General features: G+C 45.7%; 6 protein-coding genes and 2 long non-coding RNA genes across 12 annotated transcripts; 4 read left to right on the forward strand and 4 right to left on the reverse strand.

The window, feature by feature from the left end:
- The first annotated feature begins 67,173 nt into the window (after positions 1-67,173).
- PAIP2B (poly(A) binding protein interacting protein 2B) lies at positions 67,174-113,018 on the forward strand. 3 transcript variants are annotated; one of them, XM_019969951.2, is made up of 4 exons: positions 67,174-67,356; positions 104,137-104,285; positions 106,185-106,361; positions 107,324-113,018. In XM_019969951.2, exons 2-4 carry the CDS (start codon positions 104,145-104,147, stop codon positions 107,378-107,380), a joined length of 375 nt encoding a protein of 124 aa, XP_019825510.1. In that variant the 5' UTR covers positions 67,174-67,356; positions 104,137-104,144; the 3' UTR covers positions 107,381-113,018. The 3 variants fall into 3 exon arrangements, with proteins under 3 accessions (XP_019825510.1, XP_070654561.1, XP_070654562.1); XM_070798460.1 differs by lacking the exon at positions 67,174-67,356 and adding an exon at positions 67,363-67,498; XM_070798461.1 differs by lacking the exon at positions 67,174-67,356 and adding an exon at positions 67,957-68,149.
- Positions 113,019-116,012: 2,994 nt separating this feature from the next.
- On the reverse strand, positions 116,013-125,485 carry NAGK (N-acetylglucosamine kinase). 2 transcript variants are annotated; one of them, XM_019969952.2, is made up of 10 exons: positions 125,108-125,482; positions 122,736-122,820; positions 122,483-122,581; positions 121,592-121,733; positions 120,705-120,815; positions 119,902-120,014; positions 118,609-118,696; positions 117,562-117,659; positions 116,981-117,059; positions 116,013-116,357 (listed from the first exon to the last, which is right to left on the reverse strand). In XM_019969952.2, exons 1-10 carry the CDS (start codon positions 125,134-125,136, stop codon positions 116,167-116,169), a joined length of 1,035 nt encoding a protein of 344 aa, XP_019825511.2. In that variant the 5' UTR covers positions 125,137-125,482; the 3' UTR covers positions 116,013-116,166. The 2 variants fall into 2 exon arrangements, with proteins under 2 accessions (XP_019825511.2, XP_019825512.2); XM_019969953.2 differs by lacking the exons at positions 117,562-117,659; positions 118,609-118,696 and having other exon boundaries at positions 125,108-125,485.
- Positions 125,486-130,196: 4,711 nt separating this feature from the next.
- LOC109565950 (uncharacterized) lies at positions 130,197-133,678 on the forward strand. The gene is made up of 2 exons (XR_011569212.1): positions 130,197-130,487; positions 132,876-133,678. It is a non-coding gene; the product is annotated as an uncharacterized lncRNA (long non-coding RNA).
- Positions 133,679-148,308: 14,630 nt separating this feature from the next.
- TEX261 (testis expressed 261) lies at positions 148,309-156,242 on the forward strand. Of its 2 annotated transcripts, none has more exons than XM_019969954.2 (6): positions 148,309-148,478; positions 149,382-149,461; positions 150,589-150,742; positions 152,500-152,567; positions 153,251-153,368; positions 153,542-156,242. In XM_019969954.2, the coding sequence occupies exons 1-6, from the start codon at positions 148,409-148,411 to the stop codon at positions 153,655-153,657; spliced, it is 606 nt and encodes a 201-aa protein (XP_019825513.2). In that variant the 5' UTR covers positions 148,309-148,408; the 3' UTR covers positions 153,658-156,242. The 2 variants fall into 2 exon arrangements, with proteins under 2 accessions (XP_019825513.2, XP_019825514.2); XM_019969955.2 differs by having other exon boundaries at positions 148,310-148,478; positions 153,266-153,368.
- A 106-nt stretch (positions 156,243-156,348) lies between these two features.
- ANKRD53 (ankyrin repeat domain 53) lies at positions 156,349-161,762 on the reverse strand. The gene is made up of 5 exons (XM_019969956.2): positions 161,489-161,762; positions 161,008-161,207; positions 159,615-159,779; positions 159,149-159,269; positions 156,349-157,602 (listed from the first exon to the last, which is right to left on the reverse strand). Exons 1-5 carry the CDS (start codon positions 161,624-161,626, stop codon positions 156,883-156,885), a joined length of 1,344 nt encoding a protein of 447 aa, XP_019825515.1. The 5' UTR covers positions 161,627-161,762; the 3' UTR covers positions 156,349-156,882.
- An 11,924-nt stretch (positions 161,763-173,686) lies between these two features.
- ATP6V1B1 (ATPase H+ transporting V1 subunit B1) lies at positions 173,687-199,788 on the reverse strand. Its single transcript, XM_070798462.1, has 14 exons — positions 199,544-199,788; positions 192,757-192,812; positions 181,284-181,382; positions 180,984-181,077; positions 180,330-180,407; positions 179,651-179,790; positions 178,646-178,747; positions 178,080-178,177; positions 176,918-177,041; positions 176,607-176,757; positions 176,281-176,363; positions 175,234-175,338; positions 174,895-175,024; positions 173,687-174,778 (listed from the first exon to the last, which is right to left on the reverse strand). Exons 1-14 carry the CDS (start codon positions 199,659-199,661, stop codon positions 174,615-174,617), a joined length of 1,542 nt encoding a protein of 513 aa, XP_070654563.1. The 5' UTR covers positions 199,662-199,788; the 3' UTR covers positions 173,687-174,614.
- Positions 199,789-201,702: 1,914 nt separating this feature from the next.
- Positions 201,703-228,229, reverse strand: VAX2 (ventral anterior homeobox 2). Its single transcript, XM_019969621.2, has 3 exons — positions 227,979-228,229; positions 208,675-208,862; positions 201,703-202,336 (listed from the first exon to the last, which is right to left on the reverse strand). Exons 1-3 carry the CDS (start codon positions 228,214-228,216, stop codon positions 201,902-201,904), a joined length of 861 nt encoding a protein of 286 aa, XP_019825180.2. The 5' UTR covers positions 228,217-228,229; the 3' UTR covers positions 201,703-201,901.
- LOC139185640 (uncharacterized) lies at positions 211,520-221,821 on the forward strand. The gene is made up of 3 exons (XR_011569140.1): positions 211,520-211,632; positions 215,145-215,239; positions 221,046-221,821. It is a non-coding gene; the product is annotated as an uncharacterized lncRNA (long non-coding RNA).
- Positions 228,230-243,793: the final 15,564 nt, after the last annotated feature.

Below are 243,793 nucleotides of genomic sequence, written 5' to 3' on the forward strand. Positions count from 1 at the left end.
GTAATTCCATTCTTCTCTATGAAAAGCAAAGAAACCTACAGGGCAAAAGTACTCAAGCAGCTATGTCATTTAAAATAAACCAAGGCGGGAGGGGATATAGGTGTACATACAGCTAATTCCTATAACTGTGTCCTGAGAAACCTATACTGGGTTTCTCAGAACTCAGCAACAGTTAGAACTGGACTTCGAACAACTGACTGGTTCAAAATTGGGAAAGGAGTATGACAAGGCTGTATATTGTTACCCTGCTTATTTAACTTACATACAGAATTCAGTTCAGTTCAGTCGCTCAGTCGTGTCTGACTCTTTGCTACATACAGAATACATCATATGAAATGCAGGACAGGACGAATCACAAGCTGGAATCAAGAATGCCAGCAGAAATATCAGCAATCTCAGCTATGCAGATGATACCACTCTAGTGGCAGAAAGTGACGAGGAACTAAAGAGCCTCTTGATGAAGGTGAAAGAAGAGAGTGAAAAAGCTGGCTGGAAATTCAACATTCAAAAAGCAAAGATCATGGCATCCGATCCCATCACTTCATGGCAAATAGTAGGGGGAAAGGTGGAAGCAGTGACAGATTTTATTATCCTGGGCTCCAAAATCACTGTGGACAGTGACTACAGCCATGAAATTAAAAGACACTTGCTCCTTGGAAGGAAATCTATGACAAATTTAGACAGTGTATTAAAAAGCAGAGACATCATTTTGCTGACAAAGGTCCATATAGTTCAAAGCTATGGTTTTTCCAGTAGTCATATACAGATGTGAGAGTTGGACCATAAACAAGGGTGAGTGTCTAAGAAATGATGCTTTCAAACTGTGTTGGAGAAGACTCTTGAGAGTCCCTTGGACAGCAAGGAGATCAAACCAGTCAATTCAATTCTAAAGGATATCAACCCTGAATATTCATTGAAAAGACTGAGGCTGAAGCTGAAGCTCCAATAATTTGGCCACATGATGCGAAGAGTTGACTCACTGGAAAATATCATGATGCTGGGAAAGACTGAAGGCCAAAGGAGAAGAAGGCAGCAGAGGATGAGATGGTTAGTAGACAGCATCACCGACTCAATGGATATGAATTTGAAGAAACTCTGGGAGATAGTGAAGGACAGAGAAGCCTAATGTGCTACAGTCTATGGGGTCACAAAGAGTTGGATGTGACTTAGCAACTGAACAACAATAGATGATTCACTTCACTATACAGCAGGAAGTAACACAACATTGTAGCAATTACACTGCAATTAAAAAATAAAATAAACCACAGCTGGGGACTTCCCTGATAGTCCAGTGGTTAAGACTCCGCTCCCAATGCTGGGGGCAGGGGTTCAGTCCCTGGTTGGGGAACTAAGATCTCACATACCACAACTATATAAGCCCGCCCGCTGCAATGAAGACCCAGTGCAGTCAAAATAAATAAGTATTATTGAAAAAAAAATAAACTGAACAATGGAAAAGTATTTTAAAGAAGGCATTTTACATGTTGCATTCTCTAATCAGTCAATAAAGTTCCAAAAGTAAAAAGATTTTCAAAAATCGTAAATATTTGAAAATTAACAAACATACTACTAAATATTATTTGGAGCAAAGAAATCAGAAATGAAGTTACAAACCATTTAGAAGGTGATGAAAAGAAAAAAGATTTAGACCAATGAGATATTACTTTAAAAACTAAAACAGTCCTCAGAGGAAATTTTAGAGTCTTAAATGCTTTCATCATTAAATAGGCTTTAAAAAATGTAAAGAAATTATTATTCAAAGTAAGGAAAAAGGATAAAAAACAGAATACAACAAGAAGCAGGAATTGATAAATGTAAGAGTAAATTTTAAAAATAACAGCAAGGATATATAAATCCAAAACTTTGTTCTTTGAAAGAACAAAAAACCAAAACCCTGATTTTAGTAAAGAGTGGGGAAGGAGGGCGATGGCTGAAGAAAGAAGATATAAAAGAGACTAAATAAACTGCAAGAGATAATCACATGCAACCCTAGACAACAAATTTGAAAATCAAAAGAACACACATGACTTCTCAGCAAACTATAAATTATAAAAATTGACTCAACAATGGAAAATTTGATTCATGAATTACCTCAAAAGACAAAAAATTGTGGGTTGTGTCTATATATGATATATATATATGCATTAAAAAGTATAGCTAAATAATATTTATATTTCAGCAGTATAATTATAAATATTTATAAACTAAATTTTGCTGAAATGTATATATTATCTTGCTAATATAAGACCACATTGCTAAGATGTGGAATGTAAGAAGAGAACGATTAACTAAAAAGTGACTATTAAAATATCAATATGATCTCATACGTATAAAATTAAAAGATATGCACATGTACACACATACAGAAATGCATGAAAAGACGGTAACCAGAATGTTAACGGTGGTCACCCCAAGGCGAAAGGATACTCCTGCTTGCACGTCTCATTCCCATCTTCTCTGGCCCCTAGAGCCAACAAATAGTGAGCATGGAGGGTGAGGGAAGGACAACACTGTGAACTGGCTAACTTTTCAAGGGGCTCTCCATTCTTTGAAGGAAATGCTGCTCAAATTTGAACACACATCAGAATCATTTTGGAGAGTCCGTTAAAAGAGATTACTGGGCTCCACCCTAGGGTTTCTGATTTAGTAGGTCTGAGGTGAGAGGCCTAAGGATCTGCATTTCCGGTAAGTGCCCATATAATACTGATACTGCTGTCCCAGAGATTACATTTTGGGGATCACTGTCCTAAAATAACTTTCAATATTCTAAAAGGTTCTTGAAATTACTGTGGTCTCCTGTTCCACTCTCTTTGCCTTTTTTATCCCCTTCTATTATTTTATTGAAGTTTGGAGAATTAAATTCTCAAATATTTTTTTCTCACGTTTCTGAAATGTACCTTAAAATGTTCATGAAGATCCTGTATGTGCTCCTAGTACACTCTCAGTTCTAGTACACTCTACTATGACAAAACTAATGGTTGAAAAACGCAACAAAACAAAACTGTAGCAAATTATCGATATATGAGTCTGATGAGACCAGAGTAAGTTTCTTTCTCAGTTAGCTGTCTAGTCACAGGCCAGCAGCTTTGGCCTGTGATGCTGCCTAAGCTTCCAAGTTCCCTCTGTTTTGTTGCTTACATTCTCCTTTTGTCTGCCTAATTGAAGTTAGCTCACTACACAATTCTGTCCACAAGAAGGAAGACAGAGAACAAACTCAAAGAAGGGGAGAACAAACCCAGTCCTTTAAAATGTGCATTCTCAGAAAGGACACAATGCCCCCAAAGAGCAAACGCTGGTTCACGGGTGGCAGAAGGGCAAAAAAAACTTTAGTCCTTTTTATGCTAAAGCACAGATATTTACATACAGTGCATAAACAGATATGATATATCTATGGTATTAAATTTTCATGGGGGCAATTTGAGATAAAAATATCTAAGAAGGCTCCTTACAGAAGTGATAATGAAAAAAAGACTGCAAACGTATGTTTTAAAGGCAAGTACTAGAAATTGCACATATCTCTTCTGCTCTCAAGAACTTAGTCACAAAGATAAACCTAGGTTCCAGGGAAGCTAGGAAATACTCTTCGGCTGGGTGGCCACTGGCCCAGAGTAAACTTGATTTCTTCCCATATGAGCCTCTTCACCGGGCTGCTTAAGTGTTCCCACAACACGACAGTCAGTTACACTCAGAGCAAGTACACCAAGAGACCACATGGAAGCGGCAATGTCTTTTACGACCAAATCTTAGACTCTATACACGGCCACTTCCATCACTATGTATACAGGTATACAGAGCAATCCTTATACAATATGTATAAGGGAGGCTAGGTCTGGGGATCAACTAGGAGACTGGCTTTTTACTTAGAAATACAATTGGAAGTTCTCATATTTGTATGAATAGAAAAATCATTCTGGTTAAATTCTAGTTGTCCTCAAAGCCCTGACAAAATGTTAACTCTCCAGCCAAATTTCACTGCTTCCTAGTTTGTGATTCTACATCACACCTTCCCACCTCTGGGGCAGTACCTATCACACCGTGTTATGGTTCACTATGTACAAGGCTGTCTCTCTAGTGAAAACACAGGACTGAGGCTTACTATGTCCTCCAAGCTCCAGGCAGTGTTGAATTTTTAAAAGTTGCCAGTCACTCTCAGCACTGGTAGGGAAACCAGTCTGGGAACAAAGTAAGAAGCTAAATTATCTATTTAGCTCATCACTGATTTGCCTTATAAAGCTAAACAACTTGCTTAAAACAAGCAAGTAACCTAGCAAACAAAATGAATCCAGAATACAAATTTACTCATTTCAATGTTAGCTGTAACCTCTCTGTCAACCAGAATTTTCACATAGATAATTTTGTTACCAGGTCCAAGCTTGCTCTGCTCACCACATGACAGACCAATTAACCAAGAGGTGAGGTGTTGAGGCAAGGAATATGACTTTATTTAGAAAGGTGGCTGACCCGAGAAGACGGCAGACTAATGTCTCCAAATCTACGGATGTGAGGGTTGGACCATAAAGAAGACTGAGCGCCGCAGAATTGATGCTTTCAAATTGTGGTACTGGAGAAGACTCTTTAGAGCTCCTAGGAGAGCAAGGAGATAAAACCAGTCAATCCTAAAGGAAATCAACCCCAAATCTTCATTGGAAGACTGATGCCGAAGCTGAAGAGCTGACTCATTGGAAAAGACCCTAATGCTGAGAAAGACTGAGGGCAACAGAAGGGGGTGACAGAGGATGAGATGGTTGGATGACATCACTGATTCAATGGACATGAATTTGAGCAAACTCTGGGAGACAGTCAAGGACAGGAAAGCCTGCTGCTGCTGCTGCTAAGTCGATTCAGTAGTGTCCGACCCTGTGCAACCCTATAGACGGCAGCCCACCAGGCTCCCCCATCCCTGGGATTCTCCAGGCAAGAACACTGGAGTGGGTTGCCATTTCCTTCTCTAATGCATGAAAGCAAAAAGTGAAAGTGAAGTCGCTCAGTCATGTCCGACTCTTAGCGACCCCACGGACTGCAGCCCACCAGGCTCCTCCATCCATGGGATTTTCCAGGCAAGCGTACTGGAGTGGGGTGCCATGGCCTTCTCTGACAGGGAAGCCTGGCATTCTGCAATTCATGGGGTCTCAAAGAGTCGGACATGACTTAGGTAGTGACTGAACAATAACAACAACATCTCCAAATATCAACTCATCAGGGTCTGGATATGATGTTCTTTTATAGGACAGAGAAGGAGAAGAGGTGAGGAAGTAAAGTAAAAAAATCTATTTATCTTGCAAAATAAGAGGGGATGTGTTAATTTCTTCTTGTCTGCAGCCATTCACTGGAGAAGGTAATGGCACCCTACTCCAGTACTCTTGCCTGGAAAATCCCATGATGGAGGAGTCTGGTAGGCTGCAGTCCATAGGGTCGCTAAGAGTTGGACAAGACTGAGCAACTTCACTTTCACTTTTCACTTTCATGCATTGGAGAAGGAAATGGCAACCCACTCCAGTGTTCTTGCCTGGAGAATCCCAGGAACAGGGGAGCCGGGTGGGCTGCCATCTATGGGGTCGCACAGAGTCAGACACAACTGAAGCTACTTAGCAGCAGCAGCAGCAGCAGCCATTCACAGGTAGGCCAGGTCAGACTGTCTCTAATAAAAGCACTTCAACAGTCAGGTAGCAGGGCAGGGTTCCCTGAGGCAGGCCATGATGTATGACTGCAATAAAAATAAAAAAAAAGCAAAAGGTAAAAAAACTCAAAGAAACAGATCCAACATGGAGTCAGAATTAGTTCTTCCCTGCAGCAATTTTACACAAGTAGGCAAATTAAAATCCAGACATCACTGGATGAGTTTTGTAAGAGAAAAACGTGTGCTTCTTTGGAAAACTATGCTGCATCGGGATCACACTCTACCAGATTATCGGATTCTAGCCTTTGATTGCTATTGAGCTATTTCTTCAGTTTCTACTGAAGAAAACTGATAGTGGTGCACAACAATTCTTGCATCTAGGCATGTGAACTCTGTCTGGTTCACACACCTAGATGTGAGAGAGTAGCCCCAACTCACCGCAACTAGCCCTCCCAGCAGTGAAGGCCCAGCACAGCCAAAAACAAACAAAAAGTAAAAGATGTTACAACTGTAACAGAGGGGAAAGAGTAAGGGCACAACATTTAAAAGAATGACATAGCCCAGACATGACATTTAGAACCAAAAAGGTTCAACATGGCGGACAAGTCAACTCCCACTAAACCTTGAGCTTCAGTATATGCTCATTGTAACACATCAGCAAGATAAATGACACATACACAGCCTTAGGTGCCATGACAGTACCAAGGCTGGCCATCAAAAGTCAAAAAGTGAGCAGTGGCCAAATTCCTGGAAATCCCCACCCCCTCCCCAAAATACCTAGAAGACACCTCACTCAGCCTATGAAATTACCCACCCCTATAAAAACCAACAACCCCATATCCTGAGGCCTCTTGCCTTCTGAGATGACCCACACTCTGTGGAGTGTGTTGTCTAAATCAATCTATTTCTTACCTATCACTTTGTCTCTCACTGAATTCTTTCTGTGATAAGACATCAAGAACCTGCGCCTCATTAAGTCCTGAAACCAGGTATGTGATCTCAGTTAAAAGACCATGGATTTTGGCTAGGTTCATGTCCCAGCCAGGTGGTGAGTTACATAATTTCACATGGGTGTGTACACTAGGAAAGCCTGTCCCATAATCATCTGATGATGAAATGTTTTATGAACCAATAATATATGTTTATGTGCTCAGCTATCATGATGTAAGCAAAGAACGTGAGAGTAGAAAAGCATAAGGGGAAGAAATAAGAACACCTTCTAAATGTTAACAGCTTTGATCAGCACTGTCTAATAGAAATTTCTGCAGTGATAAAAATGCTCTAGATCTGTTGTCCATTATAGTAGCCACTACCCACGTGTGGTTATTGACCACTTGAAATTTGGTACAACTGAAACAGAATTTTTATTTTATTTCATTTTAATTAACTTATATTTAAAAGTTAAATATGTGGCTAGTCGCTACCAAACTGGACAACACAGGTATAGATAGACAACTAGCAAAAGGACAAACTGCAAGACTCAGAAAAATGCAATATGTAGGTTTCTCAAGCTTTTTGGTCCAAGGACCTACAATAATTAAAAAGCATTGATACTCCAAAGAACTTTTGCTTAAGTGGGTTATATGTAGTTATTAGATTTATTATCTTAAGAAAAAACTGAGAAATTTTAATTATTTAAAAATTTTAGTCCATTTAAAAATAACCTCATGATTTTTAAGAAAAAATAACTATATTTTCCAAAACAAAAAATAAATTAGTGAGAAGAGTGGCATTGCTTTATATTTCTGCATTCGGTATATTATAACACTATAGGCCTCTAGAAAACTTCATTGTACGCTTGTAAGAAAAAGGCAAACATCATGTGTTAGTACGAAAAGGATCTCAGGAACACCCAGACCATATTAGTGGTCCTAGTTATAGGACAAGTCAATAGCAAAATGTTGGCTATTCACTCACTCAGAGCCACTCTCTTACCCTGTTTCAAACAGGTGACCATCAGCCCTACACTAGGTGAAAGGCTCCAGCCTCCAGGTCACCAGTAGAGGACAAGGATAGGCCACTAGGCAGAAGACAAGGAGGTTAAGAGAAACCCTGTATAGTTGCCTCTTAAACAATGTGGGGTCAGGGACACTGACCCCCATCCCCACGCAGTGAAAAATCCACCTACAACTTTTGACTCCCACAAAACCTAACTACTAATGGCTTACTGTGACTGGAAGCCTTACCAATAACACAAACAGTTGATTAACACATGTTTTTTATGTTTTATGTATTATGTACTGTACTTTTACAATAAAGTAGCTAGAGAAAAGAAAATGTTATTAAGAAAATTAATGAATTTGAGTCAGTTGAACTGAGGTGGACGAACCTAGAGACTGTCATACAGAAAGAGAAAAATATTGTATATTAACACATATATATGAAAATGTAGAAAAATGGTACTAGTGAACCAACTTGCAGGGCAGGAACAGAGCCACAGACCTAGAGAACAGACTTGTGAACATGGTGGGGGAGGAAGAAGACAGTGGGGAGTAACACAGATAGCTAGTGGGAAGTTTCTGTGTAAGACAGGGAGCTCAGCCCGGTGCTCTGCAACCACCTGAAGGGGTGGGATGGAGAAGGGATATGTGCACACTTATGGCTGCTTCACCTTGTTGTTTGGCAGAAACCAACACACCATTGTAAAGCAATTATCCTCCAACTAAAAATTTTAAAAATACATTAAAAAAAGAAAATCATAAGGAAGGGAAAATACATTTACAGCTCTATACTGTATTTATTGACACTGTAAGTATACATCTTAAAGAATCATCAGTACCTACATCATATTGTCTTATACAAAACACAGCAGATATCTAATGTATTATTAACACTAAACATCAAAAATGAAAAGATAATGTGAAAAAGAAATGTATATTTATAGGTATAACAATTCATGCATTAGTAATGACAAAGAAGCAACATGACTGTCTTATGGTAGCCCAGGGTAATCAATGCTATTGCTTTACAGTTAGCCTATCCACTAATGAATAAGTCATTATAACATTGTTATGGCATACAATATTACAGTCACATTCATAATACAATATTGGAAACATTGCTATCTTTTCCCATAAAACACCTGTGTGTGTGCTCAGTCACTCAGTCCTGTCTGACTCTTTGCAACCCCGTGGACTGAAGCCCACCAGGCTCTTCTGTCCATGGAAATTTCCAGGCAAGAATACTGGACTGGGTTGCCATTTTCCTAGTCCAAAGAAACCACTTACCTGTGATAATAGGCTGATCCAATCAGGCGAAAGGAAGAGACAGGCATACAATACTGTAATGGGTAATGTAATTCTTTGAAATCGAAGTTATAAAACAGTAAAAAAACTAACACATGATTCATTTTATATTAAATATCACTCACCTTATGCTTATCTAAGGATAGGCACAGTATCTACATATATGATATTCATTCTGCCAGTTTCTCAAATTGTCATAAATCTCCATTTTTCCAATATAATTACTGAAAAACATCCATGTACAAGTGGACCTGCACAGTCCAATTCCACATTGTCCAAGTGCCAACTGTATGTTAAACTGTGGGGCCTTCAGTTCCTATGCAGGAAAGAACTCACAGAGTAGGCCTATGACTGCTCTCCTTTTGAAAGGCCTGTTTGCAAGGCTAGCCCTTGTATGGCAAAACTCTGATTTCAAGGTTCCCATCATCCCCTAACTGATATGTGTGGTTTAATGCACCTAAACACAAACAAAAGCTGATGTTGAAGCTGAAACTCCAATACTTTGGCCACCTGATGCAAAGAGCTGACTCATTTGAAAAGACCCTGATGCTGGGAAAGATTGAGGGCAGGAGGAGAAGGGGACGACAGAGGATGAGATGGTTGGATGGCATCACCGACTTGATGGACATGGGTTTGGGTGGACTCCGGGAGTTGGTGATGGACAAGGAGGCCTGGCGTGCTGAGATTCATGGGGTCACAAAGAGTCAGACACAACTGAGTGACTGAACTGAACTGAACTGAAACACAAACAATGCGATTTGTGCAGAAGACTTGCTTTCCTTCTGGGAGTCTAGAATTTTGGTGTGTGCTATGCAGAGGGTACCTATGTGAGCAGCACCCAGTAAAAACCCGGGGTACTAAGTCACAAATGAGCTCCCCTGATGGACAACACTTCACACGTGTTGCTACTATTCAGTGTTGGAGCAATTCAGCAGAGCCTCAGTCACTCCAGTGGGAGAGGACTCTGGAAGTTTGCACCTACTTTCTTCTGGACTTTGCCTCACCTCCCTTTTCCCTTTGCCAGTTTTATGCTATATCCTCTCACTGTATTAAATCACAGCTTCCAGGTGGCTCAGTCCAGCTGCCAATGCAGGAGATGCAGGTTCAATCCCCGGGTAGGGAAGATCCCCTAGAGGAGGAAATGGCAACCCACTCCAGTATCCTTGCCTACAAAAGCCCATGGACAGAGGAGCATGGTGGTCATGAGGTCTCAAAGAGTCGGACACAACTTAGTGACTGAGAGTGTGAGCACACACACGCACAGTATGTCTACATGCTAAGGTCCTCTTAGCAGATCACTGAACTGTGGGGGTAGCCTTTCTTTTTTTAAATTTGGCCGCACCAGGTCTTACTTGTGGCACATGAGATCTATGCCTTGACTAGTACTGAAGCCAGGTCCCTTGCATTCGGAGTGCAGAGTCTTAGCCACTGGACCACCCAGGAACTCCTGGGGGGTAGTCTCAGGTAATCTCAACATATTCCCCTTCATTGGTCCTGCCAGAATGTCAACACCAAGGATTATTCCCACACTACAGAGTACTGGAGGCTTCTCCCTGGAGAAACAGAAAAGCCAAACAGGAAAAAGGACCACAATGGGCAGAAACAATGAAAAAAGCAAAAGAAAACTCAAAAAATTAAACTATAACTAATATCTTTTAAAAGATAAGAAAATACATCTATAAAATAAGAGCAGAATGCATGAAAAGAAGCAATTAGAGAAAAAGGTTAAAGTTAAAAATGCGATAATCAAAATTTAATAGTAAATAGAAGTGCTAAAAGATTGAGTTGAAAAATTGCCTTGAGAAGTTGACAAAAAGAGAGAGAGAGAAGGATTTAAAAAAAAAAAAAAAAAACAGGAGAAGAAAACTAAAGGGTCAATCCAGGAGGTCTAAAACACCAAAGAAAAAGAATAGGGAGTTTCCTGGTGGCCTAGTGATTACTTCTGAGCTTTCACTGCCATAGCCCGGGTTCAAGCCCTGGTCAGGGAACTGAGATCCCTCAAGACATGAATTGTGGCCAAAAAAAAGAGAACATTTTAAATGGAAAGAAAGAATTTCCAAAATAAATTTCAGCAGACTAGGGGGGAAAAGGTTGAAAGCATCAAAGCCCAATAAATGAAAAAAAGAGCCTTAGTAAGGTGACACAAGCATAAAACTTCAGAATACCAGAAAGAAGAACACCAGAAGTGTGCCTGAGAATCAAGTGTAAGAGTAAAATAAAGGCATTTCTGAGACACACAAGGACTTAGAAATTTTATCCTTTCTTAGAAAGTAATTGGACTAAGTCTTTCACCAAAGTGACTGAGTAAAGCAAACCAGGATCTATGTAACAAACGATCCAAACTAGGAGAGACAAAAAGGAAAGCCCCAGCTAGGCAGCAAACCAAGAGAACGGTATCTTCTCCCTTTTGCTCAGAGTTCCACCTTGGCTATTATATATTTAATTTTATAGAGCATGTTCCCCTTCTCTGATTGCTTTCTTTCATAGGATCCAATTCCATTTTTTTCTTTTGCCCACACGGTGCAACATTTGGGATCTTAGTTCCCTGACCAGGGATTAGACCCCAACCTCCTGCATTGGAAGCACAGTCTTAACCACTGGACTGCCAGGAAGTCCCCTCATAGCATCCAATTCTTATTTTATGGGTCAATCTCCTTTCTCATCTCTTTAAAAATCCTAATCTTTAGGTTGGTGTAAACCTAGAACCAGACCAGATTAGAGTACGAAGAATGAGAAAGGAAAAGGGAAAGACAAAAACCATATGATTATCTTAATAAACACAGAAAATGCACTTGACAAAATTCAACATCCATTCATGATAAAAACTTTCATCAGACGGGGTACAGAGGGTACCCCGTCTGATGAAAGTAAAGGTCATTTATGACAAACTCACAGCCAACATAATACTCAGTGGTGAAAAGCTGTAAGCCTCCCTGCTAAATTCAGGAGCAAAATAAAGATGCCCACTGTGTTACTGCTTTTATTTAACACAGTACTGGAAGGAAGGAAGGGAGGGAGGAAGGGACAGAAGGAGGAAGGAAGGAAGAAAGAAAGAAAGGTATCCAAATTGGAAGGGAAGAGGTAAAACTCACTATCTACAAATGATATGATACTCTATCCCTAAAGCCTCCACACAAAAACTAATAAATGATTTTAGCAAAGTAGCAAGATATAAGATTAATACACAGAAATGTGTTGCCTTTCTATACACCAATGATGAAATATCAGAGGGAGAAAGCAAAAAAAAAACCCACTTAAAATCACATTAAAAAAACACTAGTAATAAAGTTAACCAAGGACGTAAAAGATCTATACATTGAAAACTATAAAACACTGATAAAGAAACTGAAGATGATTTAAAGAAATGGAAAAATATCCCATGCTTTTGGATTGAAAGAATTAATATCATTAAAATGACCATAGAATCCAAACCAATCTACAGATTTAATGCAATCAATCCCTATCAAAATACCCATGACATTTTCCATAGAGCTAGAACAAATAATTCCAAAATTTATATGGAACCACAAAAGATCCAGAGTTGCCAAAGAAAACCTGAGAAAAAGGAAAAAAGCTGGAGGTACAACTCTTTCAGACCTCAGAGTACACTACAAAGCTACAGTAATCAAAACAGCATGGTACTGGTACAAAAAACATAAATATAGATCAATGAAACAGAAAAGAGAGCCCAGAAATAAGCCCGTGCTCAATTAATCTATAACAAAGAACATACACTGGAGAAAAGCGAGTCTCTTTAACAAGTAGTGCTGGGAAAGCTGTACAGCTATATGTAAAACAATGAAACTAGAACATTTTCTCATATACGAAAATAAACTCAAAATGGTTTAAAGAACTAAATGTAAGATATGACACCATAAAACTCCTAGAAGAGAACACAGGTGAAGCACTGTTGTTGTCATTTAATTGCTAAGTCGTTTCTGACTCTTTTGGGATCCCATGGACTGTAGCCCACTAGGCTCCTCTGTCCATGGGATTTCCCAGGCAAGAATACTGGACTGGATTGGCATTTCCTTCTCCAGGCAATCTTCCTGACCAGAGACTAATTCAAGCCTCCTGCATTGGCAGGCAGACTCTTTACTGCTTAGCCACCTGGGGAGCCACAGGTGAAACACAGCTGACATAAACCACTGCAGTATTTTCATAGATCAGTCTCCCAAAAGCGTAAGAAATAAAGGCATAAGAAATATGGGACCTAATCAAACTTAAAAGCTTTTGCACAGCAAAGGAAACCATTAAGAAAAAAACACGAAAAGACAACCTACAGAATGGGAGAAAACATTTGCAAACGATGGGACTAACATGAGGTTAATGTCCAAAATACATAAACACCTCATACAACTCAATTAAAAACAATAGTGAAAAATGGGCAAGAAATAATACAAAGACATTTTTCCAAAGAAGATATGCTAACAGGCACATAAAAGATGCTCAATAATGTTAATTATCAGAGAAATGCAAATCAAAACCACAATGAGCTATCACCTCACATAGGTCAGAATGACTATTACCAAAAAGTTAACACACAAATAAATGTTGGCGAGAATGTAGAGAAAAGGGAACCCTTGTACACTGTTCATGGGAATATAAATTGGTGTAGCCATTAACAAAAACAGTATGGACGTCCTTTACAAAAGGTATGGAGGTTAGAGCTAGGGTCTATAAAAACAGAACTACTGGACCCCCCTTGTGGCACAACAGGTAAGAATCCCCCGCCAAAGGAGGAGACACATGTTCGATTCCCTGGTCTGGGAAGATTCCACATGCCTCAGAGCAACTAAGCTTGTGTGCTGCGACTACTGGCTGAGCCCGTGCTCTAGTGCCTGTGACCCACAAGTGAGCCTGTTCTGCAACTTCTGAGCCAGGTGCTGCAACTACAGAAATCTGTGCGCCTAAAGCCTGTGCTCTGCAACAAGAGGACCACCTCAACGAGAAGCTGGCACCACAACGGAGACTAGCCCCGCATCACTGCAACTAGAGAAAGTTCATGAAGAGCAACAAGGACCTAGCGCAGCCAAAAACAAATAAATAAATTCCCCAAAACCGAACTCCCATGTGATTTAGCAATTCCACTCCTGGGCACATATCCAGAAGAAAAAAGAAAACTCCAATTCAAAAACAAACAATATTCACAGTAGCATTATTTATAATAACCAAAATATGGAAGCAACCTAAGTGCCCATCAACAAACTCTTGGCTTACACCATGGAATATCATTCAGCCATAAAAGAGAATGAATTTTGCCATTTGCAGCAACATGGATGGACCTGGAGAATATTATGTGCAGTGAAATAAATCAGACACAGAAACACAAATACTATATATCACTTACATGTGCAAGTAATACAAATGCAACTATATACAAAACAGAAGCAGACTCACAGACATAGAAACAAATTTATGAGATGGGATTAACAGATACAAACTACTGTACATAAAACAGATAAGCAACAAGGATTTACAATGTAGCACAGGAAATTATACCCAACAGTTTGTAATAACCTATAATGGAATGTAATCTGCTAAAATAAACAAATAGGACAGAATGAGATCTAGAGAAAGGAAGTCTTACAGGAAAAAATGGCTGATAGATTCTTGCATTTGTTTGAAGGTATTTGAATAACTGGAAAAGATAAAACAATGATCTTAGTTTATCTTCAGTTAAAAGGCTAATCATATTTACCTAGTCATAATAATATAAAACCTAACTAATGATTTAACCAAATATTGAAATAAAATCTCAATTGAGAGGATGGAAGAAGTCAAAATAGAATAGAGAGAAAAGGAGCTAAATTCTCATCTTAAGTTATCAGTTCTCAATTTATCAAAAAAGCCATTAAATAATTTTAGTCAAGAAGTAGTTATAAAGTATTTTTTAGAAAGACAGAGGTAAATAACAGAAGAAAAGCCTGTAAGAATTGAAAGTATTTGCCTCCCAGGAAAGAAATAAGGAATGTGTTCCATATTTCTGTGGTAAACTTTTAAGAACTGACTTATTTTTCAATGACATATATTGTTACTTTGATCTTGCAGTAACATTTAAAAAATAATTTACTGGTTAATTAAACTGCAAGGTTTTACAGTTCCTTACATCAGTACTCAAAGTGATTTCCTCTTCACTAAGCAAGAGAGCCTTGTCCAACAACCATGAGGAAAATTCTTCTTTTAATTGCCTCTTCAGCGTTTTGATCAAGGTCCATTTTCTATCTTAATAAAGCTAAGATATTTCTGTGACATTTCTGTGATAAGATATTTCTTTCTTTCTGTGACAATCATTTTTTAGAAAAAAAATTTATTGAGGACGCTATGTATATTGATATGAAAAGATCTCTATGATACACTGTCAAGTGGAAAAAGCAATGGAAGAAAACTACAAATACATTTAAGAAGGGGAAATGTAAATCCATTTTGATATGGAAATGCATGAAATATCTCTGGAGGACAAGCAATAAACTAGTAATAATGACTACTCAAGGTAGGCAAATTGAAGGAATGGGAATTGAGAAGATGAAGAACAGGCAAAAGAGGGAGCCTTTCCATTGTACATCATTTTTTAACTTTCTGATCTTTAACCCTGTGAAATGACTGACTACTTGGAAAAAAAACTTTTAAGTCATACTTCTTTATCTTGGTATAAAATTAAAATACATTTTTTTCAACATCTTGGGAAATAATAAAAATACTAAAAACAATACCCCCAAATCTCATCTCTCCAGAGATAACTTTTAACATTTTGATGTACATCAGTGCAATCCTATCACATATTTTGAACTTGCATACTTACATGCCAACCTGAGAACCTACTTGCCAGTCTTTTAATCCTCACAATAAATCTATTAATCTATAATAAGACTAAAAGGCTCAAATAAAGTAAAAAGGAGTAAACCTTGTGGATAAGCAGGGACACTTGAAAACTCCCCATTCATCTCTAGGTATTCGATGATTATTTCAGAAATAGAATGGTTTAAATGCCTAGATATGTGAACACAGCCTTTTCTTTTTCCTTCTTCCAATTTAGCACTATACTATGCAGAAGAATTTCTCTCAAAGTGGCAAGTTGAATCAAGTATACTCTTCACTACAATTCAATCTTTTCATACTTCTTTTACCCAAAATAGGATATGTTCAGAAATTTAAAGAATTTATTCTTTTTTATCCTGATATTATATTATGACCATTTTCTCATTTTGTCAAATTTCTTTTATTTTACTATTACCCTGCTTAGGGACAATTAGTGTTTTCAAAGTTCCATCATCATAAACAACATAACAAACATCCAATAACTAACCCTGTGTACAAATCCATTCCTTGGAATAAATTCCCATTAGTGGAATTGCTGGGTCAAGTGTATCTAAAATAGTAAAGAATTTTTTAAAGTATGAGTGATATGCCTTTCAAAAACCTAATAGTAATGGGAAAGAAAATATAAGGTACTTAAGGGAAATGAAAAGGATGCTTTACTAATTTCATCTGTAAGTCCTCAGGTACCATGAAAGTGAAAGTGAAGTTGCTCAGTCGTGTCCAACTCTGTGCAACCCTGTAGACTGTAGCACACCAGGCTCCTCCGTCCATGGGATTCTCCAGGCAAGAATACTGGAGTGGGTTGCCATTTCCTTCTCCAGGGGAATCTTCCCCATCCAGGGATTGAACCCAGGTCTCCTGCATTTCGGGCAGACACTTTAACCTCTGAGCTCAGGTACCATGCTGCTGCTGCTGCTGCTACTGCTAAGTTGCTTCAGTCGTGTCCGACTCTGTGCGACCCCAGAGACGACAGCCCACCAGGCTCCACCGTCCCTGGGATTCTCCAGGCAAGAACACTGGAGTAGGTTGCCATTTCCTTCTCCAGTGAATGAAAGTGAAAAGTGAAAGTGAAGTCGCTCAGTCGTGTCCGACCCTTAGCGACCCCATGGACTGCAGCCTACCAGGCTCCTAAACCTTCAAAGCTTAAACTGCAAAATTTTGCTCATGTAACATGTCAAAAAGTCTAAAAGAAGATTACTAGCCTTGAAACTAAACCACAGCTCTTACATGAATGCTGCAAGGAAAATCTTGAGGCTTCAAACACATCACTGAGAAATGACAGAAAGATCTAAGTTCTCAAAACCTTCCTACATAATGTCATTTTAAAACTTCCAGCATTTAATGTTAGTGGTTATGATATTCAAAATCATTAAAGCATTTTATCATCACATCCCTTTCTTTAAGAAAATGCCATAATAGCCTCTGCTGGTGCTGACATTTCAATGGAGAAACAGTATTTTTTTAATAAGCCCCTTAATCTCCCAAATTGCATATTCAACACTAACACCATTCCAAACTGGGAACTGGGTATTCAGCTGCCGTAGCAGGCTGAAGTAAATTAGGAAAAAAATAATCTTTCAAAATTGATGATTCAAACAATATATATTATTTTGTCTGTATTTGGGGAAATTTCTTTAATGAAAAATATATTGTTACCATAAAATAAGAAAGTTCAAAACATTATTTTAAGAAACAAGTGTCAGTGTTGCATTCTGATGACTTACATTGACATCAAAAACTATTCTTGGGTGAGATACAGCATACTATAAAATTCCAGAAATTATAATGAACACAACATAATTTTTTTCAAAAAGAGCAATCCCCAACAAATTCTTTAAACCATTCTGTTCTTACATATTGGCTTCCTTAATGGCTCAGTGGTAAAGAATTCACCTGCCAATTCAGATGTGGGTTCGATCCCTGGGTAGGGAAGATCCCCTAGAGAAGGAAAGGGCAGCCCATTCTTGCCTAAGAAATTCCATGGACAGAGGAGCCTGCCAGGCTATAGTTCGTGGGTTGGAAAAGTGTCCTACAGAACTTAGTGACTAAACAGCAACAAAAACATTCTCATGAGTGCCAAATAACTTTTCCTGGCCGTCACAAAATGTGCCCAGAAACAAAAGGTATTAATTCACCACATTTATAGCTCTCTCAACTACCTTCCCTAAAATACACTTCAAATTCAAATAAGAAGTCACTCGGAATCAGGACAACTAGGGGTGGCCAAACACAACCCAAGTCCCTTGAGCACATGCAAAAAGAGACTTACTGAAAAGATAAACTAAGGGTCCTTTTTTATTTTACAAGAGAAACAACAGAAATATTCTGAATTTTAAAGTGTTTCAAGTATATATACTTTTTCTAATCACTTAATAAAAAGTGGCATTCTATTTTTTCCAACTCCCTGATAAGAACAAGAATTACACTATTCTACATAGAAATCTCCAATATGCCCTCATTTTAAAAAATCCATAATCTGAATCTCGGAAGGAGGCAGACTAAATTCCAGAACCTTTTTCTCATGCCAGCAATCCCTTTTCCTAACCCTTACAGGATAAGAAATAAGCATTCCTTTTTGACTGAAACTAAACTCACAGGGGCTTGTAAAAGGACAAAGCCGACTGAAACAATGTCACCAGAATTCGAACCGGAAACCAGCGCCAAGAATCATGACATAATACCAGGCGTAATACCAGAATTCCGTTCTGCAAAATGTGTTTCATTCTCTTCACTCCTGGCTCCTGTCAACTCGCAACAAAAGCCATAGACTGGGAGAAGGCAGGACAGTACTGGGACTGGATTGTCAGAGCAATTTCTTTAAATTGCTCTAAGGACCAGAGACAAGACTCTTACACAAAGGTGAAAAGAAAGTGCCCCCCAGACTGAGTGAGACTTGAGCTGTGTCCTAACAGGTGTGCAGCTCGGCTTCCTGGGGACCCGGGAAACACGCAGATCACTGCAACCCGCAGCCGGGCGGGCGGCTATTCCTTCCCGCTCTGAGGACAAACCAGCGTCGGCCGCCGTGCCGGGCTGCGGGGCGTGGCCGATTTCCCCGGTCGCCCTGTGGGACCCGAGCGGCGGCGCACGCGCCTTTTTACTCAGTTCCAAACTCCGAACCTGGGTATGCGGTTGTGGGTGAAAACAAGCATAAGCAAACGGGAAGGAGTGTGTCAGTCACTCAGTCGTGTCCGACTCTCTGCGACCCCACGGACTGCAGCCAACCAGGCTTCCCTGTCCATAGAATTCTCCAGGCAAGAATACTGGAGCTGGCTGCCATTTATCCCTCAAAAATGATGGCTTAAAAAAAAAAAACAAAACTCAAAACAGTTCACATGGTTTCTTTTATTTTCCTGTACTTCAAGAAATTCCTCTGAGAGAAATCTATTATTCTAAAATAAGAAAGCTCAAAACGTATTATTTTGACTATTATCAGTGTTGACTTCAAGTGACTACCTTGACATCAAACACTATTTTTGGCTGAGATACAGCATATTATGCAATTCCACAGATTAATTTCTTTAAAAAGAGCTTGAGTTCATCCGAGCTATCTCACTGACTCCAGTCGAACACGAGGCTATCTGGCGACCCCTCATCACCCCACTCCCATCCCAAGACCTCTCAGTGTAACTTATCGTTTATTTAATCGCTGTTTCCCAGACCCACCCGCACAGCGCCGCGTCCACTGCGCGCGTCTGGATCTAAGAAGAGTTACCGGGACCGCGAAGTCAAGAGGCGAATGCCGGTGAGGCGTTCCACCGCTAGCTGACCGGCTGGGAGCCTCCGCAAACACAACTTGCTTAGCGCTAAAGACCAGTCGACCCGGGAGTGACAGTCGGAGGTTGAGTGGGGTGCGCTGTCCTAACCCCACGACGCGACGATGCCTTAGCCTGGACCCTACCTGCCTGCCCGTCCTTGCTTGTCCGCCCACTGCCAACTGCCCCTGAGCACAGGATGGGGCGGGGAGCCCGGTAGGCGCTCACCTCTTCAGTGGGTCGGTAACCAGCGGCGCCACGGAAGTCGAGGAGACGGAGCTCCGAGCTCCGGCTCTAGTCGCCTCCGGGGTTGTATACCTGGCGGGAACGCTGTCTCCCGGCATTGCCGGCAGCTCTAGCGCAGAATCCACGTAGCTCTTCGCGCTCCGCGCACGCCGCCCGCGAGTCCCGGGTCGCAAGGCACCTTGCAGCGGGGGCCCGCCCATCCCTGAGAACAGCCAATGATCGCGGAGCGCGGGAAATTAGGGGTGGGGCGGAGCAGGTCCGACTTCCCAGCGAAGCCGCAGGCGCCGCAGTCCTTACCCTGCTGCCAAGGCACGTCCAGGTTTCCTCTTGGCCCTGATTAGAACAGTGGGTTTCAAGTGAATGAGGAGCGGGGAGGGAAAACACATTCCGCAAATAAGAGATCTAAGACGTGCGGGATACGCTTCTGATTTTGCGGGGTCTCTTTCCCTTTTTAGACAAACATTTCTTCATGTGTTGTTTCTAGAACACCCACCTATCGAGGGCCAGCCGCGGTGCTTGCGGACAGACGGCAATGGGAAACAGCCCCTACTTTGGAGTATCTTGCAGTCAGTCGGGTGCAGAAGCAGATTCGGAAACATAAATAGGGGAGCCCTCATGGGGTGCATTCCAATATAGAAAGTCATGTTTCGCAAGGAGGAGGGGAGACCGCTGGGGGAGATTTAGGCCAGGAGAGAACTAAAAAGACTAATACCCTGAATATCTAATACCCTAATATCTAGTGGCCGTGATACACAGTCCACACATTTTTTTCCTTAAAGACGACTAGATAGTATGTGTGATAGTTAAATTTTAAATAGCGTCAGAAATACACGATATGCAAAGAAAAGAAAGGTTCCATCATCCACTGTCCCTAGTTTTCTTTCCTTCTAGGCTACCACTGTTAACAAATTTCCTGCATATCTTTTCAGAGACATTCTGTGCAATATATAAATATTCGTTTTTTCCCCACAGTCTCCTCTCTCTCTCTCTGTCACACACACCCACGCACGCACACACACGCAAAGTACTCTACACAGTTTTGCCGCCCTGCTTTTTCTTCACTTTCCATTATATCTTGAACAACTTTTTAATGACTGCATCAATTTGTTGTTTCAATCACTCTCCTACAGCAATTTTTCAGGGCATCGTTTTCACCACATCTCTCTATACAGTATTTATCAAACTTAATTTTTTGAAACTTCCTTTTTGTGAACATTCTGTTCATATCCTTTGCCCATTTTCCTAGTCAATAATGTTTTACATATATATATAAATTCAATAATGTTATATATATGTGTGTATGTATGTATTTGAAGATAGGGCCTTTAGAGACTCGGTAACTAAAAGTGACATGAGGTCATAAGGTGAGGCCCTAACCTAATATCCCTAGCGTCCTTATAAAAAGCAGAGACACCAGCGATATGCACACACGCAAAAAAGGTCATATGAGGACACAGCAAGAATGTGACCATCTCCAAGCTGAGGAGAGAGACTGCAGGAGAAACCAAACCTGCTAATACCTTGTTCTGGGACTTCCAGGCTCCAGAACTGTAAGATTAGTTTCTGTTGTTTAAGCCACTGAGTCGGTGATATATTGTTTTGGCAGCCCTAGTAAACTAATATAGCAAGAATGTGGAGAAATTAGAATCCTCTTACACTGTTGATGGGAATGTAAGATGATGCATCCACTTTGGAAAACATAAACATTTAATTATCCCAGCAATTGCACTCCTACATATATACTCCCAAATAAATGTACACACAAACACTTGTACCTGAATGTTTATAGCACCACTGTTCATAGTAGTCTAAAAGTGCAGACAGCACACGTGCCCATCAGCTGGTGAATGGATAAAGAAATAGGATATATTCATATAATGTAATATTATTCATCAATAAAAAAGGAATGAAGGACTAATACATGCTACAACATAGAAACACCTTGAAAACATTATATTAAATGAAAGAAGCCAATCACTAAGGACCACATATCATGTGATTCCATTTATATGAAATATCAAAAAATTGGCAAATCTATAGAAACAAAGATTAGTAGTTGCCCATGGCTGGGGGTGGGATGAAGGGACTAGGGGTAATGGCCAGAGGTATGGGGTTTCTTTTTGGGATAAAGAAATGTTCTAAAATTTATTGTGGTGATGGTTTCATGGATCTATTTGAATGTACTAGAATTCATTGAATTGTATACTTTGAATGGATTAATTCTATGGTATGTGAATTATATCTCAATAAAAGTGTTAAAACAGAGCAAATACTCAGACTTCACTAAACAAGAGATCACAACATGAAGAAAGTCGAAGAAGTGACTCTTGGGGAAATGCTTAGCCTTACTGAAAGGCTAATTGAAAATTACAAAGGAGAATATTGGCAGAGCTAAGAAAAATGGCTAAACTTATAAATTGATAAATTATTAGGACAACTGTTATTGAAATTACTGAGGCAAAACACAAGATTTATGAAATTATTCATACTTGTACCATTATCCACATTTGGGGATACCTCAAAATAATCCAAATGAGAAAAATAAATTTTCGCTAAATGTTTATAGTAAATAAAAGTTTACTCTCAAGTTTATATTAATACTCCTCATAATGCGAAACAAAATAAAACTGGAAACAACTCAAATAATTGGATAATTGGGAGGATGTTTAATAAAGTTGCAAACACGGACTATATTAATAAAGGGGAAAAGGTACATGCAAAAGAATAAGAAAGTAAGATACAAATTAGTTTCTAAATTCTAGTAACTATACATAAATACATGTATATTGTTAAGTATAAGGAAGAAGAAATTTAGTAATAAATGGCATCAGAATTCTTCTTAGGGGGGAAAAAAAAAACTATGTTTGGGAAAATTCCCTGATAAACTGTTCTGGCATAAGGTGAGACTCTGAAAACATGGGTATGAACCCTAGCAAAACAAGAAAAGCTGCTTTGCATTAAAACATGGGAGGAATTTATATTTGCTCCTATGTGAAAGAGGGGGAAGAAGAGATGGTCTGGGTTGCTGAGTAGGCGGAAGGCTGGTGGGAAGTCCCTGGTGATAGGGTGAGAAATGGAACCTTTAAAGGAACAGGAGTATCTAATATATAAATTTTAGTTGTTTTCTCACTAAAGCTCCATGTGAATGAAGTTTTGTAGAAACTGAGGAAGAGACTTAAGTGGAAGCAATTGACAGAAGACAGAACCGTTGGATTCAGGGTTCAGGGCCAGAGAAGACAGAACAAAGTGAGCCCCTCAGAAATGATTGGTCATCTTGGGAATGGCTCTCAACACCCAAATTGGATGTTTGGGAAGATCTTATTTAGATTACAAAGGGAAGGGGTGCTCTAGTTGATATTTGTCATAAGGATAAGAAAACATGAAGTAAATGTAAATGTTTTACATTTAGGAGAGGCTTAATATATGAATTTTTTTTAAATTCCCATTTGTTCTAACAATATTGATCCTCATCCACTGACTACAACAGAATGAATGGATTGTGGCTAAGCCCCTGCCACGGCAAAATCCTGTGGAAGTGATGTTGAGGTATACTGTGGATAATGGCTGGGGGGGCATGCAAATGAATAGGTAAGATGAAAAAAGTAACACTTATTCTCCCTTGGCAACAAGGCTGCAAGGAATGTAGCTGGGCTGTCCAGTTTTAGAAAAATTGTTCTATGTGTTCACTGAAGTGTTATTAGAGCAAACACAGAATCAAATATTCAAGAACTTGTCTGTGAGGAAAATTCACAGAGAAAAGAATCAATATTGTAAGTGACTCTCAGACAGCATGTCAAAGTTCTTAATTGCTCAACTCCAGAATTCATCACTTCCACTGACTTAGCCAAAGGATGGTTACTAACCAGCCTAATTTGGCAGATGGCAGATCTGTGGCACAAGGTCTAGAAGTGATTTTCCCAAGGTTATAGAGCAAGCCAGAGGGTGAGCTCAAAATAGAACTGTACCTCATACTCCCATGCAGGCTATATGATAACTTGTGTACTGTCAGCAAAGAGTTGAGGAATGAATGTCCTGGGGAGATTAACATAGTTTTATGGCTAAAGTAGTCTTGCTCAACAATTGCAAATGTAACCTGACAACAGCAAATGACCTACCTAATCCTATAAATAGTAACAACCTGAGCACTTAAGCAAAAGTTTCAGAAAAAAAATTCTCTTTGGCAATTACAAAATTTTTTAAACGCACAGCTCTGCTATCATGAAGCCACTACTTACATAATGCTTAAACTGCAGAGATCATCACCTTTGATCCTCCCCTTTGAAAACTAAACTTCTGAATAATGATTCTCAACACTGTCATATTAGCAGGCTTACAGGATCTCACAGAAGTGTGTACACATTTTCATAAGTGTAAGATTTTATGGAGACAGGTCCTAAGAGATAACTTTCTGTAAGTTTTCTTACTGAATTAATAGAACTGGAAATTAGAATGAGACCATTAGATAGTTAGAACTCCAGGGCTTAGCCATTAAATCTATGTCTCTAGGTATTCAGGCCATGAAGGAAGTGCTCTGCTAGCTACTATGCTCATATTTTTAGGCAAACAGCAAGAGCTAGTACACTGGTTAGGTGACTGTTCTGTAGCGTAGAGTCTTACATTGCACTGCTCTAGTCAACAGATAGCTTTAAAAATTTATGTTGCAGGAATGTTGTTAATCCTATTCCAACTTTTCAGAAAGGGTTCTTCTCTGTAAAGTGGTTTAATACTTTTGATCCAGTTCTAAGTGGAAATATCACAAACAGTCATAGACTATGGACTTCTTGACTGCTAGTTTCTTCCACTTCATAGAAGAGGCTACACTGTTATTGCTTCTGCTCAGTTCTTCATTGTGCCTTCTATAAGACCCTGATCAGAAGAAACGTCAAAGTGTACAGTAAAAGAAAGGAAGTGATAGGTCCAGCAACTATCTCAGAGAGCTCTCACTTAACTGGTAAGACTCGTAAACCAATCCCTTTTCCATAGCATGATATCATATTTGAAAGCATCTTACAGAGGCCCCCAAAAGCAGGAACAATGAAACTACATAGATAAGATATATATCAAAATATCCACCAATAAAATCAGGGTTATTAGAAACGTTACCTTTTGCAGGCAATATTTTATTAATGGGGCTTCCCTAGTGACTCGGATGGTAACAAATCTGCCTGCAATGCAGGAGACCCGGGTTCAATCCCTGGGTCGGGAAGATCCCCTGGAGAAGGGAATGGCTACCTACCGCAATACTCCTGCCTGGAAAATCCCATGGCCAGCAGAGCTTGGTGGGCTATAGTCCATGGGGTCACAAAAATATATTAATAATTCAATTATTGTGAGGTGAAGAAATAATCCAAACATTCAAATTTGCATAAAAATTTTTGCTTCTTCAGTCACTTTTAGCATACATACCTTGGCTGCAACCATTTTTCTTCCGTTTTAAGTAGCCCAGTGACATAGATTAGGATTTTCTGAGTTAAATATACCTAAATACACAGGGTACATATATTTGAGGTGGGAAGTAGATCTAGCTTTATTCAGAATGCCTTTTGAGCCTTCTTAGCCATCCTGCCCAAATTCCAGAAATAAGCAGGATTTGTCTCTGTTTACCAAAACATAGGCTTCCCTTGTAGTTCAGCTGGTAAAGAATCCACCTGCAGTGCAGGAGTCCTGGGTTCGATCCCTGGGTTGGGAAGATTCCCTGGAGAAGGGAAAGGCTACCCACTCCAATATTCTTACCTGGAGAATTCCATAGTCTATATAATCCATAGGGTTGCAAAGAGTCAGACACGACTGAGCGACTTTCACTTTCACCAAAACATAGGCTATGTTTCATAAAGAAGGTAAAAAATGTGAGAAACTCCAAGGGGTTAACAGTGTATCTGGGTTGCTCATTTCCACTCCTCCCTTCTCACTTTTTATAGTCCTGTTTTATTTTGAATCCTGGTTCAGCAATTTCTGTCTGTACAGTTCCAACATATGGATTCTTTTAATTGATTCATGTATTTATCCATCCATCTATTCACCAACATTTTTTCACTGTAAGGAACATGAGCATTTCTTGCCCTTGATAAAGCTGCAGTTGAATAAGGGAGCTGACCAAGTGACAAATACAAAGAAAATACATGAAATGGAGCAAGCAAGCAAGGGAACCTGTAGTTTATTCTTGCTCCCTGCTGCTACAGCAGGGGCCCAAGAAAGCCTTGCCTGAATTTCTTGTCTGGCCTCTAGTCAATTTCTATTGCTTGGAGAAGGCCAAGAACCCTGGTTAGTATCAGATTTATAGCACCCAATGTGGAGCAGTTGTCCCTTTCTGGGGAGAAGATCTGAGCACCCGAGACCACTGAATGCAGCTTCCTTGAAGGTGACAAGTGGACAGCCGAACCTCTTATTTTGGCGTTACTGTGTTTGGTAAGTCTTTCTGGCCCATTACCCTCATTCAGACAACACTTTCCATGCCCCCTCCCCCCCCCCACATTTTGTCCTTTTCCCTCTCCTGATGACTCTCTACTTCTCCTCTCTCTGCCTTATTCCTGTTATCTCCTTCTGAGAGAGTGACATCAGGAAGCTACAGCATCACTCCCCTCAGCTAGTGAGACCATGCTCCCTCTGGCTGATAATGGCTTATCTTGATGGGTGACAACCAGAGGTGGCAGAGGCTTGCCTCACACATACTGTGCAGACCCTGGTCCAGCAGGCTCTCCCTGATAGGAGATTTATGAGAGTGATAGAGGTTTATACCTCATATAGTGTAGTGACTGGAAGGCCTATCATCCCAGCAAATTCATCTTCATTTTCTTGCTGTCTCTTTCTTTTTCAGGTTTATCTGTCCCTCGTCCTGTTAACTCTCCCTTGATCCTTATACCTGGACTCCTGTCCCTTTCATCCTGAAAACTTCTTTTTTGTGTCTTTAAGTTTTTGTCATTGGTATCTTTGTTTTATGTAGTCCAACTGCTCCTGTAAGTCTCTTCCAAAACTGTGGGCCCCGTGGAGCATGTAAATCTTGAAATATAAATGCAGCCCCCCAAAATAAATAAATAAATGCATTCCACATTGCCTGAGACTCTAGCCTTGGGTTGAAAGTGAAAGTGGTAGTCACTCTCGTGTCCAACTCTTTGCGACCCCATGACTGTGGCCCTCCAGGCTCCTCTGTCCATGTGATTCTCCAGGCAAGAATACTAGAGTGGGTTACCGTTTCCTTCTCCAGGGGATCTTAGCAACCCAGGGATCGAACCCAGGTCTCCTACATCGCAGGCACATTGTTCACCGTCTGAGCCACCAGGGAAGCCTCCCAAGTAGCCTTGGGTTACTTGGTGGGATTTTACAGAACAAAGACAGGAGCTTGCATTTTTCCCTCTGTTTTTTTTTTAATAGTGTATTGCTTTATTGAAGGGTGTATTTAGGAGGGGAGACACCATGTTAAGGATGGAATCAAAGTAATGCAAGTACAAGAAGCAGTGTTAAAATATAAATACATGGAATGGATAACTCCAATCATTTTCTTAGAGTACTCAACTCATGGAAGAAAAACTTTAATTGCTGTTGCAAAAACATCTGTATGAAGTAGAAATTGGTTTCAATAACATTAGTAGAGAATATATTCTAGAAAGTGGAGGTAACTGGATGTAAAATCCTGGCAGCAATTAATAGAAAAGTCCCAGATGGCTAGGCTGAGGCCAACACCTAATGAGGATGAAAGCCTTGTCTATAGAGAATTTTGGATGACACCTGAAGAAATGTTACCCTGTGCGTAAACCAAATTGTTTTCACAAGTGTTGCAAAATTTAATATAGTTAAAAGTTTTTTCTACTCGCACTTCAGTTCCGCATCAAGACTGGCATGGGATACCTAAACACAGAAGAGAGCTATCATGTAAGATATCTAACTCCTTGATATAATAATGCATACAATTCTAAATGATTACATTATCATCACATCTAGGGTTTTCTGCAGCTACGAGGTGGTGGTTATGGAAAGCATGGCCCTTGGTATCAATATCTAAAAAGCAGTCACCACCTTCTGTGTGTGTTCTCTTTTTGCGTTTTTTGTTCATGTTTCTTAACTCAGCTGTCGTTGCTTCTTCTTAGCAAAACTGGTAAAAACAAAATTGTAATCACTGAACAAAGAGCACTGGCAATCAAGACGTTTAAAACCTTCAATCTCCTGGGGCGAACAAAGCACTAAGTCGCATTTAGACATTTCCCTATGCTTTTGCAGTTTAACTGTGCTGCTCCCTGAGCTGGAGGAGCTTGCATCTCTCTCCTCTGCCTTTGAATGTAACTTTTCTGCCTGGGCTTCCAGGAACTACTATCTGATTCATTCCTAGTCCCCCAGACTGAGGAGGGGCGGGGAGGGGGGCGGGGCGCAGAGGCCACTCTAAATTGAAGCAGGAAAACCATGAGGTATCTGGTTCTGTCTTGATGTAAAAATTAATTCATAAATTAGCTGTATTTAATTGGCCTGAAGGAAATCAAGCATTTATATACAGAAATATAAAAGACGTTCACATTTCAGGCTCATGTGATCTGGGAAATACTCAATATTGAATTAATACCTGGTATTAGGGCTTCCCTGATGGCTCGGTGGTAAAGAATCTGCCTGCCAATGTAGGAGACACGGGTTCAATCCCTGATGTGGGAAGATCCCACGTGCCTTGAAGCAACTTAACCTGTGCGCCACAACTACTGAGCCTGTGCTCTAGAGTCCAGGAACCACAATTGCTGAGCCCACGTGCCGCAACTATAGAAGCCTGAATGCTTTAGAGCCCGTGCTCCGCAACAAGAGAAGCCACCATGATGAGAAACCCTAGCACCGCAACTAGAGAGGGGCCCCCACTCCCCACAACTAGAGAAAAGCCCATGCAGCAACAAAGATCCAGCACAGCCAAAAGTAAATAAATAAAAAAAAATTTCAATACCTGGTATTAAAGCTAGCTTAAGCTTGTGGGTTTAATTAATACAGACTTGTCTTTAGAGCCCTAAGGATTAAATATAATACTTTTATTGTACCTAGGGTTACCAAAAGTCAGTAAGTAAATTTTTTTTTATGAAATTTGCCAGTAAGGAACATAATCTGACATGATTAAATATTTAAGTAAATGTAACTGGGATAAGAACTTTTTGGTAAATTCTATAGGAGTAATTATGTTTTGGAAACATCTATCTAAAACAGTCCCTCCAAATTTTAGTAACTTAAAACTAAATTAAGTTAAATGTTAGGAAGTCACTGACTATCCAGACCATTTCAAATAAGATAAAATATTGGGAACATTAATTTCTAAACAGACCTAAATTTACCTACTTTTGTCTTTTGGTGAGAAGGAAACTACAGCTGTTTGATGGCCACCTTGAGATGTTCTCTGTCATTCTACAGAATGCTGATAAAAATAGCTCATGGTTGCTTAAGGAAAATAGGATGTGTGTTTTCAGAAAAGAAGCTTTGAGGTTTGGAAATATATTTTGTTGAAAGAAAAAAAAGGGTCCAAAAACTATTTGTTTCTAAATGGAAAGAATGAGGGACAAAGTATGGCTACAGACAGTTGAAAAAGTTTTGCAAAAAAAGAACACTGAGAAAAGAATTTTGTGTGTAGTCAGGATTTTCTAAGGTTGGATTAAATTTAATTTGGTAAATGGATTTATTAAGAGTAGGCTGAGGCAGGACTAGATTTGGCTCCTTTCTAAGAGAACAAAGATTTCCTAGAATACTGCTTTTGATATCGTATTGTGTGAGTATCTGTGCCTTTAAGTGATCTGTATTTATTTTTGAAATCTTTTTTTTTTTCACCTTAGCTCAAGGAATAATTGTTTCAAAGTGACTTATGATTCTGTCAGACAAGGTGTTTTGAAATTTTTCGAGATTTTTGACAGACTTCCCAAATATCAAATTCTAACTGAAATTCTTTTGACTTCCAGTTAACTTTGAGGTGCTTCAAAGGGCCCCTAAGACATTGCAAAGAGAGATCTAACCTAATTGGGTTCATTTGATATGTTAAATTTTATGGGAAACATTGTCCAAATTCACTGTTGCTTACGTCAGATGGAATTATCAGTATCTCCAGTTTTATTGCAGCTGCTAAACAGATAGGGGAAACGGTTTGGGATTCTTCTGCTATCTACTCTCTCACCTTACTCTGTGTCCAAAAAATCCCCTATGGAAATACTTCCACCTCTAGACCCTCAGGTCCTGACCCTGTTGGCATTTTCTATTGTGCGGAACTCTACTTCCTCCAGGAATTCGTTTCTGCACCTATAGGACCCCCTTCACTCCAGGCTTTGGCAGCCCATACTTTGTTACAGACTACCTATTAGGCTTCCAAACAGCCCACATCCTAGGTTTTATAGATGCTCAATCACGTTGAGGAATACATCCCAGCACAGGGAAAGCTGTTATAAGTCATAGGCTTTTTTTTTTTTAATTGGAGGCTAATTACTTTACAATATTGTGGTGGTTTTTGCCATACAGTCGCATGAATCAGTCATGGGTGTACATGTGTTCCCCATCCTGAAAGTCATAGGCTTTATAGACAGATTCCCCTTAAGGAGAGCTATGGCAATGCACGGCCCTGGTTCAAACGTCCTCTATTGAGGACTCCTCACTCAAGGGACTGGGTCAACCAGAAACATCTGGTTAGGTGATAGGAAAGTAAAGGACAGTCAAAATCCCATTAGATAAGAAGGAAATTTGGAGGACCCTCCAACACCCTTCCAACAAAAGCCTCCTGGTAAAATGTCTTGGGATGCCAAGCTTCAATTCTAAGAGCACTATTGGTTGCAGGCTACTCACCATGGGAGGATCCTCTTCTAAGCCAGAAGCAACACCTCTGGTATATATCCTTAAAAATTGGAAATTTAAAAAAATACTCAAGCTGAAAAGGGAAAATTTTAAACTCTACTGTAACACTGCTTGGCCTTTATATAAGTTGGGGGATAGAGAAAAATGGCCTGCACATGGGTCTCTAAATTACAATACTACCTTGCAATTTTTGGATCTTTATTGTCACAAGATGGGAAAATGGGCAGAGATTCCCTGTGTTTGAGCCTTCATGATCCTTTACCAAAACCATACTCTAAGCGGCTCTGTAATCAGAAGCCTGGGGAACCAGAAAGCACTCCTAACATTTTAGATGGTATAATCTTCCCCAGTTCTCAGGGGGAAACCAAGTCTCCTACTTTTCCAGAGCCACCTACTTCCCTGGAGGTCCCTGTGTCTCCAGATCCCTCTAACCAGTCCCACATTCCGCCTTCCTGTATCCCTCTACTGTATAACCTCCATTACCCCAGAAAGAAGAAACTAGTCCCTCCAGAGTAATTTTAATGGAAGTTTCTATCACCCAGGATCAGGAAAAGTGTGCAGTCTTAGGGAAGTGGCAAATGTTGAAAGGACAACTGGAGTACCCTTCTCTTTAACTGACTTTGTTGTTGTTCAGTCACTCAGTCATGTTCGACTCTTTGCAACCCCATGGACTGCAGCACGCCAGGCTTCCCTGTCCTTCACCATCTCCCAGAGTTTGCTAAACTCATGTCCATTGAGCTGGTGATGCCATCCAACCGTCTCATCCTCTGTTGTCCCCTTCTGCTCCTTCTTTCCAAGCACCAGGGTGTTTTTCAGTGAGTTAGCTCTTTGCATCAGGTGGCCGAAGAATTGGAGTTTCAGCTTCAGCATCAGTCCTTCCAATGAATATTCAGGGTTAATTTTCTTTAGTATCAAGAGACAGTCAAAGGGACTCTCAAGAGTCTTCTCCATCACCACAGTTCGAAAGCATCTGTTCTTTGGCACTCAGTCTTCTTTATGATCCACCTCTCTCATCTGTACATGACTACTGGAAAAGCCATAGCTTTGACTATATGGACCTTTGTCAGCTAAGTAATATCTCTGCTTTTTAATACACTGTCTAGGTTTGTCATAGATTTTCTTCCAAGGAGCAAGAGTCTTTTAATTTCATGGCTGCAGTCACCATCTGCAGTGATTTTGGTGCCCAAGAAAATAAAGTCTGTCACTGTTTCCATTGTTTCCCCATATATTTGCCATGAAGTGATGGGATGGGATGCCATGATCTTCGTTTTTTGAATGTTGAGCTTTAAGCCAGCTTTTTCACTCCTCTTTCACCTTCATCAAGAGGCTCTTTAATTCCTCTTCACTTTCTGCCACAGTGGTAGTGTTATCTGCATATCTGAGGTTATTAATTTAGCTCAATGCAAAAAGAGACTGGGTTGGTTTTCTGAAGACTCTTTGACTTTTGATTTAACTTGGAAGGATGTACAAATAGTCCTATCTACTTGCTGTACCCTGAGGAAAAACAGAGCATTTGGGCAGCCGATCAGGGGCACGCTGACCAGCATGCCAGGGACCAACCTGAATATTTTGTTATGAGTAAGAGACACATTCCTAAATCAGGAGCCCCATTATATCCCATTGGAGTTATAATTCCTGGAAAGGAACAATTGCCAGGAGGCAATGTGCATTAGAAGGGATGAGAAAGTGTATCAGAGAGCCAGTTAACTTTGAAAAGGTTAAAGGCATGACCCAAGAAGAAAGAAAATCAGGGACGGCTTGTGAAATCTTTTAGAAAATTTACTAACACTAATCCATCCACTTCCAAGGGTCAGTCCCTTTTAAGACAATATAATATCAGCCAATCCACCCCTGATTTGAGATGGAAACTCCGAAAGTTACAGTTAGGCCTACAAACCCTGATGTTCCAACTCCTAGACATAGCCTTTGAGGTATTTAATAATTGAGATCAAGCTGAGGAGGAAGAGAGAGAATCCAACATGTAAACAAGCAGGCCAGGGCTTAAGCTAAACTGATGGCCACAGCAATCAGCTATGCCTTGCAACCTCAGGACAACCCAAGGGGGCCAAGGAAGTTTAACCATCCTTCTGGAGGTAAAACCAGCAAGCGGGAATGCTTTAAATGTCAGTCAACTGGCCACTGGGCCCAAAATTGGCAAAAGGAAATACCTGGTCCATGCCTAGTCTGCAGACAGGTCATTAGAAGTGAGCCTGTTCAGACCTGAAGGAGAAGGGGTCTCCCAATCCTGAGATGGCTGTGCTGGATGACTGAGGTGGTCCAGGGATTCTGGCAGCTCCCCTCAACAAGATGTCCTATCTGTATCAAGGAGCCCAGGGTAGTCTGTGAAGTGGCAGGTAAGAAAACCAGTTTTTTAATTGATATGAAAGCCACTTACTCCATCCTGATCTCTCATGCTGGGCCTCTTTCCTCCAAAAGCTGTACTATAACTGATGTCGATGGAAACCCTCACAAGTCTTTCTTCACTGGGCCTCCCACTTGTCAGTTTGAACAGTGTTTGATCTTGTGTGCCTTTTTGGTTGTGCCTGAGTGTCCTACCCAACTAGTGGAAGAAACTCTCTGGGCTCCCTCAGAGCCAAATTATGATTTGGAGTTCCTGAGCAGCCCCTTTTCTTGACTCTGACTAAGTCAGATCAGCTGTGAGAACAAGGGCTTATTGCCAGCCATACTCTATACACAGTAAACCTTCCAGTTTGGGACAAAGGAATCCCTGAGAAGGCTATAAACATCCAACCTGTAAAAATTAGCCTTAATCCAGAAGTTGCTTGTCCTAACAAGAAACAGGACCCCTTAAAGTTGGAAACAAAAAAAGGTTTGCCACCCATCATAAATAAATCCTTAAAACATGGCCTCTTGGTGCTCTATCCATCTCCAGGCAGTGCCCCTATTCTGCCAGTTGTGAAGCCAAATGGGGAATATCGAATGGTACGAGACTTACAGCAATAAATGAGACAGTGGTCCCTGTACACCTCTTGTGGCCAATCCTTAAATGAGTTCAGGTTCCTGGAGATGCTAAATGGTTTACTGTGCTTGACCTTAAGAATGCTTTATTTTGCATCTCAATTCATCCCTCATTCTAGGTTTTCCTTCAAGTGGACTAACCCCAGCTCGGGTCAAATGTAACAATATACCTGGACAGTATTGCCTTAGGTGTTTTGAGATAGTCCCCACTTGTTCACCTAGATCCTAGGAAAAGAGCTAAGGGAAGGGGCCATTCTATAGTATGTGGATGATATTATTAACACTTAGCCCCTCCATGGAGGCCTCAGATCAAAATACCATTGAAGTCCTTAATTTCCTGAGACCTGGGGTTATAGGGTGTCCCAAATAAAGGCACAAATCTCAAAACAAGTTAAGTACATTGTATTTATGGGATATACTATAAATCCCAAAAGTAGACTGTTATCTCCAGATAGAAAACAAGCTATATTAAGCCTAAGCACCCCAAAGACAAACAAAAAAAATATTCCTATTTTCTTAGGTGTGGGAAGCTTCTGCAGAATTTGATTTCAGGCTTCAAACTAAAGGCTAAGTCTCTATATGAAGCCACTAAAGACCCAGATGCAGAACCATTACTTTGGACCAGGGAACAAGAAAAAGCTTTTAATAAAATCAAACAGGCTCTCACTAGTGCTTTTGCTCTGGGTGTTCCCCCATTTTTAAAAAGTCATTTATCTTATATGAAGCTGAAAGACAGGGGACAGCCCTGGAGGTCCTTGTACAAAAGCTAGGAGTTCCTCAGCATATAGGCTGTTCTGCCAAAATAGATTCAGTGGCCTGAGGTTGGCCTGGTTGCCTCCAGGCAGTAACTGCCACCATTCTATTAGTGACAGAAGCTAACAAGTTTTCCTTTAGACAGCCATTGGAAATCTAAGACCCCTCATCAAGTACAAGGGATTCTGGAGATTAAAGGCCACCACTAGCTAATTGGAAGGCACCCTGCTAAGTACCAGCCTTTACTTCTTAACTCCCTAGAACTATTAATAACACTCAAAACTTGCCACACCTTCAACCCAGCTATATTAATACCTATGGAAAACCCAGAATTAATACCTTCCTGCCTTGAAACACTTGGCCAGGTTTATTCTGCTGGCCTGATATAACAGACCAGGCCATAGAGAACTCTGAGGAAGAACAGCTTATTGATGGCAGTAGTTTTGTTAAAGATGGAGTTGGGAGGGCAGATTATGCTATTGTGATAGTATTATAGAAGCAAAACCTTTGCCACCTAGTACTTCAACCCAGAGGACTGAGCTAATAGCCCTAATTCAAGGCTTAATCTTAGAGTGAGGAATATATACAGACTGGAAATATGCCTTCCTTGTTTTATATGCCCATGCAGCTATCTGGAAAGAAAGAAGACTTTTAAAAGCAAAAAATTCCTCTGTAAAATATGGGGCTAAGATTTTACATCTCAAAGAAGCAGCTCAAAAACTAAAACTAGCAGTAGTCATTTACTGCCATCAAAAGGAAAATTCTCAATTAACCCGGGAAACAATAGGGCAGATCAGGAGGCAAAGAAAGAAATTGTGATGCCCACACCAGGTAGAAACTAACACTAAGAAAATTCAACAACAAGCCCCTTGGCTTCAGCAGACAATTAATCACCAATCCTTGCTATACATTATGGAGGGGGAGATTGAAAACTGGTTTTCTAGTTTGTTCTCTAGGATCCCACAAGGTATGAAAAACTTTCCAACAGGAGATGTTTAATTTCTTATGACCTCTTTCCTTTCAATCATACTGATTTATGCTATGCTTTGTTTAGTATTCTATTGTCTTCCATACTGTTATAAACTTGTGGCACTTTTCAGTCCAAGAAGGAGACCTGGGACCAATAGGTCTCGACCTTCCGTTCTAAAAATAGAAAAACATGTTAAATTTTAATGCTGAGGTTAACAAAAAATATACACCCAAGCAGAATGGCTTCTTGGCAGAGGCGACATCACTCCCTATTTGGTCAACAGATAAGGAAAGCCTCCCAAAGTTAACCTGGTTCCTTCCTTTTCCAGGCCCTTTAATGGCTATTGTTCTTTTTGGCCTTGTTTGTTTAGCCTTTTGATTCATTTTGTGTCTTTTAGACTCCAGCAATTTGAAGTAAGGCTCATGATGGCTCAAGGAGCTCAGCTCATTCCAGCAGAGTGACCTAGGTGCCTTCAGGTCCTTAGAACATTCAGCAAGGGACTTCTACACCTCTAGGGTGGGCTAGGGTCTGTGGCGCCTGTCCAGCAGGAAGAAGTTTCAGAAGAAGAGATCTTCCACCTCTTACCCCTTAAGAATAAGGGTAGAGTCTCTCAGAGAGGACTGAGACAGGCTGGGACATGGGACCCCTTGCTGCAATGTTTGCATCTGGACACACCTCTCCTCCAGTAACAAAATACAAATAATAAACTATATGGAACTAAAAATAACTCTGTGCACGCACAGTTGGAGCAAATTCTGGACAAAAGATACAAAGAGACCAGGAAACCCAACTGACACTTTTGCTGCTGTTGCTGCTGCTGCTAAGTCGCTTCAGTCGTGTCCGACTCTGTGCGATCCCATAGACGGCAGCCCACCAGGCTCCGCCGTCCCTGGGATTCTCCAGGCAAGAACACTGGAGTGGGTTGCCATTTCCTCCTCCAATGCATGAAAGTGACACTTTTGAAGACCCAGGAAAAAAAGCACTGGATGGGAAGCAAAAGCAGGGTACTGGGCATGCCCTGCATACACCACCACCTAAGGGGTGGGCAAACTGCTTAAGCCACACCTCCAATCCCATCCACGGGCACACCCCTACCCTCACCTTGAGGAACAAGCTGGTCTCCCCTAACACCCACCCCCCCGACTCCCACCCTCCCCCATCAGGGAGTGATCCAGCGAGCAGAGGAACATGTTGTTGGTTATTGCTCCCACTTGCTGCAGCAGGGGGGCCCAATAAAGCCTTGCCTGGAAAAAAAAAAGAATATGTGCAATAAGTAGTAGAGGTAAGTAGTGGAGTCAGAAAGACTTAAGTTCACGTCCAGCTCTACCATTTCCTGAGTGACCTTGATTATAGTTTTGATCCTCACTGGGTTGCAGGTGCACTATCTGGGAAAATGAGTATGCAGCTATCTTTGAACTTGGCCCTCAGTGATCCTGCTACTCATGCCCTTGTGTGTCTGCTTCTCGAATGGAGGCTGGACCTAGGGACTAGCTCCTAACAAATAGAATACTGCAATTTTTTTCTATGATGAGGATTCAAAAACCTGATTTTAATCTTACTGGATTTTTCTCTATTGCCTTCTTAGCTCACATGCTTTAATGAAGCAAGCTTCCATGTCAGACAGCCCCACATGGGAGAAAACTGAGGGAGGCGTCTAGCCAAAAGCCAGTAAGAAATGAAGTCCAGCCAACAGCCATGTGTTGTTGCAAGGGATGTGAACTTGCGCGCACGTCTTTGAGAGACAGAGAGGCCTGAATGCTGCGGTCCATGGGATCGCAAAGAGTCAGACGCGACTGGGTCACTGAAAAACAACAACCATGTGAGTTTGCCTAGAAGCAAATCATTTTCCCCTTGAGGCCTGTGATGACCATGTGCTGTGTGCTGTGCTTAGTAGCTCAGTTGTGTCTGACTCTTTGAGGCCCCATGAACTGTAGCCCACCAGGCTCCTCTGTCCATGCGGGTTCTCCAGGCAAGAATACCAGAGTGGGTTGCCATGCCCTCCTTCAGGGTATCTTCCCAACCCAGGGATTGAACCCAAGTCTCCCGCAAATTCTTTACCATCTGAGCCACCAGGGAAGCTGGTGATGACTATGCTGCTGCTGCTGCTGCTAAGTCGCTTCAGTCGTGTCCGACTCTGTGCGACCCCATAGACGGCAGCCCACCAGGCTCCCCCGTCCCTGGGATTCTCCAGGCAAGAATACTGGAGTGGGTTGCCATTTCCTTCTCCAATGTATGAAAGTGAAAAGTGAAAGGGAAGTCGCTCAGTAGTGTCTGACCCTCAGCGACCCCATGGACTGCAGCCTTCCAGGCTCCTCCATCCATGGGATTCTACAGGCAAGAATACTGGAGTGGGTTGCCATTTCCTTCTCCAATGTATGAAAGTGAAAAGTGAAAGGGAAGTCGCTCAGTAGTGTCTGACCCTCAGCGACCCCATGGACTGTAGCCTTCCAGGCTCCTCCATCCATGGGATTTTCCAGGCAGGAGTACTGGAGTGGGGTTCCATTGCCTTCTCCAGGTGATGACTGTAGCCCTATTCAGTACCTCAATTGGAGCCTATGAAGCGAGGGACTCAGCTAAATCAGCCCAGACTGCTCTAACCCACAGAAACTGTGAGACATTAAATGTTTAAATCCACTAAGTTTGGTGGTCATTTATTACATAGCAACAGATAACTAATGCAATGGAATAATATCTTCCTTGCAGAACTACCGCAAGGATCAGAATATATGTGAGGATGGTGATGATGACAGCAAAAGGAGATCCAAGCTGAGCTTAAATTAAGATTCAGAACCTGGCAGAAATACTACTAATGTGAAGAAGATATTTTTGGTGCTTGAGCCCCTGAGAAGCTCAAGAAAGATGAAGGTAAGGAGAACAGGGTTTCATGTTTCTCATTTAGACCCAGACTGTGTCTGACTGTGATAGAAAGAGGCTTGTGAAAAAACTAAAGTGACAGCTTTGTGAGAATCAGCAAACAAGAAATGATGCTTGGAGGCCCAGGTTACAAAGCTTAGTGATGAGCTGGGGAGAGGGCCATTCTCCCACTTCTGCTTAGACTGAAGTGTGGCTCCAGCTATAAAGTGAAACCTGAAAGAATAGTGCAGTTGAAAATCAAGTCAAGGATTTTTGGCCTTGGGAGCAAGGGGAGCAGCGCTCTTGGCAGACAGAAGGTTTCTCGTGGAGGACACTGGCCACAGTGGAGGTGACAAGCCCCCAGCCTCTGCTGAGGTTCAGTTCAGTTCGGTTGCTCAGTCGTGTGCACACCAGGCCTCCCTGTCCATCACCAACTCCCGGAGTCCACCCAAACCCATGTCCATAGAGTCAGTGACACCATCCAACCATCTCATCCTCTGTCGTCCCCTTCTCCTCCTGCCCTCAATCTTTCCCAGCATCAGGGTCTTTTCAGATGAGTCAGCTCTTCACATCAGGTGGCCAAAGTATTGGAGTTTCAGCTTCAACAACAGTCCTTCCAATGAACACCCAGGACTGATCTGCTTTAGGATGGACTGGTTGGACCTCCTTGCAGTCCAAGGGACTCTCAAGAGTCTTCTCCAACACCACAGTTCAAAAGCATCATTTCTTCGGTGCTCAGCTGTCTTTATAGTCCAACTCTCACATCCATACATGACCACTGGAAAAACCATAGCCTCGACTAGACGGACCTTTATTGGCAAAGTAATGTCTCTGCTTTTTAATATGCTGTCTAGGTTGGTCATAACTTTGCTTCCAAGGAGTAAGCGTCTTTTAATTTCATGGCTGCAGTCACCATCTGCAGTGATTTTGGAGCCCAAAAAAATAAAGTCAGCCACTGTTTCCACTGTTTCCCCATCTATTTGCCATGAATTGATGGGACCAGATGCCATGATCTTCATTTTCTGAATGTTGAGCTTTAAGCCAACTTTTTCACTCTCCTCTTTCACCTTCATCAAGAGCCTTTTTAGTTCCTCATCACTTTCTGCCATAAGGGTGATGTCATCTGCATATCTGAGTTTATTGATATTTCTCCCGGCAATCTTGATTCCAGCTTGTGCTTCTTCCAGCCCAGTGTTCTCATGATGTACTCTGCATATAAGTTAAATAAGCACGTAGTCTTGCATGACGAGACAAGAGTACAAAGTACTTAACACCTCCTACTCTGATTCTGACTTAGTCCCCAGAGCAATGATTCTCAAATGTTTTGTCTCAGTTTCCTTTTACACTCAAAGATTATTGGTGACCTTGGGAACTTCCCTGGAGGTCCAATGGTTAGGACTCCTTTGAGGGGAAGTTAGCACTTCCATTGAGGGGATGCAGGTTTGATCCCTAGTCGGGAAATTAAATCCCACAAGCTGCATGGTGCAGCCAAAAAAAAAAAATTGGTGACTTCAAAGAGTTTTTGTGTATGTGGATAACATCTTTTGACTGTTTACTGTATTCAAAATTTAAACACATAAAATTTTTAAATATTTAAAGTGCTGTAAAATAACAATAAAAACATATTAAGGTAAATAGCATATTTTTATGAAAATTAAGTATATTTCCCACAACACAACAAAAATAAGTGAGAAGAGTAGCATTCCTTTTTATTTTTTAAAACCTCTTATAATGTTTGGCTTAATAGAAGCCAGCTGGGCTTTCATATTTGTTTCTGCATCAATCTGTTGCAATGTCGCACATCACGTTGCCTCTGGAAACTGTGAGAGAATGAGAGTGAAAAGGCAAATCATGTATTTGTGATATGAAAATAGTTTTGATCTCTCAGATCCTTTGAAAGAGTTTCAGGGACCCACAGATGTCCCTGGACCACACTTTGAAAATCACTACCCAGGAGCTTTCTCTAAGAGAAGAGGACAGAATTTACAAATGTAGTGATGATGATGATAATAGTAATGTTACTGACAAATAACACTTACTGGGTGCTTACTATATGCTGTATTCTAAGTGTTCACAAAGCCTAAGAAGTAGTTACAATGATACTTTCCAAATAGGGAAACTAAGGGCAAAGAAGTTAAGTAATTGGCTCAAGTTTTCATAGTAAGTGGTGGTAAGGCTGGAATACAAATGCCAGCAGCCTGGCTCCAAAGCCTGTCCTAACTACTGCACCACCCCACCTCTCTAGCAGACAAAGGCTGCAGTGAAAGGACAAAAGGTTGAGTCATCCACTCAACCACCCCTTCCCCCTCCTCTCCCTGCCATTTTCGATTTCAATGCTCTTTTCTCTTTCCCTGCTGGTTTAGGGAACTCCTTTCTTTTCATTCTGCATTAAGTCCTTGTCCATTGCCTGTTGTTCATTATTCCCACCACTCTACAGACTGCTCTTTGCTGAGGCACCAGTGACCTTATTACTAGATTCCATGGCCAATTTTCAGTCCTCATCTTCCTTGCTCTTTGAAATACAGGATTATTACTGATATTTTCTTTTATATTAAAATGCTCTATTTGTTATTCTGACACCAGACACTTCTATTTCTTTTACCACCTATCCAATAAAGAATTTTTTTTTTTAATTCTTTACAAGGTCCTCTTCCGTGGCCTGTCAATATCTTCATTCCTCAGTTTCGGCCCTAGGCTCTTCTTTCTTCTTATTGTAATCCTTCTCCAACTGCCACATCATTCACCTCCATGGCTTTAATTACTAAATATATACTGTTGACACCCAAAGACATTATTTACAGCCCGGACCTCTGTCATATGGCCAAATGAGGCCTAGACATTTCTCAGACACCTCAAACTTAACCCATCCAAATCTTTTTTTTTTTTTTAGTTTTTATTTTCTTTTTTTAAATTTAAATTTATTTATTTTAATTGGAGGCTAATTACTTTACAATATTGTATTGGTTTCGCCATACATCAACATGAATCCGCCACGGGTGTACACATGTTCCCTATCCTGAACCCCCCTCCCACCTCCCTCCCCATACCATCCCTCTGGGTCATCCCAGTGCACCAGCCCCAAGCTTCCTGTATCCTGCATTGAACGTGGACTGGCGATTTGTTTCATATATGATATTATACATGTTTCAATGCCATTCTCCCAAATCATCCCACCCTCTCCCTCTCCCACAGAGTCCAAAAGACTTCTATACATCCGTGTCTCTTTTGCTGTCTCGCATACAGGGTCATCGTTACCATCTTTCTAAATTCCATATATATGCGTTAGTATACTGTATTGGTGTTTTTCTTTCTGGCTTACTTCACTCTGTATAATAGGCTCCAGTTTCATCCACCTCATTAGAACTGATTCAAATGTATTCTTTTTAATGGCTGAGTAATACTCCATTGTGTATATGTACCACAGCTTTCTTATCCATTCATCTGCTGATGGACATCTAGGTTGCTTCCATGTCCTGGCTATTATAAATAGTGCTGCAATAAACATTGGGGTACATATGTCTCTTTCAATTCTGGTTTCCTCGGTGTGTATGCCCAGCAGTGGGATTGCTGTGTCATAAGGCAGTTTTTTAAGGAATTTAAACTATTTCCAGTTTTTTAAGGAATCTCCACACTGTTCTCCATAGTGGCTGTATTGGTTTGCATTTCCACCAACAGTGTAAGAGGGTTCCCTTTTCTCCACATCCTCTCCAGCATTTATTGCTTGTAGACTTTTGGATTGCAGCCATTCTGACTGGTATGAAATGGTACCTCATTGTGGTTTTGATTTGCATTTCTCTGATAATGAGTGATGTTGAGCATCTTTTAATGTGTTTGTTAGTCATCTATATGTCTTCTTTGGAGAAATGTCTATTTAGTTCTTTGGCCCATTTTTTAATTGGGTCCTTTATTTTTCTGGAATTGAGCTGCAGGAGTTGCTTGTATATTTTTGAGATTAGTTGCTTGTCAGTTGCTTCATTTGCTATTATTTTCTCCCATTCTGAAGGCTGTCTTTTCACCTTGCTTATAGTTTCCTTTGTTGTGCAGAAGCTTTTAATTTTAATTAGGTCCCATTGGTTTATTTTTGCTTTTATTTCCAATATTCTGGGAGGTGTCTTAACCATTATCGCTCCCTTCTAACTGGTTGTTTCTCCTTTGCTCTCCAGCATGGGGAATTATACCACCGTCTTCTGTGAGCCAAATGCTTGGGAGCCAAATGATCTAAAACAAAAATAGTGACTTTTTTGTTTAACCACTGGACACTTGCTATCCAGTGGTTAAGACTCTGCCCTTCCAGTGCAGGGGGTACCAGTTCAGTCCCTGGTCGGGAAACTAAGATTCCAGACTGAGTGGTGTGGCCAAAAGAAAGAAAGAAAGAAAAGGAAAGAATAACAAAAATATGTTAACAATAGCATATTTTTATGAAGATTAACTTCATTTTCCACAACAACTAAATAAGTGAGATGAGTGGCCTTCTTTTGTGTTTTTGAAAATCTTCTCCTGCCTCACCCTATTAGGACTTGCCTCATGGTCCAGTAGGATCCACCTCTGAAACATTTCTGAAATGTTCCTGACTAGCTCAGACCCTCCTCTTCTCCCTCCTGGATAATTATCCTGGCCTCATTAGTTGTTCGCTTGCTTCTAGGTTTGCTGTGGGCAGTTCATCCACAGCAGCCAGAGTTACACCTCTAGGTACCATCACATCACTGCATCACACGCTGTCTTATTGGTGCTGGCTGGAGCTGTGCAGTACTGAGGCTATGTATGCAATGCTGCTGGCATGTGCCTGGTCCCAGGTGTGACCACATTATTCCATAGCCTGAAACCACTTCCATGACTCCCTGTTGCCTTCAGATTAAAGACCAAGCCCCGACAGTGTCCAATTACTAAACTTACTGGTGTAAAACAATGACCATTCTATTAGATTTGTGGATTCTGTCAGAGGTTTTGGAAAGAAGGAATGGTTTGTCTCTGCTCCATGTTGTCTAGGACCTTCCCTGGGAGTATCTCCATGCACAGTAACTGGGACTCTCTGAAGGCTCATTCATTCACTTGTCTGGTGCCTGGGATGGGAGAGAAGATTATGACTGATGACCTGAGCACCTATGCACAGTCTCGCCTTGGCTTTGGTTTCCTTTTAGCTTGATAGCTTCAGAGGAGAATGATTTTTTTACAAGACATCTCAGAGTTCCAAGAGCAAGTGCTTCCACAAGTTGGAAGGTGCACAACCATTTAGGGCAGCCTCTGAATTCACACAGTGTCACTTCTGCTACATTCTGTTGGTTATAAGCAAGCGAGTCCAGACTCAAAGGGAGAGGACACAGATGTCACTGCTCAATTGGAAGAATGTCAGGTTTCAGTGTAGACGAGTATGTTAGATGGGAGATGTTGTGGCCGTTTGTGGAAAATACACTCTACTACACAGACTATACAAATCCTGCTCCCAAGGCCAGGCACTTCATTGACACCTTATTCACCTCACACATCCCATCCAGCAGCGGATCCTGTCAGTTCTGCCCTGAAAGTACATCCAGTATCCAGTTACTTCTCACCATCTTCACTGCTGCTACCTTGGTTCAGGCCACCAACATCCCTTGTCTTACTGGTCTCCCTCGCATGCCGCTTGTTCCTCCTATGATTTAGATGGCAACATCTAGCAACTGCAGAAATCCTTTTAAAACGAGGCCAAGTCATCTTATCAACATTCTTACAGTGGTCTACAAGGTGCTGCATGATCTGTGTTTCCACTTACCACTCTCACCTCCTCGCTTACTGCTCTCCCTCCCTTACTGCTTTCCAGCCACGTGGGCCTTTTTTGCCTTCCTCAAATGTGCCAGGCATTTTTCCATCTCAGGACCTTTGTGCTTTCTGTCCCTCCTACTTAGGTTGCTCTGCCCACAGTTATCCTTCACCTCCTTCAGGTATTTGCTGGTGTTAACTTTCAAGTGATATTCTCCCTGCCCAGGGCCACTGCATATAATTGGCACTGGCCCGCGGGACAAATGGGTCCAAAAATCCAGCCTCAGCACCGGACACACAGGAGGCACTCAATAAATATTTGTTGAATAAACGGATGAATGAACAAAAGAACAAACTATTAAATCAGACACACGTGACTCCTAATTCAATATATATCTTCAAAGAGGAAAGGCATTTCCTAACTTCATCTAGAGCATGCTCACATGGTTCAGGGCCTCTCACGCAAAGCTCTGTTGGTTCCTGTCCCCTTCTTGGCTTACTGTGCTGTACTTAGTCGCTCAGTTGTGTCTGACTCTTTGCATTTTCATGGACTGTTGCCGCCAGGCTCCTCTGTGCATGGGGCTTCTCCAGGCAAGAATACTGGAGTGGGTTCCCATGCCCTCCTCCAGGGAATCTTCCCAACCCAGGAATCAAACCCAGGTCTCCTGCATTGCAGGCAGATTCTTTACCATCTGAGCCACCAGGCTTACAGATCATGCTCATTCTGGGTTGCTGAGACAAAGAAGCCCGGTGGCTGTTTATGGCCCTTCCTCAGTTGCACAAAGCCTTGGATAAGGCTGTGGAGATTACTGTAAATGCTCTTAATGACTGGATTATATTCTTAGTTCAAAACTACATCTTTCTTGTTTTATGCCAGAGAATAGGAAAAGGAGTTGTGTTATCTTTCCTAAGAAACAGATGTTCTAAACCATGCTATTGGAGCAACTGGTTAGCCATCTGGAAAAAAGAATTGTTGGATTTCCTACCTCTATTCCTAAATAAAATGGATAAACTCCAGGTTATTTTTTGCACTTAAGTGTAAAAAATTGAAAGAAAATAGTACCAAAAAAATACAATGAATATATAGATGAAAGAGATGTTTCTAAGTATACAGCAAAAGTCATAAATCACAAAGGAAAATAAACAAGTTTGACCTACACTGGAATTTTAAAAGCTTCTATGTGGGCATTTAGGAATAAATACAGATAGGGTAGATTATTTTAAAAAGTGAGAGAATGATTAACACAAAATTCTATATATAATGGTTACCTTTGGGGAGAAAGTTACCCAGTGAGTCTGTTTTTATAAATTATCCTATGGCATGGACAATACACATTTCTAAAGATACATTTGCAAGAGTGTTAATACCGGTATTTTTATATTGGAAATAACACACAAAAGTTCATTAATAAGGACCTGATTAAATAAATTATGACGTACATTTAAACACATTTTTTCTTTTTTTAATTTATTTTTAATTGAAGGATAATTTCTTTACAGTATTGTGTTGGTTTCTGCCAAATGTCAACACAAACACATATATTAAAGATGATGGTGAAGTGAAGTGAAGTTGCTCAGTCATATCCAACTCTTTGTGAACCCATGGACTGTAGCCTACTACGTTCCTCTGTCCATGGGATTTTCTAGGCAAGAGTACTGGAGTGGGGTGCCATTTCCTTCTCCAGAGGATCTTCCTGACCCAGGGATCGAACCCAGGTCTCCTGCACTGTCAGCAGATGCTTTACCATGTTAGTCTAGATATATTAACATGAAAAGATGCCCACAATGTTTTTCAGAGGAGAAAAGGTTAGCGAACATCATGTGTACAGTAGTGCCATCTGTGTTTGTGTGTGGGGGGTGGGTGTGCATGTAGTTAAAGAGAAAGGTGTGTAGAAGGAGCTATTAATAGCAGCTTTCTTTGGATAGTGGTATCTCTGGACACGTTTACCTTCATTCTCTTAGTTTTCTGAATTATCAGATGTTTACTGACACAACATAAAATTTTCTCAATAGAAGTTTTTAAAATTTGAGAAAATACACCAGGGAAGCCCAATACTTTCATTAATTAAGAATTAATTAAATATATCTCATTCCTCTCCACTCAGACTTTCCATATAGCCTGAGAATTGTAGCACTTCTTTCATATTTCTCATTCTCTACCATGATCCCATGCTGCCTACCTTGATTCCAAACCAAAACACACACATGTAAATTTGGACCACGATGTTGTATTTTATTTTTTCTGGTACGACTACCTAATTTTCTGCCCCACAACTAGAGTCACTCTGAAAACTCTGATTCGCTGGGCTATTGCCCAGTTTTTGCATCAGAAAGAATAATTGGGTAAAAGAAACAGATTATCCTAAAACATAGAGAATAGCACAGAAAGGAGTCTAACTCTACTAAATGTTAAAATGTACAATAGAGCAGCTAAAATCAAAAAGAGACACCATCAAAATAACTGAATGAGGATTACTTAATAAATGTTATCCCGGTAAATGGTTTATAGCCCAAAGTAAGTACCAGATGAATGAGTAAAATATTAAAAAAGTAGTAAAATATATTTAAAAATAATGAAATAAAAGAGGAATTAGTACTACACCCTGGAAGGAAAATCCTTCTAAGCATTGATGTGACAGAATAAATCTGGCCAACCAATCAACTCCATGAAATTTTAAAATTATCACTCAATCCAAAATGATATTACTAAATTGCTGTATTTGAAATATGTGTATCAAATATGACTAATACGAAGTTAATATATATATCCCAATCATATTGTGGGTATATAATATTAAATATCATGTCAAAACCTCAAAAACTCTATAGATAAATATTTTAAAACTACATAGTGAAAAGATGGAAGAAAGTATTTTTAAATTTTTACTGGACCATAGTTGATTTACAATATTGTGTTCGCTTCAGGGGAACAGCAAAGTGAATCAGTTATGCATATACATATATCCACTTTTCTAGGTGCCTTTCCCAAATAGGCCATTACAAAGTATTGAGTAGAATTCCCCGTGCTCTGCAGTAGGTCTTTATTAGTCATCTATTTTATGTATAGTTGCATGTATATGTCAATCCCAATCTCCCAAATTATTCTCCCTTCTTTGCCCCCTTGGTAACCATAAATTAGTTTTCTATATCTATGATACTATTTCTATTTTGCATAGGTCCATTTGTATCATTTTTTAAGATTCCACATATAAGCAATATCATATGATATTTGACTTTCTCTGTCTGACTTCTTCGTTCAGTATGACAATCTCTAGGTTCATCCTCGTTTGCTACAAATGGCATTATTTCATTCTTTTTTTATGGTTGAATAATACTCCATTGCATATATGTACCACATCTTCTTTATCCATTCCTCAGTCATCGGACATTTAGGTTGCTTCCATGTCCTGACTGTTGTAAATAGTGCTACAATGAACATGTATCTTTTCAAATTATGTTTTTCTCTGAATATATGCCCAGCAGTAGGATTGCTGGATCATATGGTAGCTCTATATACAGTTTTTTAAGGAACCTCCAGCTGTTCTCCACAGTGGCTGTGCCAGTTTACATTCCCACCAATGGTGTAGAAGTGTTCTCTTTTCTCCACATCCTGTCCACCATTTATTATTTATAGATTTTTTGAAGATGGCCATTCTGACTAAAGGGCTTCCCTGGTAACTCAGCTGGTCAGGAATCCACCTGCAATGCAGGAAACCCCAGTTTTATTCCTGGGTTGGGAAGATCCCCTGGAGAAGGGATAGGCTACCCTTTTCAGTATTCATGAGTTTCCCTGGTGGGCTCAGATGGTAAAGAATCCACCTGCAATGTGGGAGACTTGGGTTCGATATCTGGGTTGGGAAGATCCCTTGGAGGGCTACAGTTCTGCTGCTGCTGCTGCTAAGTCGCTTCAGTCGTGTCCGACTCTGTGCGACCTCACAGAGGGCAGCCCACCAGGCTTCCCCATCCCTGGGATTCTCCAGGCAAGAACACTGGAGTGGGTTGCCATTTCCTTCTCCAATGCGTGAAAGTGAAGTCGCTCAGATGTATCTGACTCTTAGCGACCCCATGGACTGCAGCCTACCAGGCTCCTCCGTCCATGGGATTTTCCAGGCAAGAGTACTGGAGTGGGTGCCGTTGCCTTCTCCGATAGTTAGGGGTCACAAAGAGTCAGACATGACTGAGCGACTAAGCACGCCACAGCATTCTGACTGATCTCAGTGTGTAGTTTTGATTTACAGTTTTTTTTTTCACTTTTTTTTTTTCTTTAATAGAAAATTATTTAATTAGTATACATGTGTTTCCCATCCTGAACCCTCCTCCCTCCTCCCTCCCCACACCATCCCTCTGGGTCGTCCCAGTGCATCAGCCCCAAGCATCCAGCATCGTGCATTGAACCTGGACTGGCATCTCGTTTCATACATGACGTTTCACATGTTTCAATGATGTTGAACATCTTTTTGCGTGCTTTTTGGCCATCTTTATGTCTTCTTTGGAGAAATATCTGTTAAGATCTTTCACCCATTTTATTATTGGTTTTTTTGTCTTTTGATATTGAGCTGCGTGAGTTGTTTGTATATTCTGAAGACTAATCCCTTGTCAGTCACATTGTTTGCAAATATTTTCTTCCATTCTGAGGGTTGTCTTCCTGTTTGCTTTATAGTTTCCTTTGCTGTGCAAAGCTTTTTAGTTTAATTAATCACCATTTGTTTATCTTTGTTTTTATTTTCATTACCCTAGGAGGTAGATCAAAAATGATATTGCTGCAATTTATGTTGGAAAGTGTTCTATGTTTTCCTCTAAGAGTTTTATAGTAACTAGCTTTATATTCAAGTCTAATCCATTTTTAGTTTATTTTTGTGTACGGTGTTAGGGAGTGTTCTAATTCCATTATTTTACATTCTTTCAGATGTCCAGTTTTCCAGCACTACTTATTGAAGAGACTGTCTTTTCTCCATTGTATTTTCTTGCCTCATTTGTCATGACTATAGGTACATGGGTTTATTTATGGACTTTCTATCCTATTCCATTGAATCTGTGTTTCTGTTTTTATGCCAGTACCATAATGTTTTGATGACTGTGCCTTTATAGCAGTCTGAAGTCAGGGAGCCTGGTTCCTCCAGCTACATTTTTCTTTCTTAAGATTGCTTTGGCTATTTGCAATCTTTTCTGTTTCCATACAAATTGTAAAAATTTTTGTCTTATTTCTGTGAAAAATGTCATTGGTAATTTGATAGGGATTGCATTGAATCTGTAGACTGCTTTTGGTAGTGTAGTCATTTTGACACTATTGATTCTTTCCATCCAAGAACATGGCATATCTCTCCATCTGTTTGGGTCATCTTTGATTTCTTTCACCGGTTGGGGTGTGTGTGTGTGTGTGTGTGTGTGTGTGTGTGTGTGTGTGTATACTCAGTCATATCTGATTCCTTGCAATGCCATGGACTGTAGCCTGCCAGGCTGCTCTGTTCGTGGGATTTTCCTGACAAGAATGCTGGAGTGGGTTGCCATTTCCTCCTCCAGAGGATCTTTCTGACTGGGTCGACCTGGCATCTCCTGCATCTCCTGTGTTGGAGACAGATTCTTTACCACTGAGCCACCTGGAATCTTATAGTTTTTGCCTCCTTAGGTAGGTTTATTCCTAGGTATTTTATTCTTTTTGATGTAATGGTAAATGAGATTATTTCCTTATTTCTCTTTCTGATCTTTCATTAATAGTATATATGAATGCTAGAGATTTCTGTGTATTAATTTTGTATCCTGTAATTTTACTGAATTAATTGATGCACTATAGTAATTTTCTGTTAACATCTTTAGGATTTTCTATGTATAGTATCATGTCATCTGCAAACAGCGACAGTTTTACTTCTTTTCCAATTTGGATTCCTTATTATTTCTCTTTCTTCTCTGATTGCTATGGCCAGGACTTCCAAAATAAAAAATAAAAAGTGGTAAGAGTACACATCTTTCTCCTGTTCCTGATATTTGAGGAAATATGTTTAGTTTTTCACAGCTGAGAATGATGTTTGCTATGGGTTTGCCATATTTGGCCTTTATTGTGTTGAGGAAGGTTTCTTTTATGCTCCCTTTCTGGAGAGTTTTCATCATAAATGGGTGTTTAATTTTATTAAAAACTTTTTCTGCATCTATTGAGATGATCATATGGTTTTTAGTCTTCAGTTTTTAATGTGGTATATCACATTGATTGATTTGCATACATTGAAGAATTTTTTGCATCCCTGGGATAAATCCCACTTGATCATAGTAGGTATTCCTAATCAGAGACTCTTACAGGTCTTGAACCTTGCTGGATAGCAGATTACACAGCACTTTCCAGATTCATTTGCCAGTTGTTTACTATCCTCATAGCTCAGTTGGTAAAGAATCTGGTTGCAATACAGGAGACCCCATTTCGATCCCTGGGTCTGGAAGATCCCCTGGAGAAGGGACAGGCTACCCACTCCAGTATTCTTGGGCTTCCCTTGTGGCCCAGCTGGTAAAGAATCTGCCTGCAATGTGGAAGACCTGGGTTTGATCCCTGGGGTGGAAAGATCCCCTGGAAAAGGGGAAAGCTACCCACTCCAGCATTCTAGCCTGGAGAATTTCATGGACTGTGTATATATACAGTCCATGGGGTTGCAAACAGTCAGACACGACTGAGCAACCTTCACAACTTATTATTTAGCCTCTGTATGTCTGTGTTTTTTACAGTTTTTCCTTGTAACTGATTTCTTCTAAAAATTGTTTTTAATTCATTTATTTATTACTTTTTAAGTAAGAAGTGGATTTATTTTGGGGTAAGAAGTGGATTTATTCAGAGAGAAATGCACTCCACTCACTGAGTGTTGGCCATTGCAGAGAATGAGCATGGCAGCCTATTTATTTATTTTTGACCACGTTGGGTCTTCGCTGCTACATGCGGGCTTTCTCTAGTTGTGGTGAGTGGGGTTTGCTCTCTAGTTGCAGTGCATGGGCTTCTCATCGTGAGGCTTCTGTTATTGTAGAGCATGGGCTCTAGGGCATGCAGGCTTCAGTAGTTGCAGCATGAAGCTCGGTAGTTGCAGCACACAGGCTCTAGAGCGCATGGACTTCAGTAATTGTGGCATATAAGCTCATTTTCACATATAAGAACATGTGAAATCTTCTTGGACCAGGGATCGAACCCATGTCCCCTTCTTTGGCAGGTAGACTCTCAATAACTGGACCACCAGTGAAGTCCTGATTTCTAATCTCATAGTGTTGTGATCAGAAAAGATGCTTGATATGATTTCAGTTTTCTTAAATTTACCAAGGCTTGATTTGTGGTCCAAGATGTGATCTGTTCTGGAGAATGTTCCATATGCATTTGAGAAGAAAGTATATTCTGCTGCATTCAGATGGAATGTCCTATAAATATGAATTAATTTTATCTGGTCTAGGGTGTCCTTTAAGGTTTGTTTTTACTTGATGATCTTCTGTCTGGATGATCTAGTCATTGGTGTAAATGGGGTGTTAAAGTCCCACTATTACTGTGGTAAGTGTCAATTTCCTCTTTTATGGATTTTAGGATTTACCTTACATATTGAGGTGCCTCTATAATTTGGGCATATGTATATATAATTGTTACATCTTCTTGGATTGATCCCTTGATCATTAAGTAGTGTCCTTCCTAGTCTCTTGTAATTGTCTTTATTTTAAAGCCTATTTTGTCCAATATGAGTATTGCTACTCCAGCTTTCTTTTGATTTCCATTTGCATGGAATATCTTTTTCCATTCTCTCACTTTCAGTCTTTTGTGCCCCTAGGTATGAAGTGGGTCTCTTGTAGACAGCATATGTATGGATCTTGTTTTTGTATCCATTCAGCCAGTCAATGTCTTTTGGTTAGAGCATTTAATCCATTTACATTTAAGGTAATTATTGATATATGTGTTCCTATTGCCATTTTTTAAATTGTTTTGGGTTTATTTTTGTATGTCTTTTTTCTTCGCTTCCTCTTTTGTTCTTTTCTCTTGTGGTTTGAGGACATCTTTAGAGTTATGTTTGGGTTGCTTTCTCTTTTTATTTTTTTTGTATATATTGTAATGTTTTGGTTTGTATTTTCCATGAGGTTTTGATATAACAGTCTATGTATACATAAGGTTGTCCTGAGTTGCTTATCTCTTAATTTCAAACACAGTTCCTATTTCTTGTATTTGTGCTCTCCTCAGAGTTGCTGGTTTTGATATCATATTTGTACCTGGATAGCTTCATACTTTTACAGTTATGTTTGCCTTTACCAGTGAACTTTCCCATTTGTGATTTTCTTCTTTCTAGTTGTGGCCTCAGCCTGCCCCCACCTCCCAAAAGAAGTTTCTTTAGGTTTTGATTTGAAGCTGGTTTGGTGGTGCTGAATTCTCTTAGCTTTTTGCTTGTCTGTAAAGCTTTTGATTTCTGCATCAAATGTGAATGAGAGCCTTGCTGGGTAGAGTATTGTCTTGGTTGTAGGTTTTTTCCTTTCATCACTTTGAATATATTGTGTTACTCCCTCTGACCTGCAAAGTTTCTGCTGCCAATGCAGCTGATAACCTTACGGGTATTCCCTTGTATGTTATTTGTTGCTTTTACCTTGTTGCTTTTAATATTTTTTCTCTGTATATAATTTTTGTTAGTTTGATTAATATGTGTCTCAGCATGTTCCTTCTTGGGTTTATTCTGTTTGGGACTCTGTGCTTCCTGGATTTGGATGACTATTCCCTTTCCCATGTTAGAGTTGTTTTTGACTATAATCTACATGCAGAGGCTTTGCCCCCAGCACTTAAGACTGGCATTTCAAGTGGGAAACAGTGGCACCAGCACCTCGATTCTGAAAAGTGTTTTTATGATATTAAGATAGGGAAGACCTTCCCAAGGAGCACATGAACCCCAGAATACCTAAAGGAAAACACTGGTAGATTTGATTACTTTTTGAAATAGCAAAAAGAATAAAGTTAAAAGACAAATGGGGGGACTTCCCTGGTGGTGCAACGGCTAAGACTCTGTGCTCCCAGTGCTGGGGGGCCAGAGTTTGATCTCTGGTCAGGGAACTAGATCTCACATGCCACAACTAAGACTTTGCATTCCCCAACTGAAGATCTGGTATGCTGCAACGAAGACACGGTGTGGCCAAATAAACAAATAAATAAGTAATTTTTTTTAAAAAGACAAATGGGAAGAAAATATTTGAAACAAGCATCAAAGGATTAATATCCGTGATATATAAATAGCTCCTATAAGTCAATAAGATATCATAAGAGAGAAAATGAGCAAAAATATAAAGACAGTTCCTAGAAAAAGCATAAATGGCCTAAAAACATTTATATATATGTATGTATTTTATAACCTCATTAGTGATTAAGGATATATACATTTAAATATTGTTAATATTTAATATTGTTGATATATTAATATATTAAATATTAATTAACAATATCAATGTTGTTAATATTTAATATCACAAATATTAAATTTATATTAGTAAAATATTAGTAAAGATAATAGTGACTATCAAATGGGAAATTTTTTAAAGATTAAAAATACATCATGTTATTATGATAGGGTAAATCTCAAACTGTATGTGGTAGCTACTGTCCATAGATGACCTCCAGCAACAGCAAAATTCCTCCTTTCTGCATAGTGTTCCTCACATCAAGAGGTGAAGTTAATTTTCTCTCCTATTGAATCTAGGCTGGACTGTGACTGCTTTTGTCAACAGAATGAGATGGAGATGATGTTCTAAACAAAAGCCTGAAAGAATGAGTAACTTCTGCTTCCTTTTGGGGAAATACTTCTTAGAACTCAGTTACTATGCTGAAAGAAACCCAGGCCACCTGGAGAAGGCTTGTGGAATAGAGCCAAGACACTTCAGCTGCCAGCCCCACCTGAGGCTTCATCAGTTACCAGCTATGTGACTAAGCATCTTCCAGCCTGTGATGATTTTGATCAGTAATGAACAGGACCCAATTACCATTCTACAATATGATTAACCAGATCAGTAATTTCTCTTTCTTAGGGAGGACAGTTGGGAAGGCCAGAAACTATTAGTAACCCTAGTCCATCAGTTGTTGAGGTGGGAAATTTATTTTGCTCATAGGCTTGGTCTCTGATAAACCCCCGAGTTAAACCCATGTGCTCAACAAATTACATCCTTGATGGGCCCAGTCTGTGACTGGGCTTTCAGATGGGCACCATGCCCTATGGCTCCATGTAGACTGAGGCCTGCTACCTGTTTCATACTCTCACCTCATTCTTTACTCTGGGGTGACCCGGCTATGTGGGACTTTGACCCACTTATAAAATAAACCACAACTTCCCATAAGTTGGCAAAAGGAGTACAACCTATCTGAAGGCCACTTAACTCATCTGGGCTTCCCTCGTGGCTCAGCTGGTAAAGAATCTGCCTGCAATGCTGGAGACCTGGGTTCGATCCCTGGGTTAGGAAGATGCCCTGGAGAAGGGAAAGGCTCCCCACTCCAGTATTCTGGCCTGGAGAATTCCATGAACTGTACAATCCATAGGGTTGCAAAGAGTCGGACATGACTGAGTGACTTTCACTTTACTTACTTCATCTACTGTGCATACGAGAGGACAACTAGTAAAGAACAAGTTGGAGCAGTTAGCTCACTTTCTACCCGTTAGATGCCACTAGTGTTTAAAAGGAAATCAAGATGCAGTACTCCTCCAAAGGATAAATAATGGTCCCTCAGTACATTCTACTGCCCTAATGCACTTGAATTCTCCCAGCTTCTAGATTAGGTAAATATTATCAAGAAGCTTGTGGATATCTGGTTTTTGTCCACCCAATATCCCTTTTTCTATTGGAGAACTTTCCCTTCCCCATCCTTAGTGGTTCTAGTAACATTACCCCAGTGCAAGGGTGGGAAGGTGACCTAGGCCTAGACGATTCTGCTGCTTCCTCCTACTGTCTTCAGTAGTCAGTCAAATGAGGGGGCATGGGACACAACTATAGCCAGTTGGAGTCCCTACATGAAATGTGCTAGGATCGTGGTTGGGGAGTAAGGCTCTGTCCTTTTCTGGAATTGATGTTATGAGAATTGTAAAGCCAAAAGCTGCATGGGTCCATCTTTCCTACGAGAGTTGGAGAACCTGCTTAACAATAGAGCTACCACAGAGAAGAACAGAGTGAAGACAGAGGAAAAGAAAAACAGGGCCTGATGACATTGTCTGAATAACTGGATCCAATGATACTTGATTCTAATAATAATCCTGAGGCTTTAATAAACCAACAAATTCCTTTTTTGCTTAAGGGAATTCCAAGTTGGGTTTCTGTCAGTTGTGTCTAAAGAATCTTAACTAGCAAAGGGCACTACCTTGATCCTTCCCTGATGTCTATATCCTGAATTCCATGAAATGGAGAATGCTAATTATTCACCGTTATCCAGACAAAATATATTCATCCTTCAGAAGTCTTGATCATCAGTGTTAGAAGGTAAGGAGGGTTGGGCAATTCTCTTAATATTTCATATTGTATATCTGAGAAAGTGGAGAAGGAAATGGCAACCCACTCCGATATTCTTGCCTGGAAAACCCCATGGACAGAGGAGTCTGACGGGTTCCAGTCCATAGGGTCAAGAAGAGTCGGACACAACTGAGCGACTAACACTAACTATCTGAGAAAGAGAGATGAAGGGCCTTCTGATAATTCGGTAACTATTAAATTCAAAATACATATTGAGTAGCTATTATATAATTAGCACTGTGCTTGCCATTATGTAAGAGTACAAGATAATCACTGCCATCAAATCTTGGTGACAAGATTTATGTATATGTGATACCTAAATAGCCATCCCAGGCTTAACACCATTTACAGGTCAAAATAAAATACACAGATAGCACGTACCACAAAAAATTGAGGAGTTTCAAGAGTTCCTGTTCAGGTGATGGAAAACCTCAAAGAGGAATCTTAGAAAGTATTAGCATACTGAAACAGTTAGGAAATGTGGGTCCTCTGGACAAAGGGGCAGGTAGAAACCGTGGAGACCCACAGTTTATTCTGGTCCTATTTGTATATCTTCTCTATGCCCCATAAAGTCTGAAACCTGTTGTTGCTCTTATTTATATTTCGGTCATTTCCACTCACTGTGTGTTCTTCAAAGACAAGAACCAGGTCACATTCACCAGTGAGTCCCCAGCACCAAGCTTGCAGAATAGAATAAATGGTCAGTAGGTGGGTGTTGAATGGAGGAATGAATGGATGAGGCAGCATCACCTAGATCTGAGCTCTTGGAGACCTACAGATCATGTTCTTACCTTCTTGCTATACTTCCTTCCTAACTTTCCTCTCTACCATATAAGAATGCTTAATACACATGTCGTTTGCCAGGATACAAGATGCATATAAGTGCTGGGGAAGTAACAAATTAGAGTCACTGTCCTACCTATTTCCCTAGCCCTGAAGTCCTGTCTCTGCCAAGGGCTCCCTGCCCAGGGCCAGAAGCTGCTTGCTGTCTTGCCAGCTTGCTATGCTGACAGCTCTAATTGCTAAATGAACAGTCTGTGTTTCTAGTGAGGGGAGGGATTCTCAAAAGAGTATTTGGGCTCCTGCAACACCAGGAAGGGAACACGATACTGTGCAATCAGAAACTACCACCTCAGCAGGAGAGGTCAACCCTGGATTTTCCATTACAGGAGGGGTAAATTTGGAACCTGGAAGCATTCTTGGAATTTTTGTTTTAAAGTATAGTGAAACCCTTCAATCATTGGGAATGTGGATGAGATTTGCGTTTAGAATGCCAGCTTCTATACAAACATAATGGTTTGCAAAAGATAAATTGGGTAGTAGTGGTGTTTGTGCGCTCTGCAAATGTATTCACAACATGAATCTTTAAAGTTCACCCATAAATAGATACTTGTTGAACATGTGCATGGGAGGTAGAGAAATCAAGAATTCTAAAACATGATCATTAAAAAGGTGGCAATATTATTGAGGAATAAATCAGGCAGTCACAACACATAATTAAAAACGCTAGACAAAAATGACAAGGTTCATTAAATAGATGCAAGCACTCAAGAGAAAAAAAAAGTAATCACTCTCAATGTCCTTAAAATAGATGAATTTGTAAATGAATATTTAGATCATTGAAATCAAGATAGACCTAAGAAACTGCTGTAGAAATTCAGAAATTATCTTATCATCCATCTCTAACTTCGTTTAGTCTGCAGTCTCTATGCTAAAGACCTTTTGCCAAATGGATGTCAACACTAATAATTGATAACATATTTTCATGCACATAGTCTTGATTTCTCATTAGGATAATCACTTATTACATAGTTGTATTTTAGTTTCTGATTGACCCATTCATAAAAGCTAATGTTTTAGCCTATTTTTAACTTTTATTAAGAAAAATATTTAAACAGAACAGTAGAAAGACTAGTACACGGAACAGTCATATTCTCATCATTTAAGTCCAAAAATAGTCAACATTTTGTTGTATTGACTATATCAATGAGTACATGTGCCTGTATTGCTAAACTATTTCAGTTATTATTATCATGATAGCTTATCCTAAAATATTTCATCTTGCAGCTCTAAAAAATTAAGAATATTCTTCCTATTAACCACCATACCACCATTATGCCAACAGAATGAACAATCATTTCCTAATGCTAGCATCTAGTACAGCGTTGTATTTTCCCAACTATCCCAAATATATTCCACAGCTGTTTTAGCTTGTTTTTTAAATGATCGCTGAAATCATCATTACCATTAAATCACTACTACTAGTATCACTTGGATTCTTAATTACATTATATCCTCTCCTATCTTGTGTTAGGTTGACACCTAACACAAAAGAATTTAGAGTGTCTCAGCCCTCTTTACAAGTCCTGGCTACACTCTTTCCCCCATTTTTGGCTTTTGTTCTTCGTTTTCCTTTCACCTGGCTTCCATCTTTTAAATTTTGTCTAATTTTTTTCACCTCTCAGCCCTGGCACCACTGCCCTCTTTGGTCTTGACTTTGGCTCTCTTCTGGGATGTTTTTGGACCCTGCTTCTGGATCTCTTTCTCTCAGCTCTTTAATTTATTTGGCCAAATCAGTGCCAACATCAGCCAACTATGCCTTTGAGGTCTACTGGAGTCCCTATTGAGCAGGCTGGAACCCTTTTACATTTAGCTCACCTGAGTGGTGTGGATTTCAGGCTCCATGGAGGATCTGATGATCATAGTTCAGCCCATGCCAGCTGAACTATGGGCATTTGTTGAACTATACCCTGTCTTTGCCCTGTCTTCCATGGCCTCATTCCTGCTCCCATCTCTCCATCTGGCATCTTCAGATTGATGCTTCATTGATCCTTATGTTTGGTGCTGTGCTCCAGGTTCAACTATAAAAAGGGTTTTTCTGTATTCCAGTTGTACTTGGGCAGAGTCTTCCTTCTTAGGGTGGGTAGAGAAGGGCCAGATCAGGACCCACAGGTGTCCGGGGAAGTTAATGATTTGATGCTTCATTAAGTCGATGCTTAAGGAATATTTGTTCAGTGTTTCCTTAGAGAAGGAGTTACATGCGGTGTGGAGAGGCATGGAGAAGGACAATAGGTGTGGTGTATGGCTACAGGTATCATATACCACTTTCACATTTGACCCAACAAAATAAAAGTTTGCAGTTAACTGGCCCCACTCTTCTTAAAAAATAACTGGAGAGATGAGAGGACGCATATTGCTGAACTTGAAATGGAGGGAGGGCCAGAGAGAGAGGACAGTAACCTAGATCACTTCATTCCAGCTGCTCTTGGAAGCAGTGTATCCAAAGCCAGCACTTGGTCCCATGCTGCCCACACTATTTGAGTTCTTTGGCCCCTCTGGACAAGACCAACAACCAGAGCTTCTCCTGAAGGAAGCATGCCTGCTGTCCACCAGCATTGCTTGGGCCCATGGAACCCCAGCTCCCCCTGCCATTCAGTGTCAGAGATTCCAGATGTACACAGTCAACAGGAAAGCTGAGGAGCTGCCCCATTATCACCACCCTCCCTGGTACAAGTGCCCAGTTGAACATGTGCCCAGCCTGACTTTTTGCCAAGCAGCTGCATTCCCTCTGAAGCTGAAGCTCTGCTCACATACCATGACACTCATTTCCAGGCAAGACACCAGTGATCTTTGTACAGACCTCTCACCAAGACCACCAAGGCTTCAACATAATTTATTATCCTCTCTGGGGGTCATTGATATTACTAATACTCAGTCATTCCTTTCCTACTCTAAAAGTACCACAAGTGACTAATTCAGAAGACAAGGTGATTTGTTAGGTCCCAGAAAGTTGCTCTGTAATCCACAGGCTGCAGACTTCATCTCTGCCCTGACCTTATCTCAGCCAGTCTGGTATTTTATAGCCTCTTTATTACAAAGTTATGAGGGCAACTGTAACTCAGGGGGCTGCCAGGTCTGTTAACCTCAACTCTGTACCCATTTCTTACGGAAGAGAACCCCAGTGAAGGCCAGATGTTACCCCAGGCAATGGAATTCTAGCCTAAAATCAGATTTTAGTCATGGTTTCCTAAGGGCCCTGCATCTGAGGCTAAAACATGCATCCCATCACAGCCAGTAGCAGCTGCCACATGCAGGGTGTTCTGTTCACACTTGGCAGGCCACCTCTTTTTAATGTTCTGCATTTTCAAACCCATACACTCTAGACAACCAAAACTGCCAGGGAGCATGTGTTCAGGTTGATGTTCTGTCGCCATGCTTCTTGACTAGATTTTGCTAGCCCTGAATATAGTCTATGAAGTACAGAATCAAAAATGACATCCTGTGCATTACTGCTACGTGAGACTTCCATCCTGAAGTCAAGGGATGCATGGGAAGCATGAGGAATTGTTGCCTTCTCTCTAACTCCCAGTGCTTCCTTGCATGTTTCTGACCCAACCTCCTAGCATGGACACTTTCTATATTAGCCCCTATCTTTGCCTCCAAGGCCAATCTGTTAATATTCCTTCAGAATCATTTGACTTCTGACCTAGCCCCCAGTTCACCTCTCAGTTTAGAGGGGTGTGTCTTTGTCCACCTGAACACTGCTCACCACACACAGTGATGACCAAAGAGAACATCTCATTGAAAAGCTCAAAGGAAACCTACCATCGCCATCACTGTGGCTCTGTAAAGCTCCTTGTCCCTGCAGGATTTATGTTCAGCTCTCTAGTTAGAATACCCCTACTATATTTTCCATGTTCCCCTCCACTACCAACCTGCATAGTCACAACGCTTCACCTACTCTCATGTCCACTTGACCCGGAGTCTTCAAACCCATCAGATGAGCCTGTGGGTCAGAAATGAGCGAATAATAAAGATAAGAATTTCTCACTTTAATTCAGCTCCTTCCCTAGAAATTAACTGGCATCCTCAATTTTACTTCCAACCTGTTTTCATCCCAGCTCTCCTCAGCTCTTGATTCTTGACTTTGCCATCACTTTTCCTACCTTCTGTATCCACTGAATGAATTTGGTTTTCTGGCTTGATCCATCGACTTTATGAAAACGCCACCTTGTGCTCACTGCTCCGGTACATCGGCCATGATAGGTAAGGTCAGACTGGTAACAAACAATTCCAATGTCTCAAAGCCTTAATACAGTGAAATCTGTCACTTATTCTCTATGTGTGGTGTGAGGAGGCAGGGGGCTGTGCTCATTGTAGGTACTCAAATGACCCAAGCTGCTGGAGGCTCCATCTTAGCGCCTCAGCTCTCTTCCTACATGGTTGTGGTAGGAAGAAGGTGCGGCATATAATGTGCTTGCTCTTAAGACATCTGACCAGAAATAACACATACAGCTTCCACTCACATTTCATTGGAGAAAGCAAATCAGATGTCTGTGTCTAACTTTAAAGGGAAGGCAAAGTCTAATCTACCATGAACCTAGAAAAAAAATTATTGGAGTATTTTTAAATGATCTTAATGAGAGGCCCATTGGGCTATGGCCCATTCATTAGTCACCCCTGGCCAAGGCCCACCCCAGTGCCCCGGTCCCCTCTGTCTCTCTTTGTTCTTGGAAGAAACTTCCATTTTTTCACCTCTATTCACTCCTCCCATATTGGCTGTACGACTTGGCTCCTGCTCTCTGCATTGCCCCTAAGATGAACTCCCAGGTGTAGGATCCCTACTTTTACCTCTGATTCTGGTCTCTGCCTTTTGGCTTCAGCCCATATAGAAATCGGAAAGAATTTCTGTACCCACATGTCATGGCTGGAACCTACCAAAGCTAGATTAGTCCTTGTCTTCCCCCCTTTCTGACAGTGGAGGTTTAGATACTCAGAGGCTCAGACTTGCAGCTGGAGGACAAATACCAAAGCTGTGTCCAAGGAAGAGTGCCAAGGCTGAGCAACTCAGCCAAATCTAGTCACCATGGAAGGAGCCAGAGGCAAGAAACAGGATCCCGAGACAAGGTCAGGGAGCCGGGGAACATGAGAGTGAAGACCAGCAGGGTAGACGCTGCAAATAGAAACTCCGTAAACAAGGTCCCATATTCACACTTAGGGTTTTCTAATTAAATCTCTTTAATCAAAGTAATACCTGCACACATTTTACAAAATCAGTTGGTTTTCCAAGGCTTTCAATGAAAATTGCCAGTTCCATTCTCTACCATGGAGGCAAACTTTCAACTTTTTAGCCTTTTCTTTTGATATATGTATCTTCATATGTTAATAATTTGGTTATATATTCTTGAATTTTTTGTTTTAGTTTTAAGCTATCTGTTTAGTCTAGCTAGTGCCTTTCTGCTGTGAAATAAGGGAAATTAGCTCTCATATGCCCATATCTACTTTCCCACTCCCTGCCTTCCAGTGTTAATCCATATTCAGTGTTAACACGAGGCTGACTATGTAAATATTGCCACAGAGGCAACAGCATAATAAGAGTAAGAACTCTGGAGGCAGATTATCTGAATTTGAATCCTGCCTCCACCGCTAGCTGTGTGTGTTAGACTAAATAATATCTTCTCAAAGATGCCAATGCCCTAATTTCCAGAACCTGTGGCTAGTTTACTCTGCATGGTAAAAGAGACTTTGTAGATTGTGATTAAGTCAAGGATTTTGACTAATTATCCTGGGTTACCAGGTGGACCCAGTGTAATCATATGTCTTATTAAGAGGAAGGCAGAAGAGTCAGAGAGAGAAGATGTAAGGATGGGAGTAGAAGTCAGAAGGAGAGAAGATGCCTCACTGCTTACTTTAAAGATGGAGGAAGAGGCCATGGGCCAGGGAACATAGGTGGCCTCCAGAAGATGGAAAAAGCAAGGAAATGAACTCTCCCTTAGAGCCTCCAAATAGAACGCAGGCCTGCAGACATCTTGATTTTTGCTCATTGAAACCTATTTTGGACCTCAAGGCTCCAGAACTTCAAGATAATAAATGTATATCGCTTTAAACAATTAAGTTTGTGGTACTTTGTTAGAGTAACAAGAGGAAATGAATACACTGTGTGACCTTCAACAAGGTCCTTTTGCCAAAGATTTCTTATCTGCAAAATTACTTCCCTGATGGACCAGTGGTTAGGAATCCACCTACCATTTCAGGTGGCAGAGGTTCATTCCTTTGTACAGGAAGCCTCCACGTGCCACTGGACAACTAAGCTCATCCTCCACAAGGGAAGCCATCGCAGTGAGAAGCCCGCACACTGCGACTAGAGAGTAGCTCTTGCTCCCCACAACTAGAGAAAGCCTGCACATAGCAATGAAGATGCAGTGCAGTGACAAATGAATCAAATAATTTTTTAAAGCCAAGAGGTAAATTTCAATTAAAAAAAAAATGAGCTACTAAGAGGATCGTGCATGCATGCTAAGTCACTTCAGTGGCATCCGACTCTTTGCAACCCCATGGACTGCAGCCCTCCAGGCTTCCCTGTCCATGGGACTCTCCAGGCAAGAATACTGGAGTGGTTTGCCATGCCCTGCTCTAGGGGATCTTCCCGACCCAGTGATTGAACCTGAGTCTCATGTCTCCTGCATTGCAGGTGGGTTCTTTACCACTGAGACACCTGCGAAGCCACTGTGAGGATTAAAGTTAATAAATGTAAAACAGTTGAAACAGTGCCTAACACACAGTAAGTGCTGTATGTGTATTTGCTATTATTGTTTGTAGCTAAGCCACCAAAAGTAGTATGATTTTGTGCCTTTTCTTTTTCTTGCACTTATTAGTCTGCATATTCATAGAAGACCCTCTTAGTCTTCTATGAATTTATCACTAACTCATCTGAAGCTATAAAACTGCTTGTTAGTACAGCCATACATATAGCTGACATATCCATTCAATTATTTTCTTTTACTGAGATACAGTTGTGTCCAGTGGTTAAGATTTTGCCTTCCAATGCAGGAAGTTTGGATTCAATCACTGTTGGGAAGCTAAGAGTCCACGTGCCTTGTGGACAAAAAACCAAAACATAATACAGAAACAATATTGTAACAAATTCAGTAAAGACATAAAAAAATTTTAAATAAACTAAAAAAGAAATGTGTTTTTGACAAGACCTATTTATTTAATCAGATAAAGCTTTAAAAAAAAAAAAAGTGCTTAAAACAAGAGTAGACAATCCTGAAAGGACATATACCTTATAACCCAGGTTGGAAATACATGAAGGATTATGACTAGTGATTCTAGTTGTGCCCATAATGACCCTGGGGATGGTACCCCCTTCCCACTGTTCACATTATTCATGTCTCTGTTCAATGCTCCTTCTTCAAACAGCTCTTAAACTGTTAAACCTAAAACATCCATTCCCTTAACCTTGCTTTATTTTTCTTTGTAGTGCTTAGTCAAAGCATAGCATTTTATTATTTTTTAAAAAAAATTTTCATATTGGAGTATAATTGACTTACAATGTTGTATTAGTTTCAGGTGTACAATAAAGTGATTCACGTATATCTATTCTCTTTCAAATTTTTTTCAAATTCTTCTTAAAATTTTTCAAATTCTTTTCCCATTTAGGTTATTACAGAATATTGAGTAGAATTCCCTGTACAATACCATGTCTGAAAGATTGCAGAGTAGAAGAATGTACACTTACCTTCCCCTGTGAGAACACCGCTAAACAACCATTGACAGGATGATGTTGGAACCCACGAAAAAAAGATACCCCGTCCAAGGACAAAGGAGAAGCCGCAGTAAGATGGTAGGAGGGGTGCAATCATGTTTAAATCAAGCCCCATACCCACCAGAGACTCTTGGAGGGCACAAAGAAAAACCTTGTGTGCACCAAGACACAGGGAAAGGAGCATTGCAGCCCACAAAAGACTGAGCCAGACCTGCCTGTGAGTGTTTGAGGGTCTTCTGCAGAGGCCTGGGTCAGCACTGCAGTACATGAACACTGGCAGCAGCAGTCCTGGGAGGTGCGGCGTGTGGCATGAGTCCTCTTGAAGGAGGTCACCATTAGCCCCACCATAAAGCTTCCAGTCATCTGAGTTAAATTCACCCATTCCAGTCATTTTAGTTCACTGGTTCCTAAAATGTTGATGTTTACTCTTGCCATCTCCTGTTTGACCACTTCTAATTTACCTTGATTCATGGACCTAACATTCCAGGTTTCTATGCAGTATTGTTCTTTACAGCATCAGCCTTTACTTCCATCATCAGTCATGTCCACAACTAGATATTGTTTTTCCTTTGGCTCCATCTCTTCATTCTTCTGGAGTTATTTCTCCACTCTTCTCCAGTAGCATATTGGGCACCTACCGACCTGGGGAGTTCATCTTTCAGTGTCATATCTTTTTGCCTTTTCATACTGTTCATGGGGTTCTCAAGGCAAGAATACTGAAGTGGTTTGCCATTCCATTCTCCAGTGGACCACATTTTGTCAGAACTCTCCACCATGACCCGTCCGTCTTTGTTACTTTGCCAACAAAGGTCCATCTAGTCAAAGCTGTTTTTTACAGTAGTCATGTATGATGTGAGAGTTGGACTATAAAGAAAGATGAGCACTGAAGAATTGATGCTTTTGAACTGTGGTGTTGGAGAGGACTCTTGAGAGTCCCTTGGACTTCAAGGAGATCAAAACAGTCAATCCTAAAGGAAATCAGTCCTGAATATTCACTGGAAGGACTGATGCTGAAGCTGAAACTGCAATACTTTGGCCACCTGATGCAAAGAGCTGACTCCTTAGAAAAGACCCTGATGCTGGGAAAGAGTGAAAGCAGGAGGAGAAGGCAATAACAGAGGATGAGATGGTTGAATGGCATCACCAACTCTATGAACAGGAATTTGAGCAAGCTTCAGGAGTTGGTGATGGACAGGGAAGCCTAGCATGCTACAGTCCATGGGGTCACAGAGAGTTGGACACAACTGAGCAACTGAACTGAACTGAACTGAGAGCTGCTGGTAGGTGATCTACAAACTGGAGAACAATTATAGCAAAGAAGTTCTTGCACTGTTGTGAAAGTTCTAGGCCCCAAAACAGCCTTCCCAATATGGGAATCTTTGGCAAAGGGCCTGGGAATCCTCAGGGAATCTGACTTTGAAGGTCAGTGAGATTTGATTACAGAACTTCCACAGGACTGGGAAACAGAGACTCTTGGAGGGCACAAACAAAACCTTGTGCTCAACAGGACCCAGGAGAAAGGAGCAGTGACCCCACAAGACACTGAGCCAGACTTGCCTGTGAGTGTTTGGGAGTCTCCAGCAGAGGCATGGGTCAACTATGACTACCACAGGGTCAGGGGCTCTGGCAGCAGCAGTCCTGGGAGGCTCAGGGTGCTGGCCTAAGTCCTCCTGAAGGAGGTGGCCATTATCCCTACCATAGAGCCTATAGTCTACCATAGAGACTGCAAACTCTAGGACTGGGCTGCCTCAGGCCAAACTACAGGGAGTGAGCACAGCCCCACCCATCAGCAGATTAAAGTAGGTCATTGTTCATTATCTGTTTTATGTATAATATTGTGTACATATTAATCCCCAACTCCTAATTTATCCCTCCATCCACCTTTCCCCTTTGGTAACCATTAGTTTTTTTATTTAGTATGTGAGTCTGTTTCTGTGTTGTAATTAAGTTTATTTTTTATCCTTTTTTTAGATTCCACATATATGTGATATCATATGATATGTCTTTCTCTGACTTATTTCAGTATAATCTCTAGGTCCATCCATGTTGATGCAAATCGCATTATTTCCACTCCTTTTAATGGCTGAATAATATTCCATTGTATACATGTACCATATTTTCTTTATCCTTTCATCTGTTGATGGATATTTTGGTTGCTTCCATGTCCTGGCTATTGCAAATAGTGCTGCAGTGAACATTCAGACGCATATATCTTTTTGAATTACTGTTTTCTCCAGATATATACACCAGAGTGGGATTGCTGGTTCACCTGGCAGCTCTAGTTTTAGTTTTTTAAGGAACTTCCATATTGTTCTTTAGAGTGGGTGTACCAATCTACATTCCCACCAACAGTGTAGGAGGGTTCCTTTTTCTTCACACCTTCTCCAGCAATTTGTTTGTAAACTTTTTGGTGATGGCCATTCTGACTGAGCTGTTTTATTATTTATTGTTACTTGTTTATTGTCAGTTTCCTCAGCTACAGAATAAGCACCCCGGATGCAGCTTCACTGTCTTGTCCATATCATACACTCAGAGCTTGGATTGGAGCTTGGATCATTATCAATCACTTACTTAGCCTCTACTTTATGTTATGTATACAGCTAACATGAGAGGTAGGGAGGAACAAAGATGTATAAAAACTTCCATAAAGAAATCCCACTCCCTGAAAGGATAAACTTCTAAGTCTTGGCAAGTAAAGACTGGACATCGTAAATCCAAGGGGATAGTAAGGTTTTATTTATTTTTTAAATATTCAGGAAGCTAGATTTGTCTCTGGACATATGGAAGAGTCCCTCTGCTTCCCTCCAGCCCCTCCAAAAAGCCCAAGTTCCCAAACTTTTTTCAACGGAGGGCTACATCAGGGTCCAGCCAGCCTTGCTCAAAGAACCTCTCGGTAATTGACAGCTGGGGAAATCCCAGGGAAGCCCGCCTCCATGCCCCGTTCCCCACTCCCCACCCCCACCTCCCCACGCTAGGCTGAGTGGCACAACCCGGTAGAAGTGGCTGCTGTTTTAGCCAATGGAAGGAAACGGGAGCAGGAGCCTGTGTAAACAAACCCAGAGATGCTGGGCCTTGGGCTCCTCCCCCACGTGGGGCCGGACGGATCCTTGGCCCAGTGCCTTATCCGGGAAAAGCATAGCGTCCATTCAACCTATCAGAGCTGGTGCCTCTCGCAAGGAGACGCTCCACCGGGAGGGAAAGAACGAAGGGAGCGAAAAGACAGACATTAACACCAATCAGAAGCTGAAATTTCTGAGGGAGTGGGCGGGCACTGCTTCACATTTAGGCCAATAACCAGCACACGTGCCCTTCTAGGTGACTGAGCGGCATCCTCTTTTGCCCAATAGACAAATGGGGCGGTGCCCAGCAACCAATGGCTTGGGTTCGGGGGCGGGGTGAGAAGCCAGTGTGCAGTAAGAGGTAACCTGACTAGGGGTAGAGGCGCTCCCCCGGTTCTGTGGCTCACGCTTTGGTACTAGGGACCGAGACTGTTCTGGCGACGGCGACCTCTGCGGCGACGGCTGAGATTCTCGAAAGAGTAGAGGAGGACGGTCCGGAGGAGGGGCTTCTAGTTAACGCAGGTGGGCTCGCGCGCCGGGTTGCCGGAGAGAGAACCCACGGGAAGCGCCACTCTCCCGGCTCTGGGGGCCCCTACGCCTCCCTTTGCGCTGCCATCGGGGCTGTGAGGGACGGTGCCCGCCTGCCCGAGCTCCTGTGGGGACGGTAAGCCGGCAGGTCCCACATCGCGGCTCTCGACGAGAAGGGGGACCGCGGGGGTCAGCCCCTGCCCCTCGGGGGCGCTGGGCGGTCTGTGGTCCCTTTCTCCCCGCACCCGCGCGCTATTCTAACCCCGCCCTCAACTCCCCTGACCCCTGCCCCACCCCCCAGTCCCCTTCTAATAGTCGAACTGAAGTCTCTGGCTTGCGTGTCCCTTCAGTGCCCGAGTGCGTGCCACACTGCTAGGCAAACTGACCAGTGCTGCCTCCTGCCGTCCTTCTTGCGGAGATGGGAAGGTGGAGGAGCTGCGCATCTCGCCCCTCCCCCATTCGCGGGACACCCCCTCCCCCCCCCGGCAACCACCACCCCCCCACCCCTACCCCGGCAACCACCACCCCCCCAACCCCTCGCCTTATTTGCATTTCTTAAACACTCTCCGCTTCCCGCGTTATTCTAGCCTTCATTGTTGATACCTCTAGTGAGTTAGGGACCTTGGCCACTTCTCTTCATCCTTCCCTTAAGCGAGTCTGCCCTTTGATCCCTCCCACCCCCTAAATTTCGTCCTCATCTCTCATAGAAACTAACATTTGCCCCTACCAAGCAGCTGGAAGGTGAACCCAAGAGACGCGGAATATACAGTACGGGGAGCTTTTGAAGGTTGGGGACTTTAATCAGTTTTGTTAATGGTAGCCGCTTTTTGCCTTCCTGAAAATGGCACTTGATCATTATATCCTTTTTGGAATCTGTCCCATTATAGTTGTTTGGTGATCATTTTTGAAAACGCAAATGAGAAGGGTTTACTGGCAGCAAGAAAGTTTTAAATGTATTATTATTTTTTTATTTAAATAGAATTGGGTTATACTTGAAACAGCTTAACTGGAGTGTCGGAGAATTTGCAGTATAAGTAATGGCTTGACCACCCTACTTTGTCATAAAATATAGGACATATTTTAGCTGTATGGCACTGTGATTTGGATAATATAGCATTAATCTCTTTAAAAACAGCATTTTGTAAGGTATCACTTTCATAACGTATCAGTTTGGGTTTCATTAGTGGTGGTTCTAGCCATATGTTTCTAGATAAAGTACAAACTATGTTGTGCCTAAATAAAATATGCCAAGAATTTTTATGGGGAAAAAGTAACCTATCATATTCAGTTTTGACTGAGACTTCAGGGTTTTGAAAATATTAATTTGAATGTTGGACAGTGAGGATTTTGTTTGAGGGGATGGATGAAATTGAAGTATGTGGATGAGCCAGCTGGGTCTTTTATCCTGTGTGCGTGGGGGAAGGGAGGAAGAAAGAAAATACAGGTGTCCAAAGCCTTGTAGATTCAAACCATGCTTCATTGCATGACTTTACACAAATTGAAGTTATTTTTCCTAGCTATTAGTGGGGAAATGTAAGCAGTGAGTTCAACATGGTGCCTGCTGTGTTTTAGCCAGAATTTTACAAGCCTTTGTGAGAAATTCGTGTTGTTTTCCTTATTTGTGACATATGTCACAAATACCTTGTATTTTACTATGGTAAAACTGTATCTTATATATAGAGAAGTAAGTCTAATAGAATTAAAAGGAGTCTTTAATCTGAAGAGGCAGCATTGTCTAATGCTCAAACCATATGTTTGAGCCCTGTTAATATGGAAAATCACACTGAAAAGAGGAAAATCTTAAAACTGCTGTAATAAATGCCTAGATGTCTAGAACAACAGCAACAAAATTATGACAGAATTATTAGCAATCATCAAATAAAAGTCCTAGACAAATTACAAATCTATGAATTGGTTATTACACTATTGTGAGTTGGTATAAGGCTGCAGTTGAAAACCAAACTTTTTGTACCATCTTTTCAGATGTATTTGTGCTTAGTAATTACTCCTTTGCAAATTTAGAGCCATAACTATGATTTTTTCAGAGACCCTTGCCTTTAAGGAGCTCATAGTTTGGTGGAAGAGAGACCTGGAAACCAAGAATTAAATGCAGAGGGAGAGGTTCCATAGTGGAAGATGTGTACAGGGCATAGAGAAGCACTGTGGTACGGTGTTCTGGCCTCATGTCCCACTGCTGTGGACTTTCTGAAGTGCCTTTTCCCAAACTACCTGCTTATTTCACATACCTGGGCTTTTCTCTGTAGGTACTGTTCTCTCTTAAAAGACTTTTCCGTACCTTCTGTGCCTGGTGAGGTCCTACTTGAAAATCTTACTGAAGCCTCACACTGCCTCCTCTCCATTCAAATAATTGTTATCTGTATTTTTTGTTATCTCATTATAAATAATTACAGTTGATTCTCACTATTCATGAGAATATATAAAATCACACAGAGCACTAAATTAGTGAATACTGAACGATTGCTCCTGGGAAGTATGTTCATATCTCACATAGATTTTAATCTTTTCCTAAATACAACTCATTCTGGTAGATTCTATTTCTTTATTTTACAGAAGAGAAAATGAGGTACAGAAGTGTTAAGTGACTTGCCTGAGGCCAACCCCTAACAGGTGCCAGAGTTCAGAAACCCTGCCCACCCCCCTACCACTGCACTGCACTGCCCCCTACTGACCTGCGTCCTGTATCATCCCCACAAAAGCTGAAACTAAAAAGCAGAGCACTGCCTAGTTTGACCTTATCTGGGAACGTGCTCAGGAGTGACTCAAAATTTTTGCCACTCTGTGCATGTCCGTGAATGACTGCCAAAGCACCATCAGTGTTGATTTAGGGGTTACAAGTAAATTTTAGCCAAGTAGGCAGATTCGCAAATAGAGAAGGCAATGGCACCCCACTCCAGTACTCTTGCCTGGAAAATCCCATGGGCGGAGGAGCCTGGTGGGCTGGAGTCCGTGGGGTTGCGAAGAGTCGGACACGACTGAGTGACTTCACTTTCACTTTTCACTTTCATGCATTGGAGAAGGAAATGGCAACCCACTCCAGTGTTCTTGCCTGGAGAATCCCTGGGACGGGGGAGCCTGGTGGGCTGCCATCTATGGGGTTGCACAGAGTCGGACACGACTGAAGTGACTTAGCAGCAGCAAATTCGCAAATACAGGATCTACAAATAATGAGGATCCAGTGTACTTGCAAATGAGCCCTGGAATCTATTTCAGAGTAACCCTCCCTGCAACTCACTGTAGAATGTGCCTTTAACTGCTTTGAGAATTCATTCTCTTATTCATTTATTCAACAAATATTTATTAAGCACTTACTGTAAGCCAAGCACTGTTTTAGACTGTGGTGTGGTGCTGCCCTTGTAGATGCTCTATTTGAATAACAAAGACAGACAGCTAACAGTCTGGAGCTCAGGAGAGAGGTCTAGTTTGGAATTAGAGATTAATTTGACCAAGATAAAGCCCTGTGGGGCCCCTCCCATTTCACATCCTCTTAACATACTGATTTCCACTACATTTCTGTTCTACCCCATGCATATACTCTTCCTTTTGAGCCTCTCTACTTGTCATTAGTTGATTTTGAGGCTGTTTACTCATATAGCTGGTAGGATATTATAGAAGAATCAGATTGACCTGGTCTTTAATTTCTGCATTTGCCACCTACCACCTGAGTGACTTTGGTCAAGCTGTTGAACTTTTAAAGCCTGTTTCCTGATTTCAGAAGTGGTGATCTGATGTGCTAGGCCCTTGTTGGTAGAGCGGAAGAGACACACACATATTACTTTTGATGCTGAGGGTTTAAAGTAAACTAGAATGGAATATCATCTTAACCACCATATTGTCTGTTGGCCCTAGTGCTCTCAGAACCTTAGGATAGGTTTAGGATTTAAGCTCTGAAGACCTACTTTCCTTTGTTTTGTTCACTCAACATTTGTGTTTCCTAAGAGAGAGTATCTGATTGGATTGTTTTGTCACCTTCCAAAATGGAGGACTCCTATCCAGCAAAATTTTGAACCAAGCCATGTCCTAAGTGATGTTCCTCACGTTCAGCCTGTAGATTGTCCTTAGAGTTCTGAGTTTGGTCCAGGAGTTTATAGCCAAAGAAGTGGATTGGTTTCATGTATTATCTATGACACAGACTGAAGCATATACAGAAAGAACCCCTTGGTGACAATTTCTTCAGAAAACAACTGAGTATAGAGTGGTCCTTAGAGCTTCATGGACTTCTGTCCTATTCAAATACTTGTCTATTCAAATACTGTCCTATTCAAATCCCATGATCATAGACAGTGTTTAATAAAGCACCTAACAAAGTAATTGTTACATGTCAAATATTGCATAGATCTTCCTTTTGATGTTGCATTTGACATTATTATAGTGTGGTTATTTGCTTATATGGCTGGCTTCTTATATGACTATTCTCCATGAGGGAGGGTTAACATCTTCATCCTCTATCTTTGGCACTTAGTTCTGTGCCTGAGGCATGGTAATAAATGCACAAATGTCTGACTTAAGGAATTCCTTAACTCTTCCTGAAAGGATGGAAGGATAGGAAAGCTTCCCAGAGAAAATATTGTTTAAGCTGGTTCTTAAAGAATGAGTAGGAAGGTTTTCTAGATGAATAAAACCTTGAGACAGCATTCCAAATAGGGACTAGCAGTTGCAAAGACACAGAGATATAAAAAGATAATGAAGTTTATTATATACTCCTAGCAGATTAAAACAACAAACAAAAATCAAAATCATTGGGCTTGGTCGGGAGGCATGTCACAACTGAATTAACTTATGATCATAGCTGCTCAGTAACAGATGCAAATTTTAGGGAGAAAGTATAATATCCTCAGGTTGTTGGCAGAGTATCAACAGTTTAGAAATACAAATATTGACTTTGGGGAACTTTTACACTGTAGTGAATTCATCATGAAGGTCATTATGTGTATGCACTGTTCAAGGTACTGAAAATGTAATCAAACTTACTCTCAAGAGGCTAAAAAGCTAGCAAGGAGACAGATAAATGATTTATTGTGTAAGTGAGGTAATAGAGATGAGAATAAAGTGCTATCTGAACCAGGAGAAAGGAGTATTTCATAATATGAAACGCTGGAGGAAGATTTCTCAAGTGAGGTGGCTTTTGAGCTGTGCCTTGGTGGAGTGCACTAGACCAAAAATAGGGACTTTGTGAAGACAATTAGTGGTAGGAAAGATTTAAGAATTATCCCTTTTTGCTATATCTGTTTTGGGCATTCAGTTAATAGTTACATTTGTTCAGGCAGTGTCTGTGAGCATAAGAAGTGAATAATTATGTCATAGTAGAATTTTGTGTCAAAATAAACTGGGTTAAAGTTTTCTGAAATGCAGGGCATCTCTAAAGTCTTTATTATATTAACATCCTTAATGGCTCTCCAAAGTATTGTATTCAACCCACCCCCCACAGCATACCTAAACATCTTTTGGAACAGAATTATATGAGACAGAATTTGAGGAATGATGAATTAAAATGTATTTTTAACAAACCAAGATTTATCGGTAGTCTCCATGTCCACTGTAAAATAATGTATATTTCTATAATCTCATAGATAAGAAGGAGAGGAAGGAGAGACATTTGGAGAGAAAGAATACATTCTAGCCAAGTTATTATCATCTTGGTCAATATGTCCCAAATTTAATAAATAATTATTATATGATCATCTCCTCCCTTGAAAAGTATAGCTTGTTCATATTTTGAAGTTTTGTAAGGTGATCAGACACACCCTGGGAAGATACAGAACCAGAGCAGGAGTCAGTGGTGGAGGCAGAGGCAGAGGCCACCTTAGAGTGGTACTCTTCCACCTTGAGAGAATGCTGCTTTTATTTTGCATTCATTTTAGGCCATATTAGACATACATTTTGCCAGTAGGGCATTTTAAGAGCATACTGAAAATCCACACCCTTTTCTGAGTCTGGAATTTCAGGAGTTGATTGCCAGTGTTTTCTTTTCAATAAGATTTGATTATATGAGAATTAATTAATGACCTTGCTGTATAATTTTAATTCATTTGTCAAATTTTGATTATGATTTAACTCCCAAGGTATTGTTAAAACTAAGAAAGCAATGATCACGCTTTTGATATGAATTTGAAGTCAGATCTATGTTTGAGATTTGTCTCTGCCAACTTTCTATCTGAATGACCTTGGGAAACAGCTGCCTCACCATCTGTAGCCTCTTTTTACACTTTTTTTCCTTTCCCATTTTGACAAAGTGAAAATACATAGGGGTAATATAATAATTAAATGATGCATATAAACACTTTATGAACTCTGAAGTGGTATACAAATAAAAGACAGACTGAATAAATGCATCCAGTTTAATTTTCATTAACATTTTTAGTCTTTAATTTTATATTATAAAAATAGTACTTATTCGCCACAGTAAAATTGAAAAGTATTGAGAGGCAAAAGCAGGGAAAAGCTACAAAGCACTTCATGAATCTACCATATTGAGACAATGGTTAACATTTTGATGGTTGTATACTTTCTATGCATATTTGTGCATATGCATTATTTAATAGTAACAGGTTTATCTTGGGTGTTTTGTTGGGGTCACTTTATTTTTCTAGGTCCCCTAAGAGTACATTTGCTTGGTTCAAGGAATTGTTAAGTCTTTTGCTACATATTGCTATGTATAATGAGAACAGGAGCTGACTTCTCAGCCTGGTGAAATGTGCCACCTTGCAGTAATCTAATATCCTGCACCACTTCAGAAGCATCATGAAAGACACATTCAGAAATGAACTTAATGTATTTACATAGTTATGCTTGGTATTGTTTGTAGTAGCATGAAAAGGATAACTCCAGTGTATCAACAGGAGCTAGTTAAGTAAACTTTGATACATCCAAAACCATGGAATATTGTATAGCTGTAAAAAGAATGAGGAAGAGAAAAACAAGGGTAGAATAAGAATATACATTGCTTATAATTTGCAAAAAGAAATTCTGAAATGATATATAAGAAACCAATGAAAGAAACAGAAGTAGGGATCAGATTTCACTATATATGCCTTTATATATGCATGCATGCTGAGCTGCTTCAGTTCTGTCTCTTTGCGACCCTGTGGACTATAGCCCACCAGGCTCCTCTGTCAATGGGATTCTCCAGGCAAGACTACTGCAGTGGGTTGCCATGCCCTCCTCCAGGGCACCTTCCTGACCTAGGGATCAAACCCATGTCTCTTATGTCTCCTTCATTGGCAGGCAGGTTCTTTATCACTACCACCTGGGAAGCCCATATATGTATATTATAAAATTTTTCTGAATCATATATTTGTATTACCTTTTCCAAAAAATGAGTGAAGAAATGAATGAATGAATGAAATGGAGTGAGGAGAAAAAGGGATCTGAGCTGCTGCCCATCTCTTTAGTATCAGGTGAATACATAGTATTAGTATAGTGGGAAAGATTAGAAGAGAGGCCCCAGGAAGGATTTGGCAGCTTTATTTTTCTTGTTTACTCAGTTTTGTATATTTAAAAAAATATTGAAACTGCCAAATGGCAGTCCCCATTGCTTCAATTGCTTTTTTTTCATATTCACTTGTATTTTTACATATGCATATGTATTATTTTTAATTGTGTTTACATTTCTAACATTTTTAAACTTACCTAATTGTTTTTTTTTTTTTCTGTGTCACTATAGGAGGACCTTTAAAAAAAACGAAGATAGGGCAGTTTTGTATAGTGCACATTCCCAAAGTGGTCTGAGCTACCTCAAGAGGCAGGAAATTTAAGCCCTCTAGTTTATATGGCACATACATACATTAGAAAAAATAAGAAAAAGAAAATAACATTTGCCCCTGATTATAAAACCACACTTTTAAGTAATAATTCAGAATGCAAAATAAAAGGAAAAAAATCTTTAATTTTGCCACCAAAAACATTCTATTTTTTGCTTTTTAGATCTTTTTATGCATATAAACCTTTCCAAAAGTAGAATTATAATATCTGTTTTTCTTCAGTTGTTGAAATGCTTAGGTAGAGGTTTGTGTTTTTTTTCAATTTTTTAAATTTTAGACCACCCTTGCATTTCTGGGCTGAACCCTATTTGATCATAACTTTTTTGTCTTGCTTTATTTTTAAATAATTTGCTTAATTTTATTTGATCCTGTTTTATTTGAAATTATATGTTTGTAGCATGGAAAATATTTTAAAAATATTGTCTCTGAAAGTATATTTAAGACATTCTTAACTTATAGAACACAAAGAGCATTAAATTTTCCAAATAACATGAATAAGGCTGAGTTCATCAAAAGGTATGTGAATATTGCTAGGGCTCCAACCTCATAACACATTTAAATTAATTTTCAGTGAAGTCTGCTAGTTTGAAAATTAACAAGTTTTTCACATACTGACTCACTATTCCCTGGTTGTTCAATCTAGAGCCCATGATATTTGTTAGTTAAAATATTTCTGGCATGCTTATGGAATTAGTTTTTTTTTTTTTAATGGAGTACAATTGCTTTAGAATGTTGTTTAGTTTCTCCTGTACAACAAAGGGAATCAGCTATACATACACATATATCCCCTCTTATTTGGGTTTCCTTCCCATTTAGGTCACCACAAAGCATTGAGTAGAGTTCCCTGGACCATACAGTAGGTTCTCATTAGTTATCTATTTCATACATGTGTATGCATGCTAAGTTGCTTCAGCCGAGTCCGACTCTGCGACCCTATGGACTGTAGCCCACCAGGCTCCTCTGTCCCTGGGATCCTCCAGGCTTGCAGTGGGCTGCCATGCCCTCCTCCAGGGGATCTTCCCAATTCAGGGATCAAACCTGCATCTCTTGAGTCTCCTGCATTGGCAGGCGAGTTCTGTACCAATAGCGCCACCTGGGAAGTGCACTTTATATATAGTAGTGTATATATGTCAGTCCCAATCTATCATTTTATCCCGCTCTCCTTCCGTCCTTGGTATCCATAAGTGAAAGTTGCTCAGTCATGTCCGACTCTTTGCGACCCCATGGACTATACAGTCCGTGGAATTCTCCAGGCCAGAATACTGGAGTGGATTGCCTGGTGGGCTGCCGTCTATGGGGTCGCACAGAGTCGGACGCGACTGAACTGACTTAGCAGCAGCAACAGCAGGCTGGGGCCTGGTAATTTGCATTTCTAACAAGTTCCCAGGTGATACTGATGCTGGTGGGCCAGGGACTAAATTTTGAGAACCATTGCTGTATCAGTTCAGTTGCTCAGTCGTGTCTGACTCTTTGCAACCCCATGAATCGCAGCACGCCAGGCCTCCCTGTCCATCACCAGCTCCCGGAGTTCACTCAGACTCACATCCATCGAGTCAGTGATGCCATCCAGCCATCTCATCCTCTGTCGTCCCCTTCTCCTCCTGCCTCCAATCCCTCCCAACATCAGAGTCTTTTCCAATGAGTCAAGTCCTTGCATGAGGTGGCCAAAGTACTGGAGTTTCAGCTTTAGCATCATTCCTTCCAAAGAAATCCCAGGGCTGATCTCCTTCAGAATGGACTGGTTGGATCTCCTTGCAGTCCAAGGGACTCTCAAGAGTCTTCTCCAACACCACAGTTCAAAAGCATCAATTCTTCAGCACTCAGCCTTCTTCACAGTCCAACTCTCACATCCATACATGACCACTGGAAAAACCATAGCCTTGACTAGACAGACCTTTGTTGGCAAAGTAATGTCTCTGCTTTTCAATATGCTATCTAGGTTGGTCATAACTTTCCTTCCAAGGAGTAAGCATCTTTTAATTTCATGGCTGCAGTCACCATCTGCAGTGATTTTGGAGCCCCCAAAAATGAAGTCCACTGTTTCCACTGTTTTCCCATCTATTTCCCATGAAGTGATGGGACCGGATGCCATGATCTTCGTTTTCTGAATGTTGAGCTTTAAGCCAACTTTTTCACTCTCCACTTTTACTTTCATCAAGAGGCTTTTTAGTTCCTCTTCACTTTTTGCCATAAGGGTGGTGTCATCTGCATATCTGAGGTTATTGATATTTCTCCCTGCAATCTTGATTCCAGCTTATGTTTCTTCCAGTCCAGCATTTCTCATGATGTACTCTGCATATAAGTTAAATAAGCAGGGTGAAAATGTACAGCCTTGACATACTCCTTTTCCTATTTGGAACCAGTCTGTTGCTCCATGTCCAGTTCTAACTGTTGCTTCCTGACCTGCATACAGATTTCTCAAGAGGCAGGTCAGGTGGTCTGGTATTCCCATCTCTTTCAGAATTTCCCACAGTTCATTGTGATCCACACAGTCAAAGGCTTTGGCATAGTCAATAAAGCAGAAATAGATGTTTTTCTGGAACTCTCTTGCTTTTTCCATGATCTAGCAGATGTTGGCAATTTGATCTCTGGTTCCTCTGCCTTTTCTAAAACCAGCTTGAACATCAGCAAGTTCACGGTTCACATATTGCTGAAGCCTGGCTTGGAGAATTTTGAGCATTACTTTACTAGCATGTGAGATGAGTGCAATTGTGCAGTAGTTTGAGCATTCTTTGGCATTGCCTTTCTTTGGGATTGGAATGAAAACTGACCTTTTCCAGTCCTGTGGCCACTGCTGAGTTTTCCAAATTTGCTGGTACATTGCTGTATACTAATTGTAAATTCTAGAAATCTGGTTCTAGAAGAAAGCTGAATTTAGTCTGGGAGTGTAACAAGTGAGGAGGTTAGGGAGCAGATCATGAAAGACTCAACTGCTTCTGCTAAGCACAGTGTCTGAGTTCAGGAAATGAGCAGTATATAGGGATATGACACAATTCTTGTTTCATGATTGGAAATCCTAGCCAAATATCAAGTGAGAAATTTTATTTCATTTGCAAAGCTTAGAGACCAGGGGATTCTGGTCAAATAGGATTAAGTGATTAATCCATAAGAATGGGGGTTATTTTTATGTCTCTTCTATATTCCCCACTTAACATTTAGCCTTGCTTTAGAAGGGCTGATGTTTGTTTTAACTGGGAAAGTGCTTTGAGTGCTTATTAAAATGAAAGTTTTGTGTGTTTTTAAAGATATCAGCTATATTTATTCTTAAAAATTTTTAAACAGTCATTTAAGAGAATAAGAAAAACTACTTTTGAAAAAGAAAACTCACTGGAATTATTTTATATGTTGGAGAATATCATCTGCTTCATAAATCATCAAGCATTTTATGGATTTTTTTTTAAAGTGGTTCGGTAATTGTTTGAGGTAATACTAGTAATTTTCATAATCTTTCTGAAGATAAAAAATGAAGGCCAAAATCATAGACCTGGCATAGAAGCTGGGTGCAGGAGACAGCTATGAAGGAATAGATAGATATATGCACACATCTACACACACACATACATACATATATAAAATATATATATATATTTTTAAATTACGGTTATTATTTTAGCTAAAGAGAAAGATACTTGTTCTGAATTTAGACATCAACTCTGGAAGCCACACCTTTTCCTCAAGGAGTTTTGCTTCAACAGGTTTTTCTCACTTGTCTGCTACCTCGTTTCTGTTGTTCCACTGCTGACACCCTTAGCTGTCAAGTTGACCAGCTGGTCCCTCATTGACTGCTGGAGGAACAACTGGTATTACAGACAGTGGGTGGGACAGACTCCCTACTCGGAAACGTTCTTGTTTTCCTCCCACCCCCACAGAGGAGAATTAGGAGGAGGAAAAGGAGAGTAGAACTAGATCCTACAGGTCAGGCCAGTGCTTCTGAAGCTTGCTGCGCATCAGAAACAACCCACTGACTCTCTAATGTGCAGTATATTTGTGGGCCCCACCCAGAGACCTTCTGAATCTCGAGCTGATAGAATGCAGCCTGGGGGCTGCATTTTTAACAAGTTCCTGAAGAAATCTTGTGTAGCCAGATGGACTCTATGCCTCAGGCTACACCAGTGCTGGTCCTGGGTGAATTTTCACCAGCAGTGCTAAAGTAAAGGGCTTCCCAGCTTGCGCTAGTGGTAAAGAACCCACCTCCCAATGCAGGAGACAGAAATGAGGGTCCTGTCCCTGAGTCGGGAAGATCCCCTGAAAGAGGGCATGGCAACCCGCTAGAGTATTCTTGCCTGGAAAATCCCACAGACAGAGGAGCCTGGCGGGCTACAGTTCATGGGGTCGCAAAGAGATAGACATGACTGATGCAACTTAGCAGTCGGGCAGGTGGTAAAATAAAGTTAGGACTACATAGTGTTTTTTATAAAATTACATTTATTCAATACAAAGAATTAGGAGTTTTTGCCTTAAATTAAGGCCTTTTTATATTTTGTGGTGTTTAAAATATCCTTTTATAAAATTATGTTGATAAGGATGTTTTCTGGGCTTCCCTCATAGCTCAGTTGGTAAAGAATCCACCTGCAATGCAGGAGACCCTGGGTCGGGAAGATCTGCTGGAGAAGGGATAGGCTACCCACCCCAGTATTCTGGCCTGGAGAATTCCATGGACTATACAGTCCATGCGGAGAAGGCGATGGCACCCCACTCCAGTACTCTTGCCTGGAAAATCCCATGGACGGAGGAGCCTGGTAGGCTGCAGTCCATGGGGTTGCGAAGAGTCAGACACTACTGAGCAACTTCACTTTCACTTTTCACTTTCATGCATTGGAGAAGGAAATGGCAACCCACTCCAGTGTTCTTACCTGGAGAATCCCAGGGATGGGGAAGCCTGGTGGGCTGCCATCTATGGGGTCGCACAGAGTCGGACACGACTGAAGCAGTTTAGAAGCAGTAACAGCAGTAGCAGCAGCAGCAGCATACAGTCCGTGGGGTCGCAAAGAGTCAGACACAACTGAGAGACTTTCACTTTCACTTTTCAAGGATGTTTTCTATCACCCTTATTTAGATAAAACAAATTATAATCTTATGTTGTCCTCGAAATACTTGTAAAAATTGATTGGTCTGTGAAATCCTAAAGATTGAGTATCTCTTATCTACTCATTCTTTTTAAGTCACTTTTTAAATACTTTGAAATACAGGTTCATAGAGAGTCCTAAATTTTTGGCTAGATAAATTTTGGAATTCAGGATTTTTCAGATTTTAGAGATGCTTTCTCTGTATGTTATATAATGCCTCAGGGGTTTGGCATAGAACCTGTAGTCACATGCATTAATATTTCTGAGGAAAGCAAGAGTATTCACTCTCAGTAAGATAAATAAAGCCTATGTATAGCTTCACATCAGTTCAGGCCAAGTTCTACTGTCAACTGAGTTTTGACATGAAAGCATATGGACATTTTTTAGCTTTTAGAGCTTTCTGGATTTTGGAGTTGTGCATAGGAATAGGATGGACGTGTTTGGCGTCTGCTTTCTCAACCTCAAAGTGCCGGCAAGCTTCAAATTAAATGGAGCTGAGTGTGTTTATGGTAGGGAATAATTTATTCTGATTTAACACACTAGTGTGTGATGTGACCTCATTTGTATTTTCCTTCCAAAGACTAGTCCTTTTGTTGAGGGGCATTTTTCTTCAGCCTGGTTCCCCCAACTCCCATTTGCAATCTTTGAGAAAAATCAGTTTTACATCCAAGCCATCTGGAACTAAAGTGAGAAGTGTAAGAGTGTAGAGCAGTGGCTAAGAGTGTGGGCTTTGGGCACAGAAAGACTTAAGTTTAAGCCCCGATTCTGGCACTCACTAGATTGCGCCTTACTTTAAAACAAATCTCTGAATGTTGGAGATTTCCTCTGAAAAACTAGACCATCTACCTCAACAGGATTGCTGTGGAGATTGAGAGAGAATGTTAGTGAAGTACTTAGCAGAGCTTTTGTTTTATTCTCATCTTTTCCTGCTGGTATTTGGGTAGATTATGTGCTTCCCTCTGTGCAACTGGATTTTCGTGTGGTACCCTCTCCTTCCCTTAGAGGTTCTGAGTTGCTACACTTTCCCAATTCATGACCCGCTTCTGTTCCATTCTTGTGTCTTAGACATCAAATCCTGCCTCATCAGTGATTTCCACACCAAAAAATCCACAAACTCCTAAGCTTTATATGGAGCTAGTAGTTTCACCAAAAATGGAGTGTCTTAGGGTAGAGTCCACATTATGCAGAATGAGGCCTTTCACTGTCTGAAATGTACCACTCATTTTTTTCATCTTTACCTTACTCCAGCACTGTGTTCCCACTAACCAGGGAAATCTTTTGCTTTCTCCCATGAAGCAATTCTCTTACTCTGGTCTCTCAAGGCTCACCTTCTACAGCAAACTAATTTTAAAGGAGTTTCTCCCACCCTAAATGGTACCTTTCCTAAAAAGATTTCTAGTGAATACAGTTTTCTTAACCTGATTACACATGCATTTCAACTGCTTAGCTCCTTTTTCCCTTCTATGATGTGGAAAACGATTCTTTTTTTCTAGAAATATATCAAATAAAATGAGTATGTGGTCCTTTTTGGTGATATTTGTTGAGATTCATGTTGTGGATTTCTTCCAGTTTAGATAATCCTCTCTAGTAAGAATCTGCAGCTAGTGAAGAGAATGTTATAGCCACCTGGTATTATTAAATGCTAAAATAGTAAACAAGAATATGTAAAATATTTTCAAAGAATAGAATTAAGAGATTTTTTTTCCCCCTCAAGAGTAAGTTAACCTGTAAAAACAGATTCCTGAGTGATACTGTCGCTCACTGGCTGTAGGGAATAATTGTTAATACTCAGTGAAGAATGCTTAGCCCATGTCCAGGCCCCTGAAAGCATGGGCTTCCCTTCCTAAGACGTGGAATTTAGAATATAGCATTCTAGAAATGGTACTTTGTCAACAGATTGTTTATTAAAGACTTGATGGGCACATAAGACATGCTAGAAAATGTAAAGGGGCTTCCTTGGTGGCTCAAGAGGGTAAAGAATCTGCCTGCCATGCAGGAGACGTAGGTTCGATCCCTGGGTCGGGAAGGTCCCAGGGAGACCAGCATAGCAACCCACTCCAGTATTCTTGCCTGGAGAATCCCATGGACAGAGGGGCCTGGCAGGCTACAGTCCATGGGGTCGCAAAGAGTCAGACACAACTGAGTGACTAACACACATACAGAAAGTGTAAAAGACTTGATTATTGCCCTCAGGAAACTTCTGAGATTATAAATAGACCATTCCCAAAATAAATAACGAATAATTATCACTGGCTACTACTACTAAGTCACTTCAGTCGTGTCCGACTCTGTGCGACCCCATAGACGGCAGCCCACCAGGCTCCCCCGTCCCTGGGATTCTCCAGGCAAGAGCACTGGAGTGGGTTGCCATTTCCTTCTCCAATGCACGAAAGTGAAAAGTGAAAGTGAAGTCGCTCAGTTGTGTCCAACTCTTAGCGACCCCATGGACTGCAGCCTACCAGGCTCCTCCATCCATGAGATTTTCCAGGCAAGAGTACTGGAGTGGGGTGCCATTGCCTTCTCCGAATTATCACTGGAGTATATGTATAATCAGTTGTAAAATAGGGATGGAGGTGGGGGAGACCTTAGGCAGAGATTGTATTTAGGCTTCTATAGTGGCATTTCTCGGAGAAGGCAATTGGCACCCCACTCCAGTATTCTTGCCTGGAAAATCCCATGGACAGAGGAGCCTGGTAGGCTGCAGCCCATGGGGTTGCAAAGAGTTAGACACGACTGAGCGACTTCACTTTCACTTTTCGCTTTCATGCATTGGAGAAGGAAATGGCAACCCACTCCAGTGTTCTAGCCTGGAGAATGCCAGGGACAGGGGAGCCTGGTGGGCTGCCGTCTATGGGGTCGCACAGAGTCAGACACTACTGAAGTGACCTAGCAGCAGCAGCAGCAGCAGCAGCGTTTCTAATACTATTATACATTTATACATTTTAAAAGCAAGTTATACTGCCATCATATCAGTCTAAGACATTTAGAAGCCTTGGTTATTCAGAAAAGTTACATATTTCATATGCAATAATTTGCCTATAGGAATATTTTGGTTAATGTTATCTGTTAAAGATTTCAGTTTGTAATATCTTCCCTGTTAGTAGCACTTAATACCTTGTATTTAGTAGTATTTAATACTGTATTTGGAGATGTCAAAGTCCCCAACTACTGCTTGATGTTATTCTGGGAGGACAGACAATTAATGGACTTTTCCTGGGGATCCAGAATATACTATTGACTGTAATCAAGTGTTGATTCTGCCTTTGGAAGTGGGTTTAAATGCTGTATAGAGAATACTTGATATCTGTTCTGTATATTTCCAGTAGAATAATTTTAATATCACAGAACATCCTAGGCATTGTTTATAAAGGTTTGTGAGTTGTTGCTGCTGCTGCTGCTAAGTCGCTTCAGTCGTGTCCGACTCCGTGTGACCCCATAGACGGCAGCGCACCAGGCTCTCCCATCCCTGGGATTCTCCAGGCAAGAACACTGGAGTGGGTTTTGTGAGTTGTTAGTTAGATTTAAAGTGTAATAATCAGATAAGTACATAAGGCAATTAATTAATTAGTGAAATACTTGGTAGTTAAAGACTTCTCAGATCAAAGAATTTATTATACTTGGCCATTAATTTGTTTTTTAGCTTCGCCTTGCAGCATGCAGGATCATAGTCCCCAAACAGGGATTAAACCTCTGTCCTCCACAGTGGAAGTGTGGAGTCGTACCACTGGAAACCAGGAATTTTTTTTTAATTAAAAAAAATTTTTTTGCAAAGAGCATTCACAAAGTTGATGTTTTGTAAAACACCAATTTGAGAACTGCTGATGTGTAAGAATTAGGGAAATTGAGATTTGTTCTATTTCACATAGTGTTTGCCACTGTCTTAGAGGAATTGTTCTTAGTCTTTAGTCTTTCTGTATATCAGAATCACCTATAGCAGTTAATAGGCAAAAATACAATGTTGGGGGACTTCCCTGGTGGGCCAGTGGTTAAGAAGCTACCTTTCAATGCAGGGGACACAGGTGTGATCCCTGGCAAGAGAGCTAAGATCCCACTTGCCACAGCTAAGATTCAGTGCAGCCAAAAATAAAGAAATGAATATTTACCAAGAAAAAATACATATATGTATATATACAAATGTCAGGCCTTGGCTCAGGCCCAGCAAACTATAGCAAGCATATTAACATTCTCTTGGGAAGTTCTTTCCTTGCATCCAATGAAAGATAACTGATGGAGCATTTGTGTATTGAAGTCAATATAGGAAAGCCTACCAGTGTGATTACTTACTTGTTTTCTGTTAAAGGCCATGCAGCTTCTTTGAGAACAAATGAAACGGAAATAGAGGGGACAAGGTCATTCTAATTCAAGATTGACCTAAAACTTGTTTTAAAATCTCTGTACACATACCTTACGTGTCCTCCCTACCCTCCCCACCTCAAAAAAGTTGAACCACTCATTTGTCTCCTTTACACCTCGATCTTCCACCAGATGATGGAGAAAAGTTGATGGGTTTATATACTTAGTAAAACTTTGTAAACAAGGAGCCAGATAAATTAGTGCAAAATATAACATCCTACCTTGTGAAAGGGAAATCAAAGTGGAGTCTGTTTTGCTAAGAGAGCTCTTTAAAATGGAGCTGGGAGTCCATTAGTTTGTTTTGTTGTTATTGTTGTTGTTCTTGAGAGGCCATTAGTGAAGTGACATCTCAGCCTGAATGGAATCGGACTTTTTGACCTGATGAAGTCATCCAGAACACCTGCTAGAAACTCAGAATACTTATGGAACCCCTACCCTAAAATAACAGTAACAGTCTATCTGCTTACCGGACCTCTACCCTATAACAACGTAGCCTTAAGGACAAATATTTTCCTATTTGTGTCAGAGTCAAGCACAATTCTCACCAGTGATTTTTATTCTTCAGTTTATTAATGTGGTGTGCCACATTGAGTGATTTGCAAATATTGAACAACCCTGTATCCTTGGGGTAAGTTCCACTTGATCTTGGTGTGTGTGCGTGCATGCTTAGTCACTTAATTGTGTCTGACTCTTTGCAACCCTTTGGACAGTAGCCTACCAGGCTCCTCTGTCCATGGGGTTTTTCAGGCAAGAATACTGGAGTGGCTGCCATTTTCTTCTCCAGGGGATATTCCACACCCAGGGATTGAGCCCACATCTCCTGTGTCTCCTGCATTGCAGGCAGATTCTTATCCCACTGAGTCATCAGGGAAGCATCCCTTTAAACTGTTGTTGGATTCCATTTGCTAATGTTTCATTGAGGATTTTTGCCTCTATGTTTATCATGATACTGGCATATAATTTTATTATTTTGTTGTATCTTTGTCGAGTTTAGGTATCAGGGTGATGCTGATTGATAGAATGAGTTTGGAAGCATTTCTTATTCTGCAAATTTTTGGAATGGTTTGAGAAAGAATGGTGTTAACTCTTCTGCAGGTGTTTGGTAGAATTCACCTGTGAAGCCATCTGGTTCTACACACTGTTTCTTGGGCATTGTTGTTGTTACCGATTTAATTTCAGTACTGCTTATTAATCTGTTCATATTTTTCATTTCTTCCTTGTTCAATCTTGGGGTATTGTATATCTCTAGGAATTTGTCCTTTTCTTTTAGTTGGACCATTTTATTTGCATATAGTTGCTTATATTAATCTCTAATGAGCCTTTATATTTCCATGTTGTTGGTAATAACTTCTTTTCATTTCTGATTTCATTTATTTGGGCCCTCTCTCTTTTTTTCTTAATGTGTCTGGCTAATGGTATCAATTTTATTTGTCTTTTCAAAAAACCAATTCTTAGTTTCATTCACGTTTTCTCTTCTTTCAGTGTCTATTTCATTTATTTCTACTCTAATGTTTATGTCTTTCCTTCTACTAACTTTGGGTTTTGTTCTTTTTCTAGTTTGTTTAGTGTGAGTTTGCTGCTGCTGCTGCTGCTAAGTCACTTCAGTCATGTCCAACTCTGTGCGACCCCATAGACGGCAGCCCACCAGGCTTCCCGTCCCTGGGATTCTCTAGGCAAGAATACTGGAGTGGGTTGCCATTTCCTTCTCCAGTGCATGAAAGTGAAAAGTGAAAGTGAAGTCACTCAGTCGTGTTTAGGTTGTTTATTTTAGATTTTTCTTATTTTCTGAAATTGGTTTATATCACCATAAACTTACCTGCTCAGACCCATAGATTTTGGATCATTGTGTTTTTGTTTTTATTTGTCTCCAGGTATTTTTTAAATTTCTTCTCTGATTTCTTAAGTGATCCATTGGTTGTTTAATAGCATATTGTTTATCCTCTACAAGTTTCGGACTCTTTTGTTGACTATGATGGCTACTCCGTTTCTTCTAAGGAATTCCTGCCCACAGTAGTAGATATAATGGTCATCTGAGTTAAATCCACCTGTTCCACTCCATCTTAGTTCACTGATTCCTAGAATGTCGATGTTCACTCTTATCATCTCCTGTTTGACCACTTCCAATTTGCCTTGATTCATGGACCTAACATTCCAGGTTCCTATGCAATATTGCTCTTTACAGCATTGAACCTTGCTTCTATCACCAGTCCCATCCACAACTGGGTGTTGTTTTTGGTTTGGCTCCATCCCTTCATTCTTTCTGGAGTTATTTCTCCACTGATCTCCAGTAGCATATTGGGCACCTACTGACCTGGGGAGTTCATCTTTCAGTATCCTATCTTTTTGCCTTTCGTACTGTTCATGGGGTTCTCAAGGCAAGAATACTGAAGTGGTTTGCCATTCCCTTCTCCAGTGGACCACATTCTGTCAGACCTCTCCACCATAACCCGTCTGTCTTGGGTGGTCCCACACAGCATGGCTTAGTTTTATTGAGTTAGACAATAAAACTGTGGTCCGTGTGATCAGATTGGCTAGTTTTCTGTGATTATGGTTTCCGTCTGTCTGCTCTCTGATGCCCTCTCTCAGTGCCTACCATCTTATTTAGGTTTCTCTTACCTTGGACGTGGGGTATCTCTTCATGGCTGCTCCAGCAAAGCACGATCTCTGTTTGTTTCCAAGGCAAACCATTCAATATCACAGCAATCCAAGTCTATGCCCCAACCAGTAACGCTGAAGAAGCTGAAGTTGAACAGTTCTATAAAGACCTACAAACCTTCTAGAACTAACACCCCAAAATGATGTCCTTTCCATTATAGGGGACTGGAATGCAAAAGTAGGAAGTCAAGAAACACCTGGAGTAACAGGCAAATTTGGCCTTGAAGTACAGAATGAAGCAGGGCAAAGGCTAACAGAGCTCTGCCGAGAGAACGCACTGGTCATAGCAAACACCCTCTTCCAACAACACAAGAGAAGACTCTACACACGGACATCACCAGATGGTCAACACCGAAATCAGATTGATTATATTCTTTGCAGCCAAAAATGGAGAAGCTCTATACAGTCAGCAAAAACAAGACCAGGAACTGACTGTGGCTCAGATCATGACGGCCTTATTGCCAAATTCAGACTGAAATTGAAGAAAGTGGAGGAAACCACTAGACCATTCAGGTATGACCTAAATCAAATCCCTTATGACTATACAGTGGAAGTGAGAAATAGATTTAAGGGACTAGATCTGATAGACAGAGTGCCTCATGAACTATGGACAGAGGTTTGTGACATTGTACAGGAAACAGGAATCAAGACCATTCCCAAGAAAAAGAAATGCAAAAAAGCAAAATGGCTGTCGGACGAGGGCTTACAAATAGCTGTGAAAAGAAGGGAAGCAAAAAGCAAAGGAGAAAATGAAAGATATACCCATCTGAATGCAGAGTTCCAAAGAATAGCAAGGAGAGATAAGAAAGCCTTCCTCAGCGATCAGGGCAAAGAAATAGAGGAAAACAACAGAATGGGAAAGAGTTAGAGATCTCTTCAAGAAAACTAGAGATACCAAGGGAGCATTTCATGCAAAGATGGGCTCAATAATGGACAGAAATGGTATAGACCTAACAGAAGCAGAAGATATCAAGAAGAGATGGCAAGAATACACAGAAGAACTGTACAAAAAAGATCTTCACAACCCAGATAATCATGATGGTGTGATCACTCACCTAGAGCCAGACATCCTGGAATATGAAGTCAAGTGGGCCTTAGAAAGCATCACTATGAACAGAGCTAGTGGAGGTGATGGAATTCTAGTTGAGCTATTTCAAATCCTGAAAGACGATGCTGTGAAAGTGCTGCACTCAATATGCCAGCAAATATGGAAGACTCGGCAGTGGCCACAGGACTGGAAAAGGTCAGTTTTCATTCCAATCCCAAAGAAAGGCAATGTCAAAGAATGCTCAAACTACTGCAAAATTGCACTCATCTCACATGCTAGTTAAGTAATGCTCAAAATTCTCCAAGCCCTTCAGCAGTACGTGAACTGTGAACTTCCAGATGTTCAAGCTGGTTTAAGAAAAGGCAGAGGAACCAGAGATCAAATTGCCAACATCCGCTGGATCATTGAAAAAGCAAGAGAGTTCCAGAAAAACATCTATTTCTGCTTTATTGACTATGCCAAAGCCTTTGACTGTGTGGATCACAATAAACTGTGGAAAATTCTGAAAGAGATGGGAATACCAGACCACCGGACCTGCCTCTTGAGGAATCTGTATGTAGGTCAGGAAGCAACAGTTAGAACTGGACATGGAACAACAGACTGGTTCCAAATAGGAAAAGGAGTACGTCAAGGCTGTATATTGTCACCCTGCTTATTTAACTTATATGCAGAGTACATCATGAGAAATGCTGGACTGGAAGAAACACAAGCTGGAATCAAGATTTCCAGAGAAATATCAATAACCTCAGATATGCAGATGACACCACCCTTATGGCAGAAAGTGAAAAAGAACTAAAGAACCCCTTGATGGAAGTGAAAGAGGAGAGTGAAAAAGTTGGCTTAAGGCTCAACATTCAGAAAACTAAGATCATGGCAACCAGTCCCATCACTTCATGGCAAATAGATGGGGAAATAGTAGCAACAGTGGATTTTATTTTTCTGGGCTCCAAAATCACTGCAGATGGTGACTGCAGCCATGAAATTAAAAGACACTTACTGCTTGGAAGGAAAGTTGTGACCAACCTAGATAGCATATTAAAAAGCAGAGACATCACTTTGTCAACAAAGGTCCATCTAGTCAAGGCTATGGTTTTTCCAGTGGTCATGTATAGATGTGAGAGTCGGACTATAAAGAAAGCTGAGCGCAGAAGAATTGATGCTTTTGAACTGTGGTGTTGGAGAAGACTCTTGAGAGTCCCTTGGACTGCAAGGAGATCCAACCAGTCCATCCTAAAGGAGATCAGTCCTGGGTGTTCATTGGAAGGACTGATATTGAAGCTGAAACTCCAATACTTTGGCCACCTGATGTGAAAAGCTGACTCATCTGAAAAGACCCTGATGCTGGGAAAGATTGAGGGCAGGAGGAGAAGGGGACGACAGAGGATGAGATGGTTGGATGGCATCACCGACTCAATGGACATGGGTTTGGGTGGACTCTGGGAGTTGGTGATGGACAGGGAGGCCTGGTGTGCTGCGGTTCATGGGGTTGCAAAGAGTTAGACACGACTGAGTGACTGAACTGAACTGCACTGCACTACATGTTTATATTTTTGCAGTGTTTTTCTTATAGTTAATATTCTGGTCACATAGCATTCTGGTTGAAAACATACTTGATAGGATTTCAATATTCTTAATTTTACTAAGGCTTAGCTGTAATCTATCCTGGAGATATCCTGCTCCCTGTGTATTTGAAAAGAATGTATTCTACTGCTTTTGGATGGAGTGTTCTATATATATCTGTTAAGTCCATCTGATCTAATGTGTCATTTAAGGCTAGTGTTTCCTTATTGATTTACTCTCTGGGTGATCTGTTCATTGATGTAAATGAGGTGATTAAGTCTTCTACAATGATTTCATTACTGTTGATTTCTCCCTTTATGTCTTTATTTATGTTATGTTAGTATTTGCTTTGTATATGTATGTCCTCCTATGTTGGGTGCATATGCATGTACAGTTGTTACGGTTTCCTTTTGGATTAATCCCTTAATCATTATGTAATATCCTTCTTTGTCTCTTGTAACAGTCTTTGTTTTAAATCCTATTTTTTCAGTACAGATATTGCTATCCTGGCTTTCTTTTGATTTCCATTTGCATGGAGTATCTTGTTCCATCCCTTTACTTTCAGTCTGTATGTTGCTTTAGGTATGAAGTAAATCTCTTGTAGGCAGTATATGTATGTGTGAAAGTGAAGTCACTCAGTCATGTCTGAGTCTTTGTGACCCCATGGACTGTAGCCTACTAGGCTCCTCTGTCTGTGGGATTTTTCAGGCAAGAGAAGTGGAGTGGGTTCCCATTTCTTTCTTCAGGGGATCTTCCCAACCTAGAGATTGAACCTGGGTCTCACCCATTGCAGGCAGACACTTTACCGTCTGAACCACCAGGGAAGCCCATATATATAACCCTGGTCTCCCACATTGCGGGCAGATTCTTTACCATCTGAGCCACAAGGGAAGCCCAAGAATACTGGAGTGGGTAGCCAGCCCTTCTCCAGAAGATCTTCCCAACCCAGGAATCCAAACTGGGTTTCCTGCATTGCAGATGGATTCTTTACCAACTGAGCTATTTTGGAAGCCTGTAGGTCTTGTTTTTATAGTCCATTCAGCCACTCTTTGTCTTTTGATTGGAGTCTTTAGTCTCTTTACATTAAAGTAATTATTGATAGATATGTATTTATTGCCATTTTATTGTTTGTATTTGTAGTTCCTTTTTTTTTCTTTTATTTTGCTTTTGTTCTCTTCTCTTGTGTGGGCTTCCCTGTTGGCTCAGCTGGTAAAGAATCCACCTGCAATGCTGAAGACCTGGGTTCGATCCCTGGGTTGGGAAGATTCCCTGGAGAAGGGAAAGGCTACCCACTCCAGTATTCTGGCCTGGAGAATTCCTGGGACTGTATATAGTCCATGGGGTCACAAAGAGTCAGAGGTAACTGAGCAACTTTTACTTTCACTTGTGATTTAATGACTGTTTTAGTGTTGCATTTGAATTTTTTCTCTTTCTTATGTGTGTATCTATTATAGATTTTGGGTTCATGGTTACAGTGAGGTTTATTTATAGCAATATGTTTATTTATTTTAAGTTGCCAATCTCTTAATTTCAAGCACATATTAACAACTCTGCATTTTTATTCCCTTCTCCTCATGATTACTCTTTTTGTCATCATGTTTTACCATTTTGTTTTGTGACTCCTTTAATTGAAGATATAGATGATTTTACTAGTTTTATCCTTTAACCTTCCTACTAACTCTGTATGTAGTTAAATTTACTACCTTTAGTGTATATTTGACTTTACCAGTGAGCTTTTTTCTTTCCTAGTTTTCAGACTTCTAGTTGTGGCCATTTCTTTTTTGCTTAGAGAAGTCCCTTGAACATTTCTTGTAAAGCTGGTTTGATAGTGCTGAAATCTTTTAGCTTTTGCTTCTTTTAAAACTTCTGAGGACTTCCCTGGTGGTACACTGCAAAGGAATCTGCCTACCAATGCAGGGGACCATGGGTTTGATCTCTGGTCCAGGAAGATTCCACATGCCGCAGAGCAACTAAGCCCATGTGCCACAACTGCTGAGCCTGTGCTCTGGAGCCTGTGAGCCACGTTTACTGAGCCCCCATGCTGCAACTGCTGAAGCCTGTGTGCATAGAGCCTGTGCTCCACAACAGCAATGAGACGGCTTCCCAGCTGGTGCTAGTGGTAAAAAAAAAAAAAAAAAAGCTCACCTGCCAGTGCAAGAGACTTCAGAGATGCGGGTTCAGTCCCTGAGTTGGAAAGATCCCCTGGAGGAGGAAATGGCAACACACTCCAATATTCTTGCCTGGAGAATCCCTTGTACAGAGGAGCCTGGCAGGGCTACAGTCCATAGCATCCCCAAAGAGTCAGACACAACTGAAGCGACTTAGCACAGATGCACTGCGATGAGAAACCCGTGCACTACAACAGAGAGTAGACCCTGCTTGCCCCGACTAGAGGAAGCCCACATTTAACGGTGAAGACCCAGTGCAACCAAAAGTAAATACATTTGAAAAAAGTTTTCATCTCTTCGTCAAATCTGAATGAAAGCCTTCCCAGGTGGAGTATCCTTGGCTATAGGTTTTTCCCTTTTATCTCTTTAATTATATTGTGCCAGTCCTTTCTGGCCTTTAGAGTTTCTGCTGAAAATTCAGCTGACAGCCTTATGGGCGTTACCATATATGTAAGTCATTGCTTTTCCCTTGCTGCTTTTAATATTTTATCTTCATCTTTAATTTTTGCCATTTTAATTACAGTGTGTCTTGGTGTGGCCCCCTTTGAATTGATCCTGCTTGGCACTCTGTTTCCTGGACCTGGCTGTCTGTTTCCTTTATAGGTTAGGAAAGTTTTCAACTATTATGTATTCAAATATGTTCTCTGCCCCACTCATCAGGCAACTTTTAACAACCTTATGCCCTTTTGTCTTTATGACTCTTTGTTTTCCTTGCAACACTCTTTTTCAGTTCAGTTCAGTCGCATAGTCATGTCCGATTCTTTGTGACCCCATGACTGCAGCACACCAGGCTTCTCTATTACCAACTCCCCAGAGCTTGCTCAAATTCATGTCCATCGGGTCGGTGATGGCATCCAGCCATCTCATCCTGTCATCCTCATCTCCTCCTGTCTTCAATCTTTCCCAGCATCAAGGTCTTTTCAGATGAGTTAGTTCTTCACATCAGGTGGCCAAAGTATTGCAGTTTCAGCTTCAGCATCAGTCCTTCAGATGAATATTCAGGGTTGATTTCCTTTAGGATTGACTGGTTTGATCTCCTTGAAGTCCAAGAGACTCTCAAGAGTCTTCTCCAACACCACAGTTCAAAAGCATCAGTTCTTCAGCGCTCAGCTTTCCTTATAGTCCGACTCTCACATCCATACATGACTACTGGAAAAACCATAGCTTTGAGTAGATGAACCTTTGTCGGCAAAGTAATGTCTCTGCTTTTTAATATGCTGTCTAGGTTGGTCATAGCTTTTCTTCCAAGAAGCAAGCATCTTTTAATTTCATGGCTGCAGTCACCATCTTCAATGATTTTGGAGTCCAAGAAAATAAAATCTCTCACTGTTTCCCCTCTTTTGGGGTTACCCAAATCTGTGGTTCCTGAATTCCAATTCTTAAGATCCCAAATAAACTCATTTCTTATTTGCAGCCTCCTGCATTGTTTTTGGGTGACAGCATATATTTAAAATTTATAAAATTACTTTCTATAGTGCTTGCTGCTGCTTCTGCTGCTGCTGAGTCGCTTCAGTCGTGTCCGACTCTGTGCAACCCCATAGACGGCAGCCCATCAGGCTCCACCGTCGCTGGGATTCTCCAGGCAAGAGCACTGGAGTGGGTTGCCATTTCCTTCTCCAATGCATGAAAGTGAAAAGTGAAAGTGAAGTCGCTCAGTCGTGTCCGACTCTTAGCGACCCCATGGACTGCAACCTACCAGGCTCCTCCATCCATGGGATTTTCCAGGCAAGAGTATTGGAGTGGGGTGCCATTGCCTTCTATAGTGCTTATGTAGCTTTTAAATGTGTGTATATGTTATATGTACACACACATATAATAGAAAAATTAGAAGAGAAAACAGAAGCAAAGTTCTAGAGTTAGAGTTTGGTAGGTTTATCCAGCATCTGTTGGGACAGGGAGACTTAACATTCCTGCCCCAGGGAAGTGAAAATCTGCCATAGAGTTAGAGTGTTTCATGGAGTAAGGCTTTGTAATGGATTAAATGTCTCTCCCAATGCGCTTCCCTTGCTCTGACTTTATGCTCATCATCCATTCTTAATTCGTAATTCTCTTTTACTATAATTAACTGTTACTGATTAAGAATCCTAGGCATTTAGATTTTGAATCATTGGAATGTATTAACTATTCAAAAGAATAAACAAGTAAGTATCTCTTCCTACCTTCCCCTAGCCTGTACTATCAGCTTGTCCTTCTTTCTCCTGTATTTCTAGCCTCTCCCTCTCCACTAGACTCCTTCTATGAACATTTAAACATGTTCTGGGCTCTCCACTCCTTAAAAGTAAAGTTTCCAGGGACCTTCCATCCCTCTAGTTCCTGTTCATTCCTCTTCCTTTCCTTGGCACCTGGCCCCTTGAAAGAGTTTTGATTACTTCCTGTCACCTGCAATTCATATCTCATCCATTTTACTTTCTCCCTCATCTCTGTTTAAGGATCCTGCTTTCATTGTTGTCATAAGAGATCTCCATGGTCCTAAATTCTGTAGACACTTCTCAGCCTTCCTTTTGACCTTGCATCCCTGGTGGCTCAGCTGGTAAAGAATCCGCCTGCAATGCGGGAGAACTGGGTTCTATCCCTGGGTTGGGAAGATCCCTTGGAGAAGGGAATGGCTACCCATTTCAGTATTCTGGCTTGGAGAATTCCATGAACTGTGTATAGTCAGTCCATGGGGTCACAAAGAGTCAGACACGACTGAGTGACTTTCCCTTTCACTGAGCGACTTTCACTTTTCACTTCAGCCTTCAACATACCTGCCTTACTGGGTGTATCAGTCCTCTGTGTCTAATGTGGCTGCTGCTGCTAAGTCACTTCAGTCATGTCTGACTCTGTGCAACCCCATAGACGGCAGCCCACCAGGCTCCCCCGTCCCCGGGATACTCCAGGCAAGAACACTGGAATGGGTTGCCATTTCCTTCTCCAATGCGTGAAAGTGAAAAGTGAAAGTGAAGTCGCTCAGTCATGTCCGACTCTTCTCGACCCCATGGACTGCAGCCTACCAGGCTCCTCCGTCCATGGGATTTTCCAGTCAAGAGTACTGGAGTGGGGTGCCATTGCCTTCTCCCGTCTAATGTGGCCAGTTACCACAAACTAGAGGCTTAAAACAACATGAATTTTTTCTCTTACCATCTGGAGGCTAGAAGTCAAAAATTAAAAGTCAAGAAAAAAAAATCAGGTTGGACTGTCTCTCTCTGGAGTCTGCAGGGGAGAATCTGTTCTTTGCATGTTCAACTTGTGGTGCCTGTAGGCGTTCCTTGACTTGTGGCCCCACCACTCCAATCTCTGCCTCCCCAGTCACATTGCCTCCTTTTCTTCGTGTCAAATCTGCTTTTCTCTTACAAGACACTTACCATTGGATTTAGGGCCTCCTGGGATAATGCAGGATGATCTACTTATCTCAAGGTCCTTAATTTAGTTACAAAGACCGGTGTTCTAAATAATGTAGTCTTCACAGATTCTCGGGATGAGAATCTGAACATATCTTTTTGGGGGCTACCTTTCAACTCACTATAAGTGAAGGGTTCTGTCTTCCCTTGATTTCTGTGATGTCACACTCTTCTAGTTTCCTTCTCAGTCTCCTCTTCTATCTCCTTGTCTTATCTGACTTTGCCCTCTCTCCCTAGGCAATATTCTAGGCCCATGACTTCGGTTACCATGTAGGTAGACGACTATTCCAAATTTCTATATTTAGTCATACCTCTCCTATTGATGCATACGAACAACCTACTTATGTCACCATTTGAGTGTTTCAGAGGTTTTACACATTTAATGTGTCCAGTATAGAACTCATCACCCTTTGTACCTCGAATCCCCATCCCCACCCAAGAAAACTCTGCCCTTTCCATGGAGTTCCCTAGCTCAGCGAGTGACATTGCTCCTCCCCCAGTTGTTTGTGCCAGAGTCATCCCTGATATCTGCCTCGCCTTGTCTCCCCGCATCCAGTTCCTCCCCAGAAAAGCCTAAAATAGCTTTGGAATCTACTCTCTTCTTACTGCCATTGTCCTAGTTTAAGCAGCTACCTTTTGTTTTTCATCTGGGTTAGTGCATTAGCTACCTTACTGGTCCCCCATTATCCTCTCTCAGTCTCCAATCCATTTTCCATATGGCAGCCTGAATAACCTCAAAATATGAATTGAGTCATGTCACTGTGCTGCCGAGAACCGTTTTCAGTGGCTTTCATTGCTTTTCGGATGATCTCCAAAATTCTTCATGTAGCCTCTGATGTCTTAGATGATCAGGTCCATCTGCCTCTGCAACCTCATCTCTCTTCCTTGGCCGTTCTCCGACTGGTTCTCCTTTGACTCTTAAACTATATGCGTACGTACCTTCTTATAGTTCTTGAGAGTTCCCTCCTGCCTCTGAATCTTTGCACATGGTTTTCCCTCTCTTCCTTCCTGCTAGCTAACAAATTTTTCAGGTATCAATCTAAGTGTTGCTTGTTCAGGGAAACCCTTCCTAGCCATCCCCCACTCCTGAACTAGATTGGGTCTTCCTGTCTTGTAATAGTCCGTTTTTCCTCTCCATTTAATTTAATACTAATTATTCTTAACTATTTGCTTATCTCTCTCCTGAGAGAATGTAAACACCGTCAGTGAAACAACTGTGTACCTTGTGAAAATAGCTGTCAAGCACAGGGCTGAGGGTAGACACACAGATTCTAGTGAGTGAGCGCATCTAATGACCTGAGTTATTAAGATGTAACTGGGAAAGACCAAAGCCTGAATCTAGTGGCAACATGTTTGAAGTAAAATAACATGTAAAACTGTTACCCACAATGTTTAATTTTTCAAATGGTATTCACTAGACTGAATTGTGATGCTGGAGAATTTAGAGTCCCCTGGACTGCAAGGGGATCAAACAGTCAATCCTAAAGGAAATCAACCCTGAATATTCATTAGAAGGATTGATGATGAAGCTAAAGCTCCAATCCTTTGGCCACCTGATATGAAGAGCTGGCTCATTGGAAAAGACCCTGATGCTGGGAAAGATTGAAGGCAGGAGGAGAAGGGGGCGGCAGAGGATGATATGGTTAGATAGCATTACCAACTCAGTGGACATGAATTTGAACAAACTCTAGGAGATAATGAAGGACAGAGGAGACTGGCTTGCTGTAGTCCATGGTGTCAAAAGAGTCAGACACGACTTAACGACTGAACAACAACCACCAGACTGAATGAAGTTAACAAAACTATAGAAACATAATAGTAGAGACTAGTTTTAATATAAACTACTCAATAGACTTTTTCCCAATAATTGAGTCAATAGTTCCAAGTATTCTTGACAGTCAAGTTGTTATCCTGGGCATAATCTAGTTTTAGCTTCTGAAAAAAAAATCTCATCTAGGTTCAAAAAAAATAGCCAAGTTTTGGATTGGAAAAATTGTTGGATCTGAAAGTTGTGGTTTTTCAAAGTGTTGAACTGATGAAGTATGTATTCTGGAAATATCCTAGGTATATTAAAAGTCTTGAAGTTCTTTGTGGTTGGGAACCAAGACCTCTATTTCAAGCCAAGTATCTTAAACACAAACTCTTGACCGAGGTAAAGTGCTAAATCATATGCTTGGCAGGAGCTTAGCATTTCTGTTTTGACTACATGCTTTACCATCTTCAGCCAAATGACAATCATTATTTTCTATTTTCAGCATGTTTGCCACACATATAAGAGGGAAAGTGAGATGGAGTCGGGGAATGAGTTTCAAATAGTTCTTAGATTTCTTTCTTTTTTTTTTTTTTTAAGTTGGGATCTGTATATTTTTTTTAATTTAATTTAATTTTTAAACTTTACAATATTGTATTGGTTTTGCCAAATATTGAAATGAATCCGCCACAGGTATACATGTGTTCCCCATCCTGAACCCTCCTCCCTCCTCCCTTCCCATACCATCCCTCTGGGTCGTCCCAGTGCACCAGCCCCAAGCATCCAGTATCGTGCATCGAACCTAGACTGGCGACTCGTTTCATATATGATATTATACGTATTTCAATGCCATTCTCCCAAATCATCCCACCCTTTCCCTCTCCCACAGAGTCCAAAAGACTGTTCTATACATCAGTGTCTCTTTTGCTGTCTCGTATACAGGGTTATTGTTACCATCTTTCTAAATTCCATATATATGCATTAGTATACTGTATTGGGACGTGAGTCTGAGTGAACTCCAGGAGTTGGTGAGGGACAGGGAGGCCTGGCGTGCTGCGATTCATGGGGTCGCAAAGAGTCGGACACGACTGAGCAACTGATCTGATCTGATCTGATCTGATACTGTATTGGTATTTTTCTTTCTGGCTTACTTCACTCTGTATAATAGGCTCCAGTTTCATTCACCTCATTGGAACTGATTCAAATGTATTCTTTTTAATGGCTGAGTAATATTCCATTGTGTATATGTACCATAGCTTTCTTATCCATTCATCTGCTGATGGACATCTAGGTTGCTTCCATGTCCTGGCTATTATAAACAGTGCTGCAATGAACATTGGGGTACACGTGTCTCTTTCAATTCTGGTTTCCTCAGTGTGTATGCCCAGCAGTGGGATTGCTGGATCATAAGGCCGTTCTATTTCCACTTTTTTAAAGAATCTCCACACTGTTCTCCATAGTGGCTGTACTAGTTTGCATTCCCACCAACAGTGTAAGAGGGTTCCCTTTTCTCCACACCCTCTCCAGCATTTATTGCTTGTAGACTTTTAGATCGCAGCCATTCCGACTGGCGTGAAATGGTACCTCATTGTGGTTTTGATTTGCATTTCTCTGATAATGAGTGATGTTGAGCATCTTTTCATGTGTTTGTTAGCCATCTGTATGTCTTCTTTGGAGAAATGTCTATTTAGTTCTTTGGCCCATTTTTTGATTGGGTCGTTTATTTTTCTGGAATTGAGCTGCAGGAGTTGCTTGTATATTTTTGAGATTAGTTGTTTGTCAGTTGCTTCATTTGCTATTATTTTCTCCCATTCTGAAGGCTGCCTTTTCACCTTGCTAATAGTTTCGTTTGTTGTGCAGAAGTTTAACAAGTGGTGCTGGGAAAACTGGTCAACCACTTGTAAAAGAATGAAACTAGAGCACTTTCTAACACCATACACAAAAATAAACTCAAAATGGATTAAAGATCTAAACGTAAGACCAGAAACTATAAAACTCCTAGAGGAGAACATAGGCAAAACACTCTCCGACATACATCACAGCAGGATCCTCTATGACCCACCTCCCAGAATATTGGAAATAAAAGCAAAAATAAACAAATGGGACCTAATTAAACTTAAAAGCTTCTGCACAAATAGTTCTTAGATTTCTTAATGCAGTTTAGATACAGACCAGACATCAACTCCTTTATGTGCTATTGAGGTCTAGTTCTTGAAGAACTCCTCAAACAATGACCCGCTTCAGACTACACGTTTGTCTTCTTAATAGATGAGTGGCAACTGGTGGTTTGTATGGCAGAGCTAGATGTCCGTGTTTACTGAATACCTGTGTTATTTATTTATTATTATATAAGAACTTACCCCAAAGTTTAGCAGGCTAAAACAATAAACATTTAGTATCACAGTTCCTATGGGTCAGCCCAGCTGGGTGCCCCCACCTCAGGATCTCATAAAGTTCAAGTGGTTGACTGGAATGGCTGTCTCATCTGAGGACTTAATGGTGGGAAGATGACCTTCGAAACTTGCATGCTTGTTAACAAGACTGAGTAACTGGGAATTCCCTGGCGGCCCAGTGGTTAGGACTTGGCTTTTTCACTGCTGGGGTCCTCAAATTCAATCCCTTGTTGGGGAACTAAGATTCCACAAGCCAAGCAGAGCTGCCAAAAAACAACAACAAAAAAATTGAATTCCTAGTCACATGGCCCTCTCCATAGTGTAGCTGACAACATAGCAGCCATTCTGATTTGTGGTCCCACTTTTGTAACCAAGCATTTTCCCCATCTCTGGAAGCTTTGGGGACATTTTATTTGTCTCCATTAGACTAGAATTTCACAGTGATGTGACTTGGTGTGGGAGGATCAAAGTCATGAACATGAAATGTCAAAATAAGATGGTTAGAGAAACACTGTGCTTTTGGAAGGCAAGCATGATGGATGGTGAGCTGGAGAGGAGCTGGAAACAGAGAATGTTACATGCAACTTTGGAAACAGGACAGTCAAGGAAGTTACAGGCGATGGTCCCATCTTACCTGCTGTCTTCCCCAAGTTGGATGGCATTTCCCACGTGTCTTACCTAGGATTTACCATTCTTCAGCAAAACCTCCCCATGCTCACCCCATTGCTAATGTCAAGAGGCATATTAAACACCAGGTGTCACTGTCACACAGTGGGCCCACAAACCAGTGTTGTTATTGAACCAACCCAGCAACTCAGTTTGCTTAACCGCTGAACCAGTATCTTCTTTGGTCTTTAGCACTGTCTGGGTGTTTTTTTTTTTAAAGTGAGGTTGGACAGAATATGTACCTTAAGTTATAGCATAAATATGAAATTTCTTTATAAATTGTTAAGCACTATACAAATTAAGCTCTTGGGTTGCTGCTGTTTAGAGAAACCAAACTTCCCAATTGTTTGGAAAAGGTGGAATGGTATAAAATACAAATCAACACTATGTAACCTACTATGGGGAGAACAATTTTTCTAGTATTGACTGTCCCAATCACAGTGATTTTTACTTTTCTAAAGTGTTTGTGTTAAAAATTAAAAAAAAAACTTTACAAAATGTTTACGTTATATTAGATAATATCCCCATGTTGAGTTTGTGGTAATTTTTCCATTCCCTTTCTCATGAACAGGTATATCCTGCAATGTATTCTCTGTGCTCTGCCTTTCTCTTGAATTAGGATTATTCTGTTCTTTCTTCCTCTGCTTTCCTTTTCTCCTGATGGCCATGGGCACTCAGGATTTATTTTGGTGGAAAATGGAGCTCTGATTCTCTGCTGGTGACTTACATAATGTGGGGAGAAATCACTGTGTTGATAGTAAGTGAAGTGAAGTGAAGGTCGCTTAGTCATGTCCGACTGTTTGTGACCCTATGGACTATACAGTCCATGGAATTCTCCAGGCCAGCATACTGGAGTGGGTAGCCTTTCCCTTCTCCAGGGGCTCTTCCCAACCCAGGGATTGAACCCAGGTCTCCCACATTGCAGGCGGATTCTTTACCAGCTGAGCCACCAGGGAAGCCCAAGAATACTGGGGTAGGTACCCTGTGCCTTCTCCAGGGGGTGTTCCTGACCCAGAGATCAAACTGGGGTCTCCTGCACTGCAGGCAGATTCTTTACCAACTGAGCTATGAGAATAGTAAGCAACTGCCAAATGAATCTTTGGAAAGTGCTGTGTAATCTGCTATCCATCAAGGTTCAAGACCTGTTAAGTCTCTGATTAGGAATACCTATTTACTCAGTTGCCCTGATGTTCAGAACATACTTGCTTCTATCATTGTTATGCTGAAAATGGAAGTGGTAAAAATAAAAACTGGTTTCCCCCCTTTTATAGCCTTATGGGATTATTATTCTGGAGCGGTATTTGAAATAATCATTGATTTCTTTTGTCTCTGTCTAAAATATATTAAATGATATATTTCATACTAGGTGCCCTAATTAAACCAAGAGTGAATTACATGGGTTCTGTCTTAAATTCTCTTTGAACTATCGATGAATTATTTTTCCATCTTTTTTATACAGTTTTATTTACTGGGTCTCCATTGCTGCGCACTGGCCTTTTCTCTAGTTGGGGTATGCAGGGCTTCGTACTGCTGCTTCTCTTGTTGGGAGCACGGGCTCTCGGGCACGTGGGCTCGGCAGGTGTGGTTCCCAGGCTCTAGACCACAGGCTCAGTAGTTGCAGCGCATGGGCTTGGTTACTCCACAGCACGTTGGATCTTCCCAGAGCAGGGATCGAAGTGTCCCCTGCACTGGTAGGCGGATTCTTTACCACTGAGCCACCAGGGAAGCCCATATTCTTATTACTCTTCATAATTGTATTTAGTCTTTTAAAATTATATTTTCTAATGTTCATAACAGGTTTGCAAATTGAAAAGCCTTCAGTAACTTTTAGTGTATCCAGAAGCAGAGAAGAACTTTTTCATGAATGTTACCAAGACAGAAATAAGTGAAAAATAATGTATTAAAACTTAAAGATGCCCCAGGGAGCGCTGGGGAGAGGACTGAGCTGAGATTGAAAGGAGACAGGCTAGAAAGGGAAAATTGCCTAAGCACGATGATCCATGGGTATTTATGAAGTTCCTAATATTGAGGAAGATTACAAAATATAAAAACTTTTCATCTTGTGTTTCAGGAGTTGAGAATCTAATTAAGAGAAAAATTATACATATGAAACAGAATAGTTAAGTAGTATTAACACCATGCGCATTACCTACAAGAGCTTAGGGGAGGTACTATAGAGCATAAAGAGTACAATGTTTTGTTTTGGTTTTTTAATTTTTATTTGTTTTTGGCTGTGCTGGGTCTTCATTGCTGTGCCCAGGCTTTCACTAGTTGCAGCGACTGGGGCTACGCTTTAGTTTCGGTACAAGGGCCTCTCACTGCAGCTTATCTTGTTGCAGAGCACGAGCTCTAGGCGCTTGGGCTCAGTAGCTGTGGTGCGGGGGCTTAGTTGGTCCATAGCATGTGGGATCTTCCTGAACCAGGGGTCATGCCTGTGTCCCCTGCATTGGCTGGCAGATTCTTCACCACTGGACCACCAGGAAAGTCCGACAACTGTTTGTGAAGAATGGTTAAATTTTAAATAAATAAATACATACATTTAAATAAATAAATACATTCCAAATGATAGCAAGCATACCAAAATGAATTTGGAAGCCAAAAGAATACTCGAGTGCAGATGAACAGGCACTTACATAATACCAGCGGGAATTTAAATGCTATGGCAGCTTGGCAGTAAATCACAAGCCTTAAACAAACATTCTTTCTATATGGCAGTTCTATTTTTAGGAATTATCTTAAGAAAATCATTAGAGAAAATGAACACAAGAAGTTCATCCCACCTTTATAATACAGAAATGTTGGAAACACACCAATTGACAGAATGTCTATATTAATATGGAAATGAGAAAGAGCAAATGATGGAGCATCATGCTCTTACCATAAGAATGGGTGCTTGGGGAATGGGTGTGTGTATATGTGTCTGTATGTACATAGGGGAAGTCAGCAAGCTTATATCCACCACATTGTGAATCATTTTTAACTCTATATAGTTAGACAGCTGATGACCTTACTTTTTTCCATTTTGCTTTCCAATGTGATAAACATGTATTATTTTTTGAAATAGGTTTTAAAGAAAAACAGAGCTTAATAAGAATCAGAATAGGGACTTCCCTGGTAGTCCAGTGGCTAAGCTTCTGTGCTTCCAGTGGAGGGGGCCTGGGTTCAATCCCTGGTCAAGGAACTAGATCTCACATGCTGCAGCTGAGAGCTCACATGCTGAAACTAAAGATCCTGCGTGCCACAGCTAAGACTCAGCACAAGCAAAAATAAATAAATAAATAAAAAAGAGAAGAAAACAAAAGAAAAAAAATCAGAATAAGGGTCAACTGTTTACAATGTTTATTAAGAATGTATTTTTTTCTACCTATTTAAATGTTAGGGAAGCTATGATCTTGGTTAGGTTCTAGAACTTACAGAAATTTGACTTGAAAAGGTCCCCTCCCACCCAGCACCCATCCCACTTGCCTGCTGCTGCTGCTGCTGCTAAGTCACTTCAGTCGTGTCTGACTCTGTGTGACTCCATGGACGGCAGCCCACCAGGCTCCCCCGTCCCTGGGATTCTCCAGGCAAGAACACTGGAGTGGGTTGCCATTTCCTTCTCCAGTGCATGAAAGTAAAAAGTGAAAGTGAAGTCGCTCAGTCGTGTCCTACTCTTAGCGACCCCATGGACTGCAGCCCACCAGGCTCCTCCATGCATGGGATTTTCCAGGCAAGAGTACCGTAGTGGGGTGCCATTGCCTTCTCCATCCCACTTGCCTATAAAGGCTAACTGAGCTGAGATGTTTTTTCTTTTAACTCTTAAAGAATTGTGCATCTGTATAGGTAACTAGTTACAGACTAGCATTTTCTGTTTATCTGTAGTTAATAACTTGATTTAGAACATCAGAAGCATCTGGAAGAATCTTTTCATGTCCTTGATCCGTGTATCATTTTATCCTTTCTTTTGCTCCTGTGTAGGTTCTGTCATGATGAATGGATCCAGTGTGGCGAATACATCACCCAGTGTAAAATCCAAAGAGGACCAGGTGTTAAATGGGCATGATGAGAAGGAAAACCCATTTGCAGAGTACATGTGGATGGAGAATGAAGAGGATTTCAACAGACAGGTAAAGAAGTGAAAGGCTAATGATACATGTAGTTCAACAGCTATATTTTACCATCAGTCTGTCAAAAGAGAAATGTATTCATTGGCTTTAGAATAACTTGAAAATACGTAGATGCTTGGTCAGGGCTGACCAAAAAGCAACTTCAGTTGCTAAGAGACCAAATTGAAGATACCTTGGAGGACAATATTGAAATTTTTCTATCATGCTAATTAAAAGAGGATCCAATGCCATGGTGTTCTGATGTAGGCTCCTGGGAAACAGCAGACCAGCCTGGCATGCCCCAAGTAGGAACTCAGGGACTGGCAGAATGCAAGTCTGAGATAGAGAGTGTATTTGGTGGGGAAAGGCTAGATTGCTTCCACAAAGATCCAGCAGTAACCAATTGTCTTATATCTCTGTGGTTTTAACAGCCCCAGGTCAGCACTCCAGGTAGACAGGTGACTCTGCAACCACTTGATGCCTTCCATCATGATGCCCTGCCACTCCCAGGGCATTTGGCAACTGTAGGATAACTGGAAGTCAAGCCATAGGAAGGGGAGAGAGCCAAATGTTAAGGCAAAGGGTCTCCTTTTAACCAAATGATGCCAGAGTGCTCACATCCCTTCTTGGGGACATTATGTGATTATAGTTACATGGCCACATCCAGCATGGGAGACAGGAGATTCGATTTTAACTGAACAACTGGTGCTTTGGGGAGATGGAAATGAGTTTAGGAAAGAGCCAGGAGTTTCCACCTCTGTGGCTCACTGTGGTATGATCTGTGTGAACAGTTCATAGACCATGCTTCCTATGACACCCCTGGGCCCAGGTGACTGCTTTTGTGGCTTGTGCCTGTGAATAAGGGTAGACTTAATATGGAAGAGCATGTTGTTATGCTCTCAGGGAGAGTTAGGGCAGATCCTGAGCAGTCATGTTAAATCTTGTAGTTTGGAAATATTTTCAGTTGTTATTTTAAGTACTTTGTAACTAATTTACTTGAGATTAAAAAAATAAAAAGTATAGTTAATTGTAATGTTGAAATCGTATGTTTAAGTCTTGCTACAAGTGACTTTTCCTTTGGATTCAACTAAATTGGCTAGTTTGGGTGATTGTTTTTGCTTGACCAGCCCTCTGGTGGCGGCATACGAGCTGTGAATCAGTCACCAGGCAGCCTGCAGGAAGGGGATGGCCAAACATGAAGCGGGAGGCCTGTGAAAATCACACTAATCTCCAGAGTGAAGCATACTCTTTACCAAGAATTAACAGGGTCTACAAAGAAGTATAAAATATCCTTGCTATGTATAAGACACTCTTTTTCAGAAATATGCAAGTTGTTTAAATATTTGTATTATTTCTTCTTGTTTTGAAAGAATTTTCTACTGGTATGCCAGAACGTGTTCTTTATATCTTTCTAAGGTTCTGAAAGTATTTTTCTCCCGAAGGGGCCTTATTACTAGAAAAGTGGGCCAGAAGCTGGGAGTTGGTTTTGGTTTAATCTCCACTGTCCAGGTAGTAGTCTAGATACATAGTTCCTGAATCCTTTTCATACTTGTAAAATGGGAAATTTAAGAGCTGCCTCTCAATAAGATTGAAAAAAAAAATGTCAAGCTTTAAAGTGATTTTCTGTTAAGTGCCATATGAGTGAAAAATATCTGTGTCATGTATTAGATCTGTGAAGACTGGAATTTCTGCTATTTGGACTATTTCCTGTCTTATTTTTTATGGAATTTGATTGAAAATACTAAAAGTTATATTTTTTTCTAGCCTTTCATTAGAAGCATCGTAATTCTTCGTAGATCTCATACAAGATCATTCTTAGTTGCAAAGTAATAACCTCTGAAAGAAAGAGGTAGAAAAAAACTAGAAAGTTTGAGTCCCACTGGGACAGTTAAGTCTGAGCTCTTCTGCTTTGCTTGCCAGGTGGAGGAGGAGCTGCAGGAGCAAGAATTCTTGGACCGCTGCTTTCAGGAGATGTTGGACGAGGAAGACCAAGACTGGTTTATTCCATCACGAGACCTGCCTCAGGCCATGGGACAGTTGCAACAACAGTTAAATGGACTGTCCGTCAGTGATGGTCGTGATTCTGAAGATATTTTGGTAAGAGCATACGTAGTTCCACATGTGACATAGTGAAAAGAATATAGGATTTGGAGCCACGTCTTTCTTTTTGGCCCAACAACCTTGGGCAAGCTTTGGCGCCCTCTGAGTCACTGTTTCTTCCCTCACCACCTGGGCATTAACAGGGGGTGCATTGAAGACGCACTGCACCTCTTAAAGCACTGTGGAAATGTGATTGCTGCAGCATCACCAACTTTCATTTTCTCCAGTGGGATTTTCAAAACAGAATTGGGATTAAGGATAAAAATTTGAACATGGAAGACGTTTGGTTTCAAATTATCATTTGCTGTTGTCCTTTTCTTTTACTGTCCCTCAAATCTGTATTTATAGTTTTGAATGATTCTGTTATAAAAACTGGAAGGAATATACTTCTAAGAGACTGTTTTCCACTTATAATTAGAAGACCAGATAAATGAATTCCCTGCCTTCCATGTTTACTTAATGTCAGAATTCCATAAGTGACATTGTTCGTGCACAGTTCATGTCTGAATGATTTTGCCTGGCAGTTTGCTGAGGTTTTAGATCAAGATCATGTGAATCAAGAGAGTAGATAACCAAAGAGAGGATAGACAAAAATAATATAGGGATTGTGGTAACCAACCTAGTTTGATGGAGTACTCTGATTTTCATTGAGTTAAGGTACTTATGAACTAAAAAATTATTTTTTGAGTCCAGGTTAACAAGCCTCTAATGAAAGCATCATGAAGGGAACAGGAGTCTAAAGCAGGGAGGAGAAAATGAGATTAGCAGGGGCTGAGTCCATCAGGAGCCACTGAGAACAGTCCAGGAATAACTGCCTGAGTTGCAAGGAATTCTGTTTTTTTCTCTCCTTTGGGCTGAGAGGAAGATACTGCTAATAACAGAAGCAAGGAGGAAATAAATTTTAAAGTGCTAAAGTGCAGCTTGTCTTGGGATTTATTATCTCTTGGTTCTTATTTCAGAGCAAAAGTAACCTGAATCCGGATGCCAAGGAATTTATACCAGGAGTGAAGTACTGAGCTGACAGAAAGCTTTGAGGAGGACTTGTGTGTCCCCATATCTGGGGACAGCGCTGCACAAGAAGGCGGAGCTGAAGAGGGGGGTGGGATGGGCAGGGGGTGCGCAGCGGGGAAGGGAACAGTGGTTCAACTTGACACTGTGACTAGAGTAACTGATGTGCTCAGTCTTTCTCTACAAGCCTCTGAGTATTTCTCTTTTGTTCTACTGACTTTCATTTGAAGCAATTTCCTATTATTTTTATTAGCTTTCGATTTAGGGAAATTGCAGTCTTTCCTCATGCCCTCATCAAGAATGTTCTGCTGTGTGTGTTTAAAAGAATAAGCTGACCAAGAAAATCTGGGTGTTTACAAATGCCCTACCCACCCTGCTGTCTACTTACCAAGGGCAATGAACACCTGGAGCACTACATATTCAGTCTGTTGCGCTGGATGGGAAGAGGGACAGTTGGAAGAAGCAGGTTTTGTAAACCAGAGTACTCAGCTCCCCAACCCCTGGGGGTTTCCTGCAATGTGCTGGGATTACCACTGGCCTGCTGAGCCCGTGTCTCCTTGCCTGAACCCTATTCAAGAAAACACAGGCTTAAAAGTACTGGTTTACCAGTACTTTAGATGGTTGATAAACCGACTTTCATCAGCCATCTTTTGGAGGACTGGGATGGTGGTGTCACTTGAGTCATTGATTTACTGTTGACCTACTCTTAAGCCTCTGTTTATGGCTGCCATCAGACTCATTATTTACAAGGCATAAGAGTTCTAGGGTGGATTTGCCACCTCGTCTCTCATGGTGTCTAATCCCCTGTCTCCTTTCTGCCCTGAACTCTATTCTGTTTTTAAGAAGAGACTGTTACCAAAGGTGTGTGAGAGGCATGCGGTGCTGGCCATCAGCTTCAGTCTGGAGAGATCATCCTTGAATCCTGATAGTTATCATCTTAAATTTATTTTGACAGTTTTTCCTAGCCCTGTGAAGACTTGGTCCACCTGTATCTTCCTTTCCTTAGAAAGATTGTGTACTTTTATAAGTCCATGTATTTTTCAGAACACTAGCAAGAAGCTCCATTCACAGTTTGATGCTTCTCCCCACCTTACAGAATTATGCAAAAGAACTCCAGAAAAGCCTAGGAGAGTGAGTCCCGCTTGACCCTGTGACTGTGTGACGCACCGGGACAGTTTCAGCAGTTATAAAGTTTTGCTGTTTCCACACACCCAGCTTTTTGAGTTTTCTGGGTTGAACTTTCTGGGTATATTCTTTTCCTGCCCACAGGTCACAGGTGTTTTGGTTATTGTTGTTGTTGATACTCATAAGGAACTAAATTGGGCACCAGGATATGCCTTTGTGTGCTGGAGAGGTTGGTGGCAGAGTCAGGTCTTAAAAAGAGCGTGTCTGGTCCTGGCCATTCTGCCAGGATGGGCAAGGACTGGCAGGGGCCTGAGGAGAACAGTGGCCCGTCTGTATGACCGCCACTGTCTTGTATGACAAGCGTGTCAGGAAAAGATCATGGAACTTGAATAAAGTCTGTAAATTCAGTATGTGTTTATGGGACAGAGGTTGGAAGGAAAGGAGTAGGGTCTGGAAAACTTAAGAATTTCTCCTTTCTCTTACGAGGTCCCTTGCTGACTTTTCTAACAGCCACAGGTTAATGTCAGATTGAAAATATGAACCCATATTTCCAGATGGGCTCCTGAATTCACAAAGCCTCTACCTTGACAGAATGGAACTCTTTTAACTTGTGTTCAGGGAGGGCTACAAATAAAGAAACGTCTTAATTCCAGCTTCAGCTTTCAGCTGGAATGGTTGCCTCTGATAAGGCGAGGACCTTGGAAGTGTAGAAACAAAGGTCTCTTTCTTCCAGGACTGCTGTTCCTCCTTCAATCTGCATTAACTTGTCCAAGCTCGGAATTCTAAAGGCTGCTCAAAGTGTGTTGGGATTGCAGCAGGAGCCGTTTTCTAGACCATGGTGTCTCCATCACAGAGAGAACCGCGGATTCTTTCTTATGTGGCTTCTGGTCTAGGAAGTCCTTCAGGGATCTGCATCAAGGGTCCTCATCCTGACGAAGGCGTGCCCTTCTGACACCTAGGCTAAGCTGTTAGGTTGGTCCAAGTGGCTTGCTTCCCCCTCTGCTGTGGGTTTCATCTTAGATGTCAGCATGGTTTCACAAGGCGTATTTGGTCAGGACTAAGAAAGCTTCCTGCCAGATAAGCAGTGGAACCTGAGGACTGGCCTTTCCAGTCCTGTTGAGACACAGTGTGCTGACCCCGGGATCAGGAAGCGGCTAGCAGGGTGACCACCTTTTTAATGTGTGTGTTTGTGCTTCTAGTGGTTCCCCTTCATTCTGACTTTTCTCCATCTATTTTATGTTGCGAGGTGGGAGCACTGTCGTCACCCAGACCACGGGTCCAGCTGTAGTCCGTTTGCCACCTCCTTAGCAGGAAACGCATGCGGGTCTTCCTGGGTCTTCAGTGAAGAAAGGCTGGACTCAGACTTTTCCTCATAGGAGAGATTACGGATGCAAGCCAGACTAGATACCATTACCTTTTCAGGATGAGGCTGGTATTATTTTAAGTGATGATTTTGATGTTGAATTTAAGCCACTATTCTTTTTTTGGCACCTGGAAGTTTAAGTATAGAAACAGAACATGTATTTTTAACAATGCCAATTCTGACTGGTCCCAGTCTTATTTTATTAGTGATTGATTTTGTGGTTATTGGACTCTTAAACTCCAAAACGAAAAGTATTTTATCTCTTGCTCTTCAAGGAGAAAAAAACAAAAGAAATGCCTTTTAGTTTCTCTAGCCCTTTGAACTGCAACAGAGAATTTGATGGACATAGCCTAGGCCTGAGCAGCTGCAGCTTTGGGTCTTTGGGCCAGTTTCTGACTGCAGCAGTTGATTTTAGGGTATTACATAAGGTCAAACCCCTAAAAATTGTAAGGAAAAGGCTGGACCTTTGCAGCACCTTTAGTTTCCAAAGTCAAAACAGCTTGGGTCTCTCTTATTAAAGTTACAATGCTAATTATGACTTTAAAGTGTTTTTAGAGGTAATCAGCATTTTTCAAATTGTGTATTACTATAATGGCAAAGTTCTATCTTGCGTTGGGAGATGCTGGGAGGTAAGGTCAGTCAAACACTTTGACCTCAGAGTGTAAATTCATGTATGTCAGGGAGGAAAGTTGTGTGAACAAGTAGCCAAAGGAAACTGCATTAGTGCTGCTGCAAAGCCAGTATGTAAACACCAGGAGCCCAGGACTCTACACTGCTGAGATGGGAGGGGGCACGTGTTCTTCGCTAAGGGTCCTGGCATCACGTTTAATGGTGTTGTTTGATTTGGATTATGTTGATGTATGAGCTCAGCCAGAGACCTGACAGTTTTGACCAAGATTTGGAGAGCATTTGGGAAAGACTGTATATCCCTGGCCACTCTCTTCCGGAGTAGATGTAGAGCTCATGAGTTTGGGAAGTGGGTGGAGAGCAGGAGGACTGACTGAGGTCTGGTGAGCATCAGGAGTGTTGGTTTTCCCCTCCCTTTGCCCACAGTCACCTGTGTGAACCATGTGAATCGTTTCCCCTCTCATTGCCCACACAGATTGTTAGTTCTCCTGGTCCCCGTGTGGTACAGTGTACTTTCTGCAGCCACTGCCCTGCTGCCTTGCAGATTTCATCCACAGGCTTGGTTAGTCACAATTTAGTAAAGTTTTTTCCCCTCTGTTTTTAATCTTCTATTTCTCCCATCTTGAAGCTGCCATTAGTGACAAAGGACGGAGGAATAGGAGGCTGACTCAGGGACACATTCAGGCTTCCTACACGGCCTCTGTACCTGGCTCACTACATCCTGTGTTCACACTACTTGTGTGTATGTGCTAAGTCACCTCAGTTGTGTCCGACTCTTTGCAGTCCTATGGACTATAGCCCACCAGGCTCCTCTGTCTATGGGATTTGCCAGGCAAGAATACTGGAGTGGGTTGCCATTTCCTCCTCCAGGGGATCTTCCCAGCCTAGGATCGGACCCAAGTCTCTTTACCACACTAGCTCCACCTGGTCTCACTGCCCAATCCTCCATAGCTATCCACAGTCCAGATTTTGCCGGGGGAGGTGGGGTGTCATACACTGGGACAGCTAACTACACTGATCTCTACAGGGTGTTACAGGTTCATCACCACACCCCCAGGGGACAGAAGAGAACTCTACAAAGGAACAGATGCACCATCTTCAAAGAAAAAGGCCCTTTATGTTTTGTTATCAGGAGTCTCATTTATGAGGTCTGCTGAGCTTTCTTTCCCAGTCCTACCTTACTGGCTCCCTTTTAATATTGTAAATAGTAAGGAAAATGTTTTCACTCTGTAACTCAACACTAATTGAGAATCCTCTCTTGTTGATTGTGGGCCTTCGGAAATGTTTAGTGCTTGTTGGGTGGTTTGCAAGACAGGGACTTTTTTTTTTTAACACCTTTATTGAGGCATGTTATCATAAAGTTCGTCTATTTCAAGTGTACAAGTCAGTGATTTTAATAACTTCCTGAGTGGAACAGACATACAATTCTGTTTTAGAACCTTTGCATCCCCCTTAATAAGATCCTTCATGTCTATTTACATGGTACCCACGGTACTTGCCTAGCTCTAGGCAACCACTAATCTATTACTATAAATTTGCCTTTTCTGGACATAATCTCAATGGAATCATACAATCTGGTCTCTTGTATCTGGCTTTCTTCATTTAGTGTATTTTTGAGGTTAATCCATGACATATAATTTATGTTACTGGTTTGTTCTTTACTGCTAAATAATATTCCATTGATGGATATACCACATTTTGTCAGCAGGGAGTCTTACTAAACTTGGATTTCAACCTCTTGGGGTCCAAATGGAACCCTGAGAACACAGGACTCATGGGGGAGCTGCTGTGCATGTCAAAGGAACTGCGTGTCAGAACCAGCTCCGTCAGCAGCAGCTCCACAAGGAGCCTGAACTGCTGCAGAAATTTTTACAATTTTGCATCTTATTTTTTGTATGAAACTTTCATGCCGTCTATGTCAGCACAGATAATTAACAGCATCTGATAATTAACAAGTTCATGAGCATGTGTTTGAGCGGAAAGAAATGAAACCATCAATACCGCGTTGGATATTTTTTTCTCCTCAGCTAGACAGAGAAATCTCTGAACTTTCTAAACAATGTTATTTCCATTACAAAGCTGAACATGTGTTACGATCACGCCGCCTTTGTTGGGTCGATTTAGAAGAGGACAGCCAGCAGAGGAGGCCAAGAGGAGAACGGGAGTGAACTCTGTGGTGCATCCCAGCAGGTCTGTGCACGGCCCACGGGTCTGCTGCTGTGGGCGGTAAAGTGCTGACGGTGCCAGGGCAGCTCAGCACCTCCAGCAGGCCCGGGCCTGGACTTTGGACCTTTTCCCCTATTTCTCAGGTGTTTAAAAGCTGTTTCTGTCCCTTCTTTTCCTATGTATACATTACATGGTAGTTGTTAGTACTTCTTTGTGGGAGGGGCAGAGCTTTAAAATTGAAGAAAATAATTTTCATAAAAATATCAAAAATGGAAAAAAGTTACTTTTTAAAAAATTTGCTATACAAAGTGGCAGCTGTTGAAAATCTATCTCATTAAAATGAGAATAAAATGCATTTGCTGGCAGTCGTACTGTTTTTCCTTCAGTGGGGTCATTATATTAGAGGAGGATATGTGTATGTGATTTTTGTCTCAATATGAATCAGTTTTAGTCGCACAATCTTCCACTCTAAAATGTGTTACAAAGTATTAAAAGCATTGTCTTGGAAGTTAGACCTGAGTGAATCCCATCTCCATCACTTCGTGCCTCTGGCCTGAACCTGTTTATCTGTCAAGGTATAACACCTTCTTTCTGGGGCTGTTGTGAAAATTTGACCAAATTTAATTTCAAATACAGCCTGGCATATGATCAGCACTTAATACATGGTAGTAATATTGGCAATACTGTGAGTACCTTTGAACAGAGGCGGTAACAGGAAATCCTTGAGCTTGAAGGATAGCTGTTATTTTTCCTGTTCCTGGGCAAAACTTACTCCTCTCTAGAATAAACAAGTAAAGGGATTCTATATTTGCCTTTCAACTACTGAACAAGGTAGCTCAGAGGTTAAAGCACCTGCCCGCAATGCAGGAGACCTGGGTTCGATCTCCAGGGGTTGGGAAGATCCCCTGGAGAAGGAAATGACAACCCACTCCAGTGTTCTTGCCTAGAGAATCCCATGGATGGAGGAGCCTGGTGGGCTACAGTCCATGGGGTCGCAAAAAGCTGGACACGACTGAGCGACTTCACTTTCACTTTTCACTTTACTGAACGAGTCCGAGAGCCTGCTAGGTACCTGGCATTGTTCTAGGCACCAGGGCTGCTGACGTTAATAAGCAGGCGTCATTCCTGCTCTTGTGGAGGTTAGTTACTGTTTACACCTCGCTTGAACCTCCCATTGATTCTCTGAGAGGCTTTATTTTATATGGTAGAAAGATCAGGGGATCACACCCTAGCCCATGGGTTTTGAGTGCTTTTGCCTCCTTCTTACAATCAGGTTTCTAAAAATCTGAGCTGACTTGCCTATTTACAGCTTTTTGAGATACTGCAGTCATGTCTATACAGGGCCTGAACGATTCACAGCCTTTAAGATGTGCATTGTTCAGAACTTTCATTCAAAATTTTCATTAAACTAAGTACAGATACTGTAAACAGTACAGTCCATACATTTTCACCAAACTTTGTTGGTATAAGGGTATCATTCCCTTTTAATCTTTGTATTAAAAACCTTCAGAGCACTCATCACAGTTGGTCAACATTTCAGTGAACGCTTGCTGACAGGGTGGTGCATATGAGGCCATGCTGTCCACGAGGTAACACAGGTAGAGTGAGGCAATGCTGGCCTCTTCAAGTGCGGTTTTTGTTCCCAGCTGTCTTGCTTGGCTGTTGAGCTCAGATGAATACATGCATTCCCAGTGGCTTGGCAGTATGGAATTCCATTAATTTATCCTATGTTATTAGGGAAGGAGATTATAAATTTAAAGGAGAATCTCATTAAAAATCACTTACGACTTAACGACCTTCTGTACAACCTCTGTGTTACAGAGCCTGACTGGAGAATAAGCTACCCCATCACATCTCCTTTGGCCAAATGAAACAGGAACACATCTGACCTTGTACACTTTAGTGCTGCGTTCATTTTTTCAACTAGTATTTAGTGAGCACTCACGAGTTGGCCGGTTCAATCACTTCATGGCAAATAGATGGGGAAACAGTGGCTGACTTTATTTTTCTGGGCTCCAAAATCACTGCAGATGGTGATTGCAGCCATGAAATTAAAAGACGCTTACTCCTTGGAAGCAAAGTTATGACCAACCTAGACAGCATATTAAAAGGCAGAGACATTACTTTGTCAACAAAGGTCCGTCTAGTCAAGGCTATGGTTTTCCAGTGGTCGTGTATGGATGTAAGAGTTGGACTGTGAAGAAAGCTGAGCGCCAAAAAACTGATGCTTTTGAACTGTGGTGTTGGTCTTGAGAGTCCCTTGAACTGCAAGGAGATCCAACCAGTCCATCCTAAAGGAGATCAATCCTGGGTGTTCATTGGAAGGACTGATGTTGAAGCTGAAACTCCAATACTTTGGCCACCTGATGCAGAGCTGACTCATCTGAAAAGACCCTGATGCTGGGAAAGATTGAGGGCAGGAGGAGAAGGGAAGAACAGAAGATGAGATGGTTGGATGGCATCACTGACTCAGTGGACATGAATCTGAGTGAACTCCGGGAATTGGTGATGGACAGGGAGGCCTGGCGTGCTGTGGTTCATGGGGTTGGAAAGAGTCGGGCACGACTGAGTGACTGAACATGAAAGTGAAGTCGCTCAGTCGTGTCTTTTTGCAACCCCATGGACTGTAGCCTACCAGGCTCCTCAGTCCATGGAATTTTCCAGCCAAGAGTACTGGAGTGGGTTGCCTTTTCCTTCTCCAGGGGATCTTCCCAACCCAGGGGTCGAACCCAGTTCTCCCGCATTACAGGCAGACGCTTTACCATCTGAGCCACCAGGTTGGCACTAAAGTCAATCAAGCTGTGCTCCTCACTGTGCTCTAAGACCTCCACTGTTCAACTGGAATAGTAGAGCCCTGACAATGGTATGAAGTGATGGCTGTTTCCTGAAGAACTTAAGTATGTCTTATTTAAATTCTTCACCAATAGTTTCAGATTCTAAATCCAAAATCCAGTGAGGTAACAATTCTCCCAGATTAGAACTGTCTGTTGTCCCCTAAATCCTACTGGAACTATCAAGAGAGGCTATGATATGTCTAAGGTTATTCCTGGTGATATTCCCCATGGAGAACATTTTGTTCCACTAAACATGGTCAGGCAAGGGTTTTTACCCAGTTTGACAGGAGAAAATTGAGATCACAGGTTAATTAGCAGCCACATGTCATGAGTATCTAGCATGAGGGGTGGGGGCAGCACACAAATGGATTATCTAACCGTGTGGTGAGCAGACTGCAGACCACAGGTCAAGCACCTGAGCATGGGACTTTAAACCCCAAGCTAAACCATTTCAGAGCCCTCTGGGATACCTGCTGGCAAGTAAGCTGAGGATGTACACAGCAAATGTGCTTGGTAACAATCCAGCTGGGGAGTGGTTAAAGTGCATTTATTTTCTTCTATATGTGTTTCTTTTTTTACAAAAAAAAAAAAAAAAAGGAAAAGGAGAAAAAGCCTCCTGCCTTCCAGCACCCAATGTCCACTGGGCTTGCTCAGAGAGGGTACAGCCAGGGCCGGTGCCCTAGGAGAAGGTATAGGAGTAGAAGGCAATGGCATTGGCGCTGTAGTCCATGGGGAGGAGGTGCCCGATGTGCTTGGCCCCAAGGCTGGCCGCACCCAGGGCGGAGGAGTGTCGAAGCTTCAACAGGGTGAAGCCTGAGAAGGAGTTCTGAGCCTGGATCTCTCTGCCTTGGGTCAGCGCCAAAAGGAAACCTGGAGGAAAAAATGCAGAGGAGATAAGAGACCAGGAACAAGGTGGGGACAGAGGGAGGCAAAGAAGAGGGCCAGGCTCAGAGGCCTCCTGAGGGGACCCACGCGCCAAACCCCTCACAGATGGTACAGCAGGCAGCAGAGGCCCAGGGATGGCTGCGGGAGACTGGAGCCCACGGCCCCCCCGCCACCTGGGGGTTCCATCAGGTCCTAGAGCTACTGCAGTGTTATGAAAACCACACAGCCACTTAACAAGCTGCGAAGTCGAAGGCACACTTCTGCCCTTCGAGGTAGGATTATAATGACGGCTGTCATGACGTGCTGGTCAGAAGCTCCGACTTCAAGTTAGATCTGTCTTTAATTTTTAAAAGGCGGGGCTTATTTAGTAAATCCTTTGGAAAAGAACTTTTTTTAAGAGTTCGAGGAAGCTGGATGGGACAGTGAAAAAAGGCTCCCTGGAAGAGTGAAGGTTGAGGGTCTTGGCCTGAGACATCAGTAGCCTGCCCAGGCCTCGGGGCCCAGGTCCCAAATCCTCCCCGAGGCAGGCAGTTTGCCCAGGCCACCCGCTTTCCAGCCCCATCCCTCGCCCTTGCCCATCCCCACAGGGCCCCCCAGCCTATGCTCACCTTCCTTCAGCAGCTCCCAGCTCTTCCACACAGAGCCCACGCACAGGATGGGAAGGCCCATCTCTCCCTGGAATAAGACCTGGCGGAAAGCAGAAATGGAAATTGGGGGTGACCAAGCCTCGCCAGTGCCAGAGGCGGCAGTTTTTTAGGACCAACCCAACCTACCCTAGACACTCTCCCTCTAGCCAAGAGCCAGAAGGTGGACTCAAGGAAAAGGAAAATAGACTCATAAAGGCAAGGGAAAGAAGGGAAAGGAATAATGGGTTAAGGACCAATAGAGAGCAAGGAAAGAGAAGGGAGGGGAAGGGACAGAAGCAGGACTGAACGAGACGCAACAGCACAGACCCCACAACCAGCCAATCTGTTATATATACAAACACCACAGGACGAGCCTCGAAGGGCAGGCACCGAACCAAACCATTTTTTTGGTTACAGACTTCCCACAGAATTTTCCTCATACCCTATGTTACTTTAGAGTTGTATCCAGTTTACACAGAGTTTGATGAGACAACCTCATCCTAACAGGAAAGAGCCAGATCTGGGTCAGCAGCTTCCCAACCTCTGATTCCCCCTCAACTCACCGGGTCAATCTCAGGCAACACTGCCACCACATGTCTGCCTAGCATCTCCCCCGCCTTCCTGAAGATGCAACGGGAAAGGGGGTCTCCCTGCTGAGCGCCTGGGTGGGGAGGAGGAAACACAGCGGGTGAGCACCGAGGGGGTTGCCGCCTTGTTAGCTTTCTCTGCAACAGGGCAGCCACTGGGGGAGAGCCGACAGCTAGCAGAGGGCTCAGTCAGGAGTCGGGGCTCGCCTGCTGACTGGTGGTAAGTCACTCCCCCCGCCCCCACCAGGGACTTCCACCCCAGAATAGTGTCCTGCACAGACGTGGCTCACTCCAGGCACTCAAGAAAGGGCGCCCCCCTGGGCAAAACACTGGTGCCTGGTCTGTACTCTAACTTCACTGAGTCATTCAGTCTGTCCCTGCGGGTCTGTCAGCTCTAGGAAGCCAGAACCTGAACAGCTGTCGGGGTACTACTGTCGGGGCCCCCCACCCACCTCCAACAGTCTGCTGTTGGTCAGCCCAGCCCCTTCCTGGCTCTGCTCTGAAAGGGCCTCAGGCCAGCAGGATCTAAGGGGGCCCTACAATGCCCTGAGGCTGCAGGAATCAGCCTCAGGGAAATGAAGGGAGTGTGGACCGTACAGTGGAGAAAAAGCAATGTGCAGACACACGAGACCTCGCTCAACCTCTCCTGATACCCAACCAAATATGCCTAACCTCTCTGTGATCCCCTAGTCCTCTGGGTATCACGGATAAAAAAGAAAGTTATAGATTTGCCCAAAGGATAACTGCTTCATCAATGTCTCAGATACAGACACACAGCTGCACAAGCCCTGACAGCTGTCAGGAAGAGAAACAGGCAACACAAAACAACTGGCCACACAACCTGAGCGTCCTTCTGCTTCCACCCTGTGCCCACCAGTACCAAGGCCCATGGTGGCAGAAAACTAAGGCCGCTTGGTCAAAGGGAAACTGACTTCCAATCCCCAGCTGAATCCTACTCCATCCTCCAAATAGGGAGGTCTCTGCAGAACAAAATCAGATAAAACCCTGCCCCATCTCCAGTACCTTCTGCAACTTTCCGGCAAAACCCAGCAAACCTGGATTTATCAAAGTCCCTATACAGGTGGGTGAGGATTCCTAGCCGATCTGGCACCTGGGAGACAGGGAGGGCACAAGATGGTCAGCAGAGGCAGAGGAAAATTCCCAGCCTGCCCACGCAGCTGGCCTTCCTGCTGTCTCTACTGTTATAAGAGCTGGAGTAACATTCGTTTAAGCTTGAGAGAGTACAAGGATCGGAGATGTGTCGTTTGAGAGAAGTTCTCTGTTTTCCCCAGCATGGCATCTACTGCTCTTTAGGGGTCGCTTGAACACGACGCAGAGCGGCCTAGTCTCACCAGAGAGTGCTCTGTAGTTTCTTCAGGTGCTGACGACTACTGCTCACCACACCTCTCCCTTAAATGGCACAGGGTAGATCAAAAAGAAACGGATTTGTTTTCCCCACACGTATTTCACCACAGGTTCGTCTTCTATCACAACAAACTTACACACCCGTGACGCCTTTGAAGGTCCCAAACAATGAGGGACTCCCTAGACAACATTACTAAAACGGAAGGTGGGGGCGCTAAAATTTGATCACGTTAAGCATGTTACACACCCTCGGTCAATTAATCTTTGTTAACGACTTAATGACTAAAGGATAAGAGAGGGAGGAGCAGACATAGTGGAGTTCAGAACCAATCTGCTGAGTCAGGTCAGACCCCTGCCTGCTCATAGGGCCCTCAGCCAGAGAGATGCCTATCAAATAAACTGATTTCCCTTCTCCTCTCCCCACCTCCACCTCTAGTGCAGCTGTTTCCTAACCCACTGCAAACGAGCACAGCCCAGCCAAGGGCAGTCAATCCCTGCCACCCTGGGTGGGAGGCTGTACCTTCCCAAGAACTCTCCCTGCCCACCTCTTTAATAGGCTCTCCTCCCTGACCACACAGGCCAGAGGTGGCTCACGGTCCAGCAGACCTGATCAGACCGAATCTGCTGCCCCTGGGTCTGTGTACACTGGCTCCCAATCTCACCCTGCACCTCTCCTTCCAGCCTAAAATGGCATCTGCCTTCACCTCCCCACAGAGTCTAGCTTCCCAAGGATGAAGTCTAGCTTGGCCCCACTCCTCATGCCTGACACCCTCGGGGAAAGCAGCACCCACCTCATTCTGAATCCTGTCCCCACTGACGACTTCTCCATCCTCCAGCTCTGACCCACAGTTCACCCCAACTTCCCCGGCCCACCCAGTCCCTCTCCAGAATCCACTCCTGCTCCATCTCCCGCTGTCCTATCCACACAGCATGTTTACTGGGTACAAGTACCTGGAAATAGTTGAACATGGCCTGTTTGACATAGCCAATGTCATGAGGAGCCGCCTCGAGGTTGTCGATGGAGTCAAACACTATTTTCACTGCTTGATGTGCAATCCAGTAGGCTGCAGAGAGCAGAGAGGACTAAGAAGACAGGACAATCTCCCCAAGTTCACAGGGAAGGACACTCAGACCTAGACAGGGTTGGGTATTACAGAGAATTCGGTGCCCCAATTCCCAGTCTGGAGTCCTCTAATTAAACTGTATCTGATCCATATAAGGGAGAGCTGGAGGGGGGGACAGAACAGGTGAAGCTGTGTCACTTCTGCTCCCATCCCCAAATAAAGACCGGGTCAGCCAGCTGCCTCTCAAACCACTGCTGTCACTGCCAGGAACTAGACCATAACAGCCTTCATGAACACGTATACCTGCTACCTATAATGAGGTGACGGTGGAAGGAGTTTCTATACCCCTTTCCCGCTAGCAGACTAGCATGCATCTCGTGACATCCATGGCCTTAACCTTCAGAGTGTCAGTTCCCTCCAAAGGACTCCAAAGGTCAACACAGGTAAGCAACAGCTGTTATGCTGAGGCATGACTCTGAGTCCAGGGTGCAAGTTACTGCTGAAGAGCAGGGCCTGCCACTAACCCAGCATTTGCATCTCGACGATCTTAGTCATTACCCTGTGCTCAGATTCAGGCGCTGTCCCCCCAAGAGCCCCCAGAGGTCTTCAGGCTGAGGGGAGAGGAAGATGGGGAGCCGCAGGGAGGGAAGGTCCAGGACCCTGGGACAGGCCCAGTCGGCGGGAGCTCACCTGAGCCCTCATCTCCCATCATGTGGCCCCAGCCGCCACAGCCGCTCTCAGAGCCGTCGGGGTTGATGAGCCTGCAGTTGGAACCTGTCCCGGAGATGAGCACGACCCCACCTGGAAAAGGGCACAGGAGGCTCAGCGTGGCTGACTCTGCACAGAGCTCACAGCTTCCAACTGAGGAAAGGACGGACAGAAACCAGCCCCAAGCAAAGGGATCACCACCCAGCTCTGGGGAGAAAACCCAGCCCAGCTAGTTTCCCGCCTGAAGGCGGAGGGCCTGGGTCTCAAAAGAACTCCAGTCACATAGAGACCTTCTCCAAAGAGGAATCGGAGTCTGTGTCTCTGTGCCCAGCCAGACTTCAAGTGACTACCTGCTTTACTGAGTCCCTGCCATGTGCCAGGTGTTGTGTGAGACCCTGTTCACACAGTGCTACTCATTCAAGACTCTAAACTACCTTAAGAATACAATTATCCCCATTTTCTAGATGAGGAAATTGAAATTCAGAGAGTTCTGTAACTTCTCCAAGATGGTACAGCTGGCAAAACAAGCCATCTCATGATCCCATAGCTTTTACATTCCCAACAGAGTTCCTCCCAGTCTTTTCAGCACTGGCTTCTGTCCCCAGCCAGCTTCATCACTGCACGGCCCATTCCTCCTCTGCAGTGGGCTCCTGCGTTTGACTCCTGTCTCACTTCCTATGAAGATACCCTTCCTGCCCTCCCTCCTCTGCCCGGTCCTTGCTCTAGGCAAGCTTCTGCTAATGAAAGGAGTGGGGGCCGTGGTGGAGGCTGCTCCCCAGACATTTGCAAGTCAAGTTCTGCCAGCTAAACCTAAGGGGCTTCCCCAAGAAAACCGGTTCTCAACCTCACCCCTCCCTCCACCTCCTCACCATCCGGCGTAGCTGTGGCGATGGAGCCGGCGGCATCGGTGGTGATTAAGTAGCTTTCACTCAGGTAGGGAAATCGGTCCCTCAGCTCCTCCATCAGCATCCTCACCGCGTCCTCCTGATCCCCACCGCTCAGGGATAGGCCCTAGGCCACGCGGGAGGTGAGTGAGCAAGCAGAGGCCCAGACCCAGCTCCTTTCTCAGCCCCCTCCCCTCCTGATGACTGCCCCTGCTTGCTACAGCTGGGCCTTCCCTTTTCATGCAGCCCAGTCCTCCTTCCACCCCACACAGCGCCTCAGCAGAAGGGACTGAGCATGGACAAGACAAGAGATTCAACACCGCCAGGTTTGGAGCTGGGAAGGACAACAGCGCCCTTAGAAAAAACGGGCAGAGGAGCAAGCGGAGGAGAGAGGAGCTTGGTTTGGAATGCATGGCGTTTGGCCATGCCTGCAGGACATCTCACGAACACGTCCAGGGAGAAGCCAGAGCTACAGTGACCTGAAAGTAAGCTCTGAGCCAGGAATATTAGCTAACATGTAATCAGCGCTCATGCATCAGGCTCTGTGCGAACCACTTTGGGATGTATCATGTCATTTTACTTTCCCAGCAACTGAGGTAGCTACTGTTATCTGCATTTCCCAAATGAGGAAACTGAGGCTTAGAGAAGATAAGTAATGTGCTGAGGGTCACCCAGATGTTGAGTGACAAAGCTGGGATTCAAACCAAGGCCTTAAGGCTCTCCAAAGCCCTTTGCTCTTCCAATCCTGTGGCTTGTAGGTGACAATGCAGCCACAAGAATGTACGTCTTTCCCTCTGCAGTCACCAGACTCCTCAAGTTCAAACTCACTGTCTCGGCCTTGCTGTGACCTAATTCCCAAGCGCTACCCAGACTCACCAAGCCTCGGAGAGGAACCAGAGGATCCACCCCTGCTTTCCGTTTGGCCCTGTTCACCATCTCGTTGATCCTCTCCACGCACTTGTCTGTCCCGATCAGCTGGCCCCAGTCAAGGGAAGGAGGCGTTACAAAGGCGTGCACGACCTGTGTTGCCCCAAAGGCTGCTAAGTGAGCCCCCAGCCACCACCTTAACAGGAATTACAGAGAATAAAACCACAATCAAGCCTACTGGTCCCCTCAGTGTGGCCTTTACCCAGTGGTTTGTGCTGAGTCCATCCGCTTCTGCCAGGATCTGCCCATCCTCTGAGAGTAAAAGGACCTTGGATCGTGTGCCTCCCCTACAGAACACAAGGGGGCACTCAGTCTTAACTCGGAAAAACCTGCAGATACAGCAAACCCTGTGCAGTCCTTGTCACAGGCAGAGCCCAGTGTGAGGGAGATAGCTTCAGCAAACCCAGTTACCACTCCCAAACCTTCTTCTGTGGCTGGGTGATTGCTATGCTCTTGGACTTCCGAAATGCAGTTCCCATTCAGCTTCCCTTGGGAGCATCCTACTTATCCTTCAAGACCCTTTGCCCTTGAAACCTCTGATGTGTGGCCAGCCAGCCACCAGAGCTCCATTAGTTCAGCCGTGTCAGTGTTCCCCACCCCACCCACCCCGGACTCCTCTGTATTAAAAGTGTGTTAAGCTGTTTTCCTGTCTGCCTCTCACTAGACTACAAGGTCCATGGGGTCAAGCTCTGGATCATTTCTTTACCCTCACACTTGGCACAGGTAGATAAAAGGAACAGCACGTCTCTCTACTTCTCTCACAATAGCTAAAGGTTGCCTTTAGCAGGCAATGGCACCCCACTCCAATACTCTTGCCTGGAAAATCCCATGGATGGAGGAGCCTGGTAGGCGGCAATCCATGGGGTCGCACAGAGTCGGGCACGACTGAGCGACTTCACTTTCACTTTTCACTTTCATGCATTGGAGAAGAAAATGGCAACCCACTCCAGTGTTCTTGCCTGTAGAATCCCAGGGACGGGGAAGCCTGGTGGGCTGCTGTCTATGGGGATGCACAGACTTGCACATGACTGAAGAGACTTAGCAGCAGCAGCCTTTAGCAGATTCAGCTGCCAAGGTCTTTAAGTCACCCTTGTAAGAGACACTGACCAGATGGGAGGGAGAGTTAATACCTGCTTAAGCAACTAAATGGTCAAATGCTGGGACATGGTAGTTTGGAGGGAGGTCTGTGGTGGTGTGATGTATGTTTCTTCATTGATCAGTACTTTTAAGACTATCAGAAGAGGACACTGAAGACCTGCTGATCAAATTCAAAGATGACAAGAAGTTTCAAGGAGTAGTTAATGCATGAGGTGGCACACTGTCCCCAAAGAACTTCTTAACAAACTGGTAAAAAGGTTTATACGTTACACATGAATACGACCAGGGTGAATACAAACTTCTGTACTTAGTTTAAAAAACTGCGATAGATATAGGGCAGGAGAGATTGATCATAATCATGCACGTGAAAGAAAAGACTCTGGGGTCCATGTGTCTGCAGTGAGATGTGACTGCTATAGAAGTAGTCCAAGCTCAGATTAAAAAATGCTCTAGCTCAGACAACAGCCACTCTCTACTCTGATCTGACACACCCAGATTCATAGAATGTTGTCACTGGCAGGGAATTTTAGCGATCATTCTGTTCATTGCTCTTCTCACTTCACACATGTGGTAACTGAAGCCCAGACAGGGCAAAAGTCTCGCCCATGGTGATACCGAGGAGAAAAGTAACTACAAAAAGTCTGGCAGACAAGCTTCCCAGCAGGAACTATGCAAGAACAAGAGGGCTGGATCTAGTGTGAGGCTTAAGTGCCAATAAGAATGGGAAGGATTAAAAAAAAGAAAAGAATGGAGGGGTTTCAGACATCAGGACAAGCTAGCAGCTGTCCTGCTAGCCCCAGCTTCAGGTCGTGTGTGTGTGTGTGTCTGTGTGTCCCCGCGTCTGACTCTTTGCAACCCTACGGACTGTAGCCCACCAGGCTCCTCGGTCCATGGGGTTCTCCAAGCAAGATTACTGGAGTGGACTGCCATTTCCTCCTCCAAGGGATCTTCCCAACTTAGGAATGCAATGCGTCTCCCGCAGCGGCAAGCGGATTCTTCACCACTGCGCCACCTGTGATGTCCCTTAGATGCCAGATACCTTCTGGCAAAGCTCACTGTTCCGGATTCCACCACACTCCCGCTCCCCACCCCGAGTCCAGCAACTTCACACCTGGCACCTGTTCTGCAAAACTCTCGGGAGCAGTAATGGAAAAAAAGAGAGCTGCTCCAGCTGAACTCCGGTGGAGTGGGTCTTTCGTGCGAGAAAGGGGAGTGTTTCCGCCACAAAACACAAAGGACCGGGGTGTGGCCGTGGCAAACAGTGCCTGCAAAGTACTCGACCCAAGGGCACCGCTGCGCCTGCACACACTCCTTCTCCGCAAGGCCCCGCAGCCCCAAAGCCCAGGTGACCAAACCCTCACTGAGGCGGGAGATCACCAGCCTGCCGGCCGCGCTACAACCTTCCTTTCGCCCCCTCTCTTCGTGCCAGAGTGGCCCAGGACGCCCTCCCGGCCTCGCCGCTCCGACCGCACTCACCCCTCTACGCCCCCGTACAGCGTAACCATGCTGCTGCTACCGCCACCTCGGATCCCGCCGTTCGCTTCCCTCCCGGCTGAGACTCCCTCCCTCCAGTCCGCAGGGCACCGCTCCGCGTCACGTGAACACCGGTGCGGTCCAGCTGACTCCCGGCGCGCGTGCGTGGGGCGTGGCTCCGTGGCCCGCCCCCAGCCCCGGAGCGGAAGGTCGGGCTGGTGCACCCGGCGGGATAGTGGAGTCAGCGGCGGCTCCTGCAGGTTCCCTTCCCACCTCCTGGGCCCTGCTTCTGTAGACGGATACGGGATCCCAAGTGCAGGAGCCCGAAAGGAGTGTTCAGGCTAGATCTCCCCGCCCCAGACCCGTCACCGCCTTGCTTGCCCCTCACTGCCCGGAAGTTGGTGGCAGCTCCGCCTCGCGCATGCACAAAGCTTGGGAGCCACGTAGACTATAGTTGAAACGGATCTTGACGCAGGTCGGTGGCAGAGCCCCTTCGCGGTGTGGGATCGGGGCTCCTTGGAAGTCTTAAAGAATTATCGCACTGGTCAACCCAACACATGCCCGACGATGGCAGAGTCACACCATGCGCCCATGAGTACCCACGCAGACTTTACACTTCGCTTCTGTGAATATTCGTAACCAAGAGTAACTAGAAGCGGCCTGGAGAAGGGAGCGTTCAGCTTTTGCTGTCTTACAGAGAAAGTTGGGTTCTTTGTGGAGGCTATTTGGAGGCTGTAGTCTGCCAGGCAAACTAGCAGATTTGGTTTGTAAAATAAAACTCGTATTTTTTTGGCAAGAAAAATATAAACTTCCAAAGTTTTATCTGCCCTTTGGCCTCCTCTCCCCCACCTGTGGTGCGTTGTGTATCTGCGTTAGGCATGGACCTAGCCTCCGTGAACCTCCCCTTCGGCAGAAAAACCTGCTTAACCAAGAAAAGCAAAATTCTGGCATCAGTAAGACGACTCCTTAAAGATAACACTTATTCTTGATGGGGGTCACATGGCACTTAGATCTGGATTCCGTAAACTGTCAATAATATGTCATTTAATGTACAGCTGTTTTTCAAAAAATTTGTATTACTGTGCTTCGACTTCTAACAGGTGAAACAATTCTTAGAGCTTTCTGAGATTCTCGAGTTATAATCGTCAAATTTGGCTCGAATAAAATTTTCCATTTCTTTCTTAGATCGACTGATTGTTTTTTGTTGTTGACAGGTTTTAGAAGCCTTATGTTACCTTCCAGCCACCACTGAGCTCTCATTCTTTATAGGGGTGGGGACAGGGAAAGGGAGATCGGAAGGGGACGATACTAGTCAGGTCTGGGAGTCAAGCCAGGGCACCCGCGCACCTCCGTGGGCATCTCCAGGCGGTTCTGGGCAGCAGCTTGGGCTAGGAGGGCAGTCAGCTGCCATTGGCATCTCTTCAGGAACATCAGTCTAGGGAGAGGGGCTTCGCATGGCAATTCTCAAGCTAGCCTGTCCCAATTCACCCTTATCTCCCGGACATGCCTGCCTATCTTATAAAAGAAGCCCAGCACTAGGCGCCTCTTCCCCTGACAGCCAACTGGATCTATTTGTGCTTTGAACATTTGGGGCATGTGTGCTTTTTAAACTAGAAAAGAGGATCCTGTCTTTTCATTTCTTACCTATTTGGGACTCTGAAATACTTCAGTTTCACCCCTAAGAGTACTTAAAAGTAGAGCCCTACATCATAGAGCGTATCTGAGAGACGGGTAGGATTTTTTTAAGCCCCCTGTATCATTTACATCCATAGTACTTCAGACCTGGAATGTGTTTATCCAAAGCACATTTTTAGAATAATGGAAGTAAAATATTCTGGTGAGATTAAACTGGCAGGATTTTTGAAGAGGAAATTGTAGATAGATTTTCAAAGAACTGTTCCTTTTCATGCCAGGGCTGATCTCCTTTAGAATGGACTGGTTGGATCTGCTTGCAGTCCAAGGGACTCTCAAGAGTCTTCTCCAATGAGCCTTCGGATCTATGTATATGATAATATTAAAGTTTCCCTTTGTATTTCTTGTTAGAAAAGGAAGTACAAGAAATGTTTGAAGATAAGAATTGAGTTCACCATTTGCTAGTGGATGACCTTGAGCAAAGTACACAGAATTGCTGATGCTTTTCTTCTGTGAAATGGAGATGTTAAACAGCCACCTACTCCGACTTACACGGGATTTATATATCAAAAGGGTTGTGGAAATCATAAAGTATTACATAGATCTTAACTAATTTTTATTGGCATTGCTTATTAGTGTCTGCTGCCCAACAAAGTAGCCACAGGTGACTATTAAGCACTTGAAATATGGCTAGTCCAAATGAGATGCACTGTGAGTGTAAAATACAGGACGGCCAAGATTTAGTACCAAGACAGAATATAAAAGTATCTCCTGTAATTTTTACACAAGTGACATGTTGATATTATTTGGAGATAGTGAATTAAAATGATGTTATTAAATTTTGCCAGTCTGTTTTATCTTTTTTTAATATAGTTACTAGAAATTTTAAAAATTACACATGTGACTCACATTTCTACTGCATGTGCATGAATGTTAAGTTGCTTCAATCAATTCAATCATGAATGTTAAGTTGCTTCTTTGCAACCTGATGAACTGTAGCCCACCAGACTCCTCTGTCCATGGGATTCTCCAGGCAAGAATACTGGAGTGGGTTACCATGCCTTCCTCTAGGGGATCTTCCTGACCCAGGGATCGAACCCACATCTCTTACATCTCCTGCTTTGGCAGAAAGATTCTTTACCACTCAGTTCAGTTCAGTTGCTCAGTCGTGTCTGACTCTTTGCGATTCCATGAATTGCTCAGCATGCCAGGCCTCCCTATCCATCACCAACTCGGGAGTTTACTCAAACTCATGTCCATTGAATCGGTGGCCATCCAGCCATCTCATCCTCTGTCGTCCCCTTCTCCTCCTACCACCAATCCCTCGCAGCATCAGAGTCTTTACCAATGAGTCAACTTTTCACATCAGGTGGCCAAAGTATTGGAGTTTCAGCTTTAGCATCAGTCCTTCCAATGAGCACCCAGGGCTGATCTCCTTTAGAATGGACTAGTTGGATCTCCTTGCAGTCCAAGGGACTCTCAAGAGTCTTCTCCAACACCACAGTTCAAAAGCATCAATTCTTCAGTGCTCAGCTTTCTTCACAGGCCAACTCTCACATCCATACATGACCACTGGAAAAACCATAGCCTTGACTAGATGGACCTTTGTTAGCAAAGTAATGTCTCTGCCTTTCAATATGCTATCTAGGTTGGTCATAACTTTGCTTCCAAGGAGTAACCATCTTAATTTCATGGCTGCAATCACCATCTACAGTGATTTTGGAGCCCCAAAAAATAAAGTCAGCCACTGTTTCCAGTTTCCCCATCTATTTCCCATGAAGTGATGGGACTGGATGCCATGATCTTCATTTTCTGAATGTTGAGCTTTAAGCCAACTTTTTCACTCTCCTCTTTCACTTTCATCAAGAGGCTTTTTAGTTCCTCTTCACTTTCTGCCGTAATGGTGGTGTCATCTGCATATCTGAGGTTATTGATATTTCTCTGGCAATCTTGATTCCAGCTTGTGCTTCTTCCAGCCCAGCGTTTCTCATGATGTACTCTGCATATAAGTTAAATAAGCAGGGTGACAATATACAGCCTTGACGTACTCCTTTTTCTATTTGGAACCGTCTGTTGTTCCATGTCCAGTTCTAACTGTTGCTTCCTGACCTGCATATAGGTTTCTCAAGAGACAGGTCAGGTGGTCTGGTATTCCCATCTCTTTCAGAATTTTCCACAGTTTATTGTGATCCACACAGTCAAAGGCTTTGGTATAGTCAAAGGCTTTAGCATAGTCTTTACCACTAGCATTGTGCTAGTCTATATCCTGTCTCCTAGCCATCTGGGCCAGAATATTTCAAAGTTTTTAAGTACCTATTTATGAAATAGGATTGATTTAAAGAAGAAAACTGTGTTGAATAAGTGACTATACATTTGTGTTGTACATTAAAGTTCTATAAAGTTATTTTATGTATCTTTATCTCATTTGATCATTCCAACAACCCCATGAAAATAGCAGATTTCTAACCACATATTACAAATGAGGAAACTGTGAAATCAAAGTAATTAGCTTAGGCTCACACAAATAAAAGATGTTGCTTAAAATGGGTGTGGGTTACTGTAATGGGAAGGAAATAAAGATGTTGCAATGCAGACAAGTGTTAACGGCTATATAGCTTTGCAAAGGTTTAGCGCCCGTTTGTACTGGCCTTGCAATGCCCCAGCAGCTGCTCCTGTGGTGCTCACAAGATTGGTAAAGTCCTCCAAGAATCTGCAAGCCAGTTTCATTCTCTGTCTTCTCTACTTAGTCCCCATGACTCCAGGGAGGCCATATTTCCTGAGGAGTGGGGGAGGGGTCGGGTAAAATAGATAGTGGAAAAATATCTTCCCTCCCAAATCCGCTTATGATTTTGGAGCAGGGGGGTCTGAGGATCCAAGATATTCAAAGGGTATGTTGGCTTGGTTCATGAAAGCACAACCACATCTGTTTTCACTCAGCACTGTATTTCCTGGGCTAACCTCAGTAAGCAGGCATATAATAGGAGGTCCACGAATGGTTTTAAGAGTACTTATAAACTATAAAGCACTGTACCACAAATATGAGAAGCAGTAAATATTACTGTGAACTAAAGACGGAAGCCAGCAGATTCTGCAGCAGAAATGTTTTGCAGAACAAACTGGGGAGAGGAAGATGTTTGGAGAAAATAGAAGTGAAATTGTGAACTGGGGAAGTTGGCACTGGACAAGTGGTCAGGGGGCCTCAGAGGGATCGAGCCCTAATGTGTCCTGCATTGGGAAGTTACCAGGGCACGTGTGACCTCAGCACTGTGCTCTAGGATAGTTAATCTGGCAGGTTCCTTATAGCAGGACAAATGGGAGGGAAGAGCCTGGAGCAGGAAGATACTCAGAAAGCTGGGGCAATGACTCAGGCAAGAGATGAACAAGGAAGTGATGAGGAGCAGGGCAGAAGTCATGGGGAGGGACTGAAGTTGGGTGGGGATCATGCTGACCTTGTCCTTCGTTGTTCTAGGATAAGAGCAGAGACAGGCTGGAGTTGGCTTCTTACAGGGAAAGAGAGAGGGGTGAGGGGCTGCCTTATTAAGTGCGGAGGTGGGACTCTGAGGCTGGTAGCTGGAAGGAAAGAGCTCTTCCACACCTATAGGTCCACCAGGAACAATCCAGAAGGGGTGAGGTGTCCAAAGAAGCAAGTGTGGATGATTGTACACAGTCTGCCCTTCAAGCCTCTCTGCCTTAATCTGAAGCGGTTCTGAAAGGGGGGCCTTAGGTCAAGCCAGCTATTCCAGAAAATCAGGTTGGTTTTCTCCCTCTTCCTAGGCACGAGGGTGTTTATATATGTGTTTATATGCATGTTTTGGCTTGTATTGATCTATATGTAGATATATATTTGTATTACTTATTTGTATATGTTCTAAGTGACTAAATTCATCTACAAGGGCATGTATTTGAGATTGTATCTTTATGCATGTTTCTGTATTAGTGTATGTACAGAATTAGCATTTCAGTTCTCTAAGGAACCTAAACAGTCCTGCATATCTAGGTAGCTCTGAGTGGCTGCATAGGTGTACAAGTGTAACTTTGCCTGTTGTGCTGGATCTGGCCCACACTAGATCACAAAGAGCTAATTGTGCATATTTTCCTAACTGTTCAGTGATACGGCATTGATAGCTCTAAATTACCACAGTGGGAGTATTTACAGCACAGAAATCAGCAACTGGTACCAATCACATTGCTGTTATTTTTATTTCCCAGAAAGCTGGTTGTTAGACCGTTAGCAGCACACACTGGATAGATGTTTGCCATGTGTGAGAGCAACAGTGGTCTTTGGTCTGTGTACCCCAGTTTAGAAGTACATACATGAAAGCATGTCCTGCGTAATGGGTCCATTATTTTAGACTACAGACTCGCGGGTTCAAAATGCACCCGTTCTCCTACAACTAAGCATAATTTCTGTCTCAACCCTCCACTCTTAATCAAGCCGCTTACAGGAGAACTCAGTAATTTCAGGTTTCGGTTTAGACTGACTGACCTCTCGTTCTTCCTCCTCTTGGTTTCCCATGCTTGTGTCTAAGGGCCAGGGGGCTGTGGGTAAGGGCAGCTCCAGGCATCTGCTGAGATCTGAGGTTTTCCCTTCAGGGTCTTTCCTCATTTGCATCCACTCTCCTAACAGCTCCTGAGATTCCCTCGGCCCATGAAGCATCCAGTTTCCCAGAGCACACTGCCATTTTTGAAACCTATCCTCTTGGCAGGTGTCAGGGCAGGCTCTTTCCTTTCTCCTGGGCACCTGGACTCTCCCTGCAGTTTGCTGCATACAGGAATCACAGGAAAAGAGAAGCAGCATCGCATCCCCTAACCACAAAGTCCCCGATAAGATAAATCTTACCAAGCCTGAAACTCCAGAGGTCAGGGGCCATGATTTGAACCAGTTTGAACCAGTTCTCTCTGACTCCAAAGCCTTTTCCATTCTCCATGGATTAGAAGTACTTGGTACATGCTTTCGGTCATGAAATGAAGTGAAGTGTTAGTCGCTCAGTCGTGTCTGACTCTTCGATGCCATGGATTGTAGCCTGCCAGGCTCCTCTGTCCATGGGATTTCCCAGGCAAGAATACTGGAGTGGGTTGCCATTCCATTCCCCAGGGAATCTTCCCAACCCAGGTATCGAACAACCTGGGTCATGGATGCGTGCTCAAATAATTATAGAATTCCCAGTTTCATCATTCGACTTTGCAGCAGCTGGCACCTCTCCTGACACTATGGTACAAAAGGAACCCCAGAAATAAGTGTGTGTGGAGGGAGGGCTGTGAGCTGAACTTCTAGGAAATCTGTCACATGTAAAGCCAGTGGAAAACGTTTCACCAACTCCTATTTCCCAGTTTGTGTCACTCCTTTATTAGAGTTTAGTCTTTCTGAACATTCCTAGTTTTTACTTGTTCCTTATCTCTGCTGCTGCTGCTAAGTCGCTTCAGTCGTGTCCGACTCTGTGCGACCCCATAGACGGCAGCCCACCAGGCTCCCCTGTCCCTGGGATTCTCCAGGCAGGAACACTGGAATGGGTTGCCATTTCCTTCTGCAATGCATGAAAGTGAAAAGTCAAAGTGAAGTCTCTCAGTCATGTCTGACTCTTCACAACCCCGTGGACTGCAGCCTACCAGGCTCTTTCGTCCCCGGGATTTACCAGACAAGAGTACTGGAGTGGGGTGCCATTGCCTTCTCCGCCCTAATCTCTAGTCTGTTAACTAAATTTTCTTTTCTCCCCCTAACTTTGAATGAACTACCTTTTGCACCTATTATCCTTTGACTCTATGCTAATCACATTCTGTATCTGGTGCTTACCTTTACAGCAGTCTCATCACAGACCACCACTTTTAGTTTTCCTCTTTTTGAATTATAAAGAGAAGGCTGCAGGGCCATCAGACTGCCAGACTCAATTACTGAGTTACTGACTCCAGCCTATGACTGTTTTGGAAACAATGCGATAGGAAGAATACAAGATCCTTACACCTTTGTTCCTCATCAGACCCCGGACTGCACGCCCTCATCTTATATAAAGCCCCTAGACTCCTTATGGAAAGGGGGCCCACAGTCCTTGAGGTATGAGCCTACTGTGGTCCCCTCCTCCACCGGCTGAGGATTAAAGGCACCTTTCTATTTCCTTCAAACTTTCTTTGTCTTTTTATTCAGCTTCCGTGGGCAGAGAAAGCCAAGATTTTGGTGGGCAACAGAAGCAGTGACAGATTTCATTGTTTTGGGCTCCAAAATCACTGCAGACAGCGACTGCAGCCGTGAAATTAAAAGATGCTTGCTCCTTGGAAGAAAAGCTATGACCAATCTACACAGCATATTAAAATGCAGAGACATCACTTTGCTGACGAAGGTCCCTCTAGTTAAAGCTATGGTTTTTCCAGTAGTCATGTACAGATGTGAGAGTTGGACCATAAAGAAGGCTGAGCGCCAAAGAATTGTTGCTTTCAAACTGTGGTGCTGGAGAAGACTCTTGAGGCCCTCTTGGACACCAAGGAGATCAAATCAGTCAATCCTAAATGAAATTAACCCTGAATATTCATTGGAAGGACTGATGCTGAAGCTGAAGTTCCAATACTTTGGCCACATGATGCAAAGATCCAACTTATCGGAAAAGACCGTGATGCTATGAAAGAGTCAAGGCAAAAGGAGAAGAGGGCAGCAGAGGATGAGATGATTAGGTAGCACTACTGACTCAATTGACATGAATTTAAGCCAACTCCAGGAGATAGTGAAGGACAGGGGAGTCTGGTATGCTGCAGTCCATGGGGTTTCAAAGAGTCAGACACCACTGAGTGACCAAACCACAGCAATAACAAATCATCCCACTCATTAGCCTATGAAATCACCCAACCTATAAAAACTAGCCACCTCGTGTTTCCAGGCCTCTTTCATCTTCTGAGATGGCCCACATTCTGTTTACAGAATGTGTATCTCCCCCAAATAAACCTTCTTTCTCTTTACTATGGCTTGTTCTTGAATTCTTTCCTGTGCAAAGCTAAGAACCTAGTCCCAGGGACTCATCTGAGACCTGGGAAGTGACCATCTTCTCATGCCCCACACTCTTTCTTGCAAAGCTTAATCAGTTAAAACATCCCTTTCATGATGACCTGCCTGCCGATCTCAAAGGGCTTCAACTGGAGCCAATCCCTGCTATTTCAATAACTGTTAAGAAATTGGGAGACCAATGGTCTGGTTTGCTCAGAACTGAGGGACTTCATCTTATTTAAAAATAGGATGAATTGGTCACTCTGAAAAAAAAAAATCACTCCTGGAGAGGAGTCCTAGGGCAGCTCTGTCAGTTGCCCCAATGACCCAAGACAGATTATATGGCTCAGGTGTCTTTAGGAGAAATGTTGAGTTTTCAGTTCAATAAAATTGTCTTCCAATCATTTAAGAGAGCAGGATTTACATGTCACTGCAAATAAGAGAATGAGGTATTGTTTCACAGATCAATTCAGCATTGTTTCCCAAAAGATGTTTACGTGAGAGATGTTCATTGGTACTTCCAGAACAGTGTTCCTGTGGTCCCTCAGAATACTGAGTCCTCTTTAGTCTTCCTGCCCCACCCTTATCCTGGGGAGTCCTGTTGCCCATCAAGACATTAAGGCTCAGAAAAGCCCCAAAGGAAAACAACCAGTTTCATCCTGTTTAATGGCTCAATAAGCAAGGATACTTGTGCTGACTTAAAAAAAAAAAAAGCACAACATGAGAGTTACAAGTCTTTATTTCAGGCAAAATAAGGTCTTCAGTCCAGGAGATAGCAGCTTAGATAGAGCTGGGAAACTGCTCCAAAGAGGCAGGGGGTGGGGGGAAAGTCAGTGTATACATGTGATTTTGGGCAAAGGTGGAATACATAACAATCAAGCATGTAATTTTCCAGAAGATTTCTGCTAGTCTCATGAAAGCCTTCACTAGCCATGAGGAACAGTGTCACCATGATGGATTTTAGAGCTTATCTAGATATGAGGAGACACAAAAGTTGGGCTCATAGAATCAGTCCTAAGAATATCTATCCAAAGATCTGCTCTGCCAGTTTTCCTGGAGAACAGAGTGCCTCATTTCAGCTCTCCACCATGAACTCCTTTCAGGGGGGTCTTAAAGGTCAGCAACAACACACGATTTAACCCTTATAGAGGTAGATGGCAAGCACCCATGGCAAGTGCCAATTTGTAGTTGACACTTGTACCAAGGAAGTCTTATCTCACAAGAGGTGAGGTGCCTAATATCTCTGCCCCTCCAACACACACATGGACACACACACACACACACACAGACACACACATTTTCTTTTAATTCCAGTTTGAAAACTCTGGAAGAGAATATTGATCTACAGGGTCATCTATTTTATGGTTCTGGAGGCCTTTTCCAGCTCAGTGATCTCATAGGGTAATCCAGCTGGAAGTGTATTTTCTATTATTCACTTTCTTTCTTTTTCTCTCTGATCATCCACTGGCATTTAAAAGTTGGGCTTTTCAGCTCCCCAAGCCGCCTCACCCTAGAGTCCCAGGTGTACATTGTTTCCCTCTGGGTTGGAACCCCCAGCAGCCCTGCACCATTTCCCAGAGCCCGGTCATCTCTGCTGGAGGCCCAAGGCCTGGAGAAGATGGACAGAGCCATGGCCCAGCCAGGTGGGCCTTGCCCTCCTCCACGCCTTCCCTTCCTCTTACCTCCTTCTCTGGGGCAGCCCAGAATCTTTTCCCCAAATACTGGCTCAGGAAGACCTTGGCTGGCCGCAGCCTTTTCTGAGTCCTAAGGAGGAAGGGCAGTGTGGCCTTCAGCTCTCCAGACATAGGGCAAGGGCATGACCGGAGTAGGAAGTGTTGCCCTGAGCCTCTTTTGGTCCTGCCCCAATGTCTTGCCTCTCTCTGAGTGGTGGAATATATCAACGGAGGCCACTGGAGTGGATGACCAGATGGGATTTTGTTGTTGTTATTGTTGTTTGCAGTCATGAACCCCTGAGCTGGGGCACTGAGGGGTGAAAGGCGGGAGGGGCATGCTAGCACCCAAATATGCCCAGAGTTCTGCAATCCCCTGAGTAGGATAGATGGGGTAAGGATGTAGACAAAGGTTATAAGATCTGGCCAGAGTATCAGGAGGGTCCTTCCTGAAGGAGGCAGGATTTGGGGACGGATTACAGAGTGGGAGGTATTCTAATCCCAAACTGATGGGAGACTTTGGGTCCTGGTGAAAGTGTGAAGGGGTCCAAGATGGGCTCTGGAGGCATGAAAGGTGGGCATGAAGTAGGTATCCCTTTCAGGAGGCCAAGTCTTAAGCTTTCTCATGGCCTGGGCACTGCCCCAGTCTCCACCATCAAGCCTCATTGACAGGAACATTGTAAACCAGCTCCCACTGAGGATTCCAGCCTTGGCTGAGGAAAAGCCACTTCATCTTCCCTAGAACCCTAATGCTGGGGATGGCAAGAAGCTGGGCAACTGCTTCTACTCAATCCCTGGAAAATCCCTAGAAAATCCCTGGAAATGGGGTGCCAGGGGCATCTGTATGAACCCTGACAGATGCATGTCAGCAGAGATCGACTGTAGTATTCCAGTTTGTGGGGTTTCCTCTCCCCACCCACTCCCATTAGAGGATGTGCACTTTAAGAGAAACCATAAGGAGAGCCTCACTGAGCACTGAAGAATTGATGCCTTTGAACTGTGGTGTTGGAGAAGACTCTTGAGAGTCCTTTGGACTGCAAGGAGATCCAACCAGTCCATTCTGAAGGAGATCAGTCCTGGGTGTTCATTGAAAGGACTGATGTTGAAGCTGAAACTCCAATACTTTGGCCACCTGATGCGAAGAATTGATTCATTTGGAAAGACCCTGATTCTGGGAAAGATTAAAGGTGGGAGGAGAGGGGATGACAGAGGATGAGATGGTTGGATGGTATCACCAACTCGATGGACATGAGTTTCAGCAAGCTCTGGGATTTGGTGATGGACAGGGAATCCTGTCATGATGCAGTCCATGGGGTCGCAAAGATTCGGACATGACTGAGCGACTGAACTGAACAGATGAGGGAGAGCAAAGATGGACCTAGAGATCTGTCCCTCTAACAATGGCTTTTCAGACACTGAACAGGTCATCCTTCATAGATATTTGGGCTTGGAGCCTTCCTTACACCCTTGTCATCACACCACATCCCCCCAGGCCAGTCCTGTGCACTGAGCCATCTCTGCACTCTCCCAGGAGTGCGAGGAGCAGGTGCCACCATCAGCAGGGCTCGCTGGCCCGGCCAGTCCCCCGTGGCCGGGCATGTGCGGTTCAGCGGCTGTCTGAGGCCTAAGCAGAGGGGACAGCAGCGCCTTTCCTGAGACAAGTGGGAAGAAGGTATCAGCCATGGCTGACCGAGCGGTGACCCAGGGCTCAACAGAGAGCCAATTAGCAGCCACCACAGTGGCAGTGGGCTTGCCGCGGCTTCCACGAGAAGCCCCATGTGCCACCGGCGTGTCAGCCTGAGTTAGCACCAGGAGGGCTGAGTGGAGTCTGGCTGGAGGCTGCCTGCACTGCGGAGTGTGGGTGATAACACTTCCCCTGGGCTCAGGGCAGCTGGGCCAAGTGAGACGCAGGCGTACGCGTGCCTCTGCCCGAGAGTTAGTGTGTCTGTGCACACACACGTGGTACCTGTGCACACATGTGTGGTGTGTGCACACACGTGCGGTACATGTGTACACATGTGTGGTGTACGCACACAGTGTGGTGCGTGTGTACATGTGTGTGGTGTGTGTACACACGTGTGGTACATGTGTGCGCACACGTGTGGTGCGTGTGTACACGTGTGTGGCGTGTGCGCACGTGTGCTGTGTGCATGCATGTATAGTGTGTATACACGTGTGTGGTGCGTGTTACCCGTTCATCATCCAGGACTTACGTGTCAGTGTGCATGCACACACCAGCTCACGTCCCTTCAGCATGGTTAGTGCGTGCTTTGTGTGTTTGCTTCGTGAGAGTTGAGAATTCTAAGACTGAGCAGGCCAAAGTCCCTGCCCTCAAGGGACTTATGTTCTAGTGGGAGGCACCAAAATGAAACAAATGAATAACTACTCTGTGGCCGCAGTAGAGGAAAGTACTAAGAGGAAAGGCAAACAGGAAATGGGACAGGGGTTCCCGTTTGAGGTTGTGATCAGGGAGGGCCCCTCGGAGGAGGTGATCTTGATCTACAGGAGCAGGAGGCAGCTCATGACTATCTGGAGCAGAGGGCTGTAGACAGAGTGCAGAAACAGGGCCAGAGTGAAGGAGATAGGGTTCCACTGTGCGTGATGTGGATGGGAGGAAAGGGGAGACCCCACAGCTGGGGGGATATCTGACAGGCCAGACCTGGGAACAGCCCTCATTGAGAACCTACTTGTCCAACTCAGCTTGCTAAATCCACCCCCACTGTCCAGCACAGCCAGGCCTCCCCAGGTAGGCCCCTCAGCTCTGCCGATGTGTCCACGGGGTGGCCAGAAACCAGAGAAGCCACTGCCCATGGAGAGAGAAGAGGGCTCCGAACTGGCCTGGAAGCTGCATCCAAGAGGCCAGAGGCAAGGCTGCTTGTGGGTGCTCTGACGCAAGGAACCACTGGCAGATGGTGTGATGGGACTGCAAAGAGGCTGGAGGGGACAATGGATGCCCTGGACATGCTCTCTCAGCCCAGATTTGGGAGGCCTGGCAGGGCTGGGGCTGGGCAAAGCTGGAGGCCTCCCCGCTCTGCGCACCGCCTCCCTGCTCTGCGCACCGCCTCCCTGTGGGAAGGGCAGGCTCTAGACCCCAGCAAAGGTGCCAGAGCTGGCTTCAGACCTTGTCTTTCATTTCCCAAACCCAGAAGCCCTGGACGGGGAGCCTTGCAGGCCCAGGAGGGGAAGCTTAGCGGGCTCTGCCACAGGTGGCCTCTGGGGGAGGTTGGGTGGACGAAAGGCAAGGGAAGAGTTCTGGGAGCAAAACTGTCACCACACCAACCCAGCCAAAGGCTTGCTTCCGCTGGGACAGCCTGACTGGGGTGCCTCAGGGTGACGGCAGGCATGGGGCCTGTGTCTGTCTCCCCGTGAAGCTTTGTCTGCGGGTCTGTGTGAGTGCATATACTTGTGTGTATCCGGTGACTGTGTCAGCTTGGGTCCTTCCTGGTTGATTGTGTGTCTGTGGGCGAGGCCCCCGTGCCTGTATGTCTGCAGGTGGGTGCCTCTGTGGACCCCGCAGGTGCCAGCTGTGTGGGGGCCTCTCTGGGTACGTGCCTTTCTGGGTGTGAGTGCGTGAGGTTTCTTGTGGTTTATCGCCTGTTAGCCTCTGAAACGGTAACACCCTGTTCCCTAGCGTGACCCCGCGGCTCTCGGGGAGAAGCTGCCGCCTCCACTCTCGTCAGGGCGGTGGAGACAGCAGCTCTGGGGGCTGCGGGGCTGCGGGGCTGGCTGGCAGAGACCTGTACTTCAGCTCTGCCTTTGATGTTGCTATCAGTGTCACCTGCTGCAGCATGGCTGGCCAGACCGGCAGCCCCCAAACCAGGCCTACACTCATACTGGCCTCTCACTGACCTCTGGCTGTGGTCTCAGACTCCCGTCCTGGCTGCTGCCTACCCTGAAGGGGTGTGGAGTGTGGTGGTGGGGCAAGGAGGCGGGTTGGCTGGATGGCAGCTCAGCTGTGTGGGGGGTTCAGAGACTTAAATTTGGAGGAAATTAAGAAGTAATCTAGCCCTCTGCGCAGTGTATCCATCCCAGTGGCCGCAGCTGCATCTTTGTGTGTTCCCATTGAATCTGACTCTCTCTGGACCCTCCTAAGAGTGGACCCTCACTGAAACTGGGAGTGGGGAGGGGAGAAGGTGGAGCTGGGAGGGGCAGAGAGGGCCCTGGATTCAGAACCTCTCTAAGTGCCTCGCCCAGGTTTTGACCATACTGGGTGAGGGCAAGGGGTCAGGGCGGGGGAGAGGCAGGCATGGGTTTCCAGACTGGCGGGGAGGGAAGGCATCGCCAGGAGGCAGTAAATGAGCCTGGTGAGGACCATAGACTCCAGGTGTGAACAGGAGGCCAGAGAAGATGGGAGCTAGAATGGGCTGGAGCACTCAGGAAGGCTTCCTGGAGGAGGAATATGAAATGGGTCTTGAAAGACTGGTAGAAACTGGATGGGCAGAGAGGAGGGGCAGGAAGAACACTGTGAGTTGAGAGAGGAGAGTCTGTGCAGGGCAGGGTGGGGGGAGGGGGGAGAAGTAGGGTCCAGGGCCATGACTCAGTGTCTTCTGTGGGAGTGGGAGTAGGGCCAAGAAAACTTCAGGGAGAAGCCCTTTGCTGAGTAGGAGCTGGAAGGAAGGGGAGGAAGAAGGAGGACTGGGTGGGCTCGCCTTACATGTAGGCCCCTCCTCAGCCAACACAGCCGCTGGACTACCTGAGCCGGGCAGGGCCTCAAGACTGCAGCGCCCTGTGCTCTCCTGGGCACCTCTCCCCACCGGGGCAGCGGTTCCCATCCTGGCTGCCCTGCGGAAGCCTTGTGCAAACAGTGGGGTCTCCTGCGCCATGGGAGCATTTCAGAAACTGCCGCAGCCTGGGCCCTGGCCCGGAGTCTAATTCCAGTGGTCTGAGAAGTTGTTAGGCTGTGCAAGTGAAATGGAGAAGCCCCCAACTCTCTGTTCAGAGAGAGTAACCCACCAGGGGGACGTGGACGCAGCTGCTGTTGGGAAGCTGGGGCCCTGGTAGCCTTTCCCCACCATACCCCAGGGGCAGTTAGGACTCTTGAAACTCTGTGTGCCTCCTACAACTAAACGGTGGGGGGGAAGCAGGGATGGGAAGGGTTCTGGGGTCTGGAAACACCAAGTCACGTCCTGCTGCCCATACCTCCCGTTTTATTTGAGAAGCAGGGCACATCGCTGCTCTAAGCAAAACAGAAGGTCTGTTAGGAAGGAAAAGGGGCGATTGGCAGCAGGCCCTCAGCCTCCAGATCTCCATTTCCTTGTACTGGAAGCACCTGACTCTGCCCATGGCAGGAGGTGACGACATGCAGACCACAAAAAGTGTGCAGAAGCGGAGGAGGCTGGCATGGGAGGTGAAAGTGTTCCACGTGGGAACGACAGAAAGGAGAGGGCTTGGTGGCGGTAGCGGGGCGTGTGTGTGTGTGTGTGTGTGTGTGTGTGTGTGAGAGAGAGAGAGAGAAATATCTGGAGAGTAGGTATCCAGAAGCAGTGTATCTGGTGGCAAAGGCAGTCTCTTGTACAGTCTTTCTACCCTCACTGGGCTGGAGAACAGGCCTTGGGCCCAGAACATTTCCTCCCCAAGAGATTAAAAAGCCCATGCAGCCTATGCCGAGCTTATCGCCTCGTGTGGGAACATCTTTTCTCATTTGCAGCTCAGTTTGTGCTCCTTTTTTCTGCTTTTATTTACATCCTTGGCCCTCCTACAAACCCCAAGCTTTCATTATTTCAAACTCCAGGAAGGAGGGGCTGGGGTCCTTCTGCTTCCACACAAGAGGGGTACACAGAGGCCAACTGGCCTGCATCGGCTGCACCATCCTGAGGGCCACCTGCGGCCCGTGAGGGGCCAAGGCCCACTGCTGAAGCTGCCCTTGCTCTTTCTCCACCTGAGTAAAGGCCACTCAGGGCTCGACTGTGTCGTGATTTCCTTGGCGACTCCAGCACCAAGATTCAGGGGACAGAAGTGTTTGGACTTCTGTTCTGGTGGCTGATGCTGTGATGATCTTTGCTATCCTCCTCTTAATTGGAGTTCCCCCTGGCACTAGCTGGGCTTCCCTAGTGGCTCACACAGTAAAAGAATCTGTCTGCAATGCAAGGAGACCCAGGTTCGATCCCTGGGTGGGGAAGATGCCCCGGAGAAGAGAATGGCAACCCACTCCAGTATTCTTGCCTAGAGAATCCCATGGACAGAGGAGCCATGGTGTCGCAAAGAGTCAGACTTGACTAAGTGACTAACACTTTCACTTTTCCTGCACTGGTTACCACTGCAGGATGTTCTGTGGTGAATCGTGTGGTGCCAGGAAGACTAGGGAGACCAGCTCAGCCCAGTTTGCCTGTGACTGGGAGGGGAGGAGAGCTGGCTCATCAGAGAGCTGGCCCTTTTCTTCTAGTCAGGACTCTCTGTCATGGGAGACCACTTGGAGCTGCTTGAGTCACAAGAGGAAGACACTCTGCCTGCAACTCCAGGGCTTTGTGATGAGTAAGGGCCAAGCGAGCGTGAATGGCTGTCTGCTGTCTGGGCTCATGGGGCTGCCTCCTCTCCTTGGAGAGAGCTCCCAGCCCTGACTGGACCTCCATCAGCCAGCTGCTTCCCCACAACCCTGCTCAGGAGCTCGTGTGTGTGTGTGTGTGTGTGTGTGTGTGTGTGACAGAGAGAGACAGAGACATCCACAAGGGTATCAGGTGATGTTTGCCAAGTTAGAGTGCTTCCCTCTCCCTGACTTGTTCTTTCCTGTCATTCCCCAGCCTCACACCCTTACACATCTCCCTCCCTCAGCCCGGACCAGGCCCTCTCAGTTCTGGTAGCTTAGCTGAAGACAAGGCTGAGGCAATTAATAGAGCCTATTGAAGACTTGTCACTAGAAAGCTCCTTAACTCAGCCACCTGAGTTGGGGCCCCAGGCATGTGACAGGGATGGGGGAGGAGTTCCAGGAACACCAGGGCAGCTGCTTCGGTGGGGAAAGGGTTGAGGGTGGGGAAAGGGTTGGGGTGTAGCGGTGGGGTGGGGGATGGGGCAGATGCATAGCAGGGAAACAGGGTCAGGAGGCCTAGATTATATGAGCCTGTAGATTATGCGGACATGGGAGTGGTCATTGTTTTCCACTGTTTGTGGTTTCTCTCTTCCTAGAATTTTGCTCTGGCTGATCTGCTGCAGAACCAAGGCCTGAGAGATGAGGTGCCAAAGAATAAACCTCCTGACTACATGGACCATCCCAGGAAAAGTTTTCCTCTTGGGTGTGGGCACCTTAAAGAGGGGCCATCACGTGGAGACCCCGTAATGTAACACATCAAGTGGGATGGGGTAGCACACGCTCTTAAGTCGTTCCATCCCTGACTCTGTGCTTCTCTGGGGCGGGGGAACTGGCCAGGAGAGAGACAAGAGCCCACAGAAGGACGAGAGGACGAGGAGGGAAGAGGGGCCTGGGTCTCCAGCCTGTCCCTGCCTGTCCCTGCCTATCTCTGACTTCATAGTGTCCCTCACACAACAACCATTGTAGCCAAGCCAGGCAGGGGCAGCAGACGCCCGGATGCTGATGTAGACCCTGTCTCCAATTGTGTGTAGTGTGAGGGTGTGTAGTGTGTTTGTGAACTGCCTCTCTGAACTAGCCCCGGCTTTGCTCCGCTTCAGCTCCTCTGGCTGCCACTAGAGGGCGGCAGTGAACACAGCCAGGCCAGGGGAACTCGAGCTGCACTCCCCAGCCTTTTCACCCGGCGTTTCCTTGCCCTTCCCAGCGCGGAGGGATGACCAGGTCCCAGCCACACAACCACTCGGACCACAGAACCCACTAAAGGCAGTCCCTTGCCCTGGGTGCGGTGAAGGGGTAATGGTATGAGAGTGTGAGGTTAGTTAGTGAAGACGCTGGAGGGGACCAGAGGTGAGCAGAGGTGGTCAAAGTCAGAACCCCGTTTTGTATTCATTACCTCCTATAAGGATAAAGTAGAGCGACGAGAGGCAGAGCCAGGGGACCAGGCAGCCTGCGGGGGGACAGGCAGGGCCCAGCCCACGACCAGGCAGGCAGAATCACCCCGACAGCAAAGGCAGGTTACTGTAAGAGACCAGAGCAAACCACGTGGCTCCGGAGCCAGACTGTCCAGATTCAAACACCAGCTCCTCAAGTACTAGCCGTTGAGGCGTTAGGTGAGGCACTGAACCTCCCTCGGTTTCTCATCTGTAAAAAGCAGATGGCAACAGCATTACGTCCTATGCCAGATGTCAGTGTTAAATGGGTTAAAACATACAAATCACCTAGAACAGTGTCTGGCACAGAGTAAGAACACTATGTATGCACTAGAGTGCATTTACAGAAACTACAAAAAGAAACAAAAAGCAGCGATGGTTTTCTGAGAATAGATCCACCTGACGTCTAGTTTCCCTAGGACATCCTCATGAGATATATGGGAATGGAGTCCCATACTCCCAGGCATCGAATAGTAACATATGAGTTAGTGAATCAGTAGAAGTTAAAGGAGTATGTGTAACACTGGTAAAAATGTATGGAGTTACCAAGGTCTGTCAATATGTAAACTGATAAACATTTCACTCTACAAATCTTTTCACTCTCGGGTTCCTTGAATTAAGCATGAGAGCCCTTCTGCTTTTTCCCATTCCTACTTCAAGAGGCTGTGTTTTTTTGAGGAAATGTGAGTCCTCAACCTTGGTTCCTAGGGCAAGTTTTGGCTTTAAGACTGTGGGGAAGTAAAAATGCCCAGCTGTGGAATAACAGTCCTGGATCAGTCATCTGAATGCCCTTAACCTTGTTCAGCCTCATGTTTCCCTTATCTACAATTCTGGGGAGGAATGGGGGGATATTTTTATTATATTTTCCTCCTTCCTTGGGAGGATAATACTCAGGAAAATAAAAACTACGATCAATTGAGATTTTATTGTACTTCTACTCACTGATACTTCTTTGTCTCAAATACGAAGTATCCAACAGAAAAAACTTGACCAGGAAGTTCCCCTACTGGGCCCATCAGGAGGCCAGATCACGTGATCCAAGGCTAGCTGACTGACTTGTAAGGCACCATATGCTTTTCTCACAAAGAGACTGAGTAAGGACAGACTATTTGAGGCATCCTAGGAAAAGGAAATGGCAACCCACTCCAGTGTTCTTGCCTGGAGAATCCCAGGGACGGGGGAGCTTGGTGGGCTGCCATCTATGGGGTCGCACAGAGTCGGACACGACTGAAGTGACTTAGCAGCAGCAGCAGGTCCAGCATACTACAAACATTTACATTTTAAATTTAATTTATAAATAGGTGATACATTTACATATATTTACATAGTTCAGTACTTTAAGGATATACAAAACATGCGGTAAACGCCCTCTCTTACTCTTGACTCCAGCTCCTCTCTTTCTGTCTAGGAAGCAAGCAAAGTGACCATTTTCAAGTGGACTCTTCCAGAGATAGCCCATATAAAGAAATATCTATGCAGATTCTTTCTCCTTATTCTTTGGCTTTTTTCAAAAGGGGATCCTCCCATATGGGTACATAGAGAAGAGTCTCAACTGTCTCTATGGCTGTGCTTTAGAATGTACCAAAACGTACTTGTCCAGTTTCCTATTAATGAACATTTAGGTTGTTCTCGGTCTTTCCCAGTGCTGTTGTGAAGAGCCTTGTAAATAAGCATGCAGTCATTTAAGGTCACATTTCTTATACACAGCCCTCAGAAATTCTTAACCAGGGGTGTGGGGACGCCTTAGAAGTCAGCATATATAAAATTCAGGGAGACAAAACTGAAGGACTCTAGAAACCTGGAAGGGAAAAAACTTCCTTTATTTACACTAAGGTCTAACAGAAATTTAACATGCCCTTCCATTATGAATGCAGCCAACACACTCAAAATAATTGGCAGTATCTGTGACTTTCTCATCTCACATGGTTGAAGGTATTTTGAAAATATTTACACTCATCCCTTCTTTGTCATTGTGGTAGTAGAGGAAAACGGTTTCTTTACGCACCACACTCTGACACTAAATGTGTGGGTTTTTTCCACACATCAACTTTGTGACTCTCTGGACACAGACTGGGTGCCCTACAATTGTGTTCATTTCTGAGACTATCTGCCTGGAGTTATTGTCAGACTCCACAGCTTTAAGACCTTGGTCCCACAGCACTTCCTTCAGTTCAGATTCAGCCACAGCCATGGGTCCCTGTGGTACCACACTTCTGTTCCACTTGGCTGCAAAACTAAGGGTCCCACATACCACCTCAGATTGGATAATTTCCTACAATGGCTCACCAAACCCAGAAACATTTACTTATGCTTACCAGTTTATCATAAAGGACATTATACAGGACAGAGATGAACAGCCATACGAAGAGGTGAGGTCTGAAGGGACTGAGTCCAGGAACTTCTGTCCTCAGGGAGTTGGGGTGCACCCCCCTCCCCTCAGGTGGATGTGTTCACCGTTCTGAACCCTATACTTTAGAGATTTTTATGGAGGCTTCCTCATGATTTTTAACTCAATCTCCAGCCCCTCTCCCCTTCCTGCCAGACAGAGGATAGGATTCAAAGTTCCAAGCTTCTAGGGAATTCCCTGGAGGTCCGAGCTCTCACTGCGGAGGACCCTGGCTTGATCCTTTTAGTTGGGGAACTAAAATCCCACCAAGTCAAGCAGCGTGGTCAAAAAAAGAAAGAAAGTTCCAAACTTCCAATCTGGTGACCAGCCCCCATCCTGAAGCTAACCAGGAGCTCACCAAGAGTCTCTCATTAGAACAAAAGATGTTTCTATCACTCAGGAAATTCCAAGGAACCTAGGAGTTCTGTGTCAGGAACTGTGGGCAGAGACTAAAAAAAAAAAAATATATATATATATGTATATATTTCTTATTATGTCGCAGGCAGGTAGTTACTAGACTTTCTGTTAGAACAGGTTACGTTATTCATTCATAAAGAAGCACATGTGTGTGTATGTGCTGTGTGCTAAGTCACTTCAGTTGTGTCTGACTCTTTGTGACCCTATAAACTGTAACCCACCAGGCTCCTCTGTCCATGGGATTCTCTAGGCAAGAATACTGGAGTGGCTACCATTCCCTTCTCCAGGGATCTTCCTAACCCAGGGATCAAACCTGCATCTCCTGTGGCTCCTGCATTACAGACAGATTCTTTACCACTGAGCCATCAGGGAAGTCATATATATATATATATCATGCAGTTATCGAAAAATTTTTTGATATCTGTATTTCAGTGAATTTTTTTTTTGCTTTGTAAGCTTATGTATTTTTTTATTCATGGCAAACTATACATAACACAAAATTTACCACGTGAACCATGTTAAGTGTACAGATCAGTGGCATTAGGTGTATTCACAATGTTATGCAAGCATCGCTACGAGTCATTTCCAGATCTTCTTCATCTTCCCAAACAGAAGTTCTGTACCATCAAACAGTAACTCCCTATCACCCACTGTCCCTTCCCCCTCCAACCAACCACCATTCTATTTTCTGTCTCTATGAATTTGATTATTTTAGACACCTCAGATAAGTGGAATCGTACAATATTTGTCCTTTTGTGCTGGCTTATTTCACTTAGCATAAGGTCCTCAAGATTCACTCATACTGTAGTATGTGTCAGAATTCCCTGTTTCTTAAGGCTGAGTGATACTCCATTGTATGCATGTACCATTTTGGTTATCCATTCATCTGTTGAATTGTTTTCTTTCCATCTTTCGACTATAGTGAATAACGTTGTTATGAACATGAGTGTGCAAATATTCCTTTGGATCTCTACCTTGAATCAGTTCAGTTCAGTTCAGTCGCTCAGTCGTGTCTGATTCTTTGTGACCTCATGGACTGCAGCATGCCAGGATTTCCTGTTAATCACCAACTCCCAGAGTTTGCTCAAACTCATGTCCATTGAGTTGGCGATGCCATCCAACCATCTCATCCTCTGTCGTCCCCTTCTCCTCCTGCCTTCAATCTTTCCCAGCATCAGGGGCTTTTCTAAGAAGTCAGTTCTTTGCATCAGGCGGTCAAAGTATTGGAGCTTCAGCTTCAGTGTCAGTCCTCCCAAAGAATATTCATTCAGGACTGGTTTCCTTTAGGATGGACTGGTTTGATCTCCTCGTAGTCCCAGGGACTCTCAAGAGTACTTTCAATACTTCTGGGTATATACCCTGGAGTGAAATTTCTTGATAACATGGTAATTGTGTTCAATTTTTTGAGGAATATGTATTTATTTTTATGCATGAAAAATGTTCTGAGATAAGAAACATACCAGAGGCCCCTTATACATTCCTTATCTTTGCATGCCTGTCTCCGCCACCAGACGGGGGACTTCTTGATGGGCTGTCCTGCTCTTTGCGGCCGCTCAGTTGGCCCTTCCAGAGGTGGAGTAAATTCAGCACCTAATGAATTAGGTGCATTCAGCACCTAATGGACGAAGTCAATAGAGAGGGAGAGTTAGGCTTCAGGATGGCTAATCAAAGATGCCCCAGTTTCTACCTGTGCCACTTGTAGAGGTACAACCTGAGGCAAGTAACTTTCCTGGGATCGGATTAATTTCCATCCTGAACCTACAGCCTAGCCTTTAGCACATTGCCTGGCACTCGAGAATTTTGTTTCTTTTACCTCCAGGAGCAAAAGAAAGCCCTGGGCAACCTGCCTGGAGCCTTCTGGTCCGAGGCTGCTGGGGAGGGGTTGGGAGGCGAGGGATCACGCTCCAGACTGACGCAAGAGTGCACAGGGAGGGGCCGGAGGTGACCTTTCAAGCTCCGGTACTAGCGCCGCGTTCCGGCCCCTCAGGACCGGCTGTCCCGCCTCCCCGGGTTGCATTGCGTATCGTCTTCTGGGTGCAGCCGGGGGAGCCCGGCGATCCGCCGGCACACGCCGCTGGGGCAGCAGCTGTTGGCCCTCCGCGCCGGTAGGCGGCGCTAGTCTTGACCCGGCCGAGGGCGGCTCTCGGGCCGGGCTGCTCTCGGCGGCGGCGCACGACCGTCCGCGGGGCGGGGACGCGGCGAAGGTGGCGGCGGCTCCTTGTCGCCCGAACCGGAGCGCGCAGGCCCGTCCCGGTGGTCGGGGGCGGGCGGGTGGGGGCGCCATGTGGTTCATGTACGTGCTGAGCTGGCTGTCGCTCTTCATCCAGGTGGCCTTCATCACACTGGCCGTCGGTGAGAGTGCGCGACCCGGCCCCGCGCGGGCTCCCGCTCCGGCATCTGTGCCCGCCGGGGGTCGCATCACGAGGGCGCCGGGGCGACCGGCGAGACCCCCGCCCGGCCCTCCCGCCTTCGCAGCCCCCTCCTGTCCCGCCTGGTCCTGCTTCTCCTCCTGGCCCCAGCAGCCTAGCTGACCGCGGGTCCTTCCAGGAGTCACAAAGTCCACCCCAGCGGTGCCCGGGAGAGGCTGCCTCAGATGCCCCTTGCCCGCGCACCGCCAACCAATGTCGCGCCCGTCCTCGCAGAGCCGGCCGCGCAGAACTTTTCCCGACCCCTACCGCCGGCCTTTCGCCTCTGGCCCTTCGTGCTTCCTACTCTCTGACACGCTTTCCCCTCCTTCCTACTGTTGATCCCAGCTGAGGTCTCAGGTCCTCCGAGAAGCCCTCCTTATGAGGTTTGATGGTCCAGCCGCGCCCTGTTCTTCCCCTAAAGCAGCACCTGTCACACTGGGATCGTCTGACTCCATTACTGCTCAACCTCTCCCCCCGGCCCCCCCTCACAGTTGGGTCAGGGAGGGGACTTTGTCTGTCTTGTAGTGTGCCCAGCTCTCAGCCCAGCCTCTGGCATATTTATTGGATGAGTGAAAGAAATTCCCTTTTATGGGCCAGAGGTTAGGTTTGTGCTGAGGCATCAAATACAGGTTTCCATTCACTTTTATGAAATCTCTCCTTAGTTGCCTTGACAAAGTTTTACTTGTGACTTGGGAGGGTAACACACCGGTTGTTTGGTTTGTTCCGTACCTCATGGACTCATGAAAGGTTGGGTGGGACCCAGCTGCAGATAGAGGGCTGATCAGGATGGTGGGAGTGACCCTGGCTAATGTTCTCCCTGTTTGCCTTGCTCTCCTCCCCACTCCAGCCGCCGGACTTTATTACCTGGCCGAATTGATAGAAGAATACACAGTTGCAACCAGCAGGATCATAAAATACATGATCTGGGTAAGTGACAGCTTTCCCCAGGATCCCCCTCACTCTTGACCTCCCTCAAAAGGAGGAAGTGGGGAAAGTTTGGCCTGGGTGATGAGACCCCTGACCTTGCTGTTTCCTGAGGGTACCATCCCCCACCTCCCTGCCCTGTACCTGGTCCCCTGGGTCTGCTCTCCTGGGCCTAGGTCTTCCGGAGCTTCCTTCCCCAGTGGCATTGCTTCACTGCAGGCCTTGTTCTCGGTTCCTTAAGGTGAGAGCCAAGTGCCTGTTCTGTGTTGACAGGACCATAGCTTTGCCTTTGATTGTCTTCAGTGGTCTTAGCCCCTTGCTCTGTTCACAGCATTTAGAACTGAGAGGAACCTTAAGGACAGTTTTGAGTACTTGTTGAACCAAGTGACTTGTTCTAGGAGGGAGACACCGTCCGTGGCACAGGCCCTGCCCTGCTCAGGGCTCATGGAAGGCTTCTCTTCCTGATGATACAATCCTTGCCATCCGTGTCAAAGCCACAGGAGAGACTGCTGGTGGTTTCTGCAGCTGCAGGAGAGGCTGGGGAGGGGCTGGAGGCACATTTGAATAGGAGGAGTCCACTGCCTCTCAAATCACCTGCTGTCAGAGCCACTTTCTCTCTGGCATGACCTGGGGTAGGCAATCAGTTGTGGAAACAAGACCATAGCTCTCAGCCCTGGGTTCAGGGACCAGCTCATAGGTGTTGATACAGGAGTTAGTCCTTCATTCAGCTAACTGCCTGCCATTTGTTATGCGCTGACAACTGTAAGTCCTTCAGAATGGTGGTTTTCAAACTGCAGGTGTGATTCATTGTTGGGTTGTGCAATCAATTTAGTAGGTCATTATCAGCATTAAAAAGGGGGGGATGGAAAAGACTAGATTGAAATCTGAACTTTGATCACATCTATGTGTGTGTGCTGGGGTCACAGTGTAAGCTGTGGGGTGCTGTCAGACAACCTCTGGGGTTAAAAAGTGCTGCCCTTTGGGAGCCGAGAGGCTAGTTGGGGAGGTCAGAACTGTGGCTGTGAAACAAGGAAAGACTGAAGCATGTTGCCCTGAGTAGGCTAGGGGTTAGTGAGTCCAGGAAGGCTGCCTGGAAGCAGCTCCCTGCACTGTGCGCCTCCGCTGTTCAGTTCTCCACAGCTGTGCTGATTGGCCTCTACGTTTTTGAGCGCTTCCCCACCTACATGATTGGCGTTGGCCTCTTCACCAACCTTGTCTACTTTGGCCTCCTCCAGACCTTCCCCTTCATCATGCTGACCTCGCCTAACTTCATCCTGTCGTGCGGTGAGAGGGGATGGAGTGGGAGGGACAGCTGAGGTGGGATGTGCCCAGCTCCGTCTATGGTACTGAAGAGGGAGGCAAACCACTGAGGTCCTCCAGGAGGTCAGGCTGGTTGGCGGTTGGGGCTCTCACATGTGAGGAACCGAGAGCCCACACTGGCTCTAGTGACTAGAATTTGGAGGGCTGGGATGCTCAGAGAGGGATGGCTTTCCTGGGGCAGGTGGGGTTTGAAAGATTCGAGAAGGAAAAAGAAGTGGGTCGGCTGAGTAGTTACAGCCCTTAAGAAACCACTTGGCCAGGAAAAGCCCAAAGCCTTCCCCCGGCCTGCAGGCAGCGCTCATCCAGTCGTCTGGCCGTAGGCCATGATTAAGGTGAGCTTCGTGGGGCTGCGGGTCTCCTGCAGACAGCTGCCTTGGGGTAGACAAACGTGTTTGGAGGGCCCTGGCCTTCCTGCCTTTGCTCTGCCGCCAGTTTCTGACCTTAGCGTCTCCATCTGTTTAGTGATATTTGGGAAAGTCATTCGGCACATAGATGCTCTAGTTATTTCTGGAAAAGGTTCTAGACAGAATCTGGTTACCAGGATTGCCTTTTCTCCCTTCAGTTGTTACTGGTCATCATAGCCTTTTGTCAAGATGTCAGATGGAATTGGGGTTTCTTAGAGCTACTTTTCTATTTCTGTGAGAGAACCTGGAAAGAAACTGTCATTCACAGGAGGGCATGGTGTTCAAGCCAGGACTGAGTGCCTTGGTTTGATTCCACTGAAAGATTTGTGGGGGTTGGTGTGAGGTGTCCTTCCTTGGACACTATGCCCCTCTTGCTTCTTCCTAGGTGGGAGGGTGCTCTCCACCCCCCACCCCCCACCTACAATGGCATGCTCCCTTGGCTTCCCGTTGTCACTCCTCAACTTGCCCTCTGGATGCCTGGGAGAGTTGTTCTGAAGGTCTGTGGGTGTAGGGCACCATCCTGTCTTTCGGCAAGCCCTTGCCCTAGAGCATGGCTAGGCCTGGCAGAGCTGTTGTCTCTGCTGTAGAAGGGGAGTGGCAAGAGGAGAAAAGAGGAAGGGCCCGTGCTGCTGCCAGCGAGGCGTATTTGAGGGGTGTTGGGTTTGAGGGGTGTCTGCCTTTCACTTCACCACAACAGGAACGCCTGTGTCTGAGCAGCGGGTCCCCAGGATCTCCCTCTGTCTGAATTTGGCTGCACATGAAGGAGGTGTGTGGGGATGCAGAACATACCAGTTCAGATCAGCCAGCCTTACCCTGGGGCAGGATAAGGAGAGACCCGCGTCCCCGGAACTTTGAGGAGCCCTGAGACTGCACTGCAAAACGTCCAGCAGATGGTGCCCTTTATTCCTGAGGAGTGAGCGCCTCTGTCTGTGGAGGGGACGCAGGAGCGAGTGCTCGGCGTGACTTCCTCCTCCCCCACCGCCCATGCAGAGCTCTCTTCAGGACTTAGGGCCGCTCTAGACCAAGTCATTTGGCACGGTGCTTTGGGCTGTGTAGCACTGAAGTCTCATTTTTATAACATTCAAGGAGTTTTTTATCTACTTCTGATTTAACTCATACACTCGGCAGTGGGCAGATGGGGGCTCGTTCTGACGGGAACCTGAGTGCTGGAGAGTAGGGTGCTTGGCCCACGTTGCACTCTGGGTCGTGTGTAAAGTCAGGACCAAGACTTGGCTTCTGACCTCCGGGGCCTTGTGAAGGCTAAAAGTCTGTTTTATGTCATCCCTGAGACTGACTGACTCTTCATTCCCTCAACAGGGCTAGTGGTGGTGAATCATTACCTAGCATTTCAGTTTTTTGCAGAGGAATATTATCCTTTCTCAGAGGTAAGAAGTCTTCAGTATGTCTTCAGACTACTAACAGAGATAGCAGGGGTAAAGGGGATTTGTGTGATTTCTTTGTGTATTTGGCTGTGATTTGAAACAGACTATTCAGGGATAACACATTAAGAAAAAATAATATAGATGATTTTAGAAAGTTGTGAGTATGAGGAGCAGCGACCCTTTGGCTGAGGAAGAAGGCCACTGCTGTCTCCCAGTGAGTCCTTTGGGTCTCTCAGGACCCAGCCTGACATCCTAAGGTCAGGAAGGGGCGTGGGGTGACCTGGTCTGATGCACACCTCACAGGGCAGGGCTGGGCCACAACCTTGAACCCTGCTGCTCTAGTTTGAACCCTGGAGAAGAACAAGGTCACTTCTCCAGGAGATACGGGTCGGTCATGGTTTTGCCTTCCATCTATATCCTTCGGTTCAGAGGAGTTGCTTGTCCTGGTGACCAGGATTCAGGGATTTTGGCCTGAATCGTGGTCATCTTCAGTCTCCACCTTTCCCCACTGAATCTTCTCCTGGGGCTGTCCTGTCTCTGGGGCTGTCCTGTCTCTGCTTCCTGGGCCCTGGTCCCCTTCAGAGATCCCATGTGGGGTCGTCAGTGTGCACGTGACCAGCTTTCTAAGAATCACAGTGACTGCTCCTGGACCGGCCTTGGCACCTCCGGGAGCATCATCTTCTCAGTGTCTCTGTTGCCAGGTCCTGGCCTATTTCACTTTCTGTCTGTGGATAATCCCGTTTGCGTTCTTCGTGTCGCTCTCGGCTGGGGAGAACGTCCTGCCCTCCACCGTGCAGCCAGGAGGTGAGAAGAGGGTGGGAGGGTCATGGTGGGAGGGCACCAGCAGGGCCTGAGCTGCGGGGGAGCCAGAGCCCCCCTGTGATAGAGACACTTGAATTCTGGGTGGGCAGCACTGTGTTCACACACACACAAGCATACACGTACACACACTCATCTCCCTGCCTGTGTCTCCACAGATGACGTGGTCTCCAATTACTTCACCAAAGGCAAGCGGGGCAAACGCTTAGGGATCCTGGTTGTCTTCTCATTCATCAAAGAGGCCATCCTACCCAGTCGGCAGAAGATATACTGACCCCCTGGGGAGGGGATGCTGGCGCAGGAGCCAGAGAGTCAGGCCCCTGGGCCTCCGCACTGGGTGGGGGCCGGGAGTTGGTCGGCACCTTCCCCCAGCCCTGGCCCTCCTTCCCTCCACTCCCCTGGAAGCCCTCATCCCCACCCTCCTCAGGAGGCTCAGCTCAGGTCAGATCTGATACTGCTGGAGGCTGAGACCTCAGAGGCTGCCAGGGAGGAGTCAGGGCCTGCTTAGGCAGGAGGCTACCACCCACCTGGGTGCACAGAAGCCGAGCCCCTGTGGCCCTCCTGCTTCCTCCTGTGATCGGTCAGGAGTTCTGGCTCAGCCCGGGCAGGTAGGGCCAGGGCCATGAAGCTGAAGAGCAGACAGTGATAACTGCCAGTGGGCAGATGGCCACGGGAGGGGCTGTGACTTAGCACTTGCAAGTTTTTGCTGTTGAACTGTGAATTCTGTCCAAGTGCTGATTCCCATTTGAATAAAGATTCTAGGTGGCACTGTTTGCCTTAATACCCTGAAAGTTCATCTTCCTTTCTTCCTGCAGACCTCCCACCCGGACTGGCTTTGCTGCACCAGGGCTCTTTTTCCATGTTTGGGTCTTGCCCTTCCGAAGGGACCATTCTTGTGGCCCATAGTGGGAAGGGGACGGAGATGAGGAGCCGAACCTGGTGGGGGGATGGGGAGTGGAAGTGGAGGCAACCTTTCTTAATCCCCTTCTCCCTTCTTCCGTCTCTTCTTTCCCCTGGGGCTCTGTGACTGCCAGGCTGGAGGCAGAGAGGGGATAGTGTGAGACTGGGTTAGATTTTTCAGGAGAACATGTATAATATCCTATTTGTAAGTCTTGTCGTAGGGAAGAGGAGTGGTTTCTGGCTGATTTCTGTCTTGGGCTTGAGGAGAAACAATAAAAATTGGCTTCCAGGCAGCCTGGATTACAGCCTGTTGTGTAAGAAACTGGTGATGGGAGAAGCTGTCTGTTACTCTAAGAGCACACAGGGCCGGCCCTCTCTTCCGAGTGGTCATGGCTCCTAGGAGGTGAGTGTCTTCTAAGAAGACAGGCCAGGTCCTGGGCATAGGGCAGCATTTGTCGACCTTGCACTCCAACTCTAGTGCCTTCCAAGTCCTCAGCAGTGTGTGTGGGAATGAAGTCCCGTGGGAGCCATTACTGGCATGTCCTGTACCTCAGAGCAAAGCAGGCAGGTGCAGAGACGGACAGCACGCCTATGGTACCGTTCAGCCACTGGGAGACCTCTGTGCTTGAAAACCTTGTTTCTACCTCCTGCCTCCAGTCCCACCATAGCCCTTCATTTCCTTGGCTTTAGTATTGGCTTTCTCTTAAAAATAATCAGCCTTCCCCTTTCCTGGGGAGGAGCAGCCATTTTGGCCTCCTCTCAGTGGTGCTGAGATGGCCAGGCCCTTCTGTCCTATGCAGACAAGGCAGGACAAGGTCAAGGAGGCTGGAGGCCAGTGTCCTGACTGCTGGCCAGCAGCCGGCCTTGCTGTCCCTTGCTGTCTCTTTCTCACCAGTGGCAGCCTTGCCCCTCCATTCACTCCACTGCTTGTGTTCCAGGGGTTGCCAGCAGCCTTGTGCTAAAAGTCCAGTGGACCCTTTTCACATCTCTTTCTGCATCTCTGCAGCGTTGGGCAGGTTTCATCACTGCCAGCTTCCCAAGCCCTTTTGTGGCTGGTTCTCCCTCTCTGCTCCCTTCCAGGCCAGTGCAGGCTCCTCCCCTCGCCCTGTGCACAGAGTTCTATCTTGGGTTCCCTGGAGGAGCCTGTCCCTGCTCACGGCTTCAAGGAATTCAGAGCTGACCTCCAACCCCAGCATCCCTTTTGGTCCTCTGAACCACAGTTCTGCTGCCTTTGGGCACGCAGACAAATCTTGTAGCCCAGGCAGCACTTGTTGCTGTCTTCTGCATACCTGCCTTTTTTGGGTACCTGCTTTGGCCCGAAGATCACTCAGGAGCCCAACCAAACACCTGGTTTCTCTTTCTGCCCAGACATCTAACAACTGTCAAGTTTACCTTCTTAACCTCTCTTCATTTGGGCCACTCCCACGGTCATCAGCTTTCACCTGGATTGTTGTGACAGCCTCCTTTGGCTTCTCTATCCCACAGCTGGAGTTGTCTTTCTAATGCATAGTTGATCCAGTCACTCTCTGGCTTACAACCTTCCATGGCTCTCCGCTGCCCTCAGGATAAAATCCAGACCCCTTAGCATGGCTCGTGAGACTCGTGGAGTCTTGGTTCCTGCTTGCCTCTCTGGCCTCTTCACGGGCCACTTTGCACTCTGAATTTCAGCCTCCTGTATCCAGAAATGCCCCGTTGCTTCTCCTTCATTTTACTCACCTGGGTACCTTCTCTGTCAGTTCTCAACTTAGACTTCACTTCCTCCAAGGAACTCTGAATGTCCCGTCTCCCTCCAGCACACCACACAGATGACTCTGGTCTTACTTGCCTGCTGACTGCTCTGTCTCCCCACTAGACTGTAAGCTCCTTGAGGGCAGGGACTGTCCAGTTTTTGTATCAACAGCGCCTAGCTTGGCACCTGGCACATAGAAAGTACTCAATAAATGTTTGTTTAATGAGTGATTTGCAGTGACGTGTACAGGGGCTAGCAGGGGATCCAGGGGAGCTTCCTGGAGGAAATATAGGTGCTTTCAGTCTCCACTTGAAGCCACAGGACCTCCCTCCGTCCTCCATATAGAAACTGCCTCTGCTTCTCTGAACTGCAGAGACCCCAGTGGCAACTGGGATGAAGGAAGACCAGCGTGGCAGGAAAGCCAATGGCAGGGTGACACTCTAGCCTTCCTCCTTACTGTTCTGGATCTGGAAATGCAGAATGAGGCTTAGAACCTGCAGCAGGAAGGACTTAATATGAACAAGAGGCAGAATTTCAAAGTGGTCCCTCCTCCTGGAATCTTCACCCCTGGTGAGCTGTTTGGGGTGGGAGGGGGAGATGGGGACGCCAAGGTGTCACTTTTCCAATGCCAGGGCCCAGAACAGAGGGATCCCCACTCTGAGCCTTGGGATACGGCCCTAACTTGGATCTCCTGGGGGAGATTCCTTTGTGGAGAGAAGGGGATCTGGGGTCTGTGGGGGAGGAGGCTGCCAGCCTTGAGCTTGAGGGTGGGCAGCCTGTGGGCACTCCCCCTTCCTCCCCATCCACACAGAATCACCACACCTCAGCCTTCACTGCGCAGTCTCCAGTGGAGAGGCTACCAAAGTAAGTTTAAGGGAGGGGTGGTTTAGGGGAAGGCAGAGCGGGGAGTCCTTGATGGGCTCGCACAGCCGCCAGGAAGGCCTCGTCGAATGTCTCTCGCAGGTTCATGGTCAGCGTGTCGGTCCAGAAGCTGCTGTCACCCAAGTGCCGCTTCCGGGGCACATCTTCCATAGCGACAGAGCAGAAGTCCTGGGGCACCTTCATTCTGTAGGGCCGCACCGAAGGGTGCAGCTCGCGGATTACCACTTCGAAAGGCAGCCGGGGCACAGGCGCCACCTGGCGGCCGGCCACCGTGCGCAGGTGCGCGCCACCGTGCCCGTCGGACCTCACCTCCACGAAGCAGCGGAAGTCACGCTCTGGCCTGGGGTCGGGATGCACGCCCAGGCGGACGCCCTGTGGGTAGCCGATCTGGGCGGTGGGGGACCTGGTGGGATTGCTGCTAAGATTCCACACCTTGGGCCGCCTGATCGTGGGCGGCTTGTAGGTGGGCACAGACATCACCAAGGGCAGATTGGGCTGCTGTATCTGTTGCAGGCGTGCCTCCGGGGAGGGGTGGAAGCTCGTGGGAGGCCACAGTACCCCGTCCTTGCAGGTCTTGGAGAGGGCAGTGGCCCGGGGTGGAGCACGGGGCTCTCGCTGAACACTGGGTATTAGGGACTGGTCTTGGAGTAGCAACTTGTGATGGAGCCACTTCTTGAAGTCAGCTTCTCTCAGAATTTGGTGCTCCTTCTGCAACATCAGAAGGCACAAGATACTTCTGGACAGCTGCTCCCCCTGTGTTTCTGTGAAAGCAGGCCCTGTGGCTGTAGCCCTGGAAACCTCAGGTCTAATTGAGCAGATACCTTGCTGCCTTTTGCGAGCCCAGAGTCTGATGAGAGAAACCCCTGCCTTGTGGGAGCCCTTGTTCTGATGAGGAAAATACTGCCTGGAGGGGCCCCTGGCTCATGCGACAGAGAGCCTTTCCCACAGGGGAGACCTCCAATCAGATGGAGACTCGGCCTCTGCCCTAGGTGAGGTCTCTAGCTTGAGTGGGGAGGCCCAATCCCTGCCCTATGGAAATGCTTGAGACTCCTGCATCCCCCATAAAGGTGTTCCCAGCCTGCCTTAAAAGTTTCTGGTTTGATGGGGGGCAAAGGCAAATGAGTGGTACAAACTTATCCTTGACCCTGGAAGGAAAGAGCAGAAAAGTCTGGAAGGCCAGCAACTGGATGGAGCACATCTGAGCAGGCTTCTTGGAAGTGGAGGCCTTGAGCAGTCAGGGTAGGGAGAGAGACAGTTGGCTGGTGCTCCAGACTGGATGGCGATGCTCTCTGTCCCTCCTTCAACTAGAGCTGAACCTTCAGCTTGTCACAGAACCACCGCTTCATCCCTCCCTGTCTCAGTTCCCAGACTGTTGCTAAGCAGTCAGGTGGTTTGGAGACTGACCCAGCTCCAGAGGTAGGCCCCCCGATTAGGCTAAGCCAATCATCATAATTCCATCAGCCTTGCCCCAGACTTCAGTCAGTCAGCACATGGCTTTCCTTGAGCTCTAGGGATTGGAACAAGAATGCACAGGTGATCCAGTTGAGGCCAACAAGAGATAAGGAGAAATCTTCAAGGGGCTTCGGGGAAATTTTAGAGACACAGGAACAGATGGGCTTTGCCTCCTCTGGATACACACGTGGCTGTGAGAACTAGGTGAACCAACAGAGGGTATGACAGGGAAAACGAGAGGAATGCAGCTGGAACAGAGCTGAAATACCAGACTTTGGCACCCCCAAAGCCCTCCCCACCCCTGGATCCACTTAAGAGTCCCAGCATCTTCTTTTGGAGTTTCCTGGTTCTTGCATTCTGTGTACCTATACCTAGCATTAAAATCCTTTACTCTCCTTTTCTGCCCCAGTCAAGGTCTGACATTGATCTGGGCCCCTGCCAAGTTTCTAGCTTATCAGCCTCCAGCTCACATCTGATTCCTCGTCTATTCTGAATTTGCACTTCCTGACGTATACCATACTCTCATGGGCTCCCTTGCCCCTCCATAGGGCTGTCTGTTCCTTCTACCAGGTCAGCTCTTCCCTGATTGTTCATATAGCCAACCGCCACCAACCTATATAGACTCCTCAGCATTATCCCTCTGGCACGCACCCTCCTGGAGCTCCCTCCTCAGAGGAGGGGGGAGGCTCTTTCTGGATGGGACCACTTCTAGCCACTCTTCTAACTAACCACACATGGGAGTCATGCTCACACACCTGGGTCACAGCTGATGCCCAGTGCCCCTGCCCACCCTACCCCTTACTTGATACTCAGTCAGGTAGTCCTCCTCCATGAGGGCCAGCTGGTCCTTGAGCCTCTTCAGTTTCCTCATCTCATGGGCAAAGTCCTCCTTGTCCCGTTTCCACATGGCATCTTTCAAGAACCTGGTGCCAAGGCAGGGGTGTGTCATTCCTTCAGCTTCACCCTGGGCTGGGAAGACTGGCTGCTGCTGAGGGCCTGGGTGAGGGTAGGGGGAGCCACCAGAGATGAGGTGAGCAAGATGGACCATTCCCCGTCTGGCTAACTACTTCCCTGGCGGTGAGAAAGGAAAGTGATCACCACCTTTCGGCTGAAGGGCTAGGACCTCGAGGTAATGCTAAACTCCAGGGGTGAGGCCCTGTGGAGAGCCCCAGGAATAACATCCTGGAGAGGGTTCTCCTCCGCAGACTCATCCTTGGGTGAGGGCCCTGGGGAAGGGTGGCAGATGGGGGTAGTTCTCACACCCTCACCGGGCACAGACTCGGTGGTTCCATATTTTGCAGTAGTCAATGGGCTTGCAGCCTGTGGCATCTTGTGCGTGGACGTTGGCACCTTTCTGCACCAGGACTTTGACACAGCTCAGCAGGCCTTCGCGGGCTGCCAGATGCAGAGGTGTGGAGCCATTGCACGTCTGACTGGAGGGCCCGCCAGGGAGAAGAGGGGAGAAAGGAAGGATGAAGGGCATCAGATGGGCAAACCAGCTCCTAGGTCTGCTGTGCCACTAGTCCACTGGGTAACCCTGGCACGTCCTTTCTCTCTGTACCTCAGTTTCAACTGTTGAAGGAGGGTTTGGATTGAGTGAACAGCTAAAGTCTGATTATGGAGTATGTAACCATGAGGACCTACCAAAAGGAGAGCTGGGTTGGCTGGAGTGCAGAGACCATGAACCTCATCTCCTCTTTAACCACCCCGGCCTCCTCCCCCTTCCCCACGCCTGGCCTTGGCCCACAAGGCCTGTGTGACCAGGGCCCTCTTCCTCCCCAACTTCGTCTTCTGACCTTGCTCCATTCTCTCCCAACATGGCCTTTGCACCTCTGCCTGGAATAATTTTCCCTGGCTCTTCACCTGGCCAGCTCCTCTCAGTCCTCTCCTTAGAGGTAACTGCCCATTCCCAAATAGGTCTTCTTGTCCCCTTTACTCACAGCTCCATCACTCTTCATAACTGCTTACCACACTCTGTCATTTTGTTCATTTGTTTGCTAGTTGACTGGCCATGCCTACATTAGTATGTCAGCTTTAGGAGGGCAGGGACCATGGCTGTTACATTCACCGTATTCCTCAATTCTGGCCCAGTGCTCAGCACGTTAGATGCTGGATAAATATTTTGAATGAATGCGGTCTCCTCTAAGCCATGCATTCACTTTCTCAATTATTACAGTAGTCTCATGTGATAGGCATTGTCATCTACCCAAATTTCAGTTGAAGACACTGAGGCAGTAGTTCCTAAACTCTGCTGCCAAAACAGAAACAGCTGGGGCTCTTGTGCACTTTCAAAGCCTGGGCCACATCCCAGGCCAATTAAATGACAGACTCCTTTGGATTGAAACACAGGCATTGGTATTTTTGAAGCTCCCCAGGTGATTCCAGTGTACAGACAGGTTTGGGAACCAGAGCACTGAGACTTAGCCTTGAGTGATTTGCCTGAGGTTTTTCTGTCTGCTGGCGGGTAGCAAAACTGGGACATGAAGTAGGTCTGCCCTCTTTCAAAGCCTCTCAGCCACTACCACGTGACTGCTTCATGTGGGAACAAGTTCCTGGTATCCCACAGCTCCTCTCCCTCTCCTCCTTGAATCTTCCTGCCTGGAAGTGGGGTTCTTATCTGCCCAGCCTGCCAGTCCCTCTCCCCACACAGGCTGGACTCACGTGTTGAGGGCCGCCCCTTGCTTAATCAGATAGTGAATGCAGGCGAGGGCCACGGTCTTGTTGTCACCATGGATGACAAGGTGCAGAGGTGTCTGGCCATTGTTGGTGGGCAGGTTTACGGGAAACTTGTACTCCTCCACCAAGACCTGCAGGCATGCAAGCTTGCCACTCTGGGCTGCAAAGTGGATGGCAGTGAAACCCTGCAGGGGCCAGAGGAGACAGGAAGTGGTTGAGCAGGACTGGGCCGGGGGTCCCACAACCTAACCTAGAGAGGATTTCTTGGGATTACCCTCGCCTCTTCTCTCTGCTCCCGGGAATCCCACGGTCCCCTTCCCACTCCCTTATCTCGCTTCCCCAAAATTGCCCTCCAGACGGTAGGAAGGTGAATTAGAGTCACTCCTTGCCAGGTAACCACTGTGTGCGGAGCTCTTTGTAGGGTGGAGAAGACTTCGGTTGCTGCCCCTGCACTCCAAGGCCTTACCTTGTCATCGGCCAGGATTTCGCCACGATGCCGGTTTAAACAGAACCGCAACCATTCCAGGTTGCCCAATGAGGCCGCGAACAGTTGGTAGTAGCTTCCTCCCATCGCCCTCTGGTCCCACTCCTCGGCTAGACTCATGGAACTGGAGCCGGAGTGGGGAGGATGGTGGGCGTGAGCCTAGAAGCCGGCCCAGGGCGCGCCGGGCGGCAGGGCGATGGGGAAGTGACAGTCGTCGGGGGCCCCGGGCACCTCTTGGGAGGTCAGTCCGGCCCGGCCTGAGCCCTCCCCTCCCCGCCCCGACGCCCGCACATCACGCCCGCGCCCACCTGCGCCGCCGGACCGCCGACTCTTTGCGGGTGGTTGAGCCCTTCTTTGCCAGTTGCAGGTGTACGTCCCCGGAGAGGTACCGCCGCCTGATGGGTGCCGCCGCCGCCGCCCACCTGACGAAGTGCCAGCTGGCGCTACGGGCGGAGGCCGGCAGGCACTCCCGGACTAGGGGCGTGGTGGAGGGGCGGGAACGGCGCGCCTCCCTGGCCAGGTCACCGACCAGTTGGTTACCCCACCCCACGGCCCACGCGTCCTGGAGACTCGGCATCTCAACACCCCACACGGAAAGACGAGTAGCTTTTGTTTCTGATTATAAAACTAATAAGTGCTGATTGTAACAAAACAAAACAGAAGGGCAATGAAGATATTAAAAATCACAACCCCATTACCCACAGAAATCATGATCTATTTCGCTATGTGTATGCATATTCCTGCCTCTTTTCATTCAGCCTTATACCATGAACTAGCTTCCGTTGTCAGTCCACATACTAAACGTGAATTATGACGCAACCATAGCCCGGCATCATAATGGATGCGCTGCCATTTCACTTGTGATATCCGGGGCTTTCGGGTGGCCCAGTGGTAAAGAATCTGCCAGCAATGCAGGAGACTTAAGAGACACAAGTTCGATCCCTGGGTCAGGAAGATCCCCTGGAGGAGGGCATGGAAGCCCTCTCCAGTATTCTTGCCTGAAGAATTCCATGGACAGAGGAGCCTGGCAGGCTACAGCGCAAGGTCGCAAAGAGTAGGACATGACAGAAGCGACTTAGCACGCACCCTCGGAGAAGGCAATGGCAACCCACTCCAGTACTCTTGCCTGGGAAATCCCATGGACGGAGGAGCCTGGTAGGCTACAGTCCACCGGGTCGCTAAGAGTCGGACACGACTGAGCGACTTCACTTTCACTTTTCACTTTCATGCACTGGAGAAGGAAATGGCAACCCACTCCAGTATTCTTGCCTGGAGAATCCCAGGGATGGGAACCTGGTGGTCTGCCGTCTATGGGGTCACACAGAGTCAGAAACGACTGATGTGACTTAGCAGCAGCAGCAGCACGCACCCTGGGTATCCAGTTGTAGCTGTGGGGGTAAACACTGCCATCAAGGGGAGAAAGGAAGCCTGAAAGACACACCCTCAGGAGGTAGGAGAGAGAATGCCTGCATCTTGAGACCAGATTTAGAGAAAAGCAGGAATCTGAGTGCCTATCACATTGTGGGGGTAGAGATGAGTCTGTGCCAGACAGGAACTCCAGAGAGCAGGTCATGTCTTTTCACCAGATTTCCAAGTTGTGTGCCCATTGTCTTATCTGTTCTCCCAAGTACTCTCAGGGAATGGGCCAAATTTGAATGAATCCTTTGCTTCAGTTCAAAGCAGTTCCAAAGGATCAGCAGACTGTAGCTGATCTGGTGTTCTCACCTATCCACTGCATGTCTCAGAGACTGGAAGTTACATGAAGCTTTCAGTACCAGGGAGATGGTTTAATCAGGCTAGCACCTGAGTATCCTGCTTAATTTTAATGATCCCATAAGGGAGCTAAAATGTAATTCCAATGTCTCTTGAACTGCCGAGAGCTGGAGTGAGTTTATCTTAAATCCCTATGCCTGGCTTTCACTTCTGGAATGGGGCACTCTGTTGACCCATTGTCCTACTATAATCGGTGAAGATTATTTTACAAACCAATTGTCAAAGTCTCTGACATTTTCCTAAGGGCATACAGCAAATAAAGAAATTTATTCAAGAAAATCTACTCAATCTCAGCCAGAACAGTGAGAGTCTGTAGCACTTAAGCAGCAACCTGCTCCTTCCCTCTTCTCTACCCATCTCAAAGCAATGCTTGAAGCTCTGATCCAGGTGGGTATGGCCAAGAGAATGGGTCTCTTTTTCCTCTCAGCTCCCAGTCGAGATATAGGATATCTCACTGAAAGAAGCATGCTTCCAGCATCTCACCAGTGCCTCCTTTCTCTGCTCCGAGTGGTAGAGGCTAAATTCCTGGTGAGTGTAGCCAAGATTGAGGCTCCCTTCCTTCACCCAGCTCTTACTGATGGGACAAAGGCTTGACTTCAGGCATGGCAGGCTAAGAATATCGATCTCTTTGTCCCAGCCTGCATGCTCATGGGGCAGATGTTCTGTGTTGGGAGAGAATTGCAGGTAACCTAAATGTCCATGGACATAATGAAAGGCTACCATCACTGCCCAGAACCCTGCACACGAAGCCAGATGTTATTCTAGGAGATGAACCACTTTCCTTGCCCTCAGTTCTACAACAGAGACTCAGAGATTATGCCCAATCCACAAAAACTGAGAACTCTGAAGCTCTTCCCTAACTCACTGACTTCAGGGAATTCCCTGGCTGTCCAGTGGTTAGGGCTCCATGCTTCCACAGCAGGGGGCATGAGTTCCATCTCTGGTTGGAACTAAGATCTGGCAAGCATCACACTGCAGCCAAAAAAAAAAAAAAAAAATCACGAACTTTATTTGAAACAGAACATGGGGACATTCAAACTTAAGAGTGCTCTGAAAGCAATGGAGATTTGGGTGATAAGCAATTTAAAACAAGCTGTAGGCCAGCTAGTTTACCAGAGAGAATGAGGGAAAAGGAAAGCCTAGAAGAGCCCTCATGGGGTCAGAACAAACCTCAAAGACTGGCTTTAAAAACTACCTTCACAAAGGCACCCAAGTTTAATTGAATCAGACCCTAGAGTAATGTATGCCCTAGAGCAACGAACAGAGCAATAAGCTGACAATTAGTGGAGCCTAAAAGTTGGGTATGATGCCAGTAGAGGCAGCCAGTTTAACAGAGAGCTCAGGGAAAGAGACAGGCTCAGAGAGTTCTGCTATAACTACTGCCGTCCTAGAGTTACTGTGCATATATCCAGGGCTGCATCCTCTGAGCAGCATATCAGAGGCTTCAAAAGAGGAGGAAAATACCAAAATAATCCACCCAAGTCACTAAAGGAATAAGCAAGCAAACAGCAACAAACAAACCTTGGGGAGTAAGTGAGTGAGTGAGTGAAAGTCGCTCAGTCGGGTCTGATTCTTTGTGACCCCCATGGACTGTGGCTTGCCAGGCTCCTCTGTCTGTGGAATTCTCCAGGCAAGAATACTGGAGTGGGTAGCCGTTCCCTTCTCCAGGGGATCTTCCTGACCCAGGGATCAAACCTGGGTCTCCTGCACTGCAGGCAGATTCTTTACCATCTGAGCCACCAGGGAAGGGGTGAGAAAATCAGTATCCAGAATTGCTACAATATATTACTTTAGAAGTCCAGTTCCAACAAAAAATTATGAGACATACAAATAAACAAAAAGTAGGGGGAAAAAGCATACAACAGAAATTGTCTGTGAAAGGACACAGATATCAGATATAACAAACCAAGATTTCAAAGCAGTTATCAGTATCTTCAAAGAACTAAAGGAAGCCATGCTAAAAAGTAAAAGTAAGTATGCTAACGTCTCATCAAAAAAGGAATATCAGAAAAGAGAAATTATTTAAAAAAATGAAAATCCTGAAATTGAACAATACAATAACTGAAATGAAAAATTTACTAGAAATTCTCAAGAGTAGATCTGAACTCACAGAAGAAATAATCAGCAAACCTGAAGATAAGCAGTAGAGATTATGCAATTCCAAGAACAGAGATAAAAGAGAGTGAAGAAAAATCCTCAAAAAAAAAAATATATATATATGGGACATCATTATGCACACCAACATACACATAATGGGAGTACCAGGAAGAAAAGTGAGAGGAGCAGAAAAAATACTTGAAGAAGTAATGGTTGAAAAAGATTAATCTACACATTTAAGAAGCTCAATAAATTGAAAGTAGGAAAACATAAAGAGATTCGCCCAGGCAATCATACTAAAAATTCTGAAGACATGAAGAAAATTTTGAAAGCAACAAAGAGAAAAGTGACTCGCCACATACAAGGGGATCCCACAAAGATAAGCAACTCACTTCCCACCCGAAATAAGGCCAAAACACAGTGAGATGACATATGCAAATACTGCAAGAGAAAAACTATCAACCAAGAATCTTATATCCAGCAAAACCATCTTTAAAAATGATGACAAAACAAAGACATTGCTTACCCTGCTTGTTGCAACTAGAGAAAGGCTAGTGCAGCAACAAAGACCCAGTCCAGCCAAAGATAAATAAATAAATATTTTTTAAAAAGGAACATGTATACCTGTGGTGGATTCATTCTGATATTTGGCAAAACTAATACAATACTGTAAAGTTTAAAAATAAAACTAAAAAAAAAAGGAATTGTATAAAACAATATATAATTGTATTGTTGGGCCTATAACATATAGAACAATAACAATAATAACAACACAAAGTAGGTAGATGGGAACAAAGCTGTATGGAGTAAGAAAATAAGTAAGATTTTTAACTTGAATCCACAGAGATTCTAGAGAATATTGAATGAAGAGAACCAGAAATGGTAAATTAGAAAACAAGTATAACAAAATCTGTAAACATATACTGTTCTCAGCTTCTTTAAAGGACATAAAATTACATAATGCAATAATACAATGCATATATAATATATATACAAATTGTAATATGTATAATAATATTACAAGGAAGTGGGAGAAAAATAGAGATATACAGGATATACAGGATATAGGGGATATCCAGTATCTCCTTGAAATTAAATTAATATAAGTCTTAGATTCTGCTAAGACGAGATGTATATGATAAGTCCCAGAGAAAACACTAAGAAAATAAAAAACGAAAGTTTAAAATATCAACAGAATTTAAAATGCTATGCTACAAAAAATTCACTTATTGTAAAAAGAAACATTAAAGGAGGACTAGGGAAACAGTAACAACAAAAAAGACTTGACATACAAAAGTAAAATGGCAAATGTACATCCTAACATGTCAGAAATAATATTCAATGTGAAAGGATTTAATACTCCAATCAAAAGACAGAAATGATCAAATGGAATAAACATCAAGATCCAACTGCCTACAGGAAGTATACTTTGGATTCAAAGATACAAATAGGTGGAATGTAAAAGAAAAGGAAAGAAAAAGTTGTATTTTGCAAGCAGCAACCATAAGAAAGCTGGAGTGGTTCTACTAGTATCAGACAAAATAGACTTTAACACAAAAAACTAGCGCTAAAGAGGGACAATTCATAATGATAACAGGGTCAGTCCGTCAGAAAGATATACCAGGTATGCAGATGTGCAATTAACAACACAGCCCCCAAAATACGAAGCAACACTGGCAGAACTGAAAGAAGAAATGTATAGTGTAATAGTAGTAGTTGGGTGGAGAAGGTAATGGCACCCCACTCCAATACTCTTGCCTGGAAAATCCCATGGATGGAGGAGCCTGGTGGGCTGCAATCCATGGGGTCACTAAGGGTCGGACACGACTGAGCGACTTCACTTTCACTTTTCACCTTCATGCATTGGAGAAGGAAATGGCAACCCACTCTGGTGTTCTTGCCGGGAGAATCCCAGGGACGGGGGAGCCTGGTGGGCTGCCGTCTATGGGGTCGCACAGAGTCGGACACGACTGAAGCGACTTAGCAGCAGCAGCAGTAGTTGGGAGCTTCAACACCCCGCTTTCAATAATGGAGAGAACAAGGAGACAAGAGTGCAACCGGGAAGCAAGACTTGAACAACACTGTAAATCCAGGGCTCAACAGACATCTATAGCATCTCCATCCCAAAACAGCAGAATATACATTCCTCTCATGCACATGGAACATAAGCCTCAATAAACTTAAATAAATTTAAATTATACAACTGTGTGTTCTCTGACACACAGGAATGAAATTAGCCATCAATAACAGAAAGTTAAGAAATTCACAAATATATGAAAATTAAGAAACAAACTTCCAAATAACAAATGAGTCAAAGAATAAGCCAGAAGGGAAATTACTTTGAATGAATAAAAACAAAGGCACAGCATACCAAAACTTACTGGATGCATCTAAAGCAGTGCTAACTGGACTTTTTATAGTTGTAAATGCCTAGGTTAAAAAAGGAGAAAGATCTCAGATAAATCTAAAATTCCACCTTAACAATGGAAAAAAAAAAAGAGCAAACCAAAGCCAGAGCAAGTAGAGAAAAGAAAGATTAGAGTAGAAATTAATAGAATAGAGAATGGAAAACAATAGATAAAATAAAAACAACTAAAAGATGATTCTTTGAAAAGATCAATAAGACTGGCAAATCTTTACTAGACTGACCAAGAGAAAAAGAGGGAAGAATTAAATTACTAAAACAGGAATTAAAGAGGGTCATTATTACAATCCTAACAGAAATGAAAAGGATTACAAGGGAATACTATGACCAGTCATTTTCCAACAATTTATATAGCTTAGATGAAATGGGCAAATTCTTCTTTGTAAAAGATTTTTTTAATTAAAAAAATAAATTTCTTCTTGGCTGCACCATGCAGCTTGTGGGATCTTAGTTCCCTGACCAGAGACTGAACCCTGGCCCTTTGCAGTGAGAGCATGTAGTCCTAACCACTGGACTGCCAGGAAATTCCATGAAGTGGACAGTTTCTTAGGACAAAAAGTACCAAAATGGACTCAGGAAGAAATGAAAAATATAAATAGAACTATAACAAGTAAAGCGATTCAGTTGGGAATAACAAACTTTAAAAAACTTTAAAAAAAACCTTAAAAAAACCTTAAAAAGAAAATTCCTAGTTTAGACTTTGGGTGAATCTACCAAACATTTATAGATGAATTATTACCAATTACTTATAAACTCTTCCAAAAGTAAAAAATAAAAGATCAAGGAATTCCAACTCATTCTATGAAGTTGTGTGTGTGTGTGTGTGCATTTGGTCACTTAATTGTGTCTAATTCTGTCGTCCTCATGGACTATAGACAATAGGCTCCTCTGACCATGGGACTTCCTAGACAAGAATACTGAAGTGGGTTGCCATTTCCTACTCCAGGGGATCTTCCTGACCCAGGGATCAAATCTGAGTCTCTTGCATCACCTGCGTTGGTAGGAGGATTCTTTACTCCTGCACCATGAGGTTAGTATTACCCTTATACCAAAATCAGACAAAACATCACAAGGAGAAAAAAATCCTACAGACCAATAACTCTTGTGCATAGGCAAAAATTCTCTACAAAACACTACCAAACAGAATCTCAGTTCAGTTCAGTTCAGTCACTCAGTTGTGTCTGACTCTTTGTGACCCCATGAATTGCAGCACGCCAGGCTTCCCTGTCCATCACCAACTCCTGGAGTCTACCCAAACCCATGTCCATTGAGTCAGTGATGCCATCCAGCCATCTCATCCTCTGTTGTCCCCTTCTCCTCCTGCCCCCAATCCCTCCCAGCATCAGGGTCTTTTCCAATGAGTCAACTATTAACATGAGGTGGCCAAAGTATTGGAGTTTCAGCTTCAGCATCAGTCCTTCCAATGAACATCCAGGACTGATCTCCTAGTAATATGTAAAAAAGACTATACACCTTAACAAAGTGGAATTTATCCTAGGAAAGCAACTTTGGTTTAACATCTGAAAATCAATTAATGTAATTTATCATATCAATCGAATAAAAGACAAAATCCATGATCATCTCAACAGACCAGAAAGAACATTTAACACTGCTTCCCCGGTGGTCCAGTGATTAAGAATCTGCCTGTCAGTGGGTAAGGGACAAAGGTTCAATCCTTGGTCTGAGAAGATCCAACATGCTTTGGGGCGACTAGGCTAACTTCTGAGCCTGCACCCTGGAGCCTGTGAACCACAACGAAGGAGGCCAGCGTGCCTAGAGTCCGTTCTCCACAGCAACAGGAACTACCACAGTGAGAAACCTGTGCACTGCAACTAGAGAAAGCCCACACGCAGCGACCAAGACCCAGCCTAGCCATAATAAACAGATAAGCCTTTAAAGAGTGTAACAAACTGTTAACAAAATTCCACACCTCCTCTAGATAAAGTACCCAACAAACTTGAAGCAGAAAGAAATTCCCCAACCTGATAGAGTATCTGTGTAAAATCCACAGCTAACATTATACTTAATGGTGAAAGATTGATTTCTCTTTAAGATCTGGAACAAGACAGTGATGTCTGCTCTTGCCTCTTCTAGTCAACATTGTATTGAAGTATTATAGCCAGGGAAATGAGGCAAGGAAGTGAAATAAAAGACATCCATTCAAAAGAAAGAAGTAAAACTATCTCTATTAAAATGATATGATCTTGCATATTGAAAATCTTAAGGAACTTGGTCCTGGCAAAAGGATGGACATACAGATCTATGGGATAGATCTGGAATCCAGGGGAGAAAAAACCCTCACATTGTCGGTTGATTTTTTAAGAAAGTGCCAAGATAATTCAATGGAGGCGAGAAAAGTCTTTTCAAGCAGTGGTGCTGGGGCAACTGAATATCCACATGCAAAAGAGTATAACTTGACCCCTGGTACCCTCTTTGTACCATGACAAAAACTAACTTAAAGTGAAGGAAGATATAAATGGAAGAGCTAAAACCACAAAGCTTAAGGGCATAAGCTTTGTGCCCTTAGATTAGACAACAGGTTCTTAGATATGACATCAAAAGAAACAAACAATCTGGATATTATAAATTAAAATCCTCTGTGCTTCAAAAGATGCCATCAAAAAAGTGAAAGACAATCTACAGAACGAGAGAAAATATTTACAAATTACTGATTAAAGACTTGTGTCCAGAAAATATAAAAAACTCTTAGAATTCAACAATAAAAAGACAAAAAACAGGAACCCTCATTTTTAAATGGGCAAAACATCTGAACACACATTTCTCCTGAGAAAATATACAAATGGGCAACAGCACACGAAAATAGAATATGCTCAGTATCATTGGCCATCAGGGAAATGCAAATCAAAATAAAAAATGAGATGTCATTTCACGCCCACTAGGATGGCTATTGTGTCAAAAAGACACAATAACTGCACAGCTACATACAAAAGAATCAAACTGGACTCACACCATATAAAAAAATAAACTTTAGGTAGGTTAAAGACTTAAATGTAAGACCTGAAACTATTAAACTCCTGGAAGAAAACATAGGCAGTATGCTCTAGGACATCAATTTTAGCAATATTCTCCTCGGGCAAGGGACACAAAATCAAAAATAAACAAACTGGGTCTGCATGAATCTAAAGAGCTTAACACAAAAGATTGCTTTGAATGAGAGAAAATATTTGAAAATGATAAATCTGATAAGGAGTTAATATGCAAAATATACAAAAAGTCATACAACTCAACATTAAAAAAAAAGACATTTTTCCCTGATTAAAAAATGCTGTGTAGAGGACCTGAATAGACATTTTTCCAAAGATGACAGATGGCCAACGGACACATGAAAAGATGTTCACATCACTAGATACCAGAGAAATGTAAATCAAATCCACAGTGAGAACTCACCTACAGCTGTCAGAATAACTAATTTCAAAAAGACTAAAAATAACAAGTATTGGTGAGGATGTGGAGAGAAGGGAACCCTCATGTGTATTGGTGGGAATGTAAATTGGTGCAGTCAGTATGAGAAACGGTTCAGAGATTCTTCTGAACATTAAAAACAGAACTACCATACAATCCAACAATTCTACTTCTGGGTATTTTTCTGAAGACGACAAAAAACACTAACTCAAAAAGATATGTGCAACCTTATGTTCATTATTTACAGTTGCCAAGATATGAAAGTAACCTAAGTGTCCATTGATAGATGGATACAGGGATGGTATATACATATGTAGACACAATGGAATGTTACTCAGCTATAAAAAAATAAATCTTGCCACAACATGGATGGATCTAGAAGGTATTACACTAAGTGAACTGTCAGAGAAAGACAAACAGTGCGTGATTTCCCTTATATATGAAATCTGAAAAAACAAACAAGAAAACAGAAACAGACTAACAGATACAGAAAACAAACTGGTGGTTGCCAGCGGGGAGTAGGGGAAGATGAGCAAAATAAATGAGGAGATTGAGAGGTACAAGCTTCCAGATGAAATAAACAAGTCACAGAGATGCAATGCACAGCATAGGAAATATAGTCAATACTATTGTCATAACTGTATATGATGACAGATGGTAGCTACACCTTCATGGTGATTATTTGGTAATGTATAAAAAATTGAGTCATTAGATTGTACAACTGAACCTAATATAATATTCAAAGTTAATCATACTTCAATTTAAAAAAGAGAAAAAAAATAACTGTTGAGGACTTCCCTGGTGGTCCAGTGGATAGGAACCCACCTGCCAATGCACGAGGATGTGGGTTCAGTCCCCAGTCTGGGAAGATCCCACATGCTGTGGTGCAATTAAGCCTGTGCACTGCAACTGCTGAGCCCACGCTCCGGAGCCCGCAAGCTGCAACTACACAAGCCCTCAAACCTAGAGCCTGTGCTCCGCTACAAGAGAAGTGAAGTGCAAGTCACTTAGTCATGTCCAAGTCTTTGTGACCCCAAGGACTGTAGCCTGCAGGCTCCTCTGTCCGTGGGTTCACCAGGCCAGAATACTGGAGTGGGTAACCATTCCCTTCTCCAGGGGATCTTCCCAATCCAGGGATCAAACCCAGGTCTCCCACACTGCAGGCAGATTCTTTATCATCTGGCTGCCAGGGAAGCCCACACAAGAGAAGCCACCCCAATGACAAGCATGAGCAGTGCAATGAAGAGTAGCCCCCATTTGCTGCAACTAGAGAAAGCCCACACAAAGCAATGAAGACGCAGCGTAGCCAGAAATAATAAATAAATAAATAAAAAATTTAAAAAATTTTCTAAAAAAAAAAAACTTGAGGATGTAAAGAAATTGGAACCCTTTTACATTGCTGGGGGATGTACCATGGTGCAGCCACTTTTGGAAGTAGCTTTGCAATCTGGTACTTCCACAAATGGAGAAGGCAGTGGCACCCCACTCCAGTACTCTTGCCTGGAAGATCACATGGACGGAGGAGCCTGGTAGGCTGCAGTCCATGGGGTCGCGAAGAGTCAGACACGACTGAGCGACTTCACTTTCACTTTTCACTTTCACGCATTGGAGAAGGAAATGGCAACCCACTCCAGTGTTCTTGCCTGGAGAATCCCAGGGATGGGGGAGCCTGGTGGGCTGCCGTCTATGGGGTCGCACAGAGTTGGACACGACTGAAGCGACTTAGCAGCAGCAGCAGCAGTTCCACAAATGGTTACACAGAGTCACTATCTGATACCCACTTATAAAAACATATGTCCACACAAAAACTTGTACATGATTGTTCAGAGCAACATCATTTATGATAGTGAAAAAGTGGAAGCAACCATATGTCCATATACGGATAAATAGATAAAAGGTATATCCATACTGTGGAATATTACTTAGCAATAAAAAGGAATGAAGTACTGACACATACTACTACATGAACCTTGAAAATATTATGCTAAGAGAAATCAGCCAGACACAAAAGACCACATATCGTATGATTCCATTTATATGAGTTGACCAGCATAGGCAAAGCTACAGAAATAGAAAGATTAATGATTACCTTGGACTGGGGAAGGGGTAGAAGAGGGGTTTGAGGAGTGATAACTCAGGTTATAGGGTTTCTACTTGAGGTGATGAAGGTGTTCTAAAAGTGGTTGTCGTGATGATTACTCAGCTCTCTGAATACACTAAAAGTTGCTGAATTGTACAATTATAAATAGGTAAATTGTATGGTATGTGAATCATATCTCAATAAAGCTATTAGTAAGTAAAAACAACCCTGTGCCCTGTGGACACCCAAAAGCTTTCCCTAAAATGGCTATAAATTGTCCTGGGGATGGCAATTTTATTCTCAGGGCCTCCTTTGGTGTCAGCTCTTTTTTTTTTGATGTGGATCATTTTTAAAGTCTTTTTTGAATTTGTTATGATATTGCTTCTGTTTTTTTTTTTTTTTTTGGTGGAAAGGCATGCAGGATCTCAGCTTCATCCCCTGCATTGGAAGCCGAAGTCCTAAGCACTGGACTGCCAGGGAAGTCCCTGGTGTCAGCTCTTGATCCATGAATTCCGGCCTGGTTCCATAACACACTGACCCAGAAATGGGACTCAGTCTTTTGCTGAAGATCTACCTTCCCAGCCTTCCCTGCCTTTTAGGAAGCATTCATGACTTCACTGTAGATGGGACAGAGGAGGCAGGAAGGGAGGGCATTACAGAAGAGTGGGCAGTTTTCAAAGGAACATCAGTATCCTGGTTTTTAGGATGCTCTTCACCCATTTCTTAACCGGGGGCACTTTTCTTCAGGCTATCTCCCCAGCAACTCCCCTAGAGTAAACCAAATTCCTTTCTGGCATATCTTAGGCAGCCATCTTTTGTGGCCTTGAGACTGTGCTTTCTATGGCCCTTGACCTCACGTTCCTAAGATACCTATTAAGATACTTTTTAAGGAAGATAAATATTTCCCTAAGAAGAATTATGCTGTTATTGGTTAAGACACTAATGTGTTTTTTCTTTTTAAGGTAGAGAGAATAGTTGAATGAACCTCACGAATCCATCACCCTCAGCTCCAACAATCATCAATGTTTTACCAATCTTATTTTTACATGAGATGAATTTTCTTATGGGATGGGGGCTACTTTTAATATACAAATGCTCCTATCAGAACAAGACAGAGAATACAGGCTTAACCACCTTCTGGTTCTCAATTCGGGGAATCCAGGGAAAGGACTGGAATGTAGAAGTGGCCTCCTCTCTCCTCATAGCCCGTGGCGGGCTGAGGGTGGGCACGGAATTGGTTAAAGTGTGTGGACCGTGAGGATGGGACGGACGAAGGCGGTCCCTGGACCCTGCTCCTGGGGCAGGCGGGGCTACAGCGCAGTGTCGGCTTCGGTGTCTTGTGGCGCCCCCTCGCGGGAAAAGAATTCATCGATGATGTTTTGCGGGATGCGCTTCAGCATTTCCTTGGGGAAGGTGCGCAGCAGCTTCCAGCCCAGGTCCAAAGACTCGAACACCGAGCGTTTCTCGTAGGGACCTACGGACAAAGCAGGAGTGTCAAGGGTGTGTGTGTGTGTGTGTGTGTGTGTGTGTGTGTGTGTGTGTGTGTTGGAGTAAGGCGGTTGCTGCCTGAATGCCCCCAACGCGCCTCACCCTGGTTGATGAACTTCTTCTCAAACTTCTGCAGGAATTCCAGGTAGAGCAGATCCTCGGAAGTGAGCGCCTCCTCTCCCACCACTGCCTTCATGGCCTGCACATCCTTCCCGATGGCGTAGCAGGCATACTGGGTGAAGGGGGCGGGGCGGGGGTGAAGGGATCAGCAGTCACGGCAGGCTTACCGCAGGAGTCCCGTGTTCCCCCATCTGACTGTGCGTCCGGGGACCCCAAAAGGGGAGGGATTGTTTGCCAGAAGAAAAGCTCGTGATCCAACTAAGGCTCCAGCCTCCAGCTTCTGAAACTAGCTTCCCACCAGCCCTTGGGCTCACTCCTTACCAGCTGGTTGGAGACATCTCCATGGTCCTTTCTGGTCATCCCCTCCCCAATGGCGGACTTCATCAGCCGCGACAGGGAAGGGAGGACGTTGATGGGCGGGTAGATCTGGGGGGAGCCGCAACAGGGAGTGGCAGAAGGCAGGGTCCGAACTTTCCCCTCCTTCTCCCCTCTATTTGTCTTCCCTCCCTCTGTGGTTCTCCTGAGACTGGTCCTTATTCATCCCACAGAAAGATGGGCTGGTCACACCCCTCCCCCTTTATCTCCCACAAATCCTGGGGCTTGGGTATACAGGCGTCTAGATGTGTGTGCCTAGATAGAATGGAAGGGGGAGTTCATGAAAGTCTAACTATTTCAAAACTTTTGATTATTATTGAGATGAAAACGAGTTGAAACTTAATAGCTCTTAGCTGCAAGGGAAGAAGCTGCCAAAGAGGAAACAGTCCTCTTTGGGACAGGCATATTGTTCACCACCTACTTGTCTCAGTTACCTATCGTTTTTGTTCAGTAAAGCAAACTACTGGAAAGAAAAGAGAATTGGCATTTATTTTGTATCTATGATCTGCTAGATGCTTTCTATATCTATGTATACTTTTATACTGTATACTTTTTTGTTTTGGATTTTTGGTTGGGGGGCTGTATTAGGTGACATGTAACCAGGTATTGAAGCTGTGCCCCCTAGCAATGGAAGCATGCAGTCCTAACCACTGGACCACCAGGAAATTCCCACCAATTTATTTTGTTCTCCACAATGCAACTGTGTGATACGTATTATCATTCCCATTTTACAGATGTGGAAACTGAGGATTAGAGAGATGAAATGATTTTCTAAAGATCCCACAGCCAAGGAGGCTGGACTCCACCCAGACTTGTCTTCTTTCTGGGGACCAAACTGTCTTCGTGGGGATTAGCTCCTGTTTGGGGTTAGCCTTGCCTGGCCCCTCCTCATTCACTAGAGGTAAAGTGCAGTGGGAAGCGGTATACTGGTTACTAGTCATTGTCTTTGGAGATGGTAGAGAGACTTGGAAGTGGGTAGAGAGGGGATGCTACCTGTCTGTTATGAAGCTGTCTGTCCACGTAGATCTGTCCCTCTGTGATGAAGCCCGTCAGGTCTGGGATTGGGTGGGTGATATCTGCAAGGAGAAGCACTGGTGTCAGTAAAGATGGTGTTCAGGTCTCCACCCACGCAGGGCCATGTAGGTTCTATTCCCTCACAGGAGTGGGTGACAGGTGGAGGCAAGGAAGGGACAGTGCCTACCCTGCTGGAGGAGTGGAGCTACTGTGCATCCATGGAAAGAAGCATGGGTCCTGTCAGAGTCTGGGTGGGACGGGAGGGCAGGGGACTGCAGGGGGCAGTGGGCAGGGAGGTGGCTCACCGTCATTGGGCATGGTGAGGATGGGGATCTGAGTGATGGATCCGCCCCGGCCCTCCACGCGGCCCGCCCGCTCGTAGATGGTGGCCAAGTCAGTGTACATGTACCCAGGGAAGCCTCGGCGCCCAGGCACCTCCTCTCTGGCAGCTGAGACCTGAAATACCCGTGGGCCTTGGGGTAAGGGGATGATACAAAGAAGGGGCATGGGGGGTTCAGTGACCACGAGGAATGGGATGGGGGTGGGCCTGCGTGGGCCAGCTCTGGGCTCATGACTAGGGGGCGCTGAGCCTGACCCTCCTCGCCAGCCAACTCACTTCCCGCAAGGCCTCCGCATAGGAACTCATGTCCGTCAGTATGACCAGCACGTGCTTCTCACACTGGTAGGCGAGGAACTCTGCCGTGGTCAGTGCCAGGCGCGGGGTGATGATCCGCTCGATCCTGCAGGTATGGCCAATGGTTAGAGCACCTGGAGGCCAGGCCTGTGCTCCCTTTAGCCCCCGTGCTGCATGGAGAGTGAACTTGGAAGCTGGTACAGTGCACAGCAGCAGAGGACTGGGGAAGATGAGCCCGAGCCCCTGGCCCCCAGGTCCAGGCCATGGTTCCTGGGAGACTGGGCCCTCAACCACATCCTGCTGTTCAAGGTGGGAACAGGGACAGAGGCTGGGATAGGCAGGCAGGGAGCTGGGTGAGAGGGCCAGGCAGGGCCTGGAGGGCAGATGGCATGTCAGAGCTCAGCAGCTGGTGCTCTGCATATCCCTCCCCAAGGGCACCTGGGCTTGGGTCAGCCAGAAGGCTCCCACTCTCTGTGTCCTCAGGGTTCCCTCCTTCCTGTTCCCCTCTCTGTTCCTGAGCACATGTGCAGGCCATATACTTGCCTGCCTTGCAGCGCCTTCCACAGTGAGTGCTCCGGGGCCCTTCCTCCCGCTCCAGTCACTCAGACCCCAGGCCCTGTGCCCATGGCACTTTTCTTTAGGATACCATCTGGGCCTCCTGAGCTCTGCTCCCTAGTTTCTGGAGTACCTTCAGCTCCCAGGACAGTTTTTGGTTATTGGTTAGGTTATTAGTATTAGGTTATTATTAGTATTAGGTTTTTGGTTTTTGGTTTTCATCACCTGACCTACAGATTTAAATTCACATTTTCTCAACTTTTAAAATGGCAGTTTTTCTAAGCAAATGGTTTAGGGAAATACCTCTTTAGTGGTGACCTTGCGGAAGCAAGTCTAAGATGAGGAGCCCTGACTTAGGGCAGTGGCTGGATGCAGGTTGTAGGGAGGGTGGATGGGCTTCAAACGGCCAGCAGGCGGTGGTCTGGCTCTCGCTATCTCCTCCTGCACTGTCCCCACCTCTTCCCCAGCCTCAGTTTCCCCATCTGCACAATGAGGGGTTACTCTCCCAGCTCTGGCGAAGCCTGAGACCTGGGCTCCGGGTCTTGGAAGGGGGCAGGGCCTGCTGCCTACAGGTAGCGTGGGTGCTCACGTGGGGTCGTTGGCCAAGTTCAGGAAGAGGCAGACGTTGCCCATGGTGCCATTCTGCTCGAAGTCAGACTTGAAGAACCTGGCTGTCTCCATGTTCACCTGGACACACGGCAGGGAGGGCTGGAGGTGGGGCCAGGCCCCTCCCATCTCTTCCAGCAAAGCCTATTACTATAGTATAGTATAGCTATTACCAGCTATCAGTCAGTGGGGTCTCATCAGAACCCCAGAGAGAGGTTCAGACGTCAGGCTGAGCTGCTCAGTGTCACCCTGCTCCTCACCTGACCTGCTAAACCTCTTGTTCCTCTGAGCGCCCCTGGGCTCTCTGTCCTGAAGCCATCTTTTCTCCCCTAATTTCCTCCTTTCCCAGCTGCCCCAGAATCCTCTTGGGGCTGCTGTGGGGGACACACTGCCCAGCCCTCATTCACACTCTTGCCTCTCCCAACAGACAGGCCAGGTTCTTGGCTAGAAGGATTACGTCTCCCCCCTTAGATGGGGTATGCCTGGGGCCAAGGGGCCAAGGGCCCGCCCGCCACCTACAGAACTTGTCATCTGCCCAACCTCTCTTACCCCCATGGCTGCAAAGACGATGGCAAAGTTGTCATCATGATAGTCCAGCACGGCCTTGGACTTCTTCACCAGCCCAGCCTGGCGGCAGATCTGGGCGGCGATCTGGGGACAGAAGAAGGACATCAGAACTGGAGCCTGAGCCGGCGCCTCTGGGCACCACTGAGAAGTGTGGGCAGGGCGATGCTCTGTCCATCCTCCCGCTGAGGCCTTAGGTGGGAGGGACCCAAGGTCACACATGGAAGGGCTCCCCTGGGTCCTATAGCCGCTCCCAGGGGAAGGGCCGCCCCAGCCCAGGGTGCCTGTCGTGAAGAGCAGGGTGGAAAAACAGTTCCAAAGAACAACTACCCACCTCGAGTTTGGGGCAACTAGGTCCTTCAGAACCCCGTCCCCCGCCCCATGCTGGGGTGTCTCTGGGGCCGGTGGTGTGTGGGATTACCAGATCCAGGATGAGATGTGTGTAGGCAGGAGTCAGGGACACTTAGACCATCCAATCACTCCGGGCATTTTGAAGGTGAGCTGGGGTGCATCCAGGAGTCGTGGGGGTGGGTGGTCAGTGGGGACCATCTAGAAACCTTGTCACCCCAGCTGCTCTGGGAAGAACTGGGCTGTTTGCTCTTGGTGGTGGGGGTAGGGTAGGAAACTTTCCCACAGAAGTTCCACACAGTTGTGGGGCTGGCATGAGGTGGGGTTTGCTCAGTGCAGGCAAGTAAAGAGCACCATGAGGACCAGCGGGTAGAGCTGTCTTCTCAGCTGAGCAGGACTTTCAACACTGAGATTATGTGTGGGCTCTCTCGTGAGCCAGTGGGGGCCCCACTCACTCAGGAAGGAGGCTTGCAGATCTGTGCAGCCCTGAGGCCCGGAGCTGCCACAAGACAGCTGCCGGTGGCCCTAGCTCCGCTGGCCCCTGCCCACTCGGCACAGGAGGCACCCTTGCTGGCCCACAGCTCTGGCCCCTGCTCCTTCCCTTCCCCTTGGTCGTGCCTGCAGGCCCCACACAGTCCTCACCTCATTGTGGGGGAGCCCAGCTGCTGAGAAGATGGGGATCTTCTGACCACGGGCAATGCTGTTCATGACGTCGATGGGCGAGATGCCTGTCTCGATCATCTCCTCGGGGTAGATGCGGTCGTGGGGGTTGATGGGCTGGCCTGGGAGATGGCAGTCACAGGCCCTGCAAGAGGGTTCAGGCCCTTCCCCGTGTACCGCCCCCAGCCCTGCCCCAGGAGCACTACAGGACAGAATTTTCTTCGATGATGGAGACGTGCTCTAACTGCGCTGCTCAGGATGCAGGCCTGGCCACCTGTAGCTACTGAGCACGTGCAGTGGGGTTGTGACATGAAATTTTATTTCATTTGAATTAGTTTGTATTTAAATAAAAACCACAGCCCATTGCTCTGTTCGATGGTACCATCTAGGCACATTAGAAGTCTTGGGCATGTGGGGAATTTGCATAATGATGATGGCATTTTATAGGAATGGGACGTGAAGTGCTGCTGGCCCCAGACAGGGAGGCCTTTGCTGCTGTGGTATCTCACCTGATCCACCTGTTGGTCTGACCAGTCCTGGGGGTGAACCCTGGGCAATGTCTGAGGCAGAACTTCCGAGTGTGAGGTGACACAGGCTGTGACTGGGGTGGGGAAAGGTGGTTGGAAGCTGGGTCCTGGGAGCTGTCCAAAGCCTCACTTACCGTTGATATCCAGGAAGTCCTCTGCCATGACCACTGGCCCCTTGTCAATGGGTTTGCCTGAGCCGTTGAAAACCCGACCTGGGGGTGGGTGAGGGGGCTTGGAGAATGCTCAGGACCAGCCCCGGGTCTCTCACTGCTGCTCACCCTCCACACCACCACCAGCTCCCACCTGTCCCTCCTGTCCCAAACGCCCCATGTCCCCCTGCCCTCAGCCCTCAGTGATCCCCAGGGGGCTGGCTACAGTGACTTTCCCCTTGGGGGCCTTCCCTCCTCTCCTGGAAACCTTTATAGGCAAGACCTTGGCCAGGACAATGACTCAAATAAGGGCTTTTTAGAGCTGGAGAGAGGAGAGAGCCAGGGATGGCAGATCTTGGGAGAGAACTAGGGGATGTGCAGTTCACTCCAGCTTGACACCAAACGTCCTCGTCCTCTAGTTTACTGAAGTTGCCTTCTTCATGTACTGAACACCTGCTGTATGTCAGGCCCTGAGCGCAGGTTGGGGGTCAAAAGAAGGCACAACCTCTGACCTCAGAGGGCTCCCAAGGGAGGCAGACAGCTGGGGAGGCAACAACAGCATGGTCTGTTAAGCACTTGGTCAGGGATGCTGGACTGGATGGAGAGAGGGGCGCTCCACCCCCCAACCCTACCCCTCACCCAGCATGTCCTCTGACACTGGGGTCCGTAGGATGTCCCCCGTGAATTCGCAGGTGGTCTTCTGGGCATCAATCCCAGAGGTCCCTTCAAACACCTACAGGATAAGAGGTTAATTACTTTAACAGGGGGTTTGCTGGGGAGAATGGGGCCTCCCATTCTAGGCTCCCTTTGTGTCCAGCTCTGGGCAAGGTGCTTTCAGGGAAAACAGGCCATTTTCTGCCTTTGGAGTTTATGAGAGTGTGGACACTTTGTGGGTTCATTCATTTATTCAACCAGAAACATCTTAGTGACACCACTTACCTGCACAATTGCCTTGGTCCCAGACACCTCGAGCACTTGCCCACTCCGCTGAGTCCCGTTGGGGAGGGTAAAGTTGACAATCTCAGCATACTGGGCAAACTGGTAGGAGGGGAGAGCAGCCCAGAGTGACAGTGAGGACAGACAGTGAGACAGAGAGACAGAGAGACACTCCTCCCTGTCTCCTCCCCAGCCTTCCCCGGTCTCAAGCTCCTTTCTCCCATCCTGTGCCCAGACACTCTTGGAAATGAACTTGAGAGACTGGTTAAGTGGAAAGTTTGAATTCTGTTTGCAAGGCAGTATACTTGGGTGGGTAGGATCACTGACTTTAGAGTTGGAAGACCAGGGTTAGAACTGAAACTCTGACACTTAGAAGCTGTGTGACCTTGTGGAAGTTACATGATGTCTCTGAGCCTTACTTTCCTCATCTTTAAAGTGGGTATAATACTAACCCCTATTTCATAGGGCTGCTGTGAGAAGGAATATATACTATATGGTAAGTCATTATCTGGGGCTGGGACCTTGTAACAGCTCAATAAAATGTAGTCGTTATTATGGCTGTGTAGGTCTCCTGACCATTGTTTCTGCCCCTGTGGATTAATGATGAACACACTGGCAAAGTGCTGTCCTTGGCTCCCACGTGTCCCCATCTACCAGTGGCAATCTTTCCCTGGTCACGGGGCTGGGATCAATTCATGTGTAGTCCTCACAGTCTTCAGGAATAAAAAGAATCAGGCAATCACTTCTCTTTTGGTTAAGATCAAGGGAGGTATTCATTCTTAGTGTTAGAATCAGGCCGATATCTGGAATATATAAAGAAATCTTACAACTCAACAGTAAAAAGACAAATACTGGACTTCCCTGGTGGTCCAGTGGTTAAGAATCCGCCTGCCAATGCAGGGGACACAGCTTTGATCCTTGGCCCAGGAGGATCTGCAAGCCATGGGGCAACTAAGCCCGTGAGCCACAACTCCTGAAGCCCGCGCACTACAGCCCGTGTTCTGCAACAAAGAAGCCAGCGCAACGGGAAGCCAGAGTACCGCAACCAGAAACGAGCCCCTGTTCACCACAACTGGAGACAGCCCGTGTGCAGCAAGACCCAGGGTGGCCAAAAGCTAATTTGTTAATTAAAAAAGATGAACGTGCTATTTTAAACTGGCAAAGGATCTAAATAAACATTTCTCCAAAGAAGATATACACATGCCCAACTAATTAGTTATTGAGCTCCCCTGGTATCTCAGCTGGTAAAGAATCTGCCTGCAATGCAGGAGACCTGGGTTCGATCCCTGGGGTGGGAAGATCCCCTGGAGGAGGGAATGGCAACCCACTCCAGTGTTCTTGCCTGGACACTCGCCATGGACAGACAAGCCTGGCTGGCTACAGTCCCTGGGGTCACAAAGAGTTGGACATGACTGAGCCACTAAGTAAATAGCACAAACTAATTAGTCATTAAAGAAATGGAAACACACAGTGAAATAGCACTTCACACTCATGACTCTAATAAAGACAGATAATAACACGTGTTAAGGTTGTGGAGGAACTGGAACGCTCAGACACTGATGGCGGGAAGGTAAAATTGTGTGGCCACTTTGGAAAATAGTCTAGCAGTTTCTGAAAAGGTTAAACATAGAGTTACAATGTGACCCAACAATTCCATTCCCAGGTGTATACCCAAGAGAAATGGGAACACATAGCCACATAAAAACTTGCATGTGAAGGTTCACAGCAGCATTATTTATAATAGGCAAAAAGTGAAACTAACCCCAAAGTGCACAAACTGATAACTGGATAAACAAAGGTGGGATATCCATGTAGTAGAATACAAGTCAGCTTTAAAAAGGCATGAAGTGCTGATACAGGCTACAACACGGATGAACCTTGAAAACATCATGCTATGTGAAAGAATCCAGACACAGCAAGCCACAGAGGACGTGGTCCCATTGATACGGAATGTCCAGACGGTCCAATCCACAAAGCAAAAAGATCAGTGATTGCTGGGGACTGGCGGAGAAACTAACAGGTGCAGGGCTTCTCGCAGGTGATGAGAATGTTCTGGAATCAAGTACTGCTGACAGTTGCACAAGTCTGTGTATAGACTAAAACTCACTGAACTATACACTTGAAAAGAGCAATGTTTATAGTGTATAAATTATAACTCAATTTAAAAAAACGATCAGTCTTTCCCTCCAGGATCACAGATGCGCAGGTGGAGGGCCGCCCAGTGGGAATCCCCAAGCTCTGCTGTCTGTGTGTGCTTCAGGAGCCGAGTTCTAGAGCAGGCTACGAGCTGAGCCACAGAAGCTGGGCTGAGGGGCAGCCCCTCCCCTCTAACCCTGGTCCTCAGCTCTGGTCAGCACCAGGAGAGCTAAGTCCTCCGCCTGCGCCTTCTTCCAGGGGAGGTACTGAAGAGAGTACAGAGCATTGCCCGGCATCCCTCAGCTTGCTGCCCATCCGTCTTGCTTCCTTGATTCACTTCAGGGAATAAGTCATAATCATAATCCAATAAAAATAAATGATGAAAAGATGGCGTCGCTTCATGCAGTGTTTCTAATATTCTGGGAAATTAAAGCACTCCTTTAAATTACTCCTTGGATATTAGAGGACATCAAAAGTAAAATGACAGGAGAAACAAAAAATAATAAAAAGGACAGCACTTCATGCCACAGCTGATAGCCAGCTGTACAATGTTTTCTGACCATAAGCAAAGTAAGGTAGAAGCCAGTAACAAAAAGACAGTGAGAAAAAACTTCTTATGTTTGGAAACTTTGAAACATTCTACATATCAGGTTAGAAAACATTTAGCACTAAACAAAAATGAAAAACTGTTTTTCAACGTATATGTGACACATTTAAAGTTTTAACAGCTTATATTAGAAAAGAGAAAAGGCGGAGGTAGTTTTGAACATATGCAACATTAAAAGTCAGAAAAAAGAACACCATTAACATTCCAAACAAAGTTGAAGAAATAATAAAAGGGCAGAGATCATTGAACAAGACACAGATACATAATAGAGAAGATCATCAAAGCCAAACTGGTTCTTTGAAAGCTTAATAAAACAGACAAATCTCTGGCAATGCTAAGAAAAAAGACATGAGTAAATAATTGTTGCAATAAAAAGTCAAAATTAGCTGTACTAATACTATTAAAAATAATTTTAAACTTAGGACTAACTTCATGCAGCATTTCAGATCTTAAATTAAATGAATAAATTTCTTGAAGAATACAAATCAAATCCAATTAAAAACAAAATAGAAAGCCAGGATACACCTATAATCTTCAAGATAGCAGATAAATAACTTAAAATATTTCCATGAAGAAAACACTAGTCCCAGATAATTAGTGAGTTCTAACAATCAAGAAACAAATAATTTGAAACTTACTTAAGCTCTTCAAAACACTGAAAGAAAAACTCAAGTCTTAATTCATTTTATGAGTCAAGGATAATCTTGATACAAAATAAGATATTAATGGGAAAATTATAGGCAATCTCAACCATGAACATAGATGCAAAACTACTAAGCAGATATTAGCAAATGAAATCCAGCAACGTACCAAAAAAGACCATGTTACAAACAAACCAAGGAAACAAAGAAAAAATTTTTAAAAACAAAAAATGAAGATAAATGCACACTCACACAAAGAAAAATAAAAAAGACTAAGCTAGGATTAATCCAGGAACTCAAAGTTAGTCTAATATTAGAAAATCTACTAATATGTTTACCTTATTAATGAATTACAAGATTAAAAAACACAGTATTTCAACGAGTTTTAGAAAAAGTTAAAACTACCCACGATTTCAAACAAAAACAAAAAGAACAGAATAAAAGGGGAATTCCTTAACCTTAAAAAGTAGCCTCAGAAAACCTGTAGAAAATAGTATAATGTTCAAAACATTCTCTTTAAAAATAGAAGCAGAACAACACTGCCTGCTATCATCGTTCCATTCAGCTTTATTGGAAGAACTAACCAAAGTAATAAGATGGAGAGAAGATAGAGATTAGAAGAAAGCAAAACTGTAAAATGAAAAACTCCCAAACCCCAAATCTAATGGATAGTATCCCCGAAGAAACTATAGACTAATTTCTCTTATAAACATAGAGGCAGAAATTATAAATAAACTATTGGTCAGTCAAATCAAATAGTATACTAAATAAATAAGCAAGTATGACCAAGTAGGGTTTATTCCAGCCACGCCAGCTTAGATCACCAACCTTTGGGAATCAGTCAACACCTCACAACATGGTTCATAATAATACGGAGTTTGTGAACCTAAAGGAAAAATCGCACGGGGTTATGTAAATAGAAGCCAAAAGGCTTTCGATATAATCCAGCAGTCATTTTCTAATATAGTTCTATGTAAAACAGGAATGGAAGGGAACTCCTTGCATACTAGACTATTTACCAAAGCCAGCATCAATATCCTTATAAATGGTAAAATGCTAAACCCATTTCATTTCCAGTAAAATCAGTAATGCACAGAGAGAGATGCTTATATCACCACTGTTACATAATATTGCTTTGGAAATTTTAGTTTAATAGTAAGACAAAAAAAAAGTTGAAAAGTATACTAAACATAAATAATGTTCTGTTTTGTTTTTTTTTTAATTTCTTTTTTTAAAAAAATATTTATTTTTTAATTGAAGGATAATTGCTTTACATTTTTACTGTTTTCTGCCAAATAGCAACATGAATCAGCCAAAGACTGTTTTTTGAAAGGTTCAGAAATATTGAAGGCGGGCTGTGGAAACATTCCAGATTATAGAAGGCTAAACAGACATGATGATTAAATGTGATAGTCAGCCCTAGACTGAATCCTATTCCAGAGGGAGAAAAATGCTATAAAAGACTTAGTAGGTCATCTTATAAACTGGAATATGGATTGTAGATTAGATAAAAGTATCAGTGTCAATTTCATGTTGAAAGATACTGTGGTTATGTAAGAGTACATCCTTATTCTTCAGAAGTACACACTAGAGTTTTGGACATAAATTACCCTCAAAAGCTCTAAAGAAAATAAAAAGAAGAATACACACACACACACATTCACTCAGAGCAAATGCTAGAACAAATAGGTATATGGATGTTCCTTGTACTATTTTTATTTTTGCAACTTTTTATAAATTTGAAATTGTTTTAATGAGAACTAAAATTAAAGTATGCCAATGGAAAAAGAGACAGGATTCCCTTTGTTTGCAGGTGGTATTGTATACCTAAAAAAACCTTCAGAGGAGCTAGTTAAAAATGAAACCAAATAAAAACAACCCCACCCAGAATTAATAAGAAAACTTGGCTATATATAAGATAAATATATAACAATCAATCTCAAATTATTTTCCATTATATGTTATTATAAGATTTGAATATAGTTCCCTGTTATACAGTAATCTTTGTTGCTTAGCTATTTTAATTAGCTTGTACCTGTTAATCCCATTCTCATAATTTATCTCATAATCTGAAAAATAAAATAAAATGGAGTCACTCTTGGTTTGTGTTCTCTTCATTAAGTTTTATAGTCATGACTTTTCTTCTGTGTGTGTTTGCTATACCTCAATTAAACTTAAAACAAAACAAAACTGAATCACTTTGCTGTACATCCGAAACTAACACAATATTGTAAATCAACTATTCTTCAATTTAAAAAGAGTGTGTTTCTCCCCAAAAGAATCACAGAATGTTAAAAGGGATCATTCAACAAAATTTATGCAAAAAGCGAAAAAATCAATCTCTCTCTTTTCTATTCCAGCAATAAACAGAAGAGGAAATGGAGAGAAATATTTCATTCACAATAGGGTCAAAACCCATAAGATATCTGGAAATAAATTTAACAAGAAAAGTACAAGAAAATAATAAAATCTTACTAAAGGACAGAAAACAAGCCCTGAACAAATGGAGAGCAATAGTGTTTTCCAAAACAGTATGACTTACTATCATAAAAATTCAAATCCTTTTCAAATGGATAGAAATTCAATGCTTCCCCAATGGATTGTTTCTCCTGGAACTTAAAAATGATCTTAAAATCATTTAAATGTCTGAGAATATCCAAAAGCAGTTATGGAAAAGATTAGGAGTGGAGGACTTGCCTTGTCAGATATTAAAACATGCTCTAAAGCTACTGAGGTCAAGTGGTCAGTGTTGGTGTGAGGAAAACAGAGATGGGGAAGGCTACAGTTCAGAAACAGAGCCCAGATTTTAGGAGATTATTAGAGAGCAAACGTGGCAGATGAATTCACAGGAGAAAAGAATCTGTTGTACGAATGGTTCTAAGATAGCTGGGTATCTACTCCCATCATAAACACAAAACAGACTCCAGGCATATAAAATTTTAAATATAAAACTAAAACAAAACACCAGAAGAACTTTTCTTCTTTCTCTTCTTATGGAATAATCTAGCTAAAAGCTGGATAAGAGAGACATCTTTAAGCAAGATAAGAAATCCAGAAGCCACCAACAAAAAATAGAAATCTTTGATAACACAAACATGTGAAATTTCTGGATGACAAAGATACCATCAACAAAGGTGAACAATAAACAAAGCAAAATGTACAACTCAATACATTGGAAGAGTTCACAGAGAAGGAAGTGAGACGTCAACAGAGAAAGATACTCAACTCCCCCTAGTCATCAGCGAAACCCAACTAGAAGCAAGACAGAACTAGTCTTAGCTATTAGGCAAAATTACAGGTGACCACATATTCAGGGATGAAAAGATGCTAGGAAGTGGGTCCTCTCATGTATCACTGCCTTGCTGGACAAGCAATTTTGCTCCAAGTTGTCAATATCTATATAAAAAGAAATATACACTTTGAACCAGCAGTTCTATTTTGGGACAGTCTATCCTGCAGCAATAAAGGCATCCTACTATTTGTAACAGCAAAACCTGGAAACAGGCTGAATGTCTGTCAAAAAGGAAGTACATCACAGTACATTCACATTTACACAGTAAATCCAAACCACAGTCACTATCAAAAGGATAACTAAAATCTACCACATGGAGGAAATACTCCACACATTTTAAGAGACTAACAAACACCAACATTAATATCTGGCATGCTCATATTTGCCCACATATAGCAGGATCTTTACTTGGTTATCAAGAGGTTGGGAATAAAGAGGTCAGGAGCAAATGGTTAACTTTGTGTTTTTAATTTCACTAGTTGCAAAAAGCATGTTTTGTGTGTGCACGTAATTAAAATGTAAAAAAAAAAGTTGGGGGGACTTCCCTTCATTGCAGGAGGTGGGGGTTCCATCTCTAGCCGGGGAACTAAGATGTGGGAGGTGCCCCGTGAGGACAAAAAAAAGGAAACATATTCAAGCACAGTGATGTGGCTGTCACCATCATTACCATCGTTATACTCCCTGCTGTCCACAATCCAGTGACCTTAAGGGCCAGGGAAGAGGGGTGGACGGCTCAGTTCCCCAAAGGGGTGTGAGCAAGACGGGGTCCTCTTTCCCAGGGCACCCCTGCTGGGGTGGAACCTGAGACCGGAGGCTTCCCAGCTCTGACAATAGCTCTGGCTCGGGCCCCTCTTTGTCCTGTAAAGAGTATGCCAGGAAGGCGATTTTGTTCTCCCCTCAAGCACCCTCAGATCCCGCGGAGTGGGGACCCTGAGAGAGGGAGCTCGCTGCAAGAGGAGTGCTCTGAGGTCCGCTGAAGGGACCGGTTTTGGCTTCGCAACCACAAGAGGGAGCCCGAGAGCAAGGACTAGCCGGGTTGGGGCCGGGAAACCGGTGAAGTGCGAGTCCTGGTTCCTTCTCCTCTTCCTGCTCTCCGAGCGCCTGCGTGTCTCTCTCGGAAACGGCCACTGGCCTCGTTGTCTGTGGCGCAGATGGGGGGCTGCTGACCTCAGGAGGAAGATACTGGACAGAGCCCCGGCCCGAGTGGGCCCAAGAGAAGACAGGCAGCTGAGTGACAAAACCGATCTTTGTGTGTGTGTTGGGGGCGGGGGCGGGGGTTGGGGGTGAGGGAGAGGGGAGAGGAGCTGGCGCGCGGAGTGTCCCTGAAGGATTTGAAACGTCAGAGACAATGCACTTTAAACAACAGGAAGGTTACAGCCAGACAGAAGGAAGAACTGTCAGAAGCATGGGGCAGGCATGGAGAGTACTGTCCAGAATCCTTTAGGAAGAGAATGCGTTATTTATTTGCGGGGAGGGGTGGGCTTAGCCACTTCAAGCAGGGTGTGCAGCGAGAGAATTCCAGTGTGCAGCGATGAGCTTGGATTTCTACCCTGTTCCCCAGCCACAGGCCTGATTCTCTCAGTTCGTTACTAAGAGGATTGCAGGGAGTGTGGACAGTTCAGTGCAACCCTCCTCCTTCGCTGCAGATTCAACCCCGATCCCAGCCAGCCAGGGGGCCGACACAGGGGCCTGGAAAGTTCTTAGCAAGTCCAGCAGGATGTGTACAGGGTGTGCTGCCTCCCAGACCTCTGCCCCTGACAACACCCAGAGCAGTCTGGGGACTCCTCCTTGGAGACTGTTGTCTGAGTTGATACACACAAGCTTTTCCCCTGAAGTTTGGGAGCTGCCACAGACATCTGGAAACAAGTCTGGTAGATAAGGTGAGTCTCAAATAAGGGCCAGTTGGAAACACAGAATATAGGCGCCAAAGATCCTCCAGAGCAGCGGTTCTGTGTGGTCTGGCCCTCCAGGCAGCAGTAGCCACTGGGAGCGTCTCAGGAATGCACATTCTTGGGTCTCAACCCAGGCTGCTGACTCAGAAACCACTGCTCTAGTGAAATCTCTCTAAAGTATTCCAGGCAGGTGGACGTGAGATATCCAGACTCCTGTTTAATGCTTGCAGAACCTGTGCACTTGTGTGTGAGGGTACGTGTGTGAGTGTATGAGTGTGCTTTTGTGAGTCAGGTCTTGGAGTGTGGCTATTCAAGAATCTAGAAGAATCCATTTTATACTTGACAAAGCAGAGATGTAGCATTTTCTGGGTCACAGACCCTAGAAAATCAGATTAAACTGTGGAAATTATGCCCCTCCCCTTCAGTGCACAGGCATATGACTACTTCCTTAAAAGGTTTGCATACAATCTCCAAGCCCTTAGTATCTGGCTAAGAACTTCACATTTATTTTTTGCCAAGTGGATTCTTAGTTCCCTGACCAAGGATCGAACCTGGATCCCTGCTGTGAAAGCACTGTATCCTAACCGCTGGACCACCAGGGAATTCCTAAGACCTTCTGACCTACACAATTCTTCCCACCAGCTATTTTTCCTTTTGAGGCAGATGGAAGCAGAAAGCGTTATTGCCTGTGTGATTCAATTTGGGCAGAAGGTGGCGCTATAGAGACAGAATTATGGCATTTTTGCCCAAGCGACTCTAGAACAAGGGATGTGAGACAGTGGAGAGAGATGCATAAAGGTGCCTTCTCCAACTCCTGCACTTATGAGGCTATCAACTGCTGGTTCCTTTCCTTCCCTCTGCAAGCCCGGGGTTCTCTGAGTCTCTCCATCACACAGTTACTATGCAAGAGTTACAGATGCGCCCCGGAATCTCAGGAGCATAGCCTGGGATCTATCTCCAGTTTCACAGTCCAGCACCAATTTACAGTTGACAACTGGATGTCTGTATGGACACTGACTCTCCTTACCACGCAGCGTCATGTAGAGACTGACAGGTAGGGAGTGTGATGGAGGTGGGCAAGGGAGCAGGAGATTCACTGACTATTTAATCAGGCATATCAGCATATCCTAGCTCTTCTTGAGGAGGAATAATAACAATACATTCATCTGATTTGATCCCCACAACAGCCCTATTGTCAGTTAATAGATGAGGAAACGGGTTTACAATCCTAGACAGATGGTTCTCAAACTTCGGGGAACATCAGATCACCTGGATGGCAATGAAAAAAAGCTTCTGGGCCCCACCCTGAGTTTCTGTCAGTCTGGGGTAGGGCCCTAGAATCCGTATTTCTAACAAGGTCCCAGGTGGTGCTTATGCTGCTGATCTAGAATTGACAGGTAGTTAATAGAAAGGGTGGAATGATCTGGGATTAAAATTGAAGAAGTCTGAGTCACACTGTCTGACTCCATCACACTTCTTTCCAGGACATCCCCGACACTAATGGGCCCAACTGTGATGTCCATATGAGCTCGGAATCTGTTTTCCCGAAATGAGTGGGTCTGATCTTTTTAAGAGGGCCAGATTTTGACAGGCCCATAATCAGTCACACTCTTAAATTCATTCATTCATTCACTCACCCTTCCTTTCAACAAACTGAGCAAGCATGATGGGCTGGGTGTTCAGTAAAAGGGCAGTGTGCGGCTCTGGGAGCCTGGGGTTCATAAACATCATCCAGGTCCAATTGTGGGGGTTAGGGAGAAGATTTGGTCACTACATGTGACCAGTTGCTGACCAAATGCCTTGATGGACGCTGCTGGCAAGACAGCACACAAAGTCAAGAGCAGGGACAAGCTCACTGTCCAGAAGGCTAAGAGAGGCTTCCAGGAGAAGGTGAGTCAGAAGAAGCGATGAGGAAAAGGTCATTGGGAAGGCAGAGTATGTGCAAAGGCCTGGAGACATCAATGGGAGCTCCACACAGAGACAGTGTGGGTTTCTAGGTGGGGAAGGGAGAGTGATGGGACGTGGAGAGGTGTGCAGGACCCCACCAGATGGAGGGTCTGTGTGGGGAAGGCATGGGGAGCCCTGGTGAATTAGGAGGAGGGGAGGGAAGGGGTTGGGACTGCATGGCAGAGGATGAGAGGGCGCCAGGCTGGGGACCCAGAAGCCATGGCCCTGAGAAGGGAGCAGTGGGTGGGAGAATGCTGACAGAGCATGAGCGCTGACAGACGGGGGCCCAGGAAGGGAGGAATCAAGGATGGCACCCAGGTCCAGTTAGGGTGTGGGTGGTGTGGGGCGGGAGACAGGAGTGGAACCAACAGTGGCGGGACGCAGAGTGACCTGGGAGCTTTGCAGGGCTCTTTGTGTCTCGAGAATCCCCAGCCTCAAACTCAGAATACTCCCAGTGTCTGCCATGGTCCTGCAGTTCCCAGGGACACCAAGTCGCCCACACCCTCCGCTATGAGGCATTCTTCACTTCCCACTCCAGCTGCTGGCTCCCAGGCTGAGGTATTCCGAAGACCTTTGAAAACCTCCAGGTCTGGAGAAAAGTTAGCTGCTATCCCTCTGCCTGCCACCTCCTCCTCTTCCCTTTAAAAAACATCCCTGAGCGACTGGTGGGAGATTCCTGCCCTGGGAGAAGTTAGATACAGCCATTCTACTGATGAAGAAAGAGGCGTGATAGCCCAGTAGGCCCTGCTGATGGCTGGTAGGAGCAGGTCTCTTAAAGGCCAGGGTGGGGTCCACAGAAAAGGTGGGAGGAGGAAACCCTGGATGACTGAGGGTGGGAGGGTTAGGAAGAATGAGGTGGGCGCCTGGGAGACCCCTAAGGGCAGGGCAATTTAGAAGAAATCAGCACAGGGGCAGTGAGCACTGAGATTTAATTGTCCCTGGGAAGAGGTGGAAATCTTACCTTGACCTGATCCAGCACCACCAGGGGCCCATTGACGCTGCACACGGTCCTGTAGGCTGGGGGAAGGGTGGAGGCGGGTGAGGGTCTCATACTGACAGACAGACAGACAGACTCACACACACACAGAATCATCCTCTGCCCTCCCTCCCTCTAAGCACCACCCCCACCCCTCTTGGGACCCAGGCCATCAGGATCATTAGCTGTGACAGGGCCAGCCACCATTGCTGTAAGGGTCATGCCCCTGTCCGCAGGGCCCCCGCTGTCTCGGACACCTGCAGGAGGCTGGGGGAGGGCCAGGGCCAGGGCAGAGGCCTCCTCTCCCCTCCGCAGTCAGCCAGAGGTCTTTTTTATCCCTGAGGCCGCTCTGGCCTCAGCCCCCACTCACCCACTCCCTCCTCTCTGACCCACAGCATTTCCAAAAGCTGGAGATTCGATAAGAGCTGCCCTCTCTACCCCTCACCCCACCCCTGGCAGGACCACACTCCTCTCCATCACCCACACTGACTGGGCAGTCTGTGTGTGAGTGGGGTGGGGGTCCAGGCATCAGTGAGAAAGGCCAGCAGGGCCCTGCTCCTCCATGAAGCTGGGTTCATCGGGTGCCTGTGGGGGAGGGGAGAGAGTCGAGCGTGGACTGGCAGGCAGGAAGCTTGCTTGGTTCTGTGAGGGGCTAGCTGAGGGCCCCTGAGCCCCTCCCTTGCCTGTAACCTGGAGACATGGTATCCCTTCCCCAGGCTCCTTTCAAAGTGCCAATGAGACAACCGGGAGGAAGGAGGCTGGCAGGGCGGATGGTTGGGGGTGTCTTCGAGGTCGCTAGGTCACTTCCAGGCTGGAAGGGCCTCAGGTGGGAGAGGGGTCCAGCCCTTTTCTCAACAGGCCAGAAGGATGGGGCCCAGAGGAGTGGAAGCCTACCCAGGGTCACAGACTTTTGTGGCAGAGCAGGGGCTGGGGCCCCCCCACCTCGTGCTTCCCATCAGACCACATGGCTCCCAGCTACCTGCTCTCATGGTTCCAGCAAGCTGGCTGCCCAGCTGCCCCGCCAGGTGAAGCTAAATGCCCCAGCCCATGCCCTCCCTGGTCTAAGGCTCAGTGGTCAACCCCTTATTTTTGTGAGATCTAAGTTCCTTTCCCAGGGACTTGGGCTTGGAAGACCAAGCGTGCCAGGGGATCTTTGCACAGATGTTTGCCTAGTTATCCTGAGCAATTAGGAAAACTCAAGAAAAAGAAGTTCTTCTTGGACTTGGGCCCTGAGCCAGGGCCCTCCCTCACCTTCCTGCCCTCAAACCACCACCCACCTGAACCATCCTCTTCTCCTTTTCCCATCTTCCATCTTAGCCAGGCCCACCCCGGTGGCACCGGGAACCAGGCTCTAGAGAGGGCTGCACCCTGGGGTCCCCAGCCAGCGCTCCCTCTCTCTATGGCCTTCCCATCAAGGAAGCTCTGGTATCTTCCCTCTTAAAACCATGCCCTCCGCCCCAATCCTTGTCCAGCAGCGATGATCACAGCCCAGCCTCCCACAAGCCTGGCTCCATTGCCCTCTCTTCCTGCCATCAGGAGGACGAATGGGGTGTGGCTTCGTGGAGGCACGAAGGAGGCTCCAGGTGGAGCCACACCTCACGCTCCAGTGTGGCTCTGCCCTGGGAAGGGATGACAGCCTGGACGTGTTCCCCTCCGCAGCTCCCTGAAGGCCCTGCCCTAATCGCCCCCCTCAGACCTCCTCGGACCCCCTCCAGCTACTCCTTCATACCTTTGGATGCTGAGACGTCAAGATGGTTACCTGGCTCCGACCTCTCACATCTGCCCTCCAAGCTCCGCTTCCCTCCCTCTCTCCCTTCAAGCCTGACCATTAGAGGCCTTCTCAGTACCAGGCTATGCAAATAAAGGAGGCAAATAAAACATGGAGCCTACAATTTAAAAGGGGCTAAAGTGGCTCAGATGGTAAAGAATCCCCCTGCAATACAGAAAACCTGAGTTCGATCCCTGAGTTGGAGGTCTTCCCCAAGTGGGTATGGCAACCCACTCCAGTGTTCTTGCCTGGAGAATCCCATGGACAGAGGAGCCTGACGGGCTAGAGTCCATGGAGTTGCAAAGAGTCCGACATGACTCAGAACTAAGCACAACACAAAGAGGCAATAATTGCCAATAATTGCTACAGATGGAAAGAGCAGGGTGGGTGGGAATGGGCTGAAGGAGGCAGCTTGCAGGAAGAGCCATTTGAGCTGAGGCTCCAAGGTCAAATGGGGTCATCCAGGCAGCCCCCAGAGAGCTGGACGAAGGGCACGGCTGGCCCAGGTGAGGAGGTCCTGAGGCCTGGAGAAGGGCATCATGGCTGCCGGGCACAGGCTCACTTTCCCCGTGAAAGAGGGTGTGCCTGCCAAGGCACAGGAAGGCCCGGCCTCTGGAGGGGGAGGACAGAGGCTGTGGCATCAGCCTCCCCACCAAGAAAATCACCCAACAGCCACACATGCCCTTCCTGGCCAGGTGGCATTTTGCCCACATCCTCTGAATTACCAGGACTGTGTGGAGTGGAGAGGGCTGAGGAGTCCAGCAGAGGGAAGGTGGGGGACTGCGAGGACAGGGGATGGAGCATGGGGCAGGGAGACCCTGCATTTCCAGGGAAGTGCTGGCATCTTACCTGCCTGTGGAGAAAATACCAAGACCAGCCTGAAGAAAGATCAAGTGGGGGTGCGGCGTGCAGGGAGGTGGGGGTGCAGGAGAGGAAGAGTGCCCCCCACCAGATCCAGAAATCCCCAGGGAAACATTTCTAACTCCACCGGGGGTGACAAGTCTTTCAACTTCCTCCCTTTGTTCACAGCTGGCTTCCCCCAGTTTCACCTCTTGGTGATACCCAACAACTCTACCTGCGGAGGGGAGGAGTGGTGATGGTCACAAAGAAGGGAGTGATCTGGGTGTGGGTCTGGGGGAGCCAGGAAACGTGTTTGCCTGCAGTGGAGCTGGGAGCTCCATCCGCACTTCTCAATTTCACACAGTTATGTCTCGAAGTTCCAGCTCATCATAGCCCATTCCCAGGCTTCTGGCAGGCCTGGAGCTGGGCTCTCATTGCTGACTGAATACAGCACTGGGGGCATCCCTAGTAGCTCAGCTAGTAAAGAATTTGCTTGCAATGCAGGAGACCCTGGTTCAATTCCTGGGTCGGGAAGAGCCCCTGGAGAAGGGATAGGCTACGCACTCCAGTATTCTTGGGCTTCCCAGGTAGCTCAGTTGGTAAAGAATCTGCTTGCAATGTGGGAGACCTGGGTTCGATTCCTGGGTTGGGAAGATCCCCTGGAGAAGGGAACAGCTACCTACTCCAGCATTCTGGCCTGGAGAATTCCATGGGGGTCACAAAGAGTCAGACAGGACTGAGTGACTTTCATATGGCATAGCCTGGACTATTCATTGCAGATAATCCAGTTATATGGCCATTTCCATCCAGCCTCTGGTGACTGGCTGCCTTCAAGGCCTCGCCCTTGACTGACCAGGTCCTTTCCCTCTGAAACCCCACAGCTGGTACCCAGGAGAGAGTCCTGCTTTCCAATTTGTCTGTTACTCAAGGCAGATTGTGTCTCTCCCCTCAAACTAGGGGTGTCTCCTCTGTCGGACTAGACAGTGTTTTTTCTTAGAGCCTTTCTGGTTTGGACACAGCCAAGGTAGTGGCTGTGCAACAAAGGTGTCCTTGATCGGAAGCCAGGCCTTTTGTCTGCACCCACGCCCAACTCCGACTGTGTCCATCGCATGCAGTGGCAAACCGAGGCCCAGGAAGTCAGCTGACTTCTCCGAGGGCCCACCACAAATCAAGACAGTGTCTGGTGATGCTCAGGCCTTAGAGCCCCTACCCCAGCCCCGGGGCATGCCCCTGACCCCGGAGATGCTGCTGGAGGCAGGGCTTGAACCAGAAGACCCCTGAGGGGCACAGGCCTCCAGAGACTTTGCAGACACTCCCTTCAGCTGCTCTGCCTACCCCCTCTCCATTGTCCTAGCTGACACTTTGGGTTGTTCTCTGGACTGCGGGCCCCTGCCTGCCCCCACCTCCCCACCGCCTTCCCCGTCAAAGGCTCAGCGGGGCTCCGCTAATTAGGGCCGGCCCGCCACACCTGCAGCGTCCTGGGAGCGGACTCAGGCAGGCGCCCATGCGTGAGGCCAAGGGGGGGGCAAGCCCGGGGCAGCAGGTCCTGCACCTCCTCCCTGATCCCTGCTGGAGGGATTAGGGGAGGGCGGGCAGGGGTTAGGAGGGTTTTTAGAATCAACCCAAGACCCTGAATGGTGGAACTCTCTCCGTCACCTCCCCAGCCCTTGGTCGAGGAAACCAAGGCGGCCAGTGGTTTGGCACTCAAGTCCCTAGGCGATCTGACCTGGCTCCAGCCCTCCTGCCAGCCGGTTCGTCCTAACCTTTGCCCTGGTTGTGTGCCCCGACCTGTCACCCTACTATCTTCTGCCCCACACAGTCAGCTAAAGCCCCAGGTCACCTCCTCTTGGTGCAGAACAGCTCTAGCTCCGAGGAAGGCAAAGTGGTCCTTTCCTTCCCAGGGTGGATACTGCCGAGTCACTCCCCATCCTGATTCCACCCCACTCTCCTTTCTGACCCAGTCCCCTCCCTCAGCCACTGCAGAGAAATCACTTTTGATGCCTCAGGCCTGTTTAGTCCACCTCCTCCTTCAGGAAGTCTTCCCCTGGACTCATCATCCCCACCCATGGCCAAGTGAGCTGGGGGGGCAGGGAACCAGCTGCCCCACCCCCGTCCCCTGGCTCTCTGGTCCCTCAGCTCTCCTCCTGGGCTCTTTCTGCCTCTACATGAAGTTCTCTTGCCTAGAAGTGCTTAGAGTCCCTGGTAGCGAGAGGAGGGCAGAGAGAGACACAGGAGTCCAAACCCCCAGGGAGAAATAAACCCTCCAGGCTTCCGAGGAGGAGGGGGAGTTGGAGGAAACTCCAGAAGCAAGCTGAGGAATCCAGCCTCCCTCAGGTGGGCTGCTGGCCGGCCCGGGCCCCTGGGTGGGTGCTGGGAGGACACTGGTGTGCGGCAGAGGCACAGGAGTGGCCTTTGTCATCGCAATAACATCTTTAACGCAGGCGTGGAGCGAGGGGCTCACCCCGCGCTGACCCGTGACTCTGGGTCGGCTGTTGGGTGTGAACACAGTCACCTGGGTAGGGGCCCCATGGGGTGGACCAGGGGGACACTGCTTCCCGGGCTTCCAGACCCGGGTCAAACCTCCTGGGTGTTGCACGTTGTGCCAGGGCTTGTCGACTATAAATAAGCCTGCTGGGAGGGGACTGGCGGGAGGGGATCCTGGGGTAAGGTTGCACCCTGGGAGGGCACATTCCAGGAAGGAGGAAAGGGAGCCAGACCTCAGACCCAGCCCTATTCAGCACCCAGGCAGCTCTCCCACTCTCACAGGGGGAGGGGGAGACCATCACAGGGCCTGGACAAAGGTCAACCAACTCTGCTCAGGTCTCCAGGTCTGGGCTCGGACTCAAGGGGGGCCCAGTCACTGCACATTTCTGGGCCTTGGTGACCCCAGCTTTGCCCTAGGGGAGAGTCTGGACCTTCATCTTCCCCGGTCCCCATGGCACCTCCGTGATAAATCTGACCCCACTCAGCTTCTCCTTGGCTGGGGTTTTCCACGCCCCTCAGTGCCCCCACCCAGAGCTGCTCCCCGAGCCCTGGGCCTGGTCATTCTGCTCCGCTCTCCGCTCTCCATGGTGTGGGCGTGCTGCACCCCAAACCCTCAGCTGCCCCCGTGGGGCTGGCCGGCTGCAGACGGAGGGGTGGCTGTGTTAGGCCAGAGTCCCCCCATACGCACCCTCTTGGGAGCCTCTGGCTCTGCTTAGCTGGTGCCGGCCAGGCCAGTTTACTCCAGTGAGCTGGGTGTCTGAGAATCCAGTAATTTGCCATACCAGACCAGGGAATGTGACCTTGGACAAGGAGAGATGATGGGCGGGGGTAGTACAGGCTTTGGCCCTGGGGCCTTACCAGGTTTTTGGCCCCAGACATCTGGACTTGGCCCACGCCTGCAGGACAGGCACTCGAGCAACCCCCAACGCCCCTTAGAAGCTCACAAGGGTCTATCCAGCCCCTACAGCCCGCACACCTGACACCTGGGTGCCAGGCACTTGCCCTTCTCCCAGCTGCTCACACACAGACGTGTGACGCCATCTGACCACAGTCATCCATGTTCTCCCTGTGAGCCCACATGCTGGCACACACACCCCCTCACCCAAGTGTACAAGCATGCACACAGTCTCACATATTTCCTTTCTGATGGTACACACTCTCAAGTTGTCACAATCGTATTCACACACATATATATCATCACCCAAGTGGAGATGGGAGCACACACACCCCCCAGGCACAGCCCTTCCCCAGAATGCACACACCACGAGAGGTCACACAAGGGGTCACACGTTCCCCTCCCTGAGAATGCACACAACTCCTCATGCTGAGTATCCTGGGGTGCATATGAACACACCCCAAACACATCCACACAGGGGCACACACACACACACACACACACACACACACGCATGCTCTTGGGGGCAGTTGGGAGCTCTCTGTGGACTCGGGGTCTCAGTGCAGGGTCACTGATCACAGGAAGGTTCCTGCAGCTACTCCGCTGCCGCTCCTCTGGGGTACCCTGGGCTGGGGACCTCTGTCCCCCCTGTCTTGGCCACTCCGCAGCACGGAAGGCCCCTAAGGTTTCCCCAGGTCTGGGTCCTCCTCTGACCCTGAGGCTGAGGAGCAGGGCCTGAGGACGCAGCAGTCCACCCGACCACACCGGCTGGGGTTCATACTCACTGATGCGGGGGTGGGTGATGTAGTTTCGGGTGACCGCCTGCACGTGTTCTCGGGCGGCGCCCAAGCTCGCGCCTCCGCCGGGGAGACCCCTGGGCCTACTGTCTACTTCCGCGGCCATGGCGTGTCGGGCTGGGAGCGGGTTCCTGAGCCTCCCACAACTCAGCCGAGCTGGAGCTGGAGAGAGCCGGCCGGCCTCCTCGGGCAACCACCCCTCCTTCCACCCTCCTCTCCTCTCCCAGGGTTGACTGTAAACACGGAAACATGGCCCTTTGGCTCGGAGCCCTTCCAGATCTGGGAGGTGCCCTGGGCCACCTGGGAGTGGGAGGCTGGGGGAGGGGCAGGGGCGGGCTTCTCCCACCTCTGTCTGTCGGTTCCAAGCTCCTGACCCAGCCCTGCAGCTGGTTTGAACTCAACCCCTTCCCCTGGAACCTCAGGCGCTGCTACAGCCTAAGCCCCTCACATCTCCTCCTGGGCTCACCCCCACCCCGGCCCCCACCCTCCAGAGCCCATTTCCAGCAGCCTGCCATCTCCTCAGGTCTTCTGTCTTCCCAAAATGCCCTCTCCCCGCCCCATGCCCCCTTGCCCTGACTATTTCTGGGTACCTCTTCCTCCTGCAAAATTCCATGATCATCTTTGAACATCTATAGAGGATCATTCTTGGGCCAGCTTCAGGGCCACCTCCTACAGGAAGCCTTCCCTGGATCCCCCAGCACCGTGGATTCACCACACATCTGATCTCCTTCCTCTGTCATGCCGTTTTGAGGAGTTGTCTCATTGCCACCTGGGGCTGTGAGCCCCTAGGAGCTCAGCCTGTGTTGCTCATCAGACGTGTGTCCTCATAAGCCTTTCTGTCTCATAATACTGAGGGGTTCCCTGAGGACCAGCTCACCTCTCCCTCTGATCGCACTGTCTCACCTTATATTTCACCTCCAGGGCCCCAGGCAGCAGGTCTGCCCTGACTTTTTCAGCCCAAGGCAGAAAGTACAAATGAAAGGTCCCTCTTCATGCCTGCTGGCTAAAGAAATTCTCCCCTGGGATGGGAAGTGGTGGGGAATGAGCACAGGTCTGCTGGGCAAGGCAGCACTGGCACTAGGGGGAGGCTGCTCCAGTGACCCTCACGTCTCCTTCCAGACTCAGGATTTCCTGGCATCTCTAAGCACCTTCCCAAACTACACTGCCCCGCCGAGGGAATGGGGAAGCAGAGCTAGGGCTCCTGTCTCCCAGCATCCCTCTCTGGGTGACTCAGGGCAGTCAGCCTGAAACCAAATACACTTCCCAGAGAGACTGGAGCTGACCGCGCTTGCCTTTTCTTCCTCAGAGGCAAAATCTCACCCTGCATCCTAGGACTGGAGAACCCACTGCAGGTTCCTGGTCCCTCTCACAATTCCTAGATTTTCAAAGAACTCTCGGTTGGGGTGGGGAGTGGGTGTGACTTTGACAGGCAGCACTGGGGTGGATCTCTGAGGTGGTCAACAGCTCTGTATCATATTTGTGGTGGTAGTTTCATGAATCTTACACGGATGATAAAGTGACATGGAACTACACGCACACACACACAATCAATGCCAATTTCCCAGTTTTGATACTAAACTGCAGTAATGGAAGATGGAACCATTGGGAGAAACTGGCTGTAGGGTAAGTAGACTTCTCTGGACTATCTTTGCAACTCCCTGTACGTCTACAATTACTGCAAAATTTAAAAGGTTAAACAAAAGTGTCTTATTTAACCAAGAAAAAAATTTTGAAGTACTTCAAGTTGGGGTGTTTGTGATGGGCAGGTCCTTTAAAGCATGTGGGATCCTGCCTGGGTTTACCTGTGATGCCCTCTCTCTGGCTTTCTGGATCCTCGTCTCATCGTTCATTGGTCACCCTCTCCAAGGACTTGACATTCCGCCTCTAGAGTACACGTGTGAAAGAGAAGCTTGCAAAGGGCAACACTTACCAACAGAAGCATGGATGGTGCTACCATGGGAGTTGAAACACCTGGGTGGGAGCTTGAATTGGGAGCAGGAGTCAGTGGGCATCAGATTCCCCAGCTGTGAACAGGGCCCCAGCTCCTGCCTCTCCCATCAGGGAGACCAGTAGCCTGATTACCTCCCCTGGAGGAGCAAGAGGGGATTGAGGCAGTGGCGTGCTGTGGGGACTCCATTTCCCTTCTTGTCATCGTTTTCCTTTTATTTCAGTGAGAGGCACACACACACACACACTGCACTCACACACACGCAACGCTGTCCACTGGAGAGTCTCTGAGCTGGGGGGGGATGGGGCAGGGCGTGTGGCTGCCCCTTCTGTCTCTGGGCCCAGGAGGCAGGGGCGGTGCTGTGCCTGGGGACTCAGTGTCACGCAGGGGATGGAGACTTAAGCGCTGGCCTTCTTGCTACTGCCGCCGGGGCTGCCCACTCTCCGATCCAGCCGGCTATAGGGCTCGAAGGCCGAGGAGCCCAGTTCGTAGCCAGCAGGCAGGTCCAGGAGCGGGGCGGTGGAAAAGCAGAGCGCCGGCGGAGGGGGCGGCAGTGGGGGCGATGCCGAGGTCAGCGGGTTGAGGTGTGGGGAGGAGTTCCTGGGGTCACCCAAGGAGGTGCCCCTGTGGCCGGCAGGCAGGCCTGGTGGGCCGGGGGTCAGCGCCAGGAGGCTGGGGGCCCTGGGCACGGACAGCAGCCGGCCGTGCTCCAGCAGCCGCAGGATGTTGGAGGTGGCGAAGGCCTTGGACGCCGAGGAGGATGCCCGCTTCTCCAGGTCTCTGCTCTGGTCTTTCTTCTGCTTGGTGCGGCGGTTCTGGAACCAGACCTTCACCTTGGGGCGGAGCGAGGCGAGGGGAGTCCGCGAGGGAGGGGGACAGGCGAGCAAAGTGGGGACAGGGAGTGGGGGGAGCAGGGGTGCAGTGAGAGAGGGAAGAAGAGCAGTCAGGTTGTCGCCAGCATCTTCCCGCCATCAGCCTGGCTAGGGAGCAAGAGACCCTGGCCCCCCAAATCACGGGCACCCCTCCACGGCTAGCCGCCCTGACCCCTGGATGGAGGGAGGGCGCAGGTGAGGTTCGCCTCTTGGCCCACATGACTTTCAGTCTTAGCCACCCCCACTTCCTCCTGTCTCACCTGCCCCCCACCCCTAGCCCACCTCTGAAGGGAGCTCCCTAGGCCATCTGGCCATCCCGGCAGCCCCTCCCACCCCATCACCAATAAGCATCTCTCAACATAACACCGAGTATAAGAGGACATGTCAGGATGGTGAGGGACACTTCCAATGGCCACATTCCCCAAACCGGGGACAGAGCAGTGCCAAGTACCCCACATCCTAAATGGAGCCACCAAAGAGCAGAGACCTTTCTCAAGGCTGATGAGAGGAGAACTTGCCCTCTGCCAGCACCAGGCGCCTGGCACGTAGCACTCCAACCCCCTCCTCATCTGCAGAAGGAAAGGAAGGCTGGGGGGCAGGCGAGCTCAGTGGTCAGTTCTGCGGGCCCCTCACGGTGATGGGATTTTTCTCTCCTCTCTGGGGAAGGACAGGGTGCTCCCCTAAGGAGGCAGGTTGGGAGTCCTGAGGAGGAGGGACCGACAGTTACTCCCCAGTTGGCAAGCCTGGGGAGTACCCAGATCCATGTCCCCAGGAGCAGAGAGGCTCCCTTGCTCCTGGCTGGGAGGTTCCGGAAGGCTGGCAGTTGGCTGGGCAGTGTGCCAGCAGGGGACCATGGAATGGGGGGCTGGGAAGGAGAGGCATGGAGAGACCCGTTGGTGTCCTCCAGCCTGGGAGGACAGACAGGATGCTGTAACTTGAAGGAGAGGTGGCGGGAGAGGAGCAGGGCCGGGAGGCTGGCCCGGCACAGGATTAGGGCAGAGCTGAGGCTGCTTGGGACGATGCCTACCAGGCCCCTGTGGGAGCAACCGACCCTCCAGCCAAGGCCTCTGGCCACAAGGCTCCTCAGGCCCTAAGCGGCCACCCTCCCTGCCCTCCTGGCCCCGGTGGGGGAGGGGTAACACACTCCCCCCTCCCTTCTACAGACTTTCTAGAGGGCTTTTCCCCTGCACGTCCCTCCAGCAGTGGGTCATGCCTGCTCTGAGTGGAGGAATGGGGAGAAGAAAAGATCTGAAATACATATGAGTTGGATGTTTTCAACAGGATTGGACTGCTTTTCGATAAACGAAAGTGACCAGGGAGCTAGGGGATCTACCTGAGGTTGATTCCTGCATTCACTCACTCACTCATGCATTCAGCAGATGTGGACTGAGCATCCAATCCCTGGGTTGGAAAGAGTCCCTGGAGGAGGGCATGGCAACCCACTCCAGTGTTCTTGCCTGGAGAATTCCATGGACACAGAAGCCTGGTGGACTACAGTCCATGGGGTTGCAAAGAGTCGGACACGACTGAAGCTACTTAGCGCGCGCAGCACATGTGCCAGGCACTGTTCTAGGCTGCAGGATCCTTGCTATGTAGGGTGGGCAGGGTCGAGGGGGAGACAGATGATAAAAAACAAATACAAGCAAACAGGTGTGGCTGTCGGTGGCAGTGAGTGCTTTGAGCAGCATCTCAAATGATTCGTGGTGCGGAGTCACTTTTTAATGTTTCCAATCTGTTGTGGACCAATACTTTCGTAAAATACAATTAAAGTGAGTCATCAGAAAAACTGCTCTGTATGTTTCTAAACACGTACGCTCCATTTCTGCATTAACTTGGTATGCACAGACAACAGCTGTGGATTGGTACTTTGGGCACTCCAATGGAGAGAAAGGGGGCACCATAAGGAGAGGAGAGGCGGGGAGGCAGTGTGTTATCAGTGGGGTGGCAAACACGGCCCCTCTAAAGAGGTGACATTTGAAGCTGATATCAATGAAGGGCAGTCAAGGAAATAGGACGACTCGGCCAAGTCTGGCTGAAGGATGTGACTGTTGGTCACACTGGAATTTGACTGCTCCAGGAAGAGGTCCTGCCAGATCCTTGGGGACGTGGCTCTGTGTGTCACTGTAATCCTTTCCCCTGCTGGGAAGTCGTCTGGGTTCTCAGCCAGGCACCACCGCCAGGGACCCTTGAGTTTCAGTTCTCATCTTTAAGATAAGGACAAAAATACCTGGGTTGTGGCAGAGATCAAACATGAAATCCCTGGGGCCCACACTCGTGTGAGGTGTACTGCTCACCTTCCCTGTTCCTACCTCTGACCTGGAGGGGGAGGACAGACTCAGAGGCCATGGTTCCTTCCCTCGGGACCCTGAAGATGCAGCAGGAGAGAGATTGACCACTCCCCGGAAACACAGGGCAAGTAGGCACGCAGGGAGCGGCAGCAACAGGGCGTCAGCCACCACGGGGAGCTTTCGCAGGGGCTCCTGTCCTATCCTGTCCTGGGTGTAACAGGGAGGGGAGGGCCTGCCTAGAACAGCACCTGGTACGCAGCAGGCAGGCAGTGATATATTTGCCCAAAAGTATCCACCTGCCAATGCAAGAGACCTAGGAGACTCGGCTTTGAGGCCTGGTTGGGAAGATCCCCTGGAGGAGGAAGTGGCAACCTGCTCCAGTATTCTTGCCAGGAAAATCCCATGGGCAGAGGAACCTGGCGGGCTACAGTCCATGGGGGCACAAACAGTTGGAAACGGCTGAGTGACTGAGCACGCACGCACATGCATGGGAGAACATGCTGAGAATTCCAGCCATATAAACCTGGCAAGTTAATTAGTCTCTCTGAGTTCAACTTTCTGAAATGGGAATAATGTTACTCATAAAGTCATCTTTTTTTTTTTTTTTTTAGTATTTTGACTGCGTCGTGTGGCCTATGGGAACTTAGTTCCCTAAGCAAGGATCAAACCCACGCCCCCTACAGTGGAAGCCTGGAGTCTTAACCATTGGACCACCAGGGAAGTCCTGAAATTCAGCTAACTTTTTATTAAAATTAGATGAATTAATGAATGTGCCTGCTTTACATTTTGAGCATGTAATTTAATTTCTGTGTGCCTCCATTTCCTTCTCTTTAATATAAAAATAATAAAGAGCCATTCTGTTGTACTAAAAAAAAAGTACACTTAGTTTTTGTCCCTGGTTCTTGGTCCAGAGCCTTTTGAGGTTCATAACCAGCCCTCTCTGAGTGCACCTGAGTTTATGCTAATGAGGTGACTCAGGGTGGACCCCTCGTTTTAGAATGGGGGTTGGTCACAGAAAGACAAGACCTGTAATCAGAGGGTTGGAACTTTCATTCCCTTCCCTCCAGAAAGCACAGTGAGGCTGGAGACTGGGTCGTAAAGACTCTTGAACGATGATGTTTCCTCCATGTATTCTCCCCTCTATACCTGGTTCTACGCATCTCTTCTGTACGCCTATTTCTGAGTTGTATCCTTTATGATGGGGTTTCCCTGATGGCTCAGTGGGTAAAGAATCCACCTAGCCAATGCAGGAGATGCAAGAGACGTGGGTTCTTCCCATGGAGCAGGAAATGGCAATCCACTCTAGTACTCTTGCCTGAAAAATCCCAATGGACAGAAAAGCCTGTTAGGCTCTAGTCCAAAGTGGTGACAGGGAGTCGGAGATGACCTAGCACAGCATATATGCATGCATCCTTTGTAATAAATACCTGTGTAGAAGTAAATAGAGGGTAAAGAGTTTTCCTGAGTTCTGTGAGTCATTCTAGCAATTTATCAAATCTAAGGAGAGGGTGTGGGAACCCGCGTTGTATAGCTGGTCATAACCTATAGCGTGGGTGTTACCTCCAGGAGTTAAGGTCAGACCTGAATTGAGTTGTATTGTCGGACTCCCAGCTGGTATTGGAGAACTGGCTGCTGTTGGTGTGGGAACATACCACATAGTGTCAGAAGTGGTGTCAGAAGAAAAACCTCACACCTGTTCTACGAGCTTGTGGTGAGGACTAAACGAGTTAGAACACATCGAGCACTTAGAACAATGCCTGGCACACAGGAAACTCTCAGTGTTAGTAATACTGTACATTGTCTGCCGAACTCCAGGACCAGGGGAAGAGGCAGAAGGCTGGTGAGGACAATCAGCTGGTTGAGGGTTCTTTGCGGGTCCACGGTGTGCCCAGTTGTGTGCTGGGCTCCCCAAGGAGGCCTGAGAAGCAGACATGCCCTTCAAATACATTCTTGTTTTGGGGAAATGCATACAGGTAGGTGCCCACCACACCACACCACACTACACCACACACACACACACACACACACACCACACTTTACAGGTCAAGCCATGTAGAACAGGTCTTGCAGTGATGTCAAGAAGCCTGAGGAAGGCTTCCTGGAAGAGAAGGGACTTGGCTTTGACCTTAAAGAACAGATAAAGGTGGCCTGTACTGGCAGGGCAGGGAAGGATGAGGACTGAGGAGGAGTTGCTGGCCTGGGCATCTGAGGTGCCCTTGCGAAGAAAGTTTCAGAGGAGGGAGTTGGGGGGTAATCTACGTGAGGCAAAGGGAAAGTAGGCTAAACAGGAGGAGGACCCCATGCCTACACCTCAGACCCTGGTCTGGGGGGTCTCCTTGACTTCCTCTACGAGCTCTGTCCCGCCTGGCCACTGCAGGCCTCCTGGACAAAGCCTGGCTGTCCAGCCCAGCTGAGCTCAGCTGGAGGGAGGGCCCAGCCGCCCCAGGCCACCTGCTGGGCCATTTGGGACTCTACAGGGGCGGCTTTCAAGACAGCAGCCCTCCCAGCCGCAATCCTGACCTCACTGCCAGGTGGGGTGGGGGTGCCAAGGCCAGGGCGGCAGCGGGCAGTGTGAGGAGAGCCTCCCCCATCCTCCCCAGACCCATCTGCTTCCTTCTCCTCTCCTTCCTCTCCTCTTCCCTTCGTGCGCCCTGGTTTGGCCCTTTTGATACATTTATTGGTACTTCAAGCTCTTTACCTGTAGCTAGACTTAGAGTCTCTGAGTCTTTTTTTGACAAGCTCCAGCATGGTTGCCCAGTATACAGGCAGCATAAAGGGGCCAGATTGCTTGTCCTAATCCTAGTTCTGGAACTTATTCGTTGTATGACCTTGGGCATAATAACCTCTCCTGGGTAAAATGGGATATTCCTGGTTGCTACAATCACAGGGTTGTAGGGGTTAGCAAACTAACATAACTAACTTGGAACAATGCCTTGGCACAATAAGTACTGGGGAAGTCTTATTATTATTACTACCACTTTTTTGTACCACCAGCACTGCACTGCACACCCTTACAGGATTTTAATTCCCAGACCAGGGATTGAACCCAGGTCACGGCAATGAAAGTATGGAGTCCTAACCACTGACCCCCAGGGAATTTCCCACTACTACTATCATCATTATTTAGATCTATTAGTTTGAATAATACCACTCCAATACTTTGGCCACCTGATGCAAAGAGTCGACTCACTGGAAAAGACCCTGATGCTGGGGAAGATTGAGGGCAGGAGAAGGGGGTGACAGAAGATGAGATGGTTAAAGAGCATCGCCGACTCGATGGACGTGAGTCTGAGCAAACTCTGGGAGACAGCGGAGGACAGGGAAGCCTGGCATGCTGTAGTGCATAGGGTCACAAAGAGTCAGACACAACTGAGTGACTGAACAACCACCACCACCAGTCTGAAATGCCTCCATTCACACAGAGTAGGTGCTCAGTTTACAAAAGTCTTTCCTTTGGGTTGGGCAGACCACTGCTAAGTGCTAAGCCCTACCTGGGTGAAGGGGGAGTTCAGACCTTTTCTCTCCAACAGGAGGTTCTAAGGCTCACTGGGATGAAGGGAGGGTGGGAAAAGGCCCAGAATGTGGAAACAAGAGGTCCCCAACCCCCATTTGTAATGCTTCATCTCTTTCCTGAACCTGTGCTCCCAGCAAGCCAGCCCTGCCCCATGCCTTTCTGCAGGCTCCCTCCTGCACCGGCAAACACCCCCTTAAGCCACTCCCTGCATCTTGAATGTCTCTCTCTCCTATCTCTCTGGCCTTTCCCTAAATTCCATCCAAAGGGCCTGATGGATCCAGAAGTGCCCCACTACCCCACCCCCACTGGCAAATGCCAACTTTCTCTTGTCAGCACTGTGTTTATTTGCTCTGGTTTACCAGTAACTTTAAACCTTTCCCTAATAGATGTCTGAACTCCAAAGCTGGGTTTCCGGGCAGCAACCCACGGGCCTCACACCCCAGGGCGCTCCTGGACTGCCAGGGTAGCGGTGGAGCAAGCTGGCCCTGCCCTTTTACCTGGGTCTCGGAGAGGTTCAGCTGGCGGGCCAGCTCAGTGCGCTCACGGCCCACCACGTACTGGCAGCGCTGGAACTCCATCTCCAGGCGGTAGAGCTGCTCGGCCGTGAAGGATGTGCGGGTCCGTTTGGGCCGGTCCAGGTCCAGGCCCTTGGGCAGGACAATTTCTCGGATGGTTCCTTTGGCATCTGCAGGGGTCATGAAAGGAGGCAAATTAGTTCCCTAGTTAAGGATGTAACCCACCAATGAACATCTTAATTAGAGGCTGTGTGGGACTTCCCTGGTGGTGCAGTGGTTAAGAATCTGCCTGCCAATGTGGGGGACACAGGTTTGATCCCTGGTTCACACAGATTCCACATGCCTCAGAGCAACTAAGCCTGTGGGCCACAGCTACTGAAGCCTGGGCACCCTAGAGCCTGTGCCCCACAACAAGAGAAGCCATCACAATGAGAGCCTGAGCATTGCAACTAGAGAGCAGCCTCCTGCACATAGCAACAAAGACCCAGTGCAGCCAAAATACAATAAATAAATAAATTAAAAAAGAGGTAGCATGATCAGATGGGAAGCTCCTCAGTTTCTGGGCCGGGCCGTGTGACCTCTGACAAGTTGCTTACCATCTCTGGGGCTAGCCTCCTCAATCACCCAATGCAGTACGTTGTATCTAATGGGTATATGTATGTGAATGGGCCTCAGTACAAACGTCAGGTTATTATCCAGCCTGGGCAGAAGGGACTCACTCTGTCTCAGCCAGGGTTCTCTTCCTTGGCAGAATAAGAAACAAATGTAAAGAGAAAATACCAAGTCCTCAAGAGCAGAGGAAAGGATGGTTTAGAATTGGATATGATCAATCAGATAAGGCTTACTGGAGGAGATGTCCAGAGCCAGGTCTTAAGCCCTGTGGGTGTGTGTGTGGTATGGATGGGTGCTCTCTCTATCCACAGACTCTCCTGGGGTCCCTGAAGAGGCTCGCTGTTGTAGGGTGGAGCTGGGATCCCCAGGAGGAGCCTGAGGACCACTGCCACCACATCAAGCTGCTGGGGTGCCTTCCAGAGGGGGAGTTTCTGCCACTCCCTGTGTGCTGAGTCCTGAACAGCAGGGCCACCATCCTGGTCCCTGGACCAATGTCATCCATGCATGGCATCTCCAATATTTTGAAGCCTATTTAAGAGAGGTTGAAAACATGCAGCTAACATTTGCCAGATAGTTCCACTTAAAAAAACTCAGCTAAAGCAAAATTTCCTGGAGGTGGGAGGGAGGATTTTAAATATATATATCAGCCTTAAGTACAGAGGCAAAGATGATCCATGTTTGAATCACACACACTGATGGCTTCAAGTCTAGTTATTAGAAAAGTTTATGTCAAAAATTAGAGTGTGGAAATATGCACCATCAAATTCCACATGTGTGCTCACGTCCGACTCTTTGCAACCACATGGACCAAAGCCCACCAGATTCCTCTCTCCATGGGATTCTCCAGGAAAGAACACCGGAGTTGGGTGTCATTTCCTACTCCAGGAGATCTTCCCAACCCAGGGATCCAACCCGCATCTCCTGTGTTTCCTGCCTTGGCAGGCAGATTTTTTTTACCACTGTGCCACCTGGGATTTACCAAACCCGCCCTCCCCCCCCCCCGCCACACATGCTGTTGATAATAATAAAGCTAAACTCACAGTAATTTGCCATTACAAAGGAAGATCAGGCACAGGTAACAGGGTTGTAGGAACTCCACCCCTCTCCAGAGGGCATACACAGTGAGAGTTTGCAATATGGTCAGAAGCTTTAGCAGCCTTGGCCGCTCATAGTAATAGCTGAGGCCTCTGCAATGCATGCTCTGGGCCAGGCACCGTTTTAAGTGCTTAAAGCTTCCCCATGTCTCAGTGAAGTTGGAATTGTGATTATCCCCATTTTAGAGATGGGGAAATGGAAGTACACATTTTAAGTATCTACCTAAGATCATACTGACAGTGTTTAAAAAACTCTGGAAACACCTTCATTTTACTTGATGAATACCCTCTTTTAGTAATTCTTAGTGATTCAATTAATAGGTTATAGTGAAGAGATAGGTTATAGACGTCATGGGTAGAAAATGGAATCCTCTGACTGGCTCATCATTGCCCTGGAAGATGTAGGAAAGGAATTGCATTTGGCAGGTGCTGTCATGAGGCTCCTTGTGAGCCATAAGACTGCAGAACCTAGTTTTAGAATCCCTGTTCTAAAGGGTGAAACTGAGGTCTCTCCCTCCAAGTCCTGTAGTATATTTTATGAGACTGGTTCTGCCTACCTCCTACTAGGGCCAGTTAATGTTCCCTCCTCCAGGATGTACTTTATTTGGTTGCATTGGGTCTTAGCTGTGGTGTGTGGGATCTTAGTTCCCCGACCAGGGACTGAACCCGAGTCTCCTTCATTGCAGGGTGAGTTTTTATGCACTGGATCACACAGGGCAGTCCCACTCCAGGGTGCACTTTGGCTCTTCATAGGTTCCTGGCTCGGCTCACAGGTCATACGCCCGATCTCAGAGGTTCAAACACCTTCGTGTTCTCAGTCAACCATCAGGGAGAAGGTGAGCCTGGGGATGCAGTCATGGCCCAGAGGCTGTCCTCCCTCAGCACTGGGCTGGCCTTTCCAGGGCACTGGGCAGGACGCAGCACAGGGATGGGAGCCTTGCTCTCGGCGGGTTGGTAGAATCCAGCTTTTTGGGACAACTCAAGCTTCCCCCCTCCAATCCTTTCTACATTCAAAATGGGGGGTTAATGTTTGTGGCCCCATTGTGACTGGGTCCCCTTTGCTCAGGTTCTAGTGTTTCCAATTGTGAGATCAGGCTCAGAACTTTCCTCACAACACCCAATGAACCCATCTCCAAAGGCACTGATTTTTATTACAAGTATCTTGGGGGGTGTGAAGAGGAGAAAGGGTGATGGATGTCATATATGGTGCTGGAAGCTTCACATCCTCTTCCGGGTGAGCCTCTTGGAGCCCACCTGAAGCCCTGAGCTTGCTCCTGACCACTGATGTCAAACCATACAGCCCTTCCCCTCCTTTCCTCCTTGTAGGGGAGCTAAAAGGGGCATTCCTGCCTCAGGGAGCAGCCGAGGGCAGCCCTCCTCCACAGGGCCAGGACAGGCAGCAGCATGGAATAAGCACCTTAGACTTGTCCCCAGATATCCCCAAAGTGAAAGTCGCTCAGTCATGTCTGACTCTTTGCGACCCCTTGGACTGTAGTCCGCCAGGCTCCTCTGTCCATGGAATTCTCCAGGCCACATACGGGAGTGGGTAGCAGTTTCCTTCTCCAGAGGATCTTCCTAACCCAGGGATCAAACCCAGGTCTCCCGCATTGTGGACAGATTCTTTACCTTCTGAGCCACCAGGGAAGCCCAAAGGGCTGTACAAATGAGCACGTGAAGAGAGGTTCAACATCACTCGTCGTCAGGAGAAAACAAATGAAAACCAGGAGAAAAATGATTAGAGGAACGAAAATGAAAGAGTGAGAGTGCCAAAGGCTGGTGAGGATGCCAAGAAACTAGATGCCGCGTTCATCGCTGCTGGGAATGGAACATGGTGCAGCCACTCTGGAAACTGACTTTTAGGAAAGTTTCCTAAAAGGGTAAACCTATATTAACCATGGAACCCCGTAATCTCATTCCTGGGCATTTAACTCAGAGAGATGAAATCTTAGGTTCACATCACACCTACAGGGGGATATTCACAGCAGCTTTACTTGTAAGAGCTCCCAAATGGGAACAATCCAGGTGTTCCTCAATGGGTGAATGGATAAACAAACCGTGGTACAGCAATGCCTATAGACAGACACAACAATTTGGATACATCTTCAATTAAATTACACTGAGTGAAAAAACCCAAGGCAGCGCTTCAGATTATGTACGGTATGATTCCATTTATATTACATTATCAAAATGACAAAGTTGTAGAGGTGGCTAACAGATGTGCTGCCAGGGGTTAGGGAAGGGAGACTGTGACTACAAAGGATGATGTTTCTTGGTGGCGTCAAAACAGTTCTCAATCTTGATTGCCGTGGTGGTTATATGGATCTGTAAGTGTAATAAAATGTCACAGTGCTATACATAAAGAAAAAAGTGTATGCAAAAAATGGGTGAAATCTGAGGAAGGTCATGAACCTGGTTAATTATATTGAATTAATGTCAATTTCTGGATGTTGATCACGTATTATAGTTAAATAAGATGTCACCATTGTGAGAAGCTAGGTTGTGTTGCAGGTATCTAGGGCTTTTCTACCATTTTTGCAACTTCTTGTGATTCTCTTACTATTTCAAAATAAGACATTAACAACAACAACAACAACAAAACATGCCCAGAGGTTAGAATGATGTTTCGTCACAGAAACTGACAAATCTGTTTGTGGAAAGAATACAATAGCAGCTCCTCAAGTGCCTCTGCATTTCACTCATAGTTTGTAAGATGATTTAGAATGATACATAAATAAATCTTTGTCATTTCAAAAGTTATGCAGTTATTTTAGTGTTTACTAGAACAAATTTAAATCTACGATTTTACATACTGAGCATGAAGCCAAAAATAGACATTTCATTTGAAAATATAAAATATTCTTTCCACAAACAGATTTGTCAGTTTCTGTGACAAAACATCATTCTAACCTCTTGGCATGTTTTGTTGTTGTTGTTTGCTAAAATATTAAGTAAATAAATGAAACATGCATATAATAGAAATGGTAATGGTGGGATTCAAATTACTGAATATTGGGAAAAAATGAAATAAGGAGTATACAACTAGAGCCATGTATACAGAGTGACAGAGTTTATGATAAAGGGAACGTTCTATATGTCTAGTCTCTCAATGCATTTAAGTAGATTGAGGACCATAAATTATCCATTTGGAATAAAATTAGGTTAAATTCGTGTCTCACACCATAAAGAACAATGTTTCAAATGGAATAGAGAGCAAATTGTAGACTATAAAATGATGAAGGCATTACAAGAAAATATAAAAAGCAGTTTTTTAATCCTAAGCTTGGGAAGAGTTTTCCAAGCAAGATGCAAACTGGGACTGTAAAGGAAAAACAAAGGATGTTATTCAACTATATTAAATCTAAAACCTTTATACGATAAAAGCATCAAAACCAAGATAAAATACAAAATACACAATTGAAAATCTTTTTTAAAAGGCAAACAAATAATATTCAGAATATATAAAATACAATTAAAAGTAATTATTTTTAAAAGGGCAATAGTCTAATAGAAAAAATGGTCAAGTAATTTTTGTGAGCTATTCACAGAAAAGATATCCAAATGGCCAATAAATATGTGAAAAGATGAACATAGCTTCACAGTAATCAGGATAATGCAAGTCCAAGCAACAATGGATAATTTTTTATCTCCCATAAGATCGGAGAGACATTAATAGAAGATTAATAAAGCAAAGATGCACTGTTGGTGATTCTACACTCCTGTGAACTGCTGGTAGGACCATAAATTGTCACAATCTTTCAAGGCTGCAATTGTCAAGTTTATAGAAGCACATAACTGTTGCCCCAGCAATTTTATTTTAAGCATAGATTCATGTGCTCCAAGGTATACATCAGGATATTTGCTGCGGCATTGTTCAAAATGTTGAAAATCTGAAAGCATCCTGAGTGTTCCCCGTAAGGGATACAGATGAACAAATGATGATACATTCATGCCATTCATATTTTATAAAATACCATGTAGCTAAAAGAATGAGACAGTATCCATATAAACTGACATTAAGTGAAAGAAAGTAAGTAGTACTATCCCATTTCTGTAAATAAAACAACTATGTATATTCAACCACTCAACATAAATGTAAAAAATGTTAGTTGCTCAGTCGGTCCGACTCTGCAACCGCATGGACTGTAGCCTGCCAGGCTCCTCTGTCCGTGGGATCCTCCAGGCAAGAATACTGGAGTGGGTTGCCATTCCCTTCTCCAGGGGATCTTCCTGACCCAGGGATTAAACCTGGGTCTCTTGCATTGCAGATAGATTATTTACTGTCTGAATCACCAGGAAAGCTGTAATAAATGCCTACTATGTGCCAAATAGTATTCTTGTGTTTGAGGATATAGAAATGAGCAAATTTGACAAGGTCCCTGTTCCTGTAGACCTTGTACTGGGGAGAGAGACAGATAATAAATTAAAAAATGAATATGTAGAGACTTCCCTGGTGGTCCAGTGGCTAAGAATCCTGCCTTCCTGTGCAGGGGATGTGGGTTGGATCCCTGGTCGGGGAACTAAGATCTCATGTGCCGTATAGCAACTAAGCCTGAGTACTGCAACTACAGAAGCCCACACACCCCAAGGAAGACCCAGTGCAGATAAAACCAAACCAAAACAAAACCAAAAAATCTAATACGTAACGTAATGATAAATACTGTGAAGAAAATAAAACAACGGGATGTTTCTGACCTTCTCCAAATAGCTAACATCCAATAGTCAGTGTTTCTGTGCTTGCTGTTTTAGCTAGGACCAGCAGAGGAGACCGCTCATCAAAGTCAAGCTAATGGATAAACCAAGGATGCTGCTTGCCAGTGTTTCCAGTTCTTTCCAAGCACACGGTAGGATTGCATTTATTTTCTGCCCTTTGAAATCAGATATGGCCACACGATTTGTTTTAGTCAAGAGGAAGGGATGCAGTCACTTTCAGGGAACATGTCAAAAGCCAGGTCTTGATGTCCCACCTCCCCTTCTCTCTACTGGGACGGTCACAGAGGCAGAAGCCAAGCTGGAGCTTCATCAGCCTGGGTTTCTGAGTACCAAGACAAGCCCCTGCCCACTTGTGATGGACTTATCAAGTGACTTAGAAATATATTTCTTTGTTAAACCTCTGAGATTTGAGGTTGTCCGTTCAGCAAAATCTAGTCCCTCCTACTGACAGAGCCCTCTTCCCTGAATTGTTGCTTTTCTAGGTGGAGTTGTGTGTTTTGGGGGCACCAGGAAGGAGGGACAGCTTAATTCCAGGGCCTCTAGGTGGGTAGGGTCTTGTTAGGGTGAAATGCATGAGTCTAAGCGGAATGAAGGCTGAGTTTTGCTCTCCTTCAGGTCTCCTCAAAGAGGGGTGAGCCTCAGGGGTACCAGGGAGAGTGAATTCCACCCAAAGATCCTTTGCCATGGGAGAGGTGGTGACTCCTGCCTGATTACAGATAGCTAATGCTCTTGACCTCCAGCACTAAAAATGACCCTCTCCCACTACCTTTCCCAGTAAACCCCCTCAAAGTCCTACCCAGACTTCATCCAGGTAGCACCCAGGTAGTTCCTTTACATGATAAGCTGTTAACACATTGATTTTTAAATGTAAAAATGTCCTTTCTGCCTTAATCTACAAATGAAATCTAATCACTATGAAAATTCCTTATAAAAAAACCTCATTCTCCAGTTTACTGGAAACATTGAAATGGAAGAAGAGGTGAGGAAAAACGTGCAAGAATAAGGATAGAATTCTTGCATTACTGTCACTGCAACATATATTATAAATCTACAGCAACTAAACTGGTGATGCTGGCACATGAGTTATGAAGCAAATCCACACCTATATGAGGAACTGTGATATTATCAAGATGAAATTTCAGATTAGCTGGAGGAAAGACAAGATTACTCAAGACCTGGCTTTTGGACAGTTAGTGCATCATCTGGAATAAAGACATTTATCTCACACTGCATGCAAAAATATATATAAGATGGATTAGAACTTTAGATTTAATAAATAAATCTCTGAAAGTGGAATAAAAACACTGACGAGTTTTAAAAAATAAATAACAGATTTGAGTACCTAGAGAAAGAAACTGCGGCAGGATGAGAGACAGTTAAAACAAAAGTAACAGATTGGGAGAATATTAATAATACATGCAAAACAGCCTAATGTCTAGTTCACACACAGCCTTTATGGTCTAACGAATAAAGTCAAGCAGTCCAGTAGGAAACTGAACAAATTATATGAAAGGGTTACTAAGAGAAGAAGAAATCCTAGTGGCTAATAAATATGGAAAAATACGCTCAGAGGGACTTAGAGAAAATGAAAGTTAGAATAGAAAAGAGATAAATTTTTTTTCAGATACTTTATCAGACTGGGAAAATTGTACTGGCAAAGGTGAACGAAAATAGGTTTTCTCAAGCTCCATTGGTGAGAATACAGGTTAATAGAGGAAAAGTTTTTCTTGAAGGACAATTTCACAATGCCTAGCTAAATTTAAAAATGTATAGTTCTTTTGTTTCAGAAAATTTACAGAGGTTTCTAGGCCAGAGAAATATTGTGTATTTCATAAAGAGCCACTGTTCGTAGCAGTTTGTAGGAAGGGGTGGGAGAGAGGAAAAGCTGAGTGTTTATCAATAGCAACGCTGCTGATGAAGCCACAGTAGAGGCATGCCTTTGGCTGTTATGTAGGCATGAACAAGAATGAGGTGCATCTTCATATACTGACCTGAATGGGTGTCCATCATATACTGCTACGTGAAAACACGTTCGTGTGTACAAGCCCAGTGCTATAAAGAACAAAAGGTAAAAGCTAACTGTGTGTGTGTGCATACGTGCTTATACCTATACAGAATTAAACCTGGCAGGATGGACACCTCTCTCTTCTGTTTACTCTGTGGAGTGGAAGCTGGTCAGGAAGCAAAGAGTTCCCCCATCTTACTTCATGTACTTCTTTATTATTTGGTTTTGCAAAGACTGTCACAGTCTCTGCAGACTATTTTAGCAGTGTGCAAAAAATCCCACTTTCGTAATATATAACTTACATATTTATGTTTTCAATTACTAAAGTAAGTCTAGGAGGTTATATCTTGGGAGTGAAGTACCTTGGGTGGGGTAAATGAAGAGTTTTCAACTTTCACTTCATTTCAGCCTGAATTGGTTTTATAATTAAAAGAATATTTTATACTTCAGAAATAAAAAGACATGAGAACAAAAAATAAAAGACAAATTATAAACTCAAAAATTGTAACATACACTGAATTTTTGTAACATAAAATTAAAGAGTATTCTAAATATATATAACATGTAATATATGTAATATTGTTACCTTTGGTTGGAGAAGAACTTCCTAGTTGAGACCTAAAACATACAAGCCCAAAAAATTTGAGTCAAAAAAAAAAAAAAAAACAACCCAATTCACAGCAAGGTTAAAAAAAGAAAAAGAAGAAAAAAGAATGAAAAAGATCTGGGGATGTTTGCAACACATGTCACAGAAAAAGGGATCATTTTCTTTCTATATACTAAAATATGTGTATATTTGTATGTTTACATATGTTACATATATGTTATATATTTATGTAGTCTATAAATAGTTTACAACTATAAAAAACAATGAGTAAGTCAATAGAGAAATGGCTAAGCATATGAATGAAAAATTCACAGAAGAGGAAATAAACATGAAAAATAAGTATATAAAAATACACTTAACCTGACTAGTAATCAAAAACACCAATAAAACAAGATTTTTTTTCACTTAAAAGATTTTGCTCTAAAAGACTAAGTACATCCTGGGTTGGGAGGATATGGGGGAGAAATGGTATGTTTATACACAATCTCCAGGAATATAAATTAGTACATTTTGGTGTTTAGAAATATCAATCACAATTTTAAGTGTATATACTTGGATTTTAAAATTTCACTTCTAGGAACTTACCCTGTAATTATATGCATACCAGATATATGTGGAATGATGTTTATTATTTTAAAATTTTTATCATAAGAAATTTCAAACATACAAAATAAGAGAGAAAAGAGAAAAAGAGAGAGAGAGAAAGTATAATGAATTGTGATATGCCTATCCTCCAGCTTCAACAATTATAAACTCAGTAACAATCCTAGCTCTTCTATCTCCCTATAATCTTAAGCAAATCCCAGTCACCATATCTAGAAACATTTTTATCCAGAAAGATTTTTATAAATGTTTTTAATAAATCCTTTTATAAGTATCTTTAGAAAACAATCCCAATACTACTGTCACAATTAGAAACATTAACAACCATTCCTTAATATAATAAAATGTCTCACTTATTTTCATATTTTTCGTATTGTCTCATGAGACTTTTTAATAAATCTGTTCAAATTAGGATACAAAGCATTGAAGCATTGTTTGTAATTGTGAAAAAGTAGAACCATCCTAAATACCCATCACCAAGGGACTGGTTAAATAAATATTATTGTATCTGCATAATATAGTATTATGCAACTGTTAAAAATAATAAGGCAGTTCTAGATTGAAAGGTATCTATTAAATGAAGAAAAGAAGTTTGCAAAAAAACCCTCTTGCAATCTATAACTTATTTATGTTTTTCAATGTCTAGGGAAAGTTTGGGAGATTGCATCTTGGGAGTAGAAGTGTATTATGTGGGGGAAATGAAGAACTTGCAACTTTTACATGATATAGCAAAATGGCAAGGATTGATTTTGTAATTAGAAAGAGATTTTATAGTTCAGAAAACAAAAGACATCAGAAAAAAATTAAAGGACAATTTATAACCCCCCAAATTGCAACATATATTGAAAGCAATGAACCACTGTCCACAATACAGAATTTCTACAAATCAATAAGAAAAGGAATATTTGAAAATTAAAATGGTCACATGAAATGAATTAATAGATAGCAGAAGAAATGCAACTGGCCAATAAACATGAAAAGATGCTCAACTTCACTGATAATCAAAAAAATAAAAATTAAAATGCCACTGAGGAACTTCTGAGCAAAGATGTGTAAGATATATAATCTCTAATATGGGGAGAGGACAAAGGTGGGGGTCTAAATTGCTAAACTTTTCTTCCCCTGAAAGAACAATTTAACATCTATCAAGATAAAAAGTGTGAACTGTGAAAGCAAGACTTGGGGCTACAAGCACTTTCAGGCATTGCTGAGGGGAGTAGGTACCATCTTATTGAGGACCCTTGGGCATTATCTTGCAAATTACAAACACAGGTACTCTTTGACCCAATAACCTATTTTCAGGAACTTCTCTGACAGGTAAGACCCACACATGTGGAAATGACCAAGGAACAAGCATATTTAATGTAGCATTGTATATAATAACAGAAGATAAGAGAAAAGCTAAATGTCAACCATTAAGGCACAGGTAGTATAACATACATTCTGGTCTACCCAGTCTCTAGAAATGGAATACTATGCATTTGTAAAAAACTAACAGAAGTTCTTTATACCCTAAGATACATTGGTAAGTGAAATTAGCAAGGTGCAGGAAAATATATATAGATACCACCATATGCATAACAAGCAAAAGGAAAAAAAAAATAATGTACTGGCTTACAGAAGCATAGACATGATTTGGAATAACATATTGGAAGGCAGTAAATAATGGCTGCCTTTGAGCCCAGTGGGAATTGGAGGATGGGGAAGAAGGATGGGAAAGAGATTTCTCATGTGTACTTAAAACAACTTTTTGATGTTTGAATCAAATGAATCACTATTTTAAAATTAAAGGAAACACATTGAAAATTTGTAGAGTGTACCTCTTTTTTTCCACATGAGTTTTCAATCAAGCTTTTAATGAAAAGATCATAAAATAACAATATCTCATCACTGTACATTAAGACTGCAGGCTCTGAATGGAGAGATCAGTGACCAACTTTACTATGACACTGGAGGGCTGTCCACCTGCAGCTCTGACCTGAAGCAGCAATTCCACTTCTAGGAATTTATCTTTAGGAAACACTCAAGGGCTCAAGACGTGGGCATTGGGAGTTCATTTCTCAAGCTCTCAAACTTTCCCCAGTAACTGAAAAAAATTAATATGTAAGTTATATATTACAAAAGTAAGATTTTCTGCAAATTGCTGTTTTTCATTTGATAAAATTTATTCAATAAATATCTTTCCATCTAGAAGTGCTTCATTATTTTTAACAACTGCATTATGCAGCTATAATTATGCAGCTATAATAAAATTTTATTTAACCAGTCCCTTGTTGTTGGATATTTAGATTGGTTTTACTTTTTCACAATTACAAAGCTTCGATGTACCAGAGGAGAACAACAGGAACATCCTTCTAGAGGATACAAAAATCTGCTTTCCTCCTCCAGAGGAGTACTGAGCAGAAAGGGAACAGTGTGAAATGGCTGAGCGGAAAAGATGACCTGGGGGTGGGGGTTGAAATTTTTTTTTTTTTAATGGTAAGTTGCAAGACAGCTTATGTAATGTGTATATACGACGGGAGAAATCTACTGAAGCACACCTGAAACTAGGAATGGTGGCTATTTCCGGGAGGTTTCTACCGCCCCCACTTTTTTTAAACCTTGAGACCGTATTCCTTTTTTTTTTTTCTTAATTTTTTTTTTCCATGTGGACCATTTAAAAAGTCTGTTGAATTTGTTACAATAATATTTCTGTAAACGTTTTGGTTTGTTTTTTTCGCAGGCCACCAGGCATGTGAGATCTTAGCTACTCCACCAGGGATGGAACCCGTATCCCCCCTGCATTAACCACTGGACCACCAGGGAAGTCCCCATACTGCTTTTTGAATTTAAATGCTCTACCTGTTTTGTTCCCATCTATTTTGTGAGCGTGGTCTTATGTTCTTCGCTGGGTGTCTTTCACCCGTCGAGCCCTGGCTGCCAGCGCTCTGCGGTGGGCGGTGGGGCAAACAGAACATAACAAACCTAACTTTAATTACCCCGTTGTTTCAAGCTCCAACCAAGGAATTGGGGCCTGTGAATTGGGCGGGGAGAAGGGGCGCAGATTTACCTAGTTATTAATATTTCCCTGGTTGGCTCTGCAGCGGAACCTCCCCCAAGCAGCTGAGGAGAACCGGGAGGCTCACTACCGCCCTCCGGGCCCTGCTCTTGCCCGGCCTCCTCGTCCAGACGCTGCCTGCCTCCAGACTGCCTCCGCGGCCCTGGGGACCCAAAGAACGAGTAAAAAGAAGAACGAGTAAAAAGAACCACATTTGAGCTTTTTCGGGTTTTATATTTCCGTGGCCCCCGAAGTTGACGATTGCACAAAATTCCAAAAATAGGGCGCCGTCAACTTTCTATTTTAACAATTATTCTGTGCTCTGGCATCATCACCATTTCATGTAAGGAACGCCTTTGTAACGTCAAAGAATGAGGTCGCTGCAGCCCAGACGTTCTTCCCCGGGAGGGGCGTTGCGGCCTCCTACCTAGTGAAACACGAGGTTGGTTTTGCTTCCTCTAATTCATTCGGCAGATATTTACTGAGTGCCTACTGTATGCACACGGAATCGTCTGGAGAGATCGCTAGGGTTTGGCGGGTGCGGTGTCTACCTCCTACGTGGTGCCTGCGCGGCGTCTAGGGGACCCGGCTCCAGTACCCTCCTTCCTTGAGTTATTCGCCTACGTCGCTCCCTCGCCACTCAGGCCCTGCCGCCACCCCGGCGGGCCAGGAACCTCGCATGTCCCCGCTTTCCAAATGGTCTCTCGGTTGGCTGTCAGCGCCAGCAGCCCTACCATGTTGGTCTGGCACGTAGTTGCTCAATCGCTCAGTCGTGTCCGACTCTCTGTGGCCCACCAGGCTCCTCTGTCCATGGGGTTTTCCAGATAAGAATGCTGGAGTGGGGTGCCATTTCCTACTCCATTGGCACATAGTAGGTACTCGTTAATGTTTGTGGAATCAATCAACTAGCAAGCGAAGGGCAAGATGATGGGAAAACGTGGGTGAGTTGGGTCAGGGGATTGTACTGGGGTTGGGGGTGGCAGTAGCGTCTCACAGTCGCGCCCCCTCCCCGCCCCATCCTTGACCCGCCGCGCTCGCAGCCCTGGCTTTTCCAGGTTCGCCCACTCTTCGGCTTTGTAGGCCAGATTGCGTCCTGGCGCCACCTCTTCACTGCCACCTTGGCACCCCTAGCTGAGACCCTCCAACCTCCCCCCTCCTGGAAGCAGACGGAGCGGGGCAAAACAGGCGCGCAGACCACCCGGGTCCCGGGGATCCTGGGTCGGCCCACTCGCCCCGGTGTCCTCTGTCAGAGGTTTTCACACTGGGGTACGCAACTCCGCGGGCTGAACTGCCGGGAACCGCTACCCACTTTCCGAGGAGGGTCAGGCCGATCTTTAGTTTATACTAAGCAAACAGGAAATAAAGACAAAATTCATATGCTTCCTATACCGTGTCCCACTTCGCCGTCCATTTAAAATACAAATCAAAGAGCGAACTGAGAGGGAGCTTGGGTTGGTTACTTTGGCCCCAGACTTGAGTCGGGGTAATTGAGGAAATGGCGTCGAGCCAACGCGAGCCTTAGAAGCCCTGTCTCGCTACGGGGGTGCGCAGTTTGTGTGGAGACTCAACGTATTTGGTGCGGCCGAACAAAAGTCCAGGGATGCATGCTGCAGCAGTCCGCTCCCTCCTCTCCAGATCCCAGTACCCACCCACTGTCCCAGCCTCCCTGCCCGGCTGGGTCACCCGGGGGCCACCGAGAAGCTCTGACCTTTCAGGCGCGCGCACGCGCGCTCGTGTGTCTGCTGCACGCGGGATGCTGGCCACGGGTCCACAGGCGCCCGAGTTCAAGAGACCACCCCGGGCGGCAGCACTGGCTGAGAACCCGAGGAGCCCCGGAAGGCCCTTCACAGATCCCAGAAAATGAAAGTGTGCCCGCAAGACACACCAACAAGACAACGAATTTGTCTGCAGGTCTGCTTCTGCGTGTGTGTGTGTGTGTGTGTGTGTGTGTGTGTGTGTGTGTGGGCCGGGGGGGTGGGGTGGGAGCATGAATAACAAGTAAAAAGTAAAGACCCAAAATGATAGGGTCCACAGACCGGCCTTGAGAATGTGCGTCCTTCGGCCAAAAACAAAGCAAAATGAAAAACATGACAAACATAAAACGAAAACAATCCTAGGAAAATAAAAAAGAAACCTAATACTCCCCACAAGCTCCCAAAATAAAACTAAAACCAAAACCCCCAAAGCACAATCTCCTGCGTGAATCATTTAAAGCTTTCAACCACTGCCTGGGAGGAATGGTCCCAGTTTTCTCTTAACAGACTTAGGTTGAGGCTCTAGTCCCAAGGTCTGGTGCCCGGAGGGCCCAGACACAGGAACTTGCCATCCAGCGGCTCCTTCCAATAAACACTCTGGGTCACCGACTCCATTGCCAAGACACCCCATCTGGGGGTGGGGGGATGGGGTGGCAGGTGTGCCCTCGTGGAGCTGCCATGCCTTGGGTGGGGGGTGAGGACGCTTGGTCCAGGTCGAGTCATCCTGGGTCCGGGGACTGCTGTAAATCCAACTGGAAAGCAGGTGATTCTGGTCAACGCTGAGCCCAGACCTGGCTGCAGAAGGGGTTTGTCTGTTCCCTGGGTTGCTACTAGCTCAAGCCCCCAAAAGGCTTGGCCCCTTGCCCAGCATTTTCAAACATGTCCGCAGCGTCCACGGCTCTGCCTGGTGTATGCCATTGTGCTATTTCCACCAATACATTTCTGCAGCACGGGTCCAGTACTGCCCTCAATTCTCAGGGGGCTAGACGCCGATAAATTCAATCACCCCTTGCACCAAACTCACACCCACAGAGGGAATTGTTCAGCCACAGCCAGAGGCCCTGGGCACATCCATCAGGATCCCAGGTGAAAACATTTCTGCTAGTGGGTATTGGTGGTGCAGGGGTGAGGCGGGTAGTCATTCACTCAGTCCGAGGATTCCCACAGCTTTCCTAGGAGGGGTGCTGAGTCAGGCCCAGGGTGTCACAGGTCTCAAGGTGCAGGACTGTACTGGGGGCACCTCTGAACTCTGCCTGACTCAGGCCTAGGTGGCAGTGCAGAGTTGAGGAGGCCCGACTGGGGTTTTGAGACTGGCAGGTCAGAGGGACGCTTTGGGTGAGCTGGGACCAGCGCTAGGCATTGTTCATAACATCTGCTGGGTGGGTGAGGCTGTTGGATGGCCATTCCGGGATCTGTCCAGAAGCGTTGCTGAATTGACTCCGGGTCCATGTGAGAATCATCTAAGTGCATGTGAGTGTGCAGATATGAGCATGGATTGTGAGGTTTGGGAGTTTGGGGTGAGACGTGTCCCCGCTGTTTTGATTGCAGGGATCCCGGCTCAACCGAAAAGGCAGTACCACTCAGGCTGCAGCGAACTTGGAGCTGCGGCTCTCTTTCTACCTGCTTCCTCCCCGTGGCTTGTCTTTTCCAAATGTTAATATAAAACAAAAGGGTTTCCCACCCCTTTCCCTCACTAGTCAACGGGCTGTGCATGCAGAGGTATGGGGCAGCCAAAGTGGCTTTCGGGCCCCTGTGGACGCCTAGCTGTGTCCCAGTGGAGTGTCTGGTGTGCCTGTTGTGCACACCCGTTATCTCGGGGCCTTGCTTGTGCCCGAGTGTGGCATGAAGCGGCCTCCATTTTGAGGCAGGGGATGTAGCAGGTCGGCCTCCCTGGCTCCCTGACCCACATTTTGCAGAGGCAGGGAAACTTCGGTGATTGGTTGTGTGAGGGTTCCTCGAAGGGGATTGGGGAAGGCCGTACTGTGTGGTCTGCAAGGTGGCACTGGGCCTCCTTTCGTCAGCCAGTCCTCGTCCCCTTGGCTGCTCACCTCTGAATGCTTTACACAGCCTTTGGGGCCAGGGGTTGCGGTGGGGGAGGCCTCTGAGGAACGAGGCCCACGGCCTGAAGCAGTTTTAGTCTCCTTGGAGCTCCCACCCCTCTCATTCCACAGAATATTTATGGAGATCCCGCTGCTTGTTTGGAGTTTTATAGACAACATCTCTGACCCTGAGCACGGCACTCAAGGGAAGAGCTACGCTTTCTTCGTACAGATGAGGAAACTGGGTCACAGAGAGGCAAAGAAACTAGTTCAGGTTCAAAGGGCTGTAAGACTTGTATTCCAAATCAACTTCAAGTAATTCCAGCACCAAGCCTTTCTCTTATTCCTCTGCATCTTGGGACTCCCTCAACAGGTCTGTTACTTTGGGGTGGAGCCCTCAAGGGAGCAAGGGCAAAGTGGGAAGGAGGCAGAAAAAAAGACTCAGAGAAAGAAGGGCTCTTTCTCAGAATCTTCACCCAGCCAGCAACCTAACAATGGACATGCTAACTGCCTAATCTCCCCCATTTTATGGTTTCCTCCACGGGTACTTTGGGAGGATAGATCCTCGGAGGTCAAGGGCAAAATGTACTGTCTGTTTAGAGCACACTGGAGGGACATTCAGCGAGGGACCAGGGTGCCCTGAACTTCCTTTCGCCAGTGCAGGGCCTTTCATCTGACAGAGCCTCCGCCCTGGGCCCAGTGGGGCCCGGAGTGACGAAGGTGACTCTGGCTAGGAGGGATTAGCGGTAAATGACGTCCCTGATATCTGAGGCCTGTAATAACCTCCTTGTCGTTAGATGGAAAAGGACAGAGAGATTTATGTAGGCCCTGCATTTACCTTTTATTTCTTTTAAGAGAATAAGTACCTCCTCTGTGCTCTCTTTTCATTATGTTGTCTCAGTATAACGGTGCTGCGGTATTGCCCACATGAATTTGGAAAACTGCAGATAACAGTGCACACTAGCTGCCCTGCATCCAGCAGGGGGTCCATGGATTGCTCCTGGAGTGGGTGGGCTCTTGGAGGGTATCATTTTTGATCCTACCTTCTATGACTCAACATCTGGGAGTTATCTGTCATCGCATGCAGACACAAAATCTATTCCATTTGCCTGGAGTTAGAGCAGAAGGAATGGTAGGTGGGCACAGAACCACAACTGTTCAGGCAGAAGGAAATGAAAAACCCACAGATGGAGTGTGAGGTGGTGAGTGTCCTTAACCTGGGAATGTGGGTTTAGGAGGCTGATTTTTCTGTTTCTGGAAGTCTTGCAGATTTCCTTAAGGGAACTCCAAACTGGCTGCTAATGCCTTGTACACAAGACACCCCACAGTCTATGGAATGGATCTAATTTAATCCCAAATGCCCAAGAGGGCCACACACCTGTTGGAATCCCTGTTGGTTGGGGACCACCTCCCCATGCTCTGTCCTTTGACCCCCAGAGCCTGACCCAGAACGGCCCTGAGTGACTATACCTGGCCTGGAGCTTCCTGTGTTTCCTGAGGACCAGGGTCCCCAAGTCTGTGTCCAGGATGGCCACCAGGCAACTTCACACTGGGCTGCCTCCATGCTGTGCCTTTAGCCCCCATTCCCAGAGTCACCCAGACTCAGCAGCTGTGGGGAAGCTGTGAGCGACCAGGCCAAGATGTTTCTGTCTGTGTGTGGGTAGCTCACACACAGCCCAGTCCAGATCAAACTCGGGGGTCCTAGTGCTGGTTTCCCTTCCCTAGGCGGTGGCCGAGGAAATCAGCTCCGACTGATTTCTTTCTAGGCCTTCAAGCTCGAAAGAGAAGCGATCAAAAAGAAAGGGCAAGAAAAAGGCAGCGGGATTAACCGGGGGCAGCTGTTACCCTCGAATGGCCTCTTTCCGCTGGGTCTCCCAGTCCGGGACTCTGGGACGGTGGGGGAAACAGACCTCCGGTTTCGCCGAGGCCTAGGGACAGGCTTAAGGCAAGACCTCGGAATCCCCTTTCTTCTCCTATCTCGCTGGGCGAGGCCCGGATCCGGCGAAAGGCGAGCTGGGCGTCAGGCTGGCTTTAGGGGCCGGGGAAGCCGCAGCCTCGCAGCGAGGAAGCCAGGAAGAGCCGGGCACTCGGATTCTTGCAGGAAGGGAAGGCGGGGAAGGCGAGCTCGGCGGAGGGAAATGGCCGGGAAAGAAGAGAGGAGGGCGAAGGGCGAGGGAGAATCGGTGAGACGCGAGAAGCCAGGCCGTGAGAAGGCCGCGCCGAGAGCCGGCTGGGCCCAGGCGCCGCGAGGAAGTGGGAACCGCGAGAGCGAAGCCCCGGCGGGCGAGCGCGGCGCACGCCGCCCTCTGCGTTCCGGTGCGGTCTCCCGGGAGCAGCCCATGCGCCTGCGAGGCCGGGACCGGGAAGCGGGGCTGGGAGGCGCCCGGCAGCTGAGCGGAGCCGGGCCTTCTCCTCCCGCGGTTCCGGGCGCTGGTCCCTCCTCGCCCTGACCCCGCGGAGCGCTCGTGACGCTTTTCTCCGCACCCTCCGCGAGGGTCGCGGGGCGGGGACTCGGCTCTCCGTATCCCGCACTCGCATCGCGGCCCCCGCCACGGTAACCCGCCCGGGTGAGACTGGAGAGCTGAGCATCTCAAGGCAGTGAAACGGGGATCTCTTCCGTACCGCTCGCCGCTTTGTCCCCTGCACTCAGCTCAATGTCCAGCACACAATGGACGCTCAAAATAATGTTTGCTGAATGAATGACTGGACGACGATCGTCTGAATGAATATAGGACTTGGGAGGTGGAGGCTGCAGGGAGCTCGGAGGCCCCGGTGAGGGAAGGGAGGGGAGTCCAGTGGGCCAGGGCTTCGAGCCGTCCCCTTACCTCGCACCAGGATGCGGCGGCAGTGGTCTGCCTCGCCGAGCCCCGGCTGCCCGTCGCGGTCGGCGCCGCTCTCCCTGGAGCCCGCAGGGCTGGAGTCGGAGGTCCCGGCAATCTCCCTGGGGCTGCGGCCGCCCGCATCAGCGGTCGAGTCTTCTGCTCCGCCGCCGTCCCCGCCGCGCCCGCTCTGCGACTCCCGGCGTGCGGGGCCGCGGTCGCGCTCGGTGCCCCCATCGCCCATGCCGGCCGCCACCGCCGCCTCCGGCACCGCCTGGCCAGCCTGGGCTGGCCAAGCCCGCGCCTCCCCGCCCCTCGCGCCCCCCGCGCCCCCCGCGCCCCCCGCTCCCCCCGCTCCCCCCGCTCCCCCCTCCCGACTCCTCCCTCCCCGGCCCCGCCCCCGCCCCCGCCCGGCCGCCCCACCCCTCCCTGCTGATTGGGCCCGAGTCGGGGTTCTCCGACTCCCAGCGGCGCTAGGGAGCTGCGCTGAGGGTGGGGGGTCGTCGGGCCTCCTCTTCCACCCCTAGTCTAGCCGCACGCCGAGCCTGGCAGAGGGAGGCCGAGGAGGCCCTAGGGTACCGAGGAACGCCCTGCATCCCTCCTAAAGTTTATCAACTCCCTCCCGTAACCGCCAGCCTGCTCTCCTCCCCACTCCCTTCGTCCCCTGGGAAGCGCAGTCTTCGCACTCCGGCTCTTTCAGCGGAATCAATAACCAAAGTGTTCCAGGAAGGCGACCCCGGCGAGACCAGCAGAAAACAGGAGGTTGGCCTTGCTCGAGTACTTGGCGGGGTAGGGGGCTGGGGCTGGGGGCTGAGACCTGGGATTCAGTGGCCCCCACCCCCCAGATTCATACCTCCACCCACACTCAGGAACATAGCCCCTCCCGGCGCTCCTGGCGGAGCAAGACCAAGAGTGTGGTAAAAGAACCCGAGACAGCGAAGCCAGGGGACAAGGGGACGGTCTGCACTCTCCGGGGAGAAAAGACTGATTGCAGACCCATAGCCGGGTTCGGGAGCCGGGAGAGTCGAGTGAGGCTGAGAGTGAGGGTTGAGTGAGGTAGGCTGCAAAGGCCCGGGGCCTCTGCGGCTCAGAGGCCTTCAGAAGCGGGATCGCACCCCTAGACTGGGACAGAAGGTGAAAAATCTCCCTAGCCCTCCATTACCCCACTCTCGGCCCCGCGGAGGTCTCCCCTCCTCAGTCCCGAGTCCTGGCCTGTCTCGCCAGGCCGGGGAGAGGGGAAAAGAGGAGGTGAGCGCGGCTGGAAGCCGGGCTGGGCTTCAGGCGGAGCAGTGGGGTCCTTGGACCTTCCGAGTCCCAATCGCTTTGTGAGATTCCCAGGTTTCTCCTGAGTCCATCTTCTCTTTTGACAGCGCCAGGAGAGGCCAGGCCGGATTTCCCTTCCTTTGACTCAGAAAGGGGCTTGAAAGAAAGATTGAGAGACCGCAGCGAAGATATGTGTGCAAAAGTGTGTGTGCGCGGGGGAGGGCCCTGACCCCCCTCCCCTAAAACGCTAGAACAGCAGCCGGCTTCCCCTTTGTGCGCCGCGTGCAATTGTGAGCGAGGGTGCGTCGGTGTCTCCGGGGGTCCGATCAAGAGCGTCTGGGGGCAGCGCCCGTGGATGTGCCTGGTGCCAGTGGCTGTGGGGCGGCCGAGTGCGTTGCTCGCGCAGCCTGCAGGACTCCCGGAGCGGGAGGAGCGGGTAAATGAGTGAGCGTGTGAGTTAGTGCCTTAGTGGATGTCAAGTGTGCATGTGAGCGGTTGAGTGTGTGTCTGTGTCCAATCTCCAAAGTCCCCAACGGAAAGCGAAGTGGGCGGGGCGCACCAATTATTTAATTGGGTGACTAATGGCGCTTCCCGGCAGGGTTTGGGACAGGAAAAAAGGAAGTTTGTAAAGGGGGCGGGCAGGGGAAAAGGCCTGCTGGTCCTTACTAACGGAAAGGAGGGACGGAAGGAAGGAAGGAAATTCTGCTACAAGGTAATTTGGGTGCGGGAGGGGAGCTGCGGCTGGAGCCCAGGGTGTAGGGCAGGGTGGGCAGAGCGAGAGCAGCACGCACCCGCTGCCAGGCCGAGAATTTGTGGTGCCTTGACTCTCAGAGTGGGAGAAAGGAGGATTAGAGTTACAGAAGCGCTCTGGGGAGTGTAACCCAGCGGGACCCAAACCCGCTGGAAGGACGCACGCCGCGTGGTACCGGGAGCCCTGCACGTGCATTTGGTCCCCTGGAGCCTGGTGTCTATGGGAGATGCCAAGCTCCCCTCCCGTCCCGTCCCCACGATGGGCCAGGGCGCCTCCCTCCCCAGCCCCGGATCACGCTGGTCGCTTGATCCGGTCCGTCATCTTCACTCTGCACGTCAGTCTTTCTCCTCCGTGATTCTCTCGTTTATTTTTATTATTCAAGTAAGATGTGTCCGGTGTAGAAAAATTCTAAGCAGAAAGCAAACATTCGGTGGGAATCTTCCCGGCCCCCAAATCCCTTCTGTTCCCTCGGGCCTCATGGGAAGAGGCCCGGGTTTCTGTTGTAAGAAAAATGGGACAGCCACCTGCTGAACCCTGCGGGTTTTGTCTGTCTTCACTCCTCTAAATTGCATTTCATGAATGGTGGCTTTCTGTGCCAGTAATTCGGGTCTCCGTTCCGGTGTCCTCTTCCAAAGTCCGTAGATGGGTTTTCGGGAGTGCGCTCACTCCCGGGGGAGCCGGGTCCTTCTCCCGCAGATGCCGGTGGCTTCCCGAAGGGTCCCGTGGACCGTGTCCATGGAAATCGGGCCGCCTCCCCTTTCCTGTCTGCGGGGAGAGCCCGGCAAGGAGCATGGGAGGGGGCTACAGGCCAGCTCCAGTCGACTCTTGGGAGTTCCAGTCTTCCCCTCCCGCTCTTTCTTCTTTCTTCTCCTCTCTTGGCAGTCTGAGGTCTGGCGTCCCGGAGGAGTCCCGGCCCTCTCTACCCTGCAGGCCTTGGAAGTGGGGTCCCGGCCTCCGTGATTGTGTGCGCGGGGATCCAGAGAGGAACGTAGAGTTTTGCGCGCTGAGGCACAGTTTGTGTTGTGTGTGTGTGTGTGTGTGTCCGGGCGGGGTGGGGGTGGGGTGGGTGTGGGGTGGGGGTGGACTGGATCTCCTCACCAGCCCCCTCTCCAGACCAACAGAGACCTTGGCCAAGCCGAGCCGGGAGCCTGGGCGGCCCTTAAACCCAGGCTCTTGAACCGGGGGCTACCTAGCGCCTCCAGCTGCCCGCCCAGAAAGCGAGTCCTGCGGGGCCACCGGGCTCCTACCCGTGCCCTGCCGGACTGCCTGCCTCGAATCCCAGCGGAAGAAGGCTGGGAGCGCCAGTGCTCCGCATGGGAGATGGGGACCACGAAGTAGGATCCTATACAGGAAGATCGGCCTTGCTGGGTGTGTGTGTATATGTGTATGTGTGTGCACAGGCACATGCCTGCAGGCAGGTTGAAACACTGGCTCTGCTGGGACTCTCCTGCAGGCTAAATGGGATGCAGAGCTCCAGAAGTTCTGAGTCCGCCTTGTGGGAATTTTCAAGGATCCCGGATTCCTCACCTGACAAAGGGGACCAGGGGGGGCATTGTCCTGCGCCTGCTGCCTTCACCCTCACCGCTAGTTTCCAGCCACCCTCTGAACATTTCGTCCTGGCCAAGACACTAGGAACCCTGAGAATTTCCTCCGCCTCTCTGCCCCAACCTCCACCCTTTTCGTAAAGTGATCAGAGAACCTTAGCTTGGGAGATGTGGGATGAGCTCAGAAGATAGAGGGCAAAAAAAAAAAAAGAAGATAGAGGGCAGGGCGATGACCTAAACTGCTTTTTCAAGAGCTCTGGTCCCACCATGGCTGAACGCAGACAAACCCCAGGTACTGATCCAGCCCTTCCTGAGATCTAAAAGGCCCCCACAGCTCAAGGCCCAGCTCAGTTCACGCTGTCAGTCTCCCCTCGGCCTCAGCAGGTCTGGGGAATTAGTGACCTCGGGTGTTAGGGGATGTGCAGGTCTGGGCACAAACTGCTGAATCCTGGGCTGGAGACAGGAGACACTTTGCCACTGGGAGTTCCTGGAGAAGGTGGTTGTTCAGGTTCTCCACTCACAGATGAAGGAGTGTGGAGAGGATCCTCAGGAAGGGGCCACCAACCCTAGCTCCCCTCAGATACTCTTTAGGACTAGGTTTTCAGAGAGTTTGTTCAAGGAACCCCCTGTGTTGGGAAAAGAACCCCCTTGCCTGGCTCAGTATCACAAGTCTCCAGTTCCTTCCCACTCCTCACTCTGTGTCAGGGAGTGAGCCCGTTCTACTCTTTCTCCAGGAACATTTCAGTCCCTCCCCATCCATCTTCTCCTTGCCTTTTGGTGTCTCAGTGGGTGAGACTGACTTCCGGAGCCTCTGTGCTGAGAGAGCTGGGGCCCAGTTACCTGTGGGTAAATAGCGGCCCTTTCCCACCAGCAGCTAAAGAATCTACCTGCAATGCAGGAGACACAGGAGATGCAGATTTGATCCCTGGTCAGGAAGATCCCTGGAGAAGGAAAATGGCAACTCACTTCAGTATTCTTGCCTGAAAAACCCCATGGCTAGAGGAGCCAGGTGGACTACAGTCCAAGGGGTCTCAAAAGTCAGACACCACTGAGTGACTATGTACACATGCATGCACCCACGCTCAGCATCAAGCCTTTCTAGATCAGAAGTAGGGTTCTAGGGGAGACAAGGTGTGTATGTAGGTGGGTGGGAGTCAGCGCCTGGGTTCCCCCAGGAGCACCTATACCTATCTGCCCATGTCCCTGGTCCTCCAATGCCAGTTGGCCTGCAGCTCTGGTCTCTGGCAGGAGCATTCAACATCCTCTTCTGGTGCTCAGAGCCTGGAACCTCACAGGTTTGGTCCTGAGTCTGGTTGTTCCTCCATCTTTCATATCCCTTGCGTGCTCTGGCAGCTGTACAGCCCAGGTCTCCAGGCCTGAACCTCTGGTCCCAGCTCATCCCACTCCCTATGGCCTTGCCCTTGCTGAGGCTGGGGTCAGGCCACTCCCCCAGGACTGCTGGGGAGCCTCGGTTGAGCTTGCAGCCAATTCACGTGACTTCCCCAGCTGGCTTTCTTTCCCATCTCTACCAAGCCACTTCCCTCTCTCAGCCTGTGCATCCCTCCAGCACATTCCCCAGTGCCTATAGGCTCAAGGGGTCTGGCTTCCTCTGCCCTGTCTGGATCTCCTGTCCACCTACCTCCTGGTTTTGGGACCCTACCCAAAGGTCTGTGGGAGATCCTGGGCAGCACTTGCTCTGCCCCTAGGGAATCCAGTCACCCAGATGATCGAATCTACTCAGCCATCACTGCTGGAACAGGGGTTCCCCTATAGCTGAAGGGCACTGGGGATCTGAGGTGAACAGGGAGGAGCATTTTGCTTGCACATTCAGCTGGGGAGCACAAGACCCAGCTTGTAGAAAAAACCCATTTGTCGCTTCCTTCCCTGAACCCACCTGTACCCCACCCTACATACCTGGGAGCCAGACCTCTACCCCTGCACATGAAGGAAGGACTCACTGTCCACCCTCAGGTAGGAAGGGATTGACATTTTAAAACGGGAGAGATGGGATATTCTTGTTTGTTTTTTTTAATAATGAGATTATTATTTTTGTAACACAATCAAGTTTATCTTTTCTGAGATCAGCAGTGCTCAAACCCAAGGAGGGCAGTTCTAATGATAAGATGCTGGGACAGAATCCCACTGCTGGGCATACACACTGAGGAAACCAGAATTGAAAGAGACATGTGTACCCCAATGTTCATCACAGCACTGTTTATAATAGTCAGGGCATGGAAGCAACCTAGATGTCCATCAGCAAATGAATGGAAAAGAAAGCTGTGGTACATATATACAATGGAGTATTACTCAGCCATTAAAAAGAATACATTTGAATCAGTTCTAATGAGGTGGATGAAACTGGAGCCTATTATACAGAGTGAAGTAAGCCTGAAAGAAAAACACCAATACAGTATACTAATGCATATATATGGAATTTAGAAAGATGTTAATGATAACCCTGTATGTGAGACAGCAAAAGAGACACAGATGTATAGAACAGTCTTTTGGACTCTGTGGGAGAGGGCAAGGGTGGGATGATTTGGGAGGATGGCATTGAAACATGTATAATATCATATGTGAAACGAATCGCCAGTCCAGGTTCAATGCATGATACAGGATGCTCGGGGCTGGTGCACTGGGATGACCCAGAGGGATGGTATGGGGAGGAGGTGGGAGGGGGATTCAGGATGGGGAACACGTGTACACCTGTGGCAGATTCATGTTGATGTATGGCAAAACCAATACAATATTGTAAAGTAATTAGCCTCCAATTAAAATAAATAAATTTATATTTAAAAAAAGATGCTGGGACAGGCACTGGGGGCAAAGTGAGGCTCTTCATATTCCAGTGCTTAGGGCCCTTGTAGATCAGTAGCCACCTGCAGGCTCAGTCACTGCAGTGTCATTGACTTATTCCAGGCAATGCAAGATGACTGAGGCTTGTCTGCGCTAGATGCACTCTGAGTACTGTGCAGGGAGCAGGCCCCTCAGGGTGCTAGAGGGCCCTTCGAGGGGTGGAGGCCACCCGGTATGGAGAAGAGGGACCCCAGTGGGCTGGGCCGGGGCTGAAGCCCAGGCGGGTGAGGGAGACACCCACTGCTGCACCACCTCTGGGGGCGCCTGTCCAGCCAACTGGCACTTTTCTCCCTGACCACGTTGTTGCCAGGTCCAGGCCACTTGGGTGGCTGCTGAATCCTTTTCCCCACCCCTGCCTCATCCAGTTTGGGGTCCTGGGGTATGGCCTGGACTCCTGAAAGCACTTCCTAGGCACAGCCTGGACACTCCGCGCGCCACCCCCAACAAGACAGCAGTCTCCTACTCTGCTCTGTCCTCTCCTCTGCTCGGGCAGGGATCCCAGCCAGGCTGCTGAGCTCCAGGGCCATCAAGACCTTCCACCCACCCCTGTCCTGGTATATCTCACTGATGCCCTTCCCGAGCCTATGAGTCCAGGGTTCTATCTGGGAGAGCTGCTTAAGGGGAGCTGTGGGTTTGGCCAGAATGGCCCCCTGGAGTGACCCTCATCAGATACCTACCACAAAGGGCAGTTTGGTGCCAGCAGGCAGCTCCTCCCTTGAAGAAGGCCTTGGCCCAGGGTCAAGGAAGCTTAGGGGAGAAGGCAGAGGAGTTCTAAACATCTGCCCTGTATTAAATTACCTGGAAAACTTAGGCAAACTTGTGCTTGGCCACAGATCACATGGCTTAAAATCTGGTTCCTTGAGGGCTCCCTATATTTGAAAGTCTTCGAGGTGAAGCCTTCTTGTAAACCACTGAACTGGGCCAAGAGTGGGGGAAGCAGGTGTTACCCAGCTGAGAGAAAGGCAGGAGGAAAGGTCTGGATTGGTCTTTATGTTGCAGATCTGTGCCATGCTTAGTCGCTCAGTTGCGTCTGACCCCCATAGTCGCAAAGGCTCTTCTGTCCATAGGGATTCTCCAGGCAAGAATACTGGAGTGGGTTGCCATGCCCTCCTCCAGGGGATCTTCCTGACCCCGTGATCGAACCCAGGTCTCCCGCGTTGCAGGCGGATTCTTTACCATCTGAGCCAATGGGTAAGCCCTAGTAGCAGGTCAGGGAATAGAATTGTTTTTTCTGCCAAGACCTCTGGTGAAGTTGGGGGAGGGGAGTTAGCAGTGCTGGGCAGTTTTGTGGAGGGGATCAGAGAGAGTGAACAGGCCTGGACAGGACACAACTGGACCCAGCCTGAAGTGTCCAACTTGATCTGAAAACTCCCCCACCAGTTTAGACCCAGGATTCTTTCGGGTAAGGCCACCCAGGGGTGAGGGAGGGGGCTTGGTAGGACTGGATGGGTGTCTCGAGGTTCTAGGATAGGAAATTGGACTTGGGATTTGAGGGGCTTCTCTTCCCATCTGCTTTCTTCCGGACAGATTCTACCAAGAATGGTTCCTTGACGTCCTGCATCTCTTCCCCAGGTAGTTCTCTGTGACTCTTCCTTGCTCTCCGCCCCCCACCTGAAGGTTTTGCAGCCTTTTCCTTCTTCATTTGCTTCTTTTCTCCTTCAGGTTCTCCAGCATTCTTCCCTCTCTGGGTCATCACTCCTTGCACTGCTCTCCTCCCCACCAGGCCAGCCTCTGGACCACAACAGTCTCCCTCCATCCCCTCTTCATCCTCCAGCCCACCTGCTCTCCCTCTCCAGAGCCCTTATGTTCCCTCTTCTCTTCAGTCCCCCCCCACCCTGCTGCAGGGGGAGCACCCTCTTCTACTTGTCTGTTTTTGGAAATTAGGATCCTGACATGCTCTCGGAGTTAAAATCAATGAAAAGACACCAGAGACTTGAGAGAGTCTTTAAAAAAAAAACACAAAAACCAAACTCCTTTCCTAAAAAATCCCTTCACTCCCTCTACTGCATCCTGATTTTATATGGGTCATCCCCTAAGACGAGCACCTTTATTGGTTTTGCAGCAAGGGGCATGTGGCTAGCCTTCTGAAGGTGTGCTAGGTTCATACTTTCATGAAATAGTCACAACTCGTAGCGTGGTGACTCGGATGCTCCATTTTGAAGAGAAGGAAACGGAGACCAGGATCAAACAGTGGATTCAAACCTGGGTGCTGGATCTTGGGGCTCTGCCAAAGCAAAAATCTCTTCTCTTCACTCTTACTTCACACTGAGAACCGGGCTCCCCTCTAAACATAGATAAGTACTCTCTGGGCCAGAGTTTCAAGGTTTCCGTCCCCAGCACAGCAGCTGCGGAGGCGCTTTTGGATTTCGAGGCAAAGCACCCTCGCAGGAAGCCTTAGCCTCTGTGGAGACTGGAGGAAATCTAGACTTGGAGGATGCAGGCTTTGGAAGAGCAGAGCCTCAACTGATGTGGACAGTGGACTTACCGCCCAGAACCCTGTATATGTTATTTTGTTTTTGCTGTTTCTATAATCAATATATCATCAATACATTTACAATTCAATGGCTTTTGTATATTCACAGGTATACCAAAATACATAGGTTAGGCACAGCTATACAATGTAGCCATCATCACAGTAGATTTTAGAATATTTTTACCACCTCAGAAAGGAACTTGCTGGTGATTATAATTAATAATGTACTTAGTTGTGTCCAACTGTTTGCAACCCTGTGGACTATGGATTGTAGCCTGCCAGGTTCCTCTGTCTGTGGGATTTCCTGGCAAGAATACTGGAGTGGATTGCCATTTCCTCCTCCAGCGGATCTTAGCAACTTTCAAATATACAATACAGTTTTATTAATTATATATAAGAGCTTCCCTGGTGGCTCAGTGGTAAAGAATCTGCCTGTGATGCAGGAGATGCATTCTGTCCCTGGATTGGGAGGCTAGAATTCTCCATCACCTGATTCAGGGCCAGGACATCTGAAGGGAAGGGCAAGGAACTGCCTGGCAGTGGGTGTTGGACTTTTGGAGCTCTGGGGGGAATGCTGGCAATGTCCTGACTACTCGCTAAGATCCTCTCGTGATCCGGTGATTGTCCCTTAGGGAGGAGCCTGTTCCTCTACTCCCAGATGGCAGGAATTTATACTTACTAAGAACAGTTTCCCAGGAGCTGTTGTCACACTCTTTGGAGTATCTTTCATTCAACAACTATTTACTGAGCTACTACTATATGCTGGTATGGTGCAAGGTATTGGCGGACTGTTGTGACGCAAACAGAGCCAAGTCCCCGAACTCAAGGCAGGGGACCTTGGAGTTTGATCTTGCAGGGCCAGCCCACCTGGTGGTTCCCAGAGATGGGTATGCCAGCGGGCGACTAAGCACAGATTTGTTTTCCTGGCTAGAGAACCGTCTCTGAAAATAACTCTCCTTAAAGAGACTCCTTAGCGCAGCCTCAGCAGCCCAACTACAATAAACGAAGGGCTAAAAAGGGAACGCATTGCCCCCTGTTAGGTTCAGTTGGCTGACAAAACAAAACCAACAAGCAAGCAAACAAAAACCCCCAACCATGCGGACCACACCTTGGTGTAGTGCCTGTGGGCTTGTGTTTGTAAACACATACGATGTGCACTAATTTCATTAACTCTCTAAACAATTAGTTTTATATTTTTTTCTCCAAAAAGGGAAACATGAATCTAGGGGAAAAAATTCAAAACAGCACAAAAGATTATAAAGTGACAAGCAGGTGTCTTCCAGACCCTACCGTTCGAAGCCCCAAGTTGTAGCCCGGTATCGGACAAATATCAACCCTTCCTTCCTTCCCCTTAAAATAGGAATGAAGTCACTCTGTCCTCTCTTCTAGGTCCTGCCTTTTCTGCTTTCTCCCATGCCTTGGCGCTGACTCCTGGCAGCCTGGTCCGCCTTACGCTTTCCGTGTCCTCGCTGCTTGCCAGCTTCCTGTGCAAGTGCCGGCTTCCCCACAGCGTCGCCAGTATGGGGTGTTACCTGAGATTTTGATTCTTGTGGGTCTGATAGATTTCTTTTAAAAACGAATTAATTTAAGAGGAGACAAGGGAAAGCAAGAGAAGGAAAAAATATGCTCGCGACACCGGGCCGTGGCGTTCAGAGGACGCGTAAGCGTGGGTGCCAGCGATGCGGGGCGGTGGTGGCTCGCGCATTACCGCCCCAGACGACCCAAGGCGCGCAGCCCTTGGCGCGCTTCAAAGCCGGGCGAACAGAGAGTGACGGCTGGGCGGCTGGGTCAGCGGGAATTAGCGCGTCGGGGCCGGGGCGAGGGATCGCCGCTGGGCGAGAGTTCAGGACAGGATTAACGGGTTCAAAAGCAGGTCAGAGAGAGCTAAGTGAGGCGACGAGGTCCGTGGGAGGTCAAGGTCCTCGGCAGAGGCGCGCTCCGGGCCGGGCGCGGGAACTGCGCACGCGGGCCGACTAGACCGGGAAGCTGAGGTCTGAGCGCGGAGAGGCTGGACAGCCTTCCGCGGACTGGCCTCGTCTTAGGGCGGCCGCTGGACTAGCACCCCACCCCCACCCCCACCCCCAACCCCGAGTGTGCTGCCGGCCCTCGGGGAATGGGCGGGCGGAGAGGTGAAGGCGGGGAGGTGAACCCAGACACCCGCCAGAGACAATGTCAATGACCACAGAGCAAATGTATCAGAGCTCTCTATGCGCGCCGTGTCTGCGGAACAGGATTAGCCTACTTTTATCTTAGATCAGTTCTTTTAAATTTTAATCCCATTTCTTTCCCTTAATTTTTTCAAAAAAAATATTTATTTATTTTTGGCTGTGCTGGGTCTTCCTTGCTGCTCAGGCTTTTCTCTAGTAGCAGGGAGTGGGGGCTACTCTCTAGCTGTGGTGCTCGGGCTTCTGCTCGCGGTGACTTCTCTTGTTGGGGGAGCACAGGCTTTAGGGAACACAAGCTTCACTTGTGACAGGTGGGCTCGGTAGTTGCGGCTCCAGGGCTCTAGAGCACTAGTTGTTGTTGCACACGGACTTAGTTGCTCTACGGCATGTGGGGTCTTCCGGGATCAGGGATCCAACCGGTGTCTTATGCATTGGCAGGCAGATTCTTTACAACTGAGCCACGGGGGACGTCCTTTGCTTTAATTAAAACAACAACAACAACAACAACAACAAAAACCTTTCTTTTTTCCCCCCTTTCTGGCAAGGGAAGAAAATCTCTTAAGCCAACAGTTCGACAAACTGTGCGGAACTGTGCTTAGAAATTTTTGCTGGTCTCTCTCCTTCCCCGAGGAAGATTTCCGTCGCCTCTGCTGCGAGACAATTGCGGAGTGTCATGCCAAGTGTGCAGAGATAGACACCACGTACAGCCCACACTTCTGTGAAGCCTGAAATGTATTAAGGGAGTACTGGAGGGACAGCGCTGTCCCGAAAGAAGTGAGTGTGGTGGGGGTGTGTGTCCTGTGAGCCTCTGACTTGAAGTGGTTTTTTTTGTGTTTTTTTTTTTTTTTTTTTAAGGAGGATGAGAATATGTTCATATACTACTTCGCTCTCCTGAAAGAGCTCCTCGATACTGATGGAGAATAAACGTGGGAATATCGCAAGGTGCGGAGTGGGTGCTCCACTCGGGAATTCTGGCGTTGGTAGATAAGCAGACCACGGATGGCTCTGAGTCACTTGGTGGAGGTGACCCCGCCCGGTAGCCATCTCCAGTGTCCCCATCCACGGTCACTCCTTCCCCAGGGTCCTGCTTTTCCCTTCCCCAGCCTCGGCCTTTCTTCTGCCCTCTCCCAAGGGCGAGGCAGACTCGGTCCGGAGCGCGGGAGCCAAGATGCTCAGGCGTCCGTCTTGATCTCCACGAAAGCAGCCAGCCTCTCTGGACTGGGCCCCGCTGCTTTTCCGCGGGGAACTCTCCTGAACAGTCCGCTTCTCGGGGCAAAGTTGGCCAGTCCTTGGGGTGATGGTGGTGGTGAAGGTCGTGGTGGTCGTGGTGGAGGCGGGTCGGGGGGTCGTGGTGATGGGGGGCGGGGGGCAAGAGTGAAGGTGGCAGAAAGGCAAAGAGCAGAACGGGGACTGAACCGGTGGGAAGGGAGAGAAGAGGAGAAAACTGGGTTCGCGGAGCCCGGGAGCAGGAGCCGGAGTCGCGGAGAAGGGGAAGGGGCGGGGCCGGAAACCCGGAGGCCGCCCGAACAAAGCGCAGCCGGCTCTCGGCTGGCAGTGGTGCGGGTTTCCCTGGTTTCTCCTGAGTCTTTAGATCGGGTCGGCAGATCTGCTGGTCCAGGTGGGGCCGTGCAGGCTGGGGAAACCGGTCTAAAGGGACCGATCCCCGGAGAAGTCCCTGTCACTCGGCCAGCCGGCATTCAGCTCCGCCCAGGCGGGATCGGTGGGCAGCGGGCGAGGGGTCCCTTTCCCACTCCTCGGTCCAGGTTTCCTCGACGCCTCTGGCTTTGTTCCGAAAGACCCCGGGAGCCTCATCTCCCGCCCCCTGGCCCCTACTCAACCGTCGAGATGCAAAATACGTCCCTCCTGCTGAAAATACCTCTGGTTTGAAATCGTATAAACAATGCTGAGAGTCTTCTCAATGCGACTTCCAACCTCTGCACCCTGTTCAAAGGGTTAGAGCAACGATAATAAATTGAAAGAACGGAAAAAATATCCCAGTGCTCAAACCTAAAATCATCACCCTCGTTCCTTGCAAAAAGGGGAGAAAGTTTTTTTTTTCCACTGCACGTTTAATTTACATTTTAGTCATGGTGAATGAATGTGTAATTTTGTGTTCAGCCTTTGCTACTTCAGGTGTCTCCTACATTATTTGTCAGATGCTATAGTCCACATAATATGCTTTTCAATAGCCGAGTAATATTATGTTGTGTTACTGTGTAAAATAATCATTCAATTGCTAGCTATTTCAGCGTGCCTAGTTTTGTAGCATTAAAAAAATGCTCAAACCAGAACGACCAAATATATGGCTTCCTGTTTCCGGGAGGATTCTTTTTTCAGGATCCTTACTGGTTCAACCGGAGAAGGCAATGGCACCCCACTCCAGTATTCTTGCGTGGAAAATCCCATGGACCGAGGAGCCTGTTAGGCTGCAGTCCATGGGGTCGCTGGGAGTCGAACACGACTGAGCGACTTCACTTTCACTTTTCACTTTCATGCATTGGAGAAGGAAATGGCAACCCACTCCAGTGTTCTTGCCTGGAGAATCCCAGGGACTGGGGAGCCTGGTGGGCTGCTGTCTATGGGGTCACACAGAGTCGGACACGACTGAAGTGACTTAGCATAGCATAGCACTGGGTCAACAGGATAGGGACATTTTCATTGCTCTTAATATATTGCCGAATCGCTTTCCAAAGCAATTTGTACTGGCATTTATTTTCGGGTCATTATGGGCCGGGCGTGGTGCTGGCGGTCAGGCCTTAGATCTCCCCCCGCCCCCCGTGAGGAATGGGAGCGCTGGGTTAGGGAGAAGACCGCGGTTCCTTCCTTTGCCTGGAAGAAGCCAGATAAGGCCTCACAGTGGAGGTGAGGGCCGATAGTCTCAGATAGGGCTTACCAAGTAGAAATTGAGGGAAGGACAGAGTTTTACTGGGAGTGTCGAGCGTGGGTGGGAGAGTCCGGCAAGGTGCAACTCACTACCCCTCCAACGGAATCGGAAACCCTCATCGCTGGGCATTTGCACTATTTTAAAGGGTTGCCGTATTAAGAGAGGCATACTTACATAACCATTATATTTAGATATTGCCTGTTTTGAACGGAGTTCACATTTCCTTATTTTAAAATACCAATTATCCTTTAAGAAACAATTCCTTCTCTTAGCCACAGTAATATGTATCTTAAAAGCAATAAATATCTTACTTGACTTTTTCCATAATAAGAATATTACATGTATTACATGGTTAATTAAAAATAATAAGTTAACACAAAATTATTGTAAAATAAACAGATTGAAGTGTATACAAATTCCTCTCCTTAATCCTCCCTCAGAAGTAGTATGGCTGAGAGTTACAGTGTTGCATATGCAAACTGTAAGTTTTTTGTGGCAATATTCATATTATCCCTGCTACTCTACAAACTGCCCTTAAAAAGAATTATCAATAGGCCATGGCATTCTTATATGTCAGTGGACCTTAGCTCTATCTCATTTTTAATAGCTGTTCACCATTTTTCTCTGCTTAGAAACTTACATAAATAATACATGAATGTCTTTTATATCATAAAACAAATCAAACAATGCCAGGATATAAAGATAAAACAAGAAACAATGTGGCTTTTTTCTGATGTTTCCCTTCTTCATACTTGCCTATCCAACTCCATTCCTCAGAAGTGTAGAGTTTTTACATTATTTTCTAAAACTTTATTTTAAAATAATTTCAAATTTATGGAAAAGTTGCAAGAACAGTACAAAGAGCTTCAGCATACTCATTTCTTAGCTGCATTTGCTTTATTATTCTCTTTTCCTATGTACTTATAAAAATATTGTTGAAGCATCGAGAATGTGACAGACACTATGCCTCTTTATTCCTAAACACTGCAGTATTTCCTAAGAAAGGAGACCTTCACCTACATAACCTCAGTATGATGATCAAAATCAGGAAATTTAACACTGATACAATGCTATTATATAATCTTCAGGTCTTATTCAAAATTTCCAGTTGTCCCAATAATGTTCCTTATGTTATTATTGTTTTCTGCTCCAAGATCTAATCCAATATCACTCATTACACTTAGGTTTCAAGTTCTGCTAGTGTCCTTTAGTTGGGAACAATTCATCAACTTTTCTTTGGCTTTTGTAACATAGATATTTTTGAAGAATGCAGACCAGTTATTTTATACACATTTTGGTTTCTTGTTTTATTTTAAACAGTCTGAAACTTACACAGAAGTTGTCAAGTATAAAGATCTTACTGCATCCAGGACCAATTTGAGAATAAATTTCTGACATATGCTTTATTTTGTATTTCCAATAAACAAGGGCATTCTCCCCAGTAATCACAATACTATCATCAAAATCATAAAATTAACAGTATTGCCATCAACTGATGAGATCAATTAAGTTTATCAGTCTTCCTGAAAATAGCTCTATAGCAAAAGAATACAGTCGAGTTTATTTGTTGCACTGAATTGTCACTGTCTCTTCAGTCTCTTTCAATCTGTAACAGACCGGTTTTGTCTTGACTTCCATGGCCAGTTATCATGTTGTAGAATGTCTGACAGTGTGGTTTTGTCTTATGTTTCCTCATGATTCAATTCAGATTATGCATCGTTGGCAAGAATATCACTGAAGTGATGCTGAATTCTTCTCATTGTATCTTAACCAAGTGGGGTATAATATTGATTAATCCCATTACTTTGATCAAACGAGTAAGGTAGTATCTGCTATGTTTCTCCCTGTAAAATTTTTTTCCATTGTAATTAGTACATATTTTTCA

This window comes from Bos indicus, chromosome 11 (genome assembly GCF_029378745.1).
Source record: "Bos indicus isolate NIAB-ARS_2022 breed Sahiwal x Tharparkar chromosome 11, NIAB-ARS_B.indTharparkar_mat_pri_1.0, whole genome shotgun sequence".
Classification (NCBI taxonomy): Eukaryota; Metazoa; Chordata; class Mammalia; order Artiodactyla; family Bovidae; genus Bos; species Bos indicus.

Excerpts from the sequence above, each read along its gene's own strand:
- PAIP2B (XM_019969951.2), top strand. The coding sequence starts at position 104,145 with ATGATGAATGGATCCAGTGTGGCGAATACATCACCCAGTGTAAAATCC. Across the intron at positions 104,286-106,184 it reads AAGAGGATTTCAACAGACAG|GTGGAGGAGGAGCTGCAGGA; the intron begins GTAAAGAAGTGA and ends TTTGCTTGCCAG. Across the intron at positions 106,362-107,323 it reads GTGATTCTGAAGATATTTTG|AGCAAAAGTAACCTGAATCC; the intron begins GTAAGAGCATAC and ends TTCTTATTTCAG.
- NAGK (XM_019969952.2), bottom strand. The coding sequence starts at position 125,136 with ATGGTTACGCTGTACGGGGGCGTAGAGGG. Across the intron at positions 122,582-122,735 it reads GACTCAGCACAAACCACTGG|CTGATCGGGACAGACAAGTG; the intron begins GTAAAGGCCACA and ends GACTGGGGCCAG. Across the intron at positions 117,060-117,561 it reads TGTTGCCTGAGATTGACCCG|GTCTTATTCCAGGGAGAGAT; the intron begins GTGAGTTGAGGG and ends GCTTTCCGCCAG.
- TEX261 (XM_019969954.2), top strand. The coding sequence starts at position 148,409 with ATGTGGTTCATGTACGTGCTGAGCTGGCTGTCGCTCTTCATCCAGGTG. Across the intron at positions 149,462-150,588 it reads TCATAAAATACATGATCTGG|TTCTCCACAGCTGTGCTGAT; the intron begins GTAAGTGACAGC and ends TCCGCTGTTCAG. Across the intron at positions 152,568-153,250 it reads AATATTATCCTTTCTCAGAG|TGTCTCTGTTGCCAGGTCCT; the intron begins GTAAGAAGTCTT and ends TCATCTTCTCAG.
- ANKRD53 (XM_019969956.2), bottom strand. The coding sequence starts at position 161,626 with ATGAGTCTAGCCGAGGAGTGGGACCAGAGGGCGATGGGAGGAAGCTAC. Across the intron at positions 159,270-159,614 it reads AACCACCGAGTCTGTGCCCG|GTTCTTGAAAGATGCCATGT; the intron begins GTGAGGGTGTGA and ends CCTTGGCACCAG. Across the intron at positions 157,603-159,148 it reads ACTACCTGACTGAGTATCAA|AAGGAGCACCAAATTCTGAG; the intron begins GTAAGGGGTAGG and ends CTGATGTTGCAG.
- ATP6V1B1 (XM_070798462.1), bottom strand. The coding sequence starts at position 199,661 with ATGGCCGCGGAAGTAGACAGTAGGCCCAGGGGTCTCCCCGGCGGAGGC. Across the intron at positions 181,078-181,283 it reads GGACCAAGGCAATTGTGCAG|GTGTTTGAAGGGACCTCTGG; the intron begins GTAAGTGGTGTC and ends CTTATCCTGTAG. Across the intron at positions 176,364-176,606 it reads CCTCACCATGCCCAATGACG|ATATCACCCACCCAATCCCA; the intron begins GTGAGCCACCTC and ends TTCTCCTTGCAG.
- VAX2 (XM_019969621.2), bottom strand. The coding sequence starts at position 228,216 with ATGGGCGATGGGGGCACCGAGCGCGACCGCGGCCCCGCACGCCGGGAG. Across the intron at positions 208,863-227,978 it reads CCGCCGCATCCTGGTGCGAG|ATGCCAAAGGAACCATCCGA; the intron begins GTAAGGGGACGG and ends TGACCCCTGCAG. Across the intron at positions 202,337-208,674 it reads TGAACCTCTCCGAGACCCAG|GTGAAGGTCTGGTTCCAGAA; the intron begins GTAAAAGGGCAG and ends CTCCGCCCCAAG.